At 42.7% G+C, this 273,510-nt stretch overlaps 10 protein-coding genes and 1 pseudogene across 29 annotated transcripts; 5 read left to right on the top strand and 6 right to left on the bottom strand.

Annotated features, from left to right (window-relative positions):
• Positions 1–11,081: 11,081 nt before the first annotated feature.
• Positions 11,082–18,725, bottom strand: LOC106567081 (E3 ubiquitin-protein ligase MARCHF9). Its single transcript, XM_014135956.2, has 4 exons — positions 16,735–18,725; positions 13,740–13,895; positions 12,971–13,163; positions 11,082–12,606 (listed from the first exon to the last, which is right to left on the bottom strand). Exons 1-4 carry the CDS (start codon positions 17,056–17,058, stop codon positions 12,278–12,280), a joined length of 1,002 nt encoding a protein of 333 aa, XP_013991431.2. The 5' UTR covers positions 17,059–18,725; the 3' UTR covers positions 11,082–12,277.
• A 10,164-nt stretch (positions 18,726–28,889) lies between these two features.
• On the bottom strand, positions 28,890–36,017 carry LOC106567080 (tetraspanin-31-like). The gene is made up of 6 exons (XM_014135955.2): positions 35,814–36,017; positions 34,756–34,923; positions 32,583–32,663; positions 31,831–31,971; positions 31,324–31,434; positions 28,890–31,083 (listed from the first exon to the last, which is right to left on the bottom strand). Exons 1-6 carry the CDS (start codon positions 35,874–35,876, stop codon positions 31,009–31,011), a joined length of 639 nt encoding a protein of 212 aa, XP_013991430.1. The 5' UTR covers positions 35,877–36,017; the 3' UTR covers positions 28,890–31,008.
• Positions 36,018–36,617: 600 nt separating this feature from the next.
• LOC106567079 (arf-GAP with GTPase, ANK repeat and PH domain-containing protein 2) lies at positions 36,618–59,128 on the top strand. Of its 8 annotated transcripts, none has more exons than XM_045693278.1 (18): positions 36,618–36,962; positions 51,133–51,194; positions 51,349–51,436; positions 51,568–51,653; positions 51,910–52,051; positions 52,273–52,407; positions 52,668–52,789; positions 53,192–53,374; positions 53,664–53,744; positions 53,846–53,950; positions 54,573–54,864; positions 55,014–55,145; positions 55,272–55,331; positions 55,665–55,816; positions 56,096–56,186; positions 56,546–56,768; positions 57,044–57,335; positions 57,533–59,128. In XM_045693278.1, exons 1-18 carry the CDS (start codon positions 36,800–36,802, stop codon positions 57,755–57,757), a joined length of 2,634 nt encoding a protein of 877 aa, XP_045549234.1. In that variant the 5' UTR covers positions 36,618–36,799; the 3' UTR covers positions 57,758–59,128. The 8 variants fall into 8 exon arrangements, with proteins under 8 accessions (XP_045549234.1, XP_013991428.1, XP_013991429.1 ...); XM_014135953.2 differs by having other exon boundaries at positions 51,136–51,194; XM_014135949.2 differs by lacking the exon at positions 36,618–36,962 and adding an exon at positions 41,476–43,984 and having other exon boundaries at positions 51,136–51,194; positions 55,017–55,145.
• A 4,471-nt stretch (positions 59,129–63,599) lies between these two features.
• On the top strand, positions 63,600–68,997 carry LOC106567078 (zinc finger and BTB domain-containing protein 39). Its single transcript, XM_014135946.2, has 3 exons — positions 63,600–63,693; positions 64,629–66,333; positions 66,542–68,997. The coding sequence occupies exons 2-3, from the start codon at positions 64,666–64,668 to the stop codon at positions 67,493–67,495; spliced, it is 2,622 nt and encodes an 873-aa protein (XP_013991421.1). The 5' UTR covers positions 63,600–63,693; positions 64,629–64,665; the 3' UTR covers positions 67,496–68,997.
• Positions 68,998–70,834: 1,837 nt separating this feature from the next.
• Positions 70,835–74,835, bottom strand: LOC106567077 (G-protein coupled receptor 182). Of its 2 annotated transcripts, XR_006758578.1 has the most exons (3): positions 74,577–74,835; positions 71,510–72,794; positions 70,835–71,400 (listed from the first exon to the last, which is right to left on the bottom strand). XR_006758578.1 is itself a non-coding variant. In XM_014135945.2 (2 exons), the coding sequence occupies exon 2, from the start codon at positions 72,789–72,791 to the stop codon at positions 71,706–71,708; it is 1,086 nt and encodes a 361-aa protein (XP_013991420.1). In that variant the 5' UTR covers positions 72,792–72,794; positions 74,577–74,835; the 3' UTR covers positions 70,835–71,705. The 2 variants fall into 2 exon arrangements, 1 of the variants encoding a protein (XP_013991420.1); XM_014135945.2 differs by having other exon boundaries at positions 70,835–72,794.
• A 16,652-nt stretch (positions 74,836–91,487) lies between these two features.
• On the bottom strand, positions 91,488–102,942 carry LOC106567076 (phosphatidylinositol 5-phosphate 4-kinase type-2 gamma). Its single transcript, XM_014135944.2, has 10 exons — positions 102,505–102,942; positions 101,831–101,928; positions 101,502–101,598; positions 101,119–101,268; positions 96,317–96,463; positions 95,913–95,951; positions 94,171–94,284; positions 93,720–93,984; positions 93,425–93,528; positions 91,488–93,043 (listed from the first exon to the last, which is right to left on the bottom strand). Exons 1-10 carry the CDS (start codon positions 102,655–102,657, stop codon positions 92,963–92,965), a joined length of 1,248 nt encoding a protein of 415 aa, XP_013991419.1. The 5' UTR covers positions 102,658–102,942; the 3' UTR covers positions 91,488–92,962.
• A 3,501-nt stretch (positions 102,943–106,443) lies between these two features.
• igfbp-6b2 (insulin-like growth factor binding protein 6 paralog B2) lies at positions 106,444–186,479 on the bottom strand. Of its 2 annotated transcripts, XM_014135596.2 has the most exons (5): positions 186,242–186,479; positions 109,141–109,676; positions 108,030–108,064; positions 107,123–107,242; positions 106,444–106,641 (listed from the first exon to the last, which is right to left on the bottom strand). In XM_014135596.2, the coding sequence occupies exons 2-5, from the start codon at positions 109,478–109,480 to the stop codon at positions 106,528–106,530; spliced, it is 609 nt and encodes a 202-aa protein (XP_013991071.1). In that variant the 5' UTR covers positions 109,481–109,676; positions 186,242–186,479; the 3' UTR covers positions 106,444–106,527.
• spryd3 (SPRY domain containing 3) lies at positions 112,405–200,865 on the top strand. 3 transcript variants are annotated; one of them, XM_014135940.2, is made up of 11 exons: positions 112,405–112,559; positions 116,107–116,322; positions 130,714–130,789; positions 144,954–145,078; positions 145,377–145,512; positions 147,415–147,603; positions 168,241–168,393; positions 188,707–188,764; positions 192,462–192,581; positions 196,222–196,361; positions 197,458–200,865. In XM_014135940.2, the coding sequence occupies exons 2-11, from the start codon at positions 116,204–116,206 to the stop codon at positions 197,590–197,592; spliced, it is 1,251 nt and encodes a 416-aa protein (XP_013991415.1). In that variant the 5' UTR covers positions 112,405–112,559; positions 116,107–116,203; the 3' UTR covers positions 197,593–200,865. The 3 variants fall into 3 exon arrangements, with proteins under 3 accessions (XP_013991415.1, XP_013991417.1, XP_013991418.1); XM_014135942.2 differs by having other exon boundaries at positions 168,244–168,393; XM_014135943.2 differs by lacking the exon at positions 168,241–168,393.
• A 1,432-nt stretch (positions 200,866–202,297) lies between these two features.
• On the bottom strand, positions 202,298–216,822 carry LOC106567074 (LIM domain and actin-binding protein 1). 4 transcript variants are annotated; one of them, XM_014135939.2, is made up of 11 exons: positions 216,550–216,822; positions 214,814–214,970; positions 213,756–213,801; positions 211,592–211,984; positions 206,078–206,147; positions 205,413–205,507; positions 204,807–204,875; positions 204,676–204,727; positions 204,436–204,503; positions 204,194–204,327; positions 202,298–203,990 (listed from the first exon to the last, which is right to left on the bottom strand). In XM_014135939.2, the coding sequence occupies exons 2-11, from the start codon at positions 214,933–214,935 to the stop codon at positions 202,898–202,900; spliced, it is 2,142 nt and encodes a 713-aa protein (XP_013991414.1). In that variant the 5' UTR covers positions 214,936–214,970; positions 216,550–216,822; the 3' UTR covers positions 202,298–202,897. The 4 variants fall into 4 exon arrangements, with proteins under 4 accessions (XP_013991414.1, XP_013991413.1, XP_045549235.1 ...); XM_014135938.2 differs by having other exon boundaries at positions 204,436–204,506; XM_045693279.1 differs by lacking the exons at positions 213,756–213,801; positions 216,550–216,822 and having other exon boundaries at positions 204,436–204,506.
• Positions 216,823–226,434: 9,612 nt separating this feature from the next.
• Positions 226,435–238,964, top strand: LOC106567070 (cysteine sulfinic acid decarboxylase-like; annotated as a pseudogene).
• A 5,255-nt stretch (positions 238,965–244,219) lies between these two features.
• On the top strand, positions 244,220–259,398 carry LOC106567069 (zinc finger protein 740). 6 transcript variants are annotated; one of them, XM_014135928.1, is made up of 7 exons: positions 244,248–244,335; positions 251,337–251,499; positions 251,868–252,098; positions 253,012–253,152; positions 253,308–253,440; positions 256,549–256,667; positions 257,964–259,398. In XM_014135928.1, exons 2-7 carry the CDS (start codon positions 251,455–251,457, stop codon positions 258,147–258,149), a joined length of 855 nt encoding a protein of 284 aa, XP_013991403.1. In that variant the 5' UTR covers positions 244,248–244,335; positions 251,337–251,454; the 3' UTR covers positions 258,150–259,398. The 6 variants fall into 6 exon arrangements, with proteins under 6 accessions (XP_013991400.1, XP_013991403.1, XP_013991402.1 ...); XM_014135927.1 differs by lacking the exon at positions 244,248–244,335 and adding an exon at positions 249,969–250,061; XM_014135930.2 differs by lacking the exon at positions 244,248–244,335 and adding an exon at positions 250,083–250,712.
• The last annotated feature ends 14,112 nt before the right edge of the window (positions 259,399–273,510 follow it).

The raw sequence follows: 273,510 nt of genomic DNA on the forward strand, positions 1-273,510 counted from the left end.
ATGTGGTTTTTCTAGGTTTTCTATTTCTATGTTGGGGTTTGGGAACGACCTCCAATTAGAGGCAGCTGGTTGTCGTTGCCTCTAATTGGAGGCCATATTTAAGTGGGTTAGTTTTCTCTTGTGTTTGTGGGTGGTTGTTTCCGTGTATAGTCTGAGTACCTTACAGGACTGTTTTTGTCGTTTGTTTTGTATGAGTATTTTTTTCCTTCCTTCCTTCCTTCCTTCCTTCCTTCCTTTCTTTATTAAATAAGAAGATGAGCAATTTAACCGCTGCATATTGGTCCGCTGATTTCTCCTCATCAGACGACGAACTTTATGACAAGAATAAATGTTTCTGACTCTAATTGATCCCACATAGGCTGTTTTCTAAATGAGAAGTTAGTTTTTAAGGGCAGTTGCTCTTTAAAGTTACTGTATACTGACTCGACCAGGGCAACTCAACTGTAAAGAAAAATTCAAGTGTCCGCATAACAGCGCAACACAACTCCAAACATGTCAGATAAAAAGCTACATAGCTACAATTAAATTGTTTCTCCAATTTCATAATGGGCAGTTTTTTACAAATAGTTACATAGAATATTAGTCCGTTCTACCACCTCAACGTTGCTAATTTTGATCAGGGTTAAATATAATGTAGTAAACTTCAGCTTCAGTCCAGAGGTGAGCACTGTCACTGTCAGAAGATATGTGCTTCAGTCAGAAAAACATTCTCTCATCTTTTCGGTCTCAGCTAGCTAGCCAGCCATCTATTTATAGAATGGAAACCCATCAAATACACTCGCTGGAAATAAACACTTTTCCTAATATCATGATTTATATCAACATCCTTAGCTTGCCCATTTACTAAATGTACTGTTAAATAACTCTGACTGACACCCAATAGCTTAAGGATGCTAAGCGCTAAAGCTAGCCTATTTTGTATTTATTATGAATGCCAAGGCAGCAGCTACTCTTCCTTGGTCTAGAAAGATTAAGGCAGTTATATACAATTAAAAAAACAGATTTTACAACCCATTAAGTGTGTACCCTCAGGCCACTACTCTACTACCACATATCTACAACATAAAATCTATGTGTACGTGTGTGTATAGTGAATATGTTATCGTGTGTGTGTCTATGCCTGTGTCTCTTCACAGTCCCTGCTGTTCCATAATGTGTATTTGTATCTGTTTTTTAAATCGGATTTCCCTGCATGCATGAGTTACTTGATATGGAATAAGAGTTCCATGTAGTCATAGCTCTATGTAGTACTGTGCGCCTCCCATAATCTGTTCTGGACTTCGGGACTATGAAGAGATCTCTGGTGGCATGTCTTGTGGGGTATGCATGGGTATCATGGGTACGCCTTTGCTTACAGTTCTCTGCTGCCAATGACTGGAACGAATTGCAAAAATCACTGATGCTGGAGTCTTATATCTCCCTCTCTAACTTTAAGCATCAGCTGTCAGAGCAGCTTACCGATCACTGTACCTGTACACAGCCAATCTGTAAATAGCACACCCAACTACCTCATCCCCATATTATTACTTACCCTCTTGCTCTTTTGCACCCCAGTATCTCTACTTGCACATCATCATCTGCACATCTATAACTCCAGTGTTAATGCTAAATTGTAATTATTTCACCTCTATGGCCTATTTATTGGCTACCTCCCTACTCTTCTACATTTGCACACACTGTACATAGATTTTTCAAAAAAAAATTACATTGTGTTATTGACTGTACATTTGTTTATGTGTAACTCTGTGTTGTTGTTTTTGTCGTACTGCTTTGCTTTATCTTGGCCAGCTCGCAGTTGTAAATGAGAACTTGTTCTCAACTGGCCTACCTGGTATAATAAAGGTGAAATAGAAAAATTAAAAATTAAAATCTGAGCTGTGTTTTAGTAGTTTAAACTGACAGCTCGGTGCATTCAACATGTCAATACTTCTCACAAATACAAGTAGTGATGAAATCAAACTTTGAGCCAGGAGAGATTGACATGCATATGATTAATGTTAGCTCTCTGTTTACATTTACGGGCCATCCATGCTGCCCTGCTCTGGGCCAATTGTAATTTTCCTAAGTCACTCTGTGTGGCACATGACCACACGACTGGACAGTAGTCCAGGTGTGACAAAACTAGGACCTGGAGGACCTGCCTCATTGATAGGGCTGTTAAGGCTAACCCTAACCCTTTATAATGGACAGACCTCTCCCCGTTTTAGCTACTTTTGCATCAACATGTTTTGACCATGATAGTTTACAATCCAGGGTTACTCCAAACAGTATAGTCTCCTCAATTTGTTCAATTTCTACATTATTCATTTCAAGATTAGTTGAGGTTTAGGGTTAAGTGAATGATTTGTCCCAAATGCAATGCTTTTAGTTTAGGAAAAATGTAGGACTAACTTATTCCTTGCCACCCATAATGAAACTGACTGCAGCTCTTTGTTACGTGTTGCAGTGATTTCACTTGCTGTAGTAGCTGGTGTGTATGGTGTTGAGTCATCAGCATAGATAGACACACAGACTTTACTCAGAGCCAGTGGCATGTCGTTAGTAAAGATTGAAAAAAGTAAGGAGCCTAGACAGCTGCCCTGGGAAATGCCTGACTCTACCTGGATTATGTTCGAGAGGCTTCCATTAAAGAACACTCCCAGTGTTCTGTTAGACTCTCAATCCACAATATAGCAGGGGATGTTTTATTTATTTTATTTCACCTTTATTTAACCAGGTATGCTAGTTGAGAACAAGTTCTAATTTGCAACTGCGACCTGGCCAAGATTAGGCAAAGCAGTTCGACACATACAACAACACAGAGTTACACATGGAATAAACAAACATACAATCAATAATACAGTAGAAAAATCTAGATACAGCATGTGCAAATGAGGTAGGATAAGGCAATAAATAGGCCATGGTGGCGAAGTAATTACAATATAGCAATTAAACACTGGAATGGTAGAATGTGCAGAAGATGAATGTGCAAGTAGAGATACTGGGGTGCAAAGGAGCAAGATAAATAAATAAATACAGTATGGGGATGAGGTAGATTGGATGGGCTATTTACAGATGAGCTATGTACAGGTGCAGAGATCTGTGAGCTGGTGCTTAATGCTAATGAGGGAGGTAAGAGTCTCCAGCTTGAGTGATTTTTGCAGTTCGTTCCAATCATTGGCAGCAGTGAACTGTAAGGAGAGGCGGCCAAAGGAAGAATTGGCTTTGGGGGTGACCAGTGAGATATACCTGCTGGAGCGTGTGCTACGGGTGGGTGCTGCTATGGTGACCAGTGAGCTGAGTTAAGGTGGGGCTTTACCTAGCAGAGACTTGTAGATGACCTGGAGCCAGTGGGATTGGCGACGAGTATGAAGCAAGGGCCAGCCAACGAGAGCGTACAGGTCGCAGTGGTTGCTAGTATATGGGGCTTTGGTGATAAACAGATGGCACTGTGATAGACTGCATCCAATTTGTTGAGTAGAGTGTTGGAGGTTATTTTGTAAATGACATCGCCGAAGTCGAGGATCAGTAGGATAGACAGTTTTACGAGGGTATGTTTGGCAGCGTGAGTGAAGGAGGCTTTGTTGCGAAATAGGAAGCCGATTCTAGATTTAATTTTGGATTGGAGATGTTTAATGTAAGTCTGGAAGAAGAGTTTACTGTCTAACCAGACACCTAAGTATTTGTAGTTGTCCACATATTCTAAGTCAGAACTGTCCAGAGTAGTGATGCTGGACAGGCGGGCAGGTGCGGGCAGCGATCGGTTGAAGAGCATGCATTTAGTTTTACTTGCACTTAAGAGCAGTTGGAGGCCACGGAAGGAGAGTTGTATGGCATTGAAGCTCATCTGGAGGTTAGTTAACACAGTGTCCAAAGAAGGGCCAGAGGTATACAGAATGGTGTCGTCTGCATAGAGGTGGATCAAAGAATCACCAGCAGCAAGAGCGACATCATTGATGTATACAGAGAAGAGAGTCGGCCCGAGAATTTAACCCTGTGGCACACCCATAGAGACTGCCAGAGGTCTGGACAACAGGCCCTCCGATTTGACATAATGAACTCTATCGGAGAAGTAGTTGGTGAAACAGGCGAGGCAGTCATTTGAGAAACCAAGGCTGTCGAGTCTGCCAATAAGAATGTTGTGATTGACAGAGTCGAAAGCCTTAGCCAGGTCGATGAATACAGCTGCACAGTAATGTCTCTTATCGATGGCGGTTATGATATCGTTTAGGACCTTGAGCGTGGCTGAGGTGCACCAATGACCAGCTCTGAAACCAGATTGCATAGCAGAGAAGGTACGGTGTTATTTGAAATGGTCGGTAATCTGTTTGTTAACTTGGCTTTCGAAGACCTTAGAAAGGCAGGGTAGAATAGATATAGGTCTGTAGCAGTTTGGGTCTAGAGTGTCTCCCCCTTTGAAGAGGGGGATGACCGCGGCAGCTTTCCAATCTATGGGAATCTCAGACGATACGAAAGAGAGGTTGAACAGGCTAGTAATAGGAGTTGCAACAATTTCGGCAGATAATTTTAGAAAGAGAGGGTCCAGATTTTCTAGCCCAGCTGATTTGTAGGGTTCAGGATTTTGCAGCTCTTTCAGAACATCAGCTATCTGGATTTGGGTGAAGGAGAAGTGGGGGAGGTTTGGGCAAGTTGCTGTGGGGAGCGCAGGGCTGTTGACCGGGGTAGGGGTAGCCAGGTGGAAAGCATGGCCAGCCGTAGAAAAATTCTTATTGAAATTCTCAATTATAGTGGATTTATCAGTGGTAACAGTGTTTCCTAGCCTCAGTGCAGTGGGCAGCTGGGAGGAGGTGCTCTTATTCTCCATGGACTTTACAGTGTCCCAGAACCTTTTTGAGTTTGTGCTACAGGATGTAAATTTCTGCTTGAAAAAGCTAGCCTTAGCCTTTCCTAACTGCCTGTGTATATTTGTTCCTAACTTCCCTGAAAAGTTGCATATCACAGGGGCTGTTCGATGCTAATGCAGAACGCTACAGGATGTTTTTGTGCTGGTCAAGGGCAGTCAGGTCTGGAGAGAACCTATCTGTTCCTGGTTCAACATTTTTTGAATGGGGCATGCTTATTTAAGATGGTGAGGAAGGCACTTTTAAAGAATAACCAGGCATCCTCTACTGATGGGATAAGGTCAATATCCTTCCAGGATACCCGGCCAGGTCGATTAGAAAGGCCTGCTTGCTGAAATGTTTTAGGGAACGTTTGACAGTGATGAGTGGTGGCCATTTGACTGCAGACCCATTATGGATGCAGGCAATGAGGCAGTGATCGCTGAGATCTTGGTTGAAAACAGCAAAGGTGTATTTGGAGGGCAAGTTGGTTTGGATGATATCTATGAGGGTCCCCGTGTTTATGGATTTGGGGTTGTACCTGGTGGGTTCATTGATAATTTGTGTGAGATTGAGGGCATCAAGCTTAGATTGTAGGATGCCCGGGGTGTTAAGCATGTCACAGTTTAGGTCACCTAGCAGCACGAGCTCTGAAGATTGATGGGGGGCAATCATACACATATGGTGCATGTAAAGCCATAACACATATGTTTTATGATCAATTTCTCTCAGCCAATCAGCCATTTGTGTAAGTGACGTATATGTGAAATGCCCTTCCCTTAAAGCGTGCTGAAAATCGCTTTGGTACTATTTTCACAAGTACTTGGTACATTTTCACAAATCTTGGTACAAAGCTCCAAACTGGTCACACTTGTAACGCAGCCAGTCTTTCATTAAAAACCGGTCATTGTACATTAATCACTACACAACCATTTATTCAAAATATATGTTTATTGTGAAATGTAATGAGAACATTGGTTTAATCACCAAAACACAACATGTTTTCAATTTAGTTGTTTTAACTACCAGTTAATCCAATCGCAAACAATGCAAGATACTAGTTTCAAATCGCCCTTAGAAATGCTGAAAGTAATATGCTACAGTACTGTAAATTACAGTAGATCACATTATGCAATACACTTACATTACCCAACAATTTTCTGAAAATCTATCATTTCAATAGTATCTATCTAATGTGTAATCAAAGGTGTGATCAATGAAGACATCCTCTACAATCATTCATGCAATTATATCTGAAAAATAAAGCATTTTTTTGTTAGGTGTACTGTCTAATAAAATGTACAATTAAATGAATCAAATTAAATGAATTAAAATAAAACGTTTAGCACGCATTAATTTGCATCAAGCCTGTCTTGAGCATTTGGCCATAAATTCTCATCCACATCACAGTAAAAGTCCTCATTGTTCATGCACCGCAGGAAAAACCTTTAGGCATGGCGAATCTAATCTTCATTGAAGTCATTGCATGCCTCATCCATGGCCAGAAGGAAGGTGGCACACTCATGGGGATGGCAATCGTACACCTTCCATCTCCATGCTGAAAGGAGAGTATCGGAGCAGGTATAGGGTCACGAATCGGGGATGGGCCCACACAATGACATAGGTGACCCTGTCACCTTGACAGGCTTGCTCAATTTCATTGAGAAACACAATGAGGTGTGCAGCTTTATAGGATCCAAGTAATGCCCTACACGTCCTACCACACCATCTTCAGAGATAGCGGCGCACATGGGCGGCACTTGGGCGGTCGCCCGTTGGCCGATGAGGTTTTCGCCCACAGCGCTGAGTTTTGGCCGGGTTGAAGCCCGCTTCATCAATAAAGATATACTTGTGATGGTTCACAGCAGCATCAAGCACAATCACCCACTAAAAATATATTTTGGTTAGTTATTTTTACAGTATAGTTCCAATATGATATTGTGAAGTATCATGTGCATCAAATAGTAAAAGTAATACAGTATAATAGTGCTGTACCTGAACATACTCGGCCTGCAGTTGTTTCACCCGGTCGTTGTTTCTCTCAAAAGGCACCAGGTCAATGTGTTTCATAGATACCTGGTGCCTCTTCAAAAGGCGGGCGATTGTTGGTAGGCTGATGGTTGCCACATTGGCAAAGGTGTCATCGTTCTCCTCAATGCCTGCTTTATTTCGGACAGCCGAATGTTATTCCTGGCCCTGACCAGTTCCACCACTGCCCACTCCTGCTGGTCGGACAGCACACAGCCACCACCATTGGGTCTTCTGTCAATTCAGAGGGTAGAACAGAGTATACTTTCAATAGATCATACTGTATGAATATTGTAAAATGTGTTGTGAATTTACATGCATTACAATATGTAATTTACTGTAAATGTAATGGTAAAGCATAGTGCATATCCTGCAGGCTTACCAGTTTTCTTGCCGAAATGTTCTCATGATCGAATTAACAGTTGATCTTTTCACATTGGGGTGAACTAATCTGGCAGCCTCTGCCATGGTAAGGCCTCAGTTTACCACATGATCAACAACGATGGCCCGGACTTCATTAGACACAACAGTTCCCTGTAGTGTGCCTCTGATCGAGCCCACGCCCACCTCTTTGATGGGGCCCACGCCCACCTCTTTGATCTCTCTGACGGGGGCCCACGCCCACCTCTCTGACGGGGCCCACGCCCACCTCTCTGACGGGGCCCACGCCCACCTCTCTGACGGGGCCCACGCCCACCTCTCTGACGGGGCCCACGCCCACCTCTTTGACCTCTTTGATGGGGCCCACGTCCACCTCTTTCATGGGGCCCACGTCCACCTCTTTCATGGGGCCCACGTCCACCTCTTTCATGGGGCCCACGTCCACCTCTTTCATGGGGCCCACGTCCACCTCTTTCATGGGGCCCATGCCCTCCTCTTTGACCTCTGACAGGGCCCATGCCCACCTCTCTGACGAGGCCCAAGCCCGCCTCTGACAGGGCCCTTGTCCACAAGCTCTTTGATTTCTTCCTCTCACTCGCTGTCTATCCTGCTCCATGTTGAAAGAAATTGCAAGTGTTCACACACACCATTTTATAGTGACTAATTGTGGTTACCACTATGTGAAATCAATTAGAAATAATGTCATTATGTATGGTTATCATGTATAATACATGTTTCAACTTTACAAACACACATTTTATTTCTGTAGTTCTCAAAAGCCATATATAGTAGACAGAGCAGTTTAAAATCTATAGGTTTAGCAAATGGTTATGTTATTATCCATTAAACAGTTGGATTAAGTGATGGTCAAATGTATTTAAACGAATGAGAAGAGAATCATAAGGTGGTATTTACGGGTTCCTGACATGAAGTTAATACGGCATAAAGTAGTATTGGGCATTCCGGGGCCATACTTGCAAACATTATGCTGTGTTCCTAACCAAGTGGGAATGTGCTATTTACCACATACCACACAACTAGGAAAAATCCACTTGAATGTCCTTCCAACTCGTAACTACTAGTGGGGAACTCATCTCTGACCTGTGACTTCTCCCACATGCTGATCTCTGACATCACCTACACTTTTTTTGGTTACTACATGATTCCATATGTGTTACTTCATAGTTTTGATGTCTTCTCTATTATTCTACAATGTAGAAAATAGTACAAATAAAGAAAAACCCTGGAATGAGTAGGTGTGTCCAAACTTTTGACTGGTACTGACTGAGTGTGTATATATATATATATACACACACACACATACACACATACATACATACACTTTTTTTTTTTTACAGTACCAGTCAAAAGTTTGGACACACCTACTCATTCCAGGGTTTTTCTTTATTTGTACTATTTTCTACATTGTAGAATAATAGAGAAGACATCAAAGCAGAGTGTAAAAAAAAAAGTATATATATATATATATATGTGTGAAATCAATTAGAAATATATACATATATATATATATATACACACACAGGTTTTTTTTACACATATTTAACCCCATATTTTGTTGGCCATAAAACTACAGTACCTCCATATCGGCATTCATTTGTATGGTTTACCTTTCGGACTGGTCCGTGACACTTGTGGGGGTCGTAGAGCCAAACACCATCGTGTTCGTGAGTCTCATCTTCCCATAGTAGTTTTAAACCAAACCGTTCAGGCCCTACAGACGCTTTCGTGAGAAGACCGGTTTTCGGGATGTCGTATGGTCTGACAAACACCGCTGTAGCAAGGCCACCTTCCAAAGCATATGCGGAAGGCCGACATAGGCGGATGCGGTGTTTTTACGGGAAAAAAGATAAAGAGGTCTATTCAACATTTCAGTTGATCGTACATCTAAAAAACTGTGCACATCTACTTTGAGTTCGAGCCCCATTGCGTCAAGATTTTTTGTTAAGGAAAACACTGTTCACTGCTGGGACACGACGCTCTATTGAAGTAACGCATATGTGACGAAGCGGATGATTATAATAATGCAGATAAAAGGTTGTACATGTAAGTGTAGCTTACACATTTATGTAACGTAGCCTATAGTAACGACGATGATTTATGTAGCAGTGCCAGTAGCCTATGTGTCGGTTTGCTTGAGGGACTCACAACAAAAAGCACCTCATTAAATGTATTCGTAATCTTCATTTACAAAATGTTGGCTGCTCTTCTCAACACACCAACACAAATATAATTAAACATTTCAAAGGAGGGGACGAATGTGACATTCGAACACTTGCCACAATCTGCGTCAATTACGTGGAGTTGGCACTACACAGACAGCTACTCGATCAGTCGGTCAAACACACTTGAACTAGTTGTTTTTGATCGTCAAAACGTGCCGTTGAATTTCTGATAAAACCTCTCAAATCAACTATTTCAACGATTTTAATTGGCTGATACAACATTTTAACCGAATATAATCTCGGCCAGCTGTGCAGGTTAGCAAAGGGCAAAGTCAAGGGGCCAGGGTTCCTGTGTAGAAGCACGATTTCGACTGCTCCTATAGTTCTGCATTGGTACTGCAGTTTAACTGACGCCCGGCCAAGAAATACCATTTCCATAGACAGCCACATAGAGAAGTCAGATTTGAACATTCCTAATAAGACACATTAGTCATCACGTTTGTGCACAAAACATCCATTGAATGAGGCCGAGTTTTTCCCCATCACTCACAGCGGAAGATATTAACATTCTTTATTCATCCAATGTCTACCATGTTTTTGGATGACATCTTCATAGCTGCTTCCTGTGCGCACTGAGTGCTAGTGCACATGTGATGTTGGTCTGATTAACTGGATGCAACCCGGATATAGATGGTCCATGATTAAAATCTGCATATCCGAATTTGAGTAAATTACCTTGAGAACAGTAAAATAAAAACCATGAAAAATAACATATTTCTAATGTACAGCCTAAAAGTTTGCCTACCATGATGTCAGGCAGTGAAATGTGAGTTCAAACACATTTTACCTGACGAAATTAGATCGCCTGCAATTATTTATATTTTTGTACACACTGGGGAACTGTAGCGTACAGAATGAGGCTCTCCTCACTACCAATTGTTCCTGCAGTGAGGAATTACTATCTTCAGATAACGTTTTATACCATATCTACAGATAATCGTTGTCTGGAGCTCAAAAATCAGTAGTAGTTGTAGCAGCATAGTTTCTAAACCATCTTTGGTAGCAGTATGCAAATAAGGGAGCCAAATTCCCGAAGTTCACCAAAAAGAGCCGTTCGTTCGCGAACGACCCATCTCTGAATTGAATGGACTAAACTATAATGTAGGTTTGCAGTTGCACCTTATTGCAATATACAGTATCTAGGCTCCTCGTGTTTGAGCCATTGGAGGTGGGAGGGGGCAACGTTTGATATAAATGTGCAGTATTTATATCACGTTGCCTGGCTGACTTTGTACTAGGACTAGAGCCGTCGAGGTAGTCAATAATGTATGGCATTGGGGCGCCATCTACAGCATCATAATTCATTACACCTGTTCTGTAATACATTATCCAGAGACAAGGTGATTAGTTCTCTAGGTGGCGACAATTAGCCACAACACAACCTGGTGTCCTTCCATAATGTAGCAGAGTGTACAGAATAACAGGCCTTTGACACAGACAGGACAAACTTCCAAAAGTCCATAAATGTCCACCTTACGTGATTGTGGTGATCAACAAAGAAAGCGAAACGTATAGCAGATCTCTCTCGAAGGCCTAGTAATCACAATGAAATAATCAGCAAACCATTTTTACTGCACATGTAAAAAGAAAAACAAAGACACAGGAGTGAGACAGTGAATAATAAGGGATCCTCAGATCTCCATCTTTAATCCAATGGTTTGTTTGCTTGTTATCAAATCTGAATCATCAGCACACAGCAGGAAGTCGGTCATCTCTGTTATAGCTGAAATAACACTGCCATCAGTCAGATTTTTAAAAAACGGTTTGGTGCAATAAAACCAGCTGAATAAAAAGTGTTTCTTCTGACAAGCACCTTTCTGAATAGAGCAAATTTGTAGAAGTGCTTAAATGTTATGTGATAATTATGTGGCATAAAAAAAATGATATACCCATGCAAAATTCACTGTGAAATGTACAGATGTCTTTATTGCAGAGAAGATAGGACTAGGAGTCATTTGAATCTTAATAAATGCATTCTTTTCCTTTTGTAGACTATTCCTTGATCCCTGTATTGTTTGCAGTAATAAGGTCAGTTTTCATATGATGGCTTTGATGTATGACGTAATATGATGTATTCTTTGTTCTCCAGTCTGTAGCCTAATCATCATTAGCTACAGAAATATTTCAGAACTATTATTATTATTATTATTATTATTTAGAGTTGTTTGAAAATGCTTGGCGTGCCATAAGGAGTTTCAGGTATCTCCTTAAATCGTACTCCCTGTATAAAAATCTAAATGGCAAAAAAATAAACCATACCAAAAAAACACAGGAGAAAGAAAGAAAAAACATGTATTTCTTTGTGCATCCTGAAATTGGACAGAAAAATATCCTTGGATTGGGTTGTTATAAAGCATGTTGGATAGTTTGCATGTTTTACATAGTTTATAATAACCATTCTTCAATTATTACAAATCATGTGCATCGCTTTTTTAACAAACTCCTGTAAAGATCCTCATATGTGTGGTCTGTTGCTGTTTCAGGACGTTTCCAAACATCCAACACATTGTCTCGAACCCGGGTCTCCCAGCCTATAGACAAACTCGTAACAACTACTCCAGTAGGATTAACCCACTTGGGAGGGATCGTAATGAGCCTACCAAGGCAAGGGTTGTTACAATATCATAGTACCTTGGCTGCAGGTCCAGACATTGTCTTGTCTGTACGTATCCTTCCTTGGGCTGGGTACTGAAATCGAGTTCCTCAATGGAGTTGACAGAATCTTGAAAGAACCGACCAGAACCCCCCCAGAAAAAAATCAATATCCTGCTTTATTCCTTCAATCCACCCCTTCCACGCTCAATTTCATACTGTTGTCACCCTCATCACCACCTCCCGGTTGGCCGAGGAGCCGATACGTGGGTTGTGTGGCCGTAGCTGGCTCAGAATATGAAGGATGGTGTAGCCACAGTGGTGGTCCAGAATAGTCCTGAACCTCCGGGTCTGTCTCCTGCTGCCGCCACTACCCAAGCCATGGGGGTTACTCCGTGAGCCCCGACCCCCACCCTTACTGCTACTCAACGGGTCCCCCAAGTCATTGGCTTTTATATAGTTCAATACTTTCCATTGTTGATTGACAGCCTGCCATCGCTTGAATATTCGGTATACTGATGAGCCCTCGTGGATTATAAGCCCTAGGAAGAGAGAGATGATTTTATAGAGATAGGAAGAGGCAAGACATTCAATTATTTTTAAGGCATGAAATACTTGGGAGTAGGTAATAGGTACAAATTTGTCATACAAAGCAACTTACTCTAGTACTAACAAATTACAGACATTTGGTATAACCACACAGTGCAGACACGTAAGCAATGCCATCTGTTTTGAGTCTGGCAATGCACCATTTTCACCAGGTAGAATCTACAAAGCTTCACAGTGTGTGTGTGTGTGTGTGTGTGTGTGTGTGTGTGTGTGTGTGTGTGTGTGTGTGTGTGTGTGTGTGTGTGTGTGTGTGTGTGTGTGTGTGTGTGTGTGTCTTCTGTGATTCCTCCTCCTCACCGATGCACACGATGTCCATGAAGCCGTACATGCCGTAGCAGATCTGGAAGAGCAGGTCCTGGCGTTGCCACTTGGCCGAGGGGCTGAGGGACGACCAGACGAGCCAGGAGATGCTGGCGATGAGAAACAGGGAGCCCAGGATGATGGCAGCGATCTGGACCTTCTCGATCACCGTCAGGGAGATGGCCTGCCACTGAACAGAACGGACACGAGGGCCAAGAAAGGGACAGTAAGAAAGGGGAAACAGTCAAATGAATAGGATGTCATTTGAGGCGCAGATTTAGTGACGCAACAGGAAAATGTGTCAGCACAGGTCCAGTTTTCACACTTTCATCCTTGCGAGTGCCCAAGATTTGTTCTAGCAGAGTGAGTAACTGTAACGCCTAGACTAGTGCACCAGAGCAGAGCACTGCGTAATACTCTGATAGCAGTATTGTGCATGGTTTGAAGTTGATGCATCAGCAGAAAACTGCCTGTGAGATAAGATCTGTGGGCTGCGGCCACTAGAAAAACCGTCATTGATTTGGAAGATGAGAGTAGACCTAGTGTACAATGCACACATGACTGGAGTGGATGAGACAGACCCCCTACTCCCTAGACACTTGTGTAAATCAGAAAGGATTGGATAGGTATAAGCAATATGAGGAAAATCACGAAAGTGGCGCTACTATTGTATTGTACTGCATGAAGTACCTAAGGGCTAGGGTTTGATTCTGGCCAGAGCGTAAGTCCTAGAGAATGAGGGGTTGGACAGAGTGACGAGACATACCTGCAGTGGGTTCTTCGTGCTGATGGCCAGGACATGGTACTTGAAGTAGCAAAGCTCACAGCTCCAGGAGCCTCTCTCGCTGATCCAGCGGATGAGGCAGGGCTGGTGGGTGCAGCGCACAGAACCCTTACAGCGACATGGGCTCAGCAGCTCTCCCTGCAGGAGAGAGAGGGGTCCAACCACAGAATTAGAATGACTAGAATAAACATTCCCATTCAAGTCAATGTTCTGTGATGTGAGTCTGATGTGGCATAACACACCATGGGTTATTTCTGAATTGGAAATATTTTGGAATAAGAAACAATACTGGATTATGGATATCACTCAATGTCTCACCAAAGCTACTGTTTTTTGTGTATGTGTCTGGCACACTCAGTAAAAAGACAATGGGTGGACCCACACAGGTTGTGGGGCACCTTAACTCAATATTACAATCCTCCCACTTATTTTAGAGTTTGAAACAGTCAGAAAGCAACTATGAATGACCTATTCATAAAAAATTTGAGTATCTTCCTCCTCTTCCACAATTTCCACCTTAGTTAATGGAAAATCAAAAGTGGTGAAAACGTCAGTACTGTAGCTAAATGTCGAAGGTAGTATATTACTCAATGCTAAAAGGATGCATGTCTAGGAATAATTAGTAGATCAATGCATGTGCCCAGCTTGATGCTGGCCTATTGGCCAGAACGAGCCAATTAGGGCCCGGCAACATCGGCAGGGGTGCACAGAGATTTGAAGGGCAGGCAGGTGAACGGGAGGTGAGCCATTCAACCCCTACTGTTCACACAAAACGGGTCCCAAATGGCAGCCTATTCCCTTCATGTTGCACTACTTTAGACCAGGGCCCATAGGGCTCATGTCAAAAGTAGTGCACTATATAGGGAATAGGTTGCCATTTCAGCGCAGACAGACTCTCAGTGAACTCAATCAATACAGGCCCTACTGCAGCACCTACAGCAAACATTGCCCTTCTCATCTGGATGGGTAGGATGGGATAAGTAGAACTTTCATCAGATTGACTCTTGAGGAATAGAGAGAATGTTGAGCATTGTAGATTTTTTTTACAGTTATGTATGTGTCTAATTATACACATCTAAAAGGGCTGAAGTTAAAAAGTAGCCTAGTAATTCCTCTGAATGCAGTTTCCTATTCATTGTGTGCAGTACCTACGGCAAACATCCCATCTAATTAGATCATCCTCATCTAATTAGATTGTGAAATCCATGACGGGAATGTGCAAGTGCATACTTCAGAAGGGTGGAGAATCGGGACATAGTCCATGAGGACTCATGAAGGAAAGGGAGTATGTTGAGATGTTTTGAATAAGTTTGGCATGAGTCATGTGTACACATTTACCCATTTACTCTAAGAGCACGCAAATAGAAGACTAGTATTACCTTCTACTTTTCATATCAAGTTAAACTGCAAATACATCTGATAGCAATAAACAAGATCAAACCACAAACAAAATCTAAAGTTATCCATCCATATTTAAAATTGTATTTAATAGTGCCATATTAGAAACTACCCTCACTCCAGAAATAATTGGATCCCAAATTATTTTTAAGCACAAATGGAGAAAATATGTTTTCATTTTGGTTCAGTTGGTAGAGAGTGACTCATTTAACCCATGTGTATTTCTCCCTAAATAACCAGACACTTCATAATCTTTTCCTGTTTTTTTACATTTATTTTCCCCAGGTTTGCTTGTTAAACCTTGTTATTATAAGATACTTTCGTTGACTAACAACATACCGATTTGAGTGGGGGAGAGGAGCCACATGTCCCATCAGTCATAAACTGGTCAGCACTATATGAGGAAGTATATATATCAGCAGTATATGAGGAACTGAATAAAAACTTAAACAAACAGGAAGTTTAATTATGAATCATATTTCATGCGTCCCACAGAGCAAGGTTATTATATTTGTAGAAGTAATTGCTCAACTGACAGGGACATGGCTGTCCCCTGTTGTGACCCACTTGAATAATGAAATAACAATTAAATTACAAAGTGGCTGGGTCTAAGATAATAGCTCATCTTCTAAGTAATCATGAAGTTGAAGTGGTACAGTGAAGCAGTGCTGAAAGATAAGTTCATATCATGTCAATCTAAAGAAGATTGATGCTGCTTTTGAAATCATTCTTAAAATGTATTCTGAATGTGTGTTTGCCTTTGCCTCCTAGTCTATTCACTGAAGGCCCGGCCAATTAGCCTGAGATCCAAACCATGTGGAACAACTGGTCAGAACCAGGTAACTGATCAACATTTCTTAAGGTTATATTACGGTACACCTGCCTGTTCCTTTTTTGTCGTTTTTCATTTCTGCATAGCTCCCATTGAGTGTACAGATGCTATGAAGTAGCACCGACTGTATACTGTAATAATGCTATGACAAACATAAAATCTCACAAAGTGATTAAGTGGTGATTTCCATCTGTGCTCCAGTGGCACTTACACCATATCTCATTATCTCAAGGCCATGGTTAAGGAGCTCAGCCAGGCTGTACAGGTTCTGCACATCTGTTGTGTCAAATTTTGGCTGAGGACCAAAGCTCCGTTCATTGTTTTGCATCCCTATACATTCATTGGCTTAGAGGCCCACAGACATAGCCTGGGTTCCAGTCTGTTTCTGCTCTTCTGACATTCGTTACCAGTTCATTACAAGGCCAATTATTATTCACGTGCACACCACACGTGGGACATGACATCAGTCAAGCTATAATCAACGTTGTTGTAGGCTATAGAGTCCTAAAATAACAATTGTATTTTGTCGTATTTTCTCAACCAAATCAATTTGTCAATGTCACAGAACACACCAAATCGAAACAGGTCAAAATGTAGCAATATAGGTTTACTACAGGCCTACACGTGCACTATCATTCAGAACCATGGACAGCGTAGGGCTATTGCCTAATGGTCCAATTGAGCAGTTTTGTGTTGTGGCGCGAAAAGCGGGACAACTAAGGCGAATGTATCTATCTGGGACAGTACCTGCTCCGGACCCTGAAAGCAGATACGACAGCGCAGGCTGCTTGCAGTGCTGGTGAGCGACACGGCATCCAGGCCCACTTGCAGTTTGGGGTCCTTCTCCTCAAAGCCCAGGCTCCGAGGCCGAGGATCCGTTCCGTAATACTCCTCCTCGTCATCCCGGGAGGAGCAGTCCACAAAGGGAGGCCAGCCGCAGCCGCCCATCCCAAGACCCCGCATGCTGGACCGTCTCTCTGCTTCCGGCCGTTCAGGCTGTCTCGAATCGTCTCGCATAAAAACCAGTACTTTCAGTTCGTTGAAAAACATGCGGATCCTATATTTGAACATGTTTGGCTACATGAATTATTCAGAAGGGAATGAAACCAATTTGAAAATAAGGTGGTCTCAAGAAAAAAGAAAATATGCTTTTGATTTAGAAGGGTTATTATTATTATACGCCTATTATCTTTAGCCAATTATTGTGCTGCCTATGCTATTATTTAGGGGATTTTAGCTAAACATTTTCTGAATAGCATCACTGATGAGCTTACAAAACTTGTAGGCTCACCCTACTGTAAATGTTCTGTCAAATGGTAAGCAATAAAGGACCACGTCTTGGTTGTTGTCTCTGATGGCATGTGTGTCTAAGACAATGCAGATGTGAGATTTCCCTCTTGAGAAGCTCGATACACTCTCTCAATATTCATTACGAAACAACTCTGCGAATGCTGTCAAGCTAGATTCTTCCTCCACCCCTACAACCACAAATACGTGATAGGCCTATATCGTCCATTGCCTGCACGATCGATCTAAATTCTACACATCATCAAATACCTTGCATTAGGGGTTTGCAGCAAAAATATATGTTTGCTACACAAAGCAGAAGACATGCCAGTGTGGACTAGTGGAAGAGTGAACAACGGAGGGACATAAAATAGAACGAGGTGTAGAAAAACAACAACATTCCATTTCCAACCCCACAGTCGTATCTGGGACTGTTGTCAAGAAGCATAATCCAAAAGGGTGCGGACAGACGATATAATGAAAGTTCGATATAGACGTGTGATTATATTGTCTTTTTAATGATCTTTAGTAGCATCCCAACCGTCAGATCATGATTTTTCTATTCTATTCCACCTCTGTAATGTTTTGGACTGATCCATCAAGAATGGTCCACCTCATTCCACCCGACGTCCACACAGAGTGGATCCAATTTACAATCCAGTGAATTTGCATGTTAAATATATCTGTAAATATATCCACTCAAAACAGCGATACATCCCACCTTCATTCGATAGCCATCAGCATTTCTCTTCGGTGTCTTCAATCTTTGCGTTGAAAATATGGTGCACCGAAATGTGAGAATAACAGACCAGAATTCAAAACAACAGTTGCTGCAATCTTCTAACTACAGACCGATGGAGATGTCTACACATCCGAGAGGGCAATTACAGCAGTAGCCTAATGCCATTGATATTGTAGCCTAGCCTCTCAGATGGTGATGATGATGATAGCCTACTGCTTGCTCGCGCTGCCTGATTCCTCCTCGAAATGGTCGACTTTGATAGTGAACCAACGCAGCACCTACTTCCGGAATGAATACTAGCCTACAAGAATGAAAAACTGCAAGACACTGGTATACTTTTATCATTTTCTTCTCTACAGTCATTAGTCTGTCTCCGCTGTATGATATGGATGCACCCTCTCTGGAGCCCTGTAGTTAGGGATGGGGAGGGCAGATTCCGTTCGGCTGTTGTATTGACAGACGACGCTGTCGCTGTCCAAGGTGCGATCTCGCCTAGTGACGTGTGCAGTCACAGTGCCACATGCAGTACACTCCCGGGAAATATACATGATGACGCCTGAGCATCTCTTTCTTTCTCTTTCTTTCTTTCTTTCTTTCTTGTGCATGATCCTACGAATTCACGGACCCTTTCTTTTCCACCATTCTTTCTTTGACCTGTTTCTACACTCCACATTGTCAACAACTTTTGATCTATGGGGTCTCAGTCTTTTTCGACCAGGACACTATCAGTGATTGACTTGGAGTGAAATAGGCGGTACTGTTTATATTTAGGTGCAGGAGCTCCACAATACTGTTGAATGAATATTCTATAAGAGGAACAGGAGTTCAAGCAGTAGAAAATGTAAGGTCCTAGTACTCAACTCTGGTGAGCTCCTGCCTAAATCAAGCACAGATTAATACACCAGCAACCACTAGTTTACTATCAGGTCCATGAAATTCCTCGTGTCATGGTGATGGAGAAACAACAGAGAAAGATCATGCTCCTTCCTTGGTGAGGGAGAATTGACTCGGGGCCATTTCGCAGAGTGCACCAGAGAAGGTAATTAGGTTATATCGCACGCTGGGGTTGTAAGGTCAGTTTAATCACACACAAATAGACACACACAAATAGACACACACACACACACACACACACACACACACACACACACACACACACACACACACACACACACACACACACACACACACACACAGAATTGTTGGCTGTTCCTTGACCACTGGCCGGCTCCCACACTCAGCATTCTGAACCCATAGCAATTCCCTGCCGCCTTGCACAGATCCCCCTCTACTCTTAGATTGATCAGAATAGATTTTTCACACATACTCTGCACTTGGGGATTTTTCAACATGGAGCTTGGATTGAGATGCAGTTCATAGGCTATTATCTGAAGTCTTCATAAACGGTCATATTTGCTATCCCGTATTCCTACACGAAAACCTCTTATGGTAATCTGAGGAGTAGTTTCAGTGACTCGTAAACATCCTGCCCCACCCCCACTATCACCACCTGCCCCGATATGATCCTTCCTACTAATGAGTGTATGGAGTGTGATTCATACTGTAACAGAATAATTCCGATCACAAGATATCCTTACACTCTACCATACTGCTAGACATAGCAGTGCAGGGCTATCTTTATGAACCCTAACATGCACACACCACCATTCTTATTGTAATGGGGGGAATTATGATAACAACAGTATATCGTCTCCCATACTGACAGTTTCAGGCGTAGCAGGGCAGGGCGCCTTTCCTTTTATGAGCACTAACAACATGCATCCACCCACCCACCGGTCGGTCTGTTACATTATTGATAGGCTTACTGACCTGTTTCTCTCCTCTTACTGAACTGATGACAATGATTTCCCCTCCTGTTGGCCCTGGCTGCATCGTTACAGTGAGAGGAATGTAGATCTAGATCCAGACACATCATTATCTTGTCTCATGGTTCCATCCATAGAAATGGTCAGAATTGCATTCTTGTCTTTCTATGTCTATGTTTTTTTGAAGCCATTTCCCCTCCTTCTGTTATGTGAAGAGATAAGTATAAATCAAATCAAATCTTGTTTGTCACATGGCAATGCAAATAGTCTGTGGAGCCATTTGATTAGCTGTTCAGGAGTCTTATGACTTGTGGGTAGAAGCTGTTTAGAAGCCTCTTAGACCTAGACTTGGCGCTCCAGTACCACTTGCCTTGCAGCAGCAGAGAGAACAGTCTGTCACTAGGGTGGCTGGAGTCTTTCACAATTTTTAGGGCCTTCCTCTGACACTGCCTGGTATAGAGGTCCTGGATGGCAGGAAGCTTGGCCCCGGTGATGTACTTGGCCGTACGCACTACCCTCTGTAGTGCCTTACGGTCGGAGGCCGAGCAGTTGCCGTACCAGGCAGTGATGCAACTCGTCAGGATGCTCTCGATGGTGCAGCTGTAAAACCTTTTGAGGATCTGAGGACCCATGCCAAATATTTTCAGTCTCCTGAAAGGGAATAGGTTTTGTTGAGCCCTCTTCACAACTGTCTTGGTGTGCTTGGACCATGTTAGTTTCTTGGTGATGTGGACGCCAAGAAACTTGAAGCTCTCAACCTGCTCCACTACGTCCCCGACGATGAGAATGGGGGCGTGCTCGGTCCTCCTTTTCCTGTAGTCCACAATCATCTTCTTTGTCTTGATCATGTTGAGGGAGAGGTTGTTGTCCTTGCACCATACGGTCAGGTCTCTGACCTCCTCCCTATAGGCTGTCTCATCGTTGTCGGTGATCAGGCCTACCACTGTTGTGTCATCGAAAACTTAATGATGGTGTTGGAGTCATGCCTGGCCATGCAGTCATGAGTGAACAGGGAGTACAGGAGGGGACTGAGCACGCACCCCTGAGGGGCCCACATGTTGAGGATCAGCATGGTGGATGTGTTGTTACCTGCTCTTACCACCTGGGGGCGGCCCTTCAGGAAGTCTAGCATCCAGTTGCAGTGGGAGGTGTTTAGTCCCAGGGTCCTTAGCTTAGTGATGAGCTTTGAGGACACTATGGTGTTGAATGCTGCACTGTAGTCAATGAACAGCATTCTCACATAGGTGTTCCATTTGTCCAGGTGTGAAAGGGCAGTGTGGAGTGCAATAGAAATTGCATCATCTGTGGATCTGTTGGTGCGGTATGCAAATTGGAGTGGGTCTAGGGTTTCTGGGATGATGGTGTTGATGTGAGCCATAACCAGCCTTTCAAAGTACTTCATGGCTACAGACGTGAGTGCTACAGGTCGGTAGTCATTTAGACAGGTTACCTTAGTGTTTTTGGGGACACTGACTATGGTGGTCTGCTTGAAACATGTTGGTATTACAGACTCAGACAGGGAGAGGTTGAAAAAGTCAGTGAAGACACTTGCCAGTAGATCAGCTCATGCTCGGAGTACACGTCCTGGTAATCTGTCTGGCCCTGCGGCCTTGTGAAGGTTGACCTGTTTAAAGGTCTTATTCACATCGGCTGCGGAGAGTGTGATCACACGGTCGTCCGGAACAGCTGATGCTCTCATGCATGTTTCAGTGTCACTTGCCTCGAAGCAAGCATAGAAGTTATTTAGCTCGTCTGGTAGGCTCATATCACTGCACAGCTCTCAGCTGTGCTTCCCTTTGTAGTCTGTAATAGTTTGCAAGCCCTGCCACAACCGACGAGCGTCGGAGCCGGTGTAGTAGGATTCAATCTTAGTCCGGTATTGACGCTTTGCCTTTTTGATGGTTCGTCGGAGGGTATAGCGGGATTTCTTATAAGCTTCCAGGTTAGAGTCCTGCTCCTTGAAAGTGGCAGCTCTACCCTTTAGTTCAGTGCAAATGTTGCCTGTAATCCATGGCTTCTGGTTGGGATATGTACGTACAGTCACTGTGGAGACAATGTCCTCAATGCACTTATTGATAAAGCCAGTGACTGATGTGGTGTACTCCTCAATGCCATCAGAAGAATCTCAGAACATATTCCAGTCTGTGCTAGCAAAACAGTCCTGTAGTTTAGCATCTGCTTCATCTGACCACTTTTTTATAGACTGAGTCACTGGTGCTTCCTGCTTTAATTTTTGCTTGTAAGCAGGAATCAGGAGGATAGAATTATGGTCAGATTTGCCAAACGGAGGGCGAGGTAGAGCTTTGTACGTGTCTCTGTGTGTGGAGTAAAGGTGGTCTAGAGTTTTTTTCCCTCTGGTTGCACATTTAACATGCTGATAGAAATTAGGTAAAATTGATTTACGTTTCCCTGCATTAAAGTACCCGGCTACTAGGAGCGCCGCCTCTGGATGAGCGTTTTCGTGTTTGCTTATGGCGGTATACAGCTCATTGAGTGCGGTTTTAGTGCCAGCATTGGCCTGTGGTGGTATGTAGACAGCTATGAAAAATACAGTTGAAAACTCTAGGTAGATAGTGTGGCCTATCGCTTATCATGAGATACTCTACCTCAGGTGAGAAAAACCTTGAGACTTCCTTAGATATCGTACACCAGCTGTTGTTTACATATGTGCATAGGCCCCTCCCTCGTGTCTTACCAGAGGCTGCTGTTCTATCCTGCATGTATAACCCGCCAGCTGTATGCTCTTAATGTCGTTGTTCAGCCACGGCTCTGTGAAACATAAGATATTACAGTTTTTAATGTCCCATTGGTAGGATATACGTGCTTTCAGTTTGTCCCATTTATTTTACTTCGATTGAACGTTAGCTAGCAGGGCGGAAGGCAAAGGCAGATTAGCCACTCGTTGCCTGATCCTCACGAGGCATCCTGATCTTTTTCCGCGAAATCTCAGTTTCCTTCTCCAGCGAATGACTGGGATCTGGGCCTGGTCGGGTGTCTGAAGAAAATCCCTCCCATCTGACTCATTGAAGAAGAACTCTTCATCCAATTTGAGGTGAGTAATCGCAGTTCTGATGTCCAGAAGCTCTTTTCAGTCATAAGAGACGGTAGCAGCAACATTATGTGCAAAACAGGTTACGAACAACGCAAAAAACAAACAAAATAGCATGGTTGGTTAAGAGCCGTTAAGACGGCAGCCATCATCTAAAATAATAGAGAAATATCAGTTACTTTTTCCAAACAACATTCTATGTGGGTATTGATGCCCTGTGGTTGCAATGTAACGTTCAATTATAAAAATAATTACCCCTAAGATCTAAGGACCCAGGGTTGGGTTTCAACTAAGCTACTAACATATGCAACTGTTTTAAGAGGGAATTTTAGGATCCCTGTAAGTATCATGTTTTAAATGTTGTATTATTTGATGAAACATTGAATTTGGTCTGATATTTGCCCATAGAAACGCATTGAATAACATACAGTTGAAGTCAGAAGTTTACATACACTTCGGTTGGAGTCATTAAAACTTGTTTTTCAACCACTCCACAAATTTCTTGTTAACAAACTATAGTTTTGGCAAGTCGGTTAGGACATCTACTTTGTGCATGACACAAGTCATTTTTCCAACAATTGTTTACAGACAGATTATTTCACTTATATTCACTGTATCACATATCCAGTGGTTCAGAAGTTTACATACACTAAGTTGACTGTGCCTTTAAACAGCTTGGAAAATTCCAGAAAATTATGTCATGGCTTTAGAAGCTTCTGATAGGCTAATTGACATCATTTGAGTCAACTGGAGGTGTAGCTGTGGATGTATTTCAAGACCTACCTTCAAACTCAGTGCTTCTTTGCTTGACATCATGGGAAAATCAAAATAAATCATTCAAGACCTCAGAAGAAAAATTGTAGACCTCCACAAGTCTGGTTCATCCTTGGGAGCAATTTCCAAACGCCTGAAGGTATCACGTTCATCTGTACAAACAATAGTACGCAAGTATAAACACCATGGGACCACGCAGCTGTCATACCGCTCAGGAAGGAGATGCGTTCTGTCTCCTAGAGATAAACGTACTTTAGTGCGAAAAGTGCAAATCAATCCCAGAACAACAGCAAAGGACCTCGTGAAGATGCTGGAGGAAACAGGTACAAAAGTATATATATCCACAGTAAAACGAGTCATATATCGACATAACCTGAAAGGCCGCTCAGCAAGGAAGAAGCCACTGCTCCAAAACCACCATAAAAAAGCCAGACTACGGTTTGCAACTGCACATGGGGACAAAGATCGTACTTTTTGGAGAAATGTCCTCTGGTCTGATGAAACATAAATAGAACTGTTTGGCCATAATGACCATCGTTATGTTTGGAGGAAAAAAGGGGGAGGCTTGCAAGCCGAAGAACACCATCCCAACCGTGAAGCACAGGGGTGGCAGCATCATGTTGTGGGGGTTCTTTGCTGCAGGAGGGACTGGTGCACTTCACAAAATAGATGGCATCATGAGGGAGGAAAATTATGTGAATATATTGAAGCAACATCACAAGACATCAGTCAGGAAGTTAAAGCTTGGTCGCAAATGGGTCTTCCAAATGGACAATGACCCCAAGCATACTTCCAAAGTTGTGGCAAAATGGCTTAAGGACAACAAAGTCAAGGTATTGGAGTGGCCATCACAAAGCCCTGACCTCAATCCCATAGAAAATGTGTGGGCAGACCTGAAAAGTGTGTGCGAGCAAGGAGGCCTACAAACCTGACTCAGTTACATCAGCTCTGTCAGGAGGAATGGGCCAAAATTCACTCAACTTATTGTGGAAAGCTTGTGGAAGACTACCCAAAACGTTTGACCCAAGTTAAACAATTTAAAGGCAATGCTAACAAATACTAATTGAGTGTATGTAAACTTCTGACCCACTGGGAATGTGATGAAAGAAATAAAAGCTGAAATAAATCATTCTCGCTACTATTATTCTGACATTTCACATTCTTAAAATTAAGTGGTGATCCTAACTGACCTAAGACAGGGAATTTTCACTAGGATTAAATGTCAGGAATTGTGAAAAACTGAGTTTTAATGTATTTGGCTAAGGTGTATGTAAACTTCTGACTTCAACTGTATATATACATTGGAAAAAAGATAGATCAGGATTTTTTACATTTTAATTACTCATATTTAACCCCTTATTATTGGAACTAAAGTACTTCCATATACAGTATACTTCCATAATAATTTTTTCTAAACTCTTATGAGTTTAGTGAGGCTTGTGGGCGTCCTAGAGAAAAACAACAACACATGTACGTGTTCGTGAGTCTCACCTTTCGATGTTGGGTTCATATTAGCGTGTAGCCCAAACTGTTCGGACGATACAGACAGAAGTTGGCAGATCGGCTGTACTGACTTCAGACGAGTCCCAAGACGCTTGTGGGGGTCGTAGTCATGAGAATCTCCTCTTTCCATATTAGCCATATTAGTTTGTATGCTAAATTGTTTGGAAGCTACAGACATTTTCGTGAGAAGACCAATTTTCGGGATGACAAACACCTCTGTAGCTCTGCCACCTTCCACCGCAGAAGGCCGATATCGGCAGATGCGGTGGATTGAAACTCAGCCCATTTAAAAATGTATATACAGTGGGGGAAAAAAGTATTTGATCCCCTGCTGATTTTGTACGTTTGCCCACTGACAAAGAAAGGATCAGTCTATAATTTTAATGGTAGGTTTATATGAACAGCTAGAGACAGAATAACAACAAAAATATCCAGAAAAACACATGTCAGAAATGTTATAAAATGATTTGCATTTTAATGAGGGAAATAAGTATATGACCCCCTCTCAATCAGAAAGATTTCTGGCTCCCAGGTGTCTTTTATACAGGTAACGAGCTGAGATTATAAGCACACTCTTAAAGGGAGTGCTCCTAACCGCAGCTTGTTACCTGTAAAAACGACACCTGTCCACAGAAGCAATCAATCAATCAGATTCCAAACTCTCCACCATGGCCAAGACCAAAGACCTCTCCAAGGATGTCAGGGACAAGATTGTAGACCTACACAAGGCTGGAATGGGCTACAAGACCATCGCCAAGCAGCTTGGTGAGAAGGCAACAGTTGGTGCGATTATTCGCAAATGGAAGAAACACAAAAGAACTGTCAATATCCCTCGGCCTGGGGCTCCATGCAAGATCTCACCTCATGGAGTTGCAATGATCATGAGAACGGTGAGGAATCAGCCCAGAACTACACGGTAGGATCTTGTCAATGCACTCAAGGCAGCTGGGACCATAGTCACCAAGAAAACAATTGGTAACACTACGCCGTGAAGGACTGAAATCCTGCAGCGCCCGCAAGGTCCCCCTGCTCAAGAATACATATACATGCCTGTCTGAAGTTCGCCAATGAACATCTGAATGACTCAGAGTACAACTGGTGAAAGTGTTGTGGTCAGATGAGACCAAAATGGAGCTCTTTGACATCAACTCAACTCGCCGTGTTTGGAGGAGGAGGATTGCTGCCTATGACCCCAAGAACACCATCTCCACCGTCAAACATGGAGGTGGAAACATTATGCTTTGGGGGTGTTTTTCTGCTAAGGGGACAGGACAACTTCCCCGCATCAAAGGGACGATGGACGGGGCCATGTACCGTCAAATCTTGGGTGAGAACCTCCTTCCCTCAGCCAGGGCATTGAAAATGGGACCAAGGCAACAAAGGAGTGGCTCAAGAAGAAGCACATTATATATCTGGTACAGTGGGGGGAAAAAGTTGCATGAGCTTAGTCCCAAGAACACCATCTCCACCGTCAAACATGGAGGTGGAAACATTATGCTTTGGGGGTGTTTTTCTGCTAAGGGGACAGGACAACTTCCCCGCATCAAAGGGACGATGGACGGGGCCATGTACCGTCAAATCTTGGGTGAGAACCTCCTTCCCTCAGCCAGGGCATTGAAAATGGGACCAAGGCAACAAAGGAGTGGCTCAAGAAGAAGCACATTAAGGTCCTGTAGTGGCCTTGACAGTCTCCAGACCTTAATCCCATAGAAAATCTGTGGAGGGAGCTGAAGGTTCGAGTTGCCAAACGTCAGCCTTGAAACCTTAATGACTTGGAGAAGATCTGCAAAGAGGAGTGGGACAAAATCCCTCCTGAGATGTGTGCAAACCTGGTGCCCAACTACAAGAAACGTCTGACCTTTGTGATTGCCAACAAGGGTTTTGCCACCAAGTACTAAGTCATGTTTTGCAGAGGGGTCAAATACTTATTTCCCTCATATGAATTCCAATAATTTTATAACATTTTTTACATGCGTTTTTCTGGATTTTTTTGTTGTTATTTTGTCTCTCACTGTTCAAATAAACCTACTATTAAAATTATAGACTGATAATTTCTTTGTAAGTGGGCAAACGTACAAAATCAGCAGGGGATCAAATACTTTTTCCCCCCACTGTACCAGATATCTCTAGATTTTGTATTATTATGCTAATTAGATAGACTAAGGATTTTTAAACGGCCATGTTATCAGATCTCTAATATAATATATAATCCATAATTTTAAGATATTGTAGGCTGCATATGGTATTCGTTACTTATGTCTTTGAAAAGGCATTGTACATTACATGACACAAACACACACAACCACATAAAATATCATTATAGGGCCAGATGGTTGTCCCTGTTGGTGTGAATTTCCACAGCTCCTCCACTCCTCCAAGTTAATACACCCGGCATATGGACATGCATCACAGGGTAGGGAACGGGCTTAGTCCCAAAAGGCACCTTATTCCTTATTTAGTGCACTACTTTTGACCAAACCCCTTTGAGCCCTGGTCAAAAGTAGTGCACTAAATAGGGAATAGGGTGCCATTTGGGACATGGACTGGCAGTAGGCCCTCAGGAGAGCACACTGACAGGATGGGGATGATGGGGACCAGCGAGGTGTTCAAACCACACACACAAACCCAGTTTGTGGACCAGCGAGGTGTCCAAACCACACTGCTGTCCGCGTACCGGAAACTCTGAGGACCCAAAGCCCTTACTAGGCACATTTTACTTACATAAATGTTCCTACTACACTCCAGGGGATAGGCCCCGCCCGACCTGTATGCAGGTACACCACCCGGCCAAGTCGTATACGTAGCCTTTTAAAACACCCTCATGTGATTTGGTTACGTCCCATCTAGGGGCGGGTGTTGAAAATTTGCATGAGCTATGGTGCAACGTATTGGAATATTGTTTATTCAATATGTCAATATCAGTCCCCCATAAAATCAATGTATAACATACTATAGTGGTAGCAATCTCATGTCATGGAGGGATAGACTAGGGAATTAGGGATACTCAGATTATGTTCCCATTGTTAATAAACTTGTTTGTGCTTACTCAAAAGGATGTGCCATTTATTTGAATTGGTAAAGTAATGCCTGTAACTAAGTGGCCTCTTGTGTATTATTACCCAGAGTCTGCTGTCATGGGACCCAACAAGAGGATCAATAGACTTACATTATAGGCATGAAAATGATTCGGATTTCCAGACACATATGAAGCCTAGACCTGGATTAAAAAGCACTTTCAGTGGAGATTCTCCATGGAGTAAGATTTTTAGTCCAGGACTAGGCTTTATCTGTGTCAGGGAAACCACCTCATACATTTACAATTGTCTGAGAATTTCCTCAATATTTTTTCCCAGTCCTGGCTCCTTAAAACCTGACTGGAAAATGTACAGTATGTGGCATTTATATGCAATAGATACAGGACTAAATACCTCTATCATACTGTTAGTCAGCTGATCTTCCAGGAATATATTGCTATAGTCCACCTTTTCTAGTTCCTCTTGACTCCTTTTTTAAGCAATTGAATATGGATGTTGTGCAGCTGAATTGGTATATGCGCTGTGCTGCCACTGTGTGGTACATAGAGAGAGCTGCACATTGTAAAACAAGCTCATCCTTAGCTGGTCATGGATAAAATGTGTATTACACAATAACTACTCAAATGTGAATTGAGATCATTTCCTGCCCAGAAGTGAGTCTCAAAATAGTCAAAGTAAAACATTTATCCTATCTTGTCATTTTTATTTGGAAATTGAAGTCTCAAAAATTCAAGATAGGGTACAATTGGGATAACAAGTGCACAAGGTTTTAAGTAGGGTACATGGTCTACAAGGTACAGAGTTAATATTATGCGTACAGATAATATATATATGCATTAGACCTTGTAGTGGCTCCACTCAAGCACCATATCCACCATCAAAACCATATTAATTCACCATAAGTGGTTCAAGTAATACAAGCGCTGACATTTCAATTCATCTTAGTCCTAAAGGTTGATCCAGATCAATAGAGGCCAGATGAGATGCCTCTCCTCCGTGTAAGACATAGAACAAGCAGTAATGTGTTTTAACAAAAACAGCTTACTAACACTAGAATATTAAGTTCATTAAAAAAAAATGCCTGCTGCGCATTATCAAAACATTTTAAAATGAGTTCAACACTGTTGAACAAAAACATGTCAGCAAATGAGGACAAAACCAATGACATCATTCAGCAAAACAACAAATGCACAAAACAAACTGAGCATTACGGAAAATAAAACAAGTACAGCAGGTTTTCACTATAGCGTCGACCAAATTAGGCATAACTTCTGATTTTCAGCTAAAAACTTTAAATGATCGATAATAGATAATTTCCCTTCCAGTTAAAGGTGCCATTTAACATTGTATTGCTCTTTACAATTATTTTGGAAAAATACAAGACTTAGACATACCCAAATGGTCTTACTACTTTCTTACCTTATCATAAACCAATTCAAAGACGTTCAGAGACGTGAACTATTGCTATTGTTTACACTTTCAACTTCCAATAACGAGAACCAATAGGGAGCTAGGAATAAACGTAATGTACCTTTAAGTAGCAGGAGAGGTCATAGTGTACTTGACTACCATGTCCCTCATAGGTCACTAAATCGTTACACTTATTGACATCATTTGTGAAACAAAGGAACATCGGAAATGCATGAGGTGTGGATCTCTTAACCATCAAACCCATCTTTCATGATATTGAACACTTTCAAAAGAATATACACATGTACAACGATAAGGGCTGCAGTCCATTGGCGATCTACCTACTTACTTATGTGAATGTTAAATTAGTTGGCTCAGTTACACAAGTTAAATTCATAAATATTCTTAATCCTATCAGTTTAACTACTTGACTATCTAAAATCGAACTTCTAAAATACAATACCAGCATCTACGGCATCATCAATTCATCTGAAAAACATACATTTCCATCACACCCATTCCTTTGCGACAACCGTTACTTTTGAGATTTTCGATCTGACTTCAAACGACAACAAAGCATTTCACCTCAAGTTAAGAGAGAAAAATAGAAACTTCCTGAATAATGCATTTGACAGCAGTGGATACATACCATACTGTAGTGCCACACATCACAGCTAGCACTAATCTAGAGGGCCATACTCAGCCGAATCAACACTACATACAGGAGGAAAAGGTGAATTAAATTGGCTTATTAAACATTATACACAGTAGGGTTGTCAATAGGCATGGGAGAAAACAAGGTACTGTAGGTATGTCTGTGCAGCAGGGCAAGTGTAAAATAATGTCTACGGTTACATGGTTGGAATATAGTCAGTCATCAAAGATCCGGTACTCAAATCAAGGCTGGGCAATAGCCCAATGGAGGCAGCCATTTATCCTATCATACATAAGATCTGGATCCTTGCCAAAATCGAGAAGTTTGACCCCTCGCAAAACCTAAACTAGGCAATATGAAGAGGAGTGCTTGCACAAACAGAGGTTAATGCAGTAGGTAGGCGATGTGTTTTAGTCCAGTGTGAATTTAAGGAAGGTGTGTATATCGGAGGGGTGTGTCAGCTTCTGTGTGCGCTCTCTTGTCCGCGGATGTCTCCCAAATAGCACCCTATTCCTTATATAGTGCACTGCTTTTGACCAGAGCCCTATGGAGCCCTGGTCAAAACTAGTGCTCAATAGAGGGGCTAGGGTGCCATTTGGAACGGAGCCCATTTGTATGATTGTGGTCCAGTTTAAACTCCTGAGTGTTTCTAGATGTGCACAATTCTACATGTACAGCTACCAGTGTATCTCCTCATTGGGAATCTACAGTACTGCATTAATTAGATGGGGTTAGACCGACTATAGGAAAGCACTGGGATTGGCTCTGGGGTCTTTCTGGTTCCTGTAGCGCACTGCCAGCCACACCCCAAGAATCTGGAAGAGAATGATTACATAATTCAGACAAGGATGTGGTCATACCAAATGGCTTTTCACACTACTGAGCCAAAGCAAGATGTACTGAGCTGGCCTGGTTGCGTATCCACCATAGTGTCTGGAATTGTGGAGAGTGTGAAAATATCCAAGTTTGCGCCGTTTGGTTTGGGTTCAGGTGGTCACGATAGTGTGAAAAGAGCAAAAAGTGCCTAAAGAAAGGCTCGCAGCTCAGACACCCACCTCGGTAAAGCTGAAGAAGAGTCCGACGCCTCCCAGGATCTTCAGAGCCTCTGAAGCGTGCTGTAGCATCATGGTACCACAGGTGTAGCAGTTTCTCCTGTCTTTACACGGCTGCAATGGAAGACAGACACGCTCGCAGTCTCAGCTGTGGTGGACTGTTAACAGTAGATCGACTGGCAAATACTCTGATAAAGCGCAGAGCTTCCCTGACCGTTACGTCACATATTTATATGTGACAGGGCATTACCCATGGATAAAACCAAGTCATTTCTGAAATACATTTTCCTGTGGTGACTAATCATGAACAAGGGGGAAATGTAATATACAGCTACATTTTTACATTTGAGTAACTTAGCAGACACTCTTATCCAGAGCGACTTACAGTTGTAGGTGCATGCATTTCCCTGTCATACTTAGTATGAGCAGAAGGACACATGTATTACAAGTACAACTATTTCCAGGTAGTATTTTGCAGGAACATGCATTACAAGTAAAGCCAATCCTTACAGCATTGCAGCTGAACCAGTCCTGGTTAAACTGCTTCTGGCCGAGGGTGTTGTTGAGCAGGCCACAGCAGTCCAGCCGGCCCTCCAGCTCTCCCTTAGTGTTGTTGCTCATCAGACTCCAGGTTGAGTTCAGTAGCTTCTCCTGGAAAGAGAGAGGATATATAATAATAATACTCGCCATTTAGCAGATGCTTTTATCCAAAGCGACTTTGAGTGCATACATTTCTTTGGTGGCCCCAGTGGGAATCGAATCCATGATCATTTGCATTGCAAGCACCGTGCTCTACCGACTGAGCCACACAGACCCATGAGGACATGAGTGAGTGGAAATACAAGAGAACATGGGCTCTGTTTACATAGGCAGGCCAAGTCTTATATTTTTTCAACTAATTGGTCTTTTGATCAATCACATCAGATCTTTTCACATCAGCTTTTTTCCCCCCTGATTGGTCAAAGACCAATTAGTGAAATAAATAACCGAATTGGGCTGCCTGTCTAAACGCAGCCATAAAGATTGATTCTACAGAGAAAGAGGGAGTGGAAGGGAGCAGCTGACAAGGCATAGCTGAAATGGATAGAGGAAGGGAATCTATCCATTCCTTTCAGATCTACACAAGTTCCTAGGGGGTAGGGTCAACTCTTACCCTACGAGTTCCGGAGCCTGCTGGTTTTTTGTTCTACCTGATCATTAACTGCACCCACCTGGTGTCTCAGGTCTCCAGAGTTGAGTTTGAGGGATCTATGGGTACTCACCTGCTGGTCTTGGTTCATGGCCAAGCAGGAGCATGAAACTCCAAATTGGACAAGGAATACCAGGAAAAGTATGATCATGTACTACAAGGGCCCGGTTAAAGGAAACAACAAACTGGTAATTTATCAACTAGGCCTATATTGATTGATAGATTGTACACTTTCTTCATTGGAGTTTCTACATTCTACAATGGAGCTTCTACATGGGAGTTTCTACATTGGGAGATAGGGGGTAAGCTTACCTATTAAGCCCGCTTCCATCTTTGGATTCAAAGAAGAAAAGAAAATAACATTTTCTGCGATTTAATGTTTCAACCAGTTTATGTGGTTGTTGTATCCATACCAGTTTTTATTCGAAGACAACCAGATGTTTTATTATTAAGTTATTGGCATGTGTAAGTTCCTACTAGTGGCCAATTTCAAAGCTGCAAAATAACTTGTGTGGAGGCGACTCTCAGATAAACACATTTTCCAGATGTTTTTTTGCACCTTCTCAGGTAAGTGATCATACTTCATGTAAAATTAAGAGATTAATGTGTTGATATGCACATGATAGCATACTACATGGGTATAAATTACTATTTATTGCCAATTGAAACCATGTGTTTTTCATGCTAGCAGTCGTACCACATGTCACAGTCAATACAGTAGCAACATAACTTGGTGAACCACAACAATATAATAGATCTCAAGAACTCACCGCTCACATTTTTTAAAATGCATTTTGTCTTATTTTACTGTTAAATTAACCTTGCATTGTTATACATACACATTTTTTGTAAATTTGACATTTATCTTAGGTGGGCTTAACAGTTACAGTAGAACTCAATGAAAATAAATATTGTTCAATATGATCAATAACTTTGCATAATATTGTAGTCTATAGTGTATATTTATTCCCCAAACAATTGGTTTCCATTTATTTATTTATTTTTACTATAAATCATTGTTGTTCCAATTAAGCCCAGTGTGCATTGAAACACATGGAGATTGTGTGTTGATATCCCTAATATTCAATTAACCTGAGCATAAATATGCATTTTCTTCCGATTTATGTTGATTAAAATACTCAAACTAGAGTTATGCATCTATCCATGGTGCCTTTACCAAAAGGAAGAACAATTAAAAAGCCTTTGTAGTCTCTCCAAGAGGTTTGGAGTAGACATGTAGTCGTTGATGCAGAGAGAGAAGATTTTAAGGATACCAGGGATAGAAGACCTACAAGTAGTAGACAAAAATGGAAACAAATGAGGGACAAGAAGATGACCATTGGACGACTACTCATGCAGTTAGGCCCGGGGCATTGTCATATTGTTGTCCCTCATTCATCCAGGTGATTCTATTTTTTGGTTCACCACACGTACCTTTGTAATGCAACAGTAGAGAGGGAGATTTGAAACTGTCTTCAGATAGGCTTTAGGAAGACAAGTTGAACTAATGAACAATAATAGGAGTACAGCAAATGTGAACCAGCATTCAGATAATTCATTTAAATGTGTGTGTGTTATGGTCTTTGTGCATGGCTTCTTATCCACAGAGGGCCAGTGTGGGTGCAGGGTTCTGTTCTAACCAAGCAATAACACACCTGATTCAACTAATCCGGTCTTGAATAGTTGAAGTCTATGAATAGTTGAATCAGGTGTGTACCGGTAGGCAAAAACAAAAGCCTAGGTTCACATTGATCTCTGTGGATACGATTGGACACCCCGCTGTTATGAGTGGTAATTTCATGATGAATAGTAATGATCAGTTTGTTTTAATAACTTTAGGGGAGATTCATATAATCTAAGATCCCATAACAAATGTCAGTTTGTATGTTTTCAACATTTGGAAGTGGATAAAAATTGATTATTTAAGAGGTGGGTTTATTTGGAATATCTATGGGTTTAAGGGTACATTCAGTACCCATTAAGCCCAGTCTGGACTTTTCACATATTTTAATCAAATATTTTTCACTTACAATAAAAAATGTCATAAAACTTCCCATGAGATGTTCATTTTTCATTTTATCTCCAATTTTCTTACAAAAACGTAGATTTTGGTTGGCTTAATATATACACTACTCCAAACTGTTGCCCAATACAATGAAGTCAAGGAAACTGTAATTAAAGCCCAACGATTGACTCAAACTGAGCCACATTAGGAGACTTCCTCCTACAGGACATATAAAGGATACAAAGAAGAGCATGACTTGGTGATGGTGGATGGCTCCGATGAGTCCCACGATGGCTATGAGAAGCAGGAAGAAGCCCACAGCTATGACCCCACCGATGATGTGGATGCTAGACACAATGCCAAACTCCTTCCCCCATGCTGCCACGCCTATCAGCAGCAGACCTACCAGCTGAGGAGGGAGGTGAGAAATAGTCAAATACAGTTAACTGTTAACCTGGTCCCAGATGTGGTTGTGTTGTCTTGTCAACTCCTTTGGTCATGGTACATATTTGCAATGCTCATAGGAGTTGACAAGACAGCACAAACAGATCCAAGCAATCAAGTAAGGAACCACTGTCTCTGATACAACAGTGTTGAGGCAGTTTGTGCTGAGGACGTGGGAAAGGTAAGATAATAACTAGGCCAATGTGCTGCTTGAGGAATGCATCCAAACAAAATACCACACACAGATCTATTATCTAAGGGCTGAGCTGGCAGAGGAGAACTATGCACTATAGCAGGGTTTCCCAAACCCCCATCCACAAACCAAAACGTGAACCCGGGGGGGTGGGGGGCAGGACCGAGTGGACCTTGTGGAACAGCTGTAACACGTGTCAGTGACGATTCAGAGGTCGAGGGAGATAACGCTCACTTTGAGCTAGTTATATAGCTAAATCAAACCCCTACTGAGTCAGCTAGCTAGCGAATGTATAGTATTGTTTGGAATAGCTAGATAACTAGCTATTCACTTGCAGATGTATCTATGTTTTTCCCCAACCCAAGTAATGATGCGTTCTAATGTAGCAGTTAGCTAACTTTAGTAGGATACCGTTATTTGGTTAGCTAGCTAATGTTAACGTTAAATATGACACAATACATTTAACGTTAGCAAAAGCAACAATCTACGTCAGAAATTACCCATATGTCCAGTTAGATGACATCGTAAGCTAGTTAAAACGAAATAAAAAAGTGTTAGCTAGCTAGTTACACAATCTTCCATTTGCCAGTTAGCTAGCTATCCAGTTTAGCTGTTTAGTAAGCTAACGTTAGCTAGCTAAGATGTTCCACTTCAATACTCACAATGTAAACCACATTTAAGGAACAAAGCGCGTTTTTAGAGCAGGTAAATCCACCACAGACCATATTCGTATTTTATCGAAATTCTAAAACAAAGACCTTGCTTTAATAGCAAAGCTTTCACAGGCTAACTGGCTAAACTGATTTGTTGTTGGTCTGGCAGGCAACAGCACACAAGTGAAAAGAGGGCGTTGTCATGACGTGTGTGTGCAAAACATGACATCATCAAGACTACTAATCTCTGTGTATGCAGTATTTGGAAGAATGTAAAAAAAAAAAATTTGCAACATTTTCCAAATATCATAATTCTTGAATAAAATCTAATATATGATCCAGTGTAATATGTTATTCATATCACATATGGGGTAATGAATGATGGTCATAAATAATGGAAGGCCTTACTCCACAAGCCTTGACAAGGAGTATGCAACATAGTGCAGAGGGGTGAGAAAGAGAGAGACACAGGAGGCACTCAAAGGCAGATGATTGTTATGTAAACATTAACTTACCCATGCATTGGCATTATGTCATGTACAGCAACACCAGCTACCAGCAACACGAGACAAGTAGATGCTCTGATGCTGTCAGTGTTACTATAGGCCTGTTGTTATGCCCTTATTGTGAACATAGAGATATCTATTAACACAAACACTTAATGCACCTATTGCACCTGAAATTGTATTATCATGTAAAAGAAAATAGTATGACTTTTGAATCCGCAAAAATAATCTTTGCAGTTGTTAGTGTTGCCTAGAGCTCATACGATTTTAAATAAGGAAGTGAGCTCAAAGCCATCAGAGGAAACTGAAACATGTTGCAATGAGAGCTCTGGTGTTTTGTGGTCTAGACTTTTGAGTGTACTTTTTTTTTTTTTTATAGTATATCTTTGCATTTTAACGGTTCATTTGTGGAACGAAAAAGAGAGGAGTTCAAATGGGCTGAAGCAACTGTATCCTTTACCCAGTTTATTTAAATCGACATACTTCAAGATGAATAGCAGCAACAAATTGGCTCAGTCAAGTGCCATAAGAGCAGAGGTGAAACGGCATGAGTCCGTCCAGAACACAATCAACAAACTGTTCAAGCAATTTGAGAGGGTTGGTGATCAGCAGCTCCGTTCTGGCCTGAAGGTTTACCTCCACAGTATTCAGGGTAAGCTCTCTTATCATCACAGCAGGTGCAAGCTTTGTTTGACACGAAATTAGAATGTGCAGTTTTGAATCAATTCCACGGTGTTACTGAATTAAATAAAGTATAGCATTCAAACATGTGACTTAGATCACATTATAGGTTTCTATAATATTGTTGGTAACGGAAAACATCTTACTTTCTACTGATTAGCCCATTTGAAGTCTTTCTCAACTGTTATGCCTTGTACATACCCCTTCAAGTAAAGTGTTATGTACCGTTGTTTGTGATGGAGGTGGGGGTTTAATTTAAGGTCAAGACTGACCAGTTACCCAGAAATGTGTGTGCATTTCAAAACAACTGACTGCAGATCACGATAAGATCAACCTCTTGACTTCCTCGGTGGGGGCGCGTTCTTCCACACTCCTCTCTCTCACTTCAACATTTCCGTTTTACTTTCTTCTGAGAGTGAAGCCATGTTTGTGTAGCTACTATTTAGTCTGAACACAGGGTTAAACAACAAGTTTCTGTGGCCATTGCCATGGCAGCAGGGTTGTTCAACCCAAAACGCTGTCTGCCACCCTTCTTCTGTACCCTCAAAGCCACTTCCTCTCAGACCAAGACAGTTTTCGAGCACCTTAGTTTGCATGCGAATTCCGTCGCTTTCCGTCACTTCCTCCATCCTCCCTCCCACTCTTGCTTAGTTTCTTTCTTGATTTCACAGAGCATCATTGTTTTATTGTCGTTCACTTGCTATTCTGTTTTACTAATGAATGAGATGGCCGCGCTAAACCATAACCAAAATTGAGTAGAGATGTTAAAAATAATTGTTAAACCTTTTCTCTCTGGATCATCAATGTATTATTCAGTGAAAGATAGTAATTTAGTCACTCCCCTGTTTGGCTGTGAGAGAAAGGTCACCAGAGTCCCTAATTAGTTGAGAGTCACTGGTGCTTTAAACATTTATTTAGCATAATTTATACATTTTGGCCAGCAAACGTTCCATGGCAGCCACGATCAAAGACTCTGACTCTGACAGTCCACTCTGTGGTACCCATCTCATGGGCTCAGTCCCAAATGGCACTCTATTCCCTATATAGAGCTCTACTTTTGGCCAGAGCCCATAGTGTGTATTGCACTGGTGTCAGAGGCGGCATTTCTGTAAGGAATTGAATGGAAGTGAGTCGGATGAAGCGGATGATGGCCGCCGTGCCAAAAATAGGCTGACCAAAAAAACAGAGTGGGGAGAAGGAGTGATGCTCTAGGGTGCCGAATGAAGCCATTTGAATTAGGATCTGTCACATACAGCAGCTCCGTTCTCTGCAGCATGCCAACACAGTGGGAGAGTGGATGATTTCTGTAGAGAAAACAGATTAAAGGCCCAGTGCTGTAAAAAAAAAAAAATGTTTCCTGTGTTTTTTATATATATTTCCACACTGAGGATGGAATAATACTGTGAAATTGTGAGAATTATGATAATGCCCTCTTAGTGTAAAAGCCGTTTTAAAAAGACTGCCTGAAATGTCAGCCTGTTTTGGTGGGATGGAGTTTTGACATCATTAGACAGTAAATTGGTTAATAGCCCAATAAGAAAGAGTTCCAAACCTTTGCCAATAACAGCTAGTTTTCCCCTCCCCACTTAGATCACTCCCTGACAGTCCTTGCAAAATTCTTGCTTGAAAAATTGCTCTTGCTAGGAAGCAATTTTGGTTTATTTTTTTACTATTTTAATTGAAAACAATTAAAATAAGGTACTTAATTGTTACCCAGAAATGATTTGATATTGAGAGAAAAACGGCTGCAATGGGCCTTTTTAAAGAGGACCAGGGATGGCTCACAGCAAAGATGGAATACCCAGCTAGCACATAATGTTCTGAGAACCATAGGTTTCTTCAAGCTTGGTGAGAATGGGTTTTACATGTTTTATTTAACTAGGCAAGTCAGTTAAGAACAAATTCTTATTTACAATGATGGCCTAGGAACAGTGGGTTAACTGCCCTGTTCACGGGCAGAATGACAGATTTTTACCTTGTCAGCTCAGGGATTCGATCTAGCAACCTTTCGGTTAGTGGCCCAACACTCTACCTGCCGCCCTATGGTTATTTTGCATACATCCTTCCCGCAACTTTCTGGGAGTAGTTAAGGATAGTTGCTTGGCTTTTGAACATTCTCAGCACATTTAAGGAACTTGACAAAAAAACAATTTTCTTGGTGTTTCATTACTTTAACAGAACGTTTCCTAAAAGTTCAAACATGGTTACATTTAATTTCAATTTTGCTAATGTTCTAGGAACGTTCTCCAACTGGTTTGACATTGGGAATGTTCTCAAATAGTTCATAGAACGTTGAGAAACAATGTTTTTCTGTGGGAATTTCAGTACTTCAACATAATGTTTCATACCGGTTTCCTCATGGTTCTACTTAAAGTTAAAGTCATATTCTCAAATTGTTCTGAGAACATTAAGAAAACTTTAGTAACGTTCATGGAGCATTCTAATGTTATTTAAAAACATGTACATTCCATTCTCAGCATTGTTTCCTTTGAAATGGGGTCTGTTTAAATATACAAAAATAAACAGATTTGTATGCATAAAACAACATGGCATGCTAGCTCCATCTTGGTGGTGCAGTGGAACAGAAGATTATAGGTTCAAATCTCACTGATGCCATGTCGCAATTAAAAAATGCATGCCTTTGCATGATTTAATGTCCAAGTAAATGAATTACCAAGTGTCCTATCTGTGCTTGGAGTTTAAAAAAAGTTTACCCCAAATAAGCTAGCAGTGTTATTAAAAGTCTTATTGAAACATTCGTAGGAAGTTATTCAAAAACCTCCAACTAACCTATACTTTCCAATCTCAGAGCGTTAATAAAACCTCCCTTGAAAATGTTAAAGGAACCAGAGTAAAAGTTCTCAGATCTTCCCTGCAACCTAAAAATAAACGTTCCCAGAAAAGGCCAAATTTTCACTTCTGTTCTCATAACATTTAAAAAACGTTCTGTTTTTACCGGTCAGGAAATGTATGGCTTCGTTACCACATCCAATGTGAATGCAAAAGCATACGTTCCCACAACTTCCAAGGAACCAAATGTGCTAGCTAGGTAATATATAAAAATATCACCCAGCCTCAACACTGCCCTCTGTCAGTGTCCATCTGACTCTCTCGCTCTCGTGTGTGTGTGTGTGTGTGTGTGTGTGTGTGTGTGTGTGTGTGTGTGTGCGTGTGCGCGCCCACGTGTCTGATAATCCTTGCCTTGAGCAACCGGATTCTTCATCTCAAATCTGTGGGTGTCTATATCAGATTCATCAAGAGACAGCACAGACAGATATGCACACCTCTTACACGTGAGCACAGAAATTGAACACTAAAGATATGATTTTATATGTTCTGCCGGATTTCACACAAATTGACCTGCTCTCCAAAAATAACATTTTGCGTTAGCCCTAAGGTGGATGTACCAGTCACATTCATTCAGTGCACTTCCTCTGTGTTTGAGACTGCATCATGTTGTTCCTAGGCTGTGTTTTCCTCCTTAAGCTAAATGCTGTCAGGGTCTTTTGTATTCAGTGTGAGTGTGGTCAAGGCCCCCTCAGTGACTGTAAGCGGGTTAGAGGGAGGGGAAGTAGGTGTGAGCAGGTGGGTAGTCAGATGTTATGTATTTGGATGTCAGCAGGGAGAGACAGATATGAATCTAGTGTATGTGAAGATTCTGTACGTAAACAACCCTCAAACTGTACGTGGTTTTACAAAGAGAACCCATAAAATGTATGTTTTTTTTTTATCTGAAATTTGTAACATTTGGATAGAGATGTATTATGGCATCAATGAGTCTGATATAGAACATTTTCAGTTTTTCTTGTTTTATTTATTTGAATGTAATGATCTTATTGATATCCAATATGTTCTTACCCTCACATATCCTGTATATGGTAGAGAAGGCTACAGATCAATACACACACACACACACACACACACACACACACACACACACACACACACACACACACACACACACACACACAATTAAAATACAGAAATAGAGATCCTCTGCTGATAGAGTAGGAAAGGAGCTAGGATAATACCACTGGAGCCTGGAAGATCCTAAAACCTTAGTAACAGGCCAGCTCAGTATCTTGAGTAAATACTGAGGGGGGATACTGATGATAACTCTAACACTGAGTGGCTGTGACGGATCTTGATGAAGCTGCTGCAGCTGTGCAATGAGAACAGACAAGGGAAAGGAGAAGGAGAAAAATAAAGCAGTCGCTATTTTCCTTCCTCTCCACAATCCCTCGTTCTACTCCACTGTCACTCTTGGTTACCCTCTCCACACCTCTTTCATTATTCTTTCTCTGTCTCTCTGCCCCTGATCTCCCCTCCTCTGGTATCTCCTGCCTACTTTCACCAGGTCCAGCTTCTCTGAGCTTTACCACCAGTCTTTTCATCTACGCCTCATCACCTCCACATTCATAACAGGGAGAGAGAAAGACAGAGAGACTGAGAAAGAGAGAGAGACTGAGAAAGAGAGAGAGAGAGAGAGACTGAGAAAGAGAGAGAGACTGAGAAAGAGAGGGAGAGAGGGGAGGGGGAGTGACAAGCAATAAAGAGCAAGGACAGCGCACACAGTCTGCCTGCTGAGAGGGAAAAAGACAGAGGGGGAGAGGAACAGAGATAGGATAGAAACAGGGTTTTCCTTCTCTGTTTGGTTTGGCGCTCACACAAGAAGGGGGATCAAGATGAGGGATTGAGGAGGAGGGATTGAGAAGATTCCTCTCTGTATCCATACTATCCGGGTACCAGCTTTGCGACAGTTTTTTTTCCTACTCATGTCGAACCTGATTTGTCTGTATAGCAGAGAGATTCAGAGCCAGAGACGTTCAGCACGGAGGCTTAGCTCAGCCTCACAGGCTGGTGGTACTACTGACATGCACAGTGCCTGACACGCTTGAAAGACACAGGGACCGAGGGTGAGAGGCGTGACGGTGGCCGGGCGCTGTGACTCGGTCATGCATCTTCAGATCTCTGCCTCCGATTGGATCCTATTGTCTTTTTCTTCCTGATCGACATCACGTCGGATCACTGTCCTGTCTGTCTCTCTCGCTCTGACCACAACCCTTCTCTGATTGAGGAGAGGCTCCTATCAGAACACATGGCTGAAGAGGATAAACCATGGTCTGCACGGCTGTGAGGATATTTTCTTCTTTTTTTTCAACATGGGAATATTCAAACGCTTCAAATTTTCTTGACACTTGATTGACAGTTGCAGTGAGATAGACTATATTGTGACTTGGAGCGGATTTCGTTTTTTCTGATTTGCGTTTTACATCAAATTTGGGACAGGGAGTTGAACACCATTCGAGATGGGGGAGCGGCAACACAACACAAATAAGGTCAAGTGAATAATTGAATCCACCTATATTTATACTGCTGCTGTTTTTACCATAGCATGTTTTTGGTTAACACAACTGCACGAATTTCAGATATTTGTGGGCAAAATGTTGTATTTTTCTACATTCCATGAAAATGGATGGAAGATTAAGTGAAACACTGACATTGGATGACTGGAATCCTAAATCTAAAAGCAGAGAAGAGGGAAAGGAAGTGAATAAATACATCTGAAAGTGGATAGCAGTTCTGTTCTAATCCCCCTGAGGAGATACTTCAGCTCTCTCTCTCTCTCTCTCTCTCTCTCTCTCTCTCTCTCTCTCTCTCTCGTGTGAGTTTGCTCCCACCTGCTGTCATTTCCCTTTGAGGATCAGAATTTCAAAGCTTGTCAGTCATCAACCCATGTCAGTGTCAGCTCTTTCTGAATTTCTCTGTCTATGGTGTGTCTACCAAAGCCTGATCACATGAGCCGAGCCGACACTCTGCACCAGCGCACCACCTACCTCATCTCCCTCACCCTGGTCAAGGTAGAGGCTGTGGAAGAACAAGGAGGGGAGCAGCCCAGGTCAATCACCCAGGGGAGGGAGGCTGGGGATGGGGCTGGGGTGGAGACAGGACAGCCCTTCTCCCCACAGGACATCCAGGCAGATGTTGCTGTCCTGGAAGGTGGAAAAGGTAGTGAACTCAAGGAGGAGAGGAAATCACACAGTAGCCCCTTGAGAGACAAGGCACCTTTTGTGGGCGATGTTCCTCCTAAAAAAAGTGACAAGTTACCAGACGGAGACAACGTTATTATCTCCTCCACTGTTGACAATGCCAAGACTGAAAAGTTAACGGGTGGAGAGGATGCAGCAGGGGAGAAAGAGGATAACCAGACGACAACAGTCACCTCAAAAGTGATAACGTGCAGCACAGCTATACCGCAGACCTCAACATCTGTGGAGGTAGCAGTCGACTCCAACCGCACCCCGACCGGGAGCAGTATCCCTGTACACACGGGAGGTCAGCATCCAGGGTCCGTGCTGAAAGCCCACAGCCCATTGGCCAGCCCTGTGACCAGCTGCCGGGAGGCCAAGCGAAGCCCCTCGGCATCCCAGAGCCTGGGTAGCAGAGACGGTAGAATCCCAACCCGGTCCCCTGGTCTCTGTCGGGCCTCCTGGGCTGAGAGTGGTGAGGGTCGGGCTAGATCTCAGGGTCAGGGATGTAGGGATGAAGCTGGAGATGGAGCAGGGAATCAAGAACAAGTGACTGATGAAGCTGGGGACAAAACTGGTACACAGGAGGGAAGAGGAGGAGTGGTTGCAAAACGAGACAATCCCAGGATGGAGAGACTGAAGAACAGTTCCGCTTCTCTACCTGCTCCTGTCACCCTAGTCCCCAAGCCCCCACGCAGGGGCTACAGCTGTACCTTGGATGACACTGACCCTAACAGCCAGGCAGAGGACCTCTGTGTGGGCAGAGAGAACAGCCAGATACAGCCCGGTCCCCACAACCAGCAGGGACAAAAGGGCTCTGCTCGAGATCGTAAGATGCTCAAGTTCATCAGTGGGATCTTCACCAAAAGCAGCAGCCCTGTCTCTGTCTCAGCCACCACTTCCTCTAATACAGCAACACCTCCCCCTGTCTGCAATATACAGAGAGAGTCCAGTGAGGAGGACGGTAGGACATCGCAAGCACACACGCAAGCACACACACGCAAGCACACACACAAAATGCACTCTCTTATGTTGAAACTATCAAACAATAAGGGTCACACAATGACACCACCCCCGTGTCCCAGACCAATAGCCTTCTCTCCTCTCCTCTTCCCACACTCACAGCATTCACTAAAATGAAGCCGAGTCCCTTCCGACTCTCTCACACACACACACACACACACACACATACATACACTGCTCTAAGGGTTGAAATACTTGACATGAAGATCAAGAGCAAATGTCTGTCTGCTGCTTTTCGGCCGTAATGTAACTAGACAGTCCAGGAGGAAACAAATGAGTATCCATTTTATTCTAGTCCTGTACTTGATCCGTATGCCGAGGAATCCATTTGTAATGGAGGGAAGGGAATGAGCTATTCTGAGAGCCTCGCATACATTTGATGTAGAGCTCATAATAAAAGGGATGTCACGTGTCTGCGATGTTTAACTTGGAGCCATGTGTGACTGTAAAACCATGATAGAAAGTCTTTTGATCTCTGAGCTGACAATAGTGGACAGTTTTAATCTAATTCCCTTCTGAATGGAACGGGGGATGATTTCACGCAGCCTGAAGGGGTAATCTCTCCACAGCGTAGCTACACTGTGTGTTCGTCCCAAAATGGGACCCTATTCCATATTTAGTGCACTACTTTTGACCGGGGCCCATTGGGCTCTGGTTAAAAGTAGTGCACTGAATAGGAAATCGGGTGCCATTTGGGACACCGCCACTGTTTAACTCTCATAATGATCCTAATGATTAAAGCCAGAGCTACAGTATATATTATGGATATACAGCTCTGGTTAAAGCCCAGGCTGTGGCAGCAGGCTGACAGCATGACACCATGACTATCTGTTATTTTGATGTATTTATTGCTTTCGCTGCTGTTTTTTTCTGTCTCCAAAACTGGAGCGGTTCAAGGGAAATTTGACAATATGAATACCCTCTGGGAATGCACTTACAGCCAATATCCTTAATCCATATCTTTGACGTTCCGCCCACTCAATGCCTGACTATTCCTCCACAAATATCTCTGGCACCTCTCTCTCGCTCTCTCTCTCTCGCTCTCTTCCCTGTACTTCATGTTTTCAACCATCTGACATTCTAAGGTCTATGAATAATAAATATGCCCTATTTGTGTGAGAAGCTGATAAAACATCAGAACACCTTGTAGTTTCATCTGCCTCTGACCAACAAAAAAACATGTCACTTAAATCATTACCCCATTTATGGTCAAGGTCAATAACATGCAAGCATTATTATTGTCTGTGGACTGTATTGACAAGCGGTTTCACTATGTGCCTGCAGCCTGTGTTAAATATTAGTTTGAACTGATTTTATGTATGCTTGCTCAATATAAGAATGTGCCTAAAGTGTCTGTATATTATTCATGCTGTTACACATGCATGTGTTCTGTCTGGTCACGTATGTGTTCTCTGGGCAAGAGCAGAATCAGGCTAGTAGGGTCTGGAGGAAAGGTTACCATAGCAACAGGGGTAGGGAAATGTATGTTATGGGTGTGTTGTACACCAGAGAGAGGGAGAGAGAGAGACATGAAACGGAGGGGAAGAGTGAGACTTTTGATGTTTCTGAAAAGAATGGAAGGGTAGTGCACCGGAAGGGTTTTTTGAATCTTAGTGACACGTGACAGTTGTTTTCATACAGTACTAAGAGGGAGTATCGATATTCAGCTTTATACGGAGTGTGTTGCAGGCAGCTGTATAAGGATCATGCTGTCTAATTTCTTTGGCAACATCTCTCATGTGGCCTGGCACATAAAGAGCCCTTTGACTGGGGATGAATTCAGATGGAGTCAAGTTCATCTCTTATCTAAGTGTTCATTTGAGAGACTAGAAAGCTGCCCGCAGTGGTAGCTTGTGTAAAAGCCCCTTTTTCTCCTCCCTATCTTTTACTTGCCCCCTCTTCTCTGCACTCATTGTGCATCTGTATGGGGATGCATCTGTGAGATGCTCATCCGATGGTCTGTAGCCATGATTCAGATCAGAACCAGGCGGCTGTGAGGTAGAACCGTCTGTCCCTGGAACCCACAACAGCAACACAGGGGCACTCAGCACCTTGCTCTCTCTCTCTCATCACAGAGCCACAGCTGTGGACAGTGGACAGAGACAACTGGGGGTCTGGGGGTGTGTGCGTCACATCGCATTGGGGGCATGTCACCTCTCTGGCCCAGCAGGGACAGTGGCAGCGTAGCACAGCTCTGTGTCAGCTGACCGTGACTGTGTGTGTGGCGTTACCTCCCTGACCGTGACAGAGTGCATGTGGGTATTGTGTTCCACTGGGAGAGGACGAAGAACGCAGCAGTGTCACCGAACCTTCTCTCTGTCTTTGCAAAGGGAGTTCTCTGCTTCAGACACCTTTAGACACTTTGATCCTTTGCGAAACCAGATGCCGTGACTGGCAGCTTCAGCATATAAAGGGAATTCTAGGAGAACAACACATATTACTGCAAGCCTCTGAGGGGCAGAGTGGATAAACTTTGAATTGAGAAACTAGTTAAAGCCAGTAGTTGATATTATAGTTAAAGGTTGCTTTCATCAGAATCAGAATAACCTTAATTCGCCAAATACACTGAACAAAAATATAAACGCAACATGCAACAATAAAAAAATATTTTAGAGTTACTATTCATATAATGAAATCAGTCAATAAAAATAAATAAATTAGTGGAAAAAATGATCTATGGATTTCACATGACTGGGAATAGAGATATCAAATCAAAGTTTATTTGTCACGTGCGCCGAATACAACAGGTGTAGACCTTACAGTGAAATGCTTACTTACAGGCTCTAACCAATAGTGCAAAAAAGGTATTAGGTGAACAATAGGTAAATAAAGAAATAAAAACAACAGTAAAAAGACAGTGAAAAACAGTAGCGAGGCTATATACAGTAGCGGGACTATAAAAGTAGCGAGGCTACATACAGACACCTGTTAGTCAGGCTGATTGAGGTAGTATGTACATGTATATATGGTTAAAGTGACTATGCATATATGATGAACAGAGAGTAGCAGTAGCGTAAAAAGGGTTTGGCGGGTGGTGGGTGGCGGGACACAATGCAGATAGCCCGGTTAGCCAATGTGCGGGAGCACTGGTTGGTCGGGCCAATTGAGGTAGTATGTACAATGCATAGTTAAAGTGACTGATAAACAGAGAGTAGCAGCAGCGTAAAAGAGGGGTTTTGGGGGGGCACACAATGCAGATAGTCCAGGTAGCCATTTGATTACCTGATATGCATTCCCAGTCAGATATGCATCTGTTGGTCAGATATACCTTAAAAAAAGGTCAAGTCATGGATCAGAAAACCAGTCAGTATCTGGTGTGACCTCACGTAGCACGACACATCTCCTTCGCATAGAGTTGATCAGGCTGTTGATTGTGGTGTCCCACTAATTTCTTCAACGGCTGTGCGAAGTTGCTGGATGTTGACAGGAACTGGAACACGCTGTTGTACACATCGATCCAGAGCATCGCCAACATGCTCAATGGGTCAGTGGGTGAGTCTGGTGAGTACACAGGCTATGGAAGAACTGGGACATTTTCAGCATCCAGGAATTGTGTACAGATCCTTGAGACATGGGGCCGTACATTATCATGTGGAAAACATGAGGTGAAGGCGGCGTATGAATGGCGCAACAATGGGCCTCAGGATCTCATCACGATATCTATGTGCATTCAAATTGCCATCGATAAAATGCAATTGTGTTTGTTGTCCGTAGCTTATGCCTGCCCATACCATAACCCCACCGCCACCATGGGGCATTCTGTTCACAACGTTGACAGCAGCAAACCGCTTGCCCACACAAAGTTGAAACCAGGATTAATCCGTGAAGAGCACACTTCTCCAGCGTGCCAGTGGCCATTGGAGGTGAGGTGAGGAGTCAGGTCAAGACCCTGGTGAGGCGCATTTTGACCATTTTTCTTCTGTTGTCCAAACAGCTCTCTGGGTGGCTGATCTCAGATAATCCCGCAGGTGAAGAAGCCGGATGTGTAGATTCTGGGCTGGAGTGGTTACACCTGGTTTGCGGTTGTGAGGCCGGTTGGATGTACTGCCAAAATCTCTAAAATGACTTTGGAGGCGGCTTATGGTAGTGAAATGAACATTACATTCTTTGGCAACAGCTCTAGTGGACATTCCTGCAGTCAGCATGCCAATTGCACACTACCTCAAAACTTGAGACATCTGTGGCATTGTGTTGTGTTACAAAATTGCACATTTTAGAGTGGCCTGTTATGGTCCCCAGCACAAGGTGCACCTGTGTAATGATCATGCTGTTTCATCAGCTTCTTGATATGCCACATCTGTCAGGTGGATGGATTATCTTGGTAAAGGAGAAATGCTCACTAACAGGGATGTAGACAAATTAGTGCACAACCTTTGAGAGACATAAGCTTATTTTTTGTGTATATGGAACATTTCTAGGATGTTTTATTTCAGCTCATGAAACATGGGATCAACACTTTACATGTTGTGTTTATATTTTTGTTCATTATACATTTGCATGTACAGGAATTTGACTTAGTGAAATGGGGCTGCCACAACAAACAGAATATACAGACAGACGATAAACAGGATATGCAGACAACATACATTACGCAGAAGCAGAGTTTACACAAATCCACACGCAGTATGTGGATTCATGAAGCGTGTCTGGCTACCACACAGTTATAATTCACATAGCAGTAATTTATCGCTGTTCCTTTCTAAGGCCGTTATGATTTGTGAATTTTTATTAGAATCCCCATTAGCTAACGCCGTAACATTAGTTAATCTTCCTGGGGTACAACACCAATTAATAAGACATTACAAACAATTACAAATTAAGACTTCACAAACATTTAACAAGTAGACAATACAGACAACTAAAATACCTGACAGGAAACACATTTAACAATTAGTTGATGCTTTCTATTTCCTATCCAGTCATATGGTCTATCGCAATAGATGTTCTTTTATTTTCTTCTTGAAGGTGGATTAACTTTTTGCCTGAGAAATATGGATTGGTAAAGAGTTCCATTCAGCTATGGCTCTATATAAAACTGTAGATTTATGGCGATTTGTCCTTTGCTTGGGTTGTCTTCGATGCCCTGAATTTACCTGTCTAGTTTGGTGGTTATGCATGTTGCTAGTATGTACTAACTGGCCTGAAAAGTACTGTGTTTTTTTTGAAAAATATAACATTTTTTACGAAAATCAGAAGACTGGGTGGTAATTTGTTTTCAACATGAAGCCATGAGAGATTCTGATACATTTAGATAATATTCAAACGGATAGAGCAAAGAAGAGCTAATCTGGCAGCCCTGTTTTGAGCCATTTGTAGCTTTTTTTATATCTTTCTTTGCTGCATCCTTACTATGACAGTACTCTAAGTGTGATAGGACCAGGGATTGAATCACCTGATTCAGAGTGCTAGATGTTACATACTCTGAACATTTTCTTGTAACAGCAATTCCCTTACCCATCTTAATAACAATACTATCTATCTGTTCTGACCATGATAAAGCTGTGTCCAACCTAGTAGTTAGTATTTTTTATTTGCTCTACATGCGTTCTATCCATCAACAAATTCAATTGGGTATCATCAGCAAGCATATATCTTGAACCAAATACAATACATTTAGTTTTTGAAATGTTCAACACCAATTTGTTCATATCAACCCACTCAGACACCACTCTTAGTTCCCTACTGAGTACATCTGTTAGCTCATTACATTCTGATGCTGCGCTATACATTTGAAGGGTCATCGGCAAACATTACCACTCTTGCTTTGTTCATTACTGAAGGTAAATCAGTAGTAAAGATAGAGAAGTGGGCCTAGGCAGCTTCCTTGAGGAACACCACAATGTATATCTTTACTGTTGGAAAAGCTACCATTAAGAACACTTTTTGCCTTCTCCTGGATAGATAGCTTTACATCCAGGATAGAGCTGCTGACGTAAAACCATAACATTTGAGTTTACCTAGGAACAGTTCATGATCAATTACATCAAAATCAGCACTGAAATTTAGCAACACTGCACCAACTAACTTCCTGTCATCCATACTCTTTAACCAATCACCTGTCATTTGTGCTAAGGCCGTACTCGTAGAATGCCCTTCTTTGTTTGCATGCTGGAAACCCGTTATCAGACATGAGAAATAATCCTTGATTTGTACAGATACAATTGTTTCCAATAATTTACTTAACACAGGCAGCAAACTTATAGGACCACTATTAGGACCAGTGAATGCAGATTTTTGTATCCTTAGGTAGTGGAATAGTGGCTCCTGAGTGGCACAGCAGTCTAAGGCACTGCATCTCAGTGCTAGAGGCGTCACTACCGGCCCTGGTTCGATTCCAGGCTGTATCACAACTGGCCGTGATTGGGAGTCCCATAGGGCAGCGCAAAATTGGCCCAGCGTCGTCCTGGTTAGGGTATGGCCGGGGTAGGCCGTCATTGTAAATAAGAATTTGTTCTTAACTGACTTGCTTAGATAAATAAAGATTAAATAAAAAAATAACCTCTACTTGGTAAAATTTGAACATGCATTGCCTCTCCTTCATGATACAATCTTTTATAAGCCATCAGTTGGAATCATAGCATTCCTCAACCTGTCTACTTTGCCTGTAAAATATTCATTAGTGTGTGGTTTTGTAATAAATATACCCTCTGATTCAACAAAAGAGGTGGACATGTTATGAATTCCTACCCATAATAGCTTTCAATGTTCTCCACAGTTTTTTCCCATCACCCTTTACTTCATCAATGTTGTGCTTATAGAAACCCTTCTTCTTTCATTTGTTTAGCTTGGTCACAAGATTTCTTAATTTACAATAACTTTGCTTATCAAACAGAGTGCCAGATTTATCTGCTGCTTTTTTGGCATCATAACGTTGAATCACTACATTTCTCAGCTCATCATCAATCCATGGGGCACCGTTTGATCTCACAGTGCATTTTCTTAAAGGGGCATGATTATCAGCTATATTCATAAATAATTTCATAAACAAACTTAGTGACAATTTCAGGATCATCCTTACTATGATATTCCCCTAGCATTATATACATTATTATCTCTCTCTCGCTCTTGTCTCTCCCTTTTGTCCCCAAGCAGCTAGTTGTGCAAATAGCCAAGAGTGGACCCTGAGTCGATCCATCCCAGAGCTCCGTGTGGTAAGACAAATCCATCCTCATGAAAGGTCATTTGAAAGGCTAATTGAAAATGAAGTTAGATGGAGCTTCCTCTACCCACTTCCTTCAGGGAAACTACCACATCATTGAAGACTGGTTACGTGTGTGTTTCCTAACATTTTTTAAATCTGTGCAGGGGCTGCTGGGAAGTGTTCAGAGTGGCAGGTCAGCATTGGTAAATAGATACGTAACAGGCAGCTATCTGCCACTAGAGAAGATTGAAGGTAAGCATGAAAAACTCCTATCTTGTCCTCTTCGTCCTATATACAGAACAACTCCGCAGTCCTACCATTTTATCTTTCATGAATCTCTTGACATACAGTAACTAACCTCTGTCCTACTGTTCCATTGTCAGGGGGGAGGTATAAGAAGGAGGTCTTGGTAGATGGACAGAACCATCTACTACTCATCAGGGAGGAGGCTGCGCTTCCTGATGCACAGGTGTGTTTTTGTGTGTATCTGTAGCCTTTGAACCATACAGCCTTGTTGTTATCCATGTGCAAGAATGTGTCGCTATAGCAACAGAGACACAGAACGATTGATTCATAGAATTCACTGAATTACATTGGATTAGTTGGTAAAAATTCATTCTATTTTTGTGGGTTATTTAACCAATACTTAACCAATACTGCTATCGCTGACTCGTTCTGCATTCTTCTCCCTCTCTCTCCCTATCCTATCAAATCTCTGTCTCCAGTTCAGCAGCTGGGTGGATGCAGTGGTCCTTGTATTCAGTCTGGAGAATGAGGCCAGCTTCCAGGAGGTGTACAAACTTTATAGCCAGCTCAACACACTCCGCAGCACTGCCGAAATCCCACTGGTTGTGGTTGGGACACAAGGTAGGGGACAGGAGGCAGGAATGGACGACTTTAGGGGGTGGATTAAGGCTATTCATTATAATGGGCATGTAACAGACAGAGATCCATTATAGACGTACTGCAGATCACACCAGAAACAATGAGTGCTTGTTTGTTTATTTGGATTCCGATGATCTGTTACTCTAGCAACATAAAGTGTTCATGACTTCATCTGTCTTTGTTTGTTGTTCTCTACCCTGTAGACAAAATCAGCAGTACCAACCCGCGTGTGATTGAGGACATACGTGCCCGGCAGCTATGTGTTGATGTGAGGCACTGTGTGTTCTATGAGACTTGCGCCACCTATGGGCTCAACGTGGACCGGGTTTTTCAGGAGGGTAAGTCAACTGACATTGAGTACATTGGTGTCAGCAGTGGGATCCAAAGGGACAAGTACATTGTTAATGTGCCAACACAATACAGAATTTAAACACAAACATTCAGTCTTCATAAAGCATTAGATCATCGACGCTTCACAAATCATTCCAGGGTGATATACAAATGATCTTTACCCACTTAACAATACAGTTCACATGCTGGACAAAATAATGTCATTAGCAATTAGTGCCTTCTTACTGATCTTGCTCTGTCCTCTCAGCTGCCCAGAAGATAGTCACACAGAAAAAGCAGTCTGCCCTACTGGCCTCCTGTAAGTCTCTTCCCAACTCCCCCATTCACTCTGGGGGCTCCACACCTGGGTCAACATCCTTCCCTGGACAGGTAACATGCTACAAACTGCTCACATCTGTATTTTTCCCCAGGCTTATCTCGTCTGTGTTGTTGACAGAAAATCAATACTGTAGTGCAGTGGGACCCACTGGTGGATAACAGCTGTAGTATTGTAGCTCCTCCTATATGATCCTTGACCTTGAGCTGCGGCTAAATACTGTATGTGGTTTTCATTTCATCTGGGGGATAAAAGGAGCCCATACATGGATTCAAAGAATGGTTCAAAACGTTTGAGAACCACTGTTGTAGGATTTATCCTAGTAGATTGCAAGTGTACTCCAGAAGGAAGAACACTGTGTCAATTATCTGTTTGCCTCGTTTTCTGTTTCATCTCATTTGTCCACTTCACCCCATCCCCCTGTCCCTCTATCTGTCCTCCCCTCTCCCTCTCAGGCTAGTAACGGAGGACTGAGTAGTAACTACCCCTCCTCCCTACCCTCTACCCCTGTGATCAGCCATAGAGAGCTGCGGGGCGGGGCGGGGACGGGGGTTGGGGCGGGGGGAGAGGGGGGCGGCAGTGTCACCTCCTCGGGGTCCCTGAGAAACGTCCCTCAACGACGGACCTCCCTGTTCAAGGTCAGTTACTGTTCTCCGAATCTCTGCTGATCAAAACTAGAAGACTCTTTCATCAGTGGAACAATGTCCCAAAGAGCCTTACAATTCAAGCAAACACATTTCAAACAAGAGCTGAAAAATACATTTACAATTGTCGATATAGTAGTAGTTACACAGTTTGTTTTTCTCTTCTTCATCCAACGTGTTGTCTCTCATCTCACTACATGGGTCTGTCCTGTAAACTTGTGTCAGTCTGTCTTTATACCTGTCATACTCTCGTCTCTAATTTCCGTGGTACAACTTCTCTCAGAACCGTCGAGGCAGTGGCAGTGAAAAGAATGTTGATCCTAAAGGTGACTTGGGCAGTGGCCGGGCTATCACTATCAAACAGGTCAGTGTGACACACACACTGGATACCGTGTATAATGAATAAGCTAGTTCTATTGTATCTTTGGTGATAGAAGTGAACATTAAACCCATTGTTTGTAACAGAGTATCCTATGGAAGCGGAGTGGGAGCTCACTGAACAAAGAGTGGAAGAAGAAATATGTCACTCTGTCCAGCAACGGCACACTGGGCTATCACTCCAGCTTCAATGTAAGTCGCACCGTAATCAACATCAGTAATATCTCATTTGAGTTATAACACTTTGTCTTTAAAATCGACTTTTGATAAGAGAATCCACTGTGTTGTGAACTTTAATACAAAGTAACATTGCAATATTAGTCTAGTGATATTCAGCACATCAACCTAGTCATGGGAATGTTTCTGGCGGTGTTAGCAGTTGATAGTACTCTTCAATAACACAGACTCCAAAGCAAATCAGGGGGAGAAAAATAGGTTTATTCAATGAGGACAAATCATGGATGTTATGCTGAGAAGTAGATGTTAATTCTTCCCTGTCCTCAGTGATTCTCCACAGAACAAAGGGGCAGGATGTAATTTATAAATCCCAACCCTAGCCTGTGGTTGACCAATTAGAATTCCTTGCAGTAAAATTGGTCCAATGGCCAAATAACCAGCATCCTGTTTCAGGCTCAATGTATAAACGATTTGGATCAATGAAAACTTGACACATGAAGCTATGAGTCCAGGACTGAAATTCCTACACAGATTCTAAACAGATGTTGAACTGAAAAACAACTATTTCCATTGATTGTTAATTCCCTATTGACCTCTAGTCCTCTGTGTTGTGTATTATCTTAAAATATTCTTACAGCGGTTTCAGGACTACATGCAGAATGCTCACGCAAAAGAGATCGACCTATTGCGTGTCACAGTGAAGGTTCCAGGGAAACGCCCACCCAGGGCTGTCACCCCTTGTGGCCCCTCCCCCTCCCCTGGCCTCAATGACGTAGTCAAAGTCACTGGGGCCACGGAGAGCACCAGTTCCCCACTGTTGCCACCCAGCCTTGTGCCTGTAGATGAACAGTCTGGGGCATTGCCTCCTCCAGCAGATAGTGGGGTAAAATGCTGTCCATCGTCACTGTCCAGCAAGTCACACAGTGCTGGTATGTCAGAAAACCGTTTTTGTGTTCCATTTTTATTCATAATAATGGGTTTCTAATATACAGTATGCTAATGTGGACTTTGGAGCATGTTAGAACCAGAGCTGCAAGTACAAAACAGTATTTTATTTGTCCTTGTACCCCAATGTCAGAAGCTATTGAAGGAGTAACCAGTCTCCCTTTTGGAAAAGACGGTCAATCCTCTCCAATGATTGACAGAAAGAAGAAAACCAGGAAGAAGAGTATGAACCAGAAAGGAGACACAGCCATTGGACAGGCTGAAGGTGAGCTCTGGGCCTCCTGCTGTACATCTCTGCCAGATTATTCTGCACTATTTATATCAATCTCTTTTACTCTTATTTTCCTTCTCCTCCTCTCCTGCTTCTCTGGGCTAATCTGTCGCCCTGCAGCCAAGCGCAAAATGTGGAAATTAAAAAGCTTTGGTAGCTTGAGAAATATTAACAAGACAGGTAACGAGGAACATGAGCAGCTGGATCACTGAATCGACCTGTGTCTTGGTTGTCTGTTTGTCTGTCACTGTTTACCTGTATTGCACATTCGGATCAAAACTGTGATTTGTAAAGCTCATTATTTGTTTTCCTTATGACTACCAAGCTGTTCACCCTTTTGTCACCCCATTGCATGCCTTTTGCCTGCTCTGCGAACATATCATGGTGGCACAGTGAGTCTGTTTGTATGTTGTAATTGTCATATATGTCAAATAAGTGTTTCACAGGGTTCAAACTTACTAAAATATATGTTGCATTTTTTCCCCCCTGCATATTACCAACCTATCTTTGTAGATGAGGAGAATGTTGACTTCATCATCGTGTCCAGCACGGGGCAGACATGGCACTTTGAGGCCCAGACTCTAGAGGAAAGAGATGCCTGGGTGGCGGCCATAGAGAGCCAGATCCTCGCCAGCCTGCAGTCCTGTGAGAGCCTTAGGAACAAGGCAAGGACCACAATGCACTGGCCTGGGCAGCACGTTAACATTACAATGCCCTTCTTTACATGTATGTGTCATTATTTGTGTGTGTGTAGGCCTACAGCGTAATAATGTCTGATAGTATATAGTTCCTTCTGAATTTCTGTTCTGTAATTGGGGAAGGGAGATTCCGCCATTTGTCTGTGTAGTGACAGGAATAACTGCCCAAGGTGCTGATCTCTGTCTAGTGACGTAGGCAGCCACATGCACTTCATTTCCGGGAAATGTGTGTGTTTTCTTTTATAGGCACGGAGGAGCAGCCAGAGTGAGGCAGTAGCAATACAGGCCATCCGCAATGCCAAGGGCAACAGCCTCTGTGTGGACTGCGAAGCACCAAGTGGGTTTCTAGGCTCTCTCTGTCTTTATCTCCATTGTTATGGGTCATGGCTAGAAGGAATCCAGCTTTTGTCAAATTCCCGTCAGATTTGACTTTTTGTAGCAGGCTAGGAGAACTTACGCAGCAGGTTAGCAGAATTAACGTAGCAGGTTAGGATAATTAAGTTAAGCTTAGGAAAAGGGTTAGGGTTAAGGTTAGCAAAATGCAAAAAAACTACTTTTTGAAGTGAATTTGACAAAAGCTGGATCCCTTCTAGCAATGACCCTTGTTATGGACATCTATTATTTGATTACATTAGATGCAGACTGCGCTTGTTTTATCTCACTTCCTGTGCTCTGGTTTGTCTGTCCTTCATCCAGACCCCACATGGGCCAGTCTCAACCTGGGTGCGTTGATCTGCATTGAGTGTTCAGGGATCCACCGTAACCTGGGGACACACCTATCGAGGGTCCGTTCTCTGGACTTGGATGACTGGCCTCGGGAGCTCACCCAGGTCCTGACCGCCATCGGCAACCACCTGGCCAATAGCATCTGGGAGAGCCACACCCAGGGCAGACACAAACCCACCCCGAATGCCACACGGTGAGGCCTCTGGTTGAATGTAATAGACAGGGAACATCTGTAAGCTTTATTCGATTTTTACCTGTTTCGTGAGAGTTCAAAAGAAAAGCCCTTCTTATTGTCCAATAAAGACCATTTTTAGACTAAAATAAGATTGAAATGATTGCATCCAATAATGTGTTGCAGTACATCAACTGGAAGGTACTGTATATGGTCACAGAGATCTCTCTCCTGATCCATGAAGAGTTGCCATGGTAACTCATGGTCACTCATCTGTATGTTCGGGTCTCTCACAGGGAGGAGAGAGAATCATGGATCCGTGCCAAATACGAGCAACGGGTGTTTGTGGCACCCCTGCCTGCTCCAAGCTCCACAGGCCCAGAGGACACTGCTATGTCTGTGTGTCTGCTGTCAGCGGTGACAGAAAGGGACTTGCCCAGACTCCTACTACTCCTGGCCCACAGCAACAAGGACCAGATCAACACTGCCCTGTCCACCGGAGGAGCACCCTCACAGACACAGCCTCACACTGCCCTGCACGCTGCCTGTCAGCTGGGGGATGTGGTCATGACACAGCTGCTAGTCTGGGTAAGCCCCTGGTCTGGACAAATGATTTCCTATCTTTCCCAAGCACTGGAAGCACTTTGTTAGCCTTTTGCCCAAGTCAAGTGACTTCAAATGAACATAAGGTATTCATTAATTCACCACATTCTCAATGATTATACTTTTTGGTCATTTTATACAGAATGTAAATGGTGAATTGTTCAATCTCTCTCTCCTTGCAGTATGGAAGTGATGTGAAGGCCAGGGATCCCCAGGGCCAGACAGCCCTGACCATGGCCAGAAAGACTGGGAGCAAAGAGTGTGCTGACATCCTGCTGCAACATGGCTGTCCTAACGAGGTCTCCCCCGTCTCCCCCACTGGACCCACGCTTGGTCTCTCCCGTAGATCTAGCACTGCAAGCCTCAGCAGCCTGGGTCGTACCAATTCCAGGAGAAGGGTTTCGTAGCTTTAAGAGGCCATGGTAGCAAACATACAAGGGCTGGTGAAAAAAAGCAAATAACTATGGATTTAGTGATGAGCGATTAGTGCTTTTTGAGGTCGTTTCGGTTTAATTCTTTTTTTTAACACACGGTTTGCGATTTCGATTTATTTTTTTACATTAAATTCACTATGCATTATGTGGGTCGAAAACTGTAACAACACAGAATAAAACAATTAATAAAAGTCCCATGATGGTAGTGACTTCCCATTACTGCTTACCACTTATTAACCATCCTTTATTCACATTACTTTACTTTAATAAAATAAAAATAAATTATTTGATGATAATTATTTTATCCCAAGTCATCATCTCATCTCTATAGAGCTGCTGCCAATGCTGTCTGACAAATGTACAATTTTTTAGTTCTTCAAAGTAAATAAGGCATACTTTTATGACTGCTAAATACCAACAATCAATCTTAGATCATGTAATTTCAGGTAGATACCTCAAGAAGCAATAGCTGTTCTCACCTCACAATCGAGCATTCTTCTCTCTTCCCTAGCAGGTGTAAAATAAACAGTCCAGACAAGTAGATGCGCAATGGATTGTGGTTATTGTAGTTAATTATCACGTTTTATGCGCTAAACTATGTAGAATATTGGCCTGTTAGAAACTACAACTCCCTACTACGTCGCACAGTTCAGGCGGGATCTGATTTAGCTCCAGAGAAATTGTGTAATGTGTGCAGTTGGGTCACAAAAATAAAAACGAAATGAAATTCAAACAATTGAACCAATGTCGATAAATTAGTTGTTTAAAAAACTAAAAATAACTGACATTTCGGCTTAATCGGTCAGCACTAGTAGTGTTGGAAGTGATGAATGCAACAATAATATAAAGTACTCATACAAAAGTAAAGCACAGAAAGACAACATATCAAACATCTAAGAAGCAATATTCATTCCATTTATCGAAGGCAAATGTATTGCTGAAATTGTGAATGTTGTCTGTTTACAATAATTGAAACAAATTAGAAAATAGGTGGGTTAACTCTGTAATAAACTATTTATATCTAATTAGATTATACATTTTGCCTTTGTTTTAAAATATTGAGAAATAATGCTGATGTATAATCCATACAATGTCTTTGTAATATATATTGTACGTATGTAAGCCTGTAGGAACACATAGGAATTGTTTGTAAGCATGAAGAGTAAAACTTACAATTCATAAAATGGACTGCATTTGTTTCTATATGATTTTCAGAGTACTTTTATCTGACTTTTATTTTCTATTTGTTACAATGTATCTATTTGTCATCCCTGTTTGTCTCTGTTTCAATTTGAAACTTTTATGAGCTGTGTAAGTAAACTGAATAAAATGATTTTGTGTGGCCCTCTGGTTCCTGTGTACCACTGTCATCCGACCGCTGGGGGAGTTACTGCCAAATCGTTGGTTTCATCACAAAAGCGGAGAGCGACCTCTGTCCGGTGGAGTCCACAAAACATATTGCATGTAACAAACAGTTACATGACCTACAGCATGGTCAATCAAGTTCATGTTTCTGACATTTTTGGACTACGAAACATCTATTGATTTAGAACACCGGAGAGTTACCGGAAGTCGCAAAGAAAACAGGAACTGCCTCCAGTATTCCAGCACCATTTCAACTTCAACATCATTAAATTACCTATGGTTAGTCTAATACAATGACAACTAAAAGATTCCAAATACAATTTAGTCCAATCAACGTCAGCTAAATATCATATCATACTGATTCATGGTACTGATTTCTCTGTGTGTGTGTGTGCGCGTAAGTAGAAAAAACATGTTGATTCACCCTACTTGTAGAGAAATGCCAATGCCATCCTTTTTTCTTTCATTTTGCCGAAATAGTCTATAACTCTGTCATAGAGAACAAGCTTTTAGTTTTTGTTGTCCTATGCTACCTGGCTAAAATTATTTATTGCTGGCCTTACTTCCTTTCATGGGCAATGATTAGCCATCTAGTTAACATTATCCTACTACTACACCTAGCTACACATTGATCTTCCATCCTTTCAGGCCAGATGCACAATGTTTGAATTTATGATTGGATCAGAATTTTCATTAAATCATTGGCCAGTATGGAGAATTAAGTCCAAATCCCTATCTCGGTCCATGGCTAATTTAGAAAATTGCCATTTTTAGCTAACTAGCTAGCCACCAGAGGACAACAACGCAACAATAAAAAAAAATCTGTCAATGATATTTGGCTTGATTGGTGTGAAGTCAAATCCAAACAAAATTTCGTAGAACTCCACCCAGAACTGTGGGAAGTAGTTTGGGGTTGGGGGTGCTACGATTTTTGATTTTTTTGGGTGTGCCAGGACCATTCATAGTTGAGCACACTCAGTTTAGCTCAATGCTGATTGGCTATTATTGTATAAATGTTATCAGGGGAGTCCAAATCCTCGCTGGCTTCCCTTGCATTCAATGCTGCAGGCGGAAAAAATATCATACCCTTTTTGACCAGACAGCATCAGATAGATGGGCTACACATACAGAGACAGAGGGGCGATGTTTCGCTCACTCGGATGCTTTCTCCAGTGAGATACATTCAGCCTCTTGCGAATTCAAGGACAATTAAGAAACACAAAGAGACGAAAGATAAATAATTTAATGTTTTATTCTTTTTTTTCTTAGTAAAGTTTTTGGGGAAGCCTGGCTTCCATTGGAATCCATGAATACATGCCACTGTTGCTGAAAACCCTCCCACTTGCTGGACAATAACATTTTTGTCAATTTATTTGCAGCCTGGTCTCATAGACTAGACGTAACATAGTAAATGTAAATGCGAGATACTGAAATTAGTATGATATGTTATGTTGGTATGGTTACATAAGAGAGATGGTTACTTAAGGCAAAAATGAAAGTACTTTTAAGTTACTTTGCAACTACTTAGCCTGTTAGCTAACCTTTCCCCTAACCTTAACCCTTTTAGCTAACCATTCCCCTGATTTTAACCTAACTCCTAAAGACTTAACCCTAACCTTAACCCCTAGCCTAGCTAACATTAGCCACCTAGCTAGAATTTGTAACATATCCTACTTTTTGAATATTCGTAACATATTGTACAGTTGCAAATTCATAACATATTATAAATTTTTCAAATTCGTAACATATTATACAAATTGTAATTCATAACATATCATATGAAAAGGGTGATTGACTTCCACAAATGAATACATACCATACGAAACGTAACATATCATACTAAATTGAGTGTCTCGGATTTATGTACAGAATAATAGGAAATGCTTATAGACCAGGTTGATTTTCGGGTTAGGAAAATATGTATGAACGATAAAAAACAGGTTTGGATAGCCTTTACTCATGAAATAGGTTGATGAATTAAGAATACAGTGTCACGCCCTGATCTGTTTCACCTGTCCCTGTGATTGTCTCCACCCCCTCCAGGTGTCGCTTATTTTCCCCAGTGTATTTATCCCTGTGTTTCCTGTCTCTCTGTGCCAGTTCGTCTTGTATGTTTTCCAACAGTTTTCCCGTTCTCCTGCTTTTTGCTATTCTCCTTTTTCTAGTCCTCCTGGTTTTGACCCTTGCCTGTTTCTGGACTCTGTACCCGCCTGTCTGACCTTTCTGCTTGCCTTGACCACGAGCCTGTCTCCCACTCTGTACCTCCTGGACTCTGATCTGGTTTTGACCTTTTGCCTGTCCGCGACCATTCTCTTGCCTACTCCTTTTGGATTAATAAACACTGTAAGATTCGAACCATCTGACTCCTGTGTCTGCATCTGGGTCTCGCCTTGTGTCATGATATACAGTGGTTTGATTAATCCTGAAAGCTGTTATATTAAAGTTGAAACAATAGGGGTTGAACAATAATCCTGTAAATCTACCCTAATTCTAACATCATGGAACTGTATAACAATGGTCCAGTTGTCGTGAACCGTGCTCCAGGCTTCAGGTTTAACCTTCTACGTGCGGTTAAATTACTGCAAAAAGTTAGGCTAATATGACCCACTAATGCTAATGACCCTCAGGAACAATTTACATGGATGTGGCAGATGAAAGAAAGGTCAACGGAATGGCTACAATTTGAAAGTGACAATTTGAAAGTGACAGTTATAAATGTATGTGGGTATTAGTGACGGGGGATCCCGATCGGGGCACATGTTAAACATGATACAAATTGCTAAATGAAATGGAGAAAACGTTTTATAGCCCATACATCAAATTATGAAGGCACAAAATTACAATTCTGAATAATGGCACAGCTATTTATAGCCTATTTCACTGTGGAAACGGGTCACCAATACATGTCATATTGATATGATTTTCAGTTTGCTTTCATATGGCTGTTTAACATTTGTCTCCAGGGATCATAAGGAAAACAAATGCTATGTGTAATTTACAATCTCCTTCTCCAAACGGCTTACTCATTTACCTAGCTCTTATCAATAGCTCTTATCCATTTATAAATTACAGTGCATGGAGAATGTTATTTATATCGGGAAAAAAAAAATTGCTGCTTTTCCCACTTGGAACCAGCAGGTTCTCGCGACCTTATCCATGCTTTTCTCTCGCATAAAGGTGGTGGAATTATGAGGGAATGAAATGAAGGTCAGAATACGTCTTATCTGTAGACACACCACCACACCTTCATTTCTTATAACTTCACCTAGAGCCAGAACCGTGGGAAGTAGTTTGGGGGTGGGGGTGCTTTTAATTCGGGTGTGTAAATGCACACATTCAAATCTACACTCGTGGCCAAAGGTTTTGAGAATGAGACAAATATTCATTTTCACAGTCTGCTGTATTTTTTTCTGTATTTTTACTTAAGTACTTTACACCACAGGAATTAGAATAATCATTTAGTAATTTAATAGGATCTCTATGGGCACAAATACAAAGATGAGTCCTTTATCTATATCTATTGCCTGTTGTTAACAAGCATATCTGCCTTCTCATTGCCCTCATCGGTTTACACCGCTGCTACTCGCTGTTTATTATCTATGCATAGTCACTTTACTCCTACCTACATGTACAAATTACCGTGACTAACCAATACCACCGCACATTGACTCGGTACCGGTATCCGGTAAATATAGATGAAATAAAAATAAATAAAAAATCCCCTGTATGTAGCCTTGTTATTGTTATTTTATTGTGTTACTTTTTATTTTATTTTTGACTTTAGTTTATTACATAAATATTTTCTTAACTCTATTTCTTGAACGGCATTGTTGGTTAAGGGCTTGTAAGTAAGAATTTCACGGTAAGGTCTACACCTGCACATACGACAAATCAAATTGGATTTGATTGCTCCCAACTCATAGGAATCCTCACCCAGTTGACTACTTTAAAATGGTAGAAGCCCTCAATGGCAATGTACATGCTAAAACGGGTTATGGCCATTATTAGTTATATCTATATGGCAACAGGCACAACTCCGATATAAAGTTTTTTTTTTTTACAGGTCCATCTACTTATATCAGTGCATTGTTAACAAGCTAACCATTACGAAACATATATTCGATCAAATAAGCCTCACGTAGCAAATCAGCAATTCCATTTTTTGCTGACCAAATTCATTGAGTATAACGGTCGTCACCAGTTACCACAACCACAAAGTCATAAACCCCGCCTATTTCTACAATTTATCTTCTTAAAATGTGATTTTAAACCTAACCCAAACTTTAACCCTAATCTCAACCACACTGCTTAACTTATGCCTAAAGGCCAAAAAGATAACTTTTGTTTTCATTCATTTTTACGATATCATTTGACTTTGTGGCTGTGCTATTTAGTGGAAACAGAGTAAAACTTCTCGTTTTATTTTTCTCGCTTGGCCTCTTCCTGTTTGGGGGCCTTCTTTTATTTACGTCATTGTTGTGCGACTACTGGCATTAAGCTAGCGAAAACGTCAGCTAAATGGTCGAAAATACTGCCTTCTATTGGTAAATGATATATTATAAACATAACTTTATTTGCCATATGAGTGGCGTTATCCATCTTTGTAGAAAGGTGTTGATAGGTTTGCATTTCGTAGAAAACTGTGACGTGCAGCTTGCTGGGCTATAGCTAAGGTTAGCAAACTAGCATTCAGTGAAACTTAAAAGATTAAACGTTTTCTTAGTTTTTACCAATTGGTGTTTCTGATGTATTCGATCTCTAATAATTGCCTGTTAGTTAAATAAGTATTAAATACTTGGTTTGCGAGCACGTGCGCGACAAAGCTGCACTCCACCTTTGCAAATCCTCCAAATCAATCACTCATTGGCTCATATTATTGGACGTTGCACAAAGAAAGTGTTTATTATTAGTCCTGTTATTGTTGCAGAATGAGTTAGACAATGACCAGTGGTGGAAAAAGTATCCAATTGTCATACTTGAGTAAAAGTAAAGATACGTTAATAGAAAATGACAAGTAAAAGTGAAAGTCACCAAGTAAAATACTACTAGAGTGAAAGTCAAAGTATTTGGTTTTAAATATACTTAAGTATCAAAAGTAAATGTAATTACTAAAATATACTTAAGTATCAAAACTATGAATAATTTAAAATTCCTTATATTAAGCAATACGGGTGGCACAATTTTCAGTTTTTCAAAATTAAATTAAACATTTGTGTTTAGTGAGTCTGCCAGATCAGAGGCAGTAGGGATGACCAGGGTTGTTCTCTTGTGAATTTAACCATTTTATGTCCCGCTAAGCATTCAGAATGTAAGAAGTACTTTTGGGTGTCAGGGAAATGTATGAAGGAAAAAGTATTTTCTTTTGAAATGTATTGAAGTTAAAGTAAATTTGTCAAAATTGTAAAGTACATATACCCCCAAAAACGACTTTTCACCACTGACAATGATGCTGATGGTTTCCCCTTGTATCTTCTCATAGTTGGGCTCTAGGCTGTGAGTGACACTGCCAGGGAGGGATGAGGATACGGCTGCAGGGCTCAGGCCATGCCGCCGGCCTCCTCACCGAGCTCAATCACTGCCGTCTCTCCCGCCTCTTCTGTGATGTCATCCTCCAGGTGGGGAGCCGCTCCTTCACAGTGCACCGTGCGGTGCTCGCCTGCGCTGGGACACACTTCCGCAGCCTGTTCTCAGGTAGGGGGAAACCGATCGGAACCTCTGGAGCCGGAGCTACGACAACGTACTCTCTGGACTTTGTGTCCCCGGCCAACTTTGAGAAGGTGCTGACGTTCATCTACACCGGAGAGACCTTCACAGACCTGATCGATGTAGGGGTGCTGTATGAGCTGGCAGAGAGGCTGGGGGTGAGAGAGCTGGTGAGAGCCTGTCACACTACCTTCCCTGACCTGCCGCAGCTGGGATCAGGGTCTGCAGACTGTGTGGCGGATGGAGACCTGGACCCTGACATGGTTGCTGCTGCAGCTGGGTCATCAATATGCTCGTCGTCGGCAGCATCTTGTTCCTCTCTGTCGTCATCTGCTGGTCCCTCGGCTGCTCCTACCCCGGCGGCAGCACCATCACCTCTCCCTCTCCCCCAGGGCAGCAGGGTGGCCAGGCTGGGCCGGGGTGGTGGACTTACAGCCACTCTGTCCCTGCCTCTCAAAGCAGAGGATGAGCAGTCTCACCTGGGCTATGGACAGATGGGCTATGGACAGATGGCCGAAGTCAAACAGCTACAGCTGGCTGGAGATCAGCGGAGTTCAGTAGGTAGTCTCTCCACTGTAGCTGTTGGGGCCACCCCAGGACTTCTCCTTCCCTTGCAGCTGAAGACTGAGGAGGGCATGGAGGTGGTGATGGGAGACAGGGTTGGTAACAGTGAGGAGGAACAGATGGTAGCTAGTGGGAGTAGAGCTGGTTCTCCAACTCCATGTGTGTCTGACGCCTGCTCCTTCCCTGACGCGTCAGCCCAGCTGGGAAGGGTGGTCTGTGGGGTGGAGGCTCCCTGCGCCCCCTCCTCCTTTGGAGACCCCCTGGACAGTCTGCAATTGGGGGGGGTGGGTGGGCTTAGCTCTGGCCACACAGGGGTGACAGGGGTCATCTTCGAAGGGGAGGGGAATGAAGAAGATAATGAGGAAGAGAGAGAGCAGCTGCAGGGAGATGAAGAAGGGACTGACGGAGGAGGGGACCAGTGGAGACCCCTGGCTGAAGATGTCATTGAGCTGAGCGATGACGAGAATTACATGGAGGAGGAAGAAGATGAGGAGGACGATGAAGATGAGGACTTTGTGTGTGTGGAGAATGGAGCAGTGGTTAGCAGAGAGGGAGAGAACCCTGGTCAGCTGTCGGGAATGGTGGCATGTAAAGCCTGTGGGATGGAACTGTTAACAGAGTCTGCTGCCCTGAGGGCCCACGCGGAGACCCACCTCACTGAGACAGGGACCTGCAGGGTGTGTGGGGCATCTTTTCCCGGGGATCGCGGGGCCAGCATCACCCACGCCCTGTCCCATGTGGTGTTCTCCTGTGACATGTGTCATCTCCAGTTCTGCAGCCAGGCCAAACTGGTACGCCACCGACGCCAGGCGGCTGCTCGGTACACCCTCCCCAGTCAGCTCAACAACGCCACCAAGGGGCACAACGGGGAGCTGCAGTGTGCCGTCTGTGACAAAACCCTCACCAAGGATTTCCAGGTCAGTGTGGTTTGATTTGCTTCATTTTTCCTGGGTGATTTGGCACGCGTTTTGGCTAATGGCAATGGTGAAATATAGAGGCTGACATAGTTCAAACAAATTCACTGAACTCAAGAGTACACCTTGAGAAGTGGCTAAGACTCCCGAAGATGTGTGTTATCCCTCCTTGTATTGTTGACATATAGTATTGTCTCTCTCCTGCAACCAGGTCATCAGGGATCACCTGCTGAGTCACGTGTCTATCCAGTCACTGAGCTGTAGTGTGTGCCTGTTACCCCAGCCCTCCCTGTGTGCCCTGCTGTGGCACGCCCTCACTCACCTCTCCCTGCCAGTCTACTCCTGCCCGCTCTGCGCCTGCGGCTTCCTGGATCGCCCTCTGCTGGACAGACACATGGCCCTGCATGCCGAGGAGGCAGAGACTGACAGAGAGGCCATGAGGGCTCATAAAGCAGCCGGGGCAGAGGGAGAGGAGGAGCTGCGTTGCTTCTTATGCCCACAGACCTTCCGCTCTGGCACAGCCTTCCAGTACCACCTGAGTTTTCACACCAACGAGACCCAGCCCCAGGGGCAGGGCCAGGGCAGTCAGGGATGGACAGGGAAACGTAAGGCTGACCAGCTGGAGTACTCCTGCTCCTCCTCCTCCCCCCTGGAGGCTGGCAGCCTGGGGAAGCTTGGCAACATGGGCTTCGACCTGGGGATGGGCTCCTTCCGCCTCTCAGACAAGCTGGTTCAGGGGGGCGTGGCATCTGGCTTCTCCGCAGGCCTCCTGTCCAATGGGAACTCCTCTAGCATGGGTGGGTCAGCCATGGGCGCCGCCATCCCCCGGGGGAAATGGTACCGCTGTCGCTTCTGCGGCAAACGCTTCGCCCACTCTGGCGAGTTCACCTACCACCTGCGCATCCACACTGGGGAGAAGCCGTACCAGTGCAAGGTGTGCCTGAGGTTCTTCCGAGGCCGCTCCACCATGATCTGCCACCTGAAGACCCACGCCGGGGCGCTCATGTACCGCTGCACCGTCTGCGGCCTGTATTTCTCCACACTCAAGCTGGTTTCCTCCCACATGGAGATCCACAAGGACCACCTGCCTCCAGACTTCAACATAGAGCAGACTTTCATGTACAATGACCACTCCAAAGAACCCCTCCCCGCACAGGACACCTGATCAGCTACTCCTCTGGTGTCCTTCTGCCTTCATCTCTCTTTCACTTCCTTTTATTTCCCACGTCTTTTTTTTGTCTGCGAGCTTGTCTGTCATGCTCCTCCTCTTCTCTCTCTTTTTCACTCTCTCTGGTTGTGGACCGTATCTATAGACTTGTAGAATGCATTTAACTTGTTTTATGTCTGTATTTGAGATGGTATTTTGGATGGAAGAGACCTGTTTTGTAGCAAAAGCATAAAGGACATCATCTTCTTTCTTGGAAGTAGTTTAGCCACTTGATGGCAGTGTATGCATTGTTGTCTATGGAAGGACTTATTACTGTTTACTATTTGCAAGCTGTCTTCAAGTCCATTGGCTTTTCCTAAATTGCAGTCAAACATTTTCCTAAGTGTACTATTACTCTGTGTTACAAAATGTGTTGTTTTTCTGTCAGTTAAGCACCATGTTCATGTATTCATTTATATATGAAACACATGATGGACCATCTGTGTCTGTCTGAGTGAAACACCATATTTACTACTGTGCACCAAGCGTTAAAGGCCCAGTGCAGTCAAAAACGTAATTTCCCTATGTTTTATATATATTTCCACATCATGTGGTTGGAATAATGCTGTGAAATTGGGACAATTATGTTTGTGAAAAGACGACCTGAAATTCCAGGTTGTTTTAGTGGGATGGAGTTTTTGCCTGCCTGGTGACATCACCAGACGGTCAATTACTTAATAGACCAATAAGAAAAGTTCCAAACCTCTCTGCCAATTACTGCTACTTTTAAGTGTTCCCCTCAGACAGTCCTGGCAAAGTTATTGCTTGCGAAATTGTTCTTTGCTAAGAAGCTATTTTAGTTTATTTTTGACCATTTTAATTGAAAAGAATCACAGTAAGTTACTTCATTGTTACCCAGAAATGATTTGATATTGAGATAAAAACGTCTGCATTGGACCATTAAGTGTACCTGACCAGTCATACTGCACTTTGCATCTGATGAATGAGGCCTTACTGTACCAATTCACTTGGAAACCATTTAGGTATGTTTTCCTCCAAGCATTTTACTTCTTTAGTGATAGACTATTGATAATGCAAACATGATACTGTGGTTCATGTAGACTGTATGTATTAGTGATCAGATGATATGAACAAACAAACGGTGGTTTCCAACTCCACAGTGCCATTAAGTCACACAAGCGGTTTTAAATTCACATGAAATCATGTGTGTTATGCCGTGTCTCAGCATTTCAAAAGCACTACATTATGCTCTGTAGACTTGCATACTTTGGATATGATATTTAAACTCAACTTGTGCTTGTGTTCTATTTGGTGTCTTACCTCATGATGAAACGTTTTATTCTATTAATGCTGTTTTTTTAATTGTAATTTGTATGTACTTTTTTAGTGCGAACTATGAACGTTTTCCATTATCTATACTGAACAAAAATATAAATGCAACATGTAAAGTATTGGTCCCATGAAATAAAAGTTCCCAGAAATGTTCCATACTCACAAAACCTTATTTCTCTCAGATTTTGTGCACAAATTTGTTTACATCCTTGTTGGTGAACATTTCTCTTTTGCCAAGATCATCTGTCCAACTGACAGGTGTGGTTATCAAGAAACAGCATGATCATTCCACAGCTGCACCTTGTTGGGGACAATAAAAGGCCACTCTAAAATGTGCATTTTTGTCACACAACACAATGCCACAGATGTCTCAAGTTTTGAGGGATAGTGCAATTGGCATGCTGACTGCAGGAATGTCCAGTAGAGCTGTTGCCATATAATTTAATGTTCATTTCGCTACCATAAACTGCATCCAACATCGTTTTAGAGAATTTGGCAGTACGTCCAATCGGCCTCAGAACCGCAGACTACGTGTATCTACGCCAGCCCAGAATCTCCACATCTGTCTTCTTCCCCTGCGGGATCGTCTGAGACCAGCCACCCGGACAGCTGTTGGAACTGCGGGTTTGCACAACCGAAGAATTTCTGCACAAACTGTCTCAGGGAAGCTCATCTGCGTGCTCGTCATCCTCACCAGGGTCTTGACCTGACTGCAGTTTGGCGTCGTAACTGACTTCAGTGGACAAATGCTCACCTTCGAACGCCATTCTGTTCACAGTGTGAACAGAGTGCCCCATGGTGGCGGTAGGGTTATGGTATGTGCAGGCATAAGCTACGGATAACGAACACAATTGCATTTTATCGATGGCATTTTGAATGCACAGAGATACCGGAATGAGATCCTGAGGCCCATTGTCATGCCATTCATCCGCTGCCATCACCTCAAGTTTCAGCATGATCATTTACGTCACCCATTGAGCATGTTTGGGATGCTCTGGATAAATGTGTACAACAGCGTGTTCCAGTTCCCGCCAATATCCAGAAACTTCGCACAGCCATTGAAGAGGAGTGGGACAACATTCCACAGGCCACAATCAACAGCCTGATCAACTCTATGTGAAGAAGATGTGTCACGCTGCATGAGGCAAATGGTGGTCACACCAGATACTGACTGGTTTTCTGATCCACGGGCCTACCTTTTTTTAAAGGTATCTATGACAAACAGATACATATCTGTATTCCCAGTCACGTGAAATCCATAGATTAGGGCCTAATGAATTTATTTCAGTTGACTGATTTTCTTATATGAACTGTAACTCAGTAAAATCTTTGACATTGTTGTATATTGCATTTATATTTGTGTTCAGTGTAGTTTCCAGTTCTGTGAAGAATAAAGTTAACAGAAAAATGTTTTGAGAATCCCATTATCTTGTAACTTTTAGACCTAGGCTTGATTTTTCTTCATTGCATTTAATATGTTATGATGTCCACTGCCACAGAATATTACATTTGTCATCACATTTTAATGATGCAAATGCAGTTATGCACAATTGAAAGTGTTTATCTAGTTCCTGCTTCAGGGATAGGTGACCTTTGAAACTGGAACCCTGTTCTGCTCTAGGTAGGCTGCTTCCTCCCATTGTGCCATATGCGGAGTGAAACCTATGTCTTTCCTCCCTCCACTGATCATCATGTCAACATCATTAAACCAACGGAAATGTCCCACTGGACTTTCCAGTGAAAGCAAACATAGGCCAGTATTCAACTAAAAGAATGAGGATTTTGTGTATTTATTACCAAACAATAAAAAGTTATTCCATTTGGGGGCAGTTTCCCAGACACAGATTAAGCCCAGTCCTGGACTAAAGAGCAAGCTCAGTGGAGAATCTCCTTTGGGATAGCAGGATACCAACTCATATAGAAATACTATGAGATATTCATAGTGTTGTCCCTATTGAGAAGTCATCAAAAGGACAAGTTGTTGACTTTTATAATACACAATCATTCTATTTGAAATACTTTTATTGAATGTAACAGGTGACATCATTCAGCATCCAACACATTTCCAAATTCAGTAGCTTTAAAAATATATCGTTAAATACAAATCAGAACATTTGTTAAATATGGATGTTACTGTGTGGAAATTAAGACATGTATATACGTTTGTGTAATCACATTTTTTTATATTTATCAGTTACATTTCAACATTTTTACAAGTTTTTTATACTCAGTAGTTATAAGGATCAATCTTATCTGCGTTGCACAGAGGAAAATGTTTGTTTGCGAGGAAGCATTCCTCTTCACCCTGTGACGTAATGACTGCAATTCTGTCCTCCAGAAGTTCCTAGACATAAGTTCCTGTGGGAGTTTAAAGATGGAAAATAATCTGTAAATGTTTCCTTCCTTCCTCTGTTTACAACATTGATGGGCTGAAAATCAGGATGGTGAGAAAAATGGGAGACAGATTATGAGAGGGACACAGTGTTTGTCAGCCTATAATTTACATGACTATTGCTTATTGACCAAGGCTGCATCTCTAATCTCCACACTTCTCCAAAAGTATGCACTTGCACACTCCCTGTCTTGGATTTAACAATGATGGAAACTCCCTCCAGGCATTGCTTACACTAATCAAATCCTTAAAAATCCATGACAGGGAATGTGCAAGTGCAACCTTTGGAAGTAGGGTGGACAATCTGGTCATAAACAGCAGAGACTGTCAGGAGGCTTCTTGTCTTGTGCCCTGTCTTTTAGCCTCTGAAAGCAGCACACGCTTCAGTAACAGTTCTGAAGTGATTTTCTTTTCTTTCCTCCATTGTCCTTCAGTGATGATGGCTAGTTAAGTCTCAATGTGACACTGTGATGCTTCCTTTTTCTACGAGGCAGCAACGTCAGAATGGCTGGTACTCATGTTGCTAAGCTTGCGTTCCGTCTTCCCCGTGTCTGGTCCTCCTGCTTTGGGCGCAGTTTCTTGGGGATTCAACCCTCCTGGGTTCTCCCTGGGTGTATAGTGGACCACAGCGTTGATCAGGTTGTTGCGGAAGCTCTTGCTGAGAAAGTTGTAGAGGACTGGGTTGGCGATGCAATGGAACAGGGACAGGCACTGGACCACACTGAAGGAGAAGTAGAGCAGCTCCACTGTGTTGCAGCTGAACACGTGAGGGTCCAGATCATCCACCATTATCAGGAACATGACCATGTGGTATGGCAGCCAGCAGAGGACAAACACAAGGGAGTACACATGCACCAGCCACACATCCCGTCTTCCCTGCACGTCTGGAGCGGAGCGCACCGCCCGGGCGATCAGCACGTTACAGGTGATGATGACGGAGACTGGGACCAGGAACTGGAAGATGAGGCAGAGGAAGGATATGGAGACGAACCACTCAATGTAGTCTGGCAGCATGTAGCAGCCGGGCTCGTTCCACTCCAGCAGGTCCATGTGGAAGTTCTCCAGCAGAGCCAGGAACAGGGAGAAGAGCCAGAGACCACCACAGAGTAGCCAGCGGCGAGGTCTGGCCACGGGGAAGCAGGCGGGAGACGAGGGCCTGGACAGGGACAGGTAGCGCTCCAGGGTCATGAAGGCCAGGAAGAAGGAGCTGCTGTAGAAGTTGACTGTGTAGATGAGGTGGGTGACTTTACACAGGAAGCGGCCCCACAGCCACACCTTGTCCATGGTGACCTCCAGCATGAAGAAGGGCATCATTAGAACCACCATCAGGTCCGACAGGCTCACGTTGATGACACAGAACAAGACGCCATTGGCCGAGTGGCGCCGGCGCCAGTTGACCCACACCACGAGGGTGTTCTCAGCCAGCCCCACCATGAACAGCAGCAGATAGAGTAGGAACAGGGCGATCCGCCGATAGTCTTTATCCAGGTTGATGGTGCATTCGTATACGAACCAGGGCGTGCCATTGAAGAAATTAAATGAGGAGTTGTGGAAGTCGTGTTCGTTCATGGTCTGTTGAAAGCAGAGGAAATTGTTAGCTGTGTTAGGAGTTTAGTATTGGGCTAATCAGTTTATAATCAGATGTTACATAATGTAAGCAGTGGAGGACGTGGATTGTTCAAACAAGGATTTCTGGCTTATGAGTTTGCTAATGTAGCCTACAAAGATGAGATGTGAGGAGCATTTCTCTCCATAGAATTGTCATGAATAATTTTTAAATCTACAGCGCCTTCAGAAAGTATTCATACCCCTTGACTTATTAGACATTTTGTCGTCTTACAGCCTTAATTATCACCCATCTACACACAATCTCCCATCATGACAAAGTGAAAACATGTTTTTAGAAATGTTTGCAAATTCTTTGAAAATTAAATACAGAAATATCTAATTTACATAAGTGTTTGCACAGCTGTGTCAATACTTTGTAGAATGACCTTTGGCAGTGATTACAGCTGTGAGTCTTTCGGGGTACGTCTCTAAGAGCTCATCACTCCTGGGTTGTACAACATCTGCCCATTATTCTTTTCAAAATTCTTCAAGCTCTGTCAAATTGGCTGTTGATCATTGCTAGACAACCATTTTCATGTCTTGCCATAGATTTTCAAGTAGATTCAAGTCAAATCAAATCAAATGTTATTGGTCGCACACAGATATTTAGCAGATGTTATCGCGGGTGTAGCGAAATACTAAAACTTTAAACTCGGCCACTCAGGAGCATTCACTGTCTTCTTGGTAAGAAACTCCAGTGTAGATTTGTCCTTGTGTTTTAGGTTATTGTCCTGCAGACTGAACCAGGTTTTCCTCTAGGATTTTGCCTGCGCTTAGTCCATTTTGTTTATTCTTTATCCCAGTCCTTAACGATCACCACTATGCTTGAAAATATGGAGAGTGGTACTCAGTAATATGTTGTATTGGATTTGCCCAAAACACAACACTTTGTATTCAGGACAAAAAGTTAATTGCTTTGCCACATTTTTTGCAGTATTACTTTAGTGCCTTGTTAAAAACAGGATACATGTTTTGGAATATTTGAATTCTGTACAAGCTTCCTTCTTTTCACTCTACAGTATCAATCAGGTTAGTATTGTTGAGTAACTACAACGTTGTTGATCCATCCTCAGTTTTCTCCTATCACAGCTATGAAACTCTGCAACTGTTTTAAAGTCACCATTGGCCTCATGATGAAATCCCTGAGTGGTTTCCTTCCTCTCTGGAAACTGAGTTAGGAAGGTCGCCTATGTCTTTGTAGTGACTGGGTGTATTGATACACCCTCCAAAGTGTAATTAATAACTTCACCATGCTCAAATGGATATTCAATGTCTGCTTTTTAATTTTTTCATTTTATCTACCAATAGGTGCCCTTCTTGGAAAGGCATTGGAAAACCTCCATGGTCTTTATGGTTAAATTCCACTTTGGCATTATGGGATACTGTGTGTCTCAAATCTAAATATAATCCAACTAAATTTGGATAAAGTAAAGAGGTGAGAATGCTTTTTGAAGGCACTGTACCTGAGAAAATATCAGACATTATGGTATGCATATTAGCTAATTTAATAAGCACATTTTGATGTTTTCTAATCTTCTGTTTTCCTCTTTAGTAATCATAATAATATAGCAACAAAATGCATGAATAAATTACTTTCTATATAGTGAAATGAGAGAATGAAATAATAAATATTCACAAATGAAAATGTTTATATATCACTCACAGGCTATCAAGTCTAAACTCAAATCCTTGCAAATTCTACTAGAGGTGAAGAACAGGAGGAAGCAATACAGTTGTCATACATACAGTATCTTGATGTGCTGCGAAGCGGAGTGCCTGGCAATAGATGATGGGTGGTGAGGGAAGGTCCCTCAGCGCAGGTGGTTTTCCTGGTCTGCCTGCTTGGGAAGCTAGCTGTGGCTTGGAGGAGCAAGAAGACCGTACTGGCTCTGGGGTCAGTAGAGAATCTGTGCTTAGTTTAGGCAGACTAGATGAAGCCTTTTCCTCCCCTCATTCATCCCCCGTCCTGTCCCCTCAGAGCCAGAGTTGACAGGACATCCTAAGAAATGGGGTGGGGCTTGGTGGTGCAGAGCAGGAAAGCCTTAGTGGCTGTGGGGCTGCCAGGGGCCAAATACTGGCCTATGTCCCAAATGGCACCCTTTTCCCCCCATTTAGTGCAACATATTTTTTGGCCTGGCCAAACCTAGTGCACTAGATAGGGAGTAGGGTGCCACTGGGGTCAGTGTGACCGTGGCCCGGTGCTCCTACCTGCCAGGCTACCTGCCCCCCACGTAACATTAGCACATAACGATCTGAGAACCATATGTTTCTTCGAGCTTGGTGAGAATGTGGTTGTCCTATTGCTCAGGGTTTCCCAAAGTCGGTCCTGGTCCCCCCGGTGCACGTTTTGTTTTTTTCCCTAGCACTAGACAGCTGATTCTAATAACCAACTCATCATCAAGCTTTGATTATTGGAATCAGCTGTGAAGTACTAGAGCAAAAACCAAAACGTGCACCCAGGGTGGGCCCCAGGACCGACTTTGGGAAACCATGATTTTTGCATACAACCTTGGTGCAGGATGCCCAGCGAGCACATATGTTTCTTAGGTGGGAATTTCGGTACTTCAGCATAACGCTTCCTACAGGTTTCCTCATGGTTCGATTTACAGTCATGTTCTCAGAAAATTTAGAAAACATTCCATTCCCAAGTGGCGCAGCGGTCTAAGGCACTGCATCACAGTGCTTGAGCCGTCACTACAGCCCCATGTTCTATCCCAGGCTGTGTCATAGACGGCTGTGACCGGCAGACCCATAAGGTGGCGCACAATTGGCCCAGAGTCGCCAGGGGAGGGTTTGGCCGGACGGGATTTCCTTGTCCCATCACGCTCTATCAACCCCTTGTGGCGGGCCGGGAGCCTGCAAGCTGACTTCGGTAGCCAGTTGCACAGTGTTTCCTCCGACACATTGGTCCGACTGGATTCTGGGTTAAGCAAGCAGTGTGTCAAGAAGCAGTGCAGCTTGGCAGGGTTGTGTTTCGGAGGACGCATGGCTCTCGACCTTTGCCTCTCCCAAGTCCGTACGAAAGTTGCAGCGATGAGACAAGACTGTAACTACCAATTATATCACGAAGAACAGTCACCCAAGTCATTGACTGTTCTCTCTGCTACCGCACGGCAGCGGTACCGGAGCGCCAAGTCTAGGTCAAAAAGGCTCCTTAACAGCTTCTACCCCCAAGCCATAAGACTGCTGAACAATTAATCAAATGCCCCCCGCCACCCCTTTGTTTTTACACTGCCGCTAATCGCTGTTTATTATCTATGCATAGTCACGTTACCCCTACTTACATGTACAAATTACCTTGACTAACCTGTACTCCGGTTGACTCGGTGCCGGTACCCCCTGTATATAGCATCGTTATTGTTCATTTATTGTGTTACTTTTTATTTTTTACTTTAGTTTATTTTGTAAATATTTTCTTAACTCTATTTCTTGAACTGCATTGTTGGTTAAGGGCTTGTAAGTAAGCATTTCATGGTAAGGTCTACACCAGTTGTGGCCCGCACCCAAGGATGGTGGGCTCTCGTTCTCCGTGGCCGACTTGAGTAAGACATTTAAGCGTGTTGACCCTCGCAAGGCTGTCGGCCCAGACGGCATCCCTAGCCGTGTCCTCAGAGCATGCGCAGACCAGCTGGCTGGAGTGTTTACGGACATATTCAATCTCTCCCTATCCCAGTCTGCTGTCCCCACTTGCTTCAAGATGTCCCTTGTTCCTGTACCAAAGAAAGAAAAGGTAACTGAACTAAATTACTATCACCCCGTAACATTCACTTCTGTCATCATGAAATGCTTTGAGAGGCTAGTTAAGGATCATATCTCCTCTACCTTACACCTTACTTCAATTTGCTTACTCCCCCAATAGATCCACAGACGATGCAATTGCCATTGCACTGCACACTGCCTTATCCCACCTGGACAAGAGGAATACCTATGTAAGTATGCTGTTCATTGACTACAGCTCAGCCTTCAACACCAAAGTACCCTCCAAGCTCACCATCAAGCTCGGGGCCCTGGGTCTGAACCCCGCCCTGTGCAACTAGGTTCTGGACTTCCTGACGGGCCGTCCCCAGGTGGTGAAGGTAGGAAACAACACCTCCACTGAGCACACACCCCACAAGGGTGTGTGCTCAGCCCCCTCCTGTACTCCCTGTTCACCCATGACCACACATGCCTCCAAATCAATCATAAAGTTTGCAGACGACACAACCATCGTAGGCCTGATTACCAACACTGACAAGACAGCCTACAGGGAGGAGGTGAGGGCCCTGGCAGAGTGGTGCCAGGAAAAAAACAGCTTCTATCTCAAGGCCATCAGACTGTTAAATAGCCATCACTAGCCGGCTACCACCCGGTTACTCATCTCTGCACCTTAGAGGCTGCTGCCCTATATACATAGACATGGAATCACTGGTCACTTTAATAATGTTTACATACTGCTTTACTCATTTCATTTGTATAAACTGTATTCTATTTGAGTTAATACCACTCAGACATTGATCGTCTTAATATTTATATATTAATTCCATTATTTTACTTTTAGATTTGTGTGTATTGTTGTGTATTGTTAGATATTACTGCACTGTTGGAGCTAGGAACACAAGCATTTCGCTACACCCGCAATAACATCTGCTAAATATGTGTATGTGACCAATACAATCGGATTTGATTTGATCAGAATCAACGTATATGATCACTATGTTTGATAAACAGTTTCAAGATGACATGGCATCATACCCTGGGTTGTTCTGAACAGAATGAGCCCGTTTGTCAACAATGAAGAAAATTTGCTGGGATCCAAACACATTAAGGCACTTACATTAAACATAAAACAAAATATTAAACAGTACATCATATAACATTATTACACCACTACATATCTACAATACAAAATGTATAATAGCACCATACAACAATATTACAATGTACGTGTGTGTAGAGTGAGTGTGCTAGCGCTTGTGTGCTTATGAATGTGGCTGAACCTTTTGTGTTACTTCACAGTCCCTGCTGTTCCATAAAGTGTATTTTTACCTGATTCTACTGCTTGCATCAGTTATCTGATACGGAATAGAGTTCCATGTAGCCATGGCTCTATGTAGTACTGTGCGCCTCCCATACTCTGTTCTGGACTTGGTGATTGTGAAGAGACCTCTGGTGGCATTGTGGGGTATGCATGGGTGTCCGAGCTGTGTGCTAGTAGTTTAAACAAACAGCTCAGTACATTCAGCATGTCAGCACTTCTTACAAAACAAAGTTGTGATGAAGTCAATCTCTATTACACTTTGAGCCATGAGAGATTGACAAGCATATCATTAATGTTAGCTCCCTGTGTACTTTCAAGGGTCAGCCATGCTGCCCTATTCTGAGCCAATTGTAAATTTCCTAAGTCCCTCTTTGTGGCAACTGACCACACTAGTGAACAGTAGTCCAGGTACGACAAAACTAGGGCCTGTAGGACCTGCCTTGTTGATAGAGCTGTTAAGAAGGTAGAGCAACGCTTTATTATGGACAGACTTCTCCCCATCTTAGCTTCTGTTGTATCAATATGTTTTGACCATGACAGTTTACAATCCAGGGTTACTCCAAGCAGTTTAATCGCCTCAACTTGCTCAAATTCCACATTCATTACAAGATTTATAGTTGAGGTTTAGTGCATGATTTGTCTCAAATACAATACTTTTAGCTTTTGAAATATTTAGGAATAACTTATTCCCTGCCACTCATTCTGAAACTACCTGCAGCTCTTTAAGTGTTGCAGTGATTTCAGTCGCTGTAGTAGCTGATGGGTATAGTGTTGAGTCATCCGCATACATAGACACACTGGCTTTACTCAAAGCAAGTGGCATGTCGTTAGTAAAGATTTAAAAACGTAAGGGGCATAAACAGCTGCTCTGTTGTTGGAAAAGCTTACATTAAAGAATCCCCTCTGTTCTGTTAGACAGGTGACTCTTTCTCCACAATTTAGCAGGGGGTGTAAAGCCATAACACATATTTTTCCAGCAGCAGACGATGATCAATAATGTCAAAAGCTGCACTGAAGTCTAACGAAACAGCCCTCACAATATTTTTATCATGAATTTCTCTCAGCCAATCATCAGTCATTCGTGTAAGTGCTGTGCTTGTTGATTGTCCTTCCCTATAAGCGTGCTGAAAGTCTGTTGTCAGTTTGTTTACTCTGAAATAGCATTGTATCTGGTCAAACACATTTTTTCCCCTAAAGTTTACCAAGGGTTGGTAACAGGCTGATTGGTCGGCTATTTGAGCCAGTAAAGGGGTTTTTACTATTCTTGGGTAGCGAAATGACTTTCTTTCAAGTAGGCTTAAATTGAAGATATGGCTAATAGGAAAAGCAATATTGTCCGCTATTATCCTGAGTATTTTTCCTTCCAGATTGTCAGACCTCGGTGGCTGTTCGGGTGGCTGGTCTTACACGATCCCACAGGTGAAGAAGCCGGATGTGAAGGTCCTGCACTCGCAGGGTTTACACATGGTCTGCGGTTGTGAGGCCGGTTGGACGTACTTCCAAATTCTCTAAAACGACGTTGGAGACTGCTTATGCTAGAGAAAGGTAACAGCTGTGGTGGACATGCCTGCAGTCAGCATTCCAATTGCACGCTCCCTCAAAACTTAAGACTGTCAAGGCTCAGGAGAAGACCCAGATGCAGACAGTTTCAAAGTAATAAAAGTTTATTACAAAAACAGGGGGGGCAGGCAAACGACAGGTCAAGGGCAGAGTCCGAAAGGTACAGAACAGCAGGCAGGGTCAGGGCAGGCAGAATGGTCAAAACCGGAAAAGCTAGAAAACAGGAACTAGAGACAGACAGGCGCATGGGAAAAATCACTGGTAGGCTTGACGAAACAAAACAAACTGGCAACAGACAAACAGAGAACACAGGTATAAGTACACTGGGGATAATGAGGAAGATGGGTGTCACCAGGAGGGGGGGTGGAGACAAGTACAAAGACAGCTGAAACAGATCAGGGTGTGACAGAGACATCTGTGGCATTGTGTTGTGTGACAATACTGCACATTTTAGAGTGCCATTTTATTGTCCCCAGCACAAGGTGCATCTGTGTAATGATCATGCTGTTTAATCAGCTTTTTGATATACCACACCTGTCAGGTGGATGGATTATTTTGTCAAAGGAGAAATGCTCACTAACAGGGATGTAAGCAAATTTGTGCACAAAATCTGAGAGAAATAAGCTTTTTGTGCACATGGAACATTTCTGGGACCTTTAATTTCAGCTCATAAAACATGGGACCAACACTTTACATCTGGCATTTATATTTTTGTTCAGTGTACACTACCGGTCAAATGTTTTAGAACACCTACTCATTCAAAAGTTTTTCTTTATTTTTTATTATTTTCTACATTGTAGAATAAGACATCAAAACTATGAAATGACACATATGGAATCATGTAGTAACCAAAAAAGTGTTAAATCAAAATAGATTTGAGATTCTTCAAATAGCCACCCTTTGCCTTGATGACAGCTTTGCACACGCTTGCATTCTCTCAACCAGCTTCATGAGGTAGTCACCTGGAATACATTTCATTAACAGCTGTGCCTTGTTAAAAGTTAATTTGTGGAATTTCTTTCCTTCTTAACCTGTTGGGGGTAGGGGGCAGTATTGACACGTCCGGATAAAAAACGTACCGATTTAATCTGGTTACTACTCCTGCCCAGTAACTAGAATATGCATATAATTATTGGCTTTGGATAGAAAATACCCTAAAGTTTATAAAACTGTTTGAATGGTGTCTGTGAGTATAACAGAACTCATATGGCAGGCAAAAACCTGAGAAGATTCTGTACAGGAAGTGGCCTGTCTGACAAGTTGTTGTTCATCTTGGCTCTTTTTATTGAAGACTGGGGATCTTTGCTGTAACGTGACACTTCCTACGGCTCCCATAGGCTCTCAGAGCCCGGGAAAAAGCTGAACGATATCGATATCGCTTTTCGCAAGTGGCCGATCAGAGGACAATGGGCTTAGGCGCGTGCCCGAGTGGACCCCGTGCTTTATTTTCTTTCGTCTGTTTACCTAAATGCAGATTCCCGGTCGGAATATTATCGCTTTTTTTACGAGAAAAATGGCATAAAAATTGATTTTAAACAGCGGTTGACATGCTTCGAAGTACGGTAATGGAATATTTAGATTTTTTTTGTCACGAAATGCGCCATGCTCGTCACCCTTCTTTACCCTTTCGGATAGTGTCTTGAACGCACGAACAAAACGCCGCTGTTTGGATATAACTATGGATTATTTGGGACCAAACCAACATTTGTTATTGAAGTAGAAGTCCTGGGAGTGCATTCTGACGAAGAACACCAAAGGTAATAACATTTTTCTTATAGTAAATGTGACTTTGGTGAGTGCTAAACTTGCTGGGTGTCTAAATAGCTAGCCCTGTGATGCCGGGCTATCTACTGAGAATATTGCAAAATGTGCTTTCACCGAAAAGCTATTTTAAAATCGGACATATCGAGTGCATAGAGGAGTTCTGTATCTATAATTCTTAAAATAATTGTTATGCTTTTTGTGAACGTTTATCGTGAGTAATTTAGTACATTTTTTGTAAATTCACCGGAAGTTTGCGGGGGTATGCTAGTTCTGAACGTCACATGCTAATGTAAAAAGCTGTTTTTTGATATAAATATGAACTTGATTGAACAAAACATGCATGTATTGTATAACATAATGTCCTAGGTGTGTCATCTGATGAAGATCAAAGGTTAGTGCTGCATTTAGCTGTCTTCTGGGTTTTTGTGACATTATATGCTAGCTTGAAAAATGGGTGTCTAATTATTTCTGGCTGGGTACTCTGCTGACATAATCTAATGTTTTGCTTTCGTTGTAAAGCCTTTTTGAAATCGGACAGTGTGGTTAGATTAACGAGAGTCTTGTCTTTAAAATGGTGTAAAATAGTCATATGTTTGAGAAATTGAAGTAATAGCATTTCTAAGGTATTTGAATAACGCGCCACAGGATTCCACTGGCTGTTACGTAGGTGGGACGATTTCGTCCCGCCGGCCCTAGAGAAGTTAATGCTTTTGAGCCAATCAGTTATGTTGTGACAAGGTAGCCCTATTTGGTAAAAGACCAAGTCGATATTATGGCAAGAAAAGCTCAAATAATACTTTAAGACATGAAGGTCACAGTATGGAACATTTCAAGAACTTTGAAAGTTTCTTCAAGTGCAGTCGCAAAAACCATCAAGCGCTATGATGAAACTGGCTCTCATGAGGACCGCCACAAGAATGGAAGACCCAGAGTTACCTTTGCTGCAGAGGATAAGTTCATTAGAGTTACCAGCCTCAGAAATTGCAGCCCAAATAAATGCTTCACAGAGTTCAAGTAACAGACAAATCTCAACATCAACTGTTCAGAGGAGACTGTGTGAATCAGGCCTTCATGGTTGAATTGCTGCAAAGAAAACACTACTAAAAGACACCAATAAGAAGAATAGACTTGCTTGGGGCAAGAAACATGAGCAATGGACATTAGACCGGTGGAAATGTATCCTTTGGTCTGGAGTCTAAATTGGAGATTTTTGGTTCCAACCGCCGTGTCTTTGTGAGTTGCGGTGTGGGTGAACGGATGATCTCCGCATGTATATTTCCCACCGTAAAGCACGGAGGAGGTGTTATGGTGTGGGGGTGCTTTGCTGGTGACATTGTCTGTGATGTATTTAGAAATCAAGGCGCACTTAACCAGCATGGCTACTACAGCATTCTGCAGCGATACGCCATCCCACCTGGTTTGGTTTAGTGGGACTATCATTTGTTGTTCAACAAATTGAAGCTGGTTGAGAAAATGCCAAGAGTGTGCAAAGCTGTCATCAAGTGAACTTGATTTTCTTTTTTTACCTGCCTCACGTCACTTCCTGTTGAACAAGGAAGAGCTTGGTTTTGTTTGTTTGGAAAGTTTGTTGTTTTAAATTGTATTGTAAAGTTCTTGGTAGCTAGCTAGCATTCTTAGTTTGGATCCCGTGGCGCAGATGGCATCAGTTGCTGGGACTGCTTGTCTCTTTCCAGTGATCCTGCCAACCAAGGACGGGTCTGAGGAGCTATTTGGCGTCGCAGCTAGCCTAGCTGCTAGCTAGCTGCATATCAAGCTAGCAAGGTTTCTTGAACGAAGCCCGTGATGTGGTTAGCTATTGTGGCTGGGACTGCGGATTGTCCCGGGTTTGAGGATGTCTAGATCCCTGCTGTTTGTTGTTTTCATTCTTCCCCGTGACTTGCCCTGTCTGGAACTGTGAGGAGTAACAGCGTAATCTACGTTGCTAGCTACCATGACAAAGACCAAACCGGCAGGAGTACCGTTGAGGACAGTGGTGTCTCTCTATCACACGTGAAGGATCTTTGAAACAAACAAAAAGAGACCTACAAGCAGTTGTTAAAACAACAAGAAAATAGCTTCAAGTGTTTTGTCAAAATACTCGTGGATTCTACTAATAAAAGAATGGACGACCTGACCAGAGAGGTCCAGGAACTGAAGAACAGTTTGCAGTTCTCCCAGCGTCAGCTCGATGAGTTGAAACAGGAGAATGGCAAGATGACAGCAATATGTAAGCCATTGAGAGAGGACATCAGTTGTGTGTGTGAATCATGATGATCTCGTGGGACAATCAAGACAGAATCTCCACATGAGACCTGGACAGAGTCAGAGGACAAAGTGAGGGAAAAGATCTCTGAGAAACAGAAGATGGACCACGGGAAGATTGAGGTGAAGCGCACCTACTGGACTGGAAAACCCACCACCCGCCCAGGTGATAGGCCCAGGCCAATAGTGGTCAAGTTCCTGAGGTTCAAGGACAAGGTAGCTGTTCTGGAAAGAGCCAAGAACTTGAGGAACTTAGTCCTCTTTGGGGAAGATATATCCTGAAGCTGTGCGCCAGAAGAGGAAAGAACTGATCCCAGTCATGAAAGCTGCCAGAGCACGTTGGGACATTGCTTACATCTGCTATGACAGGCTCATTGTCCACCCTCCCTCCCAGGAGCCTGGAAGGGATGAGAGAGCCAAGCATATGGGTTTGTAGCTTCAACCCCGCAACACACACACACACACACACACACACACCAATTGATTAATGGACTGCTGAATGTATATTTTCTTCTCTTGAATTGTTTGCTCTTTTTTATTATCTCTCTGAAAATAGCCCATATGAATATATGTAGCCTTAGAAATAAGGTTCATGAAATCAGTAACTTGCTAACATCAGATAACATTCATATATTGCCATTTCTGAGACTCACTTAGATAATGAATTTGATGATACAGCAGTAGCAATACAACGATATAACATCTATAGAAGAAACAAAAATGCTTATGGGGTAGGTGTTGCTGTATATATTCAGAGCCATATCCCTGTAATGATTAGAGAAGATCTTATGTCAAGTGATATTGAAGTGTTGTGGTTGCAGGTTCACTTGGCACATCTAAAGCCTTTTCTTTTGGGGTGTTGCCACCAAGAGCTAACAGTCAGTATCTAAATAATGTGTGTGAAATGCTTGATAGTGTATATGATGTAAACAGAGAGGTCTACTTTCTTGGGGACCTGAATATTGACTGGTTTTCATCAAGCTTTCCGCTCAAGAGAAAGCTTCTCACTGTAACCAGTGCCTGTAATCTGGTTCAGGTTATTAATCAACCTACCAGGGTGTTTACAAACACTACAGGAACAAGATCATCCACATGTATTGATCACATTTTTACTAATACTGTAGAACTTTGTTCTAAAGCTGTATCCGTACCCATTGGATGCAGTGATCACAATATAGTGGCAGGGGCGAAAATCTGATATCAACTTTGGAGGGGACAATTACATTAAATTTTCTCGAGAGCAATTCCTGAGGGGGACACCAAAAGTAGTGCTGTAACACATAGCCTACATTGTAATATGGTAAATGTATATTGCGGAACCAAAGAAATAAGGTGTTTGCCGTACTCCTAACTACCGGTACCCAAAACTACACAACAGCAATACCATTGCCTTTAACAAATCTTAGTTCAGTCACCAGTTTAAGTTGAGAGTGGGGGTATCCATGGCATTTTCCAATTATGTTCCTATTTTACAAGTCAAAAAAATTGAGAACCTTTCATAATGTTGCCAAACAAAGACTCAACAAACTTACCTGAGACTCCCTGTCTCTGCCAGTCTGTCCCTGCATATCTGTCCCCAACTCTGCTGTCTGTGTGCCATCTGTTGCCTGCTCTGCCTAATGACATCATTGTGAAACATTTCCATTAGAATTTCATTTCTTTCTTATGAACATTTTATCAACTAGTCTTTGAGATATTAGGCTACTAGGGTTCTTACTTTGCGTTTTGGTGTACTGAAAAATACTCTCATGTCCGTCTTTTATTTTTCTACCTGGCTGGCTGGCTACACACACACACACAGTGCGTAGGTTTTTATAAAGTAGGAGATGGGCTTATATCATCTTATTTTTTATCATTCTATTTGGGCTTCGATCTAAAAGGTAGCTAGCAAATGTGAAACGGATTAAAATGACAAGAGTTGACAGCTGTATGAGTTCACCATTTACACAACATATGCTGCAACCTTTTGTAATTTTAATAGTTTTTTTCATATTGGCTGGCTTCCAACAATAGCTGAATTTGCAAAGCTAGCGAGCACCAATTCCGTTTCAGTGGTGTTTGCTATAATCTTTGCTACCCGGGTTAAATAAAGGTGAAATAAAATAAATAAATAAAAGTTCCCTTGCGACAATTTAGCTTTTGCAACGAGACCATTAAATATATTTAAGACAATGGTAGAAGAGTGTAGTTCTGTTCAGTTTGGACTTCAGTTTATCGCTAACCTTATCGCAGGGACTTTGAAGCACTAACTTACATCATCTGCATGCTGATCTTGGAATAAATTGACGATAGCAAAGATTCCATCTTTGACGAGGCCACATAAATGGAATAGGTACTAGCTAGCTTAATAGTTAATATTTGCGCGCTAGCTCTGCATATTCAGCTAGTGTGTGTGCGCGATTGACTGGATTAACCTCACGTCAGTTACGTTCAATGAGTGCCTTTCAGACAGTAGATACGACCCCTCTTACCTTGCCAACTAAGGAACAGGCAGTGGATCAAAACATTGTGAGGCAAAGGGTGGGGTGGTCGCAATCTTTTGAAACTTAAAAACGCGCTATTAAGTGTCTATAATCAGCACAATTGCTTTCATTGCGTATTATTAATATTATTTAAATTACATAGTTATGTTTCAGTGATATATTGGGGGGGACAAATCATATTTTTCCAAGGATGGGGGGGGGGTCGTGTCCCCCGCCCCCAGGATTTCCGCCCCTGTATAGCGGCTATATCCAGGAAAGCCAAAGTTACAACAGCTGGGCCTAAAATAGTGTATAAGAGATCATACAAAAGATTTTGCTGTGACTCTTATGTGGATGATGTAAAAAATATTTGTTGGTCTGATGTGATTAATGAGGAGCATCCAGACGCTGCACTTGATGAATTTATGAAATTGTTTCTTCAATTATTGATAAACATGCACCTGTTAAGAGACTGACTGTTAGAGCTGTTAAAGCTCGATGGATTGATGAGGAATTGAAAAACTGTATGGTTGAAAGAGATGGGGCAAAAGACGTGGCTAATAAGTCTGGCTGCACATCTGACTGGCTTACTTACTGCAAATTGAGAAATTATGTGACTAAACTCAACAAAAAGAAGAAACTGTATTATGAAGCCAAGATCAATGATATAAAAAACTTTGGAGTACTTTAAATGAAATTATGGGCAGAAAGACAAATTCAACTCTTTCATCGAATCAGATGGCTTATTCATCACGAAACCATTTGATGTTGCCAATTATTTGTATGATTATTTAATTGGCAAAGTGGGCAAACTTAGGCAGGAAATGCCAACAACGAACAGTGAGCAATTGTATTCATGCATAAAAAAAACTAATAATGAAAGAAAAGCATTGCAAGTTTGAATTTTGTAAAGTTAGTGTGGGAGAGGTGGAATAATTATTGTTATTGATCAATAATGACAAACCTCCTGGCATTAGATGGAAAGCTACTGAGGATGGTAGCAGACTCTATAGCCACTCCTATCTGTCATTGTCCTCAGGCCTGGAGAGAAGCCAAAGTAATTCCACTACACAAGAATGGTAAAGTGGCCTTTACTGGTTCTATCAGCAGACCTATAAGCTTGCTGCCAGCTGTTGGAAAAAATTGTTTGACCAAATACAATGCTATTTCTCTGTAAACAAATTAACAACAGACTTTCAGCATGCTTATAGAGAAGGGCACTCAACATGTACTGCACTGACACAAATGACATATGATTGGTTGAAAGAAATTGATAATAATAAGATTGTGGGAGCTGTACTGTTAGATTTCAGTGCAGCCTTTGATATTATTGACCATAACCTGTTGTTAAAAAAACGTATGTGTTATGGCTTTTCAACCTCTGCCATATCGTGGATTCAGAGCTATGTATCTAATAGAACTCAAGGGGTTTTCTTTAATGGAAGCTTCTCTAATGTCAAACATGTAAATTGTGGTGTACCACAGGGCAGCACTCTAGACCCTCTAATCTTTTCTATTTTTACCAATGACCTGCCACTGGCATTAAACAAAGCATGTGTCCATGTATGCTGATGATTCAACCATATACGCATCAGCAACCACAGCTAATGAAGTCACTGAAACCCTTAACAAAGAGCTGCAGTCTGTTTTGGAATAGGTGGCCAGTAATAAACTGGTCCTGAACATCTAAAACTGAGAGCATTGTATTTGGTACAAATCATTCATTAAGTTCTTGACCTCAGCTGAATCTGGTAATGAAGGATGTGGCTGTTGAACAAGTTAAGGAGACTAAATTACTTGCCGTTACTTTAGATTGTAAACTGTCATGGTCAAAACATATAGATTCAATGGTTGTAAAGATGGGGAGAGGTCTGGCCGTAATCAAGAGATGCTCTGCTTTTTTGACACCACACTCCAAAAAAGCAAGTTCTGCAGGCTCTAGTTTCGTCTCATCTTGATTATTGTCCAGTCGTGTGGTTCAGTGCTGCAAGGAAAGACCTAGTTAAGTTGCAGCTGACCCAGAACAGAGCGGCACGTTTTGCTCTTAATTGTAATGAGGGCTGATATAAATACTATGCATACCAGTCTCTCTTGGCTAAGAGTTGAGGAGAGACTGACTGCATCACTTCTTTTTATAAGAAACATTAATGTGTTGAAAATCCCAAATTGCTTGCCATCAATTTACACACAGCTCTGACACAAACACTTATCCCACCAGACATGCCACCAGGGGTCTTTTCACAGTCCCCAAATCCAGAACAAATTCAAGAAAGCATACAGTATTACATAGAGCCTTAATTGCATGGAACTTCCTTCCATCTCATAATGCTCAAATAAACAGCAAACCTGGTGTAAAAAAAACTGATAATGCAACACCTCGCGGCACAACGCCTCTCCTGTTTGACCTAGATAGTTTGTGTGTATGCATTAATATGTAGGCTACGTGTGACTTTACATTTTTTTTATGTAGTGCTGTCTTTGAGATGTTCTTGTCTATTGATGTTCTGTATTATGTCATTCTGTATTATGTTTCATGTTTTGTGTGGACCCCAGGAAGAGTAGCTGCTGCTTTTGCAACAGCTAATTGGAGCCTAATAAAATACCAAATACCAAATGACCCAACACACTTCAAGGCTGTGTAAGGGCTATTTTACCAAAAAGGACAGTGATGAAGTGCTGCATCAGATGACCTGGCCTCCACAATCCCCCGACCTCAGCCAAATTGAGATGTGTCGGACCGTAGAGTGAAGAAAAAGTAGCCAACAAGTGCTCCGCATGTGGGAACTCCTTCAAGAATGTTGGAAAAGCATTCCAGGTGAAGCTGGTTGAGAGAATGCCAAGAGTGTGCAAAGAATCTCAAATATAAAATACATTTTGATTTGTTACTACATGATTTCATTTCCCCCCCCCTCCTTTATTTAACTAGGCAAGTCAGTTAAGAACAAATTCTTATTTTCAATGACGGCCCAGGAACAGTGGGTTAACTGCCTGTTCAGGGGCAGAACGATAGATTTGTACCTTGTCAGCTCAGGGATTCGAACTTGCAACCTTTCGGTCGCTAGTCTAACGCTCTAACCACTAGGCTACCCTGCCACCCCAATATGTTATTTCATAGTTTTGATGTCTTCACTATTATTCTGCAACGTAGAAAATAGTAGAAATAAAAACCCTTGAACGAGTAGGCGTTCTAAAACTTTTGACCGGTAGTGTATATGCACCAAAATGAGCTGTTTCTCTGAGTTGCCTTGTGAAATTCTAACACTTTAAGATCGTATCTTATAACTTAGCGAGTCATGTTGGCAAAAAAACAAGCTTTCAAATGATGCCCACCTAACTCAGATTCCAATTTGTAATGTACAGTTCTTGGATTGAGTAAACATCAGTACGTGTGTGTGATGGTGAGGATGCAGGGTTGTGTTCCAAACAAAACAGGTGTGCTTTTCCCTAGTTCCTCAACGGCACAGATAGGATGTTAAAAAAATATATACACCTTGGTTGAAGACTCTTCATTGAGTCATAAAAGTGCATTGAAATTACATAGGAACTGCGCACTTTGGAGAGGTGTGCGTGGCCACTTGAGCCACGTTTGAGGAGTTAGCGAGGAAACTCGGGTCAACTGAGTTCAAATCGGGATAACCAGTAGCACGAAAATGGCTCATCTCAGCTCAATTTATATGGCAACAAATTGTTCAGAAGTAACCTGCTCCGGGGCAGGCTAACTCAGGGATAACTCCATTTATCCTGAATGAAGTGTCTGAGCAGCGAGTTGAGGACCAATGAAGTCAAATTCCCTCCCTCTCGCAAAGATTGTCATCATTCCCTTCATTTGAGAAAGACTGATTAAATATTTGATTAACCAAATATTTGTGTAAAAAAAAGAAGTTATTAACATACCTATCCCATTAAGTAATGACAGAATGCTTTTGAAACTTCACCCACAATAAAACATTTGTATGACCTAATAATTATTATATCAAGAGTGGGGAAAAAATGTGCTTGTGCATTGAAAAGCACAACAAAGCACACCAAAGACTGATGCTTTTCATATTTCTTCTGTAAAACAAAAAAAACATTTAAATGTAGCCCTATTCGTATAGGCCAATACACATGAGTGTCAATGGTTACATTTCTGTACAAAAAAAAAACACAAAAACAGTTTCGTTGGTATGGAAGGCTATGTGATATACAAAAAAAAGTCAATAGGGTAGGACAATGCCAGGAAGCCCCCTTAGCTGTAGAGGGGCGGTGAATGGAAGAGAGTAGGGGGACGTAGGAAGCCTGTGGTAAATCAAACCTCAGAGGAAACAAGCCCTTTAACCCAAACCCCCTTCCAACCTATTCCCCTCTCTGATGGTTTGTCTCAACACCCACTTTGAAAGCACCGCTTCAACAGCAGCTTGGTAGCCAGTTGTAGGCAATGATTTTACTGACATTTAAATGGGTGGTCTCATCTACCTAAGAGGGGTCATTTTCCTGAAAGCTTCCTGGCACTAAGATCATCTTAAGGCCATTAATATGCAAATATAAAATGATGATCTTGGTGCTATGAATTTGGAGGGAAATCAACCACCCCGGTCAGTTTTCTGATTGAAACAGCTGAGTAAGAAAGTTGTCAACACCTGTCAGGTTAGGTGAGAGGGAAATCTTGCAAAACCCCTTTGACAACACATTGTCATCTTAGTTGGTATAACTTTAGTTATCAGCAGCAGTTCTATTTCATTTCTAATGTAATGCATTTGTTTTTGATTTTATGGAACCCAGGGCTCCCTGTAAAGCAATGGCTTTTGTAACCAAGTGGACTATCCTGGTTAAATATACACAAAACATGAATAAGCAGTCAGTACCATTGTTCTGTTCAAGAGCTCCAGTGGCTACAGCCTTCCAGGGCTCATTGTGATACTGAGCAGCACAGGAACAACATTTGTGTTGGCTGAGCTTCATGTTAATTGCAGATTAATGGGACGTGAATGGAGCATAGTGTTCCGAATGCCACCCTCTCTAGGTTGTCAGCATTCCTCAGCTTTTAGGTGATCTTTTCTCTCTCTCTGTCCATCCTGCTTGCTTCCCTTTGTTAAGAGTAGTCAATTCCTCTATTTTTCTAAAGCAACAGGAAGAGGTCTGTCAGCAGAATTATGGCTTCTGGAAAGAGGGGATAAACCTATCCTTGACCTCCTCCAGTCTGTTGAGCCCTGCCTGTTATCTGTAGTCAGCATAAAAACTAAAATGACCCTAACCAAACGCACAGCCCTATCAACTGACCTGCACTAGGAATTAATAACCCTGATGAACAGGTACCCACCAAACTAGCAGAGTTTCATCCTGACCGTAAACAGGAAGGTTGAACTTCTCCATGTCCCCGTCCCAAATGGCACCCTATTCACACATCATACGTACTGCATGTATGGATAAATTCCACAAGAGAGGAAATCTCTTTCATCCATCTTGGTTAGCTGTTTTCATTGAGCCGACCTGGTCGCCTGAACTCTGTGATTTTATTTATCCCACACTACAGGAAGATGAGAGATTTGTCTACACAAGGTCTACATTATCATGTAAAATACATAGAAAAATATTCCAACACATTTCAGAAAATCTTTTGTAAAATATATTTTGGTCCAAAAGCCGATTAGCAAAAATATAGGCTGTGCAATCACAACGGTCACAAGGCATCACATATTCCTACTGTACCTATTCAGCCTCATCAGTGTATTCAACTTCTATACTAGAAAACTCGACATCACACATTTAAGGCTTTCGAATTGCATAAAGCAGCTGAAATGTAGTGCTATATTCTACGAGTAACACATAATACCAAGCTGGTTCTTCAGTGGAGTATCAATTAGTAGTAGTAGTCAAATTTGACCAAGGCATAGGCCATCAATCTCTACTGATCTTTAATTCTAGTCCCAGATCTGTTTGCGCCCTTGCCAACTCCATTGCTGTCACTGTCAAGACAAAACATGTTTGCCATGACAATGTGTGAAAGGCAGTTGGTATGATAGCATAGAGACTGGTGCTCAAGCTACTTTTACTCCCCATCATTCTTGAAGTGCTTTTTTTTTTTAAATGCTGTTTGATGCGCAAAGAAATGTGCAGCAATCAATATGTTCAAAATAACATTTTGTCAGTCCAACAATGGGTTCTGGTCCCAAGTCCAATCATGATAGCGAAATGCTCAATGTTTTCCCTATATTCATTCAGCAGCGGGGAACCACCGCTGAAACATTTATATATCTATTTAAAAGCGCGTCTGCAGAAATTATAAGTCATTGGCTCAATGACTAGAAGTCTATGGGAACATCTAGAATGTCCTGTCACCCCAGCTACCCTTGCCCCCACTGCTGAAATTCTAGGGGAAACACAGACTCCATATGATCCAATGTGAGATGAGGGATGTTCATGTCAAATCCCACAAGGCTTTCCCTTTGAGACAAAGTGCTCTGATATTTGCTGTAGGGTTCACTACACTGATATGTTCCCATGTCCAGTTATATTAGCATACTCACTCAGTAGATCGGACCAATCCAGGGTCGTGTTCAGTAGCACTAAAATAGCCATGATTTCTTATTGGACAAGTTCAGGTAGTTAGTACCTAGTCATTGGTAGTGTTGTACCTTCCTGTTTCACTCAGTTTCAAACCTTTTCTCCTGTCTGGTGCTAATAAATGGACACAACCCAGGATTTCAACTGACTGGGTTAAAGGGTCAATCAGGGATTCAAACAACAAGAAAGCAGTCAATGTATCATTCTCAGGTTGTCCCATTAAGTCTAATCAATCCTTTTCAGTGTAACATCTCTAGGGCACAAGCAGCAGTATTCGCCGAAGTACCCTTGGCTCCAAAGTCAGTCAGAGTGCTTATCACATTCTTCTCATAAATATCAGTCAGTAATACATTACAACAATGAAAAGTGTCTGGTGTGAGATCAGACTAAAATAATCTGTGTGTGTACATTTTTTGGGGCAATGTTTCATGATATAAATGTCTAGCAGAACAAAAGTAAAAGAAAAACCTTCAAATCTAAATGGTAAAAGGTTTGGTTGTAGCAATGGTGGTTATAACGTCCCACTATGCAAAGATGTTGGAGATGAAATCACGAAATCGCTTGGCATACTGTTCTGGGTGGACAGTGGAGATTTCAGCACCAGCCTGTAGCGAGGCATAGAGAAGGGATAACGTCAGACTGAACATCTCATATTAGGAATGAAAAGTATCAATGAAATGCTAATTTTACAGTTGAATTTTAACAAATAAGGTATCTAATACGAGATACTAATCTCAGATGTGATCAACCCAACATCGGAAAACAAGGGTAAAGAAGACAATTGGGATTAGGTAACTTTCAATTATTTATGAATAGAGAATGATGTTAGAAAAGCAGTAATGGACACAGTATGCAATGAGAATTACATTGCATCTAATATCATAAGGTGGAATGAAAGCTAATTTCTCAATAGATTCCTAGCATTCTGAATCTAAATGATATCTAATAGGACAGACCCTAACTAACCCCCCTTCATTCTCACTCACCCCATGCTTGACAGTTTTGGCTGCGTGAGCGGCTTTCTTCTTGGTGTCGTACTGTGTCAGAACGTCTATCAGACCCATGAAGTACACCTCCCTCTGAGGGGCTCCTGAGGTGGGAAACAGAGAGAGATGCAGAATAGTCACTGCTCAAAAACACAAATAACCCAAATTGCAGTGTAGCTGTAAATCCATGACTGGAGTAAAATCATAAGTTAATTCAATTCAGTAGGTAAATGGAGAATCCAATTGCTTGAATTGACCCCAACCGTGTAATTTCCCAACTTTGCCTGAAACTCACCAGGGGCACTCCTCATGGCGTACACATCCACGTAGGGGTCAAATTCCCCGGGCTCCAGGGGCTTGCAGGAGGCCATGTAGCCAGCGATGCCCTCAGGAGACGTACCGTAGGAGCCCACGTTAGGGGCCTGCGTCAGGCCGTTTTCAGGCTCCCCCTCTTCCTCATTGGAGGGCTCCTCTCCTTCCTCCTCCTCCCTCTCAGCCCGCCCCACGTCGTGGATACCCAACAGCAGGCTGTAGTCCATGATCTTTAGCTTGACCAGAAACTACAGAACACACACCAAACGATTACTATGGATGGAGATGATGGTATCATGGTAACAAACAATGTCTCTACTACCACCTTGTGGTAGATTCTTAAAATAGAATAGGCAGGCAGGTTCTAGAACTGAAAATGTCAAACACAAATTATAATTCTAGTTCCCCTTCTAGTACTGTGGAGGTCACCTTACCTCCACATCTCTGTTGAGTTTCTCCATGACCTTCTCCTTCTGCTCCTCGTTCACATACACCTTCTGCATGTTGTTTCTGAAGTCCATGTCCTTGTAGGTGGGGAGCTCTTTCACCTGAGGGACAGTTATGATACATTGGAAAATTCACATGCATCTGTTTCAAAGAAAGTAATGACATGAATTTAGAAAATGTACTGTGGATGCGTAATAAAACTAGTCCCTAAGAAAGGCAATTTTCACATGTACACTTACCGTTCAAAAGTTTGGGGTCAGTTAGAAATGTCCTTGTTTTTGAAAGAAAATCACATTTTCTGTACATTAAAATAACATCAAATTGATCAGAAACACAGTGTAGACATTGTTAATGTTGTAAATGACTATTGTAGCTGGAAACGGCAGATTTTTTTAATGGAATATCTACATAGGCCCATTATCAGCAACCATCACTTCTGTGTTCCAATGGCACGTGGAGCATCAGCATTTGTGGGTTCGATTACAGGCTCAAAATGGCCAGAAACAAATTACTTTCTTCTGAAACTCGTCAGTCTATTCTTGTTCTGAGAAATGAAGGCTATTCCATGAGAGAAGTTGCCAAGAAACTGAAGATCTGGTACAACGCTGTGTACTACTCCTTTCACAGAACAGGGCAAACTGTCACAAACCAGAATAGAAAGAGGAGTAGGAGGCCCCGGTGCACAACTGAGCAAGAGGACAAGTACATTAGAGTGTCTAGTTTGAGAAACAGACGCCTCACAAGTCCTCAACTGGCAGCTTCATTAAATAGTACCTGCAAAACACCAGTCTCAACGTCAACATAGAAGAGGAGACTCCGGGATACTGGCCTTCTAGGCAGAGTTCCTCTGTCCAGTATCTGTGTTCTTTTGCCCATCTTAATCTTTTCTTTTAATTGGCCAGTCTGAGATATGGCTTTTTCTTTGCAACTCTGCCTAGAAGGCCAGCATCCCGGAGTCGCCTCTTCAATGTTGACGTTGAAACTGGTGTTTTGCTTGTACTATTTAATGAAGCTGCCAGTTGAGGACTTGTGAGGCGTCTGTTTCTCAAACTAGACACTCTAATGTACTTTTCCTCTTGCTCAGTTGTGCACCGGGGCCTCCTACTCCTCTTTCTATTCTGGTTTGTGCCAGTTTGCCCTGTTCTGTGAAGGGAGTAGTACACAGCGTTGTACCAGACATTCAGTTTCTTGGCAATTTCTCTCATGGAATAGCCTTCATTTCTCAGAACAAGAAAAGACTGATGAGTTTCAGAAGAAAGTTCTTTGTTTCTAGCCATTTTGAGCCTGTAATCGAACCCACAAATGCCGATGCTCCAGATACTCAACTAGTCTAAAGAAGGCCAGTTTTATTGCTTCTTTAAATCAGAACAACAGTTTTCAGCTGTGCTAACATAATTGCAAAAGGGTTTTCTAATGATCAATTAGCCTTTAAAAATGATAAACATGGATTAGCTAACACAACATGCCACTAGAACACAGGTGTGACGGTTGCTGATAAGGGCCTCTGTATGTATGCTTATGTAGATATTCCATTACAAATCAGCCGTTTCCAGCTACAATAGTCATTTACAACATTAACAATGTCTACACGGTATTTCTGATCAATTTGATGTTATTTTAATGGACAGAAAAATGTGCTTTTCTTTCAAAAACAAGGACATTTCTAAGTGACCAAACTTTTGAACGGTAGTGTATGGTTGGGTGAGATACACATTCTTAGTCGCCTTACCCGCTCTTTGTCACTTGCTTCACGAGACACCAGAGAGCCCTGAATATCAATAAGATAAGAGGTTAATAGGCAAGGTCAGGGATTATATGACCTCTGAGTAGAAATCATGAAGTGGCTAATAAAACAAACATTATATAAAACAGGTGAGTCTAGGGTAACCTTACCTAAATGCCCAGGTTTCCCAGAAATCCCAGTTGGAAGATTCCCGGAATAAGGGAATATGCAAAAATCCAAAATCCTCCAATCAAGAATTCTGGAAAACCTGGAAGTTGTGTATATCTAGGTGTGTGTCTCTCTCACCTTGACGTTGTACTGTGTGTGTGTGTGTGTGTGTGTGTGTGTGTGTGTGTGTGTGTGTGTGTGTGTGTGTGTGTGTGTGTGTTGCGTGAGTCTCTCCCTCTCACCTTAAGGTCGTACTTCCTGTGCACCACCAGTCTGTGACTGAACATGTTCCTCATGACGATCAGGTAGGTCTCCTCATTCTCCACACCCACGCGGTACATCCCCAGGAACTGGGGCAGCAGAGTGCTGCCGTGGCACTTCACTATGTGCTGCAGCCAGGGAGAAGACAGGAAAGAATGAACGGCAAATAGACTATGGTTGTGTCTGAAATGGCACCCATAGGGTCGTGGTCAAAAAACACACCAGTACTGTCCAAAGTACATTCATTATGCATTCACATGACTCCTTTCACCCTTGGTTGAAGATGAAATTGAAATGTTTTTCATACTGTTTTTCAACCAAACTGCTCTCTCCATCTCCCTGTCTTACGTCCTGTCCCTCTTTCAGTCTCTCTATCCAGGTTACAAATGTGTCCCCACGCAGACTGATCTATTAAAAAAGGGACACACTTTAAACTGACCTCATTCAGAGTCTCCTGACTGGAACACAATGTAGCTAGCAGAATGCTAACAAAAGATATGATGCTTTGAAGAGACTTCGGTACTATTTATACTCTCCGCTTCTATTCTTCGTGGTCTGCATGGAGCCAAAGTGAGCATCAGTGGCAATGTGGATGGGATACAAGGTAAACAACGCCCCCAGGACCCATAAGCCAAGTCCCAAATGGCACCCTACTTTCCCTATATAGTACACTACTTTTGCTGACCTGTGACAACCTTGAAGAATGAGTACCACTTCAATGAGGCAGCGGCACCCCCTGCTCTGCAGACCCCACAACAGCGAGCATGCCACACCCACACTGCTCAAATCATAGGCAAATGGCATTTTTTTGCCTAATAATGATGTTGGCAGAAGATTGGCTCAGTATAAATGGTAGGTTTTAGACTTATGGGTACTTTGTAATCATTGGCTGCTCTTCAGTAGCTCACTAGAAATACATGTAAAATGTACAATCAGGGCCCTCCCTAGGATTTTCTGACAAGGTGGTGCAGATGTAGGCTTAAGGTTTGGTAGGGGGAGGTCCTGAGGGTGTCAGTCAACTTCCCCCCCAGGAAGTTGGAGCATTTAGCGTTTTTGAAAAACCTGTGACTGCCATTTCCTGAAACCTAGATTCTTAAATGATACTGAACAAAAATATAAAATGCAACATGAAACAATTTCAAAGATTTTACTGAGTTACACTTCACATGAGGAAATCAGTCACTTGAAATACATGCATTAGGCCCTAATCTATGGATTTCACATGACTGGAAATACACATACGCATCTGTTGGTCACAGATACTGTACCATTAAAAAAATATTTTTAGGGGAGTGGATCAGAAAACCAGTCAGCATCTGGTGTGATCATTTGCCTAATGCAGCGTGACATCTCCTTCGCATAGAGTTGTTCAGAATGTTGATTGCAGCTCGTGGAATGTTGTCCCACTCCTCTTCAATTGCTGTGTGAAGTTGCTCAATATTGGCGGGAACTGGAACACGCTGTCGTACACGTAGATCCAGAGCATCCAAACATGCTAAATGGGTGACATGTCTGGTGAGTATGCAGGCCATGGAAAAACTGGGACATTTTCAGCTTCCAGGAAGTGTGTACAGATCCTTGCGACACGGGGTCGTGCATTACCATGCTAAAACATGAGGTAATGTTTAATGAATGGCGTGACAATGGGCCTCAGGATCTCGTCATGGTATCACTGTGCATCCAAATTGCCATCAATAAAATGCTATTATGTTCGTTGACCGTAGCTTATGCCTGCCCATACCATAACCCCACCATGCACACACTGTTCACAACGTTGACGTCAGCAAACCGCTTGCCCACAAGACACCATACACGTGGTCTGCAGTTGTGAGGCCAGTTGGATGTACTGCCAAATTCTCTAAAACAATGTTGGAGGCAGCTTATGGTAGAGAAATGAACATTCAATTCTCTGGCAACAGCTCTAATGGACATTCCTGCAGTCAGCATGCCAATTGCACTTTCTCAAAACTTGAGACATCAGTGGCATTGCGTTGTGACAAAACTACACATTTTTGAATGGCCTTTTATTGTCCCCAGCACAAGGTGCACCTGTGCAATTTTATTTTATTTCACCTTTATTTAACCAGGTAGGCCAGTTGAGAACAAGTTCTCATTTACAACTGCGACGTAATGATGCTGCTGTTTAATCAGCTTCTTGAAATGCCAACCTTGCCAGGTGGAAGGATTATCTTGGCAAAGGAGAAATGGCCACTAACAAGGATTTTAGAGAAATAATATTTTTGTGCATATGGAACATTTCTGGGATCTTTTATTTCAGCTCATGAAACATGGGACCAACACTTTACATGTTGCACTTATATTTTTGTTCAGTGTATATCAAACAATGTAGCCAACACGGGAGTCTTGTGTTTGATCCTAAATTAAATTGAGCTGGTCTCATTAACCACATTTCCATCCCAAGTTTTCATGCAATAGGGTCATACCGTATATAAAAATAAATCACGACAGCTGTGATGGAAACAAATTGTTTCGGTACAATTTTATATGCTGACAGATCATTTGTTAGTTCGACATTGTGGGATCTTTTTGTGTCAGTAAAATGTGCGAAATAGTGGTGGAAACACCTTTATGTGCAAATATTGATATATTAACCATCATATCGAAGAAAACGCGATGGTATGGTGTGTGGTCCTCCCAATATGACTAGGGAAACCAAGCAGTTTATTAGGCTACAGATCAAATAAGTTATGATGAACTTCACAGGGTGATGAAAGTGCACAGTGATCTTGATGTTCCTTTCCTATAAATATCGAGGGTTTAATTCTGGTGACATGATGATCGATGCTTGACTGCCGTTTGACCAATAAAAATATTCTCGCTCTTATTCGTAATAATCTCATCAGGTAGAGCACCCTACCTGCAAGCTGTTGGCTAGAACGCACGTACCAAGACAAGAGTAGCACACATTAACATTTTCTTCATGCGGATTGTAGAATATTTACAGGAAGATCTGTCCCCAATTGGATGGAAACCTAGATATTGACACTAACATTTTTCAAGGTTAAATTTAGGGGATAATGATTATTCTAATTAATAGCCATCTTTATGTGGATACCAGTGAACATTTAAACTGGCTTAATTTAGTTTGGGGAGAACATTTTGAATAATTCAATTACTGGATGCAATGTAGAAGTCTAGTTTACTGTAGGCTATTAGAATATGAAACAACTGAACTAGGCCTATAGGAGCTTGTTACAGATCTCCATGCCTGAGCTAATCCAACAAGGCCAGAAAGTGTTCTTGCTTTGGGTGCGTTCGTAAATTCACCCTGGCCATCTACTCCGATTTCAGAGCACTCTCGTCTGACTGCCAGAGCGCAGAATAACTGATGAATTTATGAACGCTAAACAGCCGTTGAATATGGCCGGTGTCGGTAAACATTTGCAAAAAAGCGGCATGAAATTGTTGCCAGCAGCACAGTTGCAATCGCCAACGCTCTGGATAACATGAAAACAGCCTAACCAGCTCTGCAAAGGCGAGTAAAATGGCCAGAGTGAGGTGTGCTCTCATTTGTGTTTGGAAGTAGCCTGCAAGCTAGCCAACATTAGCCAGTTAGCTTGGGTGCTTGACTGCTGTTGTGAGGTCAGAACGCTCAGATCAACCCTACTCCTTGGCCAGAGCATCCAGTGTGCGCTCTGAACACTCCGAGAGCGAAATGCTCTGAATTTACCAACTGACAATGCGGTAGAGATAATTTGTCCTCGCCCAAATCCTCAGATTAGCGCAACTCCAACTTCAGACGGTTGAGTCAGAAAATACAAAATGTGCCAACTAGAAGCCTATTTTTGGGTCGTTTTTTGTACCAGCATAATTTGACCTTGAATTGCATGCATGGTATGCAAAATGTGTTCAGGTTGGCAGGTCTGCTTTTGACCAGAGCCCGATGGGTCATTTGGGATCCAACAATAGAGACGTAAAAAAGCTCTGCTGCTCCGATGATGATAATAATAATACTGTTCATTCAGTGACAAATGACCCACGCACGCATACACTCTAGCCTAACACGGCTGTTTAAATAACCAGGGCCTCATGGTCAGAGTGCTGATGTAGGATCAGTTAAGCCTTTTTTCTTTTCTTTTTTTAAGTATATTGAATACGATTATGGACAAGGACGGCCTAATCCGACACACAAGTTTGAACACGAGCAAGGCAACTCGTTCCTCTGCTAACCAGAAATTCACATCTGGTGAATGGAATGGCGAGTCCAAGGCTTTCAAATGAAATGTATGCCAAAATATTTTCCCTGTCTTTAGCCCGAATTGATTAATGCCAAGTTCAATTCGAATAGCTGCTAAATTGATGTGAAAAAGCATACTGACTAATGCATCTCCAAATATTGTCTCTCCTCGTCTAGTGATCGGCTTGCCATGCAAAACATGAGGCATGAAAGAACAGTCAAAATAACACCCTATTTCAATAACATACTACAGTATCACCAGAGTACAGACCAGACCATGAGACACAGTATAAGATGCTAATTTTCAATTCAAGGATGCCCACAATGTTGTAATGCTTTTGACGCATCCAATCAATGTTTTTGTTTATCAAATGCACTGTTCATTTGACCCAGTAAAGCATTGCAAAACTTGACCAAAATAAAGCGCAACCTTACCCTCACTTGGACAGTATCACAAATGTCACCCATAGGGCTCTGGTCAAAAGTAGCGAACTATAACGGGAATATGATGCCATTTGGGACACATCCACGGGCTTCAAACAGAGGTTAATTCAGCTGCCCCCAGCCTGGGGATCATTACGTTACCTGGTGGTATTCAGACAGGATGCCGTGCATGTCTGCCACGTCCTCACTAGAGATCTGCTTAATGACCAGCGTGCGGTCGTAGGAGGTCAGGAGGATCCCCTCCCCCTGGGTGTCCCCACCTCTTACGGGAGGGCTGCGGGTCAACGACACCTACAGGGATGAGAGAGAAAACAGGTGTGCTTAAAAATCAACTGCATGATGATAACCTTCATATTTATTGTTTTAATAGTCATTCGCCTAGTCCATCGGTGTGTCCCAATAACATCTTTCTCCTGAAGTGTGCACTGGTTCACTACTTCTCACAAATCTAAAAGCATTGGATGGGTGGAGGTATGGGCTAGTGGGAGTTTCCAAAGTTGTATCAAACATAGCAACACTCATACCTGGTAGTCGAGATCCTCAATTCCGAAGCGCTCCCGAAGATTGCGGAACACTTGGGGACAGTACTCTTTAAACTTAAAATGTCCTGGTAGATTCTCTCTGCAAGGGAATGTTGAACAAATTCTCAACGACTTGCAGTGTTTACTCTCCCTCTTACCATTCCTTCCCGGGTAACACATACCTAAATCATTTCTTACTTTTTGCCATAGGTGAAAGATGAGAATATGTAACTCATTTAGTGACATAGGCTAATTGCATATATATATATATATATATATATATATATATATATGAGAGAGAAACAGTATTGACAGGAGTGAGCAAACATTACTTGTTGAAGAGGTGATTGTTGACTTTGATCTTAGTGTTTGCTCTGAAGTCATCAGGCAACAGCATGACAGGAACAGGCACTTGGTTTAGGTCATTAATCTGCAGACAAACAGAAATAAGTACGGTACTCCCATTAGCTAACGTTACTAGGCTTTCATCATTGGAGAACACGTAACATGGGATCATCATGACGGTTAAACATGCAGTTAATTAATAGATACCCAACAAGATGGAAATTATTTTCATGACAGCCTGCCCTATAGCCCGGCCATTAGAGACCACACAGGCTAACTTTTCTATCAGAAAAGCCCATACAACACACAGTCCATGACGCGACACACTTCAGTGTCAGCTGATAGTTAGCTAGTAGCCAGCAGCAAGTTGGTTAGTTAGTTAGCCTGCTGCTAGTGTTACTGACATAAACAACTCTAGCCAAAGCGTTTAGCAATCAACCAGACATTAACCCAGTTAACTTATCGGAACAGTTTGTTTAGTTGACGTTACATTTCTACTGAATGCGCATTAAGTTAGTCAGTTAGCTACGCTGACAACTAGGTTAGATAACTAGCTAGCTACCTAGCTAACTAACTACAGCTAACAATGTAAAAATTGTCTAGCTAGCTAGTTAGGTAAGCTAGCAAAACTAACATTGAAAACATAACGTTTAATACTCACAGAATGATTTACACCCCACATAAAAACGCTCAAGACTGGGCCACTGGCACGAAAGACCTTCACCTTTTGCTGCACAAAATGTTTCTTTTTGGTTTTGGTTTTTGGAGCCAATATCACCATAGGACTGGAAACAGCGTTACCGCTGGACGCCATCGCAGAGTTTTCCTGGCTTTGCCTTGGATGTGAACTTTATTTTTTCTTCTCCCGATTCTGATCTTTCGCAAACTGACTTCCCCAGTGCCACTGCGTAATGTTACCGGAGCAATCCCGTCTGAATTCAGATCAGTATTAGCTTACATTTGTGCTTGTTTTAACACTAATTTTGGATTCCAAACTAGTCTTCTTCAGATACATTCCAGTCCAGCTAGTCTCAAAAAAATATTGAGGAACTGAACTGCTGACCCCTGTTGTTTGGTCCACCTGTGTGTTCAGGTGATGGACAGTTGTGAAAAGCCAAAGAGATGTTACAATCATGTCATGTGATCTTATAGGCGGAAACTTGTCCATTTCTTTCATATAAAATGTTACTGACTAGTGACTAACGGTAATAGGCTACTAGAGCTGTCCTCAGAGTTCTGCTACACTGTAGCAATGCAGAGCTTTCCTATAAGGAGAACAAAGTTAGACTATGAAAGTAAATGAGCTAAATCCTGCATATGTGCAGTACTTGAGCTTTCCAAAGACTAATTCCATAGAAGACAAACGTTACACTTTTTGATGAATTGATCATAGGGGAATTTTCTCACTAGAAAAGTTGCAACCCTCATCTACCTATCTCACTCACAGCAGTGCCTATGACTAAATTTGACTGAAAGAAGCGTGTTGTCCAAATTATTCACATGATACACTCTCATCTCTCTTTGCTTATTAACTGTGTAGACCTACTCAAACTGAAACATGACAAGGGAGCCATAAAGATTAAGGTTAGTTTCCCAATTTTGCATAATTGTATTACTGTTGTTACACTGTTCTCCCTTGCCTGTTGTTCTCCCCTTATTTTCACCATCACTGGCCTTAGAGCAGCTCCAATGTCATGGGGGTGTGTGCATTGCAGAGGACACTATTCCCTATTTAGTGCACTACTTTTGAACAGGACCCCTATAGTGCACCAGAGCATGGCTTTTGACCAGGGCACCATATAGTGTACTACAGGGAATAGGGTGCCATTTGGGACACAGACCCTCCACTCTGTTATTACTTCTGACATGCCATCTCTCATATGCTTCGGGACACTAATAACTACAGCATTGCAACAGAAATGGATTACACTCTGCATGTTTAAATGTATACATTTGATGGAATCGACATTATTAACCCATACTGATCATCATCACATTGTGCTTTAGTTGAATATATCTTGTCTTTATGTCTGCATATAAACCATGCTCCTATTTAGGATATACTACAAGCAATGTTAATAACATAGCATTTTGATGTCTTCCGTCTGAGCACATTTAGATAGTTAATTCTGTGCACAGAGAGGGTAGCTATAGGATGTCTCCTATATTCACTTTCCTAAGAATAGCAAATGTAACCACCCTAGATACAGAAGTAGGACATGTGGTGTGATTTAACAAAGGACACTGCTTACTTTCCTGCATCATCCTCTGCGAGACCTGCATTTCAAATTCTTATGCATTGACAAATAGGATATTCTATGCTGTTCCCTTGGAAACAGGCATGTGTCCTTGTATACTGTAGATGCTGGAACAAATTGTCCTTTGCATCCCCTAGACATGGTAGAAAACCTTCGTCATACTAATGCCTATTCATTCCTAGTACATGCATGTTAATAACGTGTTGGTTCATCTTTAACTTGATGGTTTATCTTAACGTGATCTGGACAGAGACAGTTATTAAATCTTATTAACAGTCATTTTAAATCTGCTCAGCTGACATAAGAGAACAGTGGCTAGCAGAGTAGCTGTGCTACACCTGTGCAGTGCTTCAGATTGTGACTATGACTAAGCAGCTTTGTAAAATGAATGAGATCCGATACCACTACAGCTACTGCACTGGTGGAGCTCACAAATAAAACACCGTAATGCTTTTTTTATATTAATATATGTATTTATTGTTATTCATTTTGATATCATTTTTTATTTTAGGCTTTGTAAATATAGGCCCCCTGTGCATGGCCCTACCATCACAGCACATACATTGGCACAACAAGATGGGTGAGAAATAGAAATGATCTAATCACACACTTTATCACACAATTCAAAGACAAGTAAGTAACTGTAACATATTCAAACTTAATTTACCAAACTTAGCATTGTAATAGGGTGTGCCATAAGCAAAACATTATCATGATACATTCCAATATTAAATGGTCAAAGTATAAATAAAATACATTTTTTGGGAAATAAAAATCATAACATGTACAGCAGTTGAATAGCTCAGATGTGTGTGGTGAGTTTTGCCATGAGGGTGCTACCGCCTCCAAAGCACAATGCTCTCCCTAGCAAATAAATAAAATAACCTCTGTTTTTAAATAAAAAAAAACTGCTGACAATATAAAAATACATGGCATTGTAGTTCATTACATAAACCAACAATTTATATATAAAATATTATATTGACGTGTATAAAAATATGCTTAACAACTTCTTGAAAAGGGTAACAGCCATAAGCTTTTTTTTGTCTGCCACTTCAGAACACACACTGTCAACCACAAAAATCCAACATATGTACAAACAATCAACTATTAGAGCAGTCAGAACGTGATTTCAACAACAATGGACTGTTTCACATGGCCTAACTATTTTTCTGACACGATTATAGGATAAGTGTAAAATTCAAGCAGTGCTGCATGGAAATTCATACTCCAAAATAAATTAAATAGAAAAGGAATTTTCATCAATTGAATTAAGTATCATAATGTCAGTGTATCTTTGGAGAAAGGGAGAGAGGATGGTGACGGAGACACATTTTCAAACATTGTGTCACACCAACACCAGCGTAACAGTATTTCAGCCCACTTAGATAAAGGCCCAGTGCAGTCAAAAATGTGATTTTACTGTGTTTAAAAATAAATATTTCCACACTATGAGTTTGGAATTATACTGTAAAATTATGAAAATTATGATAATGCCCTTTTAGTGTAAGAGCTGGTTGACCAGACCGTCTGAAATTCCAGACTGTTTTGGTGGGATGGAGTTTTGGCCTGCCTGGTGGTAAATTACTTAATAGGCCAATAAGAGTTCCAAATAACTCGTTTTCAGTTTTTCCCTCTACACTCAGACCACTCCCAGACAGTCCTAGCTACATTTTAGCTTGAGAAATTGCTCTTGCTAAGATGCTATTGTACTTTTTGACCATTTTAATTGAAAACAATCACAGTAATTGTTACCCAGAAATGATTTGATATTGAGATAAAAACGGCTGCATTGGGCCTTTAATAACAAACACAGGCAGTGTGAGCTATCCTATAAAACAGAAAATCTACAACGAACATACAAACAGACGAAGCCAGGACAAGAGCCAGGGAATTCAATATTGAGAAATACAGCTTTGATTTCAGTTAGTTGAGGCAGTGAGTAACAAAGCAGTAATGTGAGATAGATAAGCTACTGCACGTTGTCACACTGAATGATTCAGAGGACTGGTACTGCTGCTGCAAACTGTTGAACATTCAGCTGGATGTTGCCACTGTAGTACTGTACTGTAGGTTTGTGTCTTTGTTAGGCTGTTTCTTGACTAGAGGACAGTAAACTAATTTGGGGTAATTTCCATAGGAAGTGGTTTAATCCCTGGTGTCTCCTGTCCAGGCAGTGTCTAGCACAAGCTAAAGCCACCCCCTCTCCTCCTCCTCCTCCTCCACCACCTCCTCCTCCCCTTACTCCCCCTCCTCCTCCACCTCCTCCTCCCCTTACTCCCCCTCCTCCTCCACCTCCTCCTCCCCTTACTCCCCCCCCCTCCTCCTCCCTTACTCGTCCTCCTCCTCCTCCTCCTCTGCCTCCACCACCTCCTCCTCCCCTTACTCCCCCTCCTCTAGGTTCAAAGTTTTGGGACAAGGACCTCTCACTCTCCATCGCATGGTAAAGTGCCGTCTTCGCTGGCACGTGAGGGCAAGGCGGTACCCAGCTCATCCACACACCAACAGTGGCCACGCTGCATACCCTTGGAGGAGCGACACTGTGTTGTGTGACAGGATAGAGAATGATAATATGTCATCATACCACATAACTATTGTCTGCATGCCCACAGCCCAGAGGGCCTGGAAGCAAAGTGTCCTTTATCCAGAGCCATTTTTGGGCTGAATTGAATAGAGAGATAGCATGCAATTGAAAAGAGGAATAAAAAAATATTGATTTAATTGGGCAAGTCAGTTAAGAACAAATTCTTATTTACAATGACAGCCTACCCCGGCCAAACCCTAACGACGCTGGGCCAATTGTGCGCCGTTCTATGGGACTCCCAATCACGGTCAGTTGTGATACAGCCTGGAATTGAACCAGGGACTGAAGTGACGCCTCTAGCACTGAGATGCAGTGCCTTAGCCCGCTGCGCCACTCGGGAGCCCAAATAGCATGCCACTCTCTTGATCTCATAAACACATATACTATTCATACACAGGCAAATATTCACATCAACAGCGGCGCTGCGCTATAACTACCTGCTTTTTCCTGTAGAAGCCCCGAGTGTCACAGTTGGGGATATAGATGTCACGATCAGACTGAAAGATAGTGAGCTCAATACCCCGCAGAACACTATTGAGCAGCTTACGGCAGGGTGCCTAAAAAGAGGATATATTGATGAATACAGAAACTATACAGTTATAAATACAGCAACTATACATCGATAAATACAGTAACTACTGTATACAAGGAGAGAGCCTACATATTAAATGACAGGAAGAGAAGCTCATGGTTGATGTTAGAAGACCATTTCTAGCCTGTTAGAGTAGCTACAACACGTGTGGATATCATTGAAGATTGAGGTCACTGATGCAGCATGAAGCCAGAAGCAAAACATATTATATGTCACATAATATCATGTCATTATATAATGATATTGTTAAACAAGGACTGCCTTTTTCCAGGTCACTTAGACAGTGGTTTGAAGCAACTGTGTGACTATGTATGCAGTATCTGTCAAATTGTAGAAATAAATTATTTGTTGGGTTTGTGTTTCATTGCGGATCCACCTCCTCTCCTCTCCTCGTAAAGTGAAAAATCCAAGGCCGCCACAGTCGAGTCTAAACTTTACTGATTCACATCATGGTCTATTAGTTCTGCCGCATAGCAGCATACACATCATGCACCATAATGTATGGCTTTAGAGCACTATATGTGGTACTGCTGTCGCTGTATCACCCAGACAGCACAGCAGCTTCAGTAATAACTCTCTCTACCCGACTCCTTCCATCATACAGTATCTATCTGTATGAATATGAATGCATTATGTAAGCAGCTCTACATATTTCTCAGATTTAAACAGGTGTGGGTAAATGTAAGTAGAAGTCATTATTAGCTTACTGCATCAAGTGGCTTAAGCAGGTACCGTACTTGGATAACACTTACCTTTTCTATTTCACCACTTTGTGAAGGATGTGGACCTATAGGAGAGAGCAGCACATTACCAAGAATACATCCAACCAGGGTATTACTAAGAACCTTAAACCATCTCTGATATCAAAATATAAGTTAGAAATGTTTTGTTTCAAGCTGTTGCAAGACATGAAGCATCAATCATATACAAGTGCAAGGCAGGAAATGTAAAACGTGTATTGTATTTGAGGTTTAAAAAGGCGTCTGAAGATTGTAATTTCCCTTACAAAAAAAATTATCAACCACTACAAAACAATGTCCATGAATTATAATCCACATATACAATCACATTTCCTGTTGCTGCAGGATTATTTTCCTGCTGTAGCAAACTGGCTCAAATGAAGACCCTACATCTTTACTGGACACAGTGATTCGGCTCTGAATTGATATTTCCTGTAGCATGTCCTTCCTAAGGAATCGCAGTGGCTTAGTCTGAACAGTAGATGGAGACCCCTTGCAATGAAAAGCATCATTATCTGACTGTAGGTGACAGTATAACACTCATTCTGTGCTGTCAATAAAATGCCTAGATCACACCCTCTCTTTGAAATGCATGCATGTACAGCACCATCACCATACACATCACATCCATATACATACACATACTTGCACACACATACTTACACAAGCTCCAACATACTAATACACCTAAAGCGTGCCTCAAGTGTCTGTGCATCATAGTGTTGACTACATCTTTTTATTACATGACTGATGATAGGCTGTTCAATCCAACATTTGAGACTTCTAGTCCAACAGTCTCTCAAATTAGATTTTTGTCACAAGACACCATGCAGAGGCACTGCAGCATAGAAATCAAGACCATGCAGCCTTTTCAAATTCATATTTGGTGCCTGTCATGTATCTAACGCTAAATGTCATACTCTTATAATAAAACAGTACTAGCATTTATTTTTGGTGCACACCAACATAGCATACAATTCTCACACAGATGATAAGAGAGTGTGTTTCTTACTTATCAGCCTTACCTGATAAGCTAAGTTGTAGTATAATTGCCCTAACACACACAACACAGAGCTGAATTGAATAATATTAGATGTGCCAGTGGTGTGTGTCTCAGTCTTACCTGTGGGGTGGGGCCTCTCCGTGGGACTGGTCCTGCTGTGCTTGGTGCAGAAGCCCCTGCCCTGCAGCAGTGCCTGGAGAGGGCTGTGTTCCTGAGGAGGGGGCACGCAGCGCAGCCCCTTGGCACAGCTCATGGTGTACACACCACAGGGCTCTCCCTGGGCCAACATGGATGTGCTGCCTGCTTGTCCAATATGGTCCCGGGGAGCCCGACCTGCCCCCAAAGATTCTCTACAGGAGGGACAACCCTTGTAGGGGCCCAAGCGGTTAGCCAGAATCCAAGATCCGCAGTGAGCGATCAGCAACAAGACAATAGTCGTTAAGTTAGAAAGGAGAGGCATTTTCTGTCCAGGTCTCAGGTTAAGCTCCACACACACTCTCTCTCTCTCTCTCTTTCTCTCACTGTCAGTCAAATGTGGCTGATGCTATTTCTGGATGTATATTTATCTCTTTCTCCTCTTTCTCTCTGTCCTCTCTCCGTCTCTTCAGCTTTGCTTGGTGCTTAGCCGGTTCAATCGTTAGGCAGCCAGGAGTCCCCTGCAGTGCCAGAGGAGACAAATTGAGATCGAGAGAGACACAGCAAAGCAGCAGCTTTTAAAGATCTGAAAGGCGGTGATAGAGAGGGAGAGAGAGAGCACAGTTATGACACCTTCAGGGGCTGGGACTCAGAGAGAGAGAGAGAGAGAGAGGGAGGGAGAGAGGGAGGAAGGCAGAGAGGGAGTAGAGAGAGGTGGGGGGTGGATTATTTTCCTTTTGGAAATTACCAAATCTCCCCAGCCCCTTCTTTTTCTACTGTATATCAACACACCCCCATAGACTGACCCCTTTCCATAGTAATGTTAAACATTTTACATGTACAAACAGTATACATTACAAAATATACACTTTCTCCCCATTATGTATTGATGTCAGTCAGACCATTCTGATCATATTTGCCATGGTAACAATTACGGCAAGGTATAGCATTGCATTCAGCTATACTGACTGCAATGTCTAGCTTTATGGGAGTTGTTCTAATACTCTTGTTAACCCCAACCACAGAAGAATACAGAATACTGCTTGGTTCTCGCAAAAGAGGTACTACATGAAAAAGGAACTGATAAATCAATTAAAACTACAACCACTGGTCCAATTGCAGATAATTAAATAGATATTGAACTGTCCATGTACAGAAGAAAGGTGAAAGTTAAAATAACCAAACAAATACCTTATTTTACCACCTAAGTACAATGTAATAATGATCTACACAGATGTGTGCCAAATGTTAGTTAAGAAAGGTTTCCAGAAGTAGAAGTGTTTTCATGTAAACTGATTGCCATGAAAAACACAATGTTTCAGAAGCTGGCGTATCATGTACCACTTTGTGTAATACATGTGCATAACTATAACCCATTGGAGTTTGCTGGATCTTTTCCAGATCAAACAATGTTGGATGAATTGGTATCGTTCCACTAGGGGGATTATCCCGCCTCCTGCCAAACTATAGTGAACGTGAATTGAGACCAGGGATGACAGATCTTGATAATGGCAGGACTGGGTATTTAACACATTATAACTGTTTCATAGAATGTAGTTTAGTGAAGTTTCATAAAAAGTCTTGATTTCTCAGCAGTCCTTTTACAAACTCGAGACTATGTGTGGACTAAGTCATATAAAGAAGTTATTCAGTCTTGAGGGGACAGTAGATGGTAGATTCTGATTTTCTTGCCCATGCTGCCGTTGTTTGTATTGGAAGAGGCATCCACTGGATAATTAAGGAGGACTTGCTTTAACTGGAATGTACATACTGACTGTAAGAGGGAAAGGCTGTGCCAGGCATGCAGCTACTAATAATGCAATCCATCTATGCACTCAACCGTTCAAGATTTGCTTCACGGGCGCCATCTTCAAGAGATCACTCACTCTCACCCATCCTGAGCCTCAAACCTCTTCATACCACTTACAGTTCCATTGCATGTAGTAAAAAAGATGATCTATGTGTTTTTAGAGTTGTGATTATAGTAGGCATAAAATAACAAGAGATATGGGGCTATAATGTAGATTACAGTTAATTTGATAAGCCAGCCTTAGCTGGAGGATCATAGAGCAGAGATTTAGATTGACGCATTAGAATTAGAATGACTCTAATGAATCAATAGAATTACAATGGCTTATTCTATTTCTAAGTGTTAGAGCCCCATAGGTTAGAAATCCACTCTTATCTAGGCCATCTATCTCATAGTGTTGGGTGCTATAGTTTGTCTGAGGTCACTACCATGAAGGAGGTTCCTGTAAGGACAATAAACTGTTGTCATGAGGCAACATCAACACAACGATATCAAAACACAAATTAGCATTTCAGAGAGCATTAAACAGGAATTAAAAAGATGTTGATTTAACAACATTGAAATTGTAATGGCAAAGCACCACTAAAATAAGGGCACATATATACATGATTGGCTCTTGACCAACCTGCTGGATCACCTGCTGTATCTTTGGGCAACATTCTGTCTAGAACACAGCAGCAGGTCAATACTTCCCAAAGCTCCGGAACCCATAGACATTCTGAAACACACAAACTAGACTACATCGCAATAGTTCAGGAACCCCACTTGGTGAAAACCTTCTTGGTCGTCAGCCGCCTGGTGTTATTATTACGAATGATTAATCTTGGCACTAAGAACAGAAATCACCTGCCGTCTTGTGTTCCCATCAATGCTAGCTACAGCAGTTACAGCCCTAGCTAGTCTGTTTCCACACGTTCTGTCAGGAGAACGTTCCAAGAGACACGCCAGACCAATGGGGGCTCTTTTTTTCCACACTCCCTGGATTACTCATTTTTCCTCACACCTTCTACCCCCACCCCTCTCAGGTCTCTATTGAGTCAGATGTAGGCTACTCCTATTATTTCCTCCTCTCCTCTTCTCACAAAATATAGACTACTATGACTGCATGCCCTCCACACCTTTCAACCACCTCAACCACCTAACGCTACAGTATCTGGGAAACTCCATTTGTGTCCAAGGCCTATGGTAGCAAACAGTTTTCCCATAGGGTAAAGCAAGGGCACAAAGCCGTAACTAACTCAGATAGTGACATACTGTGTCCAGGACAATTCATATTGTGGGAACAACTATTTACAATATCTCATTGGTTCCTTTTATCAGGGAGCACCACTGCCTCTGGAAACACGTCTCTGTACACAGACAGACCTATTCGATATCACAAAATATGATTTTATGATTCTGATATGGAATTGGCTTCACAGCTTGTCAGTCTTTCTCATGGCTAGCTTTGATTGGCTCACTGAAGTTACCGGTGTCTGATGTCAGTAGGAAGCGCCATACATTTACAACGTTTTTCTACTGTAACATTTTGGAGTCTTACCAAATGAACATAAGTGCCTTTGAATTAATTATTTAAACACATACTGGACAAATGGTAAGCAATTCACAAGAATAGTGGTATGCTGTGTAGTCACCGCTCTAGCAAGTGAATTCACAAGCTAGTAACGTTAGTAGCTAGGGAACCTATTTGTCCGATGTGAGCTAGCTAGCATGCTACGTAGGTAACGTTAGCTACTGAAGCGTTGCTCAGATTGTTTTGCTAATACCGTTAGGTGCCACTAGCTAAATAGCTTAGGTTAAATTGATATACACCTTTATGGGGTTAGTGTTCCCACACAGCCATATCTCTATGTTGCACTTGTTTACGGAAAACATGAGGCGAACACCTCTGCTAATTAGCCATCTAGCAGGCTCCAAACACCCGTGTGCAAGTTTGACTTGGGAAGTTTCGTTTCGTTTCGTTGGATGGAGGCACCCATTTATTTAAAGGATTCTTTCTCGCTGATTAAAGATAAGGGCCATATGTTTCGAAAGCCATATCGCAAGGGATGATTATTGACGTTCCTAAAAGTTAAACAAAGCGTCGGGATTGTAGTTCACATGAGCTTGTCGTGGGCGACGCTAATGCCTGAAAACTAGGGAGAAGGCATAATGCTTGCTAGAGTTTTCAATAGCTAAGGGTTTCCCAGACTCGGTGCGAATTATACCACGATATTCTCTATAGAGTGCACGCGTTTAGCATGAACACAAATCATTATATTTTCATCTGATTGTCAAACAAACCATTTAAAGAAGTGCATGTTAGTCCACTACAAAATAATTACAGCGTCCAAACTGCATGTAGCCTATACTCGCGCCATTTGATGAATGGAAATAGACATCTGTTACAAAACACAAAGTGTGCCTAATGTCATTCAGTGATTGCCATTGATTAGGCCTACATTAATTGATGCGTATTGTATGGCAAATGTACATTTTTTGTAGCCTGAAATGTCGGGACACCTGAAATGGGGCTGAAACTGTACCAGGAAGACAGGATGGACACCCTAACACATATGGTCAATTTACTAGGCTAGTAGTCTACAATGTGTATTACCATGAACTTCTAATAGGCCTACCGTTAGCCAGTGATGTAGTGGTACAAAAAAGTGGTGGGTAAACTCTGATTGCTGGTCACAGTAAATAAAAAAAATCAAAAAAAGTTACACTCCCTATTGTTCAATGCATTTATCAGACAAAGGTGTGTCAACAGCATTCACTTGAGTTTACCCTCCACTAGGCTTAAAAAAAAAAAAATATATATATATATATATATATATATATATATTTCACCTTTATTTAACCAGGGAGGCCAGTTGAGAACAAGTTCTCATTTACAACTGCGACCTGGCCAAGATAAAGCAAAGCAGTGCAACAAAAACAACACAGAGTTACACATGGGATAAACAAATGTACAGTCAATAACACAATAGAAAAATCTGTATACATTGTGTGCAAATGAAGTAAGGAGGTAAGGCAATAAATAGGCCAATAGTGGCGAAGTAATTACAATTTAGCAATTTACACTGGAGTGATATGTGCAGATGAGGATGTGCAAGTAGAAATACTGGTGCAAAGGAGCAGAAAAACAAATATGGGGATGAGGTAGGTAGTTGGTTAGATGGGCTGTGTACAGCTGCAGCGATCGGTAAGCTGCTCTGACAGCTGACGCTTAAAGTTAGTGAGGGAGATATAAGTCTCAAACTTCAGTGATTTTTGCAATTCATTCCAGTCATTGGCAGCAGAGAACTGGAAGGGAAGGAGGCCAAAGCAGGTGTTGGCTTTGGGGATGACCAGTGAAATATACCTGCTGGAGCGTGTGCTACGGGTGGGTGTTGCTATGGTGACCAGTGAGCTGAGATAAGGTGGAGCTATACCTAGCAAAGACTTATAGACGACCTGGAGCCAGTGGTTTTGGCGACGAATATGTAGCGAGGACCAGCCAACGAGAGCATACAGGTCACAGTGGTGGGTAGTATATGGGGCTTTGGTGACAAAACGGATGGCAGTGTGATAGACTGCATCCAATTTGCTGAGTAGAGTGTTGGAGGCTAATTTGTAAATGACTTCGCCGAGGATCGGTAGGATAGTCAGTTTTACAAAGGTAAGTTTGGCAGCATGAGTGAAGGAGGCATTGTTGCGAAATAGGATGCCGATTATGGATTTAACTTTGGATTGGAGATGCTTAATATGAGTCTGGAAGGAGAGTTTACAGTCTAGCCAGACACCTAGATATTTATAGTTGCCAACATATTCCAAGTCAGAACCGTCCAGAGTAGTGATGCTCGTCGGGCGGGTGCGAGCAGTGATCGGTTGAAGAGCATGCATTTCGTTTTATTAGCATTTAAGAGCAGTTGGAGGCCACGGAAGGAGTGTTGTATGGTGTCGTCTGCGTAGAGGTGGATCAAAGAATCACCTGCAGCAAGAGCGACATCATTGATATATACAGATACAGATATATACATTGATAAATACAGCTTACAGCTACCCTCTCAGCCATGGCAATTTACACACAGAACAAGGACCCTACATTCAATATAAAACATGTTGAATCAGAACATGTTTTACAATCTAGTTCATGAGTTGCCCATACATAATTCATGTTAATGCTTTGTCTTCACAGATCGTGTGACACAAAACACTACCTTTCTTTTATTACATTAATAACATTTATGACAATGTTATTTGTCATTACTTAGCATTTAACAATTTAATTAGATCATTGAACTTAAACCCTGTACAAATCATGGATCTTGTGGATCTCAGAAAATGCTCTGTAAGTGTAACTATACCTACGTAACATTTCATTTTGTTTTGCTGTGAAAACAGTTCTCATGGGAACACAAATCCAAAATAATGTAAGCCTATGTCATTTCAAAATCGAAAGCTTCTAACCAAACGTTAAAACCTCTTCTAACCGATAGGGTCACTATATAGGCCTACTGTCGTTAACGTATAGTCTTCCTGTTGTATGGATTGGATGCAAATTGGCATCTAGTGGTATTTTTCAACCATCAGCTGATCCAGGAAAGAAAACGAATATATTAAAGAAAATAATAAAGCTAAATAAATGATCTACTTCTTCTGGCAAGCAATGAGCGCTCTAAACAGCTGACTGACAAAAGCAAACAATGATAAATCAACAGATAAATCTAATGCATTGGAATAAAGGCTTTTTTTTTAATCAAGGATGCATGGCAAACAAATGGCAAAAATGAAGATGTACAAATGAAAATCTATACATAAAGCAGCTCAGCTGAGGCCAAAATTCAGCCCTACTAAGCGGACAGCGCCGTCACACAGAAATAAATGGTTTAAACTATGACAGAGAGGTGGGGGTGATCGCTTTTATTTTCATAATTACCACTGTACAACATATTTACCACTACATTTTAAACAAATAGGAGAATGGTTAAATTAGCATTATTTAGAGACACCCCAAAGTTTGCCTTTTGTTGCGTTTAGGGAAGCTAACGTCTCATTCAGGGGATATGAGCCCCTCCTGGGTCCCCTGTAATTTGCACCTTGCTCACCTAGGTTTCTACCAATTAGCTTCCAAGTAGAGAATTTGACTCACCCTTTCACCCCTCCCTCAAATACAGGGGTAACCAATCCGTCTTCTGGAAAGCATGAGTGCTGGTTTTTACACTAGTCCTACCCGAACTCACTGGATTTAGCCGATCCTGACCTCAAGTCAAGATGGATGACATCAACCTACACTACAGGTTCCTGAATTGGCGGAGGAGGATCAGAGACGTGCGTGCTGTACGCTTTCAGGAGCGCTACAAAAGAATGCTGAAGAATGGAGACACACTCAGGTGAGCCTGTTATGAGTGGCAAGAGGGTTCCCAGCGGCTCCACAAGTTTGAAATGTCATCACAACGAGATTTCAATCAATTCTGGTTGTAAACTGGTTGAAGATGACAACTCTACCCATGCCCATGTATTAGGCTACACATTTACAGCGCCTTCAGAAAGTATTCACACCACTTGACTTGTTCGACATTTTGTTGTGTTACAGCCTGAATTTAAAATTGATTCAATTGAGATTTTTTTTCACTGGCCTACACACCAATACTCCATAATGTCAAAGTGGAATAATGTATTAATTCAAAATGAAAGTCGTAAGTATTTCAACCGCTTTGTTATGGCAAGTCTAAATAAGTTCAAATTTGCTTAACAAGTCACATAAGTTGCATGGATTCATGCAACTTAGTAGTGTTTAACATGATTTTTTAATGGCTACCTCATCTCTGTACCCAACATATACACTCAGCAAAAAACGAACCGTCATCTCACTGTCAACTGCGTTTATTTTCAGCAAACTTAACATGTGTAAATATTTGTATGAACATAACAAGATTCAACAACTGAGACATAAACTGAACAAGTTCCACAGACATGTGACTAACAGAAATGGAATAATGTGTCCCTGAACAAAGGGGGGGTCAAAATCAAAAGTAACAGTCAGTATCTGGTGTGGCCACCAGCTGCATGAATCAAATCAAATCAAATGTATTTATATAGCCCTTCTTACATCAGCTGATATCTCAAAGTGCTGTACAGAAACCCAGCCTAAAACCCCAAACAGCAAGCAATGCAGGTGTAGAAGCACGGTGGCTAGGAAAAACTCCCTAGAAAGGCCAAAACCTAGGAAGAAACCTAAAGAGGAACCAGGCTATGAGGGGTGGCCAGTCCTCTTCTGGCTGTGCCGGGTGGAGATTCTAACAGCACATGGCCTAGATGTTCAAATGTTCATAAATGACCAGCATGGTCAAATAATAATAATCATAGTAGTTGTCGAGGGTGCAACAAGTCAGTAACACGAGTGTCAGTTTGCTTTTCATAGCTGATCTTTGAGAGTATCTCTACCGCTCCTGCTGTCTCTAGAGAGTTGAAAACAGCAGGTCTGGGACAGGTAGCACGTCCGGTGAATAAGTCAGTGCATCTCCTTCTCATGGACTGCACTAGATGTGCCAGTTCTTGCTGTGAGATGTTACCCCACTCTTCCACCAAGGCACCTGCAAGTTCCCTGACATTTCTGGGGGGAATGGCCCTAGCCCTCACCCTCCGATCCAACAGGTCCCAGCCATGCTCAATGGGATTGAGATCCGGGCTCTTCGCTGGCCATGGCAAAACACTGACATTCCTGTCTTGCAGGAAATCACACACAGAACAAGCAGTATGGCTGGTGGCATTGTCATGCTGGAGGGTCATGTCAGGATGAGCCTGCAGGAAGGGTACCACATGAGGGAGGAGGATGTCTTCCCTGTAACGCACAGATGTCTCAAGTTTTGAGGGAGCCTGCAGTTAGCATGCAGTTAGCATGCAAAATCCTGAGAAAAATCTAAGCAGGAAGTGAGAATTCTGGTGCTTGTAGTCCTTTCAAGTCATTGCCAATCGAACACATGGTGAGTTAGGGTTCATTTTGCACTTCCTAAGGCTTCCACTAGATGTCAACAGTCTTTAGAAAGTTGTTTGAAGCGTCTACGATGAACAGAGACCGAATGAGAAGCCTGGGTAGTTTGTCACCCAGAGAATGACATCACTTCTTGGCGCGTGTTCATGAGGATGGATCCTCCCGTTCCAAAACCTTTTTCAAGACACAGGAACCGTCCGGTTGAAATATTACTGAATCTTCACGTTCTGAAGGCCCTAAAGATTGATGTTTTACAACGTTTGACATGTTTGAACGAACATAAATACAACTTTTTTTAACTTTTCGTCGTGACATCGTCCGTGTGCTTTCTACATTTGAAGTAGCTTACTGAACACGCGAACAACAAGGACTTATTTGGACATAAATTATGGACTTTATCGAACAAAACAACATTTGTTGTGGACCTGGGATTCCTGGAAGTGCCTTCTGATGAAGATCATCAAAGGTAAGGGAATATATCTAATGCAAATTATGATTTTAGATGACTCCAAAATGGCGGCTATCTTTATAGCCTAGTGTATTTTTCTGAGCTCAGTACTCAGATTATTGCAAAGAGTGCTTTCCTCGTGAAGCTTTTTTGAAATCTTTCATAGCGTTTGCATAAAGGAGATGTTCATCTATAATTCTTTGAATGACAGTTTTAATTTTGTATCAATGTTTATGACAAGTATTTTTGTAAATTGTGGCGCTGATTCACCGGCAGTATTTGAGGGAAAATATTTTCTGAACGTCACGCGCCGATGTAAAATGCTGTTTTTAGATATAAATATGAACTTTATCGAACAAAAAAATGCATGTGTTGTATAACATAATATCCTAGGAGTGTCATCTGATGAAGATCATCAAAGGTTAGTGCTTCATTTAGCTGTGTTTTGGGTATTTGTGATGCATGCTAGTTGCTTAGAAAATGGCTGTGTGGTTATTGTGTCGATGTACTCTCCTAACATAATCTAATGTTTTGCTTTCGCTGTAAAGCCTTTTGGAAATCGGACAACGTGGTTCGAGTCAGGAGAAGTGTATCTATAAAATGGTGTAAAATAGTCCTATGTTTGAGAACTTTGAATTATGACATTTTGTGGTTTTAAATTTGGCGCTCTGATTTCTCACTGGCTGTTGAATAGGGTGGGACGATTTTGTCCCACATACCCGAGAGAGGTTAAGAACAAACAGATTTTTACCTTGTCAGCTTGGGGATTCGATCTTGCAACCTTTCGGTTACTAGTCCAACTACTAGGCTACCTGCTGCCCCGCATAGAGAGTGGCAGTGGTGGGTGGGGGGGCAAATAGTCTGGGGAGCCATTTGACTAGATGTTCAGGAGTCTTATGGCTTGGGGGTAGAAGCTGTTTAGAAGCCTCTTGGACCTAGACTTGGCGCTCCGGTACTGCTTACCATGTGGTAGCAGAGAGACCAGTCTATGACTACGGTGGCTGGAGTCTTTGTCAATTTTTTCGGGACTTCATCTGACACTGCCTGGTATAGAGGTCCTGGATGGCAGGAAGCTTGGCCCCGGTGATTTACTGGGCCGTTTGCACTCCCCGCTGTAGTGCCTTGCGGTCGGAGACCGAGCAGTTGCCATACCAGGCAGTGATGCAACCAGTCAGGATGCTCTCGATGGTGCAGCTGTAGAACCTTTTGAGGATCTGAGGACCCATGCCAAATCTTTTCAGTCTCCTGAGGGGGAATAGGCTTTGTCGTGCCCTCTTCACGACTGTCTTCAAAACTGCATTTGAATTAATGTGGTTGTTGACACTCTTATATAGGTGTCATAACCAGCCACATAAAAGAATGCAATGTATGTCACAACAGGTGTAAATATATGCAGGGTTCGCACAAGGTGCTTAAAGTACTTGAATTTGACACTCTGAAATTCAAGTACTGGAATACCTTGAAAATCAGATTTTTTGTCAAGTTGTTATTTAAAAAGTACAGATAAATGATAAAATATGTTAATATGAAAAATATTAGAAAAATGTATTGGTCTTGCAAATACATTTCCAGGCAGACTACCGCATTTTATTTCCTCACGTGTTATGCGCTCTGGTTGCCAGGCAATCCTGCTCATTCCACCCACACTGCCACTCAGCCAGGCAGGTACATAACTGACTGATTAGGCGCTGCCAAACATCACATCGATAGCTAAAATGCCGGGCAAATGTAGATTCAAGAGGGTAAATGCCGTTCATGTACATTTTTATTTGTGAAATAGCGTTTACTCACCTTTTTTTATTTAGTTAATTATCGTTTACCCGCATATTATTGCGTTCCCAGCGTTGATCAATGCTCAAAGGCTTCTTGATATGAGTTCTAATTGTGCTTACATTTGCGAACAAGTGGAATCATGAATGATTCATGTATGCTCGTTATGTCCTCCTGCTCCCCCACCTTTGCCTTGTTAGCGACACATTCACTCTCCACTCTGTCCAACGGGAAACTCCGCCCACGACATATGCCGAGACGTGAAACGAACTACCTCAGCCCAGACCTACAGTGGCAAGTGGCAGAGAGACGCTGCTCACAGTGGGATTTTTTTTAACAACCCTTGACTCCTGCCACCAAACCAAAAAAAACCTGACTCTCGAAGACTTATTGTACAACTGGTAAATAGTCTCTGATATTTCAGTCAGATGTCTAACTAGCTAGGTAGCTCAAGGGCTCTGGCTGATAGACAGGTAGCTAGTTATAACTATCAGCTTAGACGCAGTGGCGGTACTAGACCATTTCAACTGGGGGGGCCAAGCTGGGGCCAGTTGTACTGTTAGAGGGGCCAGTTACATAAGACGTTATTGTTGTCATATCGTTTTCTTCACTGCATTGCAGGCATTATCTATCCAAGATGGCATAGCAGTCAGACGTCCTTGTTTTGTCGTGTCTCGTGTATGTATATATATATATATTTACATCTTTTCTTCGCATATCTTTTTATATATTTTTTTCTAAAAACTCAACTTCTAAACACTCTCCTGCAACCCGCCTCACCAATTTAATTTTTTTTTTTTAAGTATTATTTACCTCAAATCTGAAATGTTAGCCAGTTCACTAGGGAACATTAGAATTCAGCTAACCACGGTTGGTGGTCATCAGCTATCCCTTAGCTCGAAAAGCGGGCCTTCACGACTGGTCTACCGACGTTATCTGCCCGAGGGAGTTATCCAACTGGCCCCTACGTCGCGACGTAACCTTCAATAAGCATTTTTCTACGGCTGGCCATGCTTTCCACCTGGCTACCCCTACCCTGGTCAACAGCACTGCACCCCCCACAGCAACTCGCCCAAGCCTTCACCATTTCTCCTTCTCCCAAATCCAGTCAGCTGATGTTCTGAAAGAGCTGCAAAATCTGGACCCCTACAAATCAGCCGGGCTAGACAATCTGGACCCTCTCTTTCTGAAATGATCTGCCGAAATTGTTGCAACCCCTATTACTAGCCTGTTCAACCTCTCTTTCGTGTCGTCTGAGATTCCCAAAGATTGGAAAGCAGCTGCGGTCATCCCCCTCTTCAAAGGGGGGGACACTCTTGACCCAAACTGCTACAGACCTATATCTATCCTACCTCTCTCTAAAGTCTTCGAAAGCCAAGTCAACAAACAGATTACAGATCATTTCGAATCCCACCACACCTTCTCCGCTATGCAATCTGGTTTCAGAGCTGGTCATGGGTGCACCTCAGCCACACTCAAGGTCCTAAACGATATCTTAACTAAACGATATCTTAACTGCCATCGATAAGAAACTGTGCAGCCGTATTTATTGACCTGGCCAAGGATTTTGACTCTGTCAATCACCACATCCTCATCGGCAGACTCAACAGCCTTGGTTTCTCAAATGATTGCCTCGCCTGGTTCACCAACTACTTCTCTGATAGAGTTCAGTGTGTCAAATCGGAGGGCCCGTTGTCCGGGCCTCTGGCAGTCTCTATGGGGTGCCACAGGGTTCAATTCTTGGGCTGACTCTTTTCTCTGTACACATCAATGATGTCGCTCTTGCTGCTGGTGAGTCTCTGATCCACCTCTACGCAGACGACACCATTTTGTATACTTCTGGCCCTCATTTGGACACTGTGTTAACTACCCTCCAGACGAGCTTCAATGCCATACAACTCTCCTTCCGTGGCCTCCAACTGCCCTTAAATACAAGTAAAAGTAAATGCATGCTCTTCAACCGATCTCTACCTGCACCTGCCCGCCCGTCCAGCATCACTACTCTGGACGGTTCTGACTTAGAATATGTGGACAACTACAAATACCTAGGTGTCTGGTTAGACTGTAAACTCTCCTTCCAGACTCACATCAAACATCTCCAATCGAAAGTTAAATCTAGAATTGGCTTCCTATTTCGCAACAAAGCATCTTTCACTCATGCTGCCAAACATATCCTCGTAAAACTGACCATCCTACCGATCCTCGACTTCGGCGATGTCATTTACAAAATAGCGTCCAATACCCTACTCAATAAATTGGATGCAGTCTATCACAGTGCCATCTGTTTTGTCACCAAAGCCCCATATACTACCCACCACTGCGACTTGTACGCTCTCGTTGGCTGGCCCTCGCTTCATACTCGCCGCCAAACCCACTGGCTCCAGGTCATCTACAAGACCCTGCTAGGTAAAGTTCCCCCTTATCTCAGCTCGCTGGTCACCATAGCAGCACCCACCTGTAGCACGCGCTCCAGCAGGTATATCTCTCTGGTCACCCCCAAAGCCACTTCCTCCTTCGGCCGCCTCTCCTTCCAGTTCTCTGCTGCCAATGACTGGAACGAACTACAAAAATCTCTAAAACTGGAAACCCTTGTCTCCCTCACTAGCTTTAAGCACCAGCTGTCAGAGCAGCTCACAGATTACTGCACCTGTACATAGCCCATCTATAATTTAGCCCAAACAACTACCTCTTCCCCTACTGTATTTATTGATTTATTTTGCTCCTTTGCACCCCATTTTTTCTATTTCTACTTTGCACTTTCTTCCACTGCAAATCTACCATTAGTGTTTTACTTGCTATATTGTATTTACCTCGCCACCATGGCCTTTTTTGCCTTTACCTCCCTTATCTCACCTCATTTGCTCACTTTGTATATAGACTTATCTTTCTACTATATTATTGACTGTATGTTTGTTTTACTCCATGTGTAACTCTGTGTTTTTGTATGTGTCAAACTGCTTTGCTTTATCTAGGCCAGGTCGCAGTTGTAAATGAGAACTTCTTCTCAACTTGCCTACCTGGTTAAATTAAGGTGAAATAAAATAAATAAATAATTAAAATTAGCAGGCAAAATACCATGTTCATAATCATCATCGTTGCCACTGTAATAACGGATGTAAAAAAAGAACGATAGCAAAAATGTGTTATGTAAAAATTATTTCATACTCCACTCCCCCCCCCCAGAACCGCCCCTGGTTAGACTGATTAAGTTAGAAGCTAACGTTGAACGGAGCCTGATCTCAACAGGAGCAGTCAACAGAAATTAAGCTAGCTATAATCAAAACATGGACATGAGTTCTCATAACAAAATACTTTTTCTTTACAGTGAGTAGTGAGACAGAGTGGTGAGTGAAGGCCAAATCAAATGAACCGCGAATGAGCATTGCTTTGGGTAGACAGAGAAATTGACTTGCTTTCTAGTTTGTAGAACATGACGCTTTTGATGACGTTGATGCTCGCGGCACGTCTGTTTTCTGTCATTTACTACCGTGCATTATAATACCAGCGTGTACACGCTTGTTTGCGTTCCGTTTGGCCTTCAGGCTTCAATAAAGGAGATACAGAGACTGGAAACATTGAAGCAAGCAGGGAGAGAGATTAGGAGTACAGTGGTTCCCGAACTTGGGGTCTGGGACCCATGTGGGGTCCCCTAAAATGTAAATGGGGTCCCCTGAGTGAGAGAATCTTTAATTTTATCAAACGCATTAATAACTTGTTTCTCTTCAAATTGTGATAGAATACAGCAAATATTAGTGCTGGGAAAAGTACTTAAGTCCTTGAATTTGACTTGTCACTGTCTGTACGATCTATGGATATGGGTCATAGTGTTATTACCATATTATGACAGGTTATGACAAGTTTTGTCAGCTGTTATGACATGGTTATGACCGTACTGGGTGTCAAGTATAGTGTTACCGTAATTTCAGTGTCCCTTCTGTTCATATTCATTCATGTCATGAGGTCTGTTTATGATACAGTGATTGAAATCATTGAAAACATTTTAGGGGATACTCGGTACACCACAAACTAATTTCTAGCACATGATCTGAACATTTGACTCACCCACCCCAAAAACAATGAATGTCCTACTGACTCAAGCATTGTAATATTGATGTAGTCATGCTCTGGTATTTGAACAAAACAAGATGACAGCAACAGAGTTGGCAAGAGCACAAACTGAGTTGGGACCACCTGGCCCGTAATGCAGTTCATTAAAGTGTTAGGCTTATGCATCATTATACTGTCTCGGCAAAAAACGGGTTCCTCACCAAGCTGTGCGACATAGTCTAGGGATGAGGTTGGGCCTACCATGCACGTCACTGATGGAAACTGTCTCATGACGAGGTAGACGGCCAAGTTGTCGTATTCATGTGCTCAATCTGCATGCTTTGTTATTTTTACAAAACACTGAAAAGGTACAGTTCTGTAAATCAATATGCCAACTCAGTAAAAACAGGGTTGTCCTATGAAAAGATGGTACAGATAGGCTATACGGGGCAATTCCGACTTGAGTTCAGCGTGCGTAAATGAAATGTGATTCCCTTTCTATGCACTTTTCTCTACTCGTATTCTGACCTTGAACTTAAGCATGAGAATAGCCTGCTGTTCACCCGCTATTCGTTTGGGGGTGAAGATAAAATGAAGGTGTGGCGGTGGTGTGTCTACAGATACACCGTATTCTGACCTTGACTTAATTCCCTCATAATTCCACCACCTTTATGCGAGAGGAAACCATAAGGTCCTAGCGAACATACCAGTTCCAAGTGGAAAAAGCAGTCCCTTAATTTTTTCCCAACTGTTTATCTGGGTAAGGGGGTGGGCTCTAGAACATCCTATCAGCCAATAAGGGCTGTGTATCTAAATCTCTTCAAATTAGTTTCCTACAGCCAATACGATCAGACTGAGCATTTCAAGGGCCAAAGGAGGCTCAGGGAAATAAATGATAAAACATATATTTTGGAGTTATTTTCATTAGTCCTTTACACTCGTATCTGTATACGGGTTGAAAATTGCAGATTTGGCCACTGATAAACAAGACGATAAATATGGGATTTCATGGTGCCTAGAGGCTGCCTTGGTAGTTTATTCCTGCAAAATTATCCATAATTATTAGTTTTAAGAGTAAAAAAAAATAATTATGTGCATTGTTTTTATAAACCTTTTAGTTAATTTGATAGCTTATCAAGTATAGAACACAGGAATCAAGTAAAACATTTTTTTTTTTATCATCAATTGTTATATTAGTTAACATATTTAGCTACTTCTCCAACCTCTTCAACTAGCAAATAGTTTAGATTCAAATACCTGCCTAGCTAGATCTTCCTTGATCCTCACCTACCATCTACTGGACCAAAATATTCAGAAATGTCAGCAACCTTCATTCACTACACACAGAAGGATTCCTCCTGAAGTTTTGCACAGATCAAAACATCCCTGTGTAAGGAGTTTAAGAACAGCCTCTTTCAATACAGGCTCTTATGGGAAAACATGCAGATGACTAGGTGGTAGGAGACTAATTAACAAACGAAAGTATATTGTGCACATTCGTATTGAGAGCAATACAGCCATTTCTGCAGGCTGACCCTCAGGCAAATGACGTCACCCACTCCAAGTCTATACAATCCATACAGAGCGCAGTTGATCAACCAACATGTAATGAAACTGTTTCCAGCGTTTTGCACTCTACTATGTCTAGTCTTTAACAAACAATTCTCCTCTTTTGTATGAGTTCATCTTAGACAATGAATTTTACATGACCTGCTTCACTGACGCAAGAGGAGGACTTTTACCAACTAAATGAGGCAGCTCTGCCTGGATATAAATACATTGAAAAGGCACACAAGGCCTCCATTGGACGTAATGGAGGCCTTGCTGTTTTATACAGAGACTGCTTTATTTTAAACCTATTGACTGCTGCTGATTTTCAGTCTTTTGAGTGCCTTGCTTTTTAAATTTAAACAACCAAATCCTCTCACTGTTATCCTTGTTAACCCCCCCCCCCAAGACAAGCACCTCTTTTATGCCTAAGTTTTCTGAAATATTAACCTCTGTATGCCCCACCTTCTCCAGTGTGATTTTGGATGACTTTAACATCCATATTGACTCACCAAAGTGATGTCTTGCTGCTGATTTCCTCAACTTGCTGGATTGTCTAAACCTTGTGCAACATATTAATGCTACCAACCACAACCGTGGACACACATTAGATGTCATTATCACTGGAGATGTCCCTGCCTCTGACCTGGATGTCCTCGAACTTGGCCTATCTGACCACAAGGCTGTGACATTATCTCTGATGGCACCCACTCCGCTCCACCGCCCAAAGAGGACCATTAAATTCACGAAACAACGAATCCCTCTTCCTGGAACACATTCAGCCCACCTTTGAGTCTGACTGCAGTGAGCTGGCCCTCAGCGACATGGTCAACCTGTATAACAGCACTCTGAGTGCTACCCTGAACATCCTTGCTCCTGAGAAAAACGCAAAGTAACCGTCCAACGCTCTTCACCCTGGTTCACTGATGAACTGTGCGGAATAAAGAGTCATGGCCGTAAGCTTGAGAAGCGCTGGTGGAAGGATGGCCTCACTGTCCATTATTGGCCTACAAAGACCACCAAACAAGCTACTCTGCTGCCCTAAGAGCAGCAGGATCAGTCTTCTACTGCTGCCTTCTACCATGATTGACACGAACAAAACTAACCCCCGAACCCTGTTCTCAACCATCAACCGCCTTCTCAACCCTGCAAACTCATGCCCTCCTGCAGGCTCATCTGAGCAGTGCAATCACTTCTCAGAGTAAGGTTGACAACACTTGAACTAACATCACGGCTTCTGAGACGACCTGCACCCCACCTCCTGAGCCCCCAACGCAGTCTGCCCCTCCCCTCAGCAAAATAAACCACTATGCAGTCAATCGTCTTTAAAATGAAGGTCACCACTTGCTCCCTTGACCCTATCCCTACATCCCTACTCCAAACCTGCTCATCTAGCCTGCTTCAGTTTGATACCACCCTCATCAACAAGTCCCTGCTGACCGGGGAGATACCATCACGCTTCAAAACCGCTGCAGTCACCCCCTTATTGAAGAAACTCAACCTTGACCATGACATCCTATCCAACTACAGGCCTATCGTCAGCCTCCCCGGCTTATCGCCAACATCCCCTTCCTATCAAAAGACTGGAAAAAGTAGTCGCAAACCAGCTTCAATCCTATGTCTTCCAATCCGCTGTACAAGGTTTTCCAGTCTCTCTTCTGGCCCTTGCACCAAAACAGCTCTGGTGAAAGTTACCAATTACCTACTGATGGCTGCAGATTCTGGATTAGCTAGCCTCCTCCTCCTCTTAGAACTGCTCTGAATTGGTTATCCTCCTACCGCTCCAATGGGAAGCAATACATTACGATTGGAGAGTTCAGATCTGAGAAGTCTTCAGTCACATGTGGTTTCCCACAGTGGTCCGTTTTGGGGCCTATTCTGTTCCTTATCTACATGCTCCCTCGGCCAAACAACAACTTCCACTGCTACGCTGATGATACCCAAGTATATATTAACACCAAACCGGACACCATCTCAGCCCTAGCAAAATTTAGCAGCTGCATAGATGACATCAGGGCATGGATATAGAGAACTTCCTCCACCTGAACAGCAGAAAGACTTACGCTATGCTTATTGGGACACCCAAGCAGGTCCTCAGTGCTGCCCTACAATTGACGGCCAAGGCATCCATCTGTCCTTTGTCATCTCTCCAACCTGGGAGTCAAGATTGATTCTTCTCTGTCTTTGATACCCATATAAAACATCTGCAAAACATAATTTTTCCATCTGAGAAACATCGCCCAGCTCAAACAATTGCTCTCCCAGCCAGCTGCAGAGAAACTTGTCCACGTCTTCAACTTCTCCTGGCTTGATTACGGCAACTCTATGTTTGGGGGGCCTTCCAGCCAAATCACTTCAGAGGCTACAACTCTGCCAGAGTACTGATCAGGACCAAGAAGTCAGCCCACATCTCCCCATCCTTGTTGAACTCCACTGGCTACCGGTCAACTATAGGGCTGACTTTAATCTTCCTAGTGTTTATAACCTCAAATGGATTGGGTCCCACCTATATCAGGGACCACATTTCTATCAATGATTGAAAGTAGGGAGTTTCTCGAGCAACTCCCTACTTCTTTAATTCCCCAAGACACATCTCCGTACTATGGGGGACCGAGCCTTCTGCTCCCTTGCCCCTCGCCTATGGAATGTTCTCCCTGATCATCTGAGAGCTGCTCCATCAATCAGAACGTTTAACGGCCCTTAAAACACATTTCTACAGACTCTTTCCTATAGTCCTAAGATGGAAAGTCCTTTTAGGGTGTATTGCTATTTCCTGCCTTGATTCTAAATGTATGATGTTTTATATTGTATTTACATTTTTATTGTTTACTATGTTAAGCTTTGAGAACACTAAGGAATATATTATTATAAATGCCTAAATTGGAACGCAGTGCATGTACAGTAACATGCTATACATGATGTCAGAGCTCGGGCTCTGCGCTTCACAGCGCTGTATTGGCTTTGACTGAAAGCTCTTCTGAATTTGAGCACCTCGCGCGACAGTAAGTTGCCCCCATCACTCCTGCTAATTGGGCAACTTTTGCAAATGTTTTGTTGTCTGAGTGAGGAAAATGTTGTAAATTTAAGAGGACTATGTATTTTGGAAGATGAGACGTTGAGGACTATAATAAATACCACTTTGATGTCGTACAAGCAAGCCATACACCCGTGAGTCCAAATGGGAACTTCACATTTCCATATCATAGACGAGATGGCGCCGATAGACATGGTCACCTGGTTCCTAGCTCCTAAGCGACTTTGGAGTATTTAAAAAAATATATATATTACTGCACTGTTGGAGCTAGGAAGACGAGCATTTCGCTGCACCTGCAATAACATCTGCTAAATATGTGTATGTGACCAATAACATTTTTGTTGATTTCACAAAGATCATGTCATGTACAGTGTCAATGTTTATGATCACTTTGTTTGATGTACTGCATGGGGGCTTTAAAGACTTGTGATTGTTGTTTAATTAAGATGTGTTTAAGCTTTATGAAACTCTTTTCTTGTAGGCCTAGCTGGTAGTCTTGAATTAAAATATGGTGCTATAACAGGGATGGGCAACTGGCGCCCCCCCCCAAAAATTTTTTTCAAATATTTTTTAACTTTTTTTGAAACTCCGTTGTGTTCTCAACTTACTGTTGAGTTAGAATAGTAGAATACACAAGGTGACATTTTGTTTAATCTTTTACTCGATCCTGACTAGTCTCCCAGTCTGTGCCTCTGAAAAACATCCCCACTGCATGATGCTGTCACCACCATGCTTCACCTTAGGGATGGTGCCAGGTTTCTTCCAAATGTAACGCTTGGCATTCAGCCCAAAGAGTTCAATCTTGTTTCATCAGACCAGATAATATAATTTATCATGTTCTGAGAGTCTTTAGGTGCCTTTTGGCAAACTCCAAGCGGGCTGTCGTGTGCCTTTTACTGAGGAGTGGCTTCCGTCTGGCCACTCTAACATAAAGGCCAGATTTGGTGGAATGCTGCAGAGATGGTTGTCTGGATGGAAGTTTCTCCCATCTCCACAGAGGAACTCTGGAGTTCTGTCAGAGTGACCATCGGGTTCTTGGTCACCTCCCTGACCAAGACCCTTCTCCTCCCTGACCAAGACCCTTCTCCCCCGATTGCTCAGTTTTGGCTGGGCGGCCAGAGTTTTGGTGGTTCCAATCTTCTTCCTTTTAAGGAGGATGGAGGCCACTGTGTTCTTGGGGACCTTCAATGCTACAGAAATGTTTTGGTACCTTTCCCTAGATCTGTGCCTTGACACAATCCTGTCTCGGAGCTCTACAGACAATTCCTTCGACATCATGGCTTGGTTTTTTCCCCCGACATATACTGGAAATTGTGGGACCTTAAAATAGACCGGGTGTGTTTCTTTCCAAATCATGTCCAATCAATTGAATTTACCACAGCAAAGGGTCTGAATACTAATGTATTTTCAATACATTTGGAACAATTTCTAAAAACCTGTTTCCGCTTTGTCGTTATGGGGTATTGTGTGTAGATTGCTGAGGATATATATATTTAAATCCATTTTAGAATAAGGCTGTAACGTAACTGGAAAAAGGAAGGGATCGGAATACTTTCCGAAGGCACTGTACCTAATGAATACAACTACGACATACAGTACTTAATACAACACAGCTTTGGGAACACCTCTGTCTCAAAAAATAATGGTTTTGATTGCTTAGAAATGTTGGAAATTAAGCTTCTCCCAACTGTGCTGTTCTGCTTGTAAAATAATGTGAAAATGGAAAAACTGCTATTGGGTAACTATATCTACTTGAATATAACATTGAATCCCCCTTCTCCTAAAAATGAATGCATTAAAACAATTATGACTGTTATTATACGACAACTAAATTCAGCTTATGGCCCCCAAAAAGTGCCCCTGGCTCTTATCTCAAACAAGGTTCTTCACCTTCTAATTGGCAGATGTCTGAGTGGAAGTGTTTCTTTGTTATTTCTCTTCAGCTATCAAGGGAACTCTGATGAAGTTGGCTGCTATGTGGCTCCCCGTCCCTTATCAAAGGGAAACTGCTACTTTGAGGTAAGTGTTAACACCTGTTTTATTTTCACTAATGATTAGTATCCTTAGATGATGATAGCCTTATCTTTTGAAATGTGTGTGCCTTGCACGCTTCTAAGCAGTTATTATTTTCAATTGTACAATGGGTGGGTCTAATGCTAATAGGGGAAGCAGGTAGCCTAGTGGTTAGAGCATTGGTCCAGGCCAGTAACCGAAAGGTTGCTAGATCGAATCCCCGAGCTGACAAGGTAAACATGTCATTCTGCCCCTGAACAAGGCAGTTAACCCACTGTTCCTAGGCCGTCATTGTAAATAAGAATTAGTTCTTAACTGACTTGCCTAGTTAAATAAAAAAAATCCTGAATGCTGATTGGTTAAAATCGGATTCCAGCCGCTGTCTATTCCACAAGTTATCACCGGCTAAAGCTATGACGTTAAAATGCCTATTTACTCTGTTCCATTTGACTGCGCATCCACTGTCTTATCAGCCCAGCCAGGCAATTTATAAACACGATCTCCACTATAAAAAAACATCTAGACATTACTTAAACCTAATTGAGATGGTTCGGGATGAGTTGGACCACAGAGTGAAGGAAAAGCAGCCAACGAGTGTTCAGCATATGTGGGAACTCCTTCAAGAGTGTTGGAAAAGCATTCCAGGTGAAGCTGGTTGAGAGAATGCCAAGAGTGTGCAAAGGTGTCATCAAGGCAAAGGGTGGCTACTTTGAAAAATCTCAAATGTAAAATATATTTTGAGTTGTTTAACACTTTTTGTGTTACTACATGATTCCATATGTTATTTCGTAGTTTTGGTGTCTTCACTATTATTCTACAATATATAAATAAATAAAAACCCTGCAATGAGTAGGTGTGTCCAAACTTTTGACTGGTGCTGTATGTATGGCAATAGAACATTTAGAACAAATGACTGTCCATAGATACAGAACAAAAAGACTCAATGACTGGCAACCGAACCGATAGAACGAACGACCAGCCGGCTTGGGTAGCAACCCTAGATTTGTGTCGGGAGTATATCTTGTGGAAGGATGAAATGGTATGAATAAGTTAATCAAAATAATTTTTTTACATGAAAGTATGTATATCATTATTTTAATATGTTGGTAACCCGTTGTATAAAAGTGATAATGCCCTCGAAGTCGGTGTTTGGAGGATACACTACCGTTCAAAAGTTTTTTTAGATATTTTTTTTAAGAAAAGCACTTTTTTTTGTCCATTTAAATAACATCAAATTGATCAGAAATACAGTGTAGACATTGTTAATGTTGTAAATGACTATTGCTGGAAATGGCTGATTAAAAAATAAATAATGTTTTATGGAATATCTACATAGGCGTACAGAGGCCCATTATCAGCAACCATCACTCCTGTGTTCCAATGTCACGTTGTGTTTGCTAATCCAAGTTTATCATTTTAAAAGGCTAATTGATCATTAGAAACCCCTTTTGCAATTATGTTAGCACAGCTAAAAACTGTTGTTCTGATTAAAGAAGCAATAAAACTGGCCTTCTTTAGACTAGTTGAGTATCTGGAGCATCAGCATTTGTGGGTTCGATTACAGGCTCAAAATGGGCAGAAACAATGGACTTTCTTATGAAACTCGTCAGTCTATTCTTGTTCAGAGAAATGAAGGCTATTCCATGTGAAAAATAGCCAAGAAACTGAAGATCTGGTACAACGTTGTGTACTACTCCCTTCACAGAACAGCGCAAACTGGCTCTAACCAGAATAGAAAGAGGAGTGGGAGGCCCCGGTGCACAACTGAGCAAGAGGACAAGTACATTAGAGTGTCTAGTTTGAGAAACAGATGACTCACAAGTCCTCAACTGGCAGCTTCATTAAATAGTACCCGCAAAACACCAGTCTCAACGTCAACAGTGAAGAGGCAACTTGCTTGCCTTCTAGACAGAGTTGCAAAGAAAAATCCATATCTCGGACTGGCCAATAAAAATAAAAGATTAAGATGAGCAAAAGAACACAGACACTGGAGAGAGGAACTCTGCCTAGAAGGCCAGCATCCCGGAGTCTCCTCATCACTGTTCCACAGCTTGTCTCCACAACTCCACAGCAAGTTGATAGTGGCCCTAGTTATCCAAATTGCCCCCCCCCAAAATTCAAATTCAAGAAAATAAGCGATAAAATCCATGATCCTTGAGGTATAGATTAAGAATAAAGGGTTTATAAGTAGTTGATAATTGTTTATATGCTAGGCCTACTTACTGTATAACTCCTTTATAAATCCTTTTAAGTATGTAACATGTTACCATACTAAACTTAGGTTGTATACGTACCCTAATATGAGAATATTATAACAGTGCAGTGTAATTTTATGCATAAAGCTTTTCTTAGTAGCGTCAGTGCTGACATGTTGTTGAAAGTGATGTTCCTCACGCTCCTGACCTATAGGAGATGTGTATGTGCGCAAGCTAGAGGCCATTTTCCAAGCAAGATACCAGAGTTTCTCAGAACCGGATCCCTTTTTATCAAAGAAAAGGGTAACCAAAATAATTCTCAAATGCTAGTCACAGTTGGAGTCTGATGGCTATCTGCAAGTTAGATTAAATGAGTTTGACATTTACAGTTAGAAGTTTAGAGTGATCTTTAAAGAACTCCACGTCCATACTTTATGTGATCCGGTTCTCAATTCTCATTCGGCGTGACGCACATCCTGTGAAATTCCCCCAGATATTGAAAGTTTGGGGGCATTCTTTCCCATAAAGGTCATTTGCCTGTCAGAATATGCGTCACTAGTATCCTCATGTTTCCTCATTATGCTTTCACAAGGAAATAATTTCACCTTCGTCAGGCACTGCCCCTGTGCACTCAAATCTAGGCCTATCTGTCTTCTGTGAATCCAGCAGAAGAACATCTGGGATTTGCGGCATTTCACTTATTTCAACATTTTATTTGAATTCCATTTCAATCCATTCAAAGTCCATTCCAATTTCATCAGCCTATCTAAGCCCAGCTGCGTCTGTGAATCTTTCATTCAGACATTTATAAGCTTTTAAGTACCTTCTACTAATGTATTTGAACCTGTCAAGTGCAATACAGCCAGTACTGTAAAAACCTAGAGATTGAACTGAACTGATCAAAAAGTATCCTCGAATGAGTGCAGAGGAGAGCAGGTGAATGAGACCTGGACTTTCACTCAGAAAAACCCAAGGAGTTCAGTTTCAGACTGTGAATAATCACATGGGATCCAGCCCAGAATCTGGGTTCAAATAATGTTTTCTTTCAAAAACTTAATGTGATTGAGCTTGCCTAAATTGCTGGATAGGCAGAATTTGCACTTTTAGGACTATCCCATTGGTTCCTCTGCCAAAGCAGCGGCTACTCTTCCTGGGTTCCAAGCACATTAAGGCACATCACACAAAAAATATACCAACAACAAAAACTATAAATCATATAGCATCATTACACCACAACATTTCTACAACACAAAGTGTATAATAACGCCATAAAACAATAGTAAAATGTATGTGTGTGTGTGCTAGCGTGTGTGTGCCTGTGTCTCTTCACAGTCTGTGTTTTTCCATAAGGTGTAGTTTTCTGTTCTTTAAATCTGATTTTACTGCTCGCATATGAGTTACTTGATGTGGAATAGAGTTCCATGAAGTCATGGCTCTGTGGAGTAGTGGGCGTTTCCTGGAGTCTCTTCTGGACATGGGGAGTGGCAAGAGACCCCTGGTGACATGTCTTGTGGGGTATGCATGGGTCTCTGAGCTGTATGCTAGTCGTTTTGAACAGACAGCTTGGTGCTTTCAACATGTTAAAACCTCTCACAAAGACAAGTATTGATGCAGTCAATCTCTCCTCTACTTTGAGCCAGGAGAGATTGACATGTATGTCATTGATGTTAGCTCTGTGTATATTTAAGAGTCATCTGTGCTGCTCTGTTCTGGGCCGGTGTCTCTCTTGGTGGCACTTGACCATATGACTGGGGAGTAGTCCAGGTGTGAACAAAACTAGGGCCTGTAGGACTTGTTTTGCTGAGCAATGTCAAGAAAGCAGAGAAGCGCTTTATTACAGACAGACCTCTCCCCATCTTAGCTACTGTTGCATCAATATGTTTTGACCATGACAGTTTACAATCCATGGTTACTCCAAGCAGTTTAGTCTCCTTAAGTTGCTCAATTTCCACATTCATTTCAAGATTTAGGTGATGTTTAGTGAATGGTTTGTCCCAAATAAAATGCATTTCGTTTTTGAAATATTTAGTACTAGCTTCTTACTTTCCACCCATTCTAAAACTGACTGCAGTTCTTTAAGTATTGCAGTGATTTAACCTGCTGTGGTAGCTGATGTGTATACTGTTTAGTCATCAGCATACATAGACACACAGGCTTTACTCAATAACAGTAGCAGGTCATTAGTGAAGATTGAAAAAGTAAGGGGCTTAGACAACTGCCCTGGGGAATGCCCGACTCTACCTGGATTATGTTGGAGAGGCTTCCATTAAAGAACACCTTCTGTGTTCTGTTAAATAGGGAACTCTCAATCTACAATAAAGCAGGGGATGTAAAGCCTTAACATATGCATTTTTCCAGCAGCCTATTATGTATGATCAATAATGTCAAAAGCTGCATTGAAGTCTAATAAAACGACTCGTACTAGCTTCTTATACATTTCTTTCAGCCAATCATCAGTGATTTGTGTAAGTGCTGTACATGTTGAGTGCCCCTCCCTGCTTTGCTATTCTTCTGTAGTGGAATGACTTTTGCTTCCTTCCAGGCCTGAGGGCACACACTGTTCTGTAGGCTTAGATTAAAGAGATGGCAAATAGGAGTGGCAATATAGTCCGCTATCATCCTCAGTAAATTTCCATCCAGCCCCAGGTGGCTTGTCATTGTTGATAGACAACAATCATTTTTTCAATGCTTACACACTCACTTTATGGATAAAAAAAATGTGTGCTTGTCTTTCATAATTTGTTGAGTTATGAATGGCTGTGTAGGTTCAGAGTTTGTTGTTGGCATGCCTAAATTTGCTAATCTTGCCAATGAAAAAAAATATTAAAGTAGTTGGCAATATCAGTTGGTTTTGTGATGAATGAGCAATCTGATTCAATGAGGATGGAGTGAGTTTGCTCCAAAGCTTTTTACTATCATTCTTTATTGGGGCTTGGCGATATGGCCAAAATATAGTTTGACAGTATTTTATGTTTTAGATTAATGCAAATTAAATTTTGCTTTATGAGTAGTGCGTGACCCTAGGGTGGCAATGGGTCTTTGGATTCTAATGGGTCTTTCTTCATTCTGATTTGCTTTATTCTGTTCAATTAAACTTCAACCCCAAATTATTTTCTGCATTTTAATCAATTACTGCATTTCCTACACTCATTTGAGATTGTTTCCACACTGCCACGTAGGGCTGCATGATATTGGCAAAAGATCTATGCCTTATTTTTAACCAAATGTTGCAATTGCTATTTGACTTGCGATTTAGAGCAAAACACTTGGCATCATGGAAATGGAATGATTTATAATTCTTTAGTTGGAAGATAATAGTGGGCACTTTGAATACAGTGTTTGACATGACAATGAATAAAAATGCCAGGGAGGAGTTATTGTAACAGGGTTGGAACCAAAGTGTTGGTTAGTGTTTCCTAGGGGACCCAATAATCTTTGGCGACATGAAATGTTTTCTTTTAGCTACTTCATGTATCTAACATATTCATGCTTCACCTAATCCTCATTCGTTTAGAAGATACTGTTGCACAAACAACATGCTGATTTAGGCCTACACCATCACTGGTATCAGGCTGTATAGCTAGCTACATTTGCTCTGACTCAGTACATTTCTAAGCTAGTGATTTAGCGTTAACGGTTAACATGATGTAGCCACAGCTTGCTAAGAAAACTAGATGTTTGCAGATGTAAGAAAAACAAACTAATAGTGAAATTATAGAATGCTTGTGGATTTATATTAAGACGCAAAGTGGAAATAGCATCGTTGTCTTCAACATTGTTGTTCTGCATTGACTGAACACAACTGTCTCATGGTGAGCAACAACAAATGCGCTCCTTGAGTGACGGGGCAGGGCTAGGTTTGTGTGAAAAGAGTGAGATGACTCAAGTAGCGGAGTAAACTATAAAAATGGATGTTACACAGCGTATCACATTTAACAAACCAAACATTTAAATACCGTTATAGAGGGTACAGTTAAAACCCAAACCAGTCCATGCAGCAATACCACTATATAGTCAAATACGGTACAACGCCCAGCCCTATTCTTTATATAATTTATCTTTGTTTCATAATACGTTTTTTTCCCTCTTTAGTTTTAGACGCATGTTTTCTTAATTTACAGTACGTTTGACAATCAGCTGTGCAGCCAGACTTATTTGCCATTCCTTTTGCCTCGTCCCTCTCAACCGTACAATTTTTCAATTCCTCATCAATCCACAGGATTTTAGCAGTTTTTAGTCATTGGTTTTGTGCTTATTAGTAACTGGAATAAGCAATTTCATAAATGCATCAAGTGCAGCGTCTGGTTGCTCCTCATTACACACAACAGACCAGCAAATACTCTTTACATCTTCAACATCTTCAACACTACAAAACCTCTTGTATGATCTCTTATGCACTAAATTAGGCCCAGCCTTTGGAAAGTAGAACAAAACGAGAAATAGAAATAAGAAGAACACGAGAAAGTAAGTAAGCTATACACAGGGTCAGTTCCAGGCTCAATTCCAATACCATATTTACAATGTGCAGGGATATTGGCGTGATCGGGGTAGATACTGTATGTGTAGGGGTAAGGTGACTAGGCATCAGGATATACAGTATGATAAACAGAGTAGCAGCATATGATTATTGAATGTGAGTGTTTGACCATTTAAAAAAACAAAACAAGTACACATAAAACTCGAAAAAGCCATACATGCACATGAGTAAAATCATCGAGGATAACACAAAGTATTGGACTTATTTCCATTGTTGTCCTTGAAACAAGATGGCTAGGCAAGATCAAACACGGTAGAACACAGTTTGACAGCGAGATAATAAAACATCTCGCTGTCATATGGTGTGTGTAGCGTCACTATGAATGTGTGTGAGCCAATTAAGTGAGTGTGTGTGATTGAATGTGTAGAGTCATGTAAGTGTGCATAGAGCCGGTGCAAAAAATCCCCCCAAAAATAAATAAATAGATCAATGCAGATAGTCCGCGTAGCCAATTCTTGTTAGCTATTTAGCGGTCTTATGGCTTGTGGATAAAAGCTGTTCAGGAGCATGTTGTTGTCAGACTTGTTGCTCCGGTACCGCTTGCCATACGTAAGCAGAGAGAACAGTCTATGGCATGGGTGACTTAACACTTTTCTGGGCCTTCCTTTCACACCGCCTGATATAGAGGTCCTGGATGGCAGGGAGCTTGGCCCCAGTGATGTACTGTGATGTTGCCTACACTCACCAGCTGGGGTTGGCCCGTCAGGAAGTCCAGGATCCAGTTGCATAGGGAGGTGTTCAGACCCAGGGTCCCAGGCTTGGTGACGAGCCTGGAGGGGACTATTGTGTTTAACGCTGATCTGTAGTCGATAAACAGAATTCTCACACAGGTATTCCTTTTGTTTAGATGGGTGAGGGCAGTGTGGAGTGCAACTGAGATTACTAAGTCTGGGTCTGTTGGGGCGGTATGCAAATTGGAGTGGGTCTTGGGCAGGTTTCCTCAACTGATAAAAAAAATAGAATAATTGTTGGTCATAAGACTGTAAAAACACCAGCAAATCAGTTCCAAGAGATTTTTATTTTAGAAATCTTTCCTTTTAGAAAGTATTCCCACATATAAGAGAGAGATGTAAATGTAAGCAAGGTTTGAAATTATTTGTGTAAGTCAAATATTTTATCTGTTTGGGCACAGGGATCACATTAACACAGAATTCAGCATTTTTTTTACCCAGAAAAAATATACACTGCTCAAAAAAATAAAGGGAACACTTAAACAACACAATGTAACTCCAAGTCAATCACACTTCTGTGAAATCAAACTGTCCACTTAGGAAGCAACACTGATTGACAATACATTTCACATGCTGTTGTGCAAATGGAATAGACAACAGGTGGAAATTATAGGCAATTAGCAAGACACCCCCAATAAAGGAGTGGTTCTGCAGGTGGGGACCACAGACCACTTCTCAGTTCCTATGCTTCCTGGCTGATGTTTTGGTCACTTTTGAATGCTGGCGGTGGTTTCACTCTAGTGGTAGCATGAGAACCCACACAAGTGGCTCAGGTAGTGCAGCTCATCCAGGATGGCACATCAATGTGAGCTGTGGCAAGAAGGTTTGCTATATCTGTCAGCGTAGTGTCCAGAGCATGGAGGCGCTACCAGGAGACAGGCCAGTACATCAGGAGACGTGGAGGAGGCCGTAGGAGGGCAACAACCCAGCAGCAGGACCGCTACCTCCGCCTTTGTGCAAGGAGGAGCAGGAGAAGCACTGCCAGAGCCCTGCAAAATGACCTCCAGCAGGCCACAAATGTGCATGTGTCTGCTCAAACGGTCAGAAACAGACTCCGTGAGGGTGGTATGAGGGCCCGACGTCCACGGGTGGGGGTTGTGCTTACAGCCCAACACCGTGCAGGACGTTTGGCATTTGCCAGAGAACACCAAGATTGGCAAATTCGCCACTGGCGTCCTGTGCTCTTCACAGATGAAAGCAGGTTCACACTGAGCACGTGACAGACGTGACAGAGTCTGGAGACGCCGTGGAGAACGTTCTGCTGCCTGCAACATCCTCCAGCATGACCGGTTTGACGGTGGGTCAGTCATGGTGTGGGGTGGCATTTCATTGGGGGGCCGCACAGCCCTCCATGTGCTCGCCAGAGGTAGCCTGACTGCAATTAGGTACCGAGATGAGATCCTCAGACCCCTTGTGAGACCATATGCTGGTGCGGTTGGCCCTGGGTTCCTCCTAATGCAAGACAATGCTAGACCTCATGTGGCTGGAGTGTGTCAGCAGTTCCTGCAAGAGGAAGGCATTGATGCTATGGACTGGCCCGCCCGTTCCCCAGACCTGAATCCAATTGAGCACATCTGGGACATCATGTCTCGCTCCATCCACCAACGCCACGTTGCACCACAGACTGTCCAGGAGTTGGCGGATGCTTTAGTCCAGGTCTGGGAGGAGATCCCTCAGGAGACCATCCGCCACCTCATCAGGAGCATGCCCAGGCGTTGTAGGGAGGTAATACAGGCACGTGGAGGCCACACACACTACTGAGCCTCATTTTTACTTGTTTTAAGGACATTACATCAAAGTTGGATCAGCCTGTAGTGTGGTTTTCCACTTTAATTTTGAGTGTGACTCCAAATCCAGACCTCCATGGGTTGATAAATTGTTTTTCCATTGATTTATTTTTGTGTGATTTTGTTGTCAGCATATTCAACTATGTAAAAAAAAAAGTATTTAATAAGATTATTTCTTTCATTCAGATCTAGGATGTGTTGTTTAAGTGTTCCCTTTATTTTTTTGAGCAGTATATATAAAACGCATAAGAAATATCTTGCTGAGTTTTTTTAAACAGTTCTTGTAGTTTCTGCTCAGCGTCAGACTCATTTTGTGCTTCATTTGCACTTCTCAACGGGCGTTCGATCAGTAGACAGGGCTCTGACTGATGTGTAGCTACAGTGCCTTCAGAAAGTATTCATACACCTTGACTAATTCCACATTTTGTTGTTGCAGCCTAAATTCTAAATGGATGAAATATTTTTTTCTCATCAATCGACACACAATACCCCATAATGAAAAAGTGAAAACATGTTTTTAGAAATTTTAGCAATTTTTATTTTTTATGTAATACATAAATATCACATTTACATGAGTATTCACACCCCTGAGTCAATACAAGTTTCTAAGAGCTTTGCACACCTGGATTGTACAATATTTGCGCATCATTTTTTTAATCCTTCAAGCTCTGTCAAGTTGATTGTCGCTAGACAACCGTTTTCAAATCTTTAACAGATTTTCAAGACGATTTTAAGTTAAAACTGTAACTAGGCCACTTAGGGAACATTCAATGTCGTCTTGGTAAGCAACTCAAGGATATATTTGACTTTGTTTTAGGTTATTGTCCTGCTGAAAGGTGAGTTTATCTCCCAGTGTCTGATGGAAAACAGACAACCAGGTTTTCCTTTAGGATTTTGCCTGTGCTTAGCTCTTTTCTGTTTCTTTTTATCCCCCCCAGAATTCTCTAATCCTTTCCAATTACAAGCATACCCATAACATGATACAGCCACCACCATGCTTGAAAATATGAAGAGTGGTACTCAGTGATGTGTTGTGTTGGATTTTCCCAAAACATAATGCTTTGTATTCAGGACATAAAGTTAATTTCTTTGCCACATTTTTTGCAGTTTTACTGTAGTGCCTTGTTAAAAACAGGATGCATGTTTTGGAATATTTTTATTCTGTACAGGCTTCCCTTCTTTTTACTATTAGTTGATCCATCCGGTCTTCTCCTATCCCAGCCATTAAACGCTAACTGTTTTAAAGTCGCCATTGGCCTCATTGTGAAATCCCTGAGCGGTTTTGTTCCTCTCCGGTATCTGAGTTAAGAAGGATGCCTTTATCTTTTTAATTTGTTTATTTATTTAACCTTTATTTAACTAGGCAAGTCAGTTAAGAACAAATTCTTATTTACAACGACGGCCTACCCCGGCCAAACCCGGACAACGCTGGGCCAATTGTGTGCTGCCCTATGGGACTCCCAATCACGGATAATTGTACATGTATGTGTGGGGTACAAAGATGAGGTAGTAACTCAAAGATCATGTTAAACACCATCATTGCACACATAGTGAGTCTGTGACTTTTTACTCCTGATACTTGCCATATCAAAGGGGTTGAAATACTTATTGACTCAAGACATTTCAGCTTTTCATCTTTAAAATGTCTAAAAACATCATTCCACTTTGACATTATGGGGTATTGTATGTAGGCCAGTAACATAACATTTCAGTTTAATCCATTTTAATTTTAGGCTCTAACACAACAAAATGGGGTAAAAATGGCAAGGGTTGTGAATACTTTCTGAAGGCACTCTATTTCTCTCTCGTACTTTTCTCAGTGTAGCCTGCTTTTCTCCGGTAATATACAAGATTAACTTACAGTGCCTTCGGAAAGTATTCAGACCCCTTGACATTTTCCAAATTTTGTTAAGTTACAGCCTTATTCGAAAACCACTAAGACTCTTCCTAGAGCTGGCTCCCCAGCCAAACTGAGCAATCGCGGAGAAGGGCCTTGGTCAGGGAGGTGACCAAGAACCCGATGGTCACTCTGACAGAGCTCCAGAGTCCCTCTGTGGAGATGGGAGAAACTTCCAGAAGGACAACCAACTCTTCAGTACTCCACCAATTAGGCATTTATGGTGGAGTGGCCAGATGGGAGCCACTCCTCAGTAAAAGGCACATGACAGCCCGCTTGGAGTTTGCCAAAAGGCACATAAAGGACTCTCAGACCATGAGAAACAAGATTCTCTGGTCTGATGAAACCAAGATTGAACTCTTTGGGCTGCATGCCAAATGTCACATCTGGAGGAAACCTGGCACCATCCCTACGGTGAAGCATGGTGGTGGCGGCGGCAGCATGCTGTGGGAATGTTTTTTCAGCGGCAGGTACTGTGAGACTAGTCAGGATCGATGCAAAGATGAACAGCGAGATCCTTGATGAAAACCTGCTCCAGAGCGCTCAGGACCTCAGACTGGGGCGAAGGTTCACCTTCCAACAGGACAGCAACCCTAAGCACACAGCCAAGACAACGCAGGAGTGGCTGCAGGACAAGTCCCTGAATGTCCTTGAGTGGCCCAGCCAGAGCCCAGACTTGAACCCGATCGAACATCTCTGGAGAGACCTGAAAATAGCTGTGTCGCAACGCTCCTCATCCAACTTGACAGAGCTTGAGAGGATCTGCAGAGAAGAATGGGAGAAACTCCCGGTATACAGGTATGCCAAGCTTGTAGCGTCATACCCAAGAACACTCGAGGCTGTAATCTCTGCCAAAGGTTCTTCAACAAATTACTGAGTAAAAGGTCTGAATACTTACGTATGTGATATTTAGCAACAATTAAAAAAAAAAAAATGTTTTTGCTTTGTCTTTATGGGGTATTGTGTGTAGCTTGATGAGGTGGAAAAAACGATTTAATCAATTTTAAAATAAGGCTGTAACCTTACAAAATGTGGAAAAAGTCAAAGGGTCTGAATACTTTCCGAAGGCACTGTATAGCGAAACACTCAGTCAATGTTGCTGGCTGCATTCCTTCTATGATAAACATTAGAAATATGATGGCAATGGATCATTTTTGCAAAAAATACCACGCTTTTTCATTTTAAGCTTATTTACTTGTGTGGCTGCTAGCTAAATAGCATTGCACTTCTGTAATCTGATGTAAATTAAGCCGTTTTCTGCTGAATGTGTTGCACTAATGCATTTTCTTTGAATGGAAACTATAGTTGCACGCTCCTGATCAGTCTGTTGAAGCAAAGAAAACTGTTCATTTTCAATATAAAACGCAGGTGAAATAGTTTAAAGTGCACGTTTTTGATGTTCTGCGTTTTGAAAATGCAGATTTCTTGACTCAACGCGACTCCTGGGGCTTCTTGCAGTGAATTTGAAGTCTACAAATTATTTGTAATTATGTTCCGGCCCCTTTGACCATCCGCTCAGTAAAACAATTGGCTAAATCTAGTTGATGATCCCTGGTGTAGGGTGTCTGGGATGATTGAGTTCTGTGCTATAAACAGCCTTTCAAATCACTTCATGATTACAGATGAGTGATACAGGGCGGTAGTCATTGTGGCAGGTAGCCTTAGAGTTCTTGGGAACGAGAATGATGGTGGTCAGTTTGAGACATTGGGATTACAGATTGGGACAAGGAGAGGTTGAAAATCACTGAATATACCTGCCAGATGTTCTGCGCATGCTCTGAGAACACAGCCCACGGGTGTTGACCTGATTTAAAAACCTTACTCACGTCGTCCTCGGAGAGTGAGATCCCCCAGTCCTCTGGGTCGGCGGGGGCCCTCATGCATGGCCCGCTGTTGTTTTTTGTTGAAGCGTGCATAAAATGCATTGGGGTCCTCTGGTACAGAGGCATCGTTGGGCAGATCATGGCTGGGTCTTCCTTTTTAATCTGTAATGGACTGTTGCCCCTGCCACATACGGTTGGCGGCGGAGCCAGTGACCTGAGGTGGTTAGCTCGTTGACGCTATCGGTGTAGTCCCGGAACTTATTCCAGTCAGTGCTAGCACATCAGTCCTGTAGCCTAGCCTCTGTGCATCATGGGTACTTCTTGTCTGAGTTTCTGCTAGGAGCTTTTGCTATGAACAAGGGCCTTGAATGCTTGCTTGTGGGTAGAGTAACAGTTGTCTAGGCAAAGGAGACTTGTTGATGGAAGTTGGGCATCACGTGTCTTAATGACGCAGAATTAAATCACCGGCAACAAGAAACGCAGCCCTGCGGGTACAAGATTTCCTGCTTGTTTATAGCCTCATACAGTTTGTGCCAACTTGTTGTTTTTCTTGTTCTGAGGTGGGCAGTCACGATAACAACTGAAATTCTCTCTCGTGAGGTAGAAGGGTCTGCATTTGAACCGGGTATCCTAAGACTGGTGAGCAATGGGTCAAGACTTCCACTGAGCTAGAGAGACTTCCACTGTGTGTCAGAGAGAGTGAGTGTTGGACAGGTTCACAGCCAGAGGCACAGGAGGACTACCCTCTCCTGTATGGGCTGCATCACCTTTCACCTAATTATGCTTGGCTCTACTGCCAGCCGCTGGCTGTAACTGTAGCTCTCTCTCTCCCTGCCTGGCTGGCTGAGAAGGCAGAGTGGGGTGGCTGCCCAGGGCAGTGGGGAGGCGGTGGGCCATCCAGCTGTAGACAGGTAGGGAGTCGGCCAGTCAGGCCGGGTGTGTACGTATGTGAGAGAGAGGAGAGGCTGGGGTTGAAAAGTCAATGATTTAATAGCAGCCCCTGACAGCAGTTTTCCATTTAAAGTTGTGACTCAGTGAAGTTCTCACAGTAACTGTTGACTGTTCGATTTCCTGTGAGGCCTATATCTCTCACTCCTCCCCGATCTAATTGTGAAACACCAGCATTGTGGCACATACCTGGGTATGTGTCACATACAATGTTCCCTCTAAGCTGTGTGCTTTCTTTATTTCTTGACCTAGGTGACCATAATGGACACAGGGGTGAGAGGGACGATAGCAGTAGGCCTGGTGCCACAGTTCTACAAGCTGGACCATCAGCCAGGCTGGCTGCCACAGTCTGTAGCCTACCACGCTGATGACGGCAAGTAAGTCTCACACCATGCAGATGACCGCAAGTAGGCCTCAGTCATACCAGCTCCTCAGTTTGACCTCTAAGATGTTTTGTTATGGATGTAGGCTAATTGCAGGGACTTTCAGAGATGCTATGGACCTTATTTTTATTTATTTATTTCACCTTTATTTTATCAGGAAGTCCCATTTTTAAGACCAATGTCTCTTTTTTTACAACAACAAAAATAGTCACACCACAGGCATGATAATGTCCTACAGCATTGTCCAGTGTGAATAAGGCTCAATGAGTCACTGTTATCCTCTTATGTATAGGCTGTACGATGGAAACCCTGTGGGCCAGCAGTTTGGGCCCAAATGCAACCGTGGTGACAGGATTGGCTGTGGAATATACTGTGATACCATCGAGGCTGGGTTGACCACAGTCTTTTTCACTAAGAATGGCAAAGAGGTGAGTTGCTCCTTGCTTTTGCCCAAATTCCACAATGAGAGACCATCAAATAATTGGGGCTTAACTTCAGTGCTCTTGACCGCTGCTTAAAGGGGAATGGAAGTGTTTTTTACAAGCTAGGTCAAATGTCGCTAAGCTTTGTTAAAACACAAGAAGCACAGAGGCAGTAATTTCAATACTTTGTATCCCTAATTTTCTTCATTATTTTGGCAGTTACCTGTACATAATGATTAACCGTTGATCAATTTTAGTGAAGCAGGTGGTCAATGCTGACACCACATTTGAATTCTGAGTACACTCTTTAAACTGGCAGAGATTTGTTCTGTCTTGCAAAACATGGGTGGTTAATTCACTGCAGTATTAGGCCTTATATTTAGCCTACGAATTATGCTTATGAATGAGCTTCTAAATATGTTGATGATCTTTAGCCTATCTATCATCACTGTTCTCCTGCACAAGTACACACCTCCGCTTGCCTCTCAGCAGGCCTTCCAGCTATTCCTTGTTGAGTCCCAGGAAAAACTAGGCTACAACTTGTTGGTCAAATACCCTATATATACAAAAGTGTGTGGACACCTCCTTCCTACACCTGTTTCTGACAGGTGTATAAAATCATCACACAGCCATGCAATCTTCATAGATAAACATTGGCAGTAGAATGGCCTTATTGAAGAGCTCAGTGACTTTCAACGTGGCACTGTCATAGGATGCCACCTTTCCGTAATTTCATCAAATTTCTGCCTTGCTAGAGCTGCCCCGGTCAACTGTATGTGCTGTGATTATGAAGTGGAAATGTCTAGGAGCAACAACGGCTCAGCCGCAAAGTGGTAGGCCACACAAGCTCACAGAACGGGACTGTCGAGTGCTGTAGCGCATAGCATGAAAAATCGTCTGTCCTCTGTTGCAACACTTGCTACCGAGTTCCAAACTGCCTCTGGGAGCAAAGTCAGCACAAGAAATGTTCGTCAGCACAAGACAGCACACAACACCGAGCTGCCTCTCACAAGCTTAAGATCGCCATGTGCAGTGTGAAGCTCGCCGCCATTGGGCTCTGTGGACACGTTAGCCAAGTGTCAGACACGGTGTAGTAGGATTCAATCTTAGTCCTGTATTGACGCTTTGCCTGTTTGATGGTTCGTCTGATGGCATAGCAGGATTTCTTTTAAGCGTCTGGACTAGCCTTTTGCTAGGTGCGGATGTTGCCTGTAATCCATGGCTTCTGGTTAGGATATGTACGTACCGTCACTGTATTTTGAAGATTGTTTTACTGTTAGCCTATTTGAGGACAGAACCAACCTTGCTCTTGCTTGCCTAATTTAAAATACAGCATAGGCCAAATTAACTGGTGGGGAAAAGTTTGAAAGGTGGGAGAGTACAATGATGTGATCTCATTTGTAGGATGCGACAGACAGGCAGAGACCAGTAGGCCTACTATGAAAAATAAGATCTAAGAGTTTACAACCATTAGACAAATAGAATTGACCTGAAGAACGTCTTGAGAAACAAGCATTTATAGGCCATCATAAATCAACATCCTAAAATGTTTGACTACTCAGTGACGTAATAATATGAAGAAAGGTAATTTACAGTTAGCTGGCATTCTAGAACCTAGTGCTTCTGTTCCCCCTTAAGCCTAACATCCTTGAGAAGAAGAGCTAAGACATCGTGTGTGTGTGTGTGTGTGTGTGTGTGCGTGTCTGCGCCTGCATGTCTGTGTGCGTCTGCGCCTGCATGGCTGTGTGTGTGTGTGTCTACGTCTGTGTGTGTGTGTGTGTCTACGCCTGCATGGCTGTGTGTGTGTGTGTCTACGTCTGTGTGTGTGTGTGTCTACGCCTGCATGTCTGTGTGTGTGCGCGCGGGTCTGTGCGTTCATGCGTCCGACCTCCGTGTGTTTTGTTCCAGGTGGGCTCGTTGGCGTTCCCGGTAGCGGCAGAGTGCCTGTTCCCAGCCATCGGGATGCACTCTCTGGGAGAGGAAGTGAGGCTGGACCTCCAGGCAGAGTGGGACATGGAGGAGGCCGACAGCGTCATGATGGTGGACAGCCACGAGGACGACTGGGGACGTCTCTACGACATCAGGGTCACTGGCACGGTAAGGAGTAATACAGAACAGCATCCTCCCATTCTGTCACTCCCTTTTTATGCTGCTGGAATGACTGAGCTCTCTCACACACACACATACACGTACGCATCTGCGTACATGCATGCGCGCACACACACCTGCATTGCTGCCCCTGTCTTTCTGTAACCACCTCAACGTAACATAACCAACAGGCCACAAGGGCACAAGCTACTGAATGGCCAGTTGTGGAGGAACGTGCATGGCCAACAGATATGACGTGTATGAAAAAGACGAACAGCACTCGCAAATTAAGTATTAGGTTTTATTTCGTTTTATTATCAGCAGGCACAATGGACAAGTTTTGGCCAACAAGCCTATTTTCCAGAGGGTTGAACATTGTTTTAGACATGTAGCTATCTGGTGGCTGTTACTGGAAGTGGTTACAGGAATGGGGATTTGAGGAGAGGTTTTTTCCCAATTATGACTCCCCCCTTCCTGCCCCAGCTTCTTGACTCCACAAGACCTTCTTGGCTAACTGTAAAACTGTGTCAATTAGTGATGTTGTTAGCTGGCACCTTCCCACTTACATTTGTGTGCCAAGGTGCCGTTGGTTGCGACAGCCAGTAGTGGGGGTCAGGATGGATTTGGCTGCTGTTTCTGTTAGTTTCCCAGCAGTGTTTAGGAAATTTAAGAAAAACAGTAACATCCTGGGTTCTGTTTGTGTTGTGGGTACGTAGATCAGACCCCCCTCATCTCTAATACGGAGAGATTCAAAGAATCCAGGTTATATATGTTGATACTAGAGGCATGCGGGCGGGCGTGCGCACGCACACACACACGGGTTGCGTGACAGATTTGTTCATCCACAGGTCGTGACACCTCCAGTTGAGAGGACTGAGAGAGACCATCATCTGTAAGTAGTGAGGGTAGACTGAGGTCATAAAAGAGGGTCTGCGGGTTAAGACAAATTATTTCTGAGCTCTGCTTTCCTGGACTAATGGTTGGCAGTGGCACGGAACGGGATGGTACGAGCCAAGGCCTGGCAGCTCACCAGGTTGTAAAAATTCAGTAAGGGGAGTAGCGGGACTCCAAGGAATCTTTTACTCCGTCTCATGTGGTCGGAGGTTTTCACAGCTGGGGTGTTCAGCTGTGTTTGTGTGTGTCCTGCAGGCGACCATTTTGTTTAGTTCCTTTTTTGTGTCTTACTTTAGGAGCAAGTGAGTAAAGTAGCCCTCATCAACATGAGGAGAGGGTGATGATGGTGGTTCTGTTGATGCTGGAAACAGATAAGGGCGAGTTTTGACAAGCTCAAGGTCTTTTCGGGTGGAGATCTGAGACTGGCCTCTTAGGTCTTACAACCATTCTCTTCACACGAAGACTAGTACAATATAGTTGTTTCTGAATCTGAACAGACCAGGGTTCAAATAATATTTGTTTCATTTCAAATACTTCGAGCTGCACTTGACAGAGCTTGCCTGGCTCTCTAAATAACCTACTTGGAATATCAGGGTGATAGAGTTGCACTTTAATAGCCCTGGGTGGATCTCTGTGGGTTTTAGTTTCAACATTCAGCAAATGAAAACCAATACTTCAAACTTTTATCTCTTTTGGTGAGAAGCAAACCTCTCTCTCATGATGTGTTAACAATTGTTCCATTAAAAAACACCTGGCTCGTCTCATAGTTTTCTAAACAGTGTGTGTGTGTGGGTTTTTCCCTCCCCCACATGTCATGTTAGTTCCTCTGTTGAATGAGAGTATTAATCTGATGTATAGTAATTAGAAGCAATGCAAATATTATCCCTCTTTCATATGTACTGTAACTATGCAACGGAGCTTTCCGGTGAAAGTTTCCGATGACATAGCTATACAGTTTGTATCGCGGATGGGCGTCTTATCATTTTATACCACTTAGGCCTACGTTATTGTACCGTATTCTTGCCTGGCGTTGTTTACTTTGTCAGTATCACCATTTGTAGACTTTGCCACAGAATGGAATACTTTTATGTGTTGTTATTCAAAACTATAATAACTGTTCTGATTCTGAATGATAACCGTCCTAACAGATGGTAGAAAAGGGACAAAGAATTATGATGCCACAAGAAAGGTACAGTGCCTTCAGAAAGTATTCATGCTCCTTGACTTATTCCATATTTTGTTGTTACAGCCTGAATTCAAAATGGATTAAATGTTGGGTTTTTTTTCTCACCCATCTACACACGATACCCCATAATGAAAAAGTGCAAACATGTTTTTAGACATTTTTGCAAATGTTTTAAAAATGAAATACAGATATGTAATTTACACCCCTGAGTCAATACTTTGTAGAAGCACCTTTGGTGGTGATTACAGCTTTGAGCTGTCTAGGGTATGTCTATATCAGCTTTGAGTTGTCTAGGGTATGTCTATATCAGCTTTGAGTTGTCTAGGGTATGTCTATATCAGCTTTGACTTGTCTTGGGTATGTCTATATCAGCTTTGACTTGTCTTGGGTATGTCTATATCAGCTTTGACTTGTCTAGGGTATGTCTATATCAGCTTTGACTTGTCTATATCAGCTTTGACTTGTCTAGGGTATGTCTATATCAGCTTTGAGTTGTCTATATCAGCTTTGAGTTGTCTTGGGTATGTCTATATCAGCTTTGACTTGTCTAGGGTATGTCTATATCAGCTTTGACTTGTCTAGGGTATGTCTATTAGAGGTCGGCCGATTTTGATTTTTCAACGTCGATACCGATTATTGGAGGACCCAAAACCCCGATACCGATTAATCGGCCGATTATTGTTTTTTTTAAAAACCTTTTATAATGACAATTACAACAATACTGAATGAACACTTATTTTAACTTAATATAATACATCAATAAAATCAATTTAGCCTCAAATAAATAATGAAACATGTTCAATTTGGTTTAAATAATGCAAAACAAAGTGTTGGAGAAGAAAGTAAAAGTGCAATATGTGCCATGTAAGAAAGCTAATGTTTACGTGGCTTGCTCAGAACATGGGAACATATGAAAGCTAGTGGTTCCTTTTAACATGAGTCTTCAATATTCCCAGGTAAGAAGTTTTAGGTTGTAGTTATTATAGGAATTATAGGACTATTTCTCTCTATACGATTTGTATTTCATATACCTTTGACTATTGGATGTTCTTATAAGCACTTTAGTATTGCCAGTGTAACAGTATAGCTTCCGTCCCTCTCCTCGCTCCTACCTGGGCTCAAACCAGGAACACATCGACAACAGCCACCCTCGAAGCAGCGTTACCCATGCAGAGGAAGGGAAACAACTACTTCAAGTCTCAGAGCGAGTGACGTTTGAAACGCTATTAGCGTGCACCCGGCTAACTAGCTAGCCATTTCACATCGGTTACACCAGCCTAATCTTGGGAGTTGATAGGCTTGAAGGGGTGGAATGTTCCAACAGGAATCTGTTCCAAAAAACGTAAAGTAAAAGGTTTCCAACCAACATCGCATACAAAGTAGCAACGCATACAAACCTAGCTAACTAGCTGCCAAATAGGCATCAACTCACCACGTAGCTTATTCTTAATGTTTGTCCATAGGCAAACAGACATGTGAGGACAGACATTTTTCGGAATAAACGTGATGAGTGAAAAACGCAATGAAATAGACCACTCCCTACCCGGTATCTTATTCTGCCGCTATACAACTTTGTATGCGTTGTTTTTTGGAAACCTTGTTATTTACGAAGTTTTTGGAATAGATTCCTGTTGGAACGTTCCACAAATTATACCCACCCAGGTTGAAGTCATAAACGGCGCAATGCTTGAAGCACAGCGAAGGGCTGTTTGAATGAATTACGAGCCTGCTGCTGCCTACCACCGCTCAGTCAGACTGCTCTATCAAATCATAGACTTAATTATAATATAATAAACACACAGAAATACGAGCCTTAGGTCATTAATATGGTAGAATCCGGAAACTATCATCTCGAAAACAAAAGTTTTTTTCTTTCAGTGACATCTAACGGGTGGCTAAGTCTAAATATTCCTGTTAGGCATTGATGTTTATGGTTAGGTACATTGGTGCAACGACAGTACTTTTTTCGCAAATGCGCTTGTTAAATCAACACCGTTTGTCGAAGTAGGCTGTGATTCAATGAAAATTAACAGGCACCGCATCGATTATATGCAACGCAGGACACGTTAGATAAACTAGTAATATCATCAACCATGTGTAGTTAACTAGTGATTATGTTAAGATTGATAGTTTTTTATAAGTCTAATGCTAGCTAGCAACTTACCTTTGCTTCTTGCTGCCCTCGCGTAACAGGTAGTCAGCCTGTTAATCCTTGTGGAGTGCAATGTAAGGCAGGTGGTTAGAGCGTTAACCGAAGGTTGCAAAAACAAATCCCCCCTGAACAAGGCAGTTAACCCCCGTTTCTAGGTCGTCATTGTAAATAAGAATGTGTTCTTAATCTGACTTGCCTAGTTAAATAAAGGTGTAAAAAAAAAAATAATAATAATTTTTTTTTTTTTAAAATCGGCAAATCGGTGGCCAAAAATACAGATTACCGATTGTTATGAAAACTTGAAATCAGCCCTAATTAATCGGCCATTCCGATTAATCGGCCGACCTCTAATGTCTATATCAGCTTTGAGTTGTCTATATCAGCTTTGAGTTGTCTAGGGTATGTCTATATCAGCTTTGAGTTGTCTATATCAGCTTTGAGTTGTCTAGGGTATGTCTATATCAGCTTTGAGTTGTCTATATCAGCTTTTAGTTGTCTAGGGTATGTCTATATCAGCTTTGGCTTGTCTAGGGTATGTCTATATCAGCTTTGAGTTGTCTTGGGTATGTCTATATCAGCTTTGGCTTGTCTAGGGTATGTCTATCAGCTTTGAGTTGTCTAGGGTATGTCTATATCAGCTTTGGCTTGTCTAGGGTATGTCTATCAGCTTTGAGTTGTCTAGGGTATGTCTATATCAGCTTTGTACTTCTGGATTTGGGCATTTTCTCAAGCTTTGCTAAGTTGGATGGGGAGCAGCAGTGAACATCAATCTTCAAGTCATTCCACAGATTTTCAATGCGATTCAACTCTGTGCTTTGGCTGGGCCGCTCAAGGACTTTAACATTCTTGTTCTGAAGCCATTTCCAGCATTGCTTTGGCTGTATGCTTGGGGTCGTTGTCCTGTTGGAACGTAAATCTTCACCCCAGTCTAAGGTTGTTGGCACTCTGAAGCAGGTTCTCATCAAGGACTTGCCTGTATTTGGCACCATTCATTGTTCCCTCTATCCTTACCAGTCTCTCATTCCCTGCTGCTGAAAAGTTGCTGCCACAACCATGCTTCACGGTAGGTACAGTGTTAATTGGTGATGAGCTATGCCTGGTTTTCTCCAGAAATAGCTCTTTGCATTTAGGCCGAAGAGTTACATTTTTGTCTGATCAGACCACAATCTGGGTAGAGTCTGGGTAGTTCCATGTTTTTTCCATTTCCCAATGATGGAGACCATTGTACTCTTGGAAACTTTCATCACTCTAGAAATTGTTTTATACCCTTCTCAGATATAAGCCTCATCACAATTCTATGTCAGAGATCTACAGACATGTGGAATAAGTCAAGGCCTATGACTACTTTCTGAAGGCACTGTAAATTACTTTTCTGACAAGTGTGATTTTTATGGGGCTGAAGAGAAGTGAGACGTGCAAAGCCCCAGAATGCAGAGTAGTACAATGGTGACGGCACTGACTTGCCTTCCATGGAGTCCTTGTCTTTGAACACTGTTTACATTGCAGTTGGCGGGACGGGCGCTCCTGTTTAGATAAGTGGGTATCAGATCCCAGCTGTTTACCAACTGTCAGCATCAGGCCTGTCTGGCAAAACACTAAACCCATCCATCACAAGATTTCCTCTCTATAATAACATAGGCTATGTCCTCCATTTTCAAATGTACATTGCTGTTATAGTTTATGTTCTTGAGATAAACTGAGTCAAACTCATAGAATCAATGTAATAGAAAAGGAATCATATATATATATATGGTCCTATTCTCCCCAACTTCTTTTCCAATGATGGATGGATGTACAGTTGAAGTCGGAAGTTTACATACACCTTAGCAAAATACATTTCAACTCAGTTTTTCCACAATTCCTGACATTTAATCTTAGTAAAAATCCCCTGTCTTAGGTCAGTTAGGATCACCACTTTATTTTAAGAATGTGAAATGTCAGAATAATAGTAGAGAGAAGGATATATTTCAGCTTTTATTTCTTTCATCACATTCCCAGTGTGTCAGAAATTTACATACACTCAATTAGTATTTGGTAGCATTGCCTTTAAATTGTTTAACTTGGGTCAAACGTTTCGGGTAGCCTTCCACAAGATTCCCACAATAAGTTGGGTGAATTTTGGCCCACATGCTTTTTCAGTTCTGTCCACATATTTTCTATAGGATTGAGGTCAGGGCTCTGTGATGGCCACTCCAATACCTTGACTGTGTTGTCCTTAAGCCATTTTGCCACAACTTTGGAAGTATGCTTGTGGTCATTGTCCATTTGACAGACCCATTTGCGACCAAGCTTTAACTTCCTGACTGATGTCTTGAGATGTTGCTTCAATATATCCACATAATTTTCATACCTCTTGATGCCATCTATTTTGTGAAGTGCACCAGTCCCCCCTGCAGCAAAGCACCCCCACAACATGATGCTGCCACCCCGGTGCTTCACGGTTGGGATGGTGTTTTTCTGCTTGCAAGCCTCTCCCTTTTTCCTCCAAACATAACAATTGTCATTATGGCCAAACAGTTCTATTTTTGTTTCATCAGACCAGAGGACATTTCTCTAAAAAGTACGATCTTTGTCCCCATGTGCAGTTGCAAACCGTAGTTTGGCTTTTTTATGGCGGTTTTGGAGCAGTGGCTTCTTCCTTACTGAGCGGCCTTTCAGGTTATGACGATATAGGAGTTGTTTTACTGTGGATATAGATACTTTTCTACCTGTTTTCTCCAGCATCTTCACAAGGTCCTTTGCTGTTGTTCTGAGATTGATTTGCAATTTTTGCACTAAAGTATGTTCATCTCTAGGAGACAGAACGCGTCTCCTTCCTGAGCGGTATGACGGCTGCGTGGTCCCATGGTGTTTATACTTGGGTGCTATTGTTTGTACAGATGAACGTGGTACCTTCAAGCGTTTGGAAATTGCTGCCAAGGATGAACCAGACTTGTGGAGGTCTACAATTTTGTTTCTGAGGTCTTGGCTGATTTTCTTTTGATTTTCCCATGATGTCAAGCAAAGAGGCACTGAGTTTGAAGGTAGGCCTTGAAATACATCCACAGGTACACCTCCAATATACTCAAATTATGTCAATTAGCCTGTCAGAGACTTCTAAAGCCATGACATAATTTTCTGGAATTTTCCACGCTTTTTAAAGGCAGTCAACTTCGTGTATGTAAACTTCTGGAATTGGAAAATTGGAATTGTGATACAGTGAATTATAAGTGAAATAATCTGTCTGTAAACAATTGTTGGAAAAATTACTTGCCTTGCACAAAGTAGATGTCCTAACCGACTTGCCAAAACTATAGTTTGTTAACAAGAAATTTGTGGAGTGGTTGAAAAACGAGTTTTAATGACTCCAACCTAAGTGTATGTAAACTTCCGACTTCAACTGTATGTGTATGTGTGTGCGTGCGTATGTATGTATGTATGTATGTATGTATGTATGTATGTATGTATGTATGTATGTATGTATGTATGTATGTATGTATGTATGTATGTATGTATGTATGTATGTATTAATTAGTACCAGTCAAAAGTGTGGACACACCTAGTCATTTAAGGGTTTTTCATAATTTTTTACTATTTTCTACATTGAGGTCGAAGGAATTGTCCGTAGAGCTCCGAGACAGGATTGTGCTGAGACACAGATCTGGGAAAGGGTACCAAAAATGTTTTGCAGCATTGAAGGTCCCCAAGAACAGAGACCTCCGTCGTTCTTAAATGGAAGAAGTTTGGAACCACCAAGACTCTTCCTGGCCAGGCGGACAGCTCTAATCTGAGCAATCAGGTTATTTCATTGTTTTGATGTCTTCACTATTATTCTACAATGTAGAAAATAGTAAAAATAAAGAAAAACCCTTGAGGGAGTAGGTGTGTCTAAATTTACGACTGATCTGTCTCTGTCTGTTATTCTTGGGGGGATGGGGGATTGCTCAATTCCCTTAATGTCATAATATTACATCATTACTGATTTATTGAACTCCTTTTGTCATGGTTTTTAATGGAAGGTACACAAAACAGACAGAACACGTATTGTGTAATCCATATAAATCAGTTTTGACTAATAGACTAAAACTCCCAATTGAAATAAGACTTAGGTAATGTTATAAGTTGTATTGTCCGCCGCCATGCTCTTGCTCCTGTATGTTTTGTCTTGTGAGGAGGCATTTGGCTGGCTGTGCTGCGTACGTGCTGCTTGATACAAATGCAAGCAGCCAAATCCCTCTCTCCCTGTTGCCACAGCAGCGGCTGTCCCCACCAAGCTAATCCCCCCCCCCCCCAGCATAGTGCTGCAGAGGGCTGGGCAACACCTCAGTCTGCTGCTGGAATGACTGAGCTCTCCCTCCCTCACACACACACACACACACACGCACACATCTCGCTTACATGCACGCATGTACATACACCTGCATGGCTGCCACTGTCTTTCTGTTGTCACCAACATAACACCATTTTCTATGCTCCCTGACTCTCTAGCTTTCATTTTGGTGATTATCAGCGAGCTGGACACAGTCAAGGAACTATGTGGGTTCATTTCTACACAGTTTTCGATTTGGTTTTATTCATTTCAAAGTATATTGAGTTTGCACCCCCCCACCCCCATAATGTTCTGTCTAGACACTTTTACACTTACCGCCCGGTGGGCTGCATTGGGGAAAAAGGGGGATACCTAGTCAGTTGTACAACTGAATGCATTCAACTGAAATGTGTCTTCCGCATTTAACCAAAACCCTCTGAATCAGAGTGGTGCCGGGGGCTGCCTTAATCGGACGTCATCGGCACCCAGGGAGCAGTTGTTGTTGTCGTGGGTTAGCTGCCTTGATCAAGGGCAGAATGGCAGATTTTTTTCCCACCTTGCCGGCTCTGGGATTTGAACCATCTTACCTGCTAGGCTATCTGCCACAAACATTTGTTTTACTATCCTTGTGGGGACCAAACAATTGATTCCCATTCAAAATCCTATTTTCTCTAACCTTAACCCTAATTTTAACCATAAACCTTAACCCCTAAGCCTAAAATATCATTTTTTGGTTACTTGTGAAATGTTTCCTTGTCAGAATGTTCTTTGCTTTACTAACCTTGTGAGGACTTCTAGTCCCCACAAGGATAGTAAAAAACACACACACACACACACACACGTATCCTCCTGAAGTTTTAAATGGGCTGACTGTTCTAGTATTAAATCCCATATTATTCTTCTTAGTGTGTCAATTAACCTAGAAAGATCAAATCATCATGTCCTCTTGCCCCTTCCAGGTTCCCCCACCTAAACTTGAGCAGCACATAGAATATATTATCATCTGTGCTGGTCTCCAGCCAACACATGCACCTCTCCATAGAGTTCTATCTGAACCACCAGTCATGTTATTTCCATTTGCTAGAGGAGCTAACACCCTTCTAAGGTTGCCTGGTTCCTTCCTTGGAGGAACAGTTGTCATGCATCCCATCATGATACTGTTTGATCTGCTGAAGTTCATCAGTTTCCCATAAACTGTGTAATTTCACTGTTGAGAACCACTAGGCAGGCAGGCAGGCAGACACTGCAGCCAGTGGCACTGACCGGAGTGTCCTCTGACTGTCTCCACGATGGGAACAGAACAGCGTGAGAAAGTGTGTGTTTGTGAGTATGAAAGGAAGCTCTGATGAATACTGTATGTGGGAGGTTTAGGCGAGGCCGGGCAACCTGCTTCTTTAACTAGACGTCTCACTGAAAATTTCCGCTTAAGTCTGCATCATATCTGAAAAATGGCCTAGATGGCAAGAGATATCTCACACGAATGACAGTGACACAGATTAAGAATTGTGTTGATTTAAATAGCCAGCTACAGTTTAAAGTAAGACTGAGATTTTATGATATTCAAAATATTGGTTCTGGTTCATCATAGTTTAGCCGAGTTGTTAGTTAGTTGAGCTGTTCTACACACTTTTTCCTATATAGTGCACTACTTTTGATGGTCATCAGGGTTCTGATCAAAAGTAATGCACTATATAGGGAATAGAGTGACATTTGGGGTGCAACCACAGACAATAGAGATGTATGTTCCATTTATTCTCTTTAGCCATTTTGAAAAAAACAGCATAGACCAGCATGAATTTTAAGCTGGTCTGTGCTGGTCTGATGCTGGTCTGTGCTGGTCTGACCAGCATGGTCTCGCTGGTTCTGCAAGCCAACTAGCATGGTCTAACTGGCTGTGCTGGCTGACCAGCATTCATTGTGTTTTCAACTTACTGTTGAGAGTTAGAATAGTAGATTGAACGAAGTGCAATTTTTTTATTTGTTTGTGCATCAGTAGTTTTTCTCATGACAGTCACTCAATTAGCCCATGTCATTGTTAAGTTAGTGTAGCGTCCAGATATCTAAACTTGTAGGAATTATGGTTGAATAACCGACCGTGGGGCCCCCAAGTCACTCACTCAGATATTATATTACAATCTGCAAACATTTATCTCCACCCTATGGCAAAATGTTTAGATTTGCAGCAAACTTGCTTTAAAACTACAAAATGTTCACTATGTCCCATGGCAAAATGTGTAGAATTGCAGGAAATTAACAAAATTTCGCTTAGGACCCTCAGAAGGCTAGGGCCGGCTATGACTGCATGTGTGGGCATGGATGTGCTTACGCAGACCCTCGAGCAACTGTGGCCCCCCCAGAATTTCTGTGGCCCCGACCCCATAAAAGTTGCCCATCCCTGACCTAAACCGTTTAAACTGGAACAACCATTTCAGTAACGGGTGCAATAAATCCAGCTAACGGATAGGATTCGTTTTTTTATCTTTGTGTAGCATAAGATAAATGTATTGATTTAATCAATCAATGTATATGCAAAAACAGATTTTTTTACTGCATTTTTTACTGCAATACATTTACTTGACTTAAAGGGAAATTCTACCGATGCTCTATTTAAAAAAAAATATACACTACCGTTCAAAATTTTGGGGTCACTTAGAAATGTCCTTGTTTTTGAAAGAAAAGCTATTTTTTTTGTCCATTTTTAAAATAACATCAAATTGATCAGAAATACATTGTAGACATTGTTAATGTTGTAAATGACTATTGCTGGAAATGGCCGATTTTTTTATTTTTATCACTCCTGTGTTCCAATGGCACATTGTGTTAGCTAGTCCAAGTTTATCATTTTAAAAGGCTAATTGATCATTAAAAAACCCTTTTGAAATTATGTTAGCACAGCTGAAAACAGTTGTTCTGATTTAAAGAAGCAATAAAACTGGCCTTTAGATTAGTTGAGTATCTGGAGCATCAGCATTTGTGGGTTCGATTACAGGCTCAAAATGGGCAGAAACAAAGAACTTTCTTCTGAAACTCGTCAGTCTAATCTTGTTCTGAGAAATGAAGGCTATTCCATGCGAGAAGTTGCCAAGAAACTGAAGATCTCGTACAACGCAGTGTACTACTCCCTTCACAGAACAGCGCAAACTAGCTCTAACCAGAATAGAAAGAGGAGTAGGAGGCCCCGGTGCACAACTGAGCATGAGGACAAGTACATTAGAGTGTCTAGTTTGAGAAACAGACGCCTCACAAGTCCTCAAATGGCAGCTTCATTAAATAGTACCCGCAAAACACCAGTCTCAACGTCAACTGTGAAGAGCCGACTCCGGGATGCTGGCCTTCTAGGCAGAGTTGCAAAGAAAAATCTATATCTCAGACTGGCCAATAAAAGATTAAGATGGGCAAAAGAACACAGACACTGGACAGAGGAACTCTGCCTAGAAGACCAGCATGGTCTGTGTCTTGTCGTATTTGGTGTGTTACTAGTAGGCTACAAATTAACACAGGTACATTGCCTCCACCTACTTTTCAAAGCGCAGTGATGATTGTACCTTATTTCCAAAATATTGGGTAGAAAAATTTACCATCATCAGAGCTCTAAAGTATGACACATTTGGTCGCATATGAGACAAAATATTTTGCTGTGCGTCTAGGAGTTTTATTTTGGGAGCAAAATCTCCCAGATAATAATTGTTGTAATGATAAGGCTTTGCTGTACCCTTGTTTCCTCCTGCCCTAGAGCAACAAATGAGTACTACAGCAAAAATGGCTTACTTCCAGGTCAAAAGATCTGACCCATATTACCGGCGCAACATTTGTATCTTACTATAGCGGATCACAGGGACTGCATTTTACATTCATAAATCATGTCGTTGGCCGTTCTAAAACTGGCGACGTCGTTAACCATTTGTTTACACTTTGTTCAGTAATGTTACCTCATTGGCTAGCTATCTAACAACCTGGTAACTTTACCGGTGTATGCAAACATTTGGGGACACAGAAGTAAAGGAATACCATCTTCAGGAGATCAATGATCATAGCAATGAATGAATGATAGATCTCTTGTATGTCGTCATCACAAACCTGACGTTTTTAAAGAAACAGTGTACCATTTTCAGTGTATTGCATCCCATTAGGAAAATAGTGCTTTTATACAATGTAGAAACCAAATATTCCACAAATGATTTAGTAATTTCAATGACTGGTATTTGTATCAAAATGTTTTACTTTTATAATAAATCAATGTATTTACAGTGTTACATATTAGTTTCTAGGGCGCATGTAGTTCGAAAGTAGCTAGAATTCATATTGGCCTGTGGTATTCAACCGTGGGTCCACAGAGGTACTGCAGGGGGTCAACGGAAATATAGAGTGCCTTCGGAAAGTCTTCAGACCCGTTGACTTTCTCCACATTTTATTACATTACAGCCTGTTTCTAAAATTGATTACATAGTTTTTTCTTCCCTCATTAATCTACACACAATACCCCATAATGACAATGCAAAAACAGTTTTTTTATACATTTTTGCTAATTTATAAAAAATAAAGCAACTTAAATATCACATTTACATAAGTATTCAGACCCTGTACTCCATACTTTGTTGATGCACTTTTGCCAGCGATTACAGCATCGAGTGTTCTTGGGTATGACGCTACACGCTTGGCACACCTGTATTTGGGGAGTTTCTCCCGTTCTCTGCAGAGCCTCTCAAGCTCTGTCAGGTTGTATGGGCAGCGTCGATGCACAGCTTTTTTCAGGTCTCTCCAGAGATGTTTGATCGGGTTCAAGTCCGGGCTCTGGCTGGGCCACTCAAGGACATTCAGAGACTTGTTCCAAAGCCACTCCTGCGTTGTCTTGGCTGTATGCTTAGGGTCGTTGTCCTGTTGGAAGGTGAACCTTTGCCCCTGAGTGCTCTGGAACAGGTTTTCATCAAGGATCTCGCTGTACTTTGCTCCGTTCATCTTTGCCTCTATCCTGACTAGTCTCCCAGTCCCTGCAACTGAAATACAACCCCACAGCATGATGCTGCCACCACGTTGCTTCACTGTAGGGATTGTGCCAGGTTTCCTCCAGACGTGACGCTTGGCATTCAGGCCAAAGAGTTCAATCTTGGTTTTATCAGACCGGAGAATATTGTTCCTCATGGTCTGAGAGTCTTTAGGTGCCTTTTGGCAAACTCCAAGCAGGCTGTCAATTGCATTTTACTAAGGAGTGGCTTCCGTCTGGCTGCTCTACCATAAAGGCCTGATTTGGTGGAGTGCTGCAGAGATGGGAGAATCTTCCAGAAAGACAACCTTCTCCACAGAGGAACTCTGGAGCTCTGTCAGAGTGACCATCGGGTTCTTGGTCAACTCCCTGACCAAGTCCCTTCTCCCCTGATTGCTCAGTTTGGCCGGGCGGCCAGCTCTAGGAAGAGTCTTGGAGGTTCCAAACTTTTTCCATTTAAGAATGACAGAGGCATCTGTTCTTGGGGACCTTCAATGCTGCACAACATTTTTGGTACCCTATCCCAGATCTGTGTCTCGACACAATCCTGTCTCTGAGCTCTACGGACGATTCCTTCGACCTCATGGCTTGGTTTATGCTCTGACAAGTGTGGGACCTTAAATAGACAGGTGTGTGCCTGAGCTCAATTTCGAGTCTCATAGCAAAGGGTCTGAATACTATTGCAAATAAGGTATTTCAGATTTTTATTTGTAATACATTTGCAAAAATAAATAACTTTTCACTGTCATTATGGGGTATTGTATGTAGATTGCTGAGGATGTATTATTTATTTAATCCATTTTAGAATAAGGTTGAAACATAAGAAAATGTGGAAAAAGTCGAGGGGTCTGAATACTTTCCAAAGGCACTGTATCCCCACTTGGTGCTGGATTCCAATAGGAATTAGACATCACTTTGCAAGCCTGCATAATGTGACTTGATGCTGGTATGCTGGTGACCAGAAAAACAACAGCAGGGACGTCTCATCTCTGTTTTTCTGCAGAGGAAATAAAACAGAGTTAATTTGTTTCCCAGCTACAGTGAGGGAAAAAAGTATTTGATCCCCTGCTCTTAAAGGGAGTGCTCCTAATCTCATCTTGTTACCTGTATAAAAGACACCTGTCCACAGAATCAATTAATCAATCAGATTCCAAACTCTCCACCATGGCCAAGACCAAAGAGCTCTCCAAGGATGTCAGGGACAAGATTGTAGACCTACACAAGGCTGGAATGGGCTACAAGACCATCGCCAAGCAGCTTGGTGAGAAGGTGACAACAGTTGGTGCAATTATTCGCAAATGGAAGAAACACAAAAGAACTGTCAATCTCCCTCGGCCCTGGGGCTCCATGCAAGATCTCACCTCGTGGAGTTGCAATGATCATGAGAACGGTGAGGAATCAGCCCAGAACCACACTGGAGGATCTTGTCAATGATCTCAAGGCAGCTGGGACCATAGTCACCAAAAAAACAATTGGTAACACACTACGCCGTGAAGGACTGAAATCCTGCAGCGCCCGCAAGGTCCCCCTGCTCAAGAAAGCACATATACATGCCCGTCTGAAGTTTGCCAATGAACATCTGAATGATTCAGAGGACAACTGGGTGAAAGTGTTGTGGTCAGATGAGACCAAAATGGAGCTCTTTGGCATCAACTCAACTTGCCGTGTTTGGAGGAGGAGGAATGCTGCCTATGACCCCAAGAACACCATACCCACCATCAAACATGGAGATGGAAACGTTATGCTTTGGGGGTGTTTTTCTGCTAAGGGGACAGGACAACTTCACCGCATCAAAGGGACGATGGACGGGGCCATGTCCCGTCAAATCTTGGGTGAGAACCTCCTTCCCTCAGCCAGGGCATTGAAAATGGGTCGTGGATGGGTATTCCAGCATGACAATGACCCAAAACACACAGCCAAGGCAACAAAGGAGTGGCTCAAGAAGAAGCACATTAAGGTCCTGGAGTGGCCTAGCCAGTCTTCAGACCTTAATCCCATAGAACATCTGTGGAGGGAGCTGAAGGTTCGAGTTGCCAAACGTCAGTCTCGAAACCTTAATGACTTGGAGAAGATCTGCAAAGAGGAGTGGGACAAAATCCCTCCTGAGATGTGTGCAAACCTGGTGGCCAACTACAAGAAACGTCTGACCTCTGTGATTGCCAACAAGGTTTTTGCCACCAAGTACTAAGTCATGTTTTGCAGAGGGGTCAAATATTTATTTCCCTCATTAAAATGCAAATCATGTGTTTTTCTGGATTTTTTTGTTGTTATTCTGTCTCTCACTGTTCAAATAAACCTACCATTAAAATTATATACTGATCATTTCTTTGTCAGTGGGCAAACGTACAAAATCAGCAGGGGATCAAATGCTTTTTTTCCCTCACTGTATCACCACAAAACTATTAGAAGCTCCTCTCTTTCATTGGAGGTAACTAACGTTCTCTCTGCTCTTTCTCTCGCAACCCCCCCCTCCTCCTCCCTGAAGCTAACTAACCAGAGATTATCGGGGTGGGGGGGGGGGCAGCAAGAAGCTTCTGCTGCAGGCAATTATGGTCTTAATATTACATCATGTGGAGAGTAGCTGTGTGTGTGTGTGTGTGCGTACTTGACTGGGTGTGTGTGTGCAGTTGAAGAATTATATCAAGGTCATTCCTGGCCCCAACTGGGAGATTTTTACTGAGGGAGATTTTTTTTTCTTTTTCTCTTCGTTTTTTTTTACACTGACTCACTTATGTAATACTTATGTCACAAAGTGTAATAATGACTTTCTAAACACCTTTTAGGTAACAGCTGCTTCTTTTCTTTTGAAAGAAAGTTACTCGACTGAAATTCCACTCGGAAGTGGAAGGAAGAGATTAAAGGTGGAAACCGTGTAGGAGTCTGCATGAAAGGGATGGGAGTTGATGACACAGCACCCCCCCCCCCCCTCCCCCCCAAAAAAAGTTGTATCATGTAACTACAAGTGAACTAACACTTGCACTTTACTTTTCTCCCCCTTACTAGCTCTGACTTCGCTGAGCTATTTTATTGAGGAGAAAAATGTACTTACTATGACTGTGAAATTTGGTTGTCCCACCTAGCTATCTTAAGATGAATACACTAACTCTTAAGTTGTTCTGGGTAAGTGTCTGCTAAAATGTAAATGTACAGCCAAAGCCAAATGAAAGGTTTCTCTTCATCTGCAGTGGGGCCATGACTGTCTGGTTGTGTTGAGTACATCCGGAAGACGGCTTATAAGAAAATGTTTTAAAACTAAGGAGTCACTACTTCAACTCCTCAAATAAGAAGTGGGCCTTTTTTTTGGCTAGTCAAACAAAGGAAGGTGATGGATGTAAGGCTACGAAGCTAGTGTTGCGTTCTATACTGTGGTAAACAAAGGCTATGTTTTGATCCCTGTCCTCTTGCAGGTTCTGCTTTTATCTAGGCCTACTCCACTGTCCACATCACTTCAGTATCTTCACACGCCATAGACATAGGACTAGAATGGTAATTTCCTTTCAAGTCAACGTTCCGTGATGGGTGGACCAGCGGCCGTTCTATGCCCTACTTCATTCTATTTCTATGTTCCACACCATCTGCCATGTAGACCTACAGTTCACCTGACACACAGTCAATGTAAACAGACCCTGGAATCATTGTCCTGAGTGAGTGATTGATTTAATTGGGTGCAGTAGAAAAATCATCTCACACACCCTGTCTCTCTGTCTCCCTCTCTCTCAGACCTTCACAGCCTCACCCCAGTGTGTGTTCAAAACATTCCTCTGAATTTGGCATCTGTGGTGAGTTTATTTACCAAGTGATAGTGAGGGAATGAGTGATTGATTGATTATTTATATTTTTGGAGTGTGTTTTGATTCTGCAGTATGTTGACTAAGTTTCAATTACACACTTTCAAGTGCTGCTGTATTGCTTCAGCACAGACGGCGCAGCCTGCGTGCCAGCTTTTTGGCCATACGCAGCACTACTGATAGAAAGCTATCAATGGTCTGTGTCAAAATGATAGTTGGTTGTGTTTTGGTCAGTCAAATCCCTTTTTATTTGTCACTTGCTCCGAATAAAATGGGTGTAAACCTTACCGTGAAATGCTTATTCACAAGCCCTTAACTAACAATGCAGTTAAAGAAAGAGTTTAGAAGATATTTACTAAATAATGTAAAAATAGTACAAAAATAGCAGCAGTGTAAAAACAAAAGGGAGGGTGGGCATGTCAATGTAAATAGTCCAGGAACTTCTTCTAGGTTATTTGGGATCAATTGGCTAAATATGATTGATGGATAGGTAATTTGGTAGGCAACTGGTGAGTAATCATCTGATTCACAAATTGCACCCTATTCCCTATTTAGTGTCGTTACTACTTTTGACCAGAGCCCTGGACCCTTGTCAAAGTAGTGCATTAAATAGGGAATATGGTGCCATTTGGGGTGCAGTAGAACATTTTACACAGGCAGCACACAGTGGCAGCCAAACAGGTACCAAGCCCAAGCGGGCTGATTGGGAGGGAGAGGCCCTCTAATCTCCTACGTTTCTTCCAAATGCCTCCAGGAGTGACAGGAAACTTGGAAGACCTAGCCCCCCCACACACACACACTCACACACTACCCCTACCACCAGCCCTGACACCAACACCCCGGATGGTGCCATGATCAGAGAGAGAAGGAGAAAGGGAAGAGATGGAGAATGAGAGAGAGCAAAAGGGAGAGCAGAGAGAATGACTGCAGGCATCTGTCAGCACTCTCACTGAAGCGTGTTCCAAGCTGCTGGGAGGGAGAGCTGATTAAAAACTTCTCTCTTGCTCTATCTACCTCTCTCTTTCTCTCTCTCCATTACTCAGCATCACAGACGCGGGAAGGTGTGACAACACACTCGCTGCAACTCCCTCTCTCCCTCAAAATAACAGCTACTGTCCAGGCATGAAAGTTGAAGAGGTTGAGGAGAAGGATAAGATAGCAGCAAGAGAACAAGAAAGGACAGTCTAAAAAATAAGATTGTAAAGAAGTGGATACCCATTAATGTAGGGCAGGCCTGTGAGTTGAGGACACACAAGACAAGACAGGGCACTCATTTTTGTATTTTTTTGCAACTGGCCAGACAGACAGTAATAGAATGAATTGTGTTTTTTTAAAGGGAAGATTTTTTTTTTTTTGTCAGCTGCTGACGATGTCTTTCATGTCTGAGTTTTAGGACGTCTAATAACCAGATTGTGACTTGGAAGATTAGTATTGCCAATAAATAAAAAAAATTGACATGATCAACTTTCACGATCCCTGTCCACTTTAAATATAGCTTTCATGTGCAGATTCCCTTCCAGACTGTAGCATCTGGGTCGTCAGCAGTATTATACAGGTAACTGCCAAAATAAAGGAAACACCATCAGAGTGTCGTAAGGTGTTGGGCCACCACGAGCCAGAACAGCTTCAATGCACCTTGGCATAGATTCTACAAGTGTCTGGAACTCTATTGGAGGGATGCGACACCATTCTTCTACAAGAAATTCCATCATTTGGTGTTATGTTGATGGGAAAACGCAGTTTTCATATTGAGAGTAGAGTTTGACAAAGTTGATCCTGGCCTGTGTTTGTCCTTTCTCACTTGATATTGCTGATGTAAGGAGTATGTATTTTGGGTGTGAGATAGTATGCCCAGGTACTGTAAGGAACACTCTACCTGGATTGGTCCTTCATTCAATCTGTCACAGAATAATTGAAAGAACTATATTTTCTTGACTGAGACCAAGTTAGGAAATTATTTATTTCCACTGGATGGATAACCTGGCAACATTCATCATCATTTAATTGAGGGAAACCTTTCCTTTTGAAGTAGAACTCAAAACCGCTGTAGGCCTATTACCTTAACGCACCCAGGTGTTGTCACAAGCTTATTAGAGGAGTCCACCCCCACTTTGTCTCATCTTTTCTCTTCCACTTCAAGCTTAAGGCGTTCCTTCGGTCTCTCTATTCTCTATGACACACTGGATGGAAAAATAGGAGCAGCACTTGGTTGCCTAGCTGCCCACCTACTTGCCCTTCCCATAGAAACCTGTTCTTCTGAGGCTTAGTAATGTGTTTTTCCTATAGGATCTGTTAAGCCTTCCATATTATAATGTTCAATCAGTGGAATATTTGGCGAGACTATTTACGCATGATCAACATGGGCGTGCCTGTTACAGTGGGAGTATGACTGTGTTCCAAAATGGAACCCAATTCCCTATTTAGTACATTTGCTAGTCTGTACTTGGTGACTTCCTCCTTATGCCGGGCGTACACTACACGACTTCCAAAATCCTAACATCGCTTTGCCTCTGTGTTTCCTGTAGTTTGTTGTCTTGCCAACACACACTAAATGATGTGGCATAGACGGGGGGGGGGGTCACACACTACAAGATTCTTCACTTGGTCGTGAGGGTTCTCGATATCACACTGTCTCACGAAAACAAGGTGATGATGTGATTAGATTGTTAACGTAGCTATAACGAGCTGTTGCTCAAACCAGCCTCAAACATTCATGCTTGCCATGCAGAGTTGAAATATCTAGCCAATACATTTTTAATTGAATAGCATTGCTTTCCATTTTTTATTGAACAGCATTGCTTGTGAACTACAAAGCTGTGACAATATGACACTGGTTGCAAGTACAAATGCATAGGCTACCAGTAGTTGTCATGGCTCCTGCTTGAGAGTCTACACATTCTGGGTGATGCGATACAGCATCATCATCTCACTGGCATCTTCTCTGGCAAGCTCTCATTGGCTATTGCTGATCACCATTCTCAAAACTTGTCGTTGCACATCTCACACTACAAGAGCATAGCAGATTTTGTGCCGATAAAATCAAACATGTTTGAAAGTATCGGGACCTCTGGGACGGCTCAAAGATGTGATCGGTAGACCTTAGATTCCGTCTCGGACCCACTCACGTTAAACAAAGGTAGATGACGGTAGCGCGCCCCGAGTATGCATCAACATGTGGATTTTGTCTCCCATCTGGGACAGCTAAATCGGGGCCAAAATCGTGTAGTGTACGCCCGGCTTTAGGTGTATCTGTCTTTTGAGTACTCCAAGCGTGTTCGCGAAAGGCCAACTTAGTCAAAACTACAGTATGTTGTATATGAATACTGACCCTATTTCCCCCCCCCACACACACTTTAGCAGCTCCTGGAGTACGTCGGGAAGGGGAAGAGCATCCTGGACGTGGGTTTGGCCCAGGCCAGGCAGCCCCTCAGCACACGCTGCCACTACTTTGAGGTGGAGATAGTGGATGCTGGAGAGAAGTGCTACATTGCCCTGGGCCTGGCCAGAAGGGTAAGCACTGTACAATTGCACATCAGTAAACTTATGGCCACACAGAGACAGATGAAATCACATGCATTCATCAATTGTCCATTTTTGTCAAAAGTTAATCAACTATTTTCGGAAGAGTTGCGTGCGTGTTTGGCAATGATCTCCGTTGTCCATCTGTCAACAAATGACTCCCATTTGAAAAACCATTTGGTTCTGGCCTCCCGAGTGGCGCAGCGGTCTAAGGCACTGCATCGCATTGTAACTACAGCCTGGGGTTCGATCCCATTGGCCCAGCGTCTTCCAGGTTAGGGGAGGGTTTGGCTGGTGGGGCATTACTTGGCTTATCACGCTCTAACGACTCCTTGTGGCGGTGCCGGGCGCCTGCAGGCTGATCATGGTCGTCAGTTGAACAGTGTTTCCTCCGACACATTGGTGCAGCTGGCTTCCGGGTTAATCAAGCGGATGTTAAGAAGCACGGCTTGACTGGTCATGTTTCGGAGGACACAAGACTCGACCTTAGCCTCTCCCGAGCGCATTGGGGAGTTGCAGCAATGATACAGGATCATAATCACGAAATTGGGAAGAAAAAGTGGGTAAAAATTACAACAACAAAAATTAACATTGGCTCAATCTGTAATTTTCTGAGACAAAATCTCTGTCTGGCCATAGCCTAAGGGTAAGCATTCATAACTCTTTATACAGTTTTTAACCATCAGCACCACAGAGAAGTATAGGTGGCATTTATTTAGTCAGATTCTGCTTGTTTTGAAGTTGAGGAAGTAATAGTACAATCGTAAAACACATTTAGGTACAGTACAGGGTTCGTACAGACAGTGGCAAGTCAAATTCAAGGACTCACAATTACTTATTCAAGCACTAATATTTATTTTCAAGGACCATCAATTTGAAGTAGTTCCTATTATGCCATTGTTTCTAGGCGCCACCAGATGGCAGTATGTTGCCACAACCTCATGAAGAAAAAAAATTACTTACTATTCATGACTACCTTACAAGTTCTACTCAATAATATGTCTTCTCTACTTATTTGCAACATACATGAATGGGAAGTCAGTACTAAAAAGGGAAGGGGTCTGAATACTTTCGAATCCACTGTACCTACATACTTCACTCATTATTCAACACCTTTGTTGTAGGAATAGAACACAGTGTGCTTGATGAAGAGGAAAAAAACAATTAAAGAAATTTTAGCACGACTAATTCAAACCCCTCATCTCGTTTTCCAAAGAATGCACATGCGGTTCCCATCTAATGTTAGCACAGGACAGGAGCTGCTAGACTTTCCATAATAACCTGTGTGCCTTGAAGCCTAACACAACAAACAGTTGTACGGGAACTGATCAAAACAACGAGCAACATCTGGTCTTACACCATTGTAGACTGGAACAGAGAAAAAAGAATACAGGTTGCCCCTATGGCCAAAAGTAGTGCATAGTATAGGGAATAGTATACAATTTTTGGACGTATCCATAATATACATAGGTATCAATGGAAGGCCAAGACTGAGAGATGCTCAATGGCCGATTGATATCACCCATTTGCATTGCTCATACTGTCTGTAGAGGATGAAAAGGGCTGGGACTGACTGTGTAGGTCTGACCTAGGAACATCAGTCATGAGGTGTAATGAACGCCAGCCACAACCCAACGCCTGGTCTACGTGGAGGTGCCCTGTCCTGTCATGCTTGCTCTGATCTCTCTGTGGCCATGGGCATGGCTCACTGTAGACAGAGACTAATTACTCTCAGGTCTTGAACCGACCGGCGACCGCAGACTGAAACTAGTCTTGTCTTGTGAAAGGGAAGGTTGATTTAAGGTCAAGGTCACTGGGTCCAACCAACCAGACTTGGGCTCAATACATTTAAAAAAATATATTTTAAATTAGTTGAGTGTTTGCTTTAGCCTACTTGGAATGCCAAGTGAGCAGTGTTTGTTATTTTGGTACTTGTCTATCGGTTCCATTGCAACAGGCAAGCTTAGTCAATCATAGTTATATGTATTTGAAATGATTTCAAATAGTATTGAATCCAGGTCTGTCGACCAGACCAACCTGCTCCTCCTCCCTTCCACTCCTGGAAAAAAGGAAGACATTTTGTTAGTGATAACTAACTCCATAACGTTTCCTCCCCTTAAGACTTTGTCCCCCTCAGTCTCTCTGCATCTGTGTTTGTTTACAGAGACATTATGGCCTCCCTTCTCCAAAGGACAATTGAGGTGATAAAGCAGATAATTGAAAGGCTGGTTAATCGCTGTTTACTCACCAGAATGTTACATGTTGTTGGGATCAGTTACTTCACTCAGACAGCATCTTGCTAGATGTCTCAGAGTGGATGCCCAACACACACACCCTCGCATGTGCACACACACACACACACACACTCTGTCTGACTGACTGCCCGGTTGACTGCCTGCCTGGCCCGGTTGACTGACTGCCTGCCTGGCCCGGTTGACTGACTGCCTGCCTGGCCCGGTTGACTGACTGCCTGCCTGGCCCGGTTGACTGACTGCCTGCCTGGCCCGGTTGACTGACTGCCTGCCTGGCCCGGTTGACTGACTGCCTGCCTGGCCCGGTTGACTGACTGCCTGCCTGGCCCGGTTGACTGACTGGCTGCCTGGCCCGGTTGACTGACTGCCTGCCTGGCCCGGTTGACTGACTGGTGGCACCGTACAGTTACTCTAACCCAGTAGAGCAAGGGTGTCAAACTCATTCCATGGAGGGCCTAGTGTCTGCTGGTTTTAGTTTTTTCCCTTTAAATTAAGACTTAGACAACCATGTGTCTTGGTTGAATCTCTGCGATGTGCCAGTCAGTCATCATGCGATGTTTGAATGAACATTTTCTAAAGGCTTTCCCCAAAAACCTTCTCAATTAAATATTCACTGCAAAGTAGGCTTAGCTGGCAGAATGATATCATGATGATTTGTATCAATCGTGGGGCATTTGTTTAGTAAACTCTGCTGTTGCATGTAGCCTAAACTGTACATTGTTTGGTGCAAAATAGGGGTGTGACTGTTTATACGTTAAAACAAGGACCGAGTTTGGGAAACCCTGAATTAACACCTTGTTACAATGGTAAACATAATAACACTGGTAAATGTAATACATTTTCTATTTGTAATAACGTTTCCATTTTTTATGTAATCAACCAGGTAAATGTAATAACTGGCTGGTAAATGTAATAAAATGTTGAATGGTAAACATAACTTTTCCTGCTAAATGTAATAAGTTATTACATTAACCAGTGCATATTACATTAACCGGTGAGTAACAACAATTTTGATGAATAATGTAATAACTTCAACCAGTCATGGAATAACATACCAAAATCAATGTTTTTACTTTCATAAACAAACATAAGATGGTGCCGGAGAGGATGGCTGATGTTTTATTGGCTCTAAACCAACAGTGCTATTTTGTTTGTTTTTTCAAAAAATGTGTAACTTATTTTGTACATAATGTTGCTTTCTCTTATGACCGAAAAGAGCTTTTGGACATAAGAACAGCGATTATTCACCTCGAATTGGATGAGTCGGATGGGAAGGATATACTCCAAACACCCAAACAGGCCCTCATCCCCGTCATTCGCTGGAGAAAGAAACAGAGATTTTGCGGAAAGAGATTGGGGTGCCTTGTGAGGATCAGGCAACGAGTGGCTAATCTGTCTTTGCCATCCATACTGTTAGCCAACGTTCAATTGCTGGAAAATAAATGGGACGAAGTGAAAGCATGTATATCCTACCAACGGGACATTAAAACTGTAATATCTTACGTTTTACCGAGCCGTGGCTGAACAATGACATTAACATACAGCTGGCGAGTTATACACTCTATCGGCAGGATAGAGTGTATGTATATTTGTAAACGGCCTATGTATATTTGTAAACAAAAGCTGGTGCACAATATCTAAGGAAGCCTCAAGGTTTTGCTCACCTGAGATAGTGTGGTCTACAGCTTATCATGAGATACTCTATCTACCAAGAGAGTTTTCGTAGCTGTCTACATACCACCACAGACTGATGCTGGCACTAAAACTGCGTTCAATGAGCTGTATACTGCCATAAGCAAACAGGAAAATGCTCATCCAGAGGCAGTGCTCCTAGTGGCCAGGGACTTTAATGCAGGGAAACTTAAATCAGTTTTACCTCATATCAGCATGTTAAATGTGCAACTGGAGGGGAAAAAATTCTAGACCACCTTTACTCCACACACAGAGACACGTACAAAGCTCTCCCTCGCCCTCCATTTGGCAAATCTGACCATAATTCTATCCTTCTGATTCCTGCTTACAAGCAAAAATGAAAGCAAGAAGCAGCACAAAAAAGTGGTCAGATGAAGCAGATGCTAAACTACAGGACTGTTTTGCAAGCACAGACTGGAATATGTTCCGGGATTCTTCCGATGGCATTGAGGAGTACACCACATCAGTCACTGGCTTCCTCAATAAGTGCATCGATGACGTCGCCCCCCACAGTGATTGTACGTACATACCCCAACCAGAAACCATGGATTACAGGCAACATTCGCACTGAGCTAAAGGGTAGAGCTGCTACTTTCAAGGAGCAGGACTCTAACCTGGAAGCTTATAAGAAATCCCGCTATACCCTCCGACGAACCATCAAACAGGCAAAGCGTCAATACAGGACTAAGATCGAATCGTACTACACCGGCTCCGACGCTCATTGGATGTGGTAGGGCTTGCAAACTATTACAGACTACAAAGAGAAGCACAGCCGAGTGCTGCCCATTGACACAAGGCTACCAGACGTGCTAAATAACTTCTGTGCTCGCTTCGAGGCAAGTAACACTGAAACTGTAATCACGCTCTCCGCAGCCGATGTGAGTAAAACCTTTTATACAGGTCAACATTAACAAAGCCGCAGGGCCAAACAGATTACCAGGACGTGTACTCCGAGCATATGCTGACCAACTGGCAAGTGTCTTCACTGACATTTTCAACCTCTCCTTGTCTGAGTCTGTAATACCAACATGTTTCAAGCAGACCACCAAAGGCCCTGTGCCCAAGAACACTAAAGTAACCTGCCTAAATGACTACCGACCTGTAGCGCTCACATCTGTAGCCATGAAATGCTTTGAAAGGCTGGTCATGGCTCACATCAACACGATTATCCCAGAAACCCTAGACCCACTCCAATTTGCATACCGCCCCAACAGATCCACAGATGATGCAATCTCTATTGCACTCCACACTGCCCTTTCACACCTGGACAAATGGAACACCTATGTGAGAATGCTATTCATTGACTACAGCTCAGTGTTCAACACCATAGTGCCCTCAATGCTCATCACTAAGCTAAGGACCCTGGGACTAAACACCTCCCTCTGCAACTGGATGAGGGACTTCCTGACGAGCCACCCCCAGGTGGTAAGGGTAGGTAGCAACACATCCGCCACACTGATCCTTAACACTGGACCCCTCAGGGGTGCGTGCTTAGTCTCCTCCTGTACTCCGTGTTCACTCATGACTGCACGACCAGGCACGACTCCAACACCATCATTAAGTTTGGCGATGACACAGTAGGCCTGATCAACGACGAGACAGCCTATAGGGAGGAGGTCAGAGACCTAGCCTTGTGGTGCAAGGACAACCTCTCCCTCAATGTGGTCAAGACAAAGGAGATGATTGTGGACTATAGGAAAAGGAGGACTAAGCACACCCCCATTCTCATCTACAGGGCTGTAGTGGAGCAGGTTGAGAGCTTCAAGTTCCTTGGTGTCCACATCACCAACAAACTAACATGGTTCAAGCACAGCAAGACAGTCGTGAAGAGGGCACAACAAAACATATTCCCCCTCCGGAGACTGAAAAAATTTGGCATGGGTCCTCAGATCCTCAAAAGGTTTTACAGCTGCACCATTGAGAGCATCCTGACGGGTTGCATCACTGCCTGGTACGGCAACTTCTCGGCCTCCAACCGCAAGGCACTACAGAGGGTAGTGCATACGGCCCAGTACATCACCGGGGCCAAGCTTCCTGCCATCCAGGACCTCTATACCAGGCGGTGTCAGAGGAAGGCCCTAAAAATTGTGAAAGACTCCAGCCACCCTAGTCATCAACTGTTCTCTCTGCTACTGTACGGCAAGCAGTACCGGAGCGCCAAGTCTAGATCCAAGAGGCTTCTAAACAGCTTCTACCCCCAAGCCATAAGACTCCTGAACATCTAATCAAATGGCTACCCAGACTATTTGCATTGCCCCCCCCCCGCTGCTGCTACTCTCTTTTATTATCTGTGCATAGTCACTTTAATAACTCTACCTACATGTACATATTACCTTAATTACCTCGACACCGCTGCGCCCGCACATTGACTCTGTACCGGTACCCCCTGTATATAGCCCCGCCATTGTTATTTACTGCTGCTCTTTATTTTATTTCTTTCTCTTACCTTTTTGGGGGTATTTTCTTAAAACTGCGTTGTTGTTTAAGGGCTTGTAAGTAAGCATTTCACTGTAAGGTCTACTGCTGTTGTATTTAGCGCATGTGACACAATTTGATTAGATTTTTGAGTTGATATAAACAATCTGTGTGCCTCTACCTGGTTAGCTTGTGGCGCTAATGCAAGTCTTCGGGTTTCAGGCAAGTTTACTCAATATGTTAATTTGACACCAATTGCCCTGGTGCCATCCAGATCTGCCATCCAGATTTGAAATCGTTCAAATACCTTGAGGATTTACTTGAGCCTGTATGGAGTGCTAGATTGAAGGGTTTTGCACATGTCCATCAAAGTAAGGGATAAAATAAAGGAAGTTAAACATAAAGACATTGATTTTGGTATGTTGCTACTGACCTGATAACATAACAACCGCATAACACAATAATAAGCTTGATTAATAATAAAGTGTGTGTGTGTGTGTGTGTGTGTGTGTGTGTGTGTGTGTGTGTGTGTGTGTGTGTGTGTGTGTGTGTGTGTGCATTTCAATGTGTGCTTTTGAGTATCTATGTATGACTATTCATGTATGATGTGCATGAGTTTGTTTCTGTTGTGATTGGCAGTAGGTGGTGGTATGTGCATCGAATTGAGTGAAGTAGTACATCCTATTTTTTATTTTATGTTATTGCATGATTGGTGGAAGTTATTACATTGTTCATGAAAAGATTGTTACTCACCAGTTAATGTAATAATCAGCGGTTCATGTAATAACTTTTTCCTCTAAATGTAATAAGTTACGTTTACTGTTCAACATTTTATTGCGTTTACCGGCATGTTATTACATTTACTGGGTTTATTACATGAAAAGTTATTACATTTACCATTGTTACACACCCTTTGAGATTGCGCAACCACGTAATCGTTTCCCGCCATACAATCAATGTAAATCTGATACTGTCAAGTTAAAATGTAATTATTTGTGCGTGGAAGGTACTGTAGGTCATCCGCTTTCGCGGGCCAGTATTCCTTTCATTCTGTATAGTAGCTTTCAGTTGGCACTGGCCCAGTGTGCCCCTGGCAAATGAACTTGAATGTCAAGCACTGCAAGGACGTGCTAATTTAAAAGATGGATAGATGTTATTAGCCTGGTTCTGTATGGAATGCAGGTACATTATGGGTCAGAGGTCAGGTCATTGCCACCAGTGGAAAAAGTTGGTCTAGAACCCTGCCAGAAGGCGGATGACCGGTTTGGGAAGTATGAAATCACTGATGCTTTAGCTCAGCAGCAATATGATTTTAGTTGCCAGGTAAAGGCACACATTGCTTATATGTTTGTTTATGTATGTGTGTTGGGGGAGAGATGTAATCTATCTCCCCTTCCTAGACCTGGCGCTACCTCTACTCTCGATCTCCTTCCTCTCTCTGCAGATAAGAGTTTAGATGTATGTGTGCTGCTTGGAAGCACTTCAGCTTTCATCCGGAGATACACACTGGTTGCTAAGGTGCAGGACAACGAGAGAGATCTTGCCCTGAGTGGGGTGGCGAGGTGCAATCAGTGGTGCCTGCCTGAGCAGCCATTGCTCACGTGCGTGCGTATGCGTGCGTGCCGTTATCTTGCTGGCTGGCCTTCCGTTCCCGTCCGTTCTCCGTCGGCCCTTTCCTCTGCCCTTTTCCTTCCATCCCCGCGGGCTGTTCCAGCCCCCCTCCATAACCCCCCCACTGTGTGTGTATTTATTAGGATCCCCATTAGCTAAAGCAACAGTTACTCTTCCTGGGGTACACATAAAACATTACATATACAGTACATAACATTAATAGACAAGCACAGCACAAGGACAGAACTACATATATTTAAAATAAGAATTGATGCTTTCATACTTTTATGCCTTGGCATTCCATGCATCATGTACTCATTATAACGGCAACACTGCAGCCATTCATTCTCCCATATATTGCGAATCCCTTGCTCTACTGTTACAATTGCTTTGTCTAAGCAGGTCCTGGTATCCTAATCTCACAGCACCGGTTGTTCTGTAAATACCTCACAACAACTTTGTCATTATGGGGTATTATGTGTAGATAGATGTGTTAGAGAAACAAATGTGATATTTTTTTATTATTCAGGCTATAACACAACAAAATGTGGAATAAGTCAAGGAGTATGAATACTTTCCGAAGGCACTTTACAGAGTCATTGAACATTGGTAACTTTAATAATGTTTACATACTGCTTTAAGTACTTTATATCTATTTATCACAGGAGGTTGGTGGCACCTTAATTGGGGAGGATGGGCTAGTGGTAATGGCTGGAGCAGAATACGTAGAATGGTATCAAATACACTGAACAAAAATATAAACTCAACATGCAACAATTTCAAAGATTTTACTGAGTTACAGTTCATGTAAGGAAATCAGTCCATTGAAATAAATTCATTAGGCCCTAATCTATGGATTTCACATGACTGGGAATACAAATTAGCATCTGTTGGTCACAGATACCTGTAGGGGTGTGGATCAGAAAACCAGTCAGTATCTAGTGTGACCACCATTTGCCTCATGCAGTGTGACACATCTCCTTCACATAGATTTGATCAGGCTGTTGATTTTGGCCTGTGGAATGTTGTCCCACTCCTCTTCGTGGGCTGTGAGAAGTTTCTGGATATTGGTGGGAACTGGAACACACTGTTGTACGATCCAAAGCACCCCAAAACTGCTCAATGGGTGACATGTTTGGTGATTATGCAGGCCATGGAAGAACTGGGATATTTTCAGCTGCCAGGAATTGTGGACAGATCCTTGCGACATGGGGCTGTGCATTATCATGCTGAAACATGAGGTGATGGCGGCAGATGAATGGCACGACAATGGGCCTCAGGATCTCGCCAGGGTATCTCTGCATTTAAATTGCCATCGATAAAATGCAATTGTGTTTGTTGTCCATAGCTTATGCCTGCCCATACCATAACCCCACCGCCACCATGGGACACTCTGTTCTCAACGTTGACATCGGCAAACCGCTCGCCCACACGGTTGAAATCTGCCCAGTACAGTTGGAACTAGGATTTATCGGTAAAGAGCACACTTCTCCAGTATGCCAGTGGCCATCAAAGGTGAGCATTTTCCCACTGAAGTCGGTTACGACACCGAACTGCAGTCAGGTCAAGACCCCGGTGAGGACGACGGGCACCCAGATGAGCTGCCCTGAGACGGTTTCTGACAGTTTGTGCAGAAATTCTGGGGCTGGATTATCTTGGCAAAATGCTCACTAACAGGAATGTAAACAAACTTGTGCATAGAATTTGAGAGAAATAAGCTTTTTGTACATATGGAAAATTCCTGGGATCTTTTATTGCAGCTGATGAAACATGTTTTTACATGTCGTGTTCATATATTTGTTCAGTGTACATCAAACACACAGTTTCCATGTGTTTGATGCCATTCCATTCGCTCCATTTCGGCAATTATTATGAGCCATCCTCCCCTCAGCAGCCTCCTGTATTCTAGTCAGGGCTTATCCTGTATACCTACTGCTGTTCACACATTTTCTATTACCATACTGTCTATACACACCATTTACATACAGTGCATTCGGAAATTATTCAGACCCCTTGACTTTTTCCAAATTTTGTTATGTTACAGCTTTATTCTAAAATTGATTAAATTATATTTGTTCCTCATCAATCTACACATAATACCCCATAATGAGAAAGTGAAAATAGGTTTTTGGAAATTTTAGCTAATTTATAAAAAGCTACAAACCAAAATACCTAAGTATTCAGACCATGTGCTATGAAACTTGAAATTGAGCTCAGGTGCATCCTGTTTCCATTGATCATCCTTGATGTTTCTACAACTTGATTGGAGTCCATCTGTGGTCAAATCAATTGATTGGACATGATTTGGAAAGGTACACACAGTTGACAGTGCATGTCAGAGCAAAAACCAAGCCATGAGTTCGAAAGAATTGTCCGTAGAGCTCGGAGACTGGATTGTGTTGAGGCACAGATCTGGGGAAAGGTACCAAAAAATGTCTGCAGCATTGAAGGTCCCCAAGAACACAGTGGCCTCCATCATTCTTAAATGAAAGAAGTTTGAAATCACCAAGACTCTTCCTAGAGCTGGCCGCCTGGCCAAACTGAGCAATCGGGGGAGAAGGGCCTTGGTCAGGGAGGTGACTAAGAACCCGATGGTCACTCTGACAGAGCTCCAGAGTTCCTCTGTGGAGATGGGAGAACCTTTCAGAAGTACAACCATCTCTGCAGCACTCCACCAATTAGGCCTTTACGGACAGAAGCCACTCCTCAGTAAAAAGCACACGACAGCCCACTTGGAGTTTGCCAAAAGGCACCTAAAGGACTCACAGACCATGAAAAACAAGATTCACATCTGGAGGAAACCTGGCAGAAAAGTACAGAAAAATCCTTGATGAAAACCTGCTCCAGAGTGCTCAGGACCTCAGACTGGGGAAAATGTTCACTGGACTTGAACCCAATCGAAAATAGCTGTTCAGCAATGCTCTCCATCCAACCCGACAGAACTTGAGTGGATCTGCAGAGAAGAATGGGAGAAATTCCCAGAATACAAGTGTGCCAAGATTGTAGCGTCATAATCGAGGCTGTAATTGCTGCCAAAGGTGCTTCAACAAAGTACTGAGTAAAGGGTCTGAATACTTATGTAAATATAATATTTCAGTAAAAAAATGTTTTACCTGTTTTTACTTTGTTTAGATTGAGAAAAAAAACTATACTGCTCAAAAAAATAAAGGGAACACTTATACAACACATCCTAGATCTGAATGAAAGAAATAATCTTATTAAATACTTTTTTCTTTACATAGTTGAATGTGCTGACAACAAAATCACACAAAAATAATCAATGGAAATCCAATTTATCAACCCATGGAGGTCTGGATTTGGAGTCACACTCAAAATTAAAGTGGAAAACCACACTACAGGCGATCCAACTTTGATGTAATGTCCTTAAAACAAGTCAAAATGAGGCTCAGTAGTGTGTGTGGCCTCCACGTGCCTGTATGACCTCCCTACAACGCCTGGGCATGCTCCTGATGAGGTGGTGGATGGTCTCCTGAGGGATCTCCTCCCAGACCTGGATTAAAGCATCCGCCAACTCCTGGACAGTCTGTGGTGCAACGTGGCGTTGGTGGATGGAGCGAGACATGATGTCCCAGATGTGCTCAATTGGATTCAGGTCTGGGGAACGGGCGGGCCAGTCCATAGCATCAATGCCTTCCTCTTGCAGGAACTGCTGACACACTCCAGCCACATGAGGTCTAGCATTGTCTTGCATTAGGAGGAACCCAGGGCCAACCGCACCAGCATATGGTCTCACAAGGGGTCTGAGGATCTCATCTCGGTACCTAATGGCAGTCAGGCTACCTCTGGCGAGCACATGGAGAGCTGTGCGGCCCCCCCAAAGAAATGCCACCCCACACCATGACTGACCCACCGCCAAACCGGTCATGCTGGAGGATGTTGCAGGCAGCAGAACGTTCTCCACAGCGTCTCCAGACTCTGTCACGTCTGTCATGTGCTCAGTGTGAACCTGCTTTCATCTGTGAAGAGCACAGGGTGCCAGTGGCGAATTTGCCAATCTTGCTGTTCTCTGGCAAATGCCAAACGTCCTGCACGGTGTTGGGCTGTAAGCACAACCCCCACCTGTGGACGTCGCGCCCTCATACCACCCTCATGGAGTCTGTTTCTGACCGTTTGAGCAGACACATGCACATTTGTGGCCTGCTGGAGGTCATTTTGCAGGGCTCTGGCAGTGCTTCTCCTGCTCCTCCTTGCACAAAGGCGGAGGTAGCGGTCCTGCTGCTGGGTTGTTGCCCTCCTACGGCCTCCTCCACGTCTCCTGATGTACTGGCCTGTCTCCTGGTAGTGCCTCCATGCTCTGGACACTACGCTGACAGACACAGCAAACCTTCTTGCCACAGCTTGCATTGACGTGCCATCCTGGATGAGCTGCACTACCTAAGCCACTTGTGTGGGTTGTAGACTCCGTCTCATGCTACCACTAGAGTGAAAGCACCGCCAGCATTCAAAAGTGACCAAAACATCAGCCAGGAAGCATAGGAACAGAGAAGTGGTCTGTGGTCCCCACCACTCCTTTATTGGGGGTGTCTTGCTAATTGCCTATAATTTCCACCTGTTGTCTATTCCATTTGCACAACAGCATGTGAAATTTATTGTCAATCAGTGTTGCTTCCTAGGTGGACAGTTTGATTTCACAGAAGTGTGATTGACTTGGAGTTACATTGTGTTGTTTAAGTGTTCCCTTTATTTTTTTGAGCAGTGTATATTCAATCCATTTTAGAATAAGGCTGTAACGTAACAAAATGTGGAAAAAGTCAAGGGGTCTGATTACTTTCCGAATGGACTGTATATATTTATATATACAATTTTGCCGTGGGGTTTTGTATTGTGTATTTAAATAATGTGTTCTTCGACATAGCTCATTTTAATATTTCTAGTATTGTACATTGCATTTTAGTTAGTTTATTCACACTGCATATTTATTTAGATACTGGATTCTTGACATAGCTCACAAATATATCTACTACTGTACATATCATTCTTGTGTAAATTCATCTTGTGTGTGTGTGCATATATACTGAGTGTACAAAACATTTGGAACACCTGCTCTTTCCATGACAGACTGCCCAGGTGAATCCAGGTAAAAGCTATGATACCTTATTGATGTCACTGGCTAAATCTACTTCAATCAGTATAGATTATGGTATTTGGTATTTTATTAGGATCCCCATTAGCTGTAGTGAAAGCAGCTGCTACTCTTCCTGGGGTCCACATGAAACATAATACAGAATGACATAATACAGAACATCAATAGAGAAGAACAGCTCAAGGACAGAACTACATACATGTCAATGCATACACAAACTATCTAGGTCAAATAGGGGAGAGACGTTGTGCCGTGAGGTGTTGTAGACAGTTTAGGAAGGATTTTTAAGCATTGAGGCAATTGAGACATGGATTGGGCATGTGTGTCATTAAGAGGGTGAATGGGCAAGACAAAAGATTGAAGTGCCTTTGAACAGGGTATGGTAGTAGTTGCACCAGTTTGAGTGTGTCAAGAACAACAACGCTGCTGGGTTTTCACTCTCAACAGTTTCACGTGTGTATCAAGAATGGTCCACCACCCAAAGGATATCCAGCCAACTTGACACAACTGTAGGAAGCATTGGAGACATCATGGGCCAGCATCGCTGTGCCCTGACGAATTGAGGCTGTTCAGGGGGCAAAAGGCAGGGTGCAACTCAATATTAGGAAGGTGTACAATACCAGTCAAACTTTTGGACACACCTACTCATTCCAGAGTTTGTCTATATTTTCACATATGGAATCATGTAGTAACCAAAAAAGTGTTAAACAAATCAAAATATATTTTATGTTTGAGAATCTTCAAAGTAGCCACCCTTTGCCTTGACAGGTTTTTAGAAATGTTTGCAAATTTATAAAAAATAAAACACTGAAATATCCCATTTACATACGTATTCAGACCCTTTGTTGAAGCACCTTTGGCAGTGATTACAACCTCTAGTCTTCTTGGGTATGATGCTACAAGCTTGGCACATCTGTATTTGTGGATTTTCTCCCATTCTTCTCTGCAGATCCTCTCAAGCTCTGTCAGGTTGGATGGGGCGCGTCGCTGCACAGCTTATTTTCAGGTCTCTCCAAAGATGTTCGATCGGGTCCAGTCTCTGGCTGGGGCCACTCAAGGACATTCAGAGACTTGTCCCTCCTGCATTGTCTTCACTGTGTGCTTTGGGTCGTTGTCCTGTTGGAAGGTGAACCTTCGCCCCAGTCTGAGGTCCTGAGCGCTCTGGAGCAGGTTTTCATCAAGCATCTTTCTGTACTTTGCTCTGTTCATCTTTCCCTCAATCTTGACTCGTCTCACAGTCCCTGCCTCTGAAAATCATCCCCACAGCATGATGCTGCCACCACTATGCATCACCATAGGGATGGTGCCAGGTTTCCTCCAGATGTGACACTTGGCATTCAGGCCAAAGAGTTCAGTCTTGGTTTCATCAGACCAGAGAATCTTGTTTCTCATGGTCTGAGAGTCCTTTAGGTGCCTTTTGGCAAACTCCAAGCGGGCTGTCATGTTCATTTTACGGAGGAGAGGCTTCCATCTTGCGCCACTACCATAAAGGGCTTATTGGTGGAGCAATGCAGAGATGGTTGTCCTTCTGGAAGGTTTTCCCATCTCCACAGAGGAACTCTGGAGCTCTGTCAGAGTGACCATCGGGTTCTTGGTCACCTCCCTGACCAAGGACCTTCTCCCCCGATTGCTCAGTTTGGCCTGGCGACCAGCTCTAGGAAGAGTCTTTGTGGTTCCAAACTTCTTCCATCGAAGAATGATGGAGGCTACTGTGTTCTTGGTGACCTTGAATGCTGCAGAAATGTTTTGGTACCCTTCCCAGATCTGTGCCTCGACACAATCCAGTCTCCGAGCTCTACGGACAAATCCTTTGACCTCATGGCATGGTTTTTGCTCTGACATTCACTGTCAACTGTGGGACCCTATATAGACAGGTGTGTCCCTTACCAAATCGTGTTCAGTCAATTGAATTTACCACAGGTGGACTCCAATCAAGTTTACAAAATTCAAACTTACAATGTTTTCTTTTCATTCTTTTTTTATGCTTGAGTACGATTGCCTACTGTTCTTTGTTGACATTTCCTGCCTAAGTTTTCCCACTTTGCCAGTGAAGTAATCATTAAAATAATTGACAACATCAAATTGTTTTGTGATGTATAAGCCATCTGATTCAATGAAAGATGGAGTTGAATTTGTATTTCTGACAATAATTTGATTTAAAGTATTCAAAAGTTGTTCTACTGTTCTTCATGTCATTGGTCTTGGCTTCATAATACAGTTTCTTCTTCTTTTGGTTGAGTTTAGTCACATTTCTCAATTTGCAATAAGTCAGCCAGTCAGATGTGCAGCCAGACTTATTAGCCACTCCTTTTGCACCATCTATTTCAACCATACAGTTTTTCAATTTCTCTCAATCCATTGAGCCTCACAGTCCATTTCATAACAGGTGCATGTTTATCAATAATTGGAAAAAGCTATTTCATATATTCATGAAGTGCAGCATCTGGATGCTCGTTATTAATCACATCAGACCAACAAATATTTATAACGTCGTCCACAGAAGTCACAGCAAAATCTTTTGTATGATCTCTTATATACTATTTTAGGCCCAGCTATTGGAACTTTGGCTTTCCTGGATGTAGCCGCTATATTGTGATCACTGCATCCAATGGTTACGGATACAGCTTTAGAACAAAGTTGTACAGTATTACTTAAAATGGGATCAATACATGTGGATGATCTTGTTCCTGTAGTGTTTGTAAATACTCTGGTAGGTTGATTAATAACCTGAACCAGATTACAGGCACTGGTTACAGTGAGAAGCTTTCTCTTGAGCGGAAAGCTTGATGAAAACCAGTCAATATTCAGGTCCCCAAGAAAGTAGACTTCTCTGTTTACCTCACCCACACTATCAAACATTTCACGCATACAGTATGTATACTTTAAAATAGTGGATTTAGCTATTTCAGCCACACCTGTTGCTGACAAGTTTATAAAATTGAGCACACCGCCATGCAATCTCCATAGACAAACATTGACAGTAGAATGACCTTACTGAAGAGCTCAGTAACTTTCAACGTGGCACTGCCATAAGATGGCATCTTTCCAACAAGTCAGTTCATCAAATTTCTGTCCTGCTAGAGCTGCCCTGGTCAACTGGAAGTGCTTTTATTGAGAAGTGGAAACGTCTAGGAGCAACAATGGCTCAGCCACACAAGCTCACAGAACGGGACCGCCGAGTGCTGAAGCACGTAGCGCATAAAAATTGTCTGTCCTCAGTTGCAACACTCCCAACCGAGTTCCAAACTGCCTCTGGATTCAACGTCAGCACAAGAACTGTATGTCATCTGACAGTCCTACGGACGAATCTGGGTTTTGCGGATGCCAGGAGAACGCTACCTGCCCCAATGCATAGTAAAGCTTGGTGGAGGAGGAATAAGGATCTGGGCCTATTTTTCATGGTTCGGGCTAGGCCCCTTAGTTCCAGTGAAGGGAAATCTTAACGCTACAGCATACAATGATATTCTAGACAATTCTGTGCTTCCGACTTTGTGGCAACAGTTTGGGGAAGGTGTAAGGGCTGTCGTCGGAAGAAGACCAAGGTGCAGCGGAGTTAGTGTTCATCTTGACATTTAATTCAAACAAAGAGAACACTATACAAAAAACAGGAACACCGACAGCCAAACAGTACTGACAGGAAACACACTGAACAGAAACAATTACCCACAAAACCCAAAGGAAAAACATGCTCCTTATGTGTGACTCCCAATCAGCAACAACGAGCTTCAGCTGTGCCTGATTGGGAGCCACACACACGGCCCAAAACAAAGAAATACAAAAACATAGAAAAAGGAACATAGAACGCCCACCCAATGTAACACCCTGGCCTAACCAAAATAAAGAACAAAAACCCCTCTCTATGGCCAGGGCGTTACAGAAGGTCCTTTCCTGTTTCAGCATGACAATGCTCCCGTGCACAAAGCGAGGTCCATACAGAAATTGTTTGTCGAGATCAGTGTGGAAGAACTTGACTGGCCTGCACAGAGCCCTGACCTCAACCCCATCAAACACCTTTGGGATGAATTGGAGCACCGACTGCGAGCCAGGCCTAATCGCCCAACATCAGTGCCCGACCTCACTAATACTCTTGTGGTTGAATGGAAGCAAGTCCTGGCAGCAGTATTTTTCCAATACTGGAAAAATAAATTATTTGGCCAATTTTAAAAATGTGTTACATTTTAAACGTTTATTTTTTTCCGTATGTGAAACTTTTGAAGCTCTTCTCCTGCAGTTGTAACAGCTCCTTGTAGAATTATTTTTGTTGCTTTAAAAGATCTTTCACCTGCGCAAGCGAGACACTGTCCTCTTCTTTGTTTGGCATGGTTATTGTTGGTGTACCACATACTGTAGTTCCAGCCAGGTCAGGCTAATGCGTGTGTGTTTACTATGGCCTGACCTATCCCTGTGGCTGTGTCACTGTGTCCTCACTGCCTTTGGAATGCTCCCTGGTGCAGAACCAGAGCCTTTTAACATGTTGACTCTATCTGGCTGAACAAAGGAGCTGAGAGCGAAAGCCAAGGCCTCTTGTCTATCTGGTTTACTGTAGCAGCAATATAATAGACAGGGCACACACACACAGGCTGTTGTTCTATTCATTCCCATCAAGTGCTGATCTCTGATCTCCATCTCTTTGCCCTGGTATTTCACGATGGTGGTTTTTACACGATGACAAGGGGTTACACAAACAAACCTGCATCACCACCACCACTCCTTACCCTTACCCCCCTCTGAGGGGTTGTGGGCACACACACAAACACACGCTCACCTGGCTTCTCCTGCAGTAATCCCTGTGGTGATATTTATAGCCGGGGACTCAGAAGAGAGATGAGTATCTGCCTCCATGAATCCAACAGGGCCCGGCCAGGGAAGGCCAGCATCTCTGCAGCTCCAGCTTGTTGACTCTGTCACAGTGTGGAAATGCAGGCTAGCTCCAATGACACTGATAAAGCCCCTGAGGATCAGATAGAGGTCTGCTATGGACAGACAGAACGCTACTCTTTGTTGTTCTTGGAAGCAGCTCTGTTTTAGACTAATGGCTTCTGCAGAACATTGCAGTCCAAAGTTCATGGTGAAGTAGTAGACCGAGGTTCCGGGGTTAACAGAATAAACTTTTATGCAGCTTTATACCGTCCGAGGGAGACCGTTGATGATGTGTTTGTGTGTGAACAAACGATACGCTTCGAATTAAGTTACTGCTGCTTTAATGGGGGCGGCAGGTAGCCTAGTGGTTAGAGCGTTGGGCCAGTAACCGAAAGGTTGCTGGATTGAATTCCCGAGCTGACAAAGTAAAAAGCTGTCATTCTGCCCCTGAACAAGGCAGTTAACCCACTGTTCCCCGGTAGGCAGTCATTGTAAACAAGAATTTGTTCTTAACTGACTTGCCTAGTTAAATAAAGGCTAAAAAAAATTTTTAAATCTATAAAAATGATTGCTCAACTGAGTACCATAATATGTCAGAAAACATACCAGTCAGAAAACAACATGATCAAGTAGCTGGCAGAGATCCAGTGGTTTGGGAATTAAACTGAGGGGTATTACTCATTTGTGGCAAGACACAGGTCTGTGGTTTCACTGTGTCTTGACTGTGAATCCATCACTTACAATCCATATGAATTAGATGAACAGATTCAATGAGCCCAGCGCTCCTTTTGGCTTTCACCCTCAGAGCCTGCGTCCTACATGGCATCGTATTCCCTAATATAGTGTACTACTTTTGACCAGGGTCCATAGCCTCTACTGGAACAAAACCCCAAACAATCCGATTTTAGCATTGTCATCCTAGAGACGGGGCCAGCCAGAGAGATTCCAGGGCTTGTGGTTGAAAACGGGAAAAGAAAGAGAGTAGACATGGCTTGGAGCAGGAGCTGCATTCCTCCTGGTCCTCTGTGTCTTTCCTCCGCTCTCTCGCTCGCTTCCTTCTCCTGCTCTTCCAGCTCTCCACCCTCAGTGAGGCCGTCAGATAGACTAACCCCACCATGGGTTCCTCTCTCATCTGACCTGATGAAGCAGCTGTCTGTGGCCTCTCCATTAGGACTCAACTGAAGGCCCATCATGGCATCATTCCCACCTGTGTAGAGATCACTAGACAGTGGCTTTGTCCGAATACCCGTACTTACGTTCTAAATACAGTATTACACATTTTGGGTATACGAAAAAATAGTTTTTTTATATTATGTGACAACATTTTGTATGCTTTAAATGCCAGGATGTCATACTCATTGCAGCTTTTCATCAAGTAGAATTCGCTGCCCGTTATTGAGGAAGAGAATCGTCTTCTGAGACTTGTGTGTTTGACAACAGCTGATAATCATCTGAGGGGACGCGCTGTACCAAAATAAACGAACGGCGGGAATCAGCGCAAATCCGCGTCATATGACAAATTCTCAGTAGGATGAGCCTAGTAGGCTGATATTTGTTGCTTGAGCCTAGTAGGCTGTAGCACGATTAATAAACAGTGTTCAGTTTCAGTAAGTAGTAGGCAAGCCAGATTTCAGACACGGCCTGTGTCTGTAGGTAAACTCATCTCCACTGAAGTGTGGTCCATTTGAGGAAAGGGATGTATTCGTTTTCTTAACCGCTTCAACAATCAATAATGACCTGTTACATGTTTTGAGGGTTTATTTATTAGCAATTCTGCTACATGGACGATGAACAGCAGAATGAAAAGGAGTTGTGTTCCTCTTTGGGCTGTGGATGGTTGGCTCTCTACTTATGGAGATTGAGTAAACCCGTAGAGAACCAAAAAAACATCTCTGGTGATTAAAAACATCTCTGGTGAGTCACACTGACTCTGATCTAATCCAAACCTTACTTGGCCCTTTTTTATTGTTTCTGTTGGCATGGAGAACCTGTATAGAAAATATCTGTCCTCTTCCTATGTGTACTTTTAGTGTGCACCACTGTGGCAACAAACACTGGTTTGATTTGAGGGAGAAAAACTTTAAAGAGTGTCGGTATCAGACACCATCACTTTACATAATAAATCAGCGAGATTAATAACAAAGCAATAAAATGATATATTACAATCAGCAAGAATATAAAAGGTACACTTAACACCTAAGCGGCTGACAGACTAAGCAGGGGAGTACACTGGACAAAAAAACTATGTGGGAACACATAAAAGCCAATACAAGTGCTTATTTTGTAGGCCTGTGGGAAAAGTTATGTCTTTTAGAGAGGACTTGAATGTGTGTAGTGAGCTGTGATTGTAACTTGTGTGTCTGTCTTCAGGACTACCCCAAGAACAGACACCCGGGCTGGAGCCAAGGCTCAGTGGCTTATCACGCAGGTGAGACTTGGTGCTCTTCATCACATTTTCTCTGTGCTCTTCATCACAATTTCTCTGTGCTCTTCGTAAACATTTCTCTATGCCCTTCGTCAACATTTCTCTGTGCTCTTCCTAACTTGTTTTCTGTCTTGCCTTTCTCTCCTCTCCTGGCCTGTCTTGCTTACTGGTTAGCTCATTCCCTGAGTATGTGGGTTTTGACCCAACTCATGTTTTAGATGGCTGTTGGATCAGAGCTGTTTCCTGTACATCTCTCTGATACACACAGTTTCAAACCAAGCATCTCTGGGCACCATCTCAGCTGGAGGGGGCCAGGGCAGATAGAGTAGGATCACGCAGGGTGATAAAGAGAGAGAACGGCAAAACGTCTGAGGAAGAAAGGGGGATGATATCTCATTCCTCGGGGAGTGATCTCTCCTTCTCCAATCAAGGAATCAGTTGCAGTTATCTTGCTACGGTTGTATAACTGCTCAGTGTGGCCCTTTGTGAAGACAGGCCCTGTTACCAACTGCTGCTATATCTCTCTGTCTCCGGGCATCTGTCGTCCCAAAGCCTCCGGCATCCCCACCGCTATCTATCACTAAAGACTTATCACTGTTGATTAGCTATAAAGTGCTGCTAGGGCTGCTACTGTATCAGCGCTAGAGGGAATGTATCATGAGGGCGCTACACATGAGAGTTATCTACACAGAGGTCAGTCGGAAGGACCTCGTTGTTAAATCCATCATCGTCGATGGGTTAGAAGGCATCAGCCAGATGGTGTGTCTGAAATGGCATCCTATTCCCAACTGACTATACAGTGTAGTGCACGACTTTTGACCAGAGTAATCTGCTAGCTGTCCTAGTCTGCCTCCCAAATGGCACCCTATTTCCTAGTGCACTACTTTTGACCAGAACCCTCATGGGCCCTGGTCAAAAGTAGTGCACTACAAAGGGAATAGGGTGCTATTTGGGATGCTAGGAGGGCTGGAGATGATACAGCCAGTGCTGACTGAGGGATGGATTGGGGCACCACCGTCAGTCCCGTTGGGTTCTGTATGTGGGCTCCCGCTCTGGTTTGGCTGGCGTGTGGAAGACTCCACAAGAATTTGCATGCCCAAGCACAGCTCCCATTAATGTTATCTGTTAGAGACAAAAATGATGTATGTGGTTTTCCACACTGTTTCTGAGGTTTGCCTTCCCATGCCTGGGTTCGCATACAGGCTCCTTCAGTCTACATCAACAGGACTCCTAGTAGCTCATAGTGTGCGTCCCAAACGTGACCCTATTCCCTACATCTGGTCAAAAGTAGTGCACTACGTAGGGAACAAGAGGCCTCTTAGAACCTCTTAGTTATATCCTCTCCAGCCAGCCAGCCAGCCATCCAAGCAAGCCTTCAGCACAGTCAGCAGCGCAATAACTCAGGACTTCACAATATGCACACGCAAGACAAACTAGTATCCAAAGTATCTATGTATGCAATAATAATAGGAAAGGCCGATGTTCAATTTGTATCTTTTTCCTTACTGAGTTTTGAGAGAGGGCTTCTTGCTGTTTAGCTTTTTTTACAGACACAAAAACATTGGCGGGCCAAGATAGAACACTGTGAAAAGGTACTTCTGTTTGGTTTGTCAACTCAGTCTGTTTAGCTCACGACCATGTGTGCGTCCCCAATCGCACCCTATTCCCTATATAGTGCTCTACCTTTGACCAGAGACCCATATAAAGGGAATAGTCAGCCATTTGGGAATCAGCCGTATCTGTTTTTATGTTCTCCTCACGTTCCAGAGGGCAAGTGGCTGCCAGCGTATCATTTCATTCAAATCAATCAAAAGTGTGACTGTTGCGATATTGGCACAGACAGTGAGAACCTCCATTCCGTGTGTTGCCACAGTGTGATGTTGCTGACTGTGTCGATGGGCCGTGGTCCATTTTCTCTGCTCTGAGCGGACCAAGGCACAGCACCCTGTTATGTGTGTGTGTGTGTGTGTGTGTGTGTGTGCGGCGTGTTGTGGTGCCCTGTTAGTAGCAGCCTGTGAGGCAGCAGCTCACCAAGCCTCATTAACCCTGTCACCTTGGCAGACGCTACGCTTTCAGAGCACGACCCTATCGCCACTCCTCATCAATGACTCACGCTCTGACTCAACACCAGCACGATGCCCTGCCCTACAACAACCAGCACTACCTAACCTGGCACAGGTGCCAGACCTGGCATACGCCCTACCCTACCACCACCGCCTTGCCGAACTAGCCCAGGCCCCACCCTACAACCACCATAGCCACATTTTAACAATAAAGACCTACTAATGTATCTTCTAGGTCAGTGGCTGTGGTGTTAAAATCCATGCACATATTCTAGATGTTGTTGTTGAGTCAAAGTTCCCTGGGCCAGGCCAGGGAGGGATTCAGGGAAGCCCCTGTGTTTTCCAGACATACATACTCTCTTATTATGAACGCCAAGCGGCCCTGTTCTCTCGTTCACACCTCTCTTTTCCTCCGTCCCTCCGGTCTTCAGCTGTCTTCCAGCCAGGTGTCAGCCAGATTCCCTGGCCTGGCGAGCTGGTGTCTCAGGTGCCAGAAGCCTTGCCTTCTCTAGCCAGAGCCATTTCTTTATCCACGCTCCACACTGCTATTTTTAGCTGCACTCCTCTCCTCCTTCTCTCCCCCTCCTCCTCCTCTCTTTCCCCGTGGTGGAACCAGTGTTTGCTGTGTGTGTTGTGACAGGGGCCCACATGGGAGCCCTAATGATAGTGTCTCCATCTCCCTCCCCGTCCTACACACACACACACACACACACACACACACACACACACACACACACACACACAATCTCAGATAAAGATTGTTTAAACAGTATCCTGAGCCGGGGACGGCTCCCATGACAACTCCACAAATATTTACCAGAAACCAGCCACAGCGCACCGTAGAGGAGCATGTCTGCAGGCTACCTTTTAGTGTTTTTCATTCTTTTTTTATTGTTCTCTTTCTCTCGTGTGTGTTGTGTGTGTGTGTGTGTGTGTGTGTGTGTGTGTGTGTGTGTGTGTGTGTGTGCGTGCTTTACTTCTTTCTTGTTTAGTTGTTTTTCCACCAGAGATTGGATTTGTTTTACTGAAAGAATACTGAAGTAGTGTTGTGTAGGCCTGTTTGTCCCAGTGATCATGTCCCTGGAACATTGGGATGGAAGAACATTGTGACCCTTGCTCATCACTGTACACGGTGTGCAACGTAGACCATCGCATTTTGAATAGATGGCACGGCACTAAATCCAGAATAAGATTGGAAATATTAGAGCATCATGTGCAACACATTTACCTAGCTGTTTACCTAGCTGTTTACCTAGCTGTTTACCTAGCTGTTTACCTAGCTGTTTACCTAGCTGTTTACCTAGCTGTTTACTTTAATGATCCTTGCTTTCTTGTGGACATCCTAAAAAGAGTTTCATGTGAGATTCCACTGGAGGTGTTTCATGTAACATGTTGTTTTTTGCGAAGAACAATTAGGTGACAATGTTGCCCTCTTGGTGAAAGTTAAAAAGATTGTAGCAGTATACAGTAGGATTATCTAGCTATCAATAAAGAAATAAATCCCTTTTATCCCTTTTTACATTACAACAATCCTCACACAGTGACAAGATGTCTCCCCCTCTCTCTCTTTCTCTTTCTGTGCCTCTCGCTCTCATTCTCTATCTCTCCCTCTGTCTTTCTCTCTCTCTCTTTCTCAGATGATGGGAAGATCTTCCATGGTAGTGGGGTTGGGGAGCCGTTTGGTCCTCGCTGTATCGAGGGTGACATCATGGGCTGTGGCATCATGTTCCCACGGGACTACATATCGGATGGTGAAGGTAAGGACAATAAGATGGGGGCACATTTTCAGTTCAATTCAATAGACCTTTATTGTTCCCGAATGGCAATTTGTTTACAGTAGCGGAAGTTAAAGACATGCTCCGGAACTTTGGCGACTGACTAGTATTTTTTTAAACCTCCCGCTTTGGGCTGGATGTGTCAATGTGTAGTTCATACATGCATAATCTATGAGGAGAATTACTGTCTGATGAAATTCCTAGTTTGAAAGCAACTGTTTTTCTGGAAGCTGTGCCATTTTCCCTTAATTTTTCCCCAAGTGGGCCAGCCCCCTAGCAATTCGAGTTCAACCAATGAGCTTCAGCCCCTCGCCATATGACTGACAGATAGCAAGATGCACACACAGCAGAGTGAGAGAGAAGGCGAAACAAATGGCGAAACAAACAAACATACAGTTTTCTGCACATATGTGATGTAGTACGTAATTTTCAGGAAACACTTTTTGCTCGTGAGGGCTACTTTCAGAACTACTGGCTAAAAAGTCTACAAAAGTACCGGAGAATCCCTTTAAAAGAGTTTTCAATGTCACTTGTTCCCATTAATGACATGACTTTTCCTCCCTGCAACTTACAGGTGTGTTGTAGAATAAAGAGGAAGTAGTGACACTTGCCTGAGTTGAGAGTGAATGTTAGATGATTCAGCTGTTTGGGGGCGAATCTTCACTTCCGCTCAATTTTCACTTAGTCATACATTGATGTCAATGGAAATCAGGGGCACAACTTTGGTTTTAGAAGTGGGGGGTACATAACTTGGGGGGGGGGGTTCTCCCATTTTTTGGGGCATCTAAATCTCATTTCCTACAGTTCTACACAATCTGATATGACCCAAGGCCCTTCTAGCCGTCTCTGTTTAGAACAACAAAAAGTTAGCAAAAATGCCCACAGTCAAGCTAAGAGATCATTATTAAATATGTTTAAGGGATTGATAAAACTAAACTAGATCAGTGATAATTCAATAATCAATATTGTGTTGCACCTTTAACCAATAACCTCACAAATGAACAACTCTTACAAATAAAGTATAAATTCTTTCGATTGTCTTTATTAAGACATCCTCTATCAAATTTAAGCCAGCCCGATTCGCCTGCCTGCCCGACCCCCAACAGTCTAGTCAATACCTCAACTCTCCCCAGCACAACTGCCTTCCCAGCTTTCTTTTTTTTATGTCTCAAAGGGAAAGGTTTGAAAAACAAAAGTTTAATAAAAACACACCTACACATTAACACACAAACAGTCCATCCTGAATATAATTCATATCATAGGGCTAATAGTACTGTAGAGTTATTTTTACTTGCACACAATATAGCTGGATCACCCCGTCCTGCCCCTAGGGGTCAACAGCCTTGTAGCGCCCTAACCCAACACACCCCACACAGCTTTAGGATCTTAGCGAAACATTCATTATTGGTTTCAGGTGTGTTAGGCCAAGACCAGAGTGACAAACAACAGTATGACAGAACCCCAGGGTCAAGACTGAGCAGCCCAGCAGCTAGGGATTGCCTAAATAGGTATCTCTCCTGACGTGGGCATGTTTTCAATGCAGACTCATTTGTCATACAGTATTCCATATAAGGCATCCAGACCTTATGAAAGTTGCACACTATTCCCTTAATCTTGGAATAAATCAAATCTAGTGATACATAACTTGACATTTCTTCCATCCATTGTGGGAGGATAACCAACCTTCCAATTAATGGCAAGGCATTTGTTAGCCGCTATAAATGCTAGGTTACACAATTTCTTCTGACTATCAGTCTCCAGTATCAACATTTCCAAGCAATGAAAAACAGGGAGACGGGAGAATCTGTAGACATGCTGAGATAAAAGAACATACTCTTTACCAGAATTCAGCCAGCCTTCACAAGACCATAACATATGCACATATGTCCCAATTTGTGTTTTACGCCTCCAGAAGACAAATTGCATTTCTGAGTACATGATATTCAGTTTCACTGGCATATAGTAGGTTCTATGGATGGTCTTAAACTGCAGTCATTTATGTCTGAGATTATATGAACATGACTGGGCCTTCTAATGTGTCCATTCATCATCATCAATAGCATCTCCCGGGTCTTCCTCACATTTTTGTTTTACATGTTTTGTGTCATGGGGAAAAGCCTCTATCAACCCTTGATACAGTTTGGAAATTACTTTTAGAGGTTTGTCAGACTGCCTTAAAATAGTCTACATCTTTGAAGCTTCTTGCTTGTCCAGTGTTTGATGCACAGAGAGAATAAAGTGTATCTGCAAAAGTTCACCTCTGTGCTGACAGACTAGTCTTCCCTGTCACCATCTGACCCTGATGAGACCCCTGTCACCATCTGACCCTGATGAGACACCCTGTCACCATCTGACCCTGATGAGATCCCCTGTTACCATCTGATCCTGATGAGATACCCTGTCACCATCTGACCCTGATGATACACCCTGTCACCATCTGACCCTGATGAGACACCCTGTCACCATCTGACCCTGATGAGACACCCTGTCACCATCTGACCCTGATGATACACCCTGTCACCATCTGACCCTGATGAGACCCCTGTCACCATCTGACCCTGATGAGACACCCTGTCACCATCTGACCCTGATGAGACACCCTGTCACCATCTGACCCTGATGAGACCCCTGTCACCATCTGACCCTGATGATACACCCTGTCACCATCTGACCCTGATGAGACATGATGAGCATTGTGTTGTGTACTGACTGTGCACTATGACAGTGAAGCCTGTAGAGCTGTTCATACTGTGTCAGTGTGATAAGTAGGGAGTTTGCTATGTAAACTACATTACTATACTGACTAATAAAAACTCATATTGCGCTGAAAAAAATGTCAGAATATCGGTCTTCAATCGTTTGGCTGCTGGTTTCATTATTTGATTCAGATCTAGTGTGATTGAGGCAAAAATTATAGCTAAAGTTAGTGAGCTAGCTAACTAATGTTAGCCAACTTTTGGCTAGCTCTAGCGAATGGTAAATCATCAATTTTACTTCTGTTGAAATGGGACAAAACAGAGGCTACAAAACATTTCCATACACACAACAGCTGTTAGATACTGCTACCAGGCAGATAGCTAGAGACTAGCCAGAGCTGAACTGTCCATATTAGCTAGCTAACTGCCTGCTAGTAGTTCATTAATTTAAGTCCAGAGGGGATGAAACATTAGCTAACGTAACATGTCAGTTACACTTCTAGCTCAGCACTGGGAATATTTGTTTTTTCTTCTGTCAAACAGCAGTTGTCTTGCTGGCTAGATTAGTCAACTAAAGAGTAGCCAGTTTCGGCTCTGCTTGCTTTTAAAACTCTGGAGAAAAAAAAGTGCAACACAGACAGCAGCTGCCTCTGTCCATCTCTCCCATAATGGTCCTACACTGCAGCGGTTCAGAAGCTTTGCCTTCACACAGCCTGTCTGCACGCTCTGCTCTGTGGTGTTCGTCAGGTCCTAAATCCAGCCTACTGTAACCAGAAAACAGCCTACCCGACAGGTGGTCCTAAAGCACACCAGCGCCGTGTTTTTGTATCACAGAATGTGATGTGGAGGACATGTCCCTAGTGAAAGTTGTACCCTTGATGGAAATAATGAAAGTTAAGATTTACCCCTTTGTGTTTTGTCCTCAGATGACATAGATGAGTGGGACCCGTTGGAGGTGCTGCCGAGGCAGGGCGTGGGGCGCATCCAGAACGTTCTGTACCTGAATGATGATGATGAGGAAGAGGGGGACGAACTGGACCAGGAGCATGACGGCAGGAAGGTCATGGTGAGCACATGTAGTTGGGAACACACACACACACACACACACACACCATCACACCCACGCAGATCCTTTGATGTAAAATCATGAACTGAATCTGCGCTGTGGTTTGATCGTGTTTGTTGGTTGTTATTTTGATTGACTGTAGCTGCTGGAATGGTCAAGCAGCATTCTTTACAGAGATCATATGTCTCATATGGCTGCCAGCCCTAGGCCCTAGTCTCACTGCTGCATTGTGCAACGAGGGGTCAGCAAGACTGCAGGCTGCGTCCCAGATGGCACCCTATTCCCCACACAGTGCACTACTTTTGACCAGGGCTCTGGTAAAAAGTAGTGCACTATGTAGGAAATAGGGTGCCATCTGTGCTGCTGTTGCAACCTTAGAGAGTGAGAATAGAATTGGCCAAGCCGTAATCCAGGGATTTGTTCATATTTATTCAGTGGGACACATTACCAACAAAGCCTGCTTTGACATTACAGAACACTCTGGCACCGCACCGCACGTACCGCACCACTCTCTCTCACACACACACACACACACACACACACACACACACACACTGGCATCACTAAGGGTGTAGTAATTTCACAGCTACATGAGAAAAGCAATATTGACAAAATAGCAGCTCTGCCATTTTTTAAACATCATTCATCTAAGACATGAAACTCTATAGGCCTTCATATAAAGAGCTGCTTTTAGAATGATTGGGTAAATATTTGATGTGTGATATGAGCGAGTGAGTGTCAGTAACTGTAGGGAATGTCTTCGGGCGTCCCGTTGTGGCTATGCAGGTGTTCTTCAATTATTGTGATGTGGTGGTTTTGCCTACCTCAGTTGAAGGTCGGGATTCAATCAAAGGCACGTTTTAGCCAATCACATTGAACTTGACTTTTAAAGGCAATTTACATTTGAGCCGACGTCCGCAGCGATCCCCGCGAGTACCGTGAAATTGCCTTAAAAAGGTGCATTGCCTGTAGTCTACAATGCTCCTCTGATTGAATCCTGACCTAAGTCAGAGGGTCTGCTAAATGACTCAAATGTGAACGTAAACAGCAGTGAATCTGAATCTCTTTTTGGCGCCCCCCTGTGGCTGTGTGGCAGGTGTTCTTCGCACGGAACGGGAAGCTGATGGGTCGCCGTGAGGTGGTGGTGCCCCCAGGGGGGTTCTACCCCACCGTGGGGATGCTGAGCAGCGGAGAAAAGATCAAGGTGGACCTGCACCCCCTCAGTGGATGAACCTGACCAACCTGCTTCCTCTTAGTGGATAAGATGAGTCCAGAAACCGAACACTGCACCCTGTCATCGCCTGAGCAGTGACCACATCAAGCCTTGCTGGGGATCAGCGTAGTGAAACGTACCATTTATTTGATCTCTGCAAACGTCTGGGAAAATGCTGTTAAAAGGCATATTGTGGGCTGTATAGGGTGCTGCCCTGTAACACAACTTGAATAGAATTCCAGCCTTAGTCACAACCATCAGGACTCACTGTGGCAAGCTACCATGAGGTCTACTGTAGGAAGAATATATATATACACTGGTGCAGTGAAATGTGTTGTTTTACAGGGTCAGCAATAATAATTTGGCAAATTAGGGTAAAGTGCCTTGCTCAAGGGAACATCGATTTTTTTTTTCTCACATTGTTGTCTCGGGTATTCGAACCAGCGACTACTAAAACTACCATCAGGACTCACTGTGGCAACACTACCATCAGGATTCACTGTGCCAAAACTACCATCAGGACTCACTGTGGCTAAACTAAAGGCTTAGCCTAAGACAGAGTTGTTGGATAATTATGTGCAATTTGTTGTTTCATCATTTTTCATCAAACCACATTTTTTCCCCTGTCAAAGCAAATAGTCAGTCCTGCCTGGTCCTGGACTCTGAAACAGTGGAGCCCCTAAAATGTCTCCCATGAGGTCTACTGGCACACTTTATTTCATTTGTCATGGCCCCAAACATAGCAGTGCATGTCCAACAGAGTCCGAGAGCCTGCTGGCAGTTGATGTTATAGGCACTAGTGAGTGATTAGTGCTCTCCTGTGAGCACTGGAAGTTGCTTCCCAAATGGCACCCTATCCCTAATATAGTGCACTACTTATGACTAGTGCCCTATTTGCCCTGGACAAAAAAATTATGCACTATATAGGGAATAGGGTGACATTTGGGACGCCGGTAGATTCTGTGTGACTGAGTGAGTAGTGCCCTCCTGTGAGTGCTCACTAACCTGCCTCCTGGAGCTGAGCTGAGCTTGCTAGGCCCCAGATCTGTTAGTGCTTTATAGCCAACTCTTATGGTCATTGTCATGCCAAACATGTACACACAGATTTGGGACCAGGCTAGAGCTGGGCTAGGTGGGAGTAAAAATGATATTCTCCATATCACATGGATGGCATCCTGGTATCAAGAAACCCCTTATCAAAGATGGGAAATTATGGAAATGTGTGAATATACACTACATGGTATGTGGACAAAAGTATATGGACAGCCGTTCAAATGAGTGGATTTGACTATTTCAGCCAGAACCGTTGCTGACAGGTGTACACAATCGAGCCAGCTTCCAACTTTGTGGCAACAGTTTGGGGAAGGCCCTTTCCTGTTTCAACATGTCAATGCCCCCGTGCACAAAGCAAGGTCCATACATAAATGGTTTGTCGAGATCTGTGTGGAAGAACTTGACTGGCCTGCACAAAGCCCTGACCTCAATCCCATCGAACACCTTTGGGATGAATTGGAACGCATACTGCGAGCCAGGCCTAATCGCCCAACATCAGTACCCGACCTCACTAATGCTCTTGTGGCTGAATGGATGCAAGTCCCCTCAGCAAAGTTCCAACATCTAGTGGAAAGCCTTCCCAGAAGAGTGGAGGCCATTATAGCATATTAATGCCAATGATTTTAGAATGTGTTCGACGAGCAGGTGTCCATATACTTTTGGCCATGTAGTGTATGTATAAATTCTATATCCTATATGTTTGACAGTATAGATTTATAATCTCCTATATATTTCCCTAGATTTCTCTCTACATGGAATTCTATAACTGAAGACGTGGGAGAGAGACTGTTGGCTTTTTGTAATGGGGGGATGGGTGGTGAGGGTTTAGTTAAAAATCCAAAGTACTTTTTAAGTGTACTCTATCCACTCCCAATGTAATTTACAAGCGGTTTCTTTTTGCCTAATTATATGTTTCGATTCATTTTTCATGAACATATCTTCATTGCAATCAAAGCAGATGAACATATTTTGGTTGAGGATAGTAGATCAACTGCACACGAGATTATCAATATGCTGACAATGTCTTCTGCAACAGTATGCTTTTGTCACAAGCGCGTTAGAAATGGTTGAGTCGACTGGTGTCTGTAGTACACAGTAGAGCCAGCAGAGTGCGATCAGCATGCTGTTCAGCCCAATCTAAGAGGAATGTTTGTTTGTGGTCCCAAATGGCACCCTATTCCCTACGTAATGCACAATTATTATTATTTTTTTACCAGGGCCTACTGGTCAAAAGTAGTGCAATATGTGGGGAATAGGGTGCCATTTTTGACTGAGTCTTGTCTAAATGTATACAGAGGAAGAGACGGAGCGCTTGTCATTTGTTCAGAAGGTTTAAGACACTTGTTCCGATCTCTGCCAAGTGTTTAAGGTTTGGCAGCTTTTGTGTCTTATGTGCCCCATGATCCAAATGGATTCTGATCAATCTGCCATATTGCATTTCTATTTGTATGATTTAACTCGCCATGAGATATTTCTGTGTGCATCCCAAATGGCAACGTATTCCCTATATAGCGCACTACTTTCGACCAGAGCACTATAGTCCCTGGTCAAAAGTAGTGCACTATAAAGGGAATAGGGTGCCATTTGGGACACTGTCACCTGAAAGTGCCTCATTCCCTTGATATTGACACAATCCCACACAGCAAGCACCTCTGTAGTTACTGTTCAGGCATCATGAAGACCATAGACATGCTTATTCATAGATGACATAGAAGCACCAGAAAGAAGGCTGTACTTGTATCTCAATTAGGGTTGCAAAATTGTAACTTTCCAATAATTCTCAGGTTTTCCAGAAATCGTGGTTGGAGGATTCTGGATGTCCTGCGAGCCTTCCCTGTAGCTCAGTTGGTAGAGCATGGTGTTTGCAACGCCAGGGTTGTGGGTTCGATTCCCACGGGGGGCCAGCACAGAAAAAAAAAAAAAAAAAAATTGTATGAAATGAAATGTATGCATTCACTACTGTAAGTCGCTCTGGATAAGAGCGTCTGCTAAATGACTAAAATGTAAATGTATTCCCTCCTGAATCTTCCAGACAGGATTGATGGAAAACCTGGGAATTTTGGGGAAATTGTCAGAATTTGGCAACCATGATCTCAATGTAAATGTTAGCACCTTGCCTACTTCCAGGAAGGCTGTCTTACTAATTAATATATGCATCAAAAGGTAGTTATTTCCATACTACAATTGTTTGACTTTCATTGTTTAATATACAGTACCAGTCAAAAGTTGACACACCTACTCATTCCAGGGTTTCTTTATTTTTACTATTTTCTACATTGTAGAATAAAGACTTAAAAACTATGAAATAACACATATGCAAAAATCATGTAATAACCAAAAAAGTGTTAAACAAATCAAAATATATTTTATATTTGAGGTTCTTCAAAGTAGCCACTCTTTGCCTTGATGACAGCTTTGTACACTCTTGGCATTCTCTCAACCAGCTTCATGAGGCAGTCACCTGGAATGCATTTCAATTAACAGGTGAGCCTTGATAAAAGTTAATTTGTGGAATTTCTTTCCTTCTTAATGCGTTTGAGCCAATCAGTTGTCTTGTGACAAGGTAGGGGTGGTACACAGAAGATAGCCCTATTTCGTAAAAGACCAAGTCCATATTATGGCAAGAACAGAACAAATAAGCAAAGAGAAATGACAGTTTCTTCAAGTGCAGTCGCAAAAACCATCAAGCGCTATGATGAAACTGGCTCTCATGAGGACCACCACAGGAATGGAAGACCCAGAGTTACCTCTGCTGCAGAGGATAAGTTCATTAGTTACCATCCTCAAATTGCAGCCCAAATAAATGCTTCACAGAATTCAAGTAATAGACACATCTCAACATCAACTGTTCAGAGGAGACTGTGTGAATCAGGCCTTCAAGGTCGAATTGCTGCAAAGAAACCAGTACTAAAGGACACCAATCAGAAGAAGAGACTTGCTTGGGCCAAGAAATACGAGCAATGGACATTAGACTGGTAGAAATCTGTCCTTGGTCTGATAAGTCCTTGAGACGCAGAGTAGGTCAACAGATGATCTCCGCATGTGTGGTTCCCACGTGAAGCATGGAGGAGGTGCTTTGCTGGTGACACTGATTTATTTAGAATTCAATGAACACTTAAGCAGCATGGCTACCACAGCATTCTGCAGCAATACATCATCCCATCTGGTCTGTGCTTAGTGGGACTATCATTTGTTTTTCAACAGGACAATGACCCACACACCTCCAGGCTGTGTAAGGGCTATTTGACCAAAAAGGTGAGTGATGGAGTGCTGCATCAGATGACCTGGCCTCCGCTATCACTCAACCTCAACCCAATTGAGATGGTTTGGGATGAGTTGGACCGCAGAGTGAAGGAAAAGCAGCCTACAAGTGCTCAGCATGTGGGAACTCCTTCAAGACGGTTGGAAAAGCATTCCAGGTGAAGCTGGTTGAGAGAATGCCAAGAGTGTGCAAAGCTGTCCTAATGGCAGAGGGTGGCTACTTTGAAGAATCTGAAATATATAAAATATATTTTGATTTGTTTAACACTTTTTGGGTTAGTACATAATTCCATGTGTGTAATTTCATAGTTTGTCTTCTGTTATTCTACAATGTAGTGAAGTCAAAATAAAGGAAAACCCTTGAATGAGTAGGTGTCCAAACTAGAATGAGACTAGAGGTCACAGAATATTTTGTGTGCATCCTTTTTTTTTTATTCATACAAACAATGATAACAAGCAGAATGAATATGGTGAAAACCCATCCTGTCCTTTCAGCTGAGCTCTCCTGCTGTTCTGGTCAAACAATCCACCTTAAAAACATTCATCGGACTCTAAATACAGACTCATATGTCTCATTCACTGGGTTCAGTTGGTATCATCAGCATTCGTTTGTTTTTTACTGTGCCATCATCCAGACAAACCCAGAGCTAAGGTAGAATGGACAGACATAAATGATCACAATGGGTAGTTTTAGATAATGGAATATTTTAAAATTAGCGTTGAATGAATGATACACAAACATAAGACTGATCTGTGCTTCAATAAATCTATATTCTGGAAAACTAACAATGTAGATATTCTGAGGACTTGCACACTTCAATTGAGGTGATAGTTCAGAGGCACAAATAGAGCTCAGAGAGAGTATAACACCTGACATCGCACCAAACGCAGCCAGATAGACACTGTTCCTTAGTAACAGGGAAATTAAGAGAGGGGAGGAAGTTAACAGTCAGTGTGGTGATAATGGCTGATCGTTTTCATGGCATAAAAAACGCCAATCCAGTCTCTTTCAGTCCTCATCTTCCTCATAGTAGCGGTTCCTCTTAATCATCTCCTCTACAGACACGGCCTCCTCGTCGTTCCGGAAGCCCACATCCTGAGACGGGCGGTTGGTCTTGGACCTCGGCTCGGCAATCTCTGACGAGGCAGTCTGGCAGTTTTGAGAAGGTAACCCTTCCCCCTCTTTTCCTGCTCCCTCTTCTTCTCCCTCCAGCTTTTCCTCTTCTTCCTCCCCGTCATTCTTTGCTCCCTGTTCATGGTTTGCTTCTAGTAATTCGTGGTGGTCTTTCAGACGTGCGACTCTCCCCTCCATCCCCTCGTCCTCAGAGCTGGTGTGGATGTCCACGTAGCTGTCGTCAGAAGGTGTGTGGTAGTCCGGTGACAGGCTGTTTGGTTGTTCCTGGTCCTCCATGCCTTGTTCCTCAGGGCTACAGGCCAGTTCAGGCTCACCGTCCTCGAATGAGCTCCTCCTCTCCAGTGGCTCAGGATTGGCTGTCTGACTGGCAGCAGGAGCGGGAGCATGGGAGGACATGGCCAATGAGAAGGGTCGGCTACGCTCCTTGAGGGAGGCGCTCCTGCAGAGGGTAGAGCGTACGGTGGACTCTGGGCTCTGGTCGGTGAAGGCTGAGTCATCCTCTGGGGGCCACTTAGCACGGGATTGTTTCCCAGCGGAGCTCCCGTCTGAGGTGGGGCTGGCCCCAATGTTGCCCCCCTCTCCGTCTCCTTCAGTGCGGGGGGGCCAGGAGATCTTCAGCCGACGTGTTTCCACTGGCTTGTCCTTCTCTGCTGAGCTCTGGGCGCGGGTCTCCAGGGAGGCCGTCACCACGTTGACCTTGGCCAGTGGAGACTCCTCTACCGCTGGGCTGATCAACAGCGTGCCAGTAGAGGCGCACTTCTTCAGCTTGTCTTTGGAGAAGGAGGTGGCCTTGGTAGTCGTCTCTGTCCTGGGTTCCTCCCCAGCCCCACTCTCTCCTTTGGTCTCCCACAGCTCCTTGTGAGGGCGCAGGCCAAAGCCCTCGTCGTAGTTGCCCTTGGCCTTGAACAGCTGGCAGAAGTGAGGCTTGCAGTAGACGTGGCTGTGCAGAGAGGCGTAGGTCCCCAGGCTGGCCAGCAGGGGGAGACAAATACAACCTATTGACAAATATTTGTTTCTAATCTTGCAGCATAAACCCTGATCCTTAACTCTAGAGGAACAACACTGTGGACCTAAAGACAATATCAATTCCACTAATAGTGAGATGAACAGATGTTTTAACAAATAAACAATTCCTTGCTGCATGGTGTCTGCCCCATCCTATCCCCTCACCTGAGTTTGGTGTTGCAGTGGGAGCACCTGAAACAGGTGTTGTGGTAGACCTTTTGGTTGGCTACCAGACGCTCTAAAGGGTAGACTGTCTTCTGACATGACACACAACTCTCCCGTGCAGGCAAGCAGAAGCTCTGTACACACACAAAATAAAGAGAGGCATTCAAGACACGTTAGGAGAGGGAATGGTTGGTTTGGCGATTGCTCTGAGACAAATACAGAAAAGGGACTGTTGAATTCACCCTGGAGGTCTTGGGCTGAGCTTGGTCCTTCTGAGTCGAGGATACAGAGGAGGTGCCGGTACTGGAGCCTGCTGTGATGAGACTAAAATCAGTAATGGCACACACTGGACACCAGAGGGAGCTGTTTATGAATATACTGACCTAATGTTCACAAGCTGAAACCTATAGAGTAGACAAATAATGACAGACAAGAATATACTGTAGATCTGGTGAAATGCAGTGGAGCACCAAATCAGTTACCATTGCTTTCTGTGGAAGAGGCTTTCCTACTGTTGGGCTCTGAGTCCGGACCCTGAGAGGAGAGGGAGAGGTGGTGATTTAGAAGTGTTTCTCTCTCTCACATACACACACACGAGAACACAATCCCTCACCGTGTCCACACTGCCTGGGGGTACATTCTCCTTCTGTTTGCTGCAGAGGTCAGAGTCCAGCTGATCACTCTGTCAGAGAGAGAAAAACAGGGACATGTTTTAGAGTTGGGATAAGTGGTGCAGCGGTCTAAGGCACTGCATCTCAGTGCTAGAGGCGTCGCTACAGACCCTGGTTCGATTCCAGGTTGTATCACAACCGACCGTGATTGGGAGTCCCATAGGGCGGCGCACAATTGGCCCAGCGTCTTTAGGGTTAGGCTGGGGTAGGCCGTCATTGTAAATAAGAATTTGTTAACTGATTTGCCTGGTTACATTAATAAATAAAATAAAAGTAACCCGCAACTGACAGCTTCTGGTCGGGATGGGCCTGAAGTTCTCACTTTGGGGTCAAGTTCTAGCCTGATCCAAGACCACCGCTGCGCTCTCATTTCTCGAACAGAATCTAAGCTCGCAAGACTTCAGGATCGTTATACCTTACGAGGCTAGTCAAGTTCAGTCAGGTTTAAGAAGTGCGACCATGGACATGGTGGTCAGTCTTACATGATCTCCCATGGCAGGCAGGCAGTGAAGCAGAGTATGGGACAGGCTTAAAGGACAGGTACTCACGCTGACTGAGGAGGATAACACCTCTGTTTTAGACACAGCAGCCTGGTACATGGCCATCCTGTCCCTCAGGGGCATGGACTCTATGCTCCCTGCATCTAGAAGACCGACAGAGAGAAGCACAGGTTACACACACACACACCTCTCATAAGCTATGGAGACGACAGTACAGGCGATCCATTCAGCACAATGCAGACTGTGTGGGTCATGGGATGCGTCCCAAGTGGCACCCTATTCCCTATCTAGTGCACTTCTTTTTTTATTTTCTTTTTACCGGAACCTATGGGCTTTGGTCAACAGTAGTGCACTATATAGGGAATAGGATGCTATTTGGGACGCGCCCATGGTGTTTGTCAGGCTGCGACGGGAACACAGGGTCACAGGGGGAATAGAAGGGAAAAGCCCTCTTCCCGTAACTATCATTCTTCCTGTAATCAGACATTGTGCTGATCATGGCACTTTAGGAAGGAGCCATCTACAGTCACTGACCCAGTACATTTACAGGAAGGAAGTAGTATGGACAACTTACGTATGCTTAGTGTGTCTGTACGCCTCTCTATCCTAGTGAAACAATATGTCCATCCTCGTGGAGAACAGTAGACCTGCTTTTAACTCTGGTGTCTGAGCGAGCAAGAGAGAGAGAGAGAGCTCTGTCAGCGTAATAGTACCTCCAAGTAGCTGATCCATGTTGTCAGTGATGCCTCCGGTCCCTCCAATCCTCACAGGCTCTCTGGACACCTGGAAACACAGAACCAAGCCACGCTATCAGGACGGTATATTCCATTATGGTAGCCTTTACATTGTAGATTGAGCAGACTCTGAACATCCAGAATAAGGCCAGCAGCACTTGCCTCGTGCTTTGCATACAGAACCATATGATGCTCACGTTGCTGAAACTAAATTTTAGGCAGGGGAGAACCAGGGCCATCCATCAGACAGCTCTGAGCCCAGTGCTCTGACGGTGAGAAGAGGAGAAGAGTGGTGAAGAGAGATCAGAAGGAACTAGCTGAGAGAGGCGGAGAGGAGGTGTGGCAGCCTGTCAGGGAGTCAGCAGTATCAGCCTGGCTTGTTGTCCAGCCTCCGTCCCAGCTGTCTGCCTCTCATGCTCAGCCCAGCCCTCCTCTACTCTAATCCCCTTGTGAGCTAGGACACCCCAGTCTGTCTTCCTGTCCACAGTCCCACATCCCCAGTCAACACCAGCATCCGCCAGGAGACTCACCAGTCACCCTCCCGCCTGACACATGGCACAGCTCATTCTGAACAGAGCTGAAGACGAGACAGAGTGGCTGCATGCTTTTCAACCAACTTTTCAACTCTCGTTTCAGTGATCAGGCCATTGGTGAGAGAAGGATTTCGTAGAGCCAAAGGTCAGTGGTAAAAGCCGAGGGGAGAAGACATGCTGTTCTTGGCACACCTGTAATAGCAGAGACTCAAGTTAAGCCTGGCTTCACCTGGCCTCTACCCGCTCAATGCCAGATCAGCCTATGGATGAGCCCCAAATGTTGCCGTATTGCCTATAATATAGGGCACTACTTTTCACCAGGGCAAAGAGGACTCTGGTCAAAAGTAGTGCACTGTGTAGGGAATAGGGTGCCATTTGGAACGCACACGGTCTCCTGCCTCCTATCCGTCTGTACCGCTTGTGTCTGTAAGCCGCAGGTGTGATCGGTATCAGAGATTAGAGGAGCAGCAGGGTGCCACAAAGCCCTGGTCGGCTGGGACAACCTTATAATACACAGACAGACCGAGAGAGATGACGAGGCAAAGGGTAGATAAAATCCTGAAATACAAGAACGAGACAGAGCAGTGCTGTTCCGGGGGAAAAGTCTATATAGAATTGTGCATTCGTGGCCGTCTGGATTTTAGATTTGCATTCGCAGAAGGGGGTGATACGTGCTGTTCCATCCTCCAGAGTGGATTAATCTAGGCTCTAGACTCCAGACAGAGCCAGGCAGAGGAAGCCAGACCCCAGATGGACCCCAGGCAGAGAGACCTCTCTCTAACGCAGCCGGAGGCCCCTTCCCAAGCGTGACCACTCTTCAGCCTGATCCCTCTCCTCTCAACCCCTCTCCAGACGGTGGTCACGGTGGGTGCCTCAACAATATGGGGGAGCAGGCAGAGGATGTAAACAAACAAACAGCCAGAAGGCAGCTGTGCTTAGAGAGGGAGGAAGTGATCAGCGGCCCAGACAAAGAGCTCTGACACTAATCCCAGTGACAATTAAAACCCCCGGAGACAGACTGAGGCTCCTCCCTAAAGCCTACCGCCTGCCGGCTGGCTGCCTGGGCTCCAGAACAATAACAAGAAAAAAGGCCAATTCAAATCACTGAGTTGTAGGCTAGGCTACATATAGCACAAAACCACCATTGACAAAAACAAAGTCCTTGAAAAGCCCTATTCACTGACAGACCAGTACTTTCATCAACCATAGTGAAGTCAGTGTATATGCTAGCCCTCCCATCAAAAGATTACATTCACAGCATAATGCGCTATAACCTAATACAAACATACTAATCCAACAACAAGCAATGAAAGCAAACCCCAGATAGTCTCCGCTTTATGTTTCAGAGCCGCAATAATAAAAGTGAGCTCAAGGAGGTCCGAGGTCGAGGGGTTTGAGACCAAACAAAGAAAAAAAAAAATAATACATATTTACCTCTCGCAAAGCAACGCTAGGAGCTACAGGGAGAAGCGGACCGAAGCACGAGTGGAGGAGAGGAGAAGACTGTTACGCTGGAGTACTCATACCTGTCCTGGAGGAGTTTGGAACATCAACCGCAGCTAACTCAATTGTGTTCATTAGACTGTGGCTCCACTGGACTGGGCTGCCTGACAGAGCAGAGCAGGGACCACGACTGGACTGGTGCCTCCTTCCTTTCTGCCTCGTCACAGTCACACAGAGAGAGAGAGAGAGGAGCAGAGGGGAGGGGAGGCCTTCATGGGGGTATACGGAGGGGAGTGGGGGGCTAAAGAGGGTGTGGGTGACAGGGGGGATGAAGTTGGGTCAATTAAGTGCCTCTCCCTCATGACCGTCTCCTCCAGGGAGAGGGGGAGAAGGAGAAGACCTTTTCTTTGGTAAACCAGAGACCAGGGGAGGAAGAGTTATCTGAGGAGGCTCAGTTGCTCATCTCTAAAACAGTCATGTGCAATGCCTGCCCCATGACATCACCACCCCATGACATCACCACCCCTGGAAGAGAAGCGAGGAGAGAGGCTAGGCCTACAGGCCAAGGAGCAGGGAGCCAGTCAGGGCTGGATGTGGAGGTGTGGGTCGAGGCCAGGGTGTGGGGGTGTGTGGGGAGAGCCCAGGTCACTTCCTGGCTTTCAGCTGGGAGAGAGAAAGCTGCTAATGTGCTTAAGGAAGGAAGGAAGGAAGGTTCAACCAGCTGGGGTGTGGCGAGGCAACTCATTAAGCCGCTACAAAACAATCCTCTGATCTGGTGTCCAGGCGGGTGCCCATGTTCAAAAACCGACTAGTAAACTAGCTTTAGTAAAAAAAAAAATGAAGGTCTGAATCTTGATCAACAATCAACCAAAAACTCGACCTCGTAAGGAAGTTCCATTGAAAGTCTGGCTTTTCATTTCCAACACCTAATATTTCATACAAGCCAGGGAAAATAAACAAAATCTAGACTATTAGCCTAGAGTAAAAAGGTTTAAAAAGGATCCTTTGCTTCAAACGATCTTATCCACTTTTCTATTATCAAAATGGCTGTTAACCTCCAAAGTGAGTGTGAGGAGGAGGAGGACAGTGTTTGTTTTGAAGCCCCCCATCCTACCCTCCTATCTGCCTGAGGGCATGTTTATATCTAGCCCATCTGTAGGAATGTACTGTGAGATGAGAACACTCAGAGCGATGCATGTGACTGGCAGCATGACTAACCCCAGGAGGGCTCTGACCCCTGGAGAACACACAGCACAACATTCTTTACTTCTGGAACAGGAACATTGACAACACACAGACCTGTTGTCTCAACCACAATGCTACATCTTCAGAAAAAAATCATTCTAAACTCTACAATTCATAGGGCTGATTCACAGGGCCTTTCCTTAGCAAACACATCTAAGTCACTGTCACTGCTGGGTGATTTGAAGTCCTGGTCAATCGATCAATAATATAAAGTTTTAGCGGTTATCTTTGGTTTGCAATCTGTAGAGACTATGAGAATAGAAATGTTCTGAACTTTTGTCAAACATCACAGCACAGTTGAAAAATATATGGCAAATAGAAATCAAAACTGGATGGTGTTCAAAGATAGATGGGAGGGGTTGAGTGGAGCTGAAGACTGAGACAAAAAAAAACAAGATAACTAAGGTAAAATATACTGTGTCCATAATGTATATAGGTTCAGAACTTTTGTGAAATGGCAAACAGAAATCAAAACTGGATGGTGTTCAGAGACAGATGGGAGGGGTTGAGGGTAGCTAACGGATGGGATTAAAAACAAACAAAAGATAACTATTGTAAAATACATTGTTTATTCAACTAGGCATGTCCGTAAAATCTATATAGTACGTATAAACTGGAAGTAGAAGCCTAAGTGGTGTTTTCCATTAGTTTACTCCAATTAGGGGAGGGGTGGAAATATAATTTACATAAGTATTCATACCCTTTACTCAGTACTTTGTTGAAGCACCTTTGGCAGCGATTACCGCCTCGAGTCTTGTTGGGTATGACGCTACAAGCTTGGCACACCTGTATTTGGGGAGTTTCTTCCATTCTTCTTTGCAGATCCTCTCAAGCTCTGTCAGGTTGGATGGGGAGCGTTGCTGCACAGCTATTTTCAGGTCTCTCCAGAGATGTTTATCGGGTTCAAGTCCGGGCTCTGGCTGGGCGGCTCAAGGACATTCAAAGACTTGTCCCGAAGCCACACCTGCGTTGTCTTGGCTGTGTTCTTAGGGTCGTTATCCTGTTGGAAGGTGAACCTTCGCCCCCAGTCTGAGGTCCTGAGCGCTCTGGAGCAGGTTTTTTATCAAGGATCTCTCTGCACTTTGCTCCATTCATCTTTCTCTCGATCCTGACTAGTCTCCCAGTCCCTGCTGCTGAAAAAACATCTCCACAGCATGATGCTGCCACCACCATGCTTCAACATAGGGATGGTGCCAGGTTTCCTCAAGATGTGATGCTTGGCACTCAGGCCAAAGAGTTCGATGCTGCAGAAATGTGTTGGTACCCTTCCCCAGATCGTGTAGAAACATCAGGAGGATCATTGGAAACAGGATGCACCTGAGCTCAATATCGAGTCTCGTTGCAAAGGGTCTGAATACTTATGTAAATAAGGTTTTTCAGTTTTATATAAAAACGTGCATGCATTTCGAAAAACCTGTTCACTTTGTTATTATGGGGTATTGTGTGTAGATTGAGATTTGTATTTTATTTAATCCATTTTAGAATAAGGCTGTAACGTAGCAAAATGTGGAAAAAGTGAAGGGGTCTGAATACATTCTGAATGCACTGTATGTATGTTAGTATGTATGCATGTACACTACCATTCAAAAGTTTGGGGTCACTTAGAAATTGAACGGTAGTGTACATACATACACTACTGTTCAAAATATACATACACTACTGTTCAAAATATACATAAACTACCGTTCAAAATATACATACACTACTGTTCAAAATATACATACACTACTGTTCAAAATATACATACACTACCGTTCAAAAGTTATGTACACTGTCGTTCAATTCATGAGACCCCCAACTTTTGAACAGTAGTGTATGTATATTTTGAACAGTAGTGTATGTATATTTTGAACAGTAGTGTATGTATATTTTGAACAGTAGTGTATGTATGTACACTACCGTTCAAAAGTTTGGGGTCACTTAGAAATGTCCTTGTTTTTGAAAGAAAGGCACATTTTTAAGTCACTGTCACAGAGTAGAAGGCCTCACAACACCTGATCAACATGACCACACTGGACTTCTAATACTTAAACAATATACAAGTGTTTCTCCAAAATACATGTGGAAACCACAGATTTGAAGAAACAAACCACTTTGATAATAATAAAAGATTAAACAAACAATGCATTTTGCAGTAGTTCGTCAGCTTTGCTCCTGTTTAGCCATTCTAATTTCTTCTCATTTATGTGGTGGAAAATGGCAGAAAAATTACATATATCCTATTAAAATATTTAGGGGCATGTAGCTTGTAAATCAGTAAGTTTGGACTTACTTTGTTCTGAAGGTTCTCTCCTTTCTCGAACATCATCTTGAGGTTGTTGAGGGGTATGTCGGGCTTCTCACTGGGGACGCAAGGCCCTTCTGCTGCTGCTCCTCCCTCCTGCCTCTCTCTGTCTCTCTGCTGCCGTCTCCTCTCCATACCTGGTCCTGCCTGGTCCTCTGCGGCTGTGGGACTGGTGTTGGGGTCTGGTGAGAGAGGTGGCTGGGCCTGAGTTGCCTGGGGCTGGGTCTGGATCTGGTGCTTGGCGTTAGGATCTGAGGGGAGTAAGCGGCGAGTGTGGGGTAGCGCGGCACAAGGTGTGGCTGACTGGACAGGCTGCTCCCAAAGCTTCTTCAACACACTCAGGTTGCAACTGCGGAAAGTCTGTGGCGATGGCTCCGCAGCCTGGAGGAGGGGGTAAAGATAGTCAGACTGAGATTGTCTAACGGATCATAATCACTGACACGTTCCAGAAGCATCCCATCTGGCTGAATCCATAACTTAGATACTTAAGAGACCAGGATTACTTTTTTTGTTTTGTGTCGTGTAAAATAGAAAAGCTGAGGAATGATATGCGGTAGTAATTACAGGATGAGGGGAGAAAAAAAATACAGATCAGATACCAGTGTTACACCCACATCCAATTGTTTCAGGAGACGAGTTGGTCTCCGATTTCTTCTATAGCTACTAATACAGCTACCGTTCGCATTCAACCTGAGTAGCATCTTTCTACCAGACCTCTCCCTGGTTAACCCAACCTGGCTATGACGACACAGTTTCTCATGCTCATCAAATGACTAGGACCATATGACGAGAACACTTTAAGGGGTTTTTAACACAAGCTTCAATGCTTTCTTTCAAGTAAACAACGGACGCATTGTCCTCTGTTTAGACAACCGTAACAGTAAGATAAGTGGAGCTAAAAGTTTCGCAGACATTTAAATGAATGAGAAATAAGGACCCTAAAAATTCATAGTTTTCCCTTCACTACCGTCTGTCTCCTTTTGTCAAAGAAAAATAGTAAAAACCTTGGAAAGCCCGGTAACCTGGAGATCCAGTTGGCTCTGTGTCTGTTGGGTAGAAATGATAAAAACTCTCCCAGATGTGAGCTTCTAGAAAATATCTGCATGAAGGAGCTAGCTAGCCCACCCCTCTACGCCAGGAGAGAGTGAGAGAAACACAGAGAGGGGAGGAGGGAGAGAAATAGAGAAACAGAGTGGAAGAGAAAGGGAGGAACATAGAAAGAGATGAAGAGAAAGGAAAGAAAGAGGATGAGTAAGAGAAAGCGAGAAAAAAACAGAAAAGGTCAATTGAAAGAAGGGGAAAATCCCAAAAACGAGTAAGCAGGAAATTGTCATTTTTTGAGAAATGAACTGTTTGAGGACAGAGACCAGCAGGATGTCCCCCTCCACAAACTGTGAAGACTAACACATTTTCTTATGTTAAGTTCTTCTGCTAACAGTGACAATGTACATAATTGTAGCAACAACAACAACAAAAAAATCCCACTAAATGCCTTGAAAGTACCTTGAAATGACTAAATTCTACCTAGGCCAACGCCCAGAACATGCACCCTATAAATCAGTGATTGAATTGGGCTCGGCCCTGTTCTAAGGCTTTAATACCTGGTACCTCTTATTGAATATAGGCTTCAAAATATTAACAGTACCGTCCTGCATCCAAACAATACTTCAAGCCTTGCTCACAATACAATACAACAGCTGACAGTCGACTTATTCCAGACTCAGACACATACCTGGGATTGAAAAAGCTTAATGAAAATAACTAAATTCCCTGCTGTCTGTTTATATCCCCTCAGGTGACATTCCCGGGCCCAGCCAACAGACCTCTAGGAAGAGTGTCTGTATTGCCCAGGTGGGATCTGGCATTACATTGTAGTCCTTCATGCCTGTGAAGTGTGTGACCACCCAGTGTTAATTGATCAGGTCTGTAACAGAAGCGTAGACGTGATGCGAGGTACTGGGAGCGACAGAGGTTATCTACATTCAGATTAAAAGTCTCTGAAGAAGGATTAAAGCTTTACTAGTGTATCCTTCAAGTGCAATATGTGGACAGGCATGACTGTGCGTGTTTAGGCCTGAGAGAGAAATAGGTTCATCCCAATATCTCTAGCTTTGTTAGATATTAGTCCCTTCAACCTTGACTGGGTACTTACGGCTTTCTTCCTCTCCAAGTTGGCTTCCTCTGCAGCCAGTTGGTACCTTGGAAGAGGATGGAGGGGGTTGTGAGAATAGGGTTACATAACGGATCAATTGGATCTCAGAAGTTTTGGGCTGTATCATGGCTTAGCCAGTGCTGTTTCCACATTTGGCTAGACAAACTGGTAAAACTCTAGCCTGGTCCCAGATCTGTTTGTGCTCTTGCCTACTCCATGACAATGAGTTGGCATGATAGCACAAGCAGACTGGCACAATTAAATCCAGTTTCAAATTATTGCTGGTGTAATTGTCTTATCTGGTACTGATCCAGCAGACATGGTGAGGACAGAGAGTGGGGGGGGAGTGTGTGATCTAATGCTATGGTTTCAAGCGGCTGAATGGACTGGGATGGAAAAAGCTATCTGGTCTGTAGGAGAAGGAGAGATAAACGTAACACTGAAGTGAGTATTTGCGTTTCTACCTTGGAACAAGTACGAGGGTACATGTGAAGAGTCATCATAGAGCAAGAAGTGAAAGTGAGTAACAGTTAAGGTGAATGAGAGCGATACTACCACAGACCGAAGGGGTAACCCAGACACGTGACTGGAGCTATAAAGCTGAAGCATAATGGTAGTGAGAGGAAGTCCGGTCCCGGGTAGTGGGAGAGAATGGATCTAGGTGAAACTGGGCTGACATTCTGCTCGTTTTTTTAATCGATGAAACATCTCTGATCTCAATACAGTTTTCTGTTCCCAAAACTAGAATCTGTTACGAACACAGTGCCCTAAGTTTTATAGACTTGACGCTTTGCCAAAGTTTTTTGGGGTTAAATTGTGTTGTTTAGAAGGAGTGGAAGGTTCAAATGAGTTTGTGCACACTTCACGAAGGAGGCGTTCCCTAACAGAAATATGCAAATACATACTACAACGAGCAGATAGGATCTCGCTCGCGCATGCTTAGCCCGACTCCTTGTTTATTCTGCCCACTATCCTTAATTTGCTCCCACTGTAAACGACACATATGAACTATCTTGAGTTAGTTAGAAATATATTTGAATCTACTGTACGCCACTTACTTCGAGAAGCGCTCAGCGATGGCATTGTTCTTTCCTCTGGTGCCGACTATGGACAATTCCGTCGCTGTGACTCTTAGGGACTGGGAGGCCCACTGTCTGCGACTGAACGGAGCGACGGCCATCTCGGTTGTTCTCAGGGGAAAACTGCTCTAGCTGGCTGGATAGGAAGAAACAAATATAGGATATTACATTTACCTCACAATTAAAGGAACAAAAATAAGATTCTACCCTAGACAATCATACTCCTCGTATCTCAGCATGTGTGAGGAGACTATGTGCGTAAGCCATAGGTCTATGGTATGAGTAGTCTGCAGTGAGCGACAGTAGGCGACTATTGTGTAAGATGACTCATGGTTCCTGTGGATGAATAAATCAGAAAGGAGTAAGGCACTAGCCAGCACACAGCAGCTACTCATCCAACTCAGGCCTCATTGAGACACTGAACTCATGAACTTGAAGCTACTACACACAGCATACACAGGCCTTGCCTGGTCATCTTTCTCAGTGTCATACAGAGACAGTGACGTGTCCACTTGTTTCCTGGGACGTCACACAGACTTTCTGTCTGGAAGCCAGGGCAAGCAGATACATGCAGATACATGCATTCACTCTCAGCCTTGCTGTTATACAGTATGCACTTTCATTTCAACTGTCACTTCAGAATTACACATGGTTCACAGTACAAAAACAATTAGCCAATGTTGAGGATTCTAGTTAGGAAATAGCCTCTAGGGTTCTGTACAGTTTAATGAGCTAACATATACTGTACTGTCAAACTAGCCTATTGGTTTAAATTTCCTTTTTAAACAGATATGGTAAGACAGGACAGGTAGACCTAGACTATACTTTTCCTTGGTAATGATAAATATGAGACACCACATCCACCACCAGCAGATAAACCACCATTATTATGAATAACATTAATAATAGTGAAGTCCCCATTTAGCAGGTTGGCATTAATCCAAATATGCTGCTCTGGAATATAGGCAAGCCTTAAAGGCCCAGTGCAGTCAAAAACTTGGTTTCCTGTGTTTTATATACAGTATATTTCCAAACTATGAAGTTGGAATAATACTGTGAAAAAATATAATAATGCCCTTTTAGTGTAAGAGCTGTTTGAAAAGAAACCCTGAAATTTCAGCCTGTTTTGGTGGGATGGAGTTTTGGCCTACCTGGTGACATCACCAGGCAGTAAATTAGTTAATAGACCAATAAGAAAGAGAGTTTCAAACCTCTCTGCCAATAACAGCTAGTTATCAGTTTTCCCCTCCCACTCAAACTACTCCCAGACAGTCCTAGAAAGATTATTTACTAATAAGTTATTTGTTTCTTTTAGACCATTTTAATTGAAAATAATCACAGTAAGGTACTTAATTATTACCCATAAATTATTTGATATTTAGATTAAAACGGCTGCATTGGACCTTTAACACTTTCTCTATTTCTTTGTCCACTGATCAAACACCACACACATCAAATCAAAATATCACCTCAGCTAACACATTTTGGAAATTGCCAGCAGCATATGACTGACTACAATCAAATATTTAACTAATAGGAAATGACTTGAACACAAAGAGCAAAAGACTAAAAAGATTACAGCCAAATTAGGCATCCAACTTTCAAATCAGTATTTCCAGAAAGATGTCTAAGTACTAGGATAAGCCTTTCTACACAAAATATTTTTTTTAAATCATCACCTCAACCCCCATAGAAAGCTCAGGCACGTTACATACCTTCAAGTTTTTCTTATCACTCCTCTCTTATTTCTTGATGCTTGTTTCAACCTCCCTCTTTTCCTTCTCAGTAACACTTTGCTGTCTGGCACTGCTGTGTGCTGTGCTCATGGAAGTATGTGTGCTTGGGATAATGGGAGGGGGCAAATCAACACCATGAGACTCTTTCCAACCAATAACATAGCAGCATTTACTTCTACCTGGCAGGTACAGTACAAGCTGCCCTTCCCATCCAAACCACTGTGTTCCCCAGAGAGAATCTGAAAGCAAAAAAGGTGGGTACATACAGTATAGACTACACCTCCTTACAGTATGACATACGAGGAAGCATCCCACTCAATTCCTGGAAGTGAAGCAAACCACCCTTCTCATGAGGTCAAAGGCTGAGAGGATGTGAGTCATTCACAATCCAGACAACTCCACTGACTGACTGAGTGTGTGTGTGTGTGTGTGTGTGTGTGTGTGTGTGTTCAAAAGACGAGACTTCTTATCACTATGTCAAACCCATGTTATCATCCCTCTTCAACTCCTTAAAAGGTCTGTATGTTTATCTGTCTTCCGGCCATTCTGTCTATCAATAAACCCATACCAGAACAATCCTCTATACCTTGTTGTACCTAGTCTAAGATGTTTAAGACACTGTTATTGTGCCCTCTAATTTACCATTTGGTTAAACAGGACTGCTAAGCTTCAGATGGTGTGGCACCAGGGTCTAGTCTAGATCAGTGACACATCACTACAGTCTAATCCAAACCACATGATTTCTCTGTGTGTGTAGGAAATGGCTCTGTGTCTGTAGAATTGAACGTAACCTGACACATAGCTATGTCTATGGCAGACAGTATTTTGAGAATACAAAGTTGTGTAACAGCCAAAACCCAGTGTGGATCAGATTCAGGATTAATCACTCTCTTTGGAGCAAAGTTAATACAATTTTGTGATTTTCTATTAGTTTTTACATTTTGATTTGAAATTCAGTTTAGTTTCATTTATTTTTTCAGACTTGATTTACTCGTTTTTATTCAGTTTCAGTTTGATAAAAACATTTCTATTGAGTTTTGATATGATTTAGTTTTACTCTTAGTGTTAGGGAATAAAAGTAGGGTTATGCATGGGAGGCTAAGAGCCATTTATGTGGTGTAGGCCTATAGCAGGGGTACTCCAGTACTATTTGAGATGGTCTGTCACACAAATGTCCTAGGTGGCAAATGTCTGGATGGATGTTGGCATTTATCGGCGTAGTAACAAACCCCCAACTCGCAACCCATGCGACACCAAACTGTTCACACACTTCTTGTTGGCACAGAGAAAAATGTGCAGTTTTAAATCTCCTTTTCTGCGATTCTACGTTATTCCATGAGCGAGCAGAAAATGTAGCAGTTTTAAATCTCATTTCCTGCAATTCTACCATTTGTAGATCAGTGATTCTCAAGCTGATCTTCTCCAACAGACTCAATCCCTGATCATCTGAGGTTATAAAAATGGGGCAATTGTGACAGTTAAAGGGGAGAGACTGAATTCAACCAGAAAAACATATTTTGAACAAAAGAGCATGCCAATACCCCGCTGGGACACTCTTTGCAGACAACAATATATTCTGAAAAACCTGCAATTTAGCATCAGATTATAAACGGAAAGGCTTGATAGACAGTCATCGGAAGAAAAAAAACTAAAAGATTATGCTGCCTCAGAAGAATGCTTCTACCTTAGAAGGTTGTGGAGGATATAACGAAACAGTCTTACATAATATAAATCAACAAAAATATTTCACAACGCATTCGTTTTCTGTTCTTAACATATGGGTATGATTTATTTATTAAACCTTTATTTCATTAGGCAAGACAGTTAAGAACACATTTTTATTTACAACGACGGCCTACCAAAATGCAAAAGGCCTTCTGCGGGGACAAGGGCTGGGATTAAAAATAAAAATATAGGACAAAACACACATCACGACAAGAGAGACCTAAGACAACAACATAGCAAGGCAGCAACACATGACAACACAGCAGAGTAGCAACACAACATGACAAAACATGGTAGCAACACAACATGCAGGAACACAAAATGGTAGCAGCACAAAACGTGGTACAAACATTATTGATAAGCCTTTTTATATAAGAAAATGTACAAAGGGAAATGTAGACAATTCTCAGAACATAAATTGCTAGCCTATTTTCATTCGCTATAGAAATAACAACCCAACAATTTCTCCCACTCTGTTAGACTACATAATTTGGAGAGATATGCTTCTCTGCCTCCACAAAGCTCGCATAAAAGCGCAGGTACTCAGAATGATATTCTGCTACTGTTGAATAATTCACTGCCTGTAAATACACTGTATCAGCCAGAACAACTTTAACGTCTTCACCCAGCTCTCCTAATAAATATATAGGACATATTGGTATTTTGTGTCAGTGGATTCGTCTGTTATTATGGAGATGCTTTCTGTTTTTTTGACCAGACTGCGCCTCCGTTCTTCACATATATTAATGAATCCACTTCATTTACGTTTTTACATGGATAGCGAATGAAAATGCTAACTTTGTACGGAAAGAGGCTACATTTTCTTAGATAAAATGGTTATTATTCCCATATAATGTTGATAACAGACAATAAGTTAAAATGTTTGTTGATAATGTCCTTAAGATAAGCATTTCATTTGAAGTCAATCCACATGGTTGAACATTTATTTTGAATTAATTGGATAATTATGTTAGATGATCGTGGTATGCACACGTGGCAATTAATTCACACGTGACGTGAGAAGACGCTATATTGGTCTCGAGATCACATGATTAAAATAAAAATTAAAAATAAAACGCCTGGTCCTACCCAGTCATAACATTCGAAAATAAAGCTTGAAAACCTCATTGTGTGTGGGGGGGGGGGGTTTCCATTAGATTTTGGCCCAGTTTAGAAAAAAATAATATTGATGGTCATTGTATTTTATTTAGTTTTTGTAGTCAAAGATAGTGCTTTCAGAAAGTATTCATATACCCTTATTCCACATTTAGTTGTGTTACAGCCTAAATTCAAAGTTGATTAAATATGTTTTTCTCACCCATCTACACACAATACCACATAATGATAAAGTGCAAACATGTTAAGACATTTTTGCAAATGTATTGAAAATGAAATACAGAAATATCTCACTTACCCCTTACACCCCTGAGTCAATACTTTGTAGAAGCACCTTTGGCAGCGATTACAGCTTTGAGTCGTCTTGGGTATGTCTATATCAGCTTTGCACATCTGGATTTGGGGATTTTCTCCAATTCTTCCTTGAAGATTTTCTCAAGCTCTGCTAAGCTAGATGGGGAGCAGCGGTGAACCGCAATCTTCAAGTCCTTCCACAGATTTTTAATGAGATTTAAGTCTGGGCCAGTCAAGGACTTTAACATTCTTGTTCTGAAGCCATTTCCAGCATTGCTTTGGCTGTATGCTTGGGGTCATTGTCTTGTTGGAACGTAAATCTTCACCCCAGTCTAAGGTTGTTGGCACTCTGAAGCAGGTTCTCATCAAGGATCTGCCTGTATTTGGCACCATTCATTTTTCCCTCTATCCATTCTGCCAGTCACATTCTGCTAAAGGTCCCCAAAGCACACACATCCCTGGGTCGCTCCTCTTTTCAGTTCGCTGCAGCTAGCGACTGGAACTAGTTGCAAAGAACATTCAAACTGGACAGTTTTATCTCCATCTCTTCATTCAAAGACTCAATCATGGACACTCTTACTGACAGTTGTGGCTGCTTCGCCTGATGTATTGTTGTCTCTACCTTCTTGCCTTTGTGCTGTTGTCTGTGCCCAATAATGTTTGTAGCATGTTTTGTGCTGCTACCATGTTGTGGTGCTGCCATGTTGTGTTGCTACCATGCTGTGTTGTCATGTGTTGCTGCCATGCTATGTTGTTGTGTTAGGTCTCTCTTTATGGAGTGTTGTGGTGTCTCTCTTGTCGTGATGTGTGATTTGTCCTATATTTTTATTTTTAATCCCAGCCCCCGTCCCCGCAGGAGGCCTTTAGGTAGACCGTCATTGTAAATAAGAATTTGTTCTTAACTGACTTGCCTAGTTAAATAAAGGTTTTCCCAGACCGTGCTGCTGAACAGCTGCCGCCACCACCATGCTTCATGGTAGGGATGATGTTAGATGGGTGATGAGCTGTGCCTGGTTTTCTCTAGACATAGCGCTTTGCATTTAGGCCAAATAGTAACATTTTTGTTTCATCAGACCACAGAATATTTTGCCTTTGTCTCCTACATCCCTTTTTTTAAACTCCAGGCGTGCTGTTATGTGCCTTTTTCTCAGGAGTGGCTTCCTTATGGCCACTCTCCCATAAAGCCCAGATTAGTGAAGAGCTGTAGAGACTGTTGTCCTTCTGGCGGGTTCTCCCATCTCAACCAAGGAACTCTGTAGTTCTGTTGGGGGTCAGTGGGTTCTTGATCACCTCCCTAACCAAGGTCTTTCTTGCCCAATTGTTCAGTTTGGTCGGACGACCACCTCTAGGCAGAGTCTGAGTAGTTCCATGTTTTTTCCATTTCCCAATGATGGAGACCATTGTACTCTTGGAAACTTTCATCACTCTAGAAATAGTTTTATACCCTTTCCAGATATATACCCAGATATATGCCTATCATGGAGCTCTACGGACAGTTCCTTGGACTTGATTGTATCGTTTCTGCTCTGACATGCACTGTCAACTGTGGGACTTTATATAGACAGGTGTGTTTCTTTCTAAATTATGTCCAAACAATTTAATTGGCCAAAGGAGAACTCTAATCAAGTTGTAGCGACATCTCAAGGATGATCAAAGGAAATTGGATGCACCTGAGCTATGTTGGAGTGTATTAGCATTGTAGTGTGCATACTTACACTGTGTGGGATCTTATCCCAGAGGCCGACCCAAAACAACGCGGTCGCCGCAGGAGAGGTAGACGGAGCTACCTACTGGTCAGACTGAGAAGGCGAGCACACCATACACCCCTTCCGAGCATATTACTCGCCAATGTCCAATCTCTAGACAACAAGGTGGATGAAATTAGGGCATGAGTTGCCTTCCAGAGAGACATCAGAGATTGTAACATTCTCTGTTTCACGGAAACATGGCTCACTTGGGATATGATGTCAGAGTCGGTACAGCCACCCGGTTTCTTCACGCATCGCGCCAACAGAAACAAACAACTCTCTGGTAAGAAGAAGGGTGGGGTGTATGTCTTATGATTAACAACTCATGGTGTGATCATAACAACATACAGGAACTTCAGTCCTTTTGTTCACCTGACCTAGAATTCCTTACAATCAAATGCCTACCGCATTATCTACCAAGATAATTTTCTTCAATTATAGTCACAGCCGTGTATATCCCCCCCAAGCAGACACCTCGACGGCCCTGAAAGAACTTCCCTGGACTCTATGTAAACTGGAAACCATACATCCTGAGGCTGTATTTACATTTACATTTTACATTTAAGTCATTTAGCAGACGCTCTTATCCAGAGCGACTTACAAATTTTAACAAAGCTAATCTGAGAATAAGGCTTCCTAAATTTTATCAGCATATCGAATGTGCGACACGGGCTGGTAGCATTCTCAACCATTGCTAATCTAACTTCCGCGATGCATATTTATTGTAGCTGGGGATTTTAACAAAGCTAATCTGAGAACAAGGCTTCCTAAATTTTATCAGCATATCGAATGCGCGACACGGGCTAGTAGCATTCTCAACCATTGCTAATCTAACTTCCGCAATGCATACAAAGTCCTCCCCTGCCCTCCCTTTGGCAAATCTGACCATGACTCAATTTTGTTGCTCCCAGCCTATTACAACCATTTCGCTACACTCGCATTAACATCTGCTAACCATGTGTATGTGACCCATACAAATGTGCTTTGATTTGACCTCGACCCCATCGAACACCTTTGGGATGAATTGGAACGCCAACTGCGAGCCAGGCCTAATCGCCAAACATCAGTGCCCGACCTCACTAATGTTCTTGTGGCTTAATGGAAGCAAGTCCCCACAGCAATGTTCCAACATCTAGTGGAAAGCCTTCCCAGAAGAGAGGAGGGTGTTATAGCAGCAAAGGAGAGACCAGTTCTATATTAATTCCCATGATGAGCATGTGTCCACATACTGTTGGTCATGTAGGGTATGCTCTACTCTAACTGCCAGTCAATTCTCATCAACAACAACTCAGACTGGTGACCAACTGGGTGACAGCCTAGGCCATGAACGATCATCATCCTCCATAGTCAAACAGTAAACAACAGCAGTAATAGAACTCATCACTGAATTTGCTCAAATACATGTTCAAGTTGCTCTTCAAAATATGACTTCTCTCTACTCTTTTGCAATTTTGTTAACTTACAAAACGTATACAGGAGGAACCTAATCATTTACGAGTTAGCTAGCTGGCTTCATGAATGTCAACCATGCAGCACTCACTTGACATGTGCTGGCTCTCAACAGTCCAGTGTGTGCAGCAGCCACCCTCCACCCTGCAGGCAGTGCTAAGTATCTAGCCATGCACGTCAGCACCGATGAAGAAGATACTAGGCTGTGTAGTTTAAGATCTGGAAAGTCTGAACGTGAGGATTTATGTTTAGAAATGATGATGCTATTGTTCGGTTTACAAAGAAATGGTATTGAAATTCAGTTCTGTTGGATTTCGGTTCATACAGGAGTTAATGGAAATAATATGGTAGTTATAATAGCAAAAAAAAGCTGTGGAAAATAATATTGTGGATATAGAGCCCGAATATATTGATAACAGTCACCTTGTCTTAGAGAGATTTACACGGTTATCAAAACGTCACACTAGGGTAAGCCTACAGGAAACACAGCCCTTACTGTTTCTAAAATCCCCTATGGGAAACATTTATGGTGGGAAACGATTGGAATTTCCTTTTTTGACAGCTAAGTTTTATGGGTATTATGACTCATACTGTGGCACTCTATACAGGTGCAGTTGGGTAGAGGGGAAATGAAAACAGATTCTGAAAAATGGGTTAGATTGTTGGCAGAGACAATGAGATCAAAGTAGTAAGGGCAGACATTTTGATAGTACAAGGAAATCTGAATGTGATAGAGTGTCATGAAATGGAAACAGAAGGGAGGAAGTTATGTTGTGTAGGATGGGATTAGGGCATACAGGAATGGGATTGAATTGCTCTTTGAAATTGATAGGGTACCATGGTACTGGAATGTGTAATGGCTGTATGGTAGAGGAAACGGTTGAAGATGTATTATTATTTTGTGAAATGTACGATGCAGAAAGGGAGAGGTTGTTTGACAGGGTCGGAAGGGAATGGGGATTGGGTGGTATTTTGGGTGGGGGTAATGGGAATAGTGAGGTTTGTAGGGAATTTTTGCATTTTGTTCGAAATCACAGGAAGCTGCTGAGGGGAGGACGGCTCATAATAATAGCTGGAATGGAGCGAATGGAATGGCATCAAATTGATGTATTTGTCACCAACCTCCTGTGTTCGAAATTCAGGGTTAATTAAGAGAATATTGTGGTATAGACAGTTGGTTACCGGCCTCACACCCCAGTACAGTAGGTGGCGGTGTATGCACCTGTCAGTTGGTTGTGATCCGCCAATAAAAAACTCAAAGAAGAAGATCGTACATTTGGAAGAGGGGAAGGAATGTGTCTCGTGTGATCGAATTTATTCAACAAGCTATAGTGGATGTTGAAAGATGGTCGATTAACTGGGGTTTTAAATTGTCGGTGGCGAAGTCTTGTATGTTCTTCTCGAAGAATAAAGTTGCTGATTGTGATAATATACAGTTATTTCTGTATGGACAGCCTATGAGGAGGGTTTCTAAGTATAAATATTTGGGTCTATGATTCAATGAGCGATATACATGGAAAGATCATGTCATAAATGTTGAAACAAAGTGTAAGAATGTGGTGAATCTTATGCGCTCGGTCTCTGGTTATGAATGGGGTGCTGACAGACAATCGTTGATGGATATTTATAGAGCTCTGATCAGGACGACAATTGATTATGGGTGTATAGTTTATGGAACAGCGGTGAAATCTTGGCTTCAGAGGCTGGACAGAATCCAGTATACAGCTCTAAGGATATGTATTGGTGAATTTAAATTAACATCTGTATATGCCTTACTAGTGAAAGCAGGTGAGATGCCTTTGGATATACGGCATAACAAATTGTCATTCGCTTATTGGGTTAGGTTGAAAGGCTGTGAGGTTGAGAATCACACTGCTACTGTTCTAGATGACTGTTGGGAATATACTAGTAGACAAGGCAGTGGTTTTGGTTGGACAGTTGGAAAGCTTGTTGATGAGAGGGGTTTGAGGGAGTTGGAGATTGGCCCTTCTGTATTGATAGGGGATGTTCCTCCATGGTTACTCCCAGATCCTGTTGTTAATCTAACCTTGGTAGATATAAGGAAAGATTGGTCAGAAGTTAGTGATATAGCGAAACTGGTTGACAATTACATTGGTAGAAGTTTTTATGCTTTTTTACCACTTTTCACAGATGGATCCAATAACCCAGATAGTGGGCACACAGGAGCAGGTGTTTACGTTCCTGAATTTGATGTGCAGATATGTAGACTCAGTTGAACTGTTTCGCGATACTAGTTGCCCTCCAGTGGGTACAACCTGTTAGAATTATAATATGCTCAGATTCTCTGTCTGTATTGAGTAGTTTATCATCTTGTAAATCTAATCGGAGTGACCTACTATTGGAGGTATGAATGTTATTATGTTGTGGTCTACAATTTCATTCCCTTCCACACCCGAATGTGCTGGGACTGGGTGTAGTAGTGAGAGTCCCAGCACATTCAGGTGTGGAAGGGAATGAAATTGTAGACAAGTTAGCCAAAAGAGCTTTGAAACAAGATATAATTGATATTAATGTTCCACTGGGTAGAGGTGAGGCCAGATGTAAGATCAGAGACATTTTGATAGATGTGTGGCAGAAGAGATGGGACTCTGAGCCCAAGGGCCAGCATTTATATGCCCTCTAAAGAAAGGTCGGTGGACTAAGATTCAAAGGTCAGATTAGGAAGAAAGAGGTGGTGTTTGCTCGATTGTGCTTAGGACATTGAACTCGTCATTACATCTGGTTGGCAAGCATGTGAATGGTTTGTGTCTGGAGTGTATGGTCGATGAAACGGTGGAGCATGTGTCGCTATATTGTTGTAAGTATGTTGAAGAGTGGGAAAGATTGAAGTTTAGGGTCATTGAGGTTGGACGGGTTGGGGGGTTTTGGAAGGGATTTTAGGGATGGGGGAGGGTCAATTAGAAGTTAGTAGGGTTCTTTTTTACTTTTTCAGAAGTACGGAGTTAGGTAGGAGGATTTAGAAATGTTATAAACCGTGATTGACCACACACTCCAGCACAGTAGGTGGCGGCATGCTTCTTTAACATTTGTTTGCAGACCGCCATTATATCATAGAAAAAGAAGATAGTAGTCGCTACAGGGGTCTTCTGGTGGTCCAAACACTTAAGACACAACCTCGTCCACTTACCCTTGCCTTATGCCCTTGGGGGAATCCCTGTCACCATCTTGGAGGGTGGTCCAAATGATTAGCCAAGCAAGGGAAGTTTGCAACGTAAGCCCCTCAGCCCTCGTTTTTAGTCGGCTGGGTAGAGTGAAGTCTGTTAGGATCACGAGAGGCGGGCTGGCTTCGATTTTTTTGTGCTCCTGGGGATCAGAAGAAATGTGTGTTGGGTCTCACCTGATTTGATAAGTTTGAAGTGTTGTTTGCATCTCTTAGGAACAGAGCACCCCTCAAGGGGGTTATATCTGGCGTCTCGTGGGAAGTAGATGTTGAAGAGATTGAAAATATTATTGGAGTGATTGATGCATGTCGGATTAATTGTGTGGTGAATGAAGAAAAAGGCATGTCTATCTGTTCTTTTGATATGTAGTCTCTCCCTAATCAAGTGCAGTTAGGGTATATTAACTACAGTGTCAGAGCATTTATCCCAAGACCAATGCATTGTAAAGCTTTTGGTCATGTGTCAAGTGTTTGCAAAGGGAGAAGCCGAGATATCCAAGTTGGGGAAAAGATCATATGTGTTATAAAAGTGATATGTTGCAATTCTGGTGGGAACCATGATGCCACATCTTTTCGAATATCCACAAGGGTGAAAGAGAATGAGGGGGCCAAAGTCAGGGCTATCCAGAGCATATCATATGCAGCTGCTGTTAAAAGGGTTGAGGCTGTGAATGGGACACTCGAAGAGTCCATGGTGGAAGATAGGCCTTCACTGCAGGCTGCAGGGGTTGCCTTTCACCAGCAGGATCCTGACATTTTAAAAGTTAAGAAGGTGGATGTTGTGGCCTTTATAGCTATGGTGATAAATGGTACTGCAAAGGTGGAGAGAAGGTCCAGGAAGATAGAAATCATTGTGGAAGCAGCGGAGCGGTTTCTGGTACAAGCCGTACCACCCTCTCAGGCCCTAGAGCCTGAGAAGGGAGATATGGGGAATTGAAGGAAGAAGGAGTTTTGTTTTGCTAATGTACTATTTTTATTTGGGTGGATTAAGTTAGTTTCCCTATCACGTATGGGTTTTCCTTTTACCTTGTTTTGGTTTCAACCCGTCCAGTTGGTGGCGGCAATAGACCCTTTTGGGTTGTAGTCCGCCATCAAACCCACAGAAGAAGAAGGGTCTCCTGGTGTGTTCAAACGTGTCTGGTAAGAAGTTGCATACGATTTTATCATAAAATAAAAACATTCAGCTAATGATGTTTTGGTTCTGTGCGTTAAAAATGCATTTAGCTCGAGTTAAAGATAATGGGGCGACTTCCTGCTTACAGACATCAACAAAACTCTACCAAGACTGCATTATTTAGTTATGGGTATTTCGAGTCTTTTCGATAAGTAACGTTAGCCGACTTGCCGCATTCAAATGCTAGTCGGAACAAGAACATGGACATTTCAGACTTGTTAACTGGTTGTAGTTAGACAAGTGTCCTGTTCAAGCAGTTAGCAAGTTGGATGTTTCCTAGTTCTGACTAGCACCTGCACCCAAATAATAGCCCACAATTACACAGAACAATGTTGTGTGTAATTGCAGTCAAATGTTTGGGCGCAGAAGTCATTTGGGAGCTGAAATCAGTAAATGCTTAAATCTACCTCGATCCACGAAAAAATGTAATCTCAATTTAAAGCCAAAAAAGTAGGCTACCATTATCAGGTCGTCACGTTCAAATGTTTACCTGGCCAAATTAGCAGTATGCAAATCAGGCAGCCAAATGCTTCAAGGGAGGGCACAGTTGACAACTTCAAATAACATTTTAATTGTCACACTTCGTAAACAGGTGTAGACAAACAGTGAAACGCTTACTTACCGCCTTTCCCAACAATGCAGAGGGAAAAAAGATAAATAGTTGATAAATAAAACCCAGAAATAAATATACTAAACAGAAATATAAACGCAACGATTTTACTGAGTTAGTTCATATAAAGAAATCAGTCAATTGAAATAAATATGTTAGGCCCTAATCTATGGATTTTACATGACTGGGCATGGATGTGGGCCTGGGAGGGCATAGGCCCATCCACTTGGGAGCCAGGCCCAAGCCAATCAGAATGTGGTTTTCCCTACACAAGGGCTTTATTACAGACAGAAATACTCCTTCCTCAGTTACGTCAGCTATCCGGGTGGCTGGTCTAAGACGATCCCGCAGGTCAAGAAGCCGGATGTGGAGGTCCTGGGCTGGCGTGGTTCCATGTGGTCTGCGGTTGCGAGGCTGGTTGGACATACTGCCTAATTCTCTAAAACAACGGAGGCGGTTTATGGTAGAGAATTGAACATTATATTCTCTGGCAGCAGTTCTGGTGGACATTCCTGCAGTCAGTATGCCAATTGCGCGCGACCTTAACTTCAGACATTGTGTTGTGACACAACTGCACATTTTAGTGGCCTTTTATTGTCCCCAGCACCTGTGTAATGATCATGCTGTTTAATCAGCTTCTTGATATGCCACACCTGTTATGTGGATGAATTATTTTGGTAATGGAGAAATGCTCCCTCACAGGGATGTAAACACATTTGTGTACAAAATATGAGCGAAATAAGCTTTTGGTGCATATGGGAAATTTCTGTCCGCTTTTATTTCAGTTCATGAAACATGTTGCGTTTATATTTTTGTTCAGTATAATAACACAAGGAATAAATACACAATCTCTGTAAGCATTTCACTTTGACTATAAGTTTCCAATGAATGAAATCAAACTATAGGCCTACATTTGATGAGAATGAATGCCAGTTTGCATAACAGCTTTCATTTGCAGATTTAATGATAGCTACTGTAATGCATCATTTTCTCAGGTCCAGCGATATAAGGGGATAGCTAGCTGATCATGGCTGAAGAAGAACCCCTAGGTGGCGCCCAGCAGGTACTGCGTCGTCTGAAGCCCAAGTTGATCGATACTCTAAGTGCAGACCCTGACTTTGTGCTGCAGCATGTAGACTCCCTCAGCCTACTGGCACGGCATGAGTACAAGCAGGTCAAAGCCCTCACTGACCCATCAAAACAGGCCCAGGACCTTCTGGACCATGTGATCAACAAAGGACCTGCTGCTGCAGAGCAGTTTCTGCAGCTCCTGAGGGGCAAAGAAATGCAGGATACGTTTCCCAACCTTCTGTTCCTCAAGGAACTGACAGTGAATGATCAAAGAGCTGCAGGTGAAAAAGGTACAGGTACCGTACTCATCTCTTTAGACTCACCTGGGGGATGGTGTCGCCCCTCTATATTACCATATTTACTGTACTGAAAAATTATGCCTTTTTTAAATCATGTTTTTTGTTTTTCTAGAGGGAAATGAAGTTACCAGAAAGAGAGGACAAACATTTGAGTCCGAAGAGAACCTTCCCGCTAAACAGACATGCAAGGATGGTGAGTTGACCCTCTTGAAACAAGGGAATATAGGGTATAATTTCATTCAAAATGTTCGAATGTTGACTGTCTAGTGACAGTCTGTCTGGTGTTTCATATTGGACCCGTCTGTTGCTGAGCAGGCTCTAAGATGGTGGTGGAGAAGGATCTGATGCGTGTGGCTAAAAATATCGGTCGCTCCTGGAGGGCAATTGGTACAGGGGCCCTAGACATCCCCTCTGTCAAGCTGGATCAGATCCTGGAGGACTATCCACACAGCCATGTGGACCGTGTGTTCGCCATGCTGCGCTACTGGAGCACACTGAAGCGGCATGAGGCCACTGCGGCCAATCTCCACTCCCTGCTCAGCCAGGACGACTGGGCCTTGCCACCAAACAGCATTGACTTTCTCCTGGACCCCATCTTAGACCCTTAGCAGTCTGGCCTTACTACTAACCCTTAGCTACTATTGCATAATTTCCACTGCAGGGATTTACCACAGTGCTTGGCCTCAGACTTTAGTGTTTCCATGGTTGAGGTTTAGTGGGAAAAGGACGTAACCGTTGGGATGTAAATCCAGGTCTTCTGCATGGTAACTCAACGTCTTTACCATTAGACCAGGAGGAAATCCTCATGGTCAGACTGGGTGACAATTGGTCTTACTTTTATTTTGTTCTTTTTTTACCAGATCAGCTTTAAAAAAACATCTCTCTTTTATACGTTTGTTTTGCATCATCTCTTGTTTTGTTAATAATTTTTTTGTAAATATATACTACCGTTCAAAAGTTTGGGATCACTTAGAAATGTCCTTGTTTTTTAAAGAAAAGCACAATTTAGCAGAAATAGTGTAGATGTTGTAAATGACTATTGTAGCTGGAAACGGCAGATTTTTTAATGGAATATCTACATAGGTGTACAGAGGCCCATTATCAGCAACCATCACTCCTGTGTTCCAATGGCACGTTGTGTTAGCTAATCCAAGTTTATCATTTTAAAAGGCTAATTGATCATTAGAAAACCCTTTTGCAATTATGTTAACACAGCTGGAAACTGTTGTCCTGATTAAAGAAGCAATAAAACTGGCCTTCTTTAGACTAGTTGAGTATCTGGAGCATCAGTTTAATACTTTTTTTTGCTGATTCCATATGTGTTATTTCATAGTTTTGGTGTCTTCGCTATTATTCTACAATGTTAAAATAAAGAAAAACCCTTGAATGAGTAGGTGTGGCCAAACTTTTGACTGGTTCTGTGTGTGTGTGTGTGTGTGTGTATCTCATTTTTGTAGTTGTATAGTTATTTTGTCTCAGGCAGGGCTACTCTGTTACAGGTACATTAGCTAATGAGTCATATCATATAAGAATATGGACTTTGTACTGCAGACTTCATTCTTAAGGGTCTAGTGCTATCTATGTGGTGTTTATTGTGAACAAGATTTCAGTTTCTGAGATTTGCACAGATGACCATTTACGACATAGACCTAGTGTGTTGTATATCCAGTTCCAAGGTATGTTTGAAATGTTTTGTACAACTTAATCTTATGGTTTGTTCTGTAACCATTTTAACAGCCACAGTCTAAGATGTTTATTGCCATAGGAGATTTATTAAAATGAATCATGTTGCTCTCTGGAAATCGTTTTCTTCGAGTACGTTACTACAGAGTACAGATATATAAATCAAGTGCTATTTGAATATTAAATTGTCATGGGATGCATTTGCACTGTTGTTTACCAATATTTTATGGTATGCACATCACATTTACAGACTGAGGCTTTTTAAGCCATGCGTCAACTAGCGAGATGCTGGAACCTGGTATGGCGTTCCTCTCGCAATAGCTGGAGTAATCTGAGTGTTGTTTCGGAGCGAGGTGATATGGAATGTTTGTGTTGTCTGATGGGGCGAGGGTGTACATCTGTATTGTGCAGGGTTTTCAACCTGTGACTCAATATCTACGATACATTGATGTTTCCTTCTGAACATTTTGATGTAAAATAAAAACATCTGACTAGTAGTGCAAAAAACTTTTTGATTTCAATTCGTGTGTGTGTGTGTATTTTTGCGTCACACTGTCATCTGATTGCCACGTCACTATTCAACTCTCATTGTCTTCCTTCATTAGACTATGGGACAACTACAGAACCTTCCCCCAATGATCTGCTGTGCCTGAATGAACCACTTCTGGACCACAGACAGGGCCAGCACTTCCTAACCCAGGCTTTTAAAGTCGTCATGGAGGAGGTGCTGTGTAAGGGCACAGACATCAATGAGAAGGTCTCACATCCCCGCTTCACCTTATATAGTTGTCTGTCTAACCATTGTCTTACCCCAGATACATTTACATTTAAGTCATTTAGCAGACGCTCTTATCCAGAGCGACTTACAAATTGGTGCATTCACCTTATGATATCCAGTGGAACAACCACTTTACAATAGTGCATCTATATCTTTTAGGGGGGTGGGGGATTAAAAGGATTACTTTATCCTATCCTAGGTATTCCTTAAAGAGGTGGGGTTTCAGGTGTTTCCGGAAGGTGGTGATTGACTCCACTGTCCTGGCGTCGTGAGGGAGCTTGTTCCACCATAGGGGTGCCAGAGCAGTGAACAGTTTTGACTGGGCTGAGCGGGAACTGTGCTTCCTCAGAGGTAGGGGGGCCAGCAGGCCAGCGGTGGATGAGCGCAGTGCCCTCGTTTGGGTGTAGGGACTGATCAGAGCCTGAAGGTACGGAGGTGCCGTTCCCCTCACGGCTCCGTAGGTAAGCACCATGGTCTTGTAGCGGATGCGAGCTTCAACTGGAAGCCAGTGGAGAGAGCGGAGGAGCGGGGTGACGTGAGAGAACTTGGGAAGGTTGAACACCAGACGGGCTGCGGCGTTCTGGATGAGTTGTAGGGGTTTAATGGCACAGGCAGGGAGCCCAGCCAACAGCGAGTTGCAGTAATCCAGACGGGAGATGACAAGTGCCTGGATTAGGACCTGCGCCGCTTCCTGTGTGAGGCAGGGTCGTACTCTGCGAATGTTGCAGAGCATGAACCTACAGGATCGGGTTACCGCCTTGATGTTAGTGGAGAACAACAGGGTGTTGTCCAGGGTCATGCCAAGGTTCTTAGCACTCTGGGAGGAGGACACAATGGAGTTGTCAACCGTGATGGCGAGATCATGGAACGGGCAGTCCTTCCCCGGGAGGAAAAGCAGCTCCGTCTTGCCGAGGTTCAGCTTGAGGTGGTGATCCGTCATCCACACTGATATGTCTGCCAGACATGCAGAGATGCGATTCGCCACCTGGTTATCAGAAGGGGGAAAGGAGAAGATTAATTGTGTGTCGTCTGCATAGCAATGATAGGAGAGACCATGTGAGGATATGACAGAGCCAAGTGACTTGGTGTATAGCGAGAATAGGAGAGGGCCTAGAACAGAGCCCTGGGGGACACCAGTGGTGAGAGCACAACCATCTGCATTGATAGTTCATGGCAACGCAGTCACTTTAGAATGACTCCTGTTGAAAGATAATTCTGTCTAACCTGTAAACTTCCTGCATTGTGTCCATTTGAAATCAATCACTTTTTGACAGCATCCCTTCTGATTTAAAAATAACTTTCCTTACATGTTTGCCCATGGATGAAGTGGTCAGAAAGTGACTTTTTGGACCTGAATGACAAAACATTCAGGAGGTAAAGATGATCAAAGTTGACCGAATTTGCATACCCCCACCAAACCATGAGACAGCCATGTGTTCATCGCTGGAAAAGATAAATGGTTGAGTTCATTTAAACGCTTACAGTGTTGTCAAACAATTATATTATTTCTTGAAATGTTTTGTTTTTAAGTAAAAATGATTTCATTTCAATGGTGTACCAGCTAAATTACACTGGTCTGAATTACAGGTCCATTCTATGAATTTTATTTATATTATTTAAATTACACCCACCCTGTATTCAAGAGCATGTTGTGTCTCAACCGATGGCGGGACACAACACAAAAACCTTAGATTATGTAAAATAGGGTCTACACTACAGCATATGTGAATATGAAAAAAATCTTGAGTTTACACGTTTTTAGATAATTGACGTTAAAGGTTAAAAAATGACCATTTTTATTCAAAAATATTTTTCCCCAGAAATTATAAAATAGTTTAGCAAAAAATAATTAGGAACCACTGGGCATTGGGCTAAGTACTGGTAAATTAACAGATATATTCCCACCTGATTGTTTGCATTACAATCAAACCTTGGAGGTACACATTACCCAGAGCTGTATTTTCAGGGGTTTCTTGTGCTTGTTATACCCGGGCTACAGGTGTGTGAGTGGCGGGAGCCGGAGGAGTTGGCTGCTCTGCTGGATCTGGAGCTGAGAGAGAACGGGAAGTCCCAGCACCAGCTGCTGCAGAGAGTACGGGGCGTAGCCAAGTACAGCGTCAAGACCAGTAAGTCCCCCACAGCCCAAGCTCTGGTCCAGGGTGTTAGGGCGGTTTGCTATCGCTGAGCCTTCCTTCACTAATAAGCAAGCACTAACGCCCTGGACCAGAGCTACCCCAACCCCACAGGGAAACAGACAGGGGGAGATGAGTGTGGTTCTGGTTACAGTTGATTCTTGGTATGCAATCGCTTAGAACTGTCCTGAATGCATGCACTAAATAAAGTAAAGAGCATATCTCTCTCCAGATCCTCCGCATTTCTTCAGTCAGCTCTTTGCAGGGGTGGATTACCATGTCTTGACAGTACAATTCCTTACGGAGGCTCTCAACACTAGCCAGTAGGAGAGAGCAATATATGCATATATACCATACATACCATATACACTTCCTTATGTATTTATTTGGACTGTGAAGCTAAAACTATACTGCAGCATTTTAGATTTGAGGGCATTTTCATTCATATCTATTTTACTGTTTAGAAATGAAAGCACTTTTTGCATCTGGTCCCCCCCATTTGAAGATGTCATAAGTATTTGGACGAATTCACTTAAAGTGTTTTAAATTCAGTAAAACGTTTGTAGTATTTGGTTCTATATTCCTACGACGCAATGACTACATCAAGCTTGTCAAATACAATTTCATTTGATTCGTCATATGCTTCGTAGACTAACAGTGAAATGCTTACTTAACATGACTACATATGGCGAGTAGAAAATAGCATGACAAAATATAGCGAGTAGAAAATAACATAACTATATATAGCGAGTAGAAAATATGCAGTCGTGGGTGAACAGGGAGTACAGGAGGGACCTAAGCACGCACCCCTGAGGGGCCCCCGTGTTGAGTGTCAGCGTGGCGGAAGTGTTGTTGCCTATCCTCACCACATGGGGGCGGCCCGTCAGGAAGTCCAGGATCCGGTTGCAGAAGGTGTTGTTCAGTCCCAGGGACCTTAGCTTAGTGATGAGCTTGTGACTCTCCAAACTTGTTGGATGCATTTGCAGTTTGTTTTGGTTGTGTTTCCGACAATTTTGTGCCCAATAGAAATTAATGGTAAATAATGTATTGAGTCATTTTGGAGTCCCTTTTATTGTAAATAAGAACAGAACATGTTTTTGAATCTCCCCTGTTAGCATGTTTTGGGGATATGATCTTTGTGCCTCTGTAACTTTCTCACACAGCATATTGGGCACAACATAATCCAAAACGCAAGCAAAACAAACTGCAAATACATCCAACAAGTTTGTAGAGTCACAAGCATGATGTAGTCATTGTGCGGTAGGAATATGGGACCAAATACTCAACTTTTGACTAAATGTAATATACTACAAGTGAACTTGTCCAAATACTTATGACACCTTCAAATGGGGGGACCAGATGCATAAAGTGCTTTCATTTCTAAATGGTAAACAGATATGTAAGAAAATACCCTCAAATAAAAGGTGATGTTCTGTTAAACATTTGATCTCAAATCCAAAATGCTGGAGTTAAGAGACAAATTAAACATTTTCGCTTCACTGTCCAAATAAATACGGATTTATTTGGACAGTGAAGATAACTTTTAATTTGTCTCTACATTCCAGCAATATAGTATATACCATAACGTATGTTATGATATGAAGAGGCTTGTGATTGACTGTTGTACAATTCCCTTTACAGGTATACCTATGAGGTAGCTCCAGTGTTTGTCCTGATGGAAGACGAGGTCCTCGCCAAACTACGTTCTCTGGTTGGGTGGACAGAGGGAGATGGCATCTTCTGCCCAGGCGGCTCTGTGTCTAACATGTATGCCATGAACGTGGCACCATACCACACCTTCCCAGAAGTGAAACTCAAGGGACTGTGGGCCCTCCCTCCACTGGCTGTCTTCACATCTCAAAAGATACGGGAAAATGGACAGTATGGTTGTAGTAATACAATATTCAATTTCCCATTCATTCATTATACCCAAACTTTCATCCAGAGACACTACTCTGTGACGAAAGCAGCTACATTTCAGGGCATTGGGACAGAGAATGTGTTCCAGATCAAAGTGGATGATCGGTAAAGTGACCGGAATCATTCTTTCTTTGTGACCCTCTTGTCAGTCATCTCATTATCATCACATGCATATACTGAGTATACAAAACATTAAGAACATCTTCTCTTTCAATGACATAGACTGACCAGGTGAATACAGGTGAAAGATATGATCCCTTATTGATGTCACCTGTTAAATCCACACCAGTCAGTATAGATGAAGGGGAGAAGACATTTTTAAGGATTTTTAAGCTTTGAAACAATTGAGACTTGGACCGTGTATTTGTGCCATTCAGAGGGTGAATGGGCAAGACAAAATGTCATTGAACAGGGTATGGTAGTAGTTGCCAGGTGCACTGGTTTGAGTGTGTCAAGAACAACAACGCTGCTGGGTTTTTCCATGCTCAACAGTTTCCTGTGTGTATCAAGAATGGTCCACTACCCAAAGGACATCCAGCCAACTTGACACAACTGTGGGAAGCATTGGAGTCAACATGGACCAGCATCCCTGTGGAACGCTTTAGACACCTTGTTGAGTCCATGCCCCAATTAATTGAGGCTGTTCTGACGGCAAAAGGGGGTGCAACTCAATATTAGGAAGGTGTTCTTAATGTTTTGTACAGTCCTTGTACATAATTTACAGATTTGAACAAGTGTTCTCTGTTGTCTTACAGGGGTTGCATGATTCCAGAGGACCTTGATGAGAAAATTGAGCTGGCGAAATCACAAGCAAGTTTACTGTTTACCATGAAGTGTTAATACATTCAGAAATGTTATGTGCTGTGATATACAGTAAGGGAAACAAAACCTTAAATAAGAACATAAGTATGTTTTGTAACAAAGGAATAGGGAAGGGAAAGGGAATACCTAGTCAGTTGCGCAACTGAATGCATTTAACGAAATGTGTCTTCCGCATTTAACTCACCCCTCTGAGTCAGTTTGCCTGCCTGCAAAGTTGTATAGTTGTGGTTTGCTGATAGACTACTAGGATTTGCCGGTAGACTACTAGGAACTCTCAGATCCTAGTAGATCATTTACACCAAGGCTGCCTAGCCCTGTTCTTGGAGAGCTACCCTCCTGTACTGTCCTATAGGATGGTACCTCTCCAGGAGCTGGGTTGGGTGGCCCTGGCTCTTTCTCCATTTGTCTATCTGCGATTCCTTGCATCCTCTCTCCTCGCCTCCTTCGCAACCAAATTGGAGGAGAAGTTCCAAGGTCCCTCCTCTCGGACCTTCTTCTCCAATGCCTTTTGAGAAGGAGGCGGACAGAGGATGAAAGATGAATTGAGAAAGAGCCCCAGATGTACACACTACATACCAGAAATAAAGATGACAGGACATCTTTCATTACCCCTCTCTTCCACCAGGAGGCATTCCCATTCCTGCCACCTCAGGAACAACTGAACATGGAGCCTTTAACCCACTAGAGCCCATAGCTGACATCTGTGACAGACAGGGGTTGTGGATGCATGTAGATGTGAGATCTTAAAGTGATGTTTCACTCTACACTCAAACGTTGGCAGATGTTTTCACACAACAGTGATCTAATGTGGAGATGAAGTGCAAGTCCGATGCCATCGGTTATGTTGATCCATCCAACTGTATGCCCCAATCTCAAACAAAGATAGCCAGTGCCACAGTCTAATTTAATTTGGGAGGGTGACCATTTTGAGCTGAAGAATAGACTGGTGTTCTCTTGTTGTTTGACACAGGCAGCTTGGGGAGGGAGTGTCTTTTTCTCAAAGGAACATAGACATCTCATGAGAGGAATTGAAAGGTGTGAGTCTGGTCAGGTGCATACTTTTGCCTACGGTGGTTGGGATTAAAACTAATGTCCAGAATGTAATAATGTGTTTGTGATCAGAGCCGATTCAATGACTTGGAATCCACACCAAAATGCTGCAGACGGGCTTGCAGTGTTCAGCCATTCCGCTCAAGGATACCATGGTAAGACAACACCTTCTTACCAGACATTTTATTTCCATGTTATTTGTTTCCTCTTCATTCTTATTCTTCAGCGAAACCTCAGAATCTGTTCTCCTTTTCCACAGAGCCTTTTGAAGCATTGCCACAGCGCAAATGCAACCTACCTGTTCCAGCAGGATAAGTTCTATGACATGAGTCTGGACACAGGGGACAAGTCGATACAGTGTGGCCGTAAGGTAGACTGTCTATAGCTGTGGTTGATGTGGAAAGCAGTGGGCTCACATGGCTTGGCAGAGCGTGTAAACAGGGCTTTCGCCCATACAAGGTACAACCACATAGCCCATAGGCTATATCTTCATGGGTATTGGGTACAACCCCATGGCTCACGTTCTAAATAAAACAACTCAATCTCCTCATCATAGATTTAAAGATTTTAATAGAATATATGTCAATGAATGTTTTACATGTAATATAATGACTAATTTGTGTTGTCTGTCCCATAGTTATCTGGTAGAGGAGATGCAGAAATGAGAAGGGTTTCAACTTATAGGAAAGGTAAGGTTTTATTAAATAGTACACACTAAAAAAAATCTTTCTTGTCACGTTTTCATCTCACCAAGGTCTTCTGCTCTGGTCCCATTGAACAGCCTGAGTTTGTGGACGTGTGTTTCCGGTTCATACCACCCAGCTTGAGAGGAAAGGAGAACAGTCCAGATTATCAAAATAGATTGTCAGAGGTTGGTGTATGAAGTAGTTTATGGTGATGACAATATTCTTACCTCAATTTGTCAACTTAAGATAGTATAATACAGTATACAGTGTTTGGATGACATAATTCTTTGATCTTCTCACTCACTAGGTGGGTCCAGTGATCAAGGAGCGAATGATGAAGCAGGGGACCATGATGGTGGGCTACCAGCCTCAGTGTGGACGAGTCAACTTCTTACGCATGATAGTTGTCTCCCCGCAGCTCTCCCGACAAGATATGATCTTCTTTCTAGATGAGATTGAGAGGCTAGGGAATGATCTCTGATAGTCATCATTACCTAAACATTGTTTTGTCACTGTCTTTCATCTTGTGACTCTCAGCATCAGACGTCTGTCTGTTTTTTTTTGTCTGTTTAAAAAATCTATATTATTACTAGGCAAATCAAATCAAATGTATTTATATAGCCCTTCGTACATCAGCTGATATCTCAAAGTGCTGTACAGAAACCCAGCCTAAAACCCCAAACAGCAAGCGATGCATGTGAAAGAAGGACGATGGCTAGGAAAAACTCCCTAGGAAAAACTCCCGAGAAAGGCCAAAAACCTAGGAAGAAACCTAGAGAGGAACCAGGCTATGAGGGGTGGCCAGTCCTCTTCTGGCTGTGCCGGGTTGATATTATAACAGAACATGGTCAAGATGTTAAAATGTTCATAAATGACCAGCATGGTCAAATAATAATAATCATAGTAGTTGTCGAGGGTGCAACAAGCACGTCCGGTGAACAAGTCAGGGTTCCATAGCCGCAGGCAGAACAGTTGAAACTGGAGCTGCAGCACGGCCAGGTGGACTGGGGACAGCAAGGAGTCATCATGCCAGGTAGTCCTGAGGCATGGTCCTAGGGCTCAGGTCCTCCGAGAGAAAGAAAGAAAGAGAATTAGAGAGAGCATATTTAAATTCACACAGGACACCAGATAAGACAAGAGAAATACTCCAGATGTAACAGACTGACCCTAGCCCCCCGACACATAAACTACTGCTAATGCTCATTAGTCTACTCTAATGGCACTGAGTGAAGAGAAAGATGCACTACAAAGTGTCTGAAATGGTATGTGGCACAGTAATAAACCTAATCCATGTATATTGTATGGCCTTCTATATGTTCATGTAGCCTAGAACATGATGATTTTAGGGGATTCTTATGAGAGAAATTCCCACTGTAGAGCGATAAAAGGTGTGATGGGTCCGCACTCAAAAAGATGTTGCATAAAGCTTACTTCATTACTTTGCAGCCTTCTTCAGGGAGTAGGTACAAATGTTGCCAGTTGATGTATGACGCCTTGTGGCGGCCATGTTGGAAGACCACTGCATCAATTATTTTGACAACAATAGCTGAGTGGCTACCCCAAGCTGCATGATAACAGTGCTTAAAACTAGTTGATTGTCACCACAGTCAATTTCTGTGCAGTATTTTGCTGCTCTAACAAGGCAGGAAAGACAACAGGGGAAAAAATATTTCTACAGATTACTCGCTATCATGAAACCCAAAGGAGAAAAGACTCAAGAACTGTCAGAAAAGCGAAGAAACCTTTTTGCCCGTAAAGACCGGAACCCACTGGTAAGTCTCATCGATTTTGAGTTTAAGTTTAGCTGTTATGCTAACCAGGTGAATAAAAACAAGTGCATACCAGAGATGGCCAACCTTGTTCCACTGATTATCTGGGTGAGCAGAGTTCTATTCCAGCCCAGCAATAGTACGTAATTGTCAACTATACTGAACAAAAATATAAACGCACATTTTGTACTGGGTTACAGTTCATTTAAAGGAATACAGCCCCCCCACCTCCTCTCAGACGATTCGCAGGGGAAAAAGCCGAATGTGGAGGTCCTGGGCTGGCGTAGTTACACGTGGTCTGTGATTGTGAGGCCGGTTGGACCTACTGCCAAATTCTCTAAAACAACGTTGGAGGCAGTTTGTGGTAGAGAAATTAACATTCAATTCTCTAGCAACAGCGCTGGTGGACATTCCTGCAGTCAGCATGCCAATTGCACACTCCCTCAAAACTTGAGACATCTGTGGCATTGTGCTGTGACAAAACTGCTCATTTTAAAGTGGCCTTTTATTGTCCCCAGCACAAGGTGTACCTGTGTAATGATCATGCTGTTTTAATCAGCTTATTGATGTGGATGGATTATCTTGGCAAAATATAAATGCTCACTAACAGGGACGTAAACAAATTTGTGCACAAAATGAGAGAAATAATATTTTGGGGATTTTTTATTTCAGCACATGTAACGTTTATATTTTTATTCAGTGTAATTAGGTTTGATCCATGGAATCAGGTGTGTTAGTGCTGGGCTGGAACAGAAGCAGACCAACGCTGCTGGGTGTGCAGGCTCCAGTTTAATATGTATTTTTTATTGTTAATATAGGTACTGTGGCAGACCAGGGGGTTTGATCAAGATGTTTACACAGATCAGACAAGTGTGATATCAGTTTCAAGGGTGTTTATATAAAACAAAGAAAAGAAAAATCGGTCTCTCCAGGAGACCTCTTCCGGGTTACCGTGTTCTAGGTTCCAGGGAATGCTGTCTCCTCTGGGGTAGAACACTGAGCCCTTCGGATCTAGCAGACTGTGAGGACAGCAACCTCTCACTACCTCAAACCCTCCCGTGTGCTACCCTCCCGTGTGCTGCCCTCCTGGCAGCTTAAGGGGCCACGTACGGCTGGTGAGCAATCAGCCACTTGATTACTCACCAGCCTCAAATCAGACCCAGTTAGTCCTTGACCCGTTGAGACCTGGCACATCCAGCAGAGGGCGCCATCGCTGCGTGATGTAGACTCCGTCTGTCACCAGGCCTCGACGAGTCTTGCCCTGATGGCTTGTCTGCAGTACTGCGTCTGTCACCAGGCCTCGACGAGTCCTCCCCCCCCCCCTTCGCACTGACGACTGCCCCCTCCCCGACAGGGCTATGTACGTCTCCCTTCTCGATAGGGCTTTCGCGTTCCCGTGCTTCTCCCCTGACCTGTGCACAACAGAAAAAGAGAAGCATTGAAGGGAAGACATCTACCTGGTGACTCGATCGTTCGTGTCCCTTCCCCTGGCCATCCAGACCAGGGGAGCATGGTCTGTGACCAGGGTGAATTGGGTGCCCAACAGGTATTACTAAAGAGTCTAGTGCCCACTTCTCCACTAGACACTCTTTTCCCATTGTGTACCTGGGTCAGGACAGCCCCTGAAAGCCACTTCGGCCTCATCTGACCACTTCACTGTTTTCAGGAGGTGGGCCCTGGTCAGATCGGAAAAGGGGGAGGCTATAGCTGCAAAGTTATAGCCCCAGGAAGAACCAATCTCTTGGTACAGGCCAGTCACAAACCGCCTCGACCTCCCTCTCCTGGGGCTTGATGTTCCTGCATCCAATCAGATACCCCAGGTACTCCATTTCCTTGAACGCCAGCTTGCATTTCTTGGGATTCACTGTCAACCCGGCTTGCCTGAACGTGTCCAGTACCACCTGGAGGCGCTTCAGGTGCTCTTCCCAACCTTGGCTGTGGACAATGATGTCATCCAAATAGATCGCTGCGTACTGTTGGTGGGGTCGGGTCGGTCCATCAGGCACTGGATAATAGGCGGGGCTCCATGGAGACCGAACGGGAGGACTCGGTATTGGTATAAGCCGTCCCGTGTCGAGAATGCCGTCTTCTCCCGGGAGGAGGCTGCCAAGGCTACCTGCCAATATCCCTTGGTCATGTCCAGGGTGCTGATGTACCGGGCCTTTCCCAACCGGTCGATGAGCTCGTCCACCCTCGGCATGGGGTAGGCGTCGAACAACTGATGTCGTTTACCCCCTGGAAGTCATTGCAGAAACAGAGACTACTGCCAGGTTTGGGCACCAACATGATGGGGCTGCACCATGCGCTGTGGGAAACCTTGATGATCCACCTCCTGCTGCGCGGCCTTCCGTCGGGCCTTGGGGATCCGGTATGGCCTCTTTTGTACCGTTTCTCCGGGCCGGGTGTGGACGTGGTGTTCAAAGAGGGTCGTTCCGATTTGACGGTGGTGTCCCAATCCCTGAGCTCCCGGAGTGCTTGCTTCTGGGCCGGTCCGAGGTCCACATTGCTCGGGACCACCACTGCTCCTGTCGATGTCCCGGGTTTTGACCGCAACACGGCCAAGGCTGTCCTCAAGTGCCACCTCTTCAATAGGTTAATGTGGTAAATCTGTTGGGGTTTCCATCTCCCTGGCACCCACCACTATCTGGCAGCTCCCTTGTGGCATCAAGATGGTTGCTTGCCTGGTCAAATACCTCTTGGTGTCGCCGTGGACACAGGAGATGGACATCACCATGGTCGCTCGGATGGGCCAGCAGGCACGATAGTATGAGCGTTATCCAACAGAGTGTGTCATGACCGTCGACTTGGGCCCAACAGGAGGTGACGTAGTTTACTGCATGGCCCAGCTCGTTTCCGGGGCCCGCTGATGGAATTGACTTCTCTCGACCCAGGCAATTCCATGTGAGGTGTCCCCGGGCGCCACACTCAAAACACCTCCTTTGGTCTTCATCCACCTGGGGTCGGCGGCGGGTCGACTCTCCCCCAGCTGTCTCTCCGCGGGTCTGCAGTCCTTTAGCCCGGCTGACTGTCAGATTGGAGAGTACGGTAGTGGTGTCATCCTTCCCCTCCGACGGATACCGGACTCGGCCTGCGTCCCCTTCAGCAGGGCCTCGGTATTCTGGTGCTTCTCCACAGCTCCCAAGAAGTCCTCCAAAGTCCGGGGCGCACGTACGCTCTCCGCCCTCATGTTGTGAGGTAGCGCCCGTAAGAAGCAATCCATGACCACTTTGTTGATTACCAGGTGGGTGGCTATGTCGGTTAGGAGCCATGCCCTGGTGATGTACAGTAGGTCGCTCATCTGGGCTCGGGGGAAGCTTCGCCACGAACCTCCAGTTGGGCTCAACGGGCCAGGCTGTACCCATAGCGGCTGAGTACCTCCCTCTTGAGACAGTCGTAGTTAGCCGCCTGTTCGGTGATGAGGTTATAATACGCCTTTTGGGAGTCTCCGGAGAGAAACAGGGCCAGCAGACTCTCCCACTTCGCCTTGGGTCATCCTTCTCGGAGTGCTGTCAATTCAAACGTGCAGAGGTAAGTCTCGATGTCTTCATCCTCCGGTAGCTTGATAAAAAACTGATTGGGATGCGATTCGGTCTGCGTTTCTCCTCGCAGCTTCCGGACTTCCTAAAGCAGGTGGAAATTCTGTAGATGCTGTTCTTCCAGCGTTCATTCGTGAATGTCCTGTTGCGCTTGTTGGGCCCAAACGAACTGAGCTATCAACTTGTCTATGCTGATACTGCTTAAACATCAACCCTGGTCTGCCCGCATTCTCCATCACTTGTGGCAGACGAGGGGGTTTGATCAAGACGTTTACACAGATCTGACAGGAACACAAGTGTGATACCTCAGTTTCAAAGGTGTTTATTTAAAACAATAAAGAAAAATAAAATCGGTCTCCTCCAGGAGACCTCTTCCGGGTTACCGCCTTCTGGGCTCCGGGAAATGCTGTCTCCTCTGGGGTAGACCACAGAGCCCCTTGGTTCTAGCATGCGGACTTCTATCCGGTAGTAACCTCTCACTACCTCCAACCCTCCAGTGTGATACTTTTCTGGCAGCTTTATGGGCCCTGTACTGCTGGTGAGCAATCAGCCCTTGATTACTCACCAGCCTCAAATCTGTTCTGAGTCCATGTCAATGCTTAAATCACATCAGAAGAGTTATGGAGTGAGAAATGTGCCGGTCTAGCAATGGTTATGTGCTGCTGCTGCTAATTTCATGGCAAAGTTTGCAAATAACAAATGATATACAGTGCTTCTGCCAGGTAAGCCTACTTTACAGTTAACATTTAATTGAGAAGGCTTTGGGGAAAGTATTTCTATCAGCCCACAAGATGGTTACACACAGTGATAAACAAATGCGGGCACCACAGACCGACAGGGGCAATACTGCTGGAAATTAATTGACATATTTTGATAGGTTTGGCTTTGTAAAACAATAGCGGCCAACCAGGGTTGCGATAATAGCAATTTTGCGTTGATTAGATAGCAGCTGGGAGCTTGTGGTTTCTGATTATTGTTAATGAGAGTTTGCGGTGGTACACTTGAAAATTGGAAGTAGTTTCGGAACTGTTTGGCGATCTACTCAAAGGTGGGCTGCAAGCTACTGGTAACTCACGATCGAACTGTTGGAGACCCCTAATATACAGTATGTAAAGCTACTTTAGCAGCTCATTTGAGTTAGCCTGAACACCAAGTTTCCGTAGCTAGCTAGATAGCTCACAGGTAATCCCTATGACGTTTCCGCTGGTAGCTAAACGTAGCCAGCCATGTGGGGGATTGGAGGACTTCCACCAGACTGACTCTGGTCTTCCAAGAGGTCTGGAAGATGGCGGCGAGTGCAGACGAGATTTCCGCTTGCTCCAAGTAACCTTAACTTTTATCCCTCTCAAACTTACTTAAATGTAACGGAACTTGGCTTATAGTAAACACAATAGAGAACAACGCTTAGTTGACCGATAATTTGATTCAAAACTTAGAGAAATGGAAGGAAAAAATGTGCGAAAGAGCAAAGGGAGGAGAAGGCAGTTGCTAGCTGAGCACTCATACATTGGAGAAAAACCGCCACCTGACTCCTCAGGAGAAGAAATGGAGGATTCTGGACATTCGGTTGATTCTGAAAATTCAGTCAATAGTCCTGCACCCAAAAAGACACAGACAGAATTGTCTTTGCACGAACTACAGGTCAACATAATCGATGCTGTCTCTGCAAAGATAAACGAAAGAGCCGATGGTCTGGAGAAAATGATACGCGAAAACACATAAAAAATAATTGACCTCGAGACCTCTCTGAATCATGCATACAAGAGTATCGAAGAGCTTAAACTTGCAAACACTGCTATGTCTGAGAAATGCACTGCTCAGGAGAAGACCATCGCAGACATGCAAGGGCGCTTATCGGAAGCAGAGCGATACCGGAGAAGGTGGGGGCTACGGCTTTACGGTGTCCCCGAGGACCAGGATGAGAATGTGAAGCGCTTAGTAAGAGACATCTGTAACCGTGTGGCACCGGACTTCCCCGATGGATATATGGATATGGCTGTGGATGTCGCTCATCGTATTGGGAAGAAACAAGATGCCATCGTCAGCCGATCGATCATCATCCAGTTTGCTTTTCGCACAGCGAGAGATGCAGTTTGGAAGAAAGCAAAGGAAAGTGCCTTTCTGAAAGAAAAAAAACTTAGATTCGGTGAGGACTTGACTGCAGCAGACAAGGCAGCAAAGGCAAAATTGTGGCCTCTTGTACAACAGGCCCGAAATCAAGGAAAGGGTGGATACTACAGGGGAATCAGAGCCTTTTTCGCCAACGGTAAAGAAATACGACTGGGGTGATTTGTTCTGTCAGTAGGTTTACAAGGTAGTTCCTCCCTCACTGCAAACTGAATGTTCTACTTTTGAAACATGGTGTTACTATTTTACAAGTTAAGACTTCTGTTAATACATATATGAAGCAACATTTTATAGAGAGGGTAAAGTTGAGATTGCATAGGATTTTTCTTTCGATTCTATAGATATGGACTTGAAGTTTATGTCAATCAATGCCAGGGGAATACGTAACCTGTTGAAGAGAAAAGCTTTTTTTTGTTTTGTAAGGACTGCAACGCAGATCTTGTATTCGTTCAAGAAACACATTCATGCAAAGAGGACTATAATTATTGGGAAAATCTGTGGGGCAGTGACATTTTTTTGACCCACGGGACAAATCATTCAGCTGGGGTTGCAATTTTAGCACACAATTTCAAAGGGAAATTTTTGTTTACTCAAATGGACTCCAATGGACATTGGCTAGTAGCGGTCATCAACCACATGGACAGATTATTTGTGTTGTGTAATGTATATGGATACTGTTCTAGTCCTCCAAATAACTTACTTCTAGAGGAAATTGAAGAAATTCTTAAAAGTCTTCTGAGAAAATATCCATCCAGTCAGATTATAGTTGGTGGAGATTTTAATATGGTTTATTATAATGAGACTGATAGGCCTAACATTGGTGTGAACAAGTTGGTGAATTTCTGCCAAAGCCTGGACTTAATTGACATATGGAGAGTAAAAAACCCTGGAGAGATACAATACACATGGAGTAATAGAGATCGTTCCTTACAATCAAGAATAGATTTGTGGGTGATAACCTCTAGTCTTGAGCCCAACACTGTAGAGGTAAAAATACTGCCTGTTGTCCTGACGGATCATAAAGTCATATGGTTGACTGTAAGAATATGCAGTAATGATAGTAAGAAATACTCTGGTGGTTACTGGAAATTAAATAACTCATTGTTATTGCATGATGATTTAAAAAATGTGATTAAGAAGCTAATTTCTGTTTACTGGAGTTTAGCTACATCTAATGCAGAATATGGGAAATATTGGGAACTGATGAAATTTAAAATCCGCTCAGCCTGTATTACTTATGGAAAACGGCTTGCTTTAAGAAGGAGATGTGAGGTAGCTGAACTCTCTAAAACAATTGCTGATATCACAGAGATTGAGCATCTTGATCTTAATGAGAAAGCTAAATTGAATGATTTACAGAATCAACTAGATACATTGTATGAGGAAAAGGCTAGAGGAGCTTTCATAAGATCTAGAAAACAATGGTTTGAAAAAGGTGAAAAGAACAGTAGATACTTTTTTAATTTGGAGAAGAGGAGAGGGGAACTCAACACACTTCGGAAACTTAAGATTAATGGGGTTACCACTGAGGATAGAGTTGTTATCAGAATTTACCACTACATTTTATGAGAATCTTTACTCCTTAGATAACAATTTGAGTGACTCTAAGGATCTCCTTGATTCTATAGAGAATGTTAATTCGATTAATGAAGAACTCAATCAGTCTTGTTGCCAAGATTTATCCATTATGGACATCCAGTACGGGGTTGCTCAATTAAAAAAGAACAAATCTCCAGGTTGTGATGGATTAACCTCTGAATTTTACAAAACCTTCTTTGAAGAAATAGCACCTTTTTTACTTGAAACCTTTAAGGAGGCTATAAAGAAGGGAGAACTACCTGCCTCTCTGAAGCAAGGGGTTATTACTCTTATACCTAAACCACACAAGGATCTCCTAAGTATTGATAATTGGCGTCCAATCACACTCCTAAATAACGACTACAAAATTATAGCCTTAATCTTTGCAAAAAGGTTAAAGTCTTGCTTAAATGATCTGATTGATGAATGTCAATCAGGGTTTATGAAAGGGTGCCATATATCTAATAATCTCAGGCTGGTGTTAGACTTGGTTGAGTATTGTGATCTATTAGATGACTTCCCTGTTATCCTATTTTTGGATTTTCAGAAAGCATTTGATACAGTAAGTCACAATTTTATCTTTGATTGTCTTAAGCATTTGAAATTTGGTCGTTTTTTTGTTGATGCTATTAGAACTCTATAATGGTGGCAATAGCTGTATCAAACCCTGTCATGGAACATCCGAGGTTTAACGTTTACAAAGGAATACGACAAGGTTGTCCAATTTCACCTTTTTTTATTTTTGTTAGTATCTCAAATGCTATGCTCATTAGTTCATAAAAGTCAATTTGAGGGCATTACATTCCAGGCCAGAGAGATCAAGATATCCCAACTGGCAGATGACACCTCACTTTTTTTGAAAAATGTGTCTCAAGCTAGATTAGCATTGGATATCGTGAAGCAGTTCTCCAAAATCTCAGGTTTGGTTTTAAATCTTTCCAAATGTGAGATGTTTGTTTTGAAAGAAGCTGTCAATCCAGCAGATTGTAACATCTCTGAAAAAGATACTGTAACCTACCTTGGTGTAAAGATCACCAAAAATCTTAAGGCTATGAATGATCTTAATTTGAACCCTGTAACTGAATCTGTCCAAAAAAAATTATCCTCATGGTTAGGGAGGGATTTAAGTCTTCAAGGAAGGGTGCTTTTATCCAAAGCTGAGGAGCTATCTCGTGCATCCTATCTTTTTTCATCTATTGACATTCCCAAATCCACTTGCTGTACCTTAGATAGACTTTTGTACAACTTCATATGGAAAAACAAGCCACATAAGATAAAAAGAGATGTTATCACCAACAGGGTTTGTGATGGCGGTCTAAATGTCTTAGATTTCACTCTCTTCAATCAGATATCAAAGGTTAACTGGATTAAAAGGTACATAAAAAATCCTCATCGTTTCTGGAATATTATACCTCATTTTGTTTTTCAGAAGTTCGGAGGGCTTAATTTTTTACTACAATGTCCATATATTGTGGGTAAACTTCCTGTGAAACTGGTGGATTTTCACAAGCAGGCTTTAATGTGCTGGGCTTTGTTGTATAAACACAACTTTTCACCTCATAAATGTTTTATATGGAACAATGGGTCGATATTACATAGAAACAAGATGTTATTTAACCATAAATGGTTCTCGAAAAACATTATTCTTGTCAGCCAATTAGTTGATAATAGTGGGAATCTATTTACACGGAGAGAATTTATGGAAAGATACAACTTTGAGGTTTCAAGCAAGGAATATGACACTGTTATTAAAGCTATACCTAGTGGGATAAAAACTTTACTTCAGAATAATACATATTTTGGAATATCTCCGATTGTAAGCAATGTTCAGGTGAATGGCATTGGTCTACTAGATACGACAATCGTTTATTAAGGGATATTTTCTACAGGAAGTCTATTCCCTCTGCGATATTTTGTTGGGCTTCATCGTTTGATGTAAACTGGCACCGTGCTTGGCTCACTCCACACAAATTTATGGTGACCAATAAAGTGAAGGAGATCTCCTTTAATAAGATAATCCATAGATTCTATCCGTGTAATAGCTTGATTTCTAAATACATACTTGATGTTACCAGTGAATGCAGTTTTTGTGAACTAGAAACTGAATCTATTGAACACTTATTCTGTAATTGTTTATATAGTGAAGTGTTCTGGACTGATGTAAAACTATATCTTGGCCTCAAATTACATACAACCATTGAAATTTCTAAGTTTGACATATTTTTTTAGTACACTGATTCCACAATTGAACGTGAGTATGTCATAAATCTCTTTATTTTATTAGGAAAATGTTTCATACACAAATCAAAATTTATGAAGAAAAATACCCTTTTCTTAATTTTTTTTATCTGATGTGGAAAACTATTTAGTCTTTAAAACGTATACAAAACAAAATGTCAAAAAAATGTATTCGCTATATGTCTGTATTTGATTTGATATAATGTGGAATATTTTTTTTCTAATTTCTTTGGAATTTCTTTGGAATCCCTCTGGCTGTTATGTTTATGTTTTGCATGTTACTGTTAATAAAAATAAAAAAATTATCTGGTCTTCCAACATGGCGCCGCAACAGCAAGCCCCCTATATTTCCCTTACCAACATGGCCGATGTCATGCGTCATTAAACTCATAATGTGGACGCTCTCCCCGGGGAACACTTCCGGTGTAGTTTCCTGTGTTTGTAAACTGAGAAAATTGGAACTCCGACAAGAAATATTAATCTGCAAAACAAAAAAAAACCTAAGGTAAACCCATTCTAAAATGTTATTCCCAACAAAGCCACCATAGAGTTGCAATGCATAAGTTATTTCCCAGAATTGTAAGGCAATGAGAGTTATGACAGTTTGTAGTCGGCGCTCAACCCGCACGCCTTTCCTGGCTGTTGTGTTGTCTGAGGGGGGTACCCAACCAGTGAGTCATCTTGCGCTAGCTTCACCTAAGCAGACCCTTGCTTTACCCCATAAGTTACCTCAATGATCGCTAATTCTCAAAATATTTAACCAAACAATATTTTCACTCACGGTTTTAGCTAACGTTACCCCATAGCTATGTGTTGGTGTTTGGCGTCGGAAACTCAGTGAAGATGTCTTGCTATCGTTAAATAGCTAACGTTAGCCAACTAACTTAGCTTGCTAATTAGGTAGCTAGCTCCTTCTGTAACGTTGAGCTCGCTTAGTATTCAGACATTATTGTAGTTAACTAGGGCAATGCAGTCTAAGTGCACTGAATAATACTGCATTTGAAGTGAGCTCTAACAAGCTAGGTAGATAGGCCTTCACGTCCAGGCAGCTTTAGCCCCTCACTTCTAGGCAACTTTAGCGGGCGCTTTGCATGGAGACTAGAGTACTTATTTGTAGAGTAGAGGGATCACACGATCGATCAACTGTGTGTATAGGGTAAACTATGCTTTCCTGTTTGTTTTTGTACTTGACTCTTAACATGTGATATCATATCGTTAGCCTATACTTGGGTCATCATTGAATGGTATCTTGAGTAACCTGCACATGCATGAATCATAACCCCTTTTCCAGATCATATTCATGAACAGAATGTGTTTGTCCTCCTTCTCCAGCTTTATTTCTGTCATCATTGCAACAATATTTGACAAGAATCTTTTGTTTTCCATGGGAAGAGGAAGCATACACCAAACCATTGGCTGCTGTCTTCAAGCCTGATATCAACTTTCTTTGTTGACCATGCCAAATGTATAAAATCATTTTATTGGTCACACACATGGTTAGCAGATGTTAATGCGAGTGTAGAGAAATGCATGTGCTTATAGTTCTGACAGTGCAGCAATATCTAACAAGTAACCTAACAATTCCACAACTACCTAATACACACAAATCTAAGTAAAGGGATGGAATAAGAATATGTACATATAAATATATGGATAAGCAATGACCGAGCACCCCTGATAATTAAACCAAATTACACTCTATTAGATATATTAGGCCTGAATTTGATTACCAGTAGTCATGGTCAAATAATTTGGCCTCACAATAACCCTCTATTTCCAGGCTTTGCCACCTGATGATTTGGGTGGGTGTAGTCTTCTCACACCCCTCATCCTGAGTGAACCCCCTTGATGCGCCCCTGTACCCCCAAACACACACGCATTCAATCCACGCACCGGCGATGACACACCATCCCAACAACTCAGTTCGAGACCACATGAAATGGGTCAGTTGAATTCTCCTTCCTTCTTTCCATTTTTGTTTTTATTTATTTTGTCTCTTGTTTTTTGTTTTTGTGCCACAATTCCATTACATTCATGGCTTGAAGCCCTTCTCTCATTCTCACTTTTTCTCTTGAGTCTTTCCACTAGAGGCCTGACAGACCAGGCCAAAAATAGTCTGAAAACAGTCAGTGGACGACCATCTGCAGTCCCTGTGTCAGCCTTTATGCGTGAGACTGTGGTCCTGACATTGACCCTGATGCTGACTCTGAGCTGCTGCTTGTCCTGTGTAGTTCCTGCAGTCTGAGTTGATGACCCTCCTAGGCCACCATACTACTGTCCAACTGAACTGCTGTTTTTGTTGTTCCTCCAGGCTGGGTTGCTGGGCTGTGAGGCGGTGCTGTCCAGCATGGCCCTGATGCAGGCCAACAACATGTCTGGGGGACAAAAGAAGATGTCACAGCATGACCAGGGCCAGAGGGACATCAACAACCCTGAGAGCCACCAGCAGCAGTCTCACCAATCACACCATGGACACCACAACAATCACCAGTCCCACCACAGCCACATGGTCCTGCCCTTGGGGGTCAGCTGCCCACCCCTGGTGAGAAATAGACACATGCAGCCTGACTATGAGCAGCTCGCCAAACAATGCAGAAAGTACATTTTTCATGTGTTCAACCGCAAACTGTCATAAACAAATCTCACAAATACTGTATCAGACACTGCAAGCTCCCAGATACTATCCAATCACAGCCACATTTACATTGTCCCACACTTGGTTAGCCACAATTGGCTTAAAAATCCAAATATAACAATATCTGGCAAATAATTTCCAGCAACATTGCCTGTCTGTGTGTGCGCGCGTTTGACTATCACTTTGTATAGCCAGTTAGCAATGCTTATGATAACCGTCTTGTGGGTAGACAGAAACGTTTTCTCAATTAAATGTTAACTGCGAAGTAGGCCTACCTGTCAATAATATACTGATTATTTGTATCAATTGGTGGGAATTTGTTTAGCAGACTCTGCCCTCACATGTGCAGTACAGACACATTGCTACCAAAACGCGTTCCTCTCTCACTAGGTACGCACTTGAAGTAAAGGAGAATTACACCAAAAAATCTAAATGTTTTTGTTTTTTTCCCAGACCTAAAGAATTGTCTTCCGTTGTGATCTATGCATTGCCATGGACTCAGAACATTCAATTTAGTTGATTCTCTATATATACTTGTCATTTTGAGAGTAAAAAAAAAAACTGAACGGGAAAAAAATAAGAGAAAATGGAATGCAGTGAAGAGAAGAATAGAAGGATGTGCCTATTTGAAGATTCTTTACATTGTGGGGTTAATCTGGCAATTAATCTTAAATTATATTCATGTAGTTATAGTAAATCTATCAACAACAAAAAAAGAATACATATCTAAGCAGTAGCTCCATTTTGGTTGGTATGTTAGAAACATATGAATTATCACCCATTTCCCCCACCAATTTTTCCTTCTCTCTCCTCTCGATAGTTTATTAGAAAGGATGGACACTCATTTCACGCACCCAGGCTGCTGGATGAGAAAGATATGCAGGCCAGCCAGAACACACAACCGACAAAAAAGAAGCACAGAAAATCAGCGACACCCAACAAGCTGAGAGAGAAAGTGGAGGTAAGTTGTGTTTATGTGAGAGTGGGGGAAATGGCATGTACAGTGATGGATACAATTGCAGGACAGAAGTGTGCGTGCTGTAGCGTTACACTTATTGTGTGTGTGTGTATATAATATGAGAAGTTGTAATATTTTAAACTCATTGTGTTTCTCAGCAGGTGGAGATGAATATTAATGGGGGTGATGATGATCATAATTCACAAGTACAGAAGAACTTTATCTGTGAGCACTGCTATGGAGCATTCCGGAGTAGCTACCACCTGAAGCGGCACATTCTCACACATACAGGTTTGTATCGCATTACGTTTCCCCTTCCTTGCTCAGGAATACTCGTAAAATGTGTTAACCGTTATAACACAAGTCATAAAAAACATTAATTAGTAGAGAAACATGCACGACTCGCAATTAAAAGCAAATGTTTTATTTTTCTTTAAAAAAATGAAGGACCCAGCTATGGTGGTAATTCCTGTCATGTCTGACTACTACAGTACTGCTTGTCCATGTACTAGCTAACAGCAACGAGCCCAGACGAGCTAGATGAGCTAGCCAGTTTATTAGGTACACCCATCTAGTATCGGGTCGGACCACCCTTTGCCTCCAGAAAAGCCTGAATTCTTCGGGGCATGGAAACTTTGCTTAATTGGTATCAAGGGACTGAACGTGTGCCAGGAAAACATTCCCCACACAATTACACCACCAGCCTGTACCGTAGACTAGAGGTCGACCGATTAATCGGAATGGGCCGATTTTCAAGTTTTCATAACAATCGGTAATCGGCATTTTTGGACACCGATCATGGCCGATTACATTGCACTCCACAAGGAGACTGCGTGGCAGGCTGACTACCTGTTATGCGAGTGTAGCAAGGAGCCAACGTAAGGGTGCTAGCTAGCATTAAACGTATCTTATAAAAAACAATCAATCTTAACATAATCACTAGTTAACTACACATGGTTGATGATATTACTAGTTTATCTAGCTTGTCCTGCGTTGCATATAATCGTTGCGGTGCCTGTTAATTTATCATTGAATCATAGCTTTCATCAACGCCTTTCTTAAAATCAATACACAAGTATATATTTTTAAACCTGCATATTTAGTTAATATTGCCTGTTAACATGAACTTCTTTTAACTAGGGAAATTGTGTCACTTCTCTTGCGTTCTGTGCAACAGTCAGGGTATATGCAGCAGTTTGGTCCGCCTGGCTCGTTGCGAACTGTGAAGACTATTTCTTCCTAACAAAGACAGCCGACTTCGCCAAACGGGGGATGATTTAACAAAAGTGCATTTGCGAAAAAAAGCATAATCGTTGCACGAATGTACCTAACCATAAACATCAATGCCTTTCTTAAAATCAATACACAGAAGTATATATTTTTAAACCTGCATATTTAGTTAAAAGAAATTCATGTTAGCAGGCAATATTAAACTAGGGAAATTGTGTCACTTCTCGTGCGTTCATTGCACGCAGAGTCAGGGTATATGCATCAGTTTGGGCCGCCTGGCTCGTTGCGAACTAATTTGCCAGAATTTTACGTAATTATGACATAACATTGAAGGTTGTGCAATGTAACAGGAGTATTTAGACTTATGGATGCCACCCGTTTAGATAAAATACGGAACGGTTCCGTATTTCACAGAAAGAATAAACATTTTATTTTCAAAATGATAGTTTCCGTATTTGACCATATTAATAACCTAAGGCTCGTATTTCTGTGTGTTATTATAATTAAGTCTATGATTTGATAGAGCAGTCTGACCGAGCGGTGGTAGGCAGCAGCAGGCTCATAAGCATTCATTCAAACAGCACTTTCGTGCGTTTGCCAGCAGCTCTTCGCAATGCTTCAAGCATTGAGCTGTTTATGACTTAAAGCCAATCAACTCCCGAGATTAGGCTGGTGTAACCGATGTGAAATGGCTAGCTAGTTAGCGGGGTGCGCGCTAATAGCGTTTCAAACGTCACTCGCTCTGAGACTTGAAGTAGTTGTTCCCCTTGCTCTGCAAGGGCCGCGGCTTTTGTGGAGCGATCGGTAACGATGCTTCGAGGGTGGCTGTTGTTGATGTGTTCCTGGTTCAAGCCCAGGTAGGGGCGAGGAGAGGGACGGAAGCTATACTGTTACACTGGCAATACTAAAGTGCCTATAAGAACATCCAATAGTCAAAGGTATATGGTATAGAGAGAAATAGTCCTATAATAACATCAACCTAAAACTTCTTACCTGGGAATATTGAAGACTCATGTTAAAGGGAACCACCAGCTTTCATATGTTCTGAGCAAGGAACTTAAACGTTAGCTTTTTTTACATGGCACATTTTGCACTTTTACTTTCTTCTCCAACACTTTGTTTTTGCATTATTTAAACCAAATTGAACATGTTTTCATTATTTATTTGAGGCTAAATTTATTTGATTGATGTATTAAGTTAAAATAAGTGTTCATTCAGTATTGTTGTGATTGTCATTATAAATAAATACAATCGTCCGATTAATCGGTATCGGCTTTTGTTGGTCCTCCAATAATCTGTATCGGCAGTGAAAAATCATGATCGGTCAACCTCTACCGTAGACACCAGGCTGGATTGTGCCATGGTCTCATGCTGCCATCAGCAAGAAGCAACAGAAACTGGGATTTGTCAGGCGAGGCAATGTTTTTCCACTCTTCAATTGTCCGGTGTTGGTGATCCCATGCCCACTAGAGCCGCTTTTCGTTTTTAGCTGATAGGAGTGGAACCCGGTGTGGTCGTCTGCTGCATTCGCTCATCCGTGACAAGGACTGATGAGTTCCGAGATGCTGTTCTGCACACCACTGTTGTATTGCTCTGTTATTTGTCTGTGGCCCGCCTGTTAGCTTGCACGATTCTTGCCATTCCCCTTTGACCTCTCATCAACAAGCTGCTTCCGCCCACATGCTGACTGGATGTTGTTTTTTCGCACCATTTTTGGCAAACCCTAGACACTGTCATGTGTGAAAAGCACAGGAGACTGGCCGTTTCTGAGATACTGGAACTGTCGCGACTGGCACAGACAATCATATACGCTCAAAGTCGCTTAGGTCACTCATTTTGCCCATTCCTACGTTCAATCGAACAGTAGCTGAATGCCTCGACGTCTGTCTGATGGCTTTATATAGAAAGCCACGGTCACGTGACTCACTGTCTGTAGGAGTGAACCATTTTCATGAACAGGCTGTAACTAATAAACTAGCCACGGAGTGTATAATGTATACTGGATGTGCTTAAGTACTATCTATCCAGATGTAATAATGTATATCAAATAACTATATATATTTTGCTATGTAACTACTGTGTAAAAAAAAGTCTGTAGAAAGTAATTTGTACCCCAAAAGGTACAAATTCAATCTATAGCATTAAGATTTGAACTGTGTTGTTGTTTAGGGGAGAAGCCATTTGCGTGTGACGTGTGTGACATGCGCTTTATTCAGCGATACCACCTGGACAGACACAAGAGAGTTCACAGTGGCGAGAAGCCCTACCAGTGTGATCGCTGCAATCAGGTAAGCGAGATCTACACTGAACAAAAATATAAATGCAACAATTTCAAAGATTTGACTGAATTACAGTTCATATAAGAACATTAGTCAATTTAAATAAATCAGGCCCTAATCTATCGATTTCACATGACTGGGAATACAGAGATGCATTGGTTGGTCACAGATACCTTTTAAAAAAAAAAAAAAGTGAGGCCATGGACCAGAAAACCAGTCAGTATCTGGTGTGACCACCATTTGCCTCATGCAGCACGACACATCTCCTTCGCATAGAGTTGATCAGGCGGATGAATGGGCCTCAGGATCTCCTCACGGTACCTCTGTTTATTCAAATTGCCATTGATAAAATGCAATTGTGTTCGTTGTCTGTAGCTTATGCCTGCCCATACCATAACCCCATCGCCACCATGGGGTACTCTGTTCACAACGTTAACATCAAATTTGAAATGTTAAATTAAATCAGCAAACCACTCGCCCACAAGACACCATACATGTTGTCTGCCATCTGCCCGGTACAGTTGAAACTGATTAATCCGTGAAGAGCACACTTCTCCAACGTGCCAGTGGCCATCGAAGGTGAGCATTTGCCCACTGAAGTCGGTTACGACGCCGAGCTGCAGTCAGGTCTGCGGTTGTGAGGCCGTTTGGACATGTTGCCAAATTCTCTAAAATCACATTGGAGGCAGCTTATGGTAGAGAAATTAACAGCTCTGGTGGACATTCCTGCAGTCAGCATGCCAATTGCACACTCCCTCAAAACTTGAGACATCTGTGGCATTATGTTGTGTGACATAACTGCACATTTTAGAGTGGCCTATTGTTCCCAGCACAAAGTGCACCTGTGTAATGATCATGTTTCATCAGCTTTTTGATATGCCACACTTGTCAGGTGGATGGTTTATCTTGGAAAAGGAGAAATGCTCACTAACAGGGATGTAATCAAATTTGTGCACATCATTTGAGAGAAATACGATTTTTGTGCGTATCGAACGAATCTTATGGGAACGTTAATTTCAGCCCATGAAACAACGGACAAACACACAACCTGTTGCGTTTTTATATTTCTGTTCAATGTACATTGTGCACACTGTACACACACACCTGGGGTACTGTCAGCAATGCACAACGTTGTAGAACATTCAGATAGAAATATGTTATGTAGAATATGGAATCATGTCGGCTCTATTCATGACATTTCTATCTGCAACATTTGCCTACTGAACATGGTTTGGGGTCAATATGTACATTACACTGACTCCCATCATTTGTTACTTGTATGCTTTCCCTCTGCCCCGGTTCCAGAGTTTCTCGCGGACGGACCGTCTGCTACGTCATCGCCGTCTGTGTGGGGTGGGAAGGAGCATTCCCAAGGAGGAGAACCAGTCATTCTCCTGCGAGGGCAGAGGAGGAGCCTACTCCCAGGATGCACCTGGGCACACGGCCGCCTGGAGCCCCCTACAGCAGCAGAACAGCCGTCTGGCTGTCTGACCTTGAACCGCTGACCCTCTCACAGACAGCAGTCCTCAGCTCAGTGGCACCATATACTGGAGCAGACCAGTACTGCATTCTCCCTCAGCCCAGATAAACCTGGCTAAGACAAAGACACCAAACCTTAAGTTGTTCTCACCAGCTAGCTCATATCCTGTTGATGGGATAGTGGATTATTTTCTACTTTTGTAATAACTTTTGAAATAATTGTTACGTACATGGTACTTAACAGAAGGGGAAGCCGAGACCTCGGGTGAGGTGGGAGGAGTTTGAGCAAGCTGTCATATTACTACGGCAATAATGAATTCATTAACTGACATGTTTTAGCCTCAATTGGACAAGTATTTTTTTTTGACTGGAGACTTAAAGTGTGCTGCTGACCACTCTGCCTGGATAGAATTCGGCCCCCCCACCTAGCTCCATTGAAAATGAATGGGAAACTCCACCGCCACTTCCTGCCTGGAAAGCCCTTTAATGTGAGGTTGGTCTGGTCATACCAATATGAACAACTGGTTTAGCTTTTTTTTTTACCATTTGATTGTATGTGTACGCTTACCATTGGACAATACTGATCAGTAACCCAGGACACTCTTCCTGATCCACTAGCAGCCTCAGTGGCCAAGCACATCATACTATGGACATTAAGTATTTGAAGGACAATGTTAAACACACAAATCCTCGTGGCCTTGAACTACTCAGATTCATTCCAGTTGGTTCTGTTACTACTAGCTTAACAGTTCCTGGTCTGACTTGTTAGTGAATGGCCGTAGCCTAATAGACCTGTGTAACTAGCTGATCCTACCTTGATATTGAGATAATTGGGTAGTGGACACATTTCTTGTTCTCCGTTGTTAGTGTTATTTACATCCATCCAGTCCTTGTTATGTTTGACTCAATTCTGTCTAAAGATATTGAACTTTCTAATTTGCTACACTGGTCAGATGTTTAACTCTAGAACCTCTCATAGCTACCGTTTGGGGATAGTGACCATGGAAATGGAATTACTCATGTCCATTCTAGTATTCTATTTCTATCTAAGTGATCTTGTAGTATTTTTGTTGTTGTGAATAATCGGGTGTTTTTTTTTCTTTCTCAAAGGACATCTGTGCATGTAAGCCTACTCTATATTCATTCAGACTCTATGAAGAGTACCAATAGTTTTATTGTCCTTCATTGTTATCAAATGTCCTGAGTATGTCGTTCCATCTTGTCATATTTCTGGTGTTATTTTAAAGAAGGGGTAATCTCATATGAAGCAGGACAGTTGACCTGCTCTGACCCAGTTTGTGAACAAATGCTTCCTCTATAATATCATACCATGTTTGTTTCTACAGCGAGCTCAGTGTTGTGACAGTTGTTGTTGTTTTGGCTCTGTACTCCAGCACGTTGGATTTGAATGATACACGAGGTTAAAGTGCAGACTGTCAGCTTTAGTATGAGGCTATTTCCATCCAAATCAGGTGAACCGTTAAACAATTACAGCACTTTTTGGTCATAGTCTCCCCGTTTTAGGGGCCCAAAAGTATTGGGACAAATTCACTTATACAGTATGTGTATTAAAGTAGTCAAAAGTTAAGTATTTGGTCCAATATTCATAGCATGCAATGACTACATCAAGCTTGTGACTCTACACATTTCTTGGATGCATTTGCTGTTTGTTTTGGTTGTGTTTCAGATTATTTTGTGCCCAATAGAAATGAATGGCAAATAATGTATTGTCATTTTGGAGTTACTTTTACTGTAAATAAGAATAGAATGTTTCTGAACACGTCTACATTAATGTGGATGCTACTATGATTACGGATAATCCTGAAAGAATAATGATGAGTGAGAAGGCACCCCCCCCAAAACATGCTAACCTCTCTTGTTATTGTAATGGTGAGAGTTTAGCATTTCAGGATTATCCAGAATCATCGTAGCATCTTCATTAATGCATGTGTTTAGAAATATTCTTTGAATCTAAAATGACACTACATTATTTACCATAAATTTCTATTGTGCACAAAATAATCTGAAACAAACAAAAACAAGGTTTGTAGAGTGACAAGCTTAACGTAGTCATTGCGTGCTAGGAATATGGGACCAAATACTAAACTTTACTCCTTTTAATACACAAGTGATTTTGGCCCAATACTTTTGGCCCCAAAAATGGGGAGACTATTTACAAAAAGTGTTGTAATTTTAAAACTGAACCTTCCATGTGGCTCAGTTGGTAGAGCATGGTGTTTGCAACGCCAGGGTTGTGGGTTCGATTCCCACGGGGGACCAGTACGAGGAGAAAAAAAAAGAAGAAATGTATTCATTCACTACTGTAAGTCGCTCTGGATAAGAGCGTCTGCTAAATGACTAAAAAATGTACAAAATAAAATAAAACTGTCCACCCGATATTGATGAAAATACCCTCAAATGAAAGCTGATAGTCTAGTCTGCACTTTAACCCCATAGTCATTGTATCATTTCAAATCCAATGTGCTGGAGTAAAGAGCGAAAACAACAACAAATGTCACTCCCAATAATTTGAGCTCACTTTATTCACCTGTAGCATCTAAAGTGAAGATGACCATTTCTGAAATCCAAATCAACACCTACAACCTAGGCAATCCTGTAGATCTGAGAGAATTGCTAATATGGTAATACCATCTGTCTAATCCTCAGATCTACAGGAATGGCTAAACAGTAGGTGCTAGGGGGTGGTTTAGAATTCAGTATATTTCTACTCAGTGGACATCCATGGTAACAGACGTTCCACTGGGGGTTCTTTTCACTCCCATTTTTATTGGAGCGTCTCAGGTTGCATTATGGTAGCCTGGTCCCACATCAGTTTGTACTGGCTTGCCAACTCCTGTGGTCATTGCCATACCAACGACCATAGGAGTTGGCAATACAGCACAAACAGATCTGGGACCAAGCTATCATTGACATTCTATATCTTAAACACTGGATTGAGGAAGCCCAAAATATAGGATATACAACAGTTATCTGTATAGACTGAGAAGGTTTTCTATAGAGGACCAGTAGTTACTATTGCATCACTGTCAGATTGTAAGTCGTGTCAAAGGAGTTTGTGGCCCTTTACAAAGACTAAAGGCAGTTAGTTTTCTACTGCTGAATTTAAGTTAATATATATTTTAAAATTAAATTAGGAGTAGAGGCAGAACTGCCACTAGTGCCTGTCTACGGTAGCAGTCATTAACTTTTTATTACTAGTAGTTTTGCATGCATCTGTGATCGCCAAAATGAAGAGATATTGTATAAATGTTTTTAGTAAAGACAGTAAAAATTGTTTACAAATAAAATTAGTTTTCTTTTAATTAAGTAAAATAACTGTCATTATCACAATCCTAGTAAAGTTGTGATAAAATGAAGTTTTGACTCAGTAAGATATTGTAGTGAATTAAAAACTAGGGCCTCAAGCTTTAATAAAAGTGTTTCTCTTTTTAAACATTTGGTACTGTCAATGCTTTCTCATATGATTTAGAGAATTGTTGTTTCACCCATCTTGCCATACTGGTTCATCTGAATTGGACGCCAAATCATATCTGGACAACAATATTGCGTGTGACCGTGAGACGCCACTAGAGGATGCTCTATCCACAGCCATTATGTCTGTGATTGCAACCCAACAGCAGTCAGGCTTTGATCCTATTCTTAACATGATCTACATTTACATTTTAGTCATTTAGCAGACGCTCTTATCCAGAGCGACTGAATGCATTCATTTTATTCCTCTTTTTTTTTTGTACAGGCCCCCCATGGGAATCGAATCCACAACCCTGGCGTTGCACGCACCATGCTGGCGTTGCAAACACCATGCTCTACCGACTGAGCCACAGGGAAGCTGTTGAGAAAGGGGGGATACCTAGTCAGTTGTACAACTGAATGCATTCAACTGAAATGTGTTGAATGCATTTAACCCAACCCCTCTGAATGAGGGAGGTGCAGGGGGCTGCCATAATCAACATCCACGTCTTCGGCGCCCGGGGAACAGTGGGTTAACTGCCTTGCTTGGGCAGAACGACAGATGTTTTTTTTACCTTGTCTGCTCGGGGATTTGATCCAGCAACCTTTCGGATACTGACCCAACGCTCTAACCACTAGGCTACATAGTGAGGCTGTCCCTTCTATACCTCTCCCCCTCTCTTGTTTGGGCCCATCCCTTCCTCTCCAAACCTCTCTCCCCTTTGTATTGGAGCTATCCTCCCTCTAATTGACCAGGCGTCGTAATTAAACCTCCAGGAAGATGAGCTGGATTAGATCAGCCTACACTCGAGACTGCAGGCCAGGGAGCGTGTGCTCTGCCCCTGGGGAGACATCGCCCCCCCCTGATTTACAGTCCCCACAGGCCAGAGCACTTAACACTGTACTGTCTTAAGTGAGGTGAGAGAGGGTGATACCACTCCATAATCTCAAAGTGTTGAAATCATCCAGATTTGAAATCATTCTACAGACAACACTATGGGGTCGGTGCACTACTTTTGACCAATGTTGGAAATCGGGTGCCGTTTGGGACGCAGAGATTGTGAGGCCGACTTTGTTATCCATTATCACCCAGTCAGCAAGACGAGTGCGGTGTGGCTGGCCTGACAGAGGCCCCTCTTCTCCTGCTACTATTGCTCTGTTAGGGCCCTACACACTAAGGATAGTCCGAAGACAAATGAACAATTATAATCAAATGTAAATCTGTCAATATCTCTGTTATTGTAAGAGGTTTTCAGGTTACAAAAATATCTGTGGTTATTTTGTATTTTTCCAGGGTTCGGTCTCTTTACTTAGACCTGGTTTGGTTCCTGTCTACGGTCAAATACCTCACACACACACTCACAGCCAATATGATTGAAACCCTCTGTCCCAACAATATCTCCCTCTCCCCAAGGTGCACGACCCTAGAGCCTTTCCTCCTCTCTCCTCATTTCATGTTTGATTAATAAATGGTACAGCCGCTCTGTGTGAATGCTGCGGAAGAGTGTGTGCGCGTGCGCTCCCTCCCTGCTATTCATCATGACAGCCCACCTGTGTGTTAATTAGCTCTGGTATTTAAGCCAGCATACAGACAGAGCTAGGTGTTCCTTTTAAACGTGTGTGCACACTTCATTAAATATTCACGTCCTCGTTACTCCAAACCCCACCGCCTGTTATACACCACCTCTACACACACATGTACTACTACCTAGTACCTTCCGGCGGTGTGGCCACCCAGTGACGAAATATTGATACAGAAATGGTCTTGTCCCTTGAAACCTAGAGTTCAGGTTTAGGCACTTAAAAGTGTGATAGATCAATTGGTTTATAAATGAGTACCAAGTCGTAAAGCATGGTTTATATCATGATGTGCTTCTAAGGTAAACCACAACCTTCCAAAGCTTCTCAAACGACAGCCTATTAGTAAACAGATACCAAACACTTCCATTACCAGGAGGCATTTTTCCATAAATTCTGAAATCCCAACAGATCTGCATAAAGAAATTGTGAAAACAATATTTTTTTCATGAACACCAAAATAACATTCTGAAATACTGAATGCAATTATTCTGAAATTAATTATGAGTCTGAATCCTTATACACAGTATAACACAGAGGCATAATAGACCCATAAAAGAGCTGTTCAGAGGACCCGAGACATCAGTGAGCATGAAGTACTCTCTTGGGACAGGAAAGCAAGAATGGACCCTTAAAAATGGCAGCCATCTTATATGACTTACTGCATAAGGGTGATAGACAAAATGGCTTCCAAATAGTTGTATTCATTTGGCTTAATGGGTAAATGCAGAGACGGGCAGTAATTCTGTAAAATATGTATTTCAATTACTTTGGAATATTTTGTCATTTGTATTTCACTGCCGGCCTGAACTACAATCCAAGGTTTTTTGTAACAAGATACATTTGTGCAGCAGTTCACAATTTTGTTGCCCTCTTTCACCCTACATTGCTATCAGACTTCTGATGGCACTATGGTGTGATGAGAGCATCAGCAAAATTCCCAAAATGTAACAAGACTTTTAGATCACAGGAGGTTGGTGGCACCTTAATTGGGGAGGACAGGCTCATGGTAATGGCTGGAGCGGAATTAGTGGAATGGTATCAAATACAGACACATGGGTTCCATGTGTCTGATGCCATTCCATTAGCTCCTTTCCAGTCATTATTATGAGCCGTCCTCCCCTCAGCAGCCTCCACTGTTTTAGATGCATCTTTTGCCTACTAAAAACAGACAGAAAGCAGCTCTATTTTGCACAGGCAATCACTTGATTAAAAAAAAGCATACTAAAAAGTCCCCTGGCTGTGATACTATAGAATTTATTTTATATGGGACGATAAGCAAAAGCTGTAAAAAAAAGGTCCAATTTACAGTTTGTTTACCACCCAATAAGCTACTTTTTGTCATTTTTGTAAAACTCAAGATTAATTAGCTGAAGCATATTATTCCCATTCCTCAACACTCCTGTCTGATCTGATCAAGTCTGGGAGAGAAGTTGTCACCATCAGAGCATATGATGAGTGACTAGGGATTTGAACGATGAAACAGTCACACGACTGGCCTACTTACATGTTATTCACACCAAATCATGCATATTCATGTATTAACCCATCAGACTCACAGACTAGAACAAAAGTTTCATGGTGTCCCATTCTGTCCACCACCATGCTGAAAGAGTGGATATCTGGTGGTGTATTGGTTCAATAGTCATTCACATTCCCTGCATAGGATTGACACCACTTCCGGGCCGGCGCCCAGTCCAGCCCTCCTTTCTTTCCAAACCAAGACACCATGGGTGGGTGCCTCAGTGAGTGGTTTGCCACCCCAGCCCCCTGCAGACAGAAGGAGGCCGGAGAGAGTCATAGGCGTTTAGCTGGGACAGACAGATACATTAACCCACCGTGGCCCCACGCCACCACCACCCCATTAATCTGCAGCTCGTTGGGACCCGTCAAGGCCGGCGAGGCGGGGCTGGTCCCTCTTCAGGGAATATCGCGCCAAGACATCATGGGTGGGCGTCACTGCCACCCAGCCAGCACGCAGTAGTCTGCACTACTAGTCTCTATTTACGGAAGTCACTCGGAGATCTCCAAAGTCTCTCAAGGGCCCAACTCAGAGTTGAGATAAGCAGGCAATACTCAGACTTGTGTGTAAATCATTAATTTGGAGACTTGGGCAAGAATGTAATCACCGGCTCTCAAGTCAGGATACAGCCCTAAACCTGTTAGCTACAATGCAGTGTCAAGTCAGGAAGACTAGTTAAATACACATTTTTCTGGTCTATAAAGTCCCTTCACATATTTTGCTGGTATAAAAAATCCTTTCCCATATTTTTCTGGTCTAAAAAGTCCCTTCACATATTTTGCTGGTATAAAAAAATCCATTCACATATTTTGCTTGTCTAAAGAGGCCCTTCACATATTTAGTCACTCTGAGTTCACCAAGGGCCTCTCTAAATCTGTTACAGCAACAGTATGTCATATGTCAGGAGTCAAGACCAAGAAGTAGGTTAGCGAAAGTTTAAAAAATATATATAGTACAGGTCATAGATATGCTGCACATGAAATATGAGTCTCCTTAATCTGTGCTCACCATAGAATAGAATTTTAACAAGGCTTCTTCCAGGCTCAACTTCTAGGCTCAGCTGTAGCGGTGTGACTTCTGGGCTGATCCCAAAAGACACCCTATTCCCTATTTAGTGCACTACTTTTGACCAGGCTCTATATATGGAATAGAGTGCCATTTGAGACACAGCCCTGGTATGAGCGACTGTCTGATCACTTGACTGCTCTGCTCTGACACGCTGAAGTCATGTGGAGGATTTATTAAAGCAATATTCCAGCCCTGTTTGTAATCAACCTGTATGACATACTTAGTCATTTCTGAAATCGATGCACATGGAGATATGATACAATCATGGCATATTAACCCAACGAGGCGGATGGGAGCGATCAAAAACAGAACATTAAAAAGGTTTAGCACTTTACCTTACACATTGTGGCAACATATCTTTTTTTTACTGCTCACTTGATAACTATTATACGCTTTTGATATGATTAGGCTGTCTTGTCATAATCAGAGATGGGCAGTATTTCTGTTACATGTATTTGAAATACGTATTTCAATTACTTTTGAGTCATTTTTATTTCACCGGCCTGAAATACAATCCAATTTAATTTGTAACAAGATACTTTCGAGACCTGTATTTAAAAAAATGTATAGCAGCTCACCCTGCATTGGAATCAGAAGTCTGATGGCACTATGGTGTGATGAGAGTGTCAAAAATGTAAATGTCAAAAAATGTCGAAATGAACACTTGCAAGCATGCTGGGTATTATTCTAATGAACTCTGCCCCCGAAACAAGGCCAATAATAATACCCAGTGTGCTTTGTAATTGTTCATTTTTACATTCACATTTTGGTCATTTAGAAGACACTCTTATCCATATCGACTTACAGTCAGTGCATTCAACTAAGGTCGATCAAAAAAACACATCACAGTCATAGCAATAATAATAATAATAATTTAAAAAATGTTACCATTACTGAGAATGTTGTTATAGTTAAGGCGTCTACTTTTATATATTTTGTATTTACTTGGCAAGTGTCTCTTATTTTATTTTGAGACATTGATCTGTCGGATATTTTGTATTTGTAACAAGATACTTGGACATATCTTTTGCCCATCTGTGGTCAAAATGTCAGTCATGAGTTCACAGAAGCGAGGAGCCATGCTGTTTAGGTGCAGAACCTGTTTTCTTTCTTTAACACAACACAGCAACAGTGAGTCTGCGTCTGCCATGTACTAACCTCAAGCTTAGCAAGTTCATATCCCGGTCTCTCTCTCTCTCAAGGAATTATGCAATTACATTACAGTTGTCCAGATCTTCTCTCTCTCTCACTCACTCACTCACTCACGCTCTCTCTCTCTCTTTCTATTTTCCAGCAATTTTCCACTTGAGCAGACCAACCTAACCTGTAAGTGTCAGGTGAAGGAGTGAGGAGGGATCTGATATCAGGTGAATGATGCATGAATCCCTGGGGTTTGATAAACAGGGGCGGCCTTACCATTTACCCTTAGAGATATTCACGGGTCACTGCCGGTACAAAAGTGCACTCTGGGCTCATATTCATAAATTAGAATAACTTTATATATTATTATTAATATTATTATTTATTTATAAAGCGTCTCAGAGTAGTTAGTGCTGATCCAGGATCAGTTGTGTCTTTTGGTTCATAATGAATTAGATGAAGCCACTGGTTCTGGACCCCGTTTTGGCTTGGTGGGAGATCTGTCGACGTGCCCTTGGGCGGGGCACTTGACCCTGGTTGCTTCTGTGGGTCGCTCTGGACGGGAGACGATTAGATGACTGAATGTAATGTAAATGTTGAGTGGCTTCACTGCAGGAATATTGTATGTTTTAATATTTTTTTTAAAGATCCAAAAAAAGATTAGAGTCGGAGAGATGGGTGGGACCTGATGCTCGATCAGCACTCCTACTGTGAGGCGTTTTATGAATACAGGCCATGGGTTCTTTTTGATCTCCACGGGATAGACTGAAGGCATAGGAACTGCAAAGAGGAATGGTAGGACAAAGATGGAGAAAAGACAAGCCAAGTTGGAGTATTTTTTCCATTTACTACACCCTGGATAATGCACGTCATTAACCTATCAAGGTGCTGGAATATTTATATGACACAGTTTGAGAAGCAAATGAAACATGATGAAGGATGGATAAATAGCTTAGTGTAAAAGCAAAAGTTATTCAATGATGGGAAAAAAAAGCGTTATCCTAACAAACTAACTTTCCCACCAAAAGGATCAACAGCAGCTAATAAACCAGCTCCGGTCCTTGTGACATTTTATCATACATCAACACGGAATTAAACATTTCCATCAGTGATTTATCGTCACCTTATGTCTGGCTGATGGAAACATAGCTAGGCAGTAGATAGATGATGTGTAGCGTGCAAACTGTATTTATCGCTGATAGGAGATACTGTACCAGTGGGTAGATAGACAGGGATTCAAAATGACTGGCAGTTTGCTTCTGTTGATCAGCTATGCGATAGTGATTTAGTTTGCCACTTTAAGTCTTATTGTAGGTTTTGATATATAATAAGTGATATAATTCTGCCTCGTTGATTACAGGATGTATGGGCCGGGGATAGACGGGGTAAGATGGGTGAGGGGGCAGTTACTGATCCTTATGATACCCGTCTCTACTGTTGGAGAAATTAAGATCTGAGGAAGTTGCGACAGACAGACAGACAGACAGACAGACAGACAGACAGACCACACACAATTCAATGATGATGGTGGAACAGTTGTGTGTGACTCGGGCTGCCTCTTATATTGACCTCTTTCTCTGTGTGACTCTTTCTAGTAGTAGTGGGTCTCTCCTATTATCTGTCTCTTTCTCTCTGCGACTCTCTACTAGTAGGCTAGTGTTTGGGTCTCTCCTCCTCCCCTATGGTGACGTCAGTCAGCCCAGCAGTGTTATCCAGCAGGCAGCACCACCTCCCTTCAGGGATAAGATTTTATGACTGAAACCTGACACCGTTTCTGTGTCCTATAAGCGACAGAGCTGTAACTCACTTCAAAGGCAGCTGGCATCAAATCACAGCACGGCCATAAATTGCCCTGTCACGCCTGGGCCAATCAGGACAAGGCACTAAATCACACGTCACGCTGGCGGCCAATGGAAAGACGGCGGCGGTAAATCTGTCAAGGGTATGTCTGTTAACGGGGTTGTGGTGTGGTTGGGGAATCCGTGGGGAGGGAGGAAGCGAGGGGAGAAAGTGAGAGAGAGAAAGAATAGATGACAGAGGGAGGAGGGGAGGGAGAAGGGGTGGGTGAACTGAAGGCTACAGCGGTATGCCACAGAATAAAACGCTTGTTTTCTCCCTCTCATTCTTTAGCCACGCCATGTTCAAAGTCACATCCAAAACATACTGTTTAAGTTTTTTAAAAGAGCATAGAGGGCAGACAGAGGAATGTGACAAAAACAAGACTAAACACGGCCACAAAAGAGGAGAAACATATGTCGTCCTCCCCCCCCCCCCCCCGAGGGATGGTACTAGAGTTGGATAACACCAGGAAAAACACCCATAAACCTTTACTGCCACCACAGACGGCTGTATGTCTGATGTCTGCAGTGAAAATGAGTTATGGGAATTATTTTTTTCACCCTCTCTTTGCATCACTAGCCAACTCCTCCAGTCCAAACTGTAGGTTGACTGTTTCATAATAACACTCACCTCTGGCTCTGATAGCCATGAAACAGCAATATCAGTGGGCAGACAAGCTGGAGGCATGAGGGCAGACAGTGGGACTGACAGACTGGAGGCAGACTGCCCCGGGTCTTAGGGTCAGGGGCTGTGAGCTGCATGCTCTGCTCAGAGAGGCCTCTGGCTGACCAGATGTGGTCCTTCTTCCAGCTCTCTGCAGCAGTCTGCAGTCAGCAGGTCCAAATGAAGAGCGGTTGTTGTCTGGGTACTACAGCACAGCAAGACAGAGGCCTGGATCTGAGGGGATTTCATTATGCTTTTGAATCTGTCTAGCCTTCCCTGTAGCTCAGTTGGTAGAGCATGGTGTTTGCAACGCCAGGGTTGTGGGTTCGATTCCCACGGGGGGCCAGCACAGAAAAAAAAAAAGAGAAAAAAAATTTATGAAATGAAATGTATGCATTCACTACTGTAAGTTGCTCTGGATAAGAGTGTCTGCTAAATGACTAAAATGTAATGTAAATGTAAATCACAAAGAGAGAGAGAGAAACTACCAGCTCCTCTTCCCACATCAACAGCCTTGTGCGGAATGACATCTGAGGGTTCACATCACGTATGACACTTTTCACATGTGTTAGGACATAACATACTATAAAAACATGAAATGAGAACAGACTTTCAGTGAGGAACAAGGAAAAACACTTTGCCAAAAGTAAACTGCTGAAGGCATAGGAACTGCATAGAGGAATGGTAGAACAAAGATGGAGAGAAGACAAGCCAAGTTGGAGTATTTTTTCCATTTACTACACCCTGGATAATGCACGCCATTAACCTATCAAAGTGTTGGAATATTTATATGACACAGTTTGAGAAGCAAATGAAACATGATGAAGGATGGATAAATAGCTTAGTGTAAAAGCAAAAGTTATCCAATGATGGAAAAAAAAAGCGTTATCCTAACAAACTAACTTTCCCACCGAAAGGATCAACAGCAGCTAATAAACCAGCTCCGGTCCTTGTGACATTTTATCATACATCAACACGGAATTAAACATTTCCATCAGTGATTTATCGTCATCTTATGTCATTGATATTAATACAATAATTGTTTTCTCTCGCAAAAACAGACTGTGTGCTGAGTTATGGCTGAGGGGGCCAGGGCAGAGAGAAAGTGCTGTGGTCTGTGCTCTGATGGTGGGGTTGTTTTTGGCTGGCTACTCCACAGAGCAAAGCAGCAATGACTTTCTATTCTATGGGAATCCATAAACAGCCCCTGTGAGGGCCACCATGGCGACCAGAGCCATAAAGCATGTCATACTGTAGTGATGCTGTTGAGAAGAGGAGACCAGCCCAAGACCCCTTTACTACCCCTCCTCCATCCATGCTTTCAGTCCCAGCTCCCCTCCACACACGAATGCGCGCATGCATACACAAGCCTTTATAGCTCTCGTTCACACAGTCTCTGAGCCAATAAATTATTTTCTGATTGGTTTAAATTGAGTAAATGCAGCTCATGACTCTCTATTTTTCTACATTTTTCTGTTGAAGGCAGACAAATAGGGGTGCAAATGTTTGATTTGTGTGACGCGTCAGTCTATCCTATGATAAAAATAAAAAACACGTCTTCTGAATGATCACATTGTGGACGCTGCAGTAGCAGCTGAGTGGATGTTTGAGCGTTGGTGTATACCAGTGATCGAGGAAGAGGAAGTGTGGGTAATGAAAGTTATGGGCTTTGACCTACGGACCCGCCGTCGGGCCTCTAGTCAGATCCTCTATTGTGTTGCCAGTAAGTCCACCACTCTTTACTGTGTTGAAGTGGATACAGAGATGCCATGACTGACAGGTGTGTTACCGTCACTGGTACCATGCTATTTATTCACTCCAATATCAAACCAGTTTGCTGATACTGAAGCTCAACCTATAGCACATGTCCCAGTCAGTGTGTGGTTTCACGGGAGGGGAATCAGGAGATGTGAAGGTTAAAGAGGACAAGGTTGGACAGCAGCAGATCTAGACAGCAGCACTGCCGTAGGTGCTTCGATTCATCTCGCCGTGCCCTCACCCAGCAGAGGGGGGAGGGGAAACCGTTAAAATGGATCCCGCACGCACAAAACACACATTGGTACTTCCTGTACTTCCATTCACTCACGTAGTTGTCATCTAGATGTTCTATATGTCCCAGTGTCTGTGTGTGTGTGTGTGTGTGTGTGTGTGTGTGTGTGTGTGTGTGTGTGTGTGTGTGTGTGTGTGTGTGTGTGTGTGTGTGTGTGTGTGTGTGTGTGTGTGTGTGTGTGTGTGTGTGTGTGTGTGTGTGTGTGTCTCCTGCCGTCCCTTCAATTCCAACTAGATATTCCACCGGCGGGAGGGCTGGCAGCACCTCGGGGTAGTCAACGGCTATCTTTCATCAGATAATTATCTTTCATCGTGAAACGCCGTAGAGGTAATTTATATTAATTATACAGGAATGAGTATAATAGTCTGAAACGCCACGGTCGACACGCTGTACATAACACGCTGTACATAACACGCTGTTAAGCAGCCAGGGATGTGTGGTGGGCTCGAGCCTTGTAATTGATGGACAAAAACAGAGGCATTGTGTCTGAGCAGGTCTAATAAGCAAACATCCTAAGAAAAAGGACAATCATGTCTAGGTCAAGGCTTATAAGACCTCACTAGCAGGTTTGAGGCCTGTTGTTCTATGAAACACAAACTTGCTAAGGGTGCTTTGGTTTGGATTTTCATGCCCATTCCCCATTTTTACGTCTACTTTAACAAGATTGTGAGTGTCGGTGTTATCAAACTCCTCTGATCTGACTGGACATTAATTGAACACTCCCTTCATCTCTTTCTGCCTTTGATGACCGAGCCAAATTCTCATTAAGGATAGAGAGAATAGAAAAGAGAGGGGAGCCTGAGGTGAACTGCAACCTCATCCATTGTCCATTAGCAGTACATGCTCTCTGTCCTAGAGATGGGTCTGTACACGCTGGGGTTGTCAACTTACAACAGGCTGCGTGAGTGAGTACATTCAAGACACCGAGGGAAAATCTATAACGTTCACAAGTGTCAGGGATTTCTTCGTCTTCTGACGATAATGCGAAATCGTCATCGGAAAAGGTAGACCAATACGCAGCAGGTATGTGATTGTTCATTTTGAACATTTATTCACTTCAAAACGAATACAAAAACAACAAACAAGAAAACGAACGATTCACTGACAGTCCGGCAAAGCATAGGCTCAACACAGAACAATCACCCACAAATCACACAAACAAACACACCCTAATATATGGGACTCTCAATCAAAGGCAGATAGACAACACCTGCCTTCAACTGAGAGTCCCAACCCCAATTAACCAAACATAGAAACACACACACCAGACTAACCATAGAATACAAACACATAGACCATCAACCAAAAACCCGGAAATACTAAATCAAACACCCTTTACACAAACACACCACCCCGAACCACATAAAACAAATACCCTCTGCCACGTCCTGACCAAACTACCAAAACAATTAACCTTATACTGGCCAGGACGTGACAACAAGCCTTAAAAAAAAGACATATTATACTAAAGCCATTGTATTATCATACTGATGATATACTGATCCAATACAGTTCACATTAATAAATGGTAGACCAGTTATGAAACATGGTACACATCAAATTCCTTATAGAAGTCAGATTGAGAATGTGTGTAACTACACTAGGGGCAATAGGCACCAAACAGACAAACAGGGAGGGACCATCTGGACTTCTTAATATCGATTTCTATTCCCAAAAAGTTTTACAACATTTTCATTTGCGTGCCCTTATAAATATAACCCAGCAGTGCTGGAGGAATGCAGACACTAAAATAACGTGATATAGTGTCTGATTCCACACCCATTTCTCTGGAGGGCATCTTTCAATTGATTTAAAATTAATGTGGTGGTGGTGGTGGTGGTGGGGGGGGGGGCTCTACAAAAAAAGATTAATTGCATGCTTCAATTTCTCTCTCTACTGCTCAATTTGGATTGGATGTGTAGTGAGATTACCAAGGGAAATCAAGGTAAAAACATGTAAGACATGATTCATCAGCACCTAAACACGTAACGTTAACTGAAAGTGTCTCAATAAAGACGCACTTAGTTACATTGAAATAATTT

This window comes from Salmo salar, chromosome ssa13, assembly GCF_905237065.1.
Source record: "Salmo salar chromosome ssa13, Ssal_v3.1, whole genome shotgun sequence".
Lineage (NCBI taxonomy): Eukaryota > Metazoa > Chordata > Actinopteri > Salmoniformes > Salmonidae > Salmo > Salmo salar.

Coding starts and splice junctions, on each gene's coding strand:
- LOC106567080 (XM_014135955.2), bottom strand. CDS start 35,876: ATGGTCTGTGGTGGATTTACCTGCTCTAAAAACGCGCTTTGTTCCTTA. Junction 34,924..35,813: donor CCTTAAATGTGGTTTACATT/GTGAGTATTGAA, acceptor CTCCCTCCTCAG/CTGGTAGGTCTGCTGCTGAT. Junction 31,084..31,323: donor TCTTCTTCAGCTTTACCGAG/GTGGGTGTCTGA, acceptor ATTCTCTTCCAG/ATTCTTGGGGTGTGGCTGGC.
- igfbp-6b2 (XM_014135596.2), bottom strand. CDS start 109,480: ATGCCTCTCCTTTCTAACTTAACGACTATTGTCTTGTTGCTGATCGCT. Junction 108,065..109,140: donor GGAGAGGCCCCACCCCACAG/GTAAGACTGAGA, acceptor TCTCTCCTATAG/GTCCACATCCTTCACAAAGT. Junction 106,642..107,122: donor GCTTCTACAGGAAAAAGCAG/GTAGTTATAGCG, acceptor CACACAACACAG/TGTCGCTCCTCCAAGGGTAT.
- LOC106567078 (XM_014135946.2), top strand. CDS start 64,666: ATGAGGATACGGCTGCAGGGCTCAGGCCATGCCGCCGGCCTCCTCACC. Junction 66,334..66,541: donor CCCTCACCAAGGATTTCCAG/GTCAGTGTGGTT, acceptor TCCTGCAACCAG/GTCATCAGGGATCACCTGCT.
- spryd3 (XM_014135940.2), top strand. CDS start 116,204: ATGGATGACATCAACCTACACTACAGGTTCCTGAATTGGCGGAGGAGG. Junction 116,323..130,713: donor AAGAATGGAGACACACTCAG/GTGAGCCTGTTA, acceptor ATTTCTCTTCAG/CTATCAAGGGAACTCTGATG. Junction 196,362..197,457: donor ATGACGGCAGGAAGGTCATG/GTGAGCACATGT, acceptor GCTGTGTGGCAG/GTGTTCTTCGCACGGAACGG.
- LOC106567074 (XM_014135938.2), bottom strand. CDS start 214,935: ATGGCCGTCGCTCCGTTCAGTCGCAGACAGTGGGCCTCCCAGTCCCTA. Junction 204,876..205,412: donor TGTTATCCTCCTCAGTCAGC/GTGAGTACCTGT, acceptor TCTCTCTGACAG/AGTGATCAGCTGGACTCTGA. Junction 204,507..204,675: donor CTCTTCCACAGAAAGCAATG/GTAACTGATTTG, acceptor GTCTCATCACAG/CAGGCTCCAGTACCGGCACC.
- LOC106567081 (XM_014135956.2), bottom strand. CDS start 17,058: ATGTTCAAATATAGGATCCGCATGTTTTTCAACGAACTGAAAGTACTG. Junction 13,164..13,739: donor GCACGAAGAACCCACTGCAG/GTATGTCTCGTC, acceptor CGTTCTGTTCAG/TGGCAGGCCATCTCCCTGAC. Junction 12,607..12,970: donor CATGGACATCGTGTGCATCG/GTGAGGAGGAGG, acceptor CTCTCTTCCTAG/GGCTTATAATCCACGAGGGC.
- LOC106567077 (XM_014135945.2), bottom strand. CDS start 72,791: ATGAACGAACACGACTTCCACAACTCCTCATTTAATTTCTTCAATGGC.
- LOC106567076 (XM_014135944.2), bottom strand. CDS start 102,657: ATGGCGTCCAGCGGTAACGCTGTTTCCAGTCCTATGGTGATATTGGCT. Junction 101,929..102,504: donor TGTGGGGTGTAAATCATTCT/GTGAGTATTAAA, acceptor GTTTGTCTGCAG/ATTAATGACCTAAACCAAGT. Junction 93,529..93,719: donor CGCCATGAGGAGTGCCCCTG/GTGAGTTTCAGG, acceptor TTCCCACCTCAG/GAGCCCCTCAGAGGGAGGTG.
- LOC106567069 (XM_014135925.2), top strand. CDS start 244,246: ATGTGCCGGTCTAGCAATGGTTATGTGCTGCTGCTGCTAATTTCATGG. Junction 253,153..253,307: donor AGCTGAGAGAGAAAGTGGAG/GTAAGTTGTGTT, acceptor TGTGTTTCTCAG/CAGGTGGAGATGAATATTAA. Junction 253,441..256,548: donor GCACATTCTCACACATACAG/GTTTGTATCGCA, acceptor GTTGTTGTTTAG/GGGAGAAGCCATTTGCGTGT.
- LOC106567079 (XM_014135948.2), top strand. CDS start 42,763: ATGGTGTGTCTACCAAAGCCTGATCACATGAGCCGAGCCGACACTCTG. Junction 51,437..51,567: donor GCCACTAGAGAAGATTGAAG/GTAAGCATGAAA, acceptor TTCCATTGTCAG/GGGGGAGGTATAAGAAGGAG. Junction 56,769..57,043: donor CCCACCCCGAATGCCACACG/GTGAGGCCTCTG, acceptor GGTCTCTCACAG/GGAGGAGAGAGAATCATGGA.